We start from the raw sequence: 288,358 nt of genomic DNA on the forward strand, positions 1-288,358 counted from the left end.
CCCTCCACAGCCATGGTCTCTATTCTCCTGGCAATTCTCTCTCCACTCATCTGCCTGCAACACAGAGCTGTGAGCTCCTTGAGGACAGGAACTATTTTCTCTCTGTTTCACCAAGACCACAGACAGAGCTGTAGTCTGTGAATGTCTGTTGAACGGTCTTGTTCTTGGCTGAAAGTCCAGTGGTAATGGCAATTATCAAAATAAGGGGTTTACAAGATTCTCATCTGTGTAGAAAGTGCCACATGGAAAGAAAAGAAGGCGGGCAGAAAGTCCTAAAGTCCACTTGGGATGTGGAATTAAAGTGTTCCCTCACACCTCCTGAATTAGTCTGAGTGCAACCTGGAAATGCTCACTCCGGGGACACTTCTTAACCAGTAGCCAACTGACCATGGTGACCTACTCAGTATCAAACCAGACTCCATCTGGATCCTTTGTCCTCCAGAGGAAGGAATCAGACGGGACCAGATCATGAGCAAGAGGCAAAGTGTCTTGAGTGTCCCACCCAAGAGCCCTGTGCCCTGAGAGTGAACACAGGCCTGACCTCTGCCTGAACCTTCCAGCCCACAAAGCAGCACCTTTGGACCGTGGGGGAGTATGATCTCCTACTGGGTCAGCTGTCACTGATCTAGAAAGCAAATGTGTGCTCTGTCCACATGAGACAACAGGCCCTCCCTTGCCAGAGGGAGCTGGGCTGGAAGACAATCTGAGTTTCACCTCAGCAGTATACATGTCATCACTCTTCCCTACAAGCTCTCTCTAGGTCTCTTCTACTTACCTGGAAGGCAGCATCCAAAGTATAGGGGAGATGCGTCAGAATGAACTAAGTATGTCTTCCAAGCCATGGCTCTTCTTTTCTTTATAAATGCCTCTTAGCTGAGACAATGAACACAAACCAGAGGTTGACAGATGTGCACAACACCAAAGAAGCAATGTAGGTAACAGTAAAGAGAACCTCACAGGATGAGTGAAAACTACACCAGCTCTGTAGTCAGTGCAATAACTGGCCCAGATTCCACGGCCCAGAATACCTGCATTATAGAATTTCAGAGATAACAAGCAGAGCAAAGATTGGGTGGATCTTCTCTGAGGAGGTGGCATGTCGATCTTTTCCAGAAGAAATGGCCAAGGAAGAAATCCACTGTACATATGACTGTCTCCTTTTGCTAAGCTGGGCCTCAGCTCCTCCTCTTAGCTCTCAGAAGAGTTTATGCTAGATAATGGGTAAAGATAGTTCTGAATGAATTATCAGGATATAGACTCACCTTCCTTTTACCAGCCCCCTCCATATCTGGTTCCTCAAGGTAACAACAGGTCACACACATATATGACAGCTTGTCTCTGGCAATATTCTTCTGAATGCTCAATTAGCTCACAACCACCTTATGAGTTCACACTATTTTTATCCCCATTGTTATAAGTCCAAGTGCTAGGAAGGTGGACAGATACTCCAGAAGGTGGAGTCTCAAAGGGTGTTTTATCTTCTAGCCGGCAGATGCTTTTCAGGGCCCAGAGTCTATAAAAAAAGCTAAGTCTCAGCTCATCTCTGTTGAAATCCAGATAGTCTGTAAAGTTTGAGGACTAAGTGGCATTTAACTCATTAGTCTGCACCTAACACCACTGTGTATTCTCTTCAGCAGCTTAAAGAACAGAAGTGAGAGCAAAGGTGGGAGCTTGGGGCATAAATTTACCATCTGCAGTGAAATGAAATCTGATCCGAGGAGTTTCCACTTTGAAGTCTTCCTGAATCTGTGTGGGTTACAAGTCTGAACATATCACCAGCTTTGACAGGTGGCTTTATTTTTCATTTCAAAGAGGAAAAAGAAAGGCAAGGAAACCAAGGGAACACGTGCACAGTGGAGCTTTGAGTGTTGCCCTCTGAGTGCTCACAGAGGCACTTCGTAAAGTTCAGGTCACACATTCAGAAGAGCAAAAGCAGTTGGGCTTCGGTCCATCCCAGACTTTTCCTTCCCCAGTCACAGCATGGTGAAAGCAGCCATTGTCCAGCTTCCCCCTGCTTGGGGTGCCCACCCTTCTCCTCAGCTCCTATTTGGACCACAAACCCAGCCCACACTTGAGCCAGTGCTCCTGGGGCCGGGCAACTGCTGGGTGACACCAGCAGGCAAGAGTGAGCTCGACTGGAGGAGTGGCACTTGTCATTTAAGAGGCAAATGACAGCACTTCTAAAGGCCAAAACTCAGGTGCCTTTCAGAATCATTCAGCCCATAGCCTGCTGGTTACAACACTGAGCCTGTCTAACCAATTACCTTTAATATCCTGAGCAAGGCAGGATGTAGAGGAGTGAATATGGCCAATAGCTCACTCCAGGTATGTGGTCATTAACATGTGATTTAAGTCCTACCTACTTCCAGAAGGGTCACCTGTTATTGATTCATGAAAATGCAGCAAAGCATAGCCTGGGTGTTACCCAGTGCAAATTCAAGCAAGCTTTGGCCTGCCAGGAGCTTCCTGCATGAAGTCCCCAGGACTCCCCTGGAAAGGCCAGTGCTGACCATCACCACATCCCATCAGGTATGAGAACCCATCAGGCAAGAGATCCCTCTCCACGAGGCAGTGCACTGGGTGGGGGAAGGACTTTCTTCAGGAAGAATGGGTCTGGTGCATGAACTCAGGCCAGGTGCATGGTCTTGTAGGGGAAGTGGCACTCAGATTGCCTGAGTCCTCAGGAGAAGGACTGAGGGAGTGGGTCTCTTCAACAGCTATGTGGCCAGAGCTCTCATATGAGAGTGAGGGCGTCAAGCAGCATAATTCATGGGTGTCCTGAGCCAAATGCTAGAAGGCAGGATTTGGCTTTGTATCTTTTCTCCTTAATGTTTGTTTATTTTTGAGAGAGAGAGAGAGCACAAGCAGGGGAGGTGAGAGAGAAAGGGGGACAGAGGATCTGAAGCAGGCTCTGCACTGACAGCAGAGAGCCCAATACGGGGCTCAAACCTGCAAACCGTGAGCCAAAGCCGAACACTCAACTGCACCCCTGACTTTGTATCTTTAATAAATAACATTTATTTGACACTTTTTTCCTGACTACAAAAGTAACATGTGCTCATTACAGAAAAATTGGAGAAAATGGAGAGGCAGGAAAAGGTAAACAAATCTCACTACTCTGGGCACTGTTTTATTTACTCAAATCTTTCTTTTAGACTATCAATATGCTTTTCAGAAATAAAAATAAATACTGTTCTGTAACCTGTTCTTTCCCTTAGCAACATTGCAAGAAACCTTTCCCCCATCAGTATATATTCTTCCACAACAGATGCTAGGAGTTACTGCCATAATTTACTCGGACTTCTTCTTGACCATTGGTTTAGTTCTATTATTTTTTATATTATAAATAACACTGAAATGAGCATGTTGTATGTACAACTTTGTGTACATTTCTGATTATATCCTTAGAATAAAATTTTAAAATACAACCGTGGGAACAAAGGACTTGCATTTCTTATTTTCAAGATCTTTGTTATGTATTCTAATTCTAAATTGACTGACAAATCCACATAGGATTGCTTTGTTAACACCCTTCTTCATGGAGACTGGAGGTGACTCTGCGTCCTGTGTGTCAATGGGAGCATTTCAGGGTACTCTTGGAGTCCAGTTGCTATCATGAAGAAGTGATGTTTAACTAATGTGTGCTGTCACCTCACCCAGGGAGGTCCCTTCTCTCATAACTGGGCTTCAGGAATGTTCTCCACTTGCTAGTATTGCAAAGTGCCTCAGAGCATGGATTTGGGGGTCAGGAGGGCCTGGGTTTGACTCTCTGCTTCTCTTGTTATTTTTGTGACCTTGGGCAAATGACTTCATCTCTATCCATTTCCTCTTAGACTTGTTAGTACTGTAGCTACCTGCTAACCCCAACCAACCCAAACCCTGCCCCAGATTTGCAGTTTGTGAGGATTGCCTTATTTTATGATTGAGACCAAAGCTGAAGACTTTGGGTTGTATGCTATCAAGATACGAGAAAAATTGTATCAGAATTTGCTGGGTGTCAGTAAGTGAACCAAGACTGAGAGTCAAAGGGGAGCCACACTCTCCTGTGCAGCTTTGCAATGTGAGAAGACAAGTGGAGGAGAGGTGAGGATCAGTCCTATTTGTGAATATCCAAAATGAGCCCTTATACTCGAGCTTTTTTCTAATGGCCTCCTTCACCAGTGTTCTATAGATCTCCAAAGCAGCAGAGGGAAACAGGGAAAGTAAATGGCACTTCCCAAAGAACTTTTAGCATGGAAGGATTTGTGATATTTGACCTGCCTAAGGTCTTACAGGAAATAGTGGGAAATTGTGAACTACCCCCAGGTCAAAAGGGATGCACTCTGTGTGCCATCATTGGCTAGAAATGTTGTTTGCTTTTTGTTTTGTTTGTTTTGTTTTTTTATGGGCTCTATCTTTGAACCACGATGTGGATGAAAGAGGAAGTTGGGGTTCCAGTAATAAATGGTGGGCATGAGCAGGAGACCTGCTCCTGGGTATCTGTTATCCCAACTTTGCTGAGCACTACAGGTTTGTGTATCTGGAAATTGCCATCAAAAATGAAGGCTAGTTAAACCTGGGGTTCCTCAACTCTATAAACAATCACAAATTCCTGAGAAAATGTTGAATCTATTTCCCAGCAATTTAAATGCAAAGAAATTATCGCAAATGTATGGGGGGGGGTGGGGGAGTCATGAAAAATCCATCCTATGACATGCTGCAAGGACCCATGTACTCACCTATTCATCTGTTCACAGCTTTTTTCCCAAGGGCTGTTCTATGCCAGAAGTTGGATTAGGCACTAGCCAACAGGAACTGGTAGATAACGGATGAGAGAATGAAATATGGCCAGAAAAAGGCAAACTGATGATCTATAACCATTTTCACCTGTGAATCTCCATATGCCTGAGTCGTAGAAGTGAGTTCCTCTATCCTATGTGAAATACTGTTGCCTTTACAACAGCCAGAGTCTTCTTAAGGTCAAGGTCTATGTATTGTGTCTATGATACCTGCAGTTTTGATGGTGCCACTGGGTGTTCAGCAAATACTTGCTGAGAGATGGGCTCACATCCTTTCCTGAGCCATTAGGTTTTTTTCTAAACCTATGGATGTATGGTCTGACCCCTTCTGGAGACTGGAACATAGCCCTTCCCTTAGTCCAAACCTTCTCCTTCTCATTGGGCTTAGATAACACTTCTTTTCCAAGCCTGATTCTCAGAGCCCCACGTCTTCTCTGTGCACCAGCCCTGCTCATGTCTCCAGCTTCTGGCACTAGAAGCAAGAGAAAGGCAGCAGAGAAAGTTAAAAAAAGCTTTTTTACTTTTAGCTTCACAATAGAGTTTTAAAATAAATATTGAAATTAACAACTTAAAACAATATTTAAGGTGAATACTGAACTCACTAAATTAATAAGATAAAAAACCTGATTCCATTAATGTCATTCCTAACTCTTATTTTTAAGGAAAAAGTCCAAATCTTTAATTTTGGGCACTCACACCACAGCTAGAACTCTGAAGAAACTTAGGAAGGAAAGGAACCATATTTAGTATAATTATTCCTAAGAGCAAGCCCATAGGAAGAACACCCTTGTGATGTAGGATTGTGTAAGATGAGCTCAGCTAAGGGAACTGGAAAAAGTGAAGTATCTCAGGGGACATTCTGGTCCAGCATGAACTGGTTTTATTTCAGCCTGCACACAACAGCAGCTCACATCTATATCTATGGAGAGCCCTCCAAGGACCTGCAGTCTGAGTGTTACACACATTATCTCACTGAATCCTCAGTAACAACCCTAGGAGTCCACCATTATTATTCCCTTTTCACAAATGAGGAAATGGAGACTTTAGAGGTTAGCTTAAATATTTATAGGTGACAGAGCTGGGATTAAAATCCAAGTTTCTCTGAGTCCATTGCTCAAAATCTTGCTATATTTAACTACTGTATCATATTTAACTATATTTAACTATTGATTATTTTTTTTTAATTTTTTTAACATTCATCTTTGAGAGACAGAGAGAGAGAGAGAGAGGGAGAGAGAGTGTGAGTGGGGGAGGAGCAGAGAGAGAGAGAGAGACACAGAATCTGAAGTAGGCTCCAGACTCTGAGCTGTCAGCACAGAGCCCCATGCAGGACCCGAACTCAATGGCTGCGAGATCATGACCTGAGCTGAAGTCAGATGCTTAACCGACTGAGCCACCCAGGCGCCCCATAACTATTGTTTCTTTTAAAGCAGAGGACCAGATCCTGTGATTTCTGTAGTCCATTTCCAATATAATGTGTTGCATCTACCACAAAGAACGTTTTGGTTGTGTTTGTTAATAATGTCATTGTGCTTAATGACAAAAGTCATTAACAGTTATTGCTTTTGATAAAACTAACATGTATTTATGTAATTTTGTAAATATTATATTATTAATTTTTCAGCAACTCTGAGGTAGGCATGTCCCTGGTTTACAGACAAGCAACTGAAGTTCAGAGAGTTTAACGACTGTATGACATCTGTCAACCCATCAATGTTAGGCAGCACTAGAGTGACCCTGTGAGTGACCTGTCCACAGAGTTTGTGCCCTAGGCATCTTACCTGCCACACCCGAGGCCCTGCCCTAAGGCCTAGTCTCTACCTAACTTCAATTATCTTGGTTATGCAGGTTATATCACATTCCATCATCTTATAAGATACTGGTGTTCCCTATCCATTGGAAAAGGTTGATACACTAAGTTAACAATGAGTAAGGAAGCCTGGACACAAACGCAGACAAAATTCCAAGCCTCTTGGTGAGATGCAGCTTCTTGGGCCCTGAGGCTGAAGGCTTCTTGGAGGCCACAACTGTGAATCATTTACCTCTTTACCTCCAACCTTGGGCTTGATGCGCAGTGGAGACTTAACAATTTCTGAATGATAAATGAATGACTCAGTCAATAAACACTTCTGAGTTTGGAGTTCTTCACAATCTTCTTACCCAGTGTTTCCTCTTTCAACTCATTCTTGGCATTTGGAGAAGACAGAAAGAAATCTAGGGAGCTTTGCTGAGCCCCAGATCAGGCAGGATATAAGAGAGGATGTGCAGCACAATGGCCCAGCCTCTCTCTGTCTTGTCTCCCTGCTTCTTGCTGACTCAGATCCCTGACCCCAGATGCTTCCCTCTGTTCCCTTGGAGGTGGCTGGGGAGATTTCTTACAGTTACAGAAGGCCATTCACCTCCACTCCCTTGTCCCAGATTATTTGCTGGGAAAACTTGGCCCTTTTCATCTGCAATCCAGGGGGTACCACTCCTCTGGAGAATGCTAAGATCCAATTTTATATAAAGAAGGGCTTCTTTTATTTCTTCTTTCTATTTTAGGAAGAAAGAGAAGCAAGACTGATCCCAGTTTTTAACATGGATTGAAAATGGAGTTTTGCCAATTTTCTATGTTTTACCCTGTAGTTCTCTGCCAGCCAAGGTAGGAAGGGAAACAAGCAGCCTGTGTTCCTGGAGCATTTTTCTGAGAACAGGAAAATGTCAGTGATTTGGATAATTGAATGTCTGGATTAAAATTTACCTACTCCACATCTTTGAATAAAAAGGGTTTTGATTAAATAATATCAGCAAAGCAAACAGGATGATAAAGTAGAATTTCTGTCTGATTTAATGAAAAAACTATTTATATTGATTGTATACGTAAGTAATGTTAATTGTGATCCAATTCAGTCTCCTTATGAAAACACAACCTGTGGGGCCCTCTACTAATCAGGAAACATTTATTAGTCTAGTTTGGGTATATAACCTGCTTTCTTGGGTTTTGTTAGTGTTGACAATTCAGAGCTCAGTTTCCCTCTTGCCAGAGACTGTTCGCTCCCAGAATGTCTCATCAGGGTTTTACCTGAGGAAAGTTCCCTTGGGAAGGGCCTTGCTGGAGAGTTATTTGTCAGGACCAACCCTGACCTAAGAAAGGTGATGAAGCTGTTCTGGGTGTCAGGGTCAGGCACACTGTGGGCTGTGAAAGGGGGTGGAATGTATATGGAAAGGTCTTTGGACAGAATTCCAAAAGCAGATGAATCTCCACTTTGGTTTTGCAATCTTCGGTAGCATTGAGATCTTTCAGCATGCTGCTTTACGTGATAAAATTTTTTTAAAAGAGGTGAAGAAATTGGCCTGTGATGCAATAATTCCATCTGTGCCCACATATCTTGTAAACAAAGAAAGATTCTGAGTGCAGAGTGACGTTGCTTTCAGGGGCTTCCAGGGCAAGACGGTGCTGAAGGAAGAAGTTGACAAAGAGCAGAGGGAATCTGATGAGGGCCCTTTCCCTTCCTGAACCAGGGAGCACTGCCAACCCTTTGTGGGCACCCTGACTCCCTTTACAAAACAAGTCTGGCTCAGAGCTGAAAGGATCTCCAGATGTTACCTGGGCAAGTCCATCACAACTGGCTGAAATAGAAATACCTACCTGATAAGACACCCCAGTTCACTGAAGAGACCAACAAAAAGTGAGTCATACCAGAGAGTGAGAACTCAGGTTTCCCACCACTTTAGCTGAAGGAATTTGTATTATTGCACTCTGCTTTCTCGGGCCTGACCCCACGTGTTTATAGAGAAAACATCCCATAGAACATCAAAATCAGTCATGAATCTTCATGCATCACAGATAGAAGTCATACCATGGTTTCCCAAATAGCTAGCCTCTGAGTCCCTTGTGGACTCCACTCTCCTCTCCTCCTCACCCCCTACACACACACACACACACACACACACACACACACACACACACACACGCACATACATATGCACACACACATGTACACACATGCACACATACGTACACACAGATTTGTGTTGTCAGAGCTCCTCTCCAAAACCTTCCTGGACCATGCCTACCACAGTGGTCTCTCCATCAGCTGAATTCCTGAGGAACTCATTATTCTCTCTGTCAGAGAGTCTTCTCAAAAGAATTGAAAGCCCTCAAGCAAGCACTTCACCATCTTTCACAATGCCTTCCACTGAGCTGGCACTTAGTTACGGCTTTTGGATTGATTGAATACTTTCGGTATAGTAAATACACACACAGAAGCTATTTTTCCTTCCCACACATCTCCATGTGTATCCCCATCCCATAGACCTCCTGGATGCCAGTGATCCCTGCTCTGCCTGATCAGCTGTGTAGCTGGGGGTTAGATCCATTCCCTCTCAGTTCCCTCAGTGAAAACTAACAGGCTTGAGCTTAGAGTCTATAAGAAACCTTTCAGGTTTAACCTTATAGGTTTATGCGATACATGACTTTTCAAAAAGCCATTCAGTTAGTTACTCAGGAAGCAGCTTCATAATTTCATTTTCAACCTTTGAATGGAGATTTTCATTCAACCTTTAAAATTAAGCTTTTTGGTCTCATTAGTCTTTGTGGCTTGTCTCTATGTCTTTTTTTTAAATTTATTTATTGATTTATTTTGAGAGAGAGAGAGAGAGAGAGAGAGAGAGAGAGAGAGAGAGAGAGAGAGATGGGAAAGGCAGAGAGAGAGGTAGAGAGAGAATCCCAAGCAGGCTCCACACCATCAGTGGAGAGCCTGATGGGGGCCTGAACTCACAAATCATGAGATCATGACCTGAGCAGAAACCAAGAGTTAGACTCTTAACTGACTGAGCCACCCAGGCACCCCTCTTTATCTTGATTATCCAAGCTCCTTTCTGCCCAGGGAAAAATGTAAAATACTGTCTTCAGTGTTATCCTGGGATCTACTAAGGACCATTCACCCTGCCCTGACCCCTGCGTGCAGGGATTCACGCAGAAGTCCCTCCTCCTTGGTCCAGTAGCACTGCCTCCCCCCACCCAAGCCCTCTGTCCCTCAGTCCTCCACACCTGGGAGGCCCCACCTGCCCTGCCCACCACACTGACATCCAAGTGAGGAAGGCTCTGAGCACTCTGCCTCCCAAACAGGCCCTGCTGCCCACTCCCCTCAACACTGCCACTTTTCATTTGAAAGTTTTATTATTGTTACTATGCGTTTCTGTTTCCTATTCACAGACCTCTTTCACTTTCATCTGCACTCACTCCCCAGCCCCTGCTCTGCTTCCCCCCACATGCCCCATAGATCATGGATGACCTTCATGTGGAGATGACCACAGGTACTTTCCAGGCCTCTTGCTTTCCACTAACCTACAACCCAACCAACCAGACGGGAAGTGTACCTGTATCCTCCCTCCCCAATAAAATATCTTTCTGACTGAGAGCCAGAAAGTCAGCTAGAGTGTCAGGGAGAGCCCCATCAACCTAGCCAAGAGGGCTGGTAGCCTCCAGAGGGACACAAGACCTGCCCAGACACACCTGCCCTGCTCCTACCCCGGGTGACTGAAACGTTCCGTGAGTGCTCACAGCCATCTTTGCTACCAGATCCCGTGTTATGAGTACATGCTGTGCTTCCTAGACTATAGCTCTCAGAAAGCCAAAAATAGATGGTTATCACAAGGCAATCCCCATTCACTGGGGCCTGGCACGTGGCTGTGAGCAGCAAATTTTTTTGGATGAATGAATGAATGAATGAATAGCCATTCATTGGGTCATGCCCCTTCCTCCACACACAGATTTCTCAGATGTCATGTTTCCTCTACATTACAAGCCCTTTGAACTTCTGCTCTCCATGCCATGACTGGCTTCTTGTCTTCCTCCTCCTCCCCATCCTCTTGTCATTGCCTACCATAATAATATTTGTGAACTACAAGTTACCCCTCTAGGATTTAAACTAAGCAATATCAAGTCTTTTGCCTTTCTTCACAAAACTCGTCTTTTGACCATTATCTTCCTTCTATTTGAACTCTCTCCAAATGGTCCGCCTCCCTTCTGAGTTGTAAAGCTGAGAAAGAGGTTAGGTTTATAAGGCCAAACCATTAGGTTTTATCTACTCAGATGGGAGCCTTGGAGAGTTTGGTTTCTAGCCCTCAGAGGGTATAATAAGTTTCAATTAGCCAGAATGACAAAATTACCCCAAAAGCAGCCACTTCTTGTATGCACTGGCCACGGCTGCAGTGAGGTGTGAACACAGCTCATCACGTTCTGAACATATTTGAGGAGGTCTGTGACACAGCGAGACTGTCTCTACAATCAAGGCGGGGATTAATTGGCAGGAGTATGATGATCCAGGATACCATTGTGGTCTCGGCACTTCCACTGGGAGGCTTATCATCCTCTTCTGTTTACCAAGGTCTTTTAAAAATTATTATTATTATTAAACACCTACGATTGTGGGGTTCATGAGCCGCATGATAGGAAGGCTTAAGCTCAAGTTGTCTAAGTTGCTTTTGGAAGAAGATCAAAATCCAAGCTGAAGCTCCTTCCCGCCTGACTCACAAGGCCATTGTTATTATATTTAGCTTTGGATAAACTTTCCTATGGAAGGTGATTGCTCACAGCAGTTCATTTTAAACGTGCAGGCTTAGATCTGGCTTCATGTGTGAGCGCAGGCCTGTCATCGTGCATTCCAGGTCACTCTCCGAAATGAATTTGTCTTTCCTCAATGTTTCTCCGAGCTGGGGAGCAGACATTCCTTGGGCTCTGCATTAATCCAATTACTAAACACCTGCAGACATGCAATAACAGTTTGGGTGCCAAGAGCCTTAGAAATGGTTTTATAGCCGAATGTAATCTGCTGTCCTGCTATCAGGAGTCACGTTACACACCTGCCAAGATCCAAGCCAAAAAAATAACACTCACAGTTCTTACTCCAGGCAGGAATGTTCAGTGCACATTAGAGAGACAAAGTGACAGGCATTTTAACCTGACTGCCACAGAGCCCATTAAACATCTTGAACTTCTTAGTAATTATATTCAAAGTCATTTTAGCACTAAAATATTTATGAGAAATGTATGACAAAACAGGATTTTTCTTCCAGGGACAGTTACGGCAAAATCTTTCCCCACCAAATATAATTCAGTGAGCAGAATGACTCGTGCCGATCCCGTGTGCTTCAGAGAATGCCAGAGGTGGCTTCTTCCGGATAATCTCCAGGATGCCCATGGCCACAAGGATGCCTGAAATGAGAAAATAATCCCCTCCCACGTACTCATACTCCCACTCCCTCATACTCACTGCAAAGCTTCTAAATAATTTGGATGCTCAGAAACCAAAGAGACCTGGTGTTCCCAAAGGTCCTGAGCTTGAGCCCAAAACCAGGGACACTTGGAAGGTGACACTGACATGGCCACAGCCACCTCCCAAGGAAATGAAAGAAGACTTTGGAGAACTCTTTTCTTTTTGAGAGTCTGTCAGAACAACTCAAAACCAGCCTTGATTGAGAAGTAGTTGTTCAGTTTTCCTTTGGAACTGGTTTTGAAGAAACTCTATCGCTGCCTATGGCAAGAGTTAGATAAATCATTCACAGAAATCCCTTGGCTCCATGTTTTTCACAAGAAACAAATTTGTCTACAAGCAGAGTTGCCATGTTATCTAATTGGCACCAACCTGAGCTCTCAAAGGATAAAGACAGTATCTCCCCAAGTCGGTGTCCCCAGGACCTCGTAGCGACTGGGCCTGAACTACAGTGGGCCCTCGGGAGACAGCAGCTAAACAAATTTCTGGGCCAAAGGCCATTTCCCACAATGCACTGCCATTGGATGCTGAGCAAGCATCCAAATGACCATGAGGAGGTCCTTTCCCTCCCCTTGGCTACTTAGTCTACATAAACAAGCAAGCAAACAAACAACCACTGGAAAACAAGAGTGACAAGGACATAAGAGAGTAGTAAGTCCTGGGGAAAGAGGCAAAACATGTGTATCAGTTTCACAGTTTCCTTTTGAGTCACCCACCCTCACCTTGGAACAAACCTCACCTTGAGTTAAGATTTCCAAAGCCCCTTGGACAGCCTGCCACTCTCCAGAGCAGAGCACTCAGAGTCCAGACCCCCTCGTCTGGCACTTCAGCAGTGAGAAAGTATGACATAGGACTGATCTCTGCACATGTGTGAGTCTTGTCCTTCCACATGCCCATTGCACATGGGCAGGAAGTGGCACCATGTTTCTCAACTCTGTCAGGTTTTGTCCCACACAGTACCCCAGGTCCAGGCACTCAGCAAATAGAGTTCCTTAGCATTTATTCTTCTTAGATTTTCTTTCTTAAAAAAGTACACAGCTTAGAGGCAGGCCACAGCTAACCTGGTTTCCAGCTGTAATCCAAGTTTCTCCTAACCAAAGTGTGGTCCAGGGACCAGCAGCCTTGGCATCACCTGGGAGCTTGTTAAAAATACAGCATCTGAAGCCTGATTACTAAACCCACTGAGAAAGCACCTGCATTTTAGCAAGATCTCTAGGAGATTCAAATGCTTATAAGACTGGGGAGTCTAGTTAAGGTATGACCCCCTCTTCTTGGAATGCAGCCCTGCAGAGCCTTGAGAATTCACTATCTCTGGCAGAGAAGGTCTCCCAGCAGAGTAAGTTGTGGAGTGAGTCGTGTATGTGATGCACAGGCCGCCCGGCTCAGTCTAGCTCCTCATAAGGGAGAAACATACTGATGATCCAAGAGGTCGGAGCAGGAGAGAAGAGAAGGCAAACAACAGCATCACCATGTGCCTTAGAAGACAACTCTCAGTGTCCAGAGAGAGCGAGCACGCAGCCAGAGGCGAGGCGGCCAGAAGCTGGCTCCAGAGCAGCATTCCGGGGCTGGGGCTCCATCTGCCAGCCCCTCCCTCGCAGCCCAGCGTTCCCAGCCCACATGTAACCTTCAGCCCCTGCCCAGAGCAGTCAGCGTGACAGTAATAATAGTAGTCACAAGAAAATGCAACCTCGATCATGCTAACAACTTCTGAAAAGTAAAATGCTCGGGATATGATTTCAATTAAAACTCACATTGTCTGACTTGTCTCTCTGCATAGCAAAAGTTCACCTCCTCTTGCCCTCTTACCTCCTCTTTTCAAAACTAAGGCAGACTAGAGGAGCTGCGGCAATGCCTGCTCTCACCTGGAGGTGCAGGGGTCTGTGTGCCCCGCATCACTTCTCCTGCCCTGCTCTGCTGATCCCCCAGAGGGTGAAAAAAAGAGGGCTTCATGCTAACTTTGCCCCAAATCAATCCCAAGGATTGTGAGCAGAATCCAAGTTTCTCTCCCACTCTCCTCTCTCCTTCTCTCTCCCTTTCTCTCTCTCTCTCTCTCTCTGTGTTTATCCATAAAGCATTCTGAACTTAAAAGGAAACAGCTCTAACACAAATGGAAAGAGCCTAAATTCCTTGCCAGGGCTTGTCTATGCAGACGGCCCCAGTGATTTAACCTCATTTGTGTTGAAGGTGGCTTTTTCTAAATCAATTCTGATCACCTAGCAGGTGAGTGCCAGACAGCCAGGTGGGGTTGGAGAAACACAAGCAGAGTCAGAATCCTGGTGCATAATTTCCCCCAAGGAAAAAAAACTGCTGTCATCCTAGTGATCTCTGATGCCTCCTTTCAACAAGATGCTGAGCAGAATATGACAAGGAGGCTGGCATCAAAGCCATTTGGTTATGTGTAAACAGTCAACCTTGTGCTTCCTAAGAAATTTCTGAACTAATACAGCAAGTATTTGTTGAGTGTTTGACCCTCCTTCTGGATCGTCTTCCCATCTTTTCTTACCCAAGTAATGCCTGTTCACAGTGCTTTACAATTAGCTCAAATGTTATCTATACCTAAATTTTTCCAAATCTCCCCACATTTCCCAAATGCTCTCCCATTCTCGGGGCAAGTGTCCTCCTTTGATGGGGCTTTTCAGGAAAAACAAAATTAGCAATTTTTGCTCAGAAGGTATCCGTCTATTACTTTGGGAGGAATTCACCGTGACTTTGAAATTCAAATGAAGTAATTTCTGTTATAATGTCATATATATGTCCCTGATAAACCTCACATTTTATAAAACCACACATTAAAAGCAGCAGGACTTAGGGGAAAACAGGTTAAGGGCAGACCACTCAAAACATCTGAAATTTTAACCAGAACACTCACAAAAATAGTAACAATTAGTAATACAAATAATAGAATAGTTAAATCACCACTGGCATTTGCTCTCAGCATCAAAGCCTCTCTATCCTTCACATCTTTAATTCCTTTAATTTAATTTTTAATTTAATTGCTTTAATTTCTGCCTTTGAGACATAGATCCTGGAGGGTATTTACATCTATTAGAGATCAGTTTCACCAAAATGCAATATATGATCCAACGTGTAAATCCTTTTCATCAGTTGATTTTTCTTAACACTAGGGAGGATGTATTTGCAGCTTCCCCCACTTGCACAGATAGCTTCCCCACAGAGTTTAAAACAGAAGAAAGAGTACTGGTATTTAAAGTCATCATATCAGTGACTTCTTGCTCTAAAGTAAAGCATTATTGTGCAGGATTTTCAGCTTCTTTTTTAAGGTCTTTATATATCACAGAGGCTTTCTCTTTACTTGAGAACAAGCTTGCTCTCCTTTGTTCAAACATTAAAACATTTTGTTAAAAATCACCATTATACCGATGCCATTTTTCCTACTTAAAGAACCATGTTTTAGCAAAACTGTGTAGACATTTGCAACTAATATTATATGAATGTTTCAAGAATCAGTCGTGTGGTAGACAGATTTATGTCCCTTACACAGCAAAAGGAACCTGACTTTGCAGACATGATTAGGAACATTTAGATGGGAAGACTGTCTTGGATTATCTAGCTGGGTTTAACAGAAGCCTAAGAGTCCTTCCAAGAGGGAGACAGGCAGAGTGCGAGTGTCAGAGTCAGAGGCGATGATGGCAGGAGCTGCCGGAGTGACGTGGGGCTGCAAACCAGGGGATGCAGGTAGCCTCCACCTGCTGGAAAAATCCAAGAAATGGATTCTTCTCTAGGCCTCCAAAGGAACACAGCCCCACTGACCCATTTTAGACTTCTGACCTCCAGAAGCAGAAGAGAACAAATTTATGCTGTTTTAAGCCACGATGGTAATGGTAATCTGTTACAGCAGCAATAAGAACCTAGTACAAATGATAAAACCAGCACAGTAACATCAACATGTGTCATTATCATTTCATCTGCCTCCTTTACCATGACTACCTCCACAGTTTTTCAACAGGGAAGCCATTATAAAACATTTTTGCTGTGGCATACCAGTTCACGAGTTTTGCCAATATTGTTTCCTAGCAGATATTCAGGTACCCAAAGATTGAGACAATAAAATGATGAATAACAATCAAAACGGCCTTTGTTAAATATTTTACATAAACAGACAGCACCTGGGTGGCTCAGTCGGTTGAGCATCTGACTTCAGCTCAGGTCATGATATCACAGTTCATGAGTTTGAGCCCCTTGTCAGGCTCTGTGCTCACAGCTCAGAGCCTGGAGCCCGCTTGAGATTCTGTGTCTCCCTCTCTTTCTGCCCCTCCCTAGTTCACGCTCTGTCTCTCTCTGTCTCAAAAATAAACAAACATTAAAAAATTTTAACATAAACTGAATAAATTGTATTTATACTTGTATTTATTTTATGAAGCCCCGATGTTAAATGATTCTTCAAGGTATAGCACTGAGTAATATTTAGACAAAGGAACTCATCCAGCTATTGTCTTCAAGGTCTTGGAATCAATTGTGTCTGTAATAGGTGGAATGAGGCCTGAACTCCGTTTTATCCAATCAAAAAGAATTACTTCTTATCCCTGCAAAAGTGCATTGCTCCTGCCCAAGAAGACTGCACAGGCTAGAGGCTCATCCCCAGACTGGCTTCAGCCCCCCAGGCTGAAGCCATAAGCAGGGTCAGGGTCCCAATCTCACTTCATTACTCCAAGCTAAGTGCTTTCTTTCTAGGACTAGAAGCAAGCAGCTTGAAAAAGTTCATAAAATGCAACACATGTCACAAAATGTCATTGTCAAGCCAACCTCACCAACTTCCTATTACACTTCATTTTAATGGACAAAGAGAAAAGAGAAGTGGCCAGAGGCCTTTAACACCTTCTCAAGGGATTCTGACTGGCCTCCCAAGGCAGAGCATGCACAGAGGGTGCTGCCCCCAGGAGCGTCTCCTCAAGGAATTCCCTGTGCTGTCACTACCACTCTTTCCATTAAAGCACCATGTTCCTATTATTGCCTTTCAGTATGGGACAGAAAAAGCCTCAGTGCTTCACTTTTCCTCTGCCAATCCCACACATTTTCAAATCAAAATTGGAGTTCATGAGGTTATATAATCAATAATCATTCAACAAACATACAGCCTTGGGGGTTTTATGCAAAGTCCAAATAGAAACATGATTTTGGCTGATTTGATAGATTTGCACTGTTGTTGGTAGAGCTCAAAATACATGTCCTGTTCCCATCACACCCCAATTTCTTGCCATCATTGCTCCCCCCTCACTTCCTACTATTTTCAGATTAGTCTAAGAGGGAACTTCAATTCATTCCTCGAAAGTAGGAAGAGTGAGTTCTTTCTCCTGGGACTCAGGAGCTCCCAGACATGCCACCAATTCACTAGGTCACACAGTGTTCCAGGGGTGCAAGTGCAGCTCTTTGAAAAACATGGAATGTGGTGCAAAGATGTCTGCAAAGACAATGCCAAATATCCCTCCCACTCCCAGCTCATGCCATTCATCCCACCAAGTGGAGTCCACTTCCTCTCCTCTAAATGACAGGCTGCCCTATGACTTGCTTTGGCCCATACAATGAGGTGGAAGCCAGTTCTGGGCCAGACCTTAGGAGGCCAGGCAGCTTCATCTTGTGTCTCTTGGGGGCCAGCCTCCATGTAAAGATGCTCAGGCTGATGAGTGAATGGTGAGACACCACATGAAGGAAGAATGGCCACCTGTAAGCAACCAAGGTTCCCAGCCCAAACCACCTGGTATAGAAAGAGACCTCTTCAGCAAGCCCCACCCACACTGAAGAATCATGAGCAAACAACTGACAGGGGTTGGTTAGCCATTGCATTTTGGAGTGATTTGTTATGTAGTCATAGAAAATTGAAACAGGAAGTCTGGAGTGAGAGATGAATAAAATTTCTTCTTGTCCTCAAATCCTTTGCTTCTCCTTTCAAAACAAAATACTCATCTGAAAGCACCAAAACTAAGACATGATTAGTTGAGAGGACATTATTTCAAAACACATCCCCTTACCTTCACTGCAGAGGGGCTCTGTGGTTCTCACACCTAGCCATGATGGAATTCAAAGGCTGAGCCAGTTACCACCCAGCTTTGGCCCCTCGCGTATTAGCAGGAAAAGGAGATCAAGAGATGGGCATCCCAAGCCTCAATGCCCAGAGCCCCTGACAGGGAAAGGAAGGGAGAAATAAAACTGTTACAGAAAAATTGGGTGGATAACTGAACAAGGATTATGCTATAATAACAATGAGGATTGGATTTCATAAAATCCTCAGTTCATAAGTTCATGGCTGGAAACAAGGTCTCCTCTGGAGCACTGAGCTCAACAGTCTTGAAAAAGCTAGCAAAACGTTTACATCTCTGCTTTCTCCCCTCTGTTAGGAACCTGGTTTGCACCACCTGGTTTGCAACCACAGCCCAGGTGGTCAAGTGAAAAAACAATGTGACCCGGTGATATGGAAAAGCAGCTAGCCACAGGGTGTGCCTTAGAAATCCCTTTCAGGGGCGCCTGGGTAGCTCAGTCAGTTGAAAGTCTGACTTGGGCTAAGTCATGATCTCGCCTTTCATGGGTTTGAGCCCCACATCAGGCTCTGTGCTTACAGCTCAGAGCTGGAACTTGCTTCAGATTCTGTGTCTTCCTCTCTGACTCTCTCTCTCTCTCTCTCTTTCTCTCTCTCTCTCTCTCAAAAATAAACAAACATTAGGGGCACCTGGGTGGCTCAGTCGGTTGAGTGTCCGACTTCGGCTCAGGTCATGATCTCACAGTTTGTGGGTTCGAGCCCCGCATCAGGCTCTGTGCTGACCACTTGCTCAGAGCCTGGAGCCTGCTTCAGATTCTGTGTCTCCTTCTCTCTCTGCCCCTCCCCCGCTCACGCTTTGTCTCACTCTGTTTCTCAAAAATAAATAAATGTAAAAAAAATTTTTTTAAATAAATAAACATTAAAAAAAAAAAGAAATGCCTTCCAAAGAGGAAGAGGGCAAGCCATCCCGGGTGCCTGGAATAGAGAAGAGAAAAGGAAGAGACAGATCCCGGGGAAAAATAAAAAACAAAATGAACCTTGACAAAAAGAGGTCATAAGGGCGTTCCAGAAAACAACCCCAGCACACGTTTACGTTTAGTGATTCCAGCATTTAATGATGTCAGAGGTGTTTCACAGGTTACCTGGCAGAGGTGGAGAGCCTATGATTTGGGTAATAACAACCACATTGCTCAGGTTCTCCTCACGAAACAGAGAGAGCCTAGCCGCCAAGGAGTCCCCTGGGAGCAGCCTCTTCTCTGAGAGGCAAATGAGCACACCGTAGTCACTCTGACCCGCAACTGAGCCCTTGATCTCCATGTGTGATGTGGGCCCCCATTCTTGCTTCCAGATAAACTTGTAGAGCAGGACAAAGGCATAGAACTGAGAACCCACCAGAAGACTCAGGCACCAGCCAGATTTTGTTTGCTGTAAGACCTGGGACAAATCCTTTCCCCTCTCTGGGTCTCTATTCCCTCCTCTGTAAGATGAGATCGTTGGACAGAATGATGTCTTAAGAACCTTTTTAACTCCTTAGTTCTATTTTTTAAAAATCATTTCATACATTTCTGTTTCTAAAAACTAACTCAAAGTTGCCTGCAGTAACTTTCTATTCACTCCCCGCTGGGGTATATCATTTCATGCTGTTCCCCTTATTGTGAAAATTCTAACAGCACAAGAGTACAAAATGCCTGTCCTCAAAGGCAGGGCTGTGGTGGTCTGAACAGAGAAGCTAGGAGTTCACAGAGGGCTTCGTCTGATGACTGGATGCTTTATTAGTCATTTTTTGTTAAAGCTTTTTGGTCAGACATTGTGGTCAGAACACTTTCTGTTTGGGGCCTGGGAGGTATTTCTTATTGAGATGCTCTTTGTGGCAGAAAAGAGGAATAATTCAATGTTTTAAGTGTCCTAAGAACACTTGAAAAGAAGGAACTTTATCTGTAAGGACAGAAAGGAGATCGATAATGAAGAAATTCAACTTTGTTATTTGCCCCAGACCTCTTGGTTCTTATCATGCTCTCCTCTCAGGATTTTATTATTACTTACCTCAACTATTACATATTGATAGTGCTCTGTTGACATCTAGCATAATTGTACTGTTGATTTTTCCTCCGATTTCTAAGTTTTAGCAGTACCTATGTGAATGCTATGTATTCATAACACAAATTTTCATCATGAATTGACTCTTAGACCAACATAGAATGACGTTGTGGGGGCCCCCAAATGCTTTTGGTCTTAACTTCTCCTTTACATCAGTGCAGCCACCTGATTTCTGATTTCCCTCACACATTATTGCTCATAATTTTATTTTTAATCCTTTCGTGTTATTTTCCTTGACTGGTCTCTTATCAACATTCAATTTAACTTAAACCAATCTAATTGGGGCCTTTCCCCTTGTCATATAAATGGGTTATATTTGTTCTTGTTTCTGTCATCTTATTTTATACTTTTATTCCCCATTTTCTTGCCATCTCTGTCAGCCAGGGAGCTTCTTCTATTATTTATTTATTTTCATCCTTGCTACATCTTTACCGTTTTCTCTTTCAGAATTTCTTACTGTGCATAGTTTGGTTTCCAAGGTCTATTTCTGATATTTCTTCAGCAATCTCTCATTTTCTTCTTAATTTTTCCTTAGTGCTCCACAAGACTTTTTCAAGCTCTTGTCTCCTCATTAATTATTTTCTAGGGTATCAAGTCAGCCATTCACTGTTGCAAAAATAATTTTAAAATTTTTTAATAAAGTACTTCATCCAGATGAGGTTAAGTAGCACCCTCCTTGATTTTCACCTTTCTTAAATGAGGTAGTGCATGTCCCCTGCTCTGCTTTGAGTTTAAGAACTCTCATCAAGTACTTTCTCAAATGTTCTTGTTTTCTTATGGTGAAGTTATTCCAGAGCAAGCAGTTGTGCTTTGTCAGGGTCTCTGGCAGCCACCTCCTGACGTGCAGAAAGCTCTCAAATGTCTGCAGTGTTGCCCTGTCTGGTCACCCCACAGAAGGAAATCTCCCCTCTTTTCTTTGCAGCCGGTGCTCACTTCTCCACTTCTCCACAAAGCCCACGCAGGGTCTCCTCCTACCTCCTCCTTAGTCAAGACTTCATGGTTGAAAGCGGGAAGTGGCCAAAAATATGAGTCACACTGGAATGAGGAGGGTCGTGGGTAATGAGGCTACAATGGAGGCTTCAGCGGTAATGAAGCTCTAGAATCTTAGGGCTCTCTCAGGACCACAGTCTAGTCCCTTATTCACAGTGTAGCAAGACAGTCAAAAGTCAGATTGCTTGGGTTCGGATTATGTTTTCCCACATGTTAGTGCTGTGACCTTCTCTCTCCTCTGTTTCTCCATGTATAAAATAACCAGAAAACCAGTACCTCCCTCATAACATTACTGCCTGGATTAAATGAAACTATGTAAGCATATTACAGTAACTAGCATATAATTAGTGTGATAATGCCACCTAACATTGTCTCACAGTCAGGTAGGATTGAAGTTGGGATATGTGCGAACCTGGTCTGTACTTTCCTGGTGGAAACTTTAATAGAAAAAACTCCATACAGATTAAAGTAACCAAAACAGGGGAGGAAAAAAAACAACTCAACAATGGATTACCAATTCATAGAACTAGCATCCTGAGCTCCTGAGCATATGGAGTTAGGAAGCAGAAAGAGTCATCCTTGAGTGGCAACTGGGAACTTCATCTCAGCACAGAGGGGAAAGCCAGGATCCCCTGGCCAGGTGTCTTATAGGTATGACCACTTCCCCCAGTAACTAAGCCAGCTCAGTGCCTCTTTCTCTTGTTTATGGGAAACCAACACTCCCTCTCCAAGGAGGGCCTCACTGCCAATGTCCTCATTTACCTGGAATATTTCCTGTCTTAATCAAGACTCTTCAGTTGGAAGTAACAATAATCAAAATCACACTCTATCAAGGGGATAGTAAACAGCAGAGAGGATGGGCTAGACTGGGAGCTCCATCAACAACTAGACCTGGGGGCTCAACATCCTGAGAACTTCTTCAGAATCTCTACCTTCACGTCCCCTTGTGGACATTTTTTCTCTTACACAAGCTCCCCCATGTGCCAGGGTCATAGTTGTGGAGAGTTCCAAGATTCTCTATTTTGTAACCTAAGAGAGGCAGCTCCTGTTAAAAACAAATTATCTGAGTTACCTGGCTTGAGTTACCTATTCATCCCTGAACCAATCACTATAGCCGGGGTAATGGGGAGCTATTTGTCATCCTCATCAGAACTACGTTTAATATAAGGAAGAAGCTGTTCCCACAAAGAAGAAGATGCTGTTTTGAGAATATAAACACTAAATGACAACAATACCTCCCTCAAATAACATCTCAGTTGGCAAATCAACAGTGCTGACATTCAAACCATCCAACTAGTAATACAGATTGGGCAATCATGACGGCCCCTGAAGCCAAATTCTGGAGATGTCCCTATGGTGCCAAGCACTCTCCTGTTATTTGCTGGATTGTGGGGAGACTGAAGTGTTGGCAGAGGAGGGAACCATCTGATCTCAAGAACGGCATGAGAGCACTCAAAATGCTCCAGGAAGTGGCCATCTACCAATCAATATAAATGTACTTCAACATTTTCACAACTATTTGGTCACTCCACCATATACTGGCTACATTTGGTTCCATGGACATTGCCTCTAACAAATCCCCCAAGTGTCTAGACATGTGAATGACACCCTTCTCTGTTCACCCATGTCGATAAAGATTTCTTTTCCCTTTTTGGCATATTCTGTTGATTGCTTCATGGTGAATTTGACAGGGAATAGTTCAACATCGGTTCTCATGTTAACAGCTTGCCTAGAAATCTCTGGAATTTTTAAGATAACGTTTTTCACTAAAAACCAAAGCTCAAGGATGCCTGGAAACTCAGGAAACTGGTCTGGTCCCTGCAGCTGAATGTACCTCTACTCCCAGAATGCTCAGGGCCACCAAGAAGAATTCTGAATTAAACATTTGAAAGCAAGTGGTCTTTGCATCACGATCCAAACAAGTGAGTCCCAAGTATCTGCTGGCTCTAAAAGCTAGTAAAAACACAGATATGCGTCTTCTAAGGTTTTGTTGTGCTTGTCATTATTATTTCATTATTTTGTTGAAAATTTACCAAAACTAAAAACCAGAACTGAATATTCCTCACAGCCCACTAATTGTTCTACAGAAAACCTTTCTGTTCCTTCCTAATCTCAATTGGACTCAGCCCAACTGGACTAAAGTCGTGAGCTTTATCAAGCTGATTACACCCTCCCGCCACACACATGCGTTCCCTCCTCATTCCCCAAATGACCACATACTTTAAAGAAAAAAGGCCACAACTGATATCTCTAAGATATTTCAACTTGTTTAAAAAATATAATATGCTTCCCTGAGGTCATTATTTTTCTGTTTCTCTGCCTCTTTCAGAGCTATCAGAATTCTCTGAATTTTTCCCCATAAAGACACCTTGCTTTTTCACTGTTATAGACTGCAAGTTAGTCATTTTTTTAAATAATAAAAGGTATTCTTTGTTAACATAACATTGAGGTGCCTGTAAGTTACTTCAGGCATATGTGGAATTCTTATTTAAAAATAGAGAAATCCCAAATGCTTTAGGAAGCCTGTGGACTAAAGTGGAAAAGAATACCACATCTTCTGAGAAAACATCACCCACTTCTTGCAATGTCCATGATGTACTGGCCATCCTTTGTTAATGATGGCTGCTAGGCCCTCACCAAGTCCATCTTTCCTGGAGCCATCAAATGACCAGGTTCAAGGTTTCTCCTTCATAAACCTCACGTAAAATTCCAGAGAGCATCTTCCAGGGATTTGGAAGACAGATGCATACACCAGAAGCCAGTCCTGGAACGCCTAATGGGATCAGCTTCCCACAAAAGTATCCAGAGAGCTCTAGGTATTACTCATGTAATTCATAGGGTATTTGGATCTCTTTAATAGTCTGGTCCCTATTCCTCCCCAGTCCTATCTCATATTACAACACTCCATGTACCCTGGACCTTGAACACAACAATGCTTTTCTATTCTACACACGCCAACACACAAAATGTTTCTTCTCGTGCTCCTGTATCATCTGAAATCCTCCCCTTCTGCTTTACCTATCAAGACACTAACATACAATCTGTTTAGCAAATAATACAGAGCTGGGCAAATCATAGGTATTCAATGATTGGCACCTTCTCTCTCTTCCTCCTCCTCTTTCTCCTCTTCTCCCTCTCCTCCTCCTCCCCCTCCCCCTCCTTCTCCTCCCACTCTTTTTCCTCCCCCCTCCTCCTTCTCCTTCCTCCTCTACCTCTTCTTCTTCTTCTTCTCCTTCTCCCTCTCTTTCCCATTCCTGTCCCCCTCCCCCTCCTCCTCCCCTTCCCCTCCACCCCCTCCCTCCTCCTCCTCCTCCTCCTCCTCCTCTTCCTTCTCCTTCCCCTTTCCCCTTTTGCTTCATCACCATCATCATCACCACCACAACCACCCACTACCACGCTCACAATTATCCTCAAAGTTGTAGTTCAAATGCAACATTTTCTGAGAAAATTTCCTGATCCTCTAGTCAGAATTAATTGAACCACCTCCTCATATTCAATGCTTATTAATCTCAGCTCATCACAGATTTCATGTTACTTTGCATTATAGTTAGTTTATTGTTATCATTGCTGTTGTTATTTTTATATATAAGCTCACACACTGGTGTCTACTTTCCTTGAAAATAGAAATCATGTCTGACTTTTTAGAATACTGATACACATCCTGATCATGCTTTATGCTTTCCCTTAATAGGTACTTGGTAAACATTAGTTGAATTGGATTGGCTGTCGGTAAAAGTTTCTTTATTTTGTTGATGTTTCTTTTTTTTTTTTTTTTTTGCTGGATAATGAATTTTATTTTTTTTATTTTTTAATAGAATTTATTGCCAAGTTGGTTTCCATACAACACCCAATGCTCATCCCAACAAGTGCCCTTCTCCCTGCCCATCGCCACTTTCCCCTCTCCCCCACCCCCCATCTACCCTCAGTTTGTTCTCAGTCCTTAAGAGTCCCTTATGGTTTGCCTCCCTCCCTCTCTGTAACTTTTTTTTTTCAATACTTGATCTGGGTTCTTCATTTTACTGGACTGCATCTCATATTCTGTAACTTCTTCTGCAAAGTTAGACATGCTTATCTTTTCAAATATTTACTTCAGAAATTAATTGTGGGATGAGTACATTAATGTTCTTAATAGTGCTATTTGGCTCCTCTGGAATGAGCTTCATGCTGTTCAAATGTGTTTCCCTTTGGGTCCACATAGTAAAAGACTAGGTTGCTATTGATATTTTCACAGGATATCCTCTGACCCCTAAATTAATTTAAGTGTACTGTAGGAAGGCAGGGAAACATTTGTTTGGGTTTTAAATCCCAAAACCTGACCCCCTAACTCTCAACCCCAAACTACACAGGAAATTTCTAACAGTAAATCAGGAGCCAAACGTGCATTTATGACAGAGTCAAAGAAAAGGAAAGCTAAGACTGAGAATGACCAATAGGATCATTGCTACTGTAATTTAAAGATAATCCGCAGCATAGCAGAAATCTATTCATTGGCTGCATCGTGTAATGATGTAATTCTTTACAAGAAAACACAGTTGTCCCGTCTTTATCCCCACTCACCTCAGCAAGGGCACCTCCCTGGAGCTGGAGGCACAGAGGATATACAGACCACATGTGCCGCTTCCTAACCACAGGATTCATTACCCAAGATCTAGACCTAATTTCTTCACTTCTATATAATCTCTTCCTCTATCCAGTCCCCACATTCAGATCTTACCTCTGTGCAGGTGACTCTCAATTTTGTAATTTAAATCCAGCTTCATTAACCTCAAGACCAGATACCAATTCAACATCTCCAGGTGCATAATCCACAAGAATTCACAATCGAATGTCTAAAACCATTGTCCAAAACTCTAGTCCTCCCACACCAGACCAACCCTATTAACATCATGCCACATCTTCCAGGCTGGAAGTCTCAGAGAATACTTTTGAGATCTTGATTCTTCTTCTCATCTGATTAACTGTCATAGTTTGTAATTCTTGGACCACACTCCTCACTCACACTATGCAGCAGTGCTTGAACTCCTCAATTACCACATGTGGCTGCTCTTAAAACATAGCTCTGGTCATGTTATTCCCCTGCTCAAAAACATTCTATGGCTCCTCACTACCCCCTCAGTATATCATCCAAAGCTGACCAAATCATCCTCATTTCCCATTGTTACTATGCACACTAACCATAGATGTCTTACATACGTTCTCTATGAGGCAGAGTTTCTGTTGCTTCATTCATATCCCCCTCATAGCCTTACTCTGTGCTTAGCATACAGTAGATATCATTAAATATTTATAAATTAAATCTCATAAGCCTATCTTGATTCCAGAGCCCTAGGTCTGGACCCACTCAAATGAAACCCTCCTTTCTTGATGTACCATTTTGTACCTGATCTAAATTCCCCTAATCGGAATCTCTGATAATTTGCGCAGAAGCCAGGCTAGATTTTATCTTTGCCATAGCTACTTGAAAAGTAAATTAATAATGTAAAGCAACTAGCATGGCATATGTTCTACCTACTTAAAAAATTTTTTAAAGCATTGAGAATGACTTTTTTATACTCACCTAGTATCCTTTATATATATATATATAAATATACATATATATATATATACTTTTATTATACATACCTAACCCTGAATGCATCTTAACTTTATTAAAATACACTTCTCATTAAATATTTTATAATCAGACCAATCCTACCCACTGACTCAAATCAGTAAGGCTATACTGTGTATAATGATTACTCAACTCTTCCTCTTCCTTTGACCTCCTACTTTTCAGTGATCAATGCAAAGTGGGCTTCCTCTGAATGACATCAAAATCAACTATGATTTGGGGCGCCTGGGTGGCGCAGTCGGTTAAGCGTCCGACTTCAGCCAGGTCACGATCTCGCGGTCCGTGAGTTCGAGCCCCGCGTCAGGCTCTGGGCCGATGGCTCGGAGCCTGGAGCCTGTTTCCGATTCTGTGTCTCCCTCTCTCTCTGCCCCTCCCCCGTTCATGCTCTGTCTCTCTCTGTCCCAAAAATAAATTAAAAATGTTGAAAAAAAAATTTTTTTTAAATCAACTATGATTTTCTACTTTAAATTCATGTCAAACTATCAGCATGAGACTGAGATGTCCTCCTAGAAACAAGGGCAACAAGTTCAAGATCTTGAGTCATAATGCCTTGGAGAACTGATGCAACCTCATGGTGCCTGTGGGCTCCTTGCCTGTGTAAAGGGCGCTCTTGTGTCTAGGCTCCAGCACTGCCTGGACCTATGAACTTAGAAGCAATTCCCTTTGACCAAGCAATAACAACTAGTTAGCTGAGTTCCAAAGAGTAAGTTCTTACTCCCTGGTTATTGCCAGGTGGACATAACTGGCTCCGGAACCAGCCTCAGATCAGATTTCACCTTTTTACCCCAATCTGCTGTCCACACCTCCTCAGCTGACTGATGAGGTTCCTATTATCCCAATTGCCCCTAGCAAATGATACTCAATCATTGCTGAATCTAGCACAACATGGGAGTAATTTGGAGAATTCTAGGCTACAATGCCTACAGACATCATCGAACCGGGGGAAAATGCTGTGGTTGGATGCGTCATGTGGCATTAATTAAAAACAACCTGTATTTTTACAAATGCAGCTGTACTGCCCACTTACACTCCTCTACACTTTCCAGTTAGCAACGAAAAAAACAGTCTCCGTCCCTTTAACTTCACAGAAACCACCCGTAATTCACTCCGAAGCACAGAATTCCAGAGGATTGGCTCTTAATTAATCTGTGCAGGGGAGACATTTTCCCATGCAAGTTACCATGTGAGTGATAACCCAGTGTTGCAATATCCCACTCAATTTGCCTTAATATTCACACAAGTAAGGAATTTGAGACCTGGGGAAACCAGCAACAGCTTGGAAGACTGCCATCTACTATCAAGTTACTTTAGCCTGCAGTCTGCCCTTCAGGATATATCACATTAGGAAGGGCTTCCTTGAGAAAGGGGTGCTTCAGGACAAATTATTCTGTGTGGGCTCACGCCTACATACACAGATACTCAGACGAGACTTTGACGTGTTAATTTAACCCTCTTGGCCTCTGTTCTCTCATCTGTTCAATAGGGATAATAATCTCTAGTCTAGTAATTTTTGTAAAATAAATAGTAAACAGCAACTCAATATGCAGTACAAGGGAAGCAAGTGCAATGCCTTCTTTGCAAAAATGAGCGCCCCACTGATCACATCTATGGCCAGTCCTCAGCTCCCCATCACCTCTCCTCAGGCACAGGCATGTGACATAAAATGACAGGCAAATGTCACTAGATACTACCATTAAGAGAAGAAAAAAAAATTAAGCGATTGTTATCCATGTACCCATATTTTGAGAGAGGGAAAAATAGGGTCAGTCCATGGATAGTAAGCATATTGTGCTTTTCTAAGTCAAACCATCAAGATGGAAATGATGATCTAGCTGAACAAACACAATTCAGCACTGCATAAAAAAAGATATGTAGAGATGGTAGGACACACACACACACACACACACACTGGTAAATTGTCATTAGTAGGTAAAAATTGGTTATAGTACATATTAAGGACAGCCTTGGAAGGTAGGTAATCAGAAAATGGCAATCTGGAGGCTGGGCATGGAAGAGAATGAAGCAGCTCAAACTTGATGGTGTGTAATGGGAGTGAGAGTTTATAGGATTCGTGCAGAGATAGAGTTTCTGTTATTTCTAGTACCTTAATTATAGGGCCGCCTCTTTTGCTCACAATCAGAAGTCCTGCCCTGAATCCAGTCACTTTTGGTGGCTTGGGCATTAGTGGTTTCATGACTAAAATGATCCTTCACTGAAGAAATGAGCAAAGACAACATGACCAACAAAATTATGTCTTGGGTGAGAGTTTTGTGGATTAATAATGCATGGTATTGTTTGAAGTCAGAAAAGGTAAGAATTACAAGGGTTTTCACACAACATGTGGCTCAAATCCTTCCCCTCAGAAAGGGGAAGAGACTTGCCCAAGTTCAAATCAAGGAAAGGAGACAGCTGGTAGGAGTCTAATGAGTAAGGATGGCCTCACATCACACATGAGCACAAGGAATCACTGCCATTTTCACAAGGACTGACACTCAGAAGGCCTAATGTCATTGTTACTCCATTGAGTAACTATAATTTAATTTAAAACAAGTATTTCATTAGGAAAATTGGTAGAAAATGAAAATATTATCACTCATTTTTCTCTTCTTGGAAATTTTGGTGAATCGTGGGCAATTTCTCAAAATTTCAGCTTTTTAATTCAGTATTATATAACTTACGAAAGGCTTGGTTAGGGTGATAAGGTTTGTCCTTTATTTCTTTTGCTTTCCAAGTATTTTCCAAGTTTGTCCTACTTTTTTCTGTTCTTCTTCCTTAGCTTCCCTCTTGAAATGAGTCATCTGAAGCAAATTTGTCAAAAATGAGTGTTTGTAATCACCACTCCACATTCTTTAAACCTGTGTATAGTCAAGATTAAAATGCCGGTTTTGTCATAAATTTCTAGCAATTCTATTCACTCAGTAATTTGGCCTTTTAATTTCTATCAACATTGCCTACTTTATATCTTTAGCTATTCTACCACCTTTTCAATTGCATGTTCCTTTTATGCTTCAGAAACTCTTGTGTGACTCCTCTGCAACATTATATTGCAAACAAAACTGATGTTTTGTTTTGCTGGTCTTTTCTAAAACTTGAGGCTAGGGGAAAAGTATGAGAAGCCTCAGTAAAGACTTAGGGACAAGTTATGTCTAGCTTTTTTTTTTTTTTAATTTTTTTTTTTTCAACGTTTTAAATTTTTATTTTTGGGACAGAGAGAGACAGAGCATGAACGGGGGAGGGGCAGAGAGAGAGGGAGACATAGAATCGGAAACAGGCTCCAGGCTCCGAGCCATCAGCCCAGAGCCCGACGTGGGGCTCGAACTCACGGACCGCGAGATCGTGACCTGGCTGAAGTCGGACGCTTAACCGACTGCGCCACCCAGGCGCCCCTATGTCTAGCTTTTAAACCAGCTGTTGGTGCACCTGGGTGGCTCAGTCGTTAAGCATCTAACTTTGGCTCAGGTCATGATCTCACAGTTCATAAGCTTGAGTCCCACATCAGGTGAACTCAAGCCCCACTTCAGGAGCACGAGCCCCGCTTTAGATAAAACACAAGCCCCAAATGAGCCCCACTTCTCTCTCTCTCTGTCCCTCGCTCACTTGTGCCCTCTCAAACAAACAAACAAGCAAACAAACCAGCTGTTGGCATTAAGGGCACAAATGCAGAGGAGAGAGATATGATTGGCAAGGTGTCCTCTGAGTGAAGGGCATGCCAACAGCTGGGAATCCTAGAGATCACATCACCGCCAGCCTGAGCACAGAAATCTACATGAGACATTTGTGGAAGAGTCAGGAGTTGAATACCAAGTATATATAGTATACACTCTGAGATGGCACAGGTTAATTCCATATATGTTTAATGTAATAAAAAGGAAGGCTTTTATACAAAAACCTGCACACAGATATGTATAGCAGCTTTATTCATAATTGCCAAAACTTGGAGGAATCCAAGATGTCCTTCAGTAGGGGAGTAGATAAATATTCTATGGTACAACCAGACAATGGGATACCAGTCAGCAATAAAAAGAAATGAGCTATCAAGCCATGAAAAGACGTGGAGGAAACTTAAATGGATTTACTAAGTGAAAAAAAAGCCAATATGAAAAGGCTACATAGTGTATGATTCTAACTGCATGGCATTCTGGAAAAGGCAGAAAACTATGGATAAACAGAAGGATAGATGGTTCCTAGGGGTTGGGGGAAGGATGGATGAATAGGTGGAGCATAGAGGATTTTTAGGGCAGTAAAACTACTCTGTATGATTCTATAATGATAAATATATGTCATTATACATTTGTCCAAATCCATAGAATGCACAATGCCAAGAGTGAACCTTAATGTAAAATCTTCACTTCAGGTAATAATGGCCTGTCAATGTGTTCAGGATGTCAATAATGGAGACTGTGCACGATGGGAGCATGCATGAATGGGAACTCTCTGTACCTGCCCCTCAATTTTTCTGTGAACTTAAAACTTCTCTAAAAAAATAAAGCCTAGGGGCTTTTATTTAAGTCAGTCAGTTAAGCAGATGACTCTTGATTTTGGCTTAGGTCATCATCTCACAGTTCATGAGTTCAATTTTAGTATATGTGCTGCTGAAGCAAGCACTCACACACAGTTCATGAGTTCAAGCCTGGCATTGGGCTCTGTGCTGACAGCATGGGGCCTGGTTGGGATTCTCTTTCTCTCTGCCTCTCTCTCTCTCTCTCTCTCTCTCTCTCTCTCTCTCTCTCTCTCTCTCTCTCTCTCTCCTCTCTCTCTCCTCAAAATAAATAAACTTAAAAAAATAAAGCCTATTAAAAATCCAGTTTGATTATTTTTATTATTAACAATAATAGCTAACATTGAGTGTTTAATCAGTGCCAGAGATCATTCTTAGTCCTTTATACGCATCAATTTATTTAGTCCTCAAAAGAGCCCTGGAAGGTAAGCACTACTATGACCTGCATTTCACTGAGGACGAAGCCAAAATCCAGAACAGCTTAGCGACTTGCACAAAGTCAAATGACCTAGCTTTCATATGTGAGGAGTCAGGCTCCAGATTTGTTTCTTTCATTGCTTCAAGGCTCTATGCTGAGCCCTCACATCTGAACGGCAGTTTTAATATGAAAGGGAAGGAGGGAATAATTCAAAGCCTGGATTGCAAAGAGTGTTTTCTGAGCAAAGACAGGAGACCTCCCAGTTGTAGCTGCACTTTGGCCTGAGCTGAGGAACCCTGACCCCTTACCCCACACCAGCGTGGCTACGTCTGGAGCCATGTGCAAGCATGCTGTTCGCGGGACTCTGCCACGCTGCCCGTGGTGAGCTCTAGGATGGATGGATGTGCAGGTCCTCACCCCTACAGAAGGACCTGATTGAAGAGGTGGCATGCACGGGAAGTTCACGGGGATTTCACAGCCATCTCTTCCGACTTGGGCAAAGGGCACCGATGTTTGTTTTCAAGAGAACCGAGCTGGGGGAGCAGAAGGTGTTTCCAATGAAAGCCCACCTGTATCATGTTAAGGAATGCACGGGAATCATGGCTTTGAACTTCTGCACTGATGACTGTTTCTCATGCAAGTCATAAAAAAAAAGGCTGTGAGTATCTGTAGGGTCCATAGTGGGCTGAGGATCACTGCTAACCCCCTGACCTGGTACATATGCCCCCCACGCTGGCTCTGGGCTGACCCTGCCATGCCCAGAGTCCATCATTTCAGCACAGGAGGCTGTCCTATTTCTAAAATCAAGAGCCCTGTGACTGCTTCCCCCAAAGTAATCACGCATCACACAGACCAGCTTCCTTCTCTCCCAAAACATGCCTTGGCTGCCTGCTCTCTCCTGCCTGCCTGATACACCCCTCTGACTTAGGAAGGTCATCAGGAAGGAAGCCCTTATTCTGCCTCATTTGCTCCCAGCACAGCCTCGGAATTGTAATGTCTAAGAGATACCTGGAGGAGCAGTTGTCCATGACTAGATAGAAGTCAAAGTCTTCTGGCCAGGAGCACAAGGATCTAGAAGCAACCTGAGGATCTCTGTGTTCTCCCCAGCACCCCCTGTCCTACCCCCCACCCCAGTGTGGCCCACTGGTCTACTCCCTTGAATCACATATAAGCTCCAAAGTTTTCCTAAAATGAACAAACAAGGCAAATTTACTTCACCTTAGAGTTCTTTCCCAATAATTGGTAACTCAAATAATTCATAACCTGAGCAATTGATAACCCAACTGACACTGCAGTGATATTAATTGGTGGCTTCAAACTTACGTCTTCCTCTCCTACAGGCATGTCTGGTTTAAACAGAAGACCAAAGCAGACAATATTTAACCCAACAGATGGCTTTGCTAACAGTGGTATTTTTGGTAGTTGCTTCTCAGCCTTCCGGAGCCCCAGTGGGTGCTCTTCATCACCCACAGTTGTGACTGTCGACTCAAACTGCAGTGAAGGCTAGCTCCCCTAAGAACTATAGGTTTACTTGCTACAAGTTTAAAGAGCCCTGCACCAATTCAGGGCCGTGAGAGCCACCTTATTCTCTGGGTCTCTCCTGTGTAAGTTTGCAAGTCACAGCTTGACTCCTGGGTCTTCCCAATGACAGCTCTGCTCTCCTGGAGAATTAAAAACCTAAATTTCAAAATAAAAAAAGGGGGCGGGGAGCCGCACCTGGATGGCTCAGTTTGTTGAGCATCTGATTCTTGATTTTGGCTCAGGTCATGATCTCATGGTTCGTAAGTTCAAGCCTCGCATCAGGTTCCATGCTGATGGTGCAGAGCCTGCTTGGGATTCTTTCTCCCTCTCTTTCTCTGCCCCTCTCCCACTAGCTCTCTCTCAAAAATAAGTAAACTTAAAAAAATTAAATTTCAGGTATGTCTGCACTAATGCAAAACTGTGATACTAACAAAGATGTCTGCCCCCGAAGTTCATTGTAAAGACCCAATGAAGTATGGGACAATGTTTTGTGAACTGTAAGTCCTGTACAAATATAGGCATTTCTGTTATCAGAAACCAGGATGTTAAAACACATTAAAAAGTTCATTGGAGATGTAGCTTCATGTACAAATGTTCAGTCACTATATTATTTTTATTCTTTCGGTCACCAGCACTGCATTTAAATTAATGATCAGCATTGTGTTCTGTGCCACAGGAAGAGCACAAGGCACGTGAGAGACCAGTCTGCCCCCCCTGCATGTACAGTCTTGAAGGCCAGGTCTCACATGGGAAATAACTATGTAAGCAATACAAGACAGGCATCCTCATTCCTGGTGCTTCATTTACAAAGACAGACTTGTGAACAATGCATATCCAGAAGTGTCACCCATCTGACCTCTTTACCACACAGTTGTCCAGGACCCCTTGGGCAGGGCCCCCCATCCCTGCAGTGGTCCCACTCCTCCTGCCTCCATGCCAAAGCCCCTGCCGATCCTGAGCCTGGGGTAGACATGTGGGTTTTAAATAATCCCAAAATGGGACTTGGAACACGTTTTTCCAGAGAAGCAATGAGCCCAGTGGTATTAACTGGGTCTACACCTTGCAGCCTGGTCTAGATGCCCCTTGTCTCTCATTGCACTAAGCACACACTCTTGTAACTTCCTGAGATCTGAGTCTGTATTCAGTTCATCTTGGTGCCCATAATCCCGAGCACAGGGCCTGACATGAAGTTACCCAAAGCAGATATTAGTGGGAAAAACAAATGAAGAAACAACTATATTGTGGGCTAAATGTGTTTGGGGAGGTTAGCCTAAGAACAAAACCCCTATGCTCCCCTGGGAACTACTGTTTAAAATGACACAAAAAAATGAAAATATATATGAACATTTGTGTTTGCACATAAATACAGGAGTGTGCAGAAACAGGAGTGTGCTGGGTTGTTAACACAGATGAGGGCAGGGATTGGCCAAGGGTGAGGGGCAGAGAGAAGAGAGAGAACCACACATAAAAAGAGAGAATTTAAAGAAAAAGAAACTCCAGTATTTATAATATGTATAATAGTATTTTCATATATGTGTATATACATACACATATATACACATATATGAAAATACATATATATGTATATATGCATATATATGTATATATGTATAAATACATATATATGTATATGTATGAAAATACATATATACATATGTATATACACATATATGAAAAATTAGAAAAGGGGAATGATAATTCTCTGGTACAAATCAAATAAGAAATTAAGAAATGAGAACAAACCCAAATGAGGAGATGAGGTGAACGTTCCCAAGCATGCATGCAAAGAAATGAGACCAGAGGCCAGGAACCCAAAGGATACCTTTACAGCAGCAATGTTAGAGCCCGGGTGCTCCCTAAAAGTTCTGGGGCCCCCAGACTGCTGGCTCTGTGGGCTCCAAGCTTTCCCACTAGCATTGTCCAACTCCAGCCGAGGATAGGTCCAAGTGAAATGGTTCACACAGCCTGCATCATATGAGCTGAACTAATATCAACAATTACATCAGGAAAAATGTGTTTACCTTGGTTTCCCGCCACAGAAAATGGGTCCAAAATGATGTTGAACATACGCCTTTCATTCCTGCTTCTATTAGAAGGACAAATAATTTAACAGGTGGGACTCAGAATTCCATGGTTCTTTTTTTTTTTTTTTTTCTTTTTTAACTGTGGAGTATTAAACATTCCACTTTTGGTCAATGGAATCTGGAACCCTTCTTAACAGACCCCAGCAAGCTCTATTTATTTTGCAAAAGCCCTCCTAATGCTCACATGAGCAGTGAGTTGGAAAGGCCTGGGGAGTCCAATCAGACTGTACTTTCACGTGTTATCAGTACAATATGTTGCTTCAACTGAGAAAGCAAATTCTCTGACTAACTCCTCCAAGAATTGATCCAGACAGCTAAAAGAGAGGAAATCCATTCGACTTTAACAAGGCAATTGGTCCAGACTTCATACAATATCATTTCAGTCTAGAATTTTCATCATCACTGCCAAAAACATCAAACAGAAACATTACAGGACTTTCACTTGCTTTTCACTCTCCAAAGAATAGCCATCTTGTTCCAGGCCTGAGCAGCAAGAAAGGAATTAAAGGGAGATGGGGCACAGGGTAGCCACATGGAGCATTTAACTGTTTCTCACTGTCTGATTTCTGAGCTTCAAGTCAGTTATTCACAAAAAGTTGATATTTTGAAATGAAGGACAATTAGAAGTTTCCCAACAGGTTAAATGCTCCACCTCTCAAAGACTCTCCAACCACATTCATCAGGTTATCACATTTACCTTTTCTCTTTTACTCATCTGTCCTATGTAATCATTTAATAGATTACTCAGAGGGACTGCAATGTTTATGCCGATATCAATTAAAAAGTATCCCAAAGTATCTCAGTGATTTATGCAAATTAGAGTGACTAATAAAGGTAACTCTAACTACTATAATGAACAAACCCCAAAATATATAATGTGTTCAACACAATAAGCATAAATAACCTGTTCCCCTGAAGTCCAAAACAGATTGGTGGCAGGTTGGTCCCACATGAGATTTAGGGACCCATGATCTCTATCTTTCCATCATATTCTCAGTGCTCTGCTGGGACAGTAGAGTCCTCTGTGTTCAGCCAGCAGACAGGAGATCAGAGACTGGAATAGCTAATACACTTCTTAAAAACTGCACCCCAGAATGACAATATGACTCCCACTCACAATTCATTAATCACCTAACTGCAAAGAAAGTTGAGCGAGATCACCTGCCTGTGTGTTCCAGAAAAGGAAACATATTTGATAAAAAGCTAGCCACTGTCTTCCATAGACCATACTCTAATAATCCATACTTTAGAGAACCAATTTTGTTATTACCATGGTAATTTAGAAATCACATTTTGGTTCATGGTGTGGCTATGTCTGTGTCTGTGTGTCATCCACATAACTGAACTATGATGACCTAGTTCCAGAAACATGAACAGAGTCCAACACCTGCTACTTGCCACAGATAAATACCAAGGAATCCTAAGAGGTTCCCTACTATAAAATTGAAGTCCAAATTGATTCAGATATACTTAGGACAGTCCAAACTTTGAGGAAGAATTTCAGGGCTGATACAAAAACTTGACAAGCACTCTGCCTTCACTGTAGACATTGGCCAGACTGGATGCTCATGTGCTCCAGGCCTGCTGTTCAGACTCCCGGAGGCTTTGTGTGGACAAGGACATTACCTGCTGTGTTCCAGCTTGTTACAGGTCACAAAGCATATTCATAATTCTCCTTTGATCATCAACAAAATTTTGTGAAATAGAGCAGAGATTATGGTCTTATTTTTAAAAATTCTCAAGGTGGAGGTGCACCTAGGTGGCTCAGTGGGTTAAGCAACCAACTATTGATTTCAGCTCAGGTCATGATCTCATGGTTCATGAGATCAAGCCCAACCAGCATCAGGCTCTGTGTTGACATCATCCGGAAGGCTGCTTGGGATTCTCTCTCTCCCTCTCTCTATCCCTCCCCTGCACATGCTCTCTTTCCCTCTCTCTCTCTCCCTCTCAAAAATAAATAAATAAACTTAAAAAAAATTCTCAAGGTGGAAACTGAAAGCCTAGCAAGCTCAAGGTAAGTAGAGGTGACACTTAACTCAAAACTCACACCAGCACCCCCTAGCTCCCCAGAAAGACTATGACTGAAGTAATTTCAACAACTACAGTTGGCTTCTTCTTTCCACACAGATTACTTTCTCCAGATCATTCCTAGTACTTTTATTTAGCAAAAGAAAAATCTAACACACATTGTCTCTTGATCATGATGGAATTCTGCCAGATAAAAGTCCTAAACCTTAACACTTTGTTACCCAGGGAATGATTTGTGGACCAGTAGCACTGGAAGCCCCTGGGAGTTTGCTAGAAATGTAGATTATCAGGCCCATCCCCTGACCCACTGAATCAGATTCTCTGTTTAAACAAGATACCCAAGTGATAGTAAAGCATGTTAGTATCTAGGATACTGCTTAACAGGTTAACTTGAATGGTTAGTAAGAGGGAAAAAAAGACATAATATAAAAAGAGTGCCTACAAATCAATAAGAAAAAAACAGATAGAAATCAACAAATTTAAGAACAGTTTATTCACAGAAGAAATGTAAATAGAAAATAAATATAAACATAAAATGTTCATCCTCTCCAGTAATTTGGGAAATGCAAACTAAAGCAACAACATCTTACCTCTTTTCACCTATCAAACTGGCAAATCTTATAAAGTCTGAACATTCCAAATAGAAAATACTTTAGAAAGAGGGCATTTTCTTCTAAGTGGGAGCTTAAATTGTTATAATCTTTTTTTAATTTCAAAAATTTTGATCAAACAATTCTATTTCTAGGAATCTATAATCTATAAAAAATACCTTTCAAAATGTCAAAGATAAGCAGAAAAGGATCTTCATTACTCCATTTAAATTGAGAAATGTGTAGGGATTCTAAATGTCCATCTAGAAGGAAATAGTTCAATAAGTTACTGGTATCCAAGCTTATATTCAATAAGGTATACAATAATTTAAAAAGAGGTCAGTGTCATGAAAAAAAAAAAAAGATTCCATGACATTACTGAATACCTAAACCAGCTGCAGAATAGTATGTGCAACATGATCTCATTCTTATATTTGAAAACTAGATAGGACAGAGGTGTATATATTTGTTAAAATTCACAAAACACTAAACAAAATTGGTGCATTCTATTTTACGGAAATTATACTTCAGTAAATGTTATCAAAAGGAAAACATGTATACATGTATATATGTTAGTGGATGTTACCTATGTATTTTTGGGCCTATAAATGGTCGGTAAGGAAATACAACAAGCCTTTAAAAGTGGCAGAAGCCTAGGAGAGAAGAATGTGAATGGGAACTTTCTACAGTATTAGTATTTTTCCAAACAGCATGGACACCTCTTGTATTTTAAAATGTGTAAGTCAAGAATATAAATGAAATAAATGGAGTCATTTGCGGTGAGTCTGAATCAACATGGAAAGCCAACTCCAGTGTGACCTCATTAATTGCTTCCATTGGCTGAGTTTAGTCATTGGTATCTAGTGTGAGATTCCACACTCAGAAGGGGTATCAACATCACACACACCATTGCCAGACTGCCTCTATATAAACTTACCTATTTATTACTTTATACATAACTACTGGGCATCTTTAAATATGCAGCTAAAAATTTTATGGAAATTTGATACAAAAAATAAGACATAGTTCCAGCTCCCAACCTTATCACTCTTCTACTGAAAAAGCTTAACACATTTTGTACCAGGTTATGGAATGAGTCTAAATTTGTTAATCCACTTTTAAAGACTCCTCTTTCTGCCTCACTCAACGAGCATTATCATTGTTTTCCTCTATGTCCTGTCCACTCTGGTCAGACCTTTATAAATGTGCTATAAATGTCCAGACTTTGCTTGTTACTATCTCTCTCACCCGGAACTCCTGTCTCCCACATTATTGTATGCTTTCATCCACCCAACAAGACCCATCTCTGTCTTTTCCAGGAAATTCTTGCTTAGTCCAGAAACCCTCAATCACCTCCCCTGCCCCACATCCTGCCTTGTTTGTTGCATGAGTCTTGTCTCTGTAAGGAGAAAGGGGGTTATCCCTTATCCCTCCCATCATCTTGTACAATGTCAAGTACATAGGAATAATTAACTGACAAACATCAATGGTATATACTATCAACATATAATATCGATATATCAATATATCAGTGATATATACAACTATCAGTGACATATTATTTTATAATTGTTTAAATATCAGACAAAGGAGAGAAAATGAATAGGAAATAGTGCTTTTTCTGTTTAAAAAAATTACTTATTTTTGAGAGATGGAGAGAGAGAGAGAGCATGAGTGGGGAGGAACAGAGAGAGAGGGAAACACAGAATCTGAAGCAGGCTCCAGTCTCCAGTGCTGAGAGCTCAGAACCTGACACAGCGCTTGAACCCATGAACCTTGAGATCATAACCTGAGCCGAAGTCAGATGCTTAACTGACTAAGCCACCCGGGTACCCCAAAATAAGTGCTTTTTCAAAGCCTGATGAAATAGGTATTTTCCCCCATTCTGTAGATGGATAAACTGAGGCTTAGTGAGATTAGGTAATTTGGTCAGGCTTATACAGCTCATAAAGAATAGGACCAGCCCTCAAACTTATTTCTGAATGCCTCTAAAGCCCACATCTTTTCTCTGTGCCATGCTGCCTTCCTAACTTGTCACTTAGGTGATCTCACTGAATTCTCACATTGCTGTCTCAAGAAATAATTGTTGATTGATTGATGACATGTTCAGTAGCAATGTGGTCTGGTTCAAGGGTTTCCCACAGCTGAATCTGATGAAAAGCCCCTGCTGTGCTCAGAGATATTTAACCTGCTTCAAACTCTGGCTCTCCCTCAATATCACCAGTCTCAATCTCAAGACCTGCGCAATACATAGCATGAAGTTTTATATACTCCCAGTGCTAAAAACTAGTCTGAGATGACAGAGTTTAAACTCAAGGCCGGGTGTCTGGGTCACAGGTTCAATGCCAGGGAGTCTACCAACACTCCGCTTCCCAAGGTTGTCTCTGGTAGTCACTGGGCCATGTGTGGGTCAGGCTGTCTCAGACCAGCTGCTTTGACTTTACCTCCTGAGAAGTGGACTGTTGGCACATCAACGTAGAACACTGGTCCCTGGAGATAGCATAAGGCAAGCACTGAATACTCCAGAGTCAACGAACCGGGTTCCAGGTGCAGTTCTCCATTAACTAGCAGTGTGCTTTCGGGAAAATTCGCAACATTTCTGAGCCTGTTCACTCAGATATACTATGGGATTAATAGCACTTCTCCTGCCTACCTTCAGGAGGTTAAGAGAATCAGAGAGATGCTATTTATGGAAAGACTGTATAACCACAAATCTCCATCTGTCTACTATATGGTAGAGTCACTGTCATTAGAGGAGGTGGCATGCAGCCACGGACAAAGCACTGGGAAAAAATCAGGAGACCTGGGATCCACTCCTGGCTGAGCTGCCAAATCTCTTCATGTCTTAGCAGCCAAGATGCTCTGGACTCACAGATCCTGTGGGTCAGAAAGACAGATTTCCGAGAGGGTTTCATTCAGAAATAACATATTCTTACTGGCAGAATGCTCCAGAGGAGAAGCTTAAGAGTCTGGGATGTATGTGGAAAAGCCATGATTTCTCCAGCTAATTTCAGCTGCAGCATCCTGGAATTCTGGGACTCCAGACATAATACTGACTGACTCATTCAGTCTTGGTGTTTGAAGCATATCTTTTGCATCGTGTTTTATTATTTTCAATTCTGTTGTTATTTTTAACCATCTTGACTTAAGTGCCTTTTAATCCTATAAGCCACCTCGAATCCTTTTTTGAACCATGTCATCTATAAAACATATCAATTAACATGCAACTTGCTTTGATCTTAGTAAGTCATAGAATTTCAGAGCTGGAAAAGAACTCAGAAATCAAATTCAGCCTCAAATGTTATAAATGGTAAGACAGAGACCCAGAGAGAGAGAAAGAGAGTGATTGAGAGAGGGAGGGAGAAGGCATGCCCAAAGTCACACATCTAGTTGGAGGAAGAGCCAGAAAATGACCTCAGGGTTCGCAGTCCACTGATGTCCATATCATTTTATAATATGGGCCTGAGTCTCAGTTTCTCCAGCAATAAAATGGAAATAATAATATTGTGGTCTTGCAACACTGTACAAGAAAAAACTTGTATAATTATTACACATATGGTTTTCAAAACTTTAATAATAACTAATGTTCTTCCTTGTATAAACATTGTGTAAGAAAAAAACTTTCTATAATTATTACATACGGTTTTCAAAACTCTAATAACTAAATAATGTTCTTCCTAAAAACTCATGGAAAGATTCTTGGAAACCTAAGAACACTGAGTAAGCTTCACTTGTGCCACTCACCAGAACACTTTGAACTGGGCTGTTCAGACACGCAATTTGTACACTGCATTAAGCTGGCCAGTTTAGGGGCCGGTGAAAGCCTGTATAGACCAGCTGCAGACTGGCTTTGAAGCTACACCCTTTTAGGTGCAGACTACTGTGACACAGAGAATCTCTGCCACAGATAACTCAAACCCTCTCTCTGAGGGTTTCTGAAGTGGGCAGAAATATTGGCAGCCATGAATAGGAGGGTCCTCAGTAAACAAACTAGACCTCAGAGATGTAACAGTGGAAATACTACAAAAGAGAGGCACTGTGGCTCCCTGATCAAGAACTTGGGCAGAGCAGACAGAACACTGAGATGTGAACTCTAACATGGCCACTTCCTAACTCTGTGATCATGACCTCATCTCTAAACTCAGAGAAAAAGTAGTATGTCCCTCATTGGATGTTCCCAAAAAGCAAATTAGTTAATAATGCAAATTGCTTAAAACAAGGACTAGTGCATGGTAAATACCCACTAATTATTAGCTCTTATTCTGTTACTGCAGGCAAAAAATGCTGGCATGGCAGCAGAGTTTATAAATCCTGCCCCAGCCTAACTCACTAGACATGACTCTCAGGCTCTCCTGTCCCAACCTCTTCACACAGTTTCAGAACTTAAAAGTGGTCGGTTTTCCAGCACCATTTCCTAAACTATAGGACAGACACTTTCTGTTCTTCTTGAGTATTCACAGAGCAGGGCACAGGCAGAGGAAAGCCTCAAAGACTGTGAGGACAGCCCAGGTAACCATTCATGGTCCCTCATCTTGCCCCTCAGGACTCATGGCTTCCCACGGTTGCTGGCCGCTGGGTGGCTGGTCCCTGTCCTTTTCCTTCACCTTGTCCCTGCTCTGAACATAAACTCTCTTTGTTAAACCTCTACTGGGACTGATCCACAAGCCATCAGCTATTTGGTCAGGCTGAGGTAGAGTCAATACTAGGCTCTGCTAGCTGCCTTTAAGAGTCATTAGAGCCACAGAAAATGCTTCTCTAGCATTTGAGTAAAACTCAGTGGAAAAACTAAGATATGGTTGTTACAAAAGGCAGGTACAGTGTGATTCTGGTGCTCTCAACAAGAGGATGTGCAACCAACTCTAAGAGTTGTAAGGATGCCAAATGCTTCCTCTCATAACCTATTACTACTAGGCAATTTAGGAGGAGCCAGAGAACATAAATGAACTTGTACGTTCTTTAGTAAATCTCTTCTCAAAGGAAACATTTAGAGACAGTAGCAGCTACGGGGAATGATTGCAGAAATGTGATTGGGAAGCCAAATTAACTTGACACATCATGGTATTTTACAGTGTGACAGAGTAACCAAATGGGGTGTCAAACCTTGGAGTCTACAAGGGGCTCAAAGCAGACATCTCTCCTACCACCAAGATCATGAAGACTTCTGGGCCTGTGACAGGAACATGGAGCGATGTATCCCTTCTTTTTACTCTTGAGGGTCTCTGAGTCGACCACTGTCTCTTTCTGCCTCCCTTCTCTGCAGAAACAAGAAGAGGCATGGAAATTCATTTCCTCATTCTCAGATGCATGGGAAGCATGTTCACTTTCCCAACCTGAGAAGACTTTACAGCAAAGAAGGTGAACTCTTCCTTTCTCTTCCTCAGTAGACTCAGGGGTGTTGACCACATCTCTTAGGGCATCTCTTAGAATCTGTGCTATAGGCTGTGAATAATTTGGTCTTCATACGAGTAAACCACTTGCTGTTTATTCATCCACTGAACAGATATTTATTGCTCCTACTTTATAGCAACTATATGCATAAACCCTAAGGATACAGTCATTAAGAAGACATTTAATTTACACCAAAAGTTAAATTTTAAGGTACATAAATAATTTCAGCTGGTGAGAACTGCTCTGAAGAAAAGCAATCAGAGGAATGGGCCTAAGGTTAAGAACAGCCCTACCTCAGAAAGCCAGTCATGAGTGATGCCACCGAGAAGAAACCTGTCACCTCCACAGTGTGGTGCCTCTGCCCTCAATGAGAATCTGGTCGGCACCCTGCCCTGTCACCCAGCCCCTGCCTCGGACACACCACACACAGGTCACACCAAGTCATGCAGCAGTATGAGCCCATGGGTTGCCTCCACGCTTCTATACCTGTGTTCAGGGTCACCTCTCTAGACTTCCCTTCGCAAGCCCACCCACGACTCCCTGGCCTTCCATTCTCAGGTCAAACATCTCTTGGTTTAGGCTCCTCCTGGTCCATCTCCTCTGCCCTCTCTGTCTTCACTGAACCCTGCCCACGTATACACTTGTGAAATCACTTCTGACACGTGATCGCATTTCTCACATTGTATTAGAATGATTGCTTTGGTCACCTGCCTTCTGATGAAGCTGCAAGCCCCACTTCCCGTACCCAGCATCACTCACTGCGCTGCGCCCGAAACACCCTGCAACGAAACAGATGATCCTGCCCAAACCAGGTGGGTTTAGAATGGTATTTATCCTGATTTTACAAATGAGGAAACAAAGGCTCAGAGGGATGAACTCACTTACCTAAGGTCACACAGCTAGTAACTGGTTGAAGCTGGAATTTACAACTGGGTGTTCTGAAGCCAAATCCTACTAGCAGAGGATTAGCATCCAGTTAATTAGGGTAAAAGAGGGGAAACTGGGCCTGAAATGCTAGAATTACTGGCAGCCCCCGCACAGGTGTCATTTTGAGCCTCCACAGATCTCTGCTTGAGCCCCCTTCGGTGCTAGCCAGAAACCAAAGCTTATCTGTGGTATTTAAAGGTCCAAGAAATTGGGCAAAGTCTCATGATGGGGATGGAAAATGTCGGCTTGTCAAATTTCAAAATCTTGCAGTAATTGTCTTATTTTTTTTTTAATATCCTTCATTATAAAAATATTCTCCCCGTGACCATCCCTGCAAAAATTCCCCTCTGTCATTTAAATGGTCAAAGAAAACCCTGAAGAGACCCGAAAGGGTGATGCAGGGAAAGCAGACCAGAGTGGCTTGTCTCAGGCATCCGAGATTCTGTAAGCCCATGGTGGCAGAGCACCGGCTGAAGCAGCGGACCTTTATTTTAAAAGCCATTCTTGGGGTGCCTGGGTGGCTCAGTGAGTTAAGCATCGGACTTTGGCTCAGGTCACGACCTCAGGGTTCCTGAGTTCAAGCCCCATGTCAGGCTCTGTGCTGACAGCTCAGAGCCTAGAGCCTGCTTCAGATTCTGTGTCTCCCTCTTTCTCTACCCCTCTCCTCCCCCTTAAATAAATAAACATTACAACAAAAATTTAAAAAAAAAAATCCATTCTTCTGCCACTGCAGGAAAGGCAGCCTTCAGGTGAACACACTCCCTGGAAAATCCAGGTGCCTGTGAGGATCTCAGGTGAGAATACCAGCACCCCCATGTCCCATCACCACTTGTCCACATAGGAAGTCAGTACCCTCCTCTCTTATTCTGTAACTTTACCACCCCCAGCCTCAATTTTACCCTGAAATCCATGATCCCCATTGATCCATCCTGTCTTTTCCACGTGCGTTGTGGTTTCACTTGTCTCTCTTCCAGACTGATCCACTGGACTCCAGTCCACCTATGCACTTCCTGCAGTGTTTCACACACTGCTCTGTGCACAGGCAGGTGCTTAATAAGTGAGGTCAGTGGATTGGTCCTCCACATCTACACATATAGAGCTATGAGTGGTCTCCACAGAACACAAGCAGCTCCAATCCTGAGATCAAATGTCCGATAGAAAACTCTCTGCTTCCTAATGTACTATTCTAAGGGGGCAGCACCTGGAAGTGGGGAAGCACTTTCCCAAAACTCCTGAGTCAAGAGTGAGGAAGGGTCCAGTTATTGGAACAGGAGTCCCCAAAGTATCCGTGTGTGTGTGTGTGTGTGTGCACGTGTGTGTGAGAGAGAGAGAGAGAGACAGAGAGAGACAGAGAGAGAAAGAGAGAGAGATAGCACTAACACAAGCCACAGCCTGCTCTCTTGACTACCCATCCATCCAGGGTACACTATAAACTTAGCTTTGGGATGTGTAAGGCTGGGCTAGGCCCCAAGAGAACTGGGTCCCCTTTCTCTCCCATAGCTGCCTGGGTAGAAGACAGGGAAGAATGGTACTTTTCCTAAGCACAACTTGGTTCAAAAAAGAAACTGTCCTATAATTTGGCAATCTCTTTCCTGAAGCTTGGCCTGTATTTCAGGTAGTGTCTGTTCAAAAAGGAAGGAACAATTGAACAATTAATGAGTCAACCACACTCTGAGAGCCATTCCCTGATATATGAATAAAGATTCTTTCCAAAAATGAAGTGTATACACTGGGCCTCTTGCAGTCTCCCGTGGGTCTTAATCATGCCAACAGTGATGGCAAAACCAGAATGAAGAGGTCCCTGGGCTGTAGTTGAACGGTAAGGCCAGACTTTCTACTTCACCTTCCCGAGTCTTCCCAAATAATGTGCCCAAGAAGATCACGGGCAGGTCAGGACAGAAGGGGGAAAAGAGTGGACTAGTATCCACTGGTCCCTTCTCATTCTCCCAGGTAGATTACAAAGTACCATGGACATAAAAGTCAACAAACCCAGGCCTCCTGATAGTAAGATAACCGCACCCTTCCCATCGTCCTTGGAGTATGCACTCAGAGCCATATCTCCTGGGCAAGGATGAATCACCCTGGTTCAGCTATGCTTTTTCAGAGATTTCCTGGCCACCTAGGACCGCCTTCTGAGTCTCACCTGAGGACCTAAGTGGCCCATTGGACCTCATGTGAACATAACAGTACTAGAGAGACAAATTCATGGGCACTTAGTGGTTCAAGACAAAATATGTCCTCAGGGTGACAAGACACTTTCAGAGTTTCTTGTTGGGGCACCTAGACATAGATGCCCCAAGAGTACAGACTGATGACATCATGCATAAGTATGTGCATAGATGCTTGGGAGACAAATTGGGCTTGTCTGTGAGGCCACAACCCTCCATCATGAAATTTTGTGATTTATGGGTCTCTCAGTTAAGATAGATGGGGAAAAGAAGGCAGTGAATTCATAGCAGTGATACTATGAGGTCAGATCAGAAAGAATGGGCCCAAAGCCTCAGGGAACAAGGGAATTAATGGGTCACTGTGAGCTTTTCCTTCTTCTGAGAAACCCTACTCAAGAATCAGAGATAACACTTACAGTTCTTTTCTGCCTTCTGTGCAGAGATTCTAGGCAATGGGACCACCAATTAGTAAGGAGGTTTCCAGGTGGCAAATGGACTTCTTAGGTAATGTCACTATGGAGGTGGCCTATAGTCTTGGATTAAGCCCAGGATGGAGGATAGTAAAGGATACCCTTGGATGCAGCCTGGTCAGAGAAGGATGTGGGCATGATTGCTACTTTTTGGAAGATGATAAAAACTGATAATCACAGAGGAACAACTGCAAAGTAATTCATAATAGAAAGGTCTGAGCTAGGGACCTTTACTCTGTCTTTAGTCCAAAGAATATGATTTAGTTTGGGAAAATGAGGAAAGTCATCAGTGAGGCATGGTTGAAAAGAGTCCATCATCTACTATAACCCTAGAAAACTTAGCCCATGCTAAGTCAATGTGTATTCCATTACCATGAGCCACTCTCCGGCCTTTTTCTCCAGGGCAGCCAGCCATGGACTGTAGAACTGCAGTGACTGGAAATATATGCCACACCAACTTCTCATCTGTCTCCTGTTCTTGTTTCCAGTGCCAACCACCTGCATCCTTTTGCAAATCTCTACTATATCTAGATCTGTTAGCTCTTTCTGCCTATTTCAATTCAGAGCAACCATTAGACCACCACCCTCTTGCCTCCTATCTTCCTGGAAAAATTGAAACTTCAGTGACTACTCCATCAATATGAGAGACCATATAAACATGTTTCATCTTTAAAATCCAGCTTTATTATGCATTTTATGGGAGATCCTGGCAAGAAACTGGTTGTGGCTGAGTAATGTCGTTTTCTTAACCCAAGACAACTGCAAAAGCTGTGAGGTCTTGAGAAGAATGATGCTTGAGGGCATGTCCACAACCCTGAGCAACATTTGGAAAAGCAGACACTGGATGCCTGCTTCTTAGGCAGATCCCATTCTGTCCTCCATATAAAGGGGTCTAATTCACACAGGATACCTAGGATGAGAGAATCAAGAACTAGCACCATATCCTACTGAAGAGTGAGCTAGCTCTGACAGTGTGAGACCTGGGGTTCCTTATCTCTGGAATAGTCAAGGCGGAGTTAGGCCCCGGGGCCAGATTTGCTCACCTTTGCCAATGGAAGTTGCCAGTGGACCTGGGCTCCATTTGGGTAGGTATTATTCTGCGATGCTTCCAAGGTTCACTTCACAAAAATGTTGGCAACTCAACTGACTAAGTCATCGTGTAAGTATGCTGAGTATACCGTTGGGAGAGATGACTACAGAAACCAAGTCCTCACACCCTCTTTGTCCATGTCTTCTGATGACCGTATGATTTAGCTATGGCAGCAGGCATTATGCGACAACCATAACCAAAGAAGTATCTCCTTTTCTTTCGTATGAAAGTGATTGATGTCAAATTGGGAATCAGAACTGCAACTAAGTCTCATTGGCCCTAGACACCCATGAACGGAGTTAATCTACCCCAGATCCATAGACAACCCAACGCAGAATGAAGTAGAACCAGACTTAGTTTATCTTGCCAAAAGAATGGTATGATAAGTTCTGTTGCCAATGGCACAATCTGCAATATCATAGTAAAATAAAAATCAGTGCCTCTTGGTCCTAGACATAACCACAATACTTTTATAGATCCACACTCTGAAAACTATGATAGTGAATATCTTATTAGTGTTGATTTTGGCAACTTCCAAAGATGTGTATATCTTCCTGCCACCCTCTAAATCTCCCACCCTTGCCACTTCATCAGTGACTCCACATTTATAAAGAAAATCTGCATAAGAAAAATTCCCACTCCTCATAAAACTACGATCTCTACACACAGGAATGCTTTATGGAAAAAGCACTTTCAAATGAAAGTTCTCAAAAAAACTACTTAAGCAAGGATTGTCTCATTGTTTGGGTACCAAATAAAGAATAAATGTGTATCATAGTGAATAATTTTCAAGCCCTGTGCTCCATTTCCAGCAGTGAAAGAGATCCAACTCCAATGTAAGCACCTTGAGGGACCAGGGTTTAATTAACTGTGTAGCCCCAGAAACGACCAAGGTTCCTGGAACATGGAAGACTATAAATATTTGTTGAAAGACTAAATGTCAGACTTAACCATATTGGGGGACACATAATAAATCCTGTGTGCCAGCCTTTGAACATAACCCCCATGTCCCCCTACTCTCTCCTCCTCTCAATACATACACACATATACATACACTTACACACAAGACCAGCTAATTTGGGCTATTACATGCCAAGAAAACAAAATAAAAGATATAGCATTATATCTGGAAATTACAATTTTAAAAGGTCAGGAAAAACCATCATTCTCATTCTGGTAGGAACACATCCTAAGAGATTACACATCTGGGGAAGGTAAAAGCAAAAAGCACACAGTGCTATGAGGCATCCTTTGGTTACAAATTAACACTTCTATAAACTTTAAAAATTGGGGGTTGGAAACATACACTAAATTTTCTGATTTTGCTCTACCTATTTTTGTTTATTTATTGTTGTTGTTTAGCATATGAAAATATAAGACAAACCTGTTTAAACTCTCATGATTTTCCATACAGAATGTCAAGATGACTTCAGGAGAAATCCCACTCACCAACACACTACACACTCTCAAGTCCAAAGCCCTGGTTGCTCATATTTATTTCCCAAACTGATTAGCAAACACTGGCTTGTTGAAGACTAGACTCAGGGATCATTTTCATATACATGGCTCATTGGTTTTATTAGTTCTTAGTGACCATAAAGGTCTTGAATTCCTTTGCAAACAGCAAAAACAGATTGCCTCTTTGTAGGGTACAATAGTTTACAGCAAAGACTTTGATGAGCTACTCTTAATCTGTTCCTATGGGTAACCAAAGACCACCATTCCATTGACATGAAGACAATCAGGCATTAATAAAAGTAGGAGAAAATTTTAAAGAGAAAGAAATACGTGGTTTGAACCTAGTTAATCTTGGAAATGACTGTTTGCTAATGAATTGCCTCAATGGCCAAAAATGCCAGTCAGTATCCACTAAAGATTCAGAAAATTTATTCTAAAAGACAGAAATATGATTTATTTGTACATGCCTATTTTCCAATACTTACATTAAAAGGGATAATGTTAAGAATAATGCCCAAACAATTCTATAGGATGTTAGAGTTTGCAAAGTCTCTTTCCTTCCATGACGCCTTTTAAAATCTACCTCTGTCCTGCAAGGCAGACAAGGCAGGTTCCAATGTGATTTGCCTGCACCTCAAATGGAAGGGTAACAGGAGTTAAAATGGGATTCTTCTGAAATAACACATTATAAAATGAGATGATAGCCCACCAATGCAGAATTTGCAAAGGAAATGTTTCAGAAACCATATGTACAATCCTTAGTCCAACATCCACTCTGGAAAACTCTGAGGTTGAAGAGACCTTGAAGAAAGGATGTTTTTGGCAAGAATACTAAGCATTACTACCACCCTTACACACACTCTGTGAGAGAAGGAAAGGGAATGCATCCCTTTTACCTGTTGGGGGCCGGCGGTGGGGGGTGGGAGGGCTTTCGAATTATAGGTTGAAGAGTTTGATCTGGGGTCTAAAGCCCAGAATCTGGTGTTGGCTCCAAACTTGGAGAAACCCACAAGAGAGAAGCAGTGAAAGGCCATCTGCCCTGAACGTAGAAGGAGGAGAGATGGTTCTATGGGAAATGCCTGGGTTTCAGGTTTCCCTTGGATTCCATATGGACCTTGTAGAAAGATAACCAGAATATACCATGTTGTGAAAAAGTTCTGCCCAGGAAATCCTCATGGGAACTGGGTAGCAAGATAATCCCCCAAAAAAGGCTGGATATTGATATCTGGAGTAGTAAGTGGCCAATTTGAAGGGGCAGCAACTGTGTTAAGGGAACAGTAGTTGATACTCAATGTGAGTAACAAGCTTCCACCAAACCCAGAGGGCAACACTACTGGATCATGACAGTGCCTATCAAGCAGTACCTTTCTCACTCCCTAATTCACCCCCACAAACCCCTAGATGATCCCAGCAGACTAGGGCAGGTATTGGGGAAGGAAGAATAGCACAGATGGGAAACAGAGAAGACTGCCATAGCCTCCCACTTCCTAAGCAGACTTCCCTGCCTGAGGTACTACTGACTTGGGACAGGGGAGAAGTTTCAATATAAAATAAAATTCAAAGAATCAAAAATTCAAAATATCTAGTAGCTCCCCCATAAAGCTCAACTGCGCAACAACTGGTGATTACATTTCATGGCATAGCCTCTGTGATACCTGAATCTGGGACTCTTGGACTGGGACTGGGCTACCCCACAAGTCCATTATGGAGAGTTAAATCTGGGATGAAAGGGAGAGCAGTCAAGAGCCCCATCCCAACTATGAAAAAAAACATACCAAGTACTTGGAATACTCCTGAGCTAGCACCCTTGCCTAAAAGCTGGTCCTTCCTAAAGGCTGGCCAGCTCTTGGTCACACTCCCTTCTCCCCATTGGGGAGGCAAGGCATGGATCTGCCTGAGGTGACCAGGTGAGCAGTTACTCACTCAAAGCCCTATGTGCTGAGAGCTCCCAAACCTCACAGTCATGTGTGAGTTGAGAAGATAGACACAGGAAACTGGACGAGTGTGCTCCCTTTGTGGGATCAAACTGATAAGGACCTGGAAAGTCAGTAGATTTCAAACCAAGTCAAGAAAGTCATGATAGCCCACAATTGCCTTAATTTGACACCTTTACCTGATTCCCCTTGGATTTCATTGTTTCATAACATCTGAAGCTGTTTCATTTGAACTCAACCATCATTGACTATGAGCCTTCTCTATAACAGACACTGTTTAAAACAAACAGACAAAAAAAGCCTCCAAAGGGAGTCTGATCTCCTAGCTCCAGCTTCAGCCCTGGCACTACCATGCCACATCACTTTGTGGGCAAATCCCTCTCTCCCTGCCTCTCTCCTTAAATTTCCTATATGTAAAATCAGAGCACTGAATGAGATGACCTCTAAGACTATTGTTGCTCTAAGGCATTGTAGCATGAATGGAGTCTGAAAGGACTTAAATGTTACTAAAATATGTAGAATTAAGTAGCCCTTGAATTTGCATAGCATTTGGTCATCTTTGTAAAATTCGCTCACACCCATTACCTCATTGGTTTGTAGCTCCAGTTTTGATGATAAGGCATTGGTATTATTAGCTTATTAAATAAATAAAGAACCAGACTCAGAAAACGTAAATAAATTATCCAGGGTCACACAAATAGCAAGAGAGCTTGGACCGAGAGCTAGGCATCTTGATTCCCAGCCTGGTCCCCTTTCCTTGCTCCACAAATTCTGGTATTTGCAGCTAATGACAACACAGGAAGCTCCTGGGAACCAGTCAGAACCCCTTCTCACTAATGTCAGGTAACAACACTACATTGGTCTTTCTCAAAGTCCCAGTGGCTAGTCTGACTAAGTGGGCTCTTCCCAGAGGGTCTTATGAACCTCAAATAACCTTTCTAAGTTTCTTTCAGTAACTCTGACCATTTGGAGACAAAACAAATCCATACACAGAGGAATTTGAGGTGTTATTTTAACTTTGTATATCACACATAAAAAGTTACCCTTTAACTTGAATTTTTGAATGTAAGCTGGGAAAAAGAAAAGTTTTTGGCACATGTTCTCCAGGTGAATGCTCCAGAGCCTGAAGTTTAACTCCAGGACCCCCAACCAAACTCTAGAGTTATCCCTATTCAATCCCCTCCCTCTGTCCACACACCCCAGGCCCCTCCCCTTCACCGTATCTCACCAGCCACCTGGTTCCAGACCTTCCAGGCAGGTATGAACTTAAAGGAAGGACTTTGCCCCAAACACTCAGAATTTCCTCCCGACTTATTCCTTATCTTATTCACTAAAAGAAGAGAATTATTATGCATTGTTAAAGGGAAATAAAAATCAAAAATATACTGTCATTATAAGAGCACAGAATATCCTCATGACCCAAAGTACGTACACACACACACACACACACACACACACACACACACAGCAATAAACATAAATTACTCAATGGTTATTTGGAATATAAGAATGTTAATTTGTATTCAATATCTGCTGATGAATAAGTTTTAAAGATTTTCCTTAAAAATTACTAAAATATAAAAACTTTTGGTTCTTTGAGAAGTCATCACCAATTTACGGGGGAAAGTTACTTATGGGAAAAAGTTCACTCCTTGACAATGTGTATGTCCTTATATTTCTTTCCTTACATACACAGATTCAACTCTGATTTCTGTTCATTAAACTTTTACATGGATGATTCTACCTATTCCATCACACATAAAATAACTGGCTATAACCACACAAAAAGAGGAGAATTATACAGAAGCATTAATAAGATCATATTTCCTAAACTATTATCAAGAAAAACTCATTTGAGAATTCCAAAACATGCCGTCACAACGAGATCCACAGGTTCCCTACTCAGAATTCATATCTACTTTGCCTAATCCCAGAACCTGGACTTCTGGGGGAAGAAAGAAAAGTCAGCCAAGCTACCTAGAAACAAATGCAGGTCTTCCAGGAGTTTTGACCACCTCCCCAAGTAACCCTTGGATGCTCTGAAAATGCACTGCTAACATTAGATAGTTCTGGCACTACTCAGTTCCCAAAATTTGCCACTGCAACAAGAGGGTGTGTTACTGGCAAGTGAGTAGTGTCCTGTGGGGCTGAGGGTGTACCCTGCTCAGTGTCAGACTTTTCAGCTGAGTGGACAATCTAGTTTAACAGTGGGATGCTGGGAGCAGGCACGCTAGACGCCAAAGCTCTCCTGGTCCTGTTGGTAACTTCATTTCCCAAACGTTCATAATTAAACAGCTTTTATTGAAGTAATCAGCATGAGCTCCTTAGCTTTGTTTTTGCAACCAGTATCGTGTTTATGGAGCCAAATATTGGAGACTTTGATACTGAATACCTCCTCGGATGTGTTAACGTTGGCAGGGTCTCTAGATTCTGAAGATGCCGGGCTGCCTCAGCACAGCCTCCCCCCCACCCTCCAGCTCATCAGCCCCCCCCCCAAACCACAGAGCTGCAGCTCCCCTGTAAGACTCCCTTTCAATATTTCTCCTGAAAGTCCCAGGGAATGGTTTGCAATTGAAACAGGGTGAAACATGATCTCAAAGTGTCTGTCGGACCAGAAGTTTTCAAAGAAAACATTTCTTAAATCTTGTGCTCACTGCTGTTTCAGCAGGCCAATTAGATTGGATGGGACTTGGGGGGGAGCTGTCGCCAGTCACTGCAGCAGGAATAGCAAACAAGACTTAAAGCAAATAAACGAACCCAAAACTGGCATCCCAGGGGCCCCTGGCCAATGACCTCCTTCATTCCCCAGTTGGATGGCCAGCCCACCCTCTGGGACCAAGAGCCAAACTACAGGTTAATCAGATGAGACATTAGTTAGCAGCCTCAATTACTAGAAAGTAATTAATCAGGGAAAGTCTCCAAACAGGAGAACAAATAAACAGGCAGGCACATGCGGTCCCATTTTGGCTCTAGATAAGGCTGCCATCCAGGTGTCCTGCTGGGGTAGAGCCCATCTGTCTTGTTCAGTTCCTCTTTGGAAATGTGGTGACATTTCTCACATCTGCCTAGAAAATGCAAAGCCAAGAGGGCTCTGAATGGGAAGAAGATGAAGGACTTTGGAAAAACTTTTTGAGGAAAGTTTCCAAAGGGGGTTTTATGGTGAGCCCTGCCCTACCCTGAGCATCTTTTTGTATTGTATGTAAACTGCCTCATTTCAAAATTTCAAAAAGAAAGCTCTACATGGGTCTCCAAACTCCTCTCCATTTGGTGACAACCAAGAGCTCAGGTGGTATTTTGGAGTCTGTGCCTAAGGAGCCCATTGATTTATTAGTCCCTCAAGATCTATCCAACCTCAGAGACTCTCGGGATAAACTACAAAGTATTTAGACCACCTAAAATTACTAGTTTCTTCTTGAACCTTGATTTGGGTGAGGAAGATTGGAAAGATGGGAAGAAAATGTAGTTAATGCAAGTGGAAAATATCACCCATTGGTCCAGCTTGACCTGATATATCACATCAGATAGGGTCATTAGTCTGTGCTGTGTCTTTTTTCTTTCTGGAGGAACAAAAAAATGTCAGCAACTAGAGAATGTGCATAATGTAAACACGGCTGTGTTAGCTCAGCGTCAGAGAAAACACACCCAAACGTAAGTCAGCACAAGACATCCTCTGCTCAGAGGACAAGCGCAATGATTTTAACCTAATGACCCCCTCTTAAACAGCTCTACAGCAAATCACAATTAAATAAATACCACTTAATAGCAGAGATTTGTTTTACGGCCAGATTATTTGTGGGGAGAGAAAGAGAAGGTTGAATGAGTCACTTCATTTTTAATTATGAAATTAAGGTAGCTTCCAAATATTATTATGAATTCGACCCTAAGCTAAATGTACAAAATACCACAAAGATGAGTTATAGACATTCTGGAACAAAACAGAGATGCAGGAGGTGAGAGGTGTGGAGGGATACCAAAAACTGAAGTAGCTTCATCTTGTTGTCTTAATCTAAAGTGGGGCGGAGTCAGGAGCCTTCCTTCAGCCTAATGATTAGGAATATTTGACCAGAGCTGGATAAAATCATGATATAAGCACCAGAGAGTGAATGAAAAATGCAGCCATATGTGTTGCCATGGAAAGCTATAGGACGAGGGGTCAGGAGTGCCAAATTCAAGGCCTAAATTTGCCACTGTCTGGGGCACTGGAAAGGAATTAGCTGGAGTGAAGGAGAGAGAGCTATCACAGCTTATGGCTGACACTGAGAGATCACGAAGGAACTTGTGAACCCAGTGACCTGGTCAGCCTTCCCTAAAGGGGGTGTACAGGCAGAACCGACACCTGCCTTCCCTCAAGAGCTTATCTCCCTCCCTCCTTCCTCCCTTCCCTGGAAAGTCTCCCCCTCCTTGTTCTTTTCTATCTGGTTATTTAGCTCTGGTATTTTGAATGTGTTTGATTTTTTTAAATAGGTGCCAACACCTATCTTTGAACATATCTTTGAGCAGGTGACCTGCTGAAGGCTTTGTGACCTCCAAGAGAGTCCAGTGACACTTTTATCTTGCCCCATAGACCTTTACAAAATCAAAAACTTGATGATCGTGTCCCTGGGAATACTGGGGCTCAACTGAAAGCCAAGCCCCACAAAACTTTTTCCTCTTAGTGCCTCCAATGATCCCTAAAAATTGAGAGTTTCCAGAAATGGCTGCAGGTTCATCTTCCCTGGTTGTGTGCCATTATTGAGATCAAAAAAAGTCCTTGTACTGCTGGTAAAGCCACAGCCTTTCACTGGGGTACAGCAAAGTCCACGGGATGGTGAGCACCACTCAGAAGCACTGCCTCCCCCAAAATCAACCTCTCAAAATCTGCCAGTCACTCATTGATTATATCATAAGAAACCCTGTCAAAGTCCTTGTAAGAGTAAGTGCCATGTGTTCTTCATTACAATACCTAGGTGAGACATGAGCATAGCAGATGTCATTTATTTCACATTTACCAAGTAACCGCCAGGGCCCGACACTCTGCTGTTTCAGAAGATGCACAAAAATAAAACTCAGCTCCTCCTATAAAGAAGCTAATACAGGAGACAAATATAAAAGTGAATAATTATAATCCCAAATAGCACGTTAGGCTAGATGCAGAGGAACCCACTTCACATGTAGCCAAAGGGTGTGTATCTCTTTCCCTTAATCTGAGTCAAATGATCTCCAAGTCTTGTTGGTCTCTAGAAAATAACTCACTAACGCAAAATCTTAGCAATGGCTCTTCCTGATGGCTGCATTAACAGAAGTTTGAAGTCCAGATTGAAGATGATAGGCCCTAAATCACTCTAAAGGATCACACTTGCAGAGGGACCCTGACAGATAAGCACACATTCAGGGGAGGAAGAACAGAATGGTGAGCAACCTCAGGGCCATCACTAAGAGGACATTGTTCGAAGAGAGCCCAGGAGGTTCAGCTAGGCTAAGAAGACTCAGAAGCCCCCCGAGCAATCTGGGAGGGCCTCAAGAGCGAGAATATGCCTGCACAGGCTGTCATCTATGGGAGTGGACCCCCCTGGAGTTGTACGGAACACAACTGTGAAATCACACCTGTTGCCTTGCACTCATCTCTCCATCTACTGTGCCCAGAAGAGCAGCCTCTTGACAAATGTTTGGTGAATAAGACACAGTGCTATCTACAAATAGGTGAAAACCGCTGTGCGAAAGATGGAGCTGATTTGTATTGTTTTAGTTGCAGCCTAAGATGGCAGAACAAGGCTAGGGGATGCAAAAGCAAGAGGAAGGCACAACGTTTTTTAAACTTTGAATAATTTTCTATGAAGCAGAGTAGTCTAACCATGAAAATGACTGGGGGCAGCTCTGAGCTCCCTCTCATGGACACTTAACAAATAGAGAGGAGATGAGTGGCCTTCAGGATTTGGGGTGAATATTCCATTCTTAGAGGAGGAAGTGGAAGTTGGGCTAAAGCCCGAGGCTGCCTTTGGGTCGTGAGCAGACCACTGGAAACTCCCAAAGCTGGGCAGGAGGTAGCACAAACAGACCTGGGAGAGTTAAATTTCTATTTGGCTCCAGAACATTTTAAAAATTATTTCTTGTCAAATCAAAACATTTCCAAACAACTCAGGTCAGATAATGCCAAGCTTACCACGTGGGTTTGCTCAGCAAGCAGAAGGGCCTGCAATGCCGTCCGACTGCATTCTGCACATAGGGGAAGAACTTCCCTGTCCGTGCCTCCTAATCTGATGAATCCTTGTCATAAATTCTGCCCAGGCAGTCGGCCGGGAGGCTGCTGGCACTGGGCTAAGGGGAGGGGCTGCTTTACGAGGGCCAGAGGAGACAGCAGGCCGCCAAGCCCTCTGTGAGAAGCTAGTAAATCAGCAGTCAGTGGAAGTTCTGTGAAGAAGAGGCAGCCCCACCTCAGAGTGCCAGGGGCCCAGAGCACAGGTGACATGGCCAGGAGCAGGGAGAGTGCTCTGGTCAGCTTATAGCAGTGGTGAGGGCACCCTGAAGCATGATTCCACAACCCCTGAGCCTCTCACATGCCCTGCTTCCGGGCATTAAGCTCCAAGTTGGAGGTTGGGAATCCAGGGCCAGTGACAGAAAGGATCCCCACCAATCAGTAGCTCACATTCCAGATGGGAGAACCAGTTGGAAGAAAAGAGCTTCCATTTGTCTGCTTGAGCTGCCCTAACAAAATACCATAGACTGGGTGGATTGAACAACAGAAATGCATTTTCTCACAAGTTTGAAGGCAGGAAGTCTCAGATCAAGATCCCACAGGACCAGTTTCTGATAAGGCTCTTGTCGAGAAATGAACTAAGCCACTCCATGGAGTTACTGCTTCAGCATCCATCTTGTGTGGCCAAGTGGCCTGCGGGGACCTTACACTGACACTAGCCCCTCACGTCCTAGGCTGCAGCAGCAGAGTCATTAGCAAACGTGAGTTCCTGATTGGACTTCCTAACAGCCTTGTGAGCAACAGTCCCCCTGCCTCCCAGCGTCTGTTTGCCTCGTGTGCCCCTTAACTAGGAATCCCATGGGGCTTACCAATACCCTGTTCTTCTGGTTTGAATTGACGAATCCAGCCCTAGCCTGGAAATCAGTGTGCTCCACTCACAGACCCTAATAAAGATAGGAGCCCCAGGCCCCCCATCTCTGCACTCTGCCTTGACATCCCCATGTGACCCCTCAAGGCATGCCAGTTTCTTCCTTCAGGACCTGAGAGTAATAAACTCCTCTTTTTCAATTTCTCTTGTGGTCTGTTGTTGAACTGAGGGCCACTATCTAGCACCCTGTGCTCCACTCAACAAATGTTAATTTAACACAGTCATAACAGCTCACGCCCTGTCTTATAGATGCCTGCCTACTTACTGTGCCCTCACGTGGCGGCGAGAAAGGGAGTGACCTCTCTGGTCTCTTCTGATAAGGACACTAGTCCTACTGGATCAGGGCCCCAACTTTAAGATCTTATTTAACTTTTTTTCCATAAAAGCCCTATCCCCAAATATAGTCATGTTGAGGGTTGGGGCTTCAACATATGAATTTGGGAGGGACACGAACATTCAGCACAAAACAGAGCTCTAGAAAACAAAGCCTGATAGAAGAGGTGAGACATGTTGTTAGAGAATTGAGCAGAATCCTGTGGAGTGACTCCTCTGACGGAGGGACTTGGGGCTGAGAGAGAAATCAAGGAAGGTACCATAGAAGAGACATCTGATCTGGGCCATGTAGAATAAGAAAGAGCCCATCCCTTGAAAAAATAAAGCAGGGAGATCACACAGGATCACCATCCTATGTGTAAGGAGTACAAGCCTTGGGATCAAGCTGTCTGGGCTGTAATCCTGCCTCTGATCCTACTAGTTTCTGTGACCCTGGACAAGAATTTTAATCTCTCTGAACCTCAGTTTACTCATTTGTAAAATGTAAATTAAAGAGTCTGTTTGACAGGTTGTTGTGGAGGCTAACAAATTAATTCCCATAAAGGGACTGAGCCAACAACACTAGTGAATAAAATATGGCATTCTAGGTAGAACATGGGGGACAGCCTGTCAATCACATGGAGTCTTGAAAACAGATATCCTGTTGAAGGAAGGGTACGCAGTTCAATGTGGCAGCTTCAGGGACACCAACAAAGGAACGAGGATGTGGGATCAGTACAGACTGGAAAGTTATTTAATGAGGCACTAAGAGTTTGAACTTTCTTTGAGAGTTCTAGGCAGCCATTGGGAGACTTGAAGCAAAGAGTGACATGAAGAGGACTAGAGTTTAGGAAGACCACTCGGATGTCCATGTGAAGCAGGGGCTGAGGAGGAGGGAGTGCAAAACTAAGGAACAAGGCTAGGGTGCCCAAGGTGGCAGCCAAGAAAATGTCCTGGCAGTTAATTCTCCATCCCTTCAAAAGGTGTCTGCTGAACTTCCACAACATGCAAGGCCCACTGCCAAGGGCTGGCACTGAGACTCTGGTCCCAACCCCAATCTACTCGGTATTCAGGACCCTCCACAATCTTTTCCAACTCACCTTTCCAGTCTCTCCCCAAGCATTCCTCAGCAGGCTCCAGAAAAATGGACTGAAGGGCCTTTCCCAGTGGAATGAGCTTAAACTGTGCCTTCCCTTCGTGCCCTTTTTGTGGGAACCTTCACACCCTTGTTGTGGAAACCTTCGTGCCTGGGTTTAAAATACTCCTTTCTTACTTACTAGCACTGTGTGGCCTAAGGCAGATCACTTAACTTTTCTGAGCATCCATTCTTTCATAGGTGTAATTTAGACAGCGAGAGTACTTACCTCAATTGCATATTGTAAAAAATAATGAGTCCATTTAGCACAAAATCTGGCATAGTTGCTGCTGCTTGCCTGCAAGACTCCCAAAGCCCTTGCCCAGAATCTCTTTTTCTAGGAGCCAGGTCCTGATCCACGAGTCTTCAGGCCCTACCACTGACCTCTATTAGTCTGTCCCCTTGTTCTGCTCTCAGAAGCTAACGCACGTTACAGTTTCTGGGCACTTTGTTTACTCCACTCCCAAACACTCACTGATGGAGAGGTCTCACAAGGGCCACGTATTTCTCATCTATGTGTCCTCTCAACACTAAGTGTAAGAGATAGTGCACAAATCTGAACTGGGCAGATATCTATATGTTAGGCTATGAAGGATTAACAGCACAACACCAAGAATCCACCCCCACCCCACCCAACATGCCATGTCCACACTCCCTTGTATGTATGGTTTTTTTTCCTGCCAACAGTCTCTGATAATGTACCAGAAGAGGGCACAGACTCAATGGAAGCCTGCTAACAAAATGGCCAATCACTGTGACATGACCCAACCAAAACTGTGAGCTGAGACAACCAGAGTCTCTGTTAAGAACAATGTTGGAAATGAGAAGATATTCAGGCATGGACAAGAAAGTATAAAATTGAAAGGAGTTTGAAAGTCCTGATGTCAAGACAGAGTCATTGAGGGGAATTCAGAGTTTGAACCACAGGAGCCAACAGCAAGTAAAAATTATGAGAAACCAGAAATTATCAATAATAATAGAAATTACATGTATTGAAGATCTTCTGTGTGCCACCCACTAAGCTAGGTAATTCATGGATTATCTTCATGGATTATCTTATTTATTCCTTTTACAAAAAAACAAAAAAACAAAAAAACCCAATGTGTGGGCATTAATACTAGTCCCATAAGAAGAAGAAATGAAGTCACAGAATGGATATCCATTACCTTTATTGTCCCTCAATTCCTTACAATAAACCCTCATGCTATCCCCCATGCCCAATGCCCATTACTTAAAGTAACCTGAGTAAATCTCTTCTCCTTGTAAGTAACAGGAACAGAAAGTTCTATGGAAAGAAGGTCTATACACAAGACATGAAAAATGTGCAAAAAGCAGAGGAAACAAAGAAGTACCCCAACAAACTCAGCCCAGACCAGCCGTACTATCCAGAGTGACTTCCCAGCCCCCAGCTTGCAGGAACCATTCATTCTCCTGGGCCTCAATGGTCTGTGCCAGGCATGACTATACACTATCTAGTACTATTGTGCCTTTTCTTCCAAGCGAGCTGGTGAGCTCCTTGAAAACAGAGATCATGCCTTCTCATGTTGTTTGTCCTTTGGCAAATGAGGGTGCCCTGAACACTTTCAGAAATCATCCCCCTGGCTCTGTTCAAAGTGCCAATGATTCCACCCATGTACACAGAATCCTTCGGGGCTCTCCAAAGGCATCAGAGTCCTTAGGTGTAATCTGAGAATCACTAGCAGAATAAATAAATCCCTGCCCTGGTGGCAAATACTTCCCTTTACTTCTTCCCCTATAAAAGCAAACTTCTCCAACCCAATCTCACAAGTGCTCGCTAATGGGTTCTTTGTTTTGTTTATGCCACTTAGTTCAAGCCAGAAGCAAACAAGAGAAAATGCACAAGGAACCACCTAGCACAGTGCATGGCATAGAGTCAGGAACTCCGTGTTTCCTCCAATACTGCCTTATTTGAAGAGTGCAAACTTTCGTGTTTTAAATGGACCAAAAAATGGTTAGGCAATAAGTGGTAGGTACCATTGCCAGGAAGCCTGCTTCTCAGCACTTGTGCAGACTTGCTACGTGTGAACAGGAACAATATAAACTTCAGGCACCCATCTTTGAGGCTTCCAGTTGGCCCTCTCAGCAATCAACAGAGTTACACTAGTCCACACCTCTCAAGAGGGGATCCAGCTCAGGATCATTTGCAGGATCAGCCTCAGAAGGAGCTGCTTCTGCAGGGCTAGGCTGGAAAAGTAAGTCCTGTCCCCAGAAAATGGCAGATGCTTGGACCTACAAAGCTGAAAACCTCAAAGGTTTTTCAAAACCTCCAAGGTTTTGAACCTGCAAGGTTCAAAATAGCATGAAGGGAATTAAGAGATCCCCCCTTGCTGGGGTCAAGAACTAGCGATGAAGACTGGAGTGCAAGCAAGAAGGCAGAGGGTCTACAAGGGCAGGGACAGTGGAAGCGGGCAGAAGTGAAGGCTTTCAGAGGAATGGACAATGCAGTGTTTTGCAAACATTTTGAGTAGGTGATCTCTTTAAATATATGCAATCCTAACACACAGATTTTTTAATCAGTAATTAGGAAATTAGTACATTTACTAATTACAAAGACGACTGATAAGAACAGGAAATTCATTTTATTAAGATAAAAATCTAAAGCAGAGGATGACAGCTGCAATTTTCTATCATCCTCTCCATCCAATTTATTTCAGTATTTTGTCCTGGTTCTATAATTTCAAAAGAAAAAAGAAATTCTGGTCACAGCAACAAATTGTTGCAAGTGACAATAGCTATCTTTAACCAATTGTTTTATAATGAAGATAATCTTCAGTTAGCCAGCAATGGTAAGAAAAGCTTTATTCTGAAATCTGAAAAAAAAAAAAAAAAGAAAGAGTAAATGTGTTGAATAACAATTGCATAATCACTAAAGGAATGAATCCTTTAGTTTAAAAATCCCCAGCCAAGAACATCTACTAACATTTGCCACTTGATTTCACAGATTGGCATGGGCTGGAAGCATGGGCCAGTTGGCCTGTGTTAAAATTTTCTTTCTGTGTGGAGTGGACATAAGAGCCAAAGAGGCCTCTGGTGGGGAACTGATGAACAACCTCAGAATCCAAGTTACAAAGAAAGAAACTACCTAAATCCATACCACCAAATAGCTTAAAAGGGAAGTAGAGAGAAGCAAAAAAAAAAAAAAAAGTAGAACCTGACAGGTTTAAGACTTAACCCCAGATATGTTATTTATTTGACCTTGGGCAAATTATTTACAACTTCTGAGCCTGAGTATTCTTATCCATAAAACTGGGATACTAATGTTCTTTAACTGAATTGTTATAAATATCAAATGAGATGCAATATGTACATGTACGGGCCTGGCCAGTTAGCCCAATAACTAGGAACAAGGATGGAGTAACCCTGATCTGAGCAAGGGGACACAGAAGCCCAGTGGTTAGCTCTGGAGAACCTGATCCAGATGTGGAAGGGTCTCAGGAGAAGATCCTCATCAGGTGGAGAGGAGAGGGAGGAGATGGTGGAACTCACTTGGTTCTTCCTGCCACCATGGGGATTGATACAGGGGACGGAATCCACTCCAAATGAAGACTGGAGGATGTAGAGGCTGAGGGCCACAAAGACGATGTTAGCAATAAACACAGGCAAGTCCAAGGGAGGATACTTTTGTCCCAGTGATCACTCGTCTGTGATTTCCTGTGAATGTAGATTTTTGCAGATAGACACACCCTATTTACCCTCCACCCAAAGTCTGCAGAGAAGGAGAAATTTCGGCACCCATGCCAGACTCTACAGCAGACCAGACAGAAAGGGGCCATGTGAGGGCAATGCCACTTGGAGGTGTCAACCCTAACACTGCTCCCTGAACTTACACACCATGAGGTTGCCACTTCATCAGTTAAAGTTCTGGGTACCTCTCCCTGTTCAAAATCAAAGTTCTATATTCTCCTCTGTCTTCCCAAATTGAAATAGCTGCTTGTCCCCATTCACATATATGAATCCCAGAGAAATTCCTCCTGTATTCAACTCCATTGGGATTTCTTCTTTAAATGGGATCCTCATTTTTCCTTTGCCCTATGATATTTACCACCACAACAGCCAGCTGACTCACTTAGTCTATCTCCACCTGGGCCAGGTCTGTCCAATCCCTGACTAGAGATGGACCAAGATGAGATGGAAGGTAGATTCTTCAAGGAGAGGAAGAAAGCAAAGCCCCAAATACTGTAGTCTTCCCCACAATGTGCCAGAAGGAAGCACCCTTCAACTCAGGCAGGATTTGTTGAATCCATCTTTACTCCCATACTGCCAATCTGTGACTCAAAGCTTCAAGTCCTGTGAGTGAAGGCCTCGTAGACATGTGGCTTCTTGTTGGAACAATATACTGAAGGATAGAGTCCATTCTCCCTCCTAATGGATCTCTTAACAAGCTTATGTAAAGATCTCAGAGATCATTGTTCTAGTGACACAGAGCTATAATTGATTATTGTGAGTTGGACGCCTACTGAGTGATTCATTAGGGACCCATCATCTCTGTCATTTTTAATGGGAAGGGTTGGGTGGTATGTAAACATGGTTATGACAAGCAAGGAAGAACAAACAGACCAGAAAGAAAGAGAACCACAGAGGTCCTTGTAAGGTGAAGCCTTTCTTTCCCAGAAGTTTAAGATAATTCTGTCAGAGATGCTCTTCCAACAGGTGCCTTGGCCCAGTGCTACACCAACACCTAAACGATGCAAGGTCACACCTCCTTCCCAGACATCTCTGAACACCAAGCACAGAGCTCCACAACAGATACAATTAAATGACTGACTGTGGTATTACGGTTGCACTCTATCTGAAGCGTACTTGATTTGCCTAGAGGATATCTTACAGAGGACTTCAAGGTCATGCTAACCTTTATAGAGGGTGCATTCCAGGTCAACAACTGGTGCACTCCATTCTTTATCCTCACTTTATAAATAAGATCAGAATGACCCTCCAAGGAGTTCATTATTATAAGGTTAGCTTTAGGGGTTAGGAGATCAATGAGTCAGAAATGGGCATTAGTGTGGGAAATAATTAAAGGAGAATGTGTATACACTGACAAAGATAATCTGCTCTAAACTGTGGAAGCATGGTTAATTTAAAACTTTAGATATTAAAAACTGAAGAAGGAAAAAGCAAAGAAGTCTCCATTGATTATATGAAATCATCTCGCTGTGATTTCTAGAAGTTATGTCTTAGTCATCTTGAATCCATCCCATTTTCTAGCATTATGCCTAGTATATAATGGATACCAGAATTTTCTTGTGCAACTGGTATTATTACCAATTTCACTAAGACACTGTCATTTTTCTTCTTAACATTCAAATTGACCATTTGAGTCTCTATCCTATCCAAACTATCAGCATATCCAGTTTCTTTTTCTTTGGATTTCCTTTGCCTAGAATTGTCTATGAGTCCAATGTTTATTCAGGCCAAAGGGGCTACTTCAACTTTCAAACTAAATGGAGAACCAGAGAATCAGGCTTGACCACAACTAAAAGCCCAGACTTTGACTGCCATGGCTTTTGTCTTTGCCACACTGATTTCTTTCAAAAAATAGATACATCCTGCTGCACATCAGTGATAACACCCTGTCTGGTCCCTATGCAAACAGTAGTTTCTTCAAAAGGCACCATCCCACCTACTCCAGAGTTGGGCTTGGCCAAAGATGTCCCGAGCTTGGCTTCCTGAGGTCTTTGCTTGACCCTCACATGCTCAACTATTGTTCCCTGTGACAGAAGGGGCTAGATAAAGGGAGGAGCTCCTAGCCTTAGCCTAGCTCTATGCCAGATCCAGCCCTGCCCCTCTCCTCCCTGTAGCACCTGGCAGTCTCCTCGCCCTGGCATTGAGCCTGGGTCAACAGACCAGACTCTACTGAGTTCTCCCTGGGATCACATGGTTTTGAGGAAACTTAGTCAAAACACCCTCAATCCAATCTTGTCCCCAAAAAGAAAACTTAAGAGTTTCAATCCTTTCCTCCCGAAGGAGGATTTTTGCCCCTATACAAATTACCCCACAGCAACCCTATCTACCGATGCTAGGAGAGACTGACTTGGTGAAGCCACAAGAGTTGACCTTACATTTACATGTAAGAGTTGTTAGATGTTAGAGTTGTCACTCAAGTGACAAGGAATATTTATTTCCTATTTCTGAAAGGAATAAAATTTGCTCCAAAATGTTTTCCTGATTCCACTGAGAAAGAAAAGCAGAGGAGTTGGTGACTTTTCAATGGAGACTACTTTACTTTTTCCTTCATTTTTTAAGATCTGAAGTTTTAAGTTAACCATGCCTCCCAGTCTAGGGCACATTATCATCGTTAGTGTGCACATGTTCTCCTCTAATTATTTCCCCCCCTAATGCCCATTTCTGACTCATTGACCTCCTAACCCCTAATGCTAACCTTCACCCTAACCCTTCCCCCACATGAGGATCATTCTCATGTGTTTAATGCACATCCCCTTGTTTATGTTTTCTTGTAAAATATGCATTGTTTTATATACACACAGTATCATGCTATGGATCTTGCTCTGTTTTCTACATTTTAACTCTCTACTACATTTTAAGGTCCACCAACATTTAGTCCATCGTTTCTAACTTACAGCATACTACTGCATCATACGCAACCCCACATTTTAACTCTCCATTCCCCCAGTGACAGACACGAGGTTGCCTTCAACATCTTCCCCCATAAGCAACACTGCAATGCCTATTCCTCATGTAGTCACCTAGAGACCTGTATGCACATTTCTGTGCCAGATTAGAGTATGTGTGTATATAACTTAGCCAACCACTGCCAGACTGCTCTTCTCAATGTCTCTCGCAGAACATGAGTGTTACTTCATATTCCTACACTCCCCAACACTTGGCATTATCACATTTTATAATTTTAGCCAAAATAACAAGTATAAATTTATATCTCATTACCATTTCATTTTCATTTAATTTGAATTTCTTCATTTACTTGTTAGCCTTTGAGGTCTTTTCTCTGTTAAATTGGTGATTCATATCCTTGGCCCATTTTTCCACTGAGATTCCCTCTTTTACATATTGATTTTTAAGAGTCCTTTTTATGTCCTGGATATTAATATCTTGTCTATATAATAAGAATGCTATCTTGGTTATTAAGCTGTTATCAACTTTATTCATGATGTCCTTAAATTTTACATGATCAAATCCATCAACTTTTCTGCCTTGTGCACTATGTTTTAATGGTTTCATTTAGGAAGTTCTTCCTCCCTCCTAGGCCTTAAAAGTATTATCTTATATTTTCTTCAATTAACATACAGTATTTCCTTCCATGCTGAAGTCTTTAATTCATCTGAACTTCACCTTTATATGTTATCACGTTTATTTCTCTTAAAATTGTGAGGCCTTTTTCCCAAATCCAACTATTAAACTATTTATCTTCCTGTCCCCACCCCTGTCCTTCATGTGTTGTGACTGTTTTATGGAATATTAAGTTTCTAGATGTAATAAATACATGTATAGGTGAATACATATACAATACATATAAATATACATGATATAGATATGCATATATAGAGAGAGATGATATAGATGTTCAAATACAGATGTTTCAGATAAATATAGATACATAAATATATAGATATATGTCTGTCTCTGAGTTCTCTAATCTATTTCATTGGATTATTTGTTTCTTTTACACAAATATCAGTCTTTGTAACATGTCTTAATATCTGGTAAACTAAGTATACCCTTTTCTCTATTTTTTTTAAAGTTCACTTAGCTATTCATGGACCTTATTTCTTCCATATTTCTTCCATTATTTCTTCTATTTTAAAAAACATGTTTATCAAGTTCTTCAAAATATCCCATTGGAATTTTCAATGAAATTGCATTGGATTTGTAATTTAATTGGGGCAGAAAACAGCTTGATAATATTAACTCATTCCATACAAGAATAAGGATTGTGTCTCCATTTAAATAAATCATCTTCTATGTACTCTAATAGAACTTTACGTTTTTCTATAGAAATCTTGTATACTCTTGAGTAAGCTAATGCCTGCATACTTTAGTTTTTATTGATTTATGAATGTTACCTTCTTATGTTTTTAAGTGATAGTTGATTATTGCTGATGAAAAACCATGCTAAATATACTAGGCTGATTTGGGATCCAGGAAACTTTTCTTAGTACTTATAAGCATTTGTTTTGTGGGGTTTTTTTTTTCCTACTTTCTTTAAATGAAAGCTTCTTTTAATTTTGTTGTTTTTGTTGTTATCTTAACAACTACCTTACTGAGTTACAGCAAATATTCTTTCTTGGAATCTTTTTTTTTTTTTTCCTACTTCCCATATGAAGATTATACATTCAAAAAGCTGAATAAATCACGTTTTAAAAAATAACTACATGGTGAATAACTGGAACCAAGAAGAAAGATACAACTGTATTTTAACAGGGAACATGTCCTTCATAGAAGCTAAAACTGGAAGTAGATACTCTCCTGGCTCTTGGAAAACCTGTGAATACTGTTCAGGGTAAACTTTTGTTTAACAGTTGTAGAGATGATGTTACAATTCAGTGACAAAATTAAGACATAAAGTTTATACCAGGGTTTATAAGCATAGGTCTTTCAACAGCTTGTGTCAGGAAAATGTCCTGTGGAAAAATGATGCAGTTACACTCCTTATGCAGTAACACTGACAGTTGTACGCACAAGGACAGTCACTCAGACTAAGTCACCAGGGAAGGGTGCTAACTACTCCCAGAAAATGTCTGATGACACACTCTTTCTTCTTCCTATGTCCATAGTTCCATATCTTTCATCCTCTGTCCTCCTTACCCCTTTGGCTACGGTACATACAGGTTAAATTTATCCTGACTGGAAACATTTATGAAAAATGTTCCCAGTTCATTGAACTTTTGTCAGTTTTCAAACAGCAACAGATGTTTCCCCTGTGCTATTCATAGCCTTCTTCATGTTTCCACAAGCAGGAAGAACCCTCAAGCAAACGAGAGCTATCTCTCGCTAAAGGCAGGAATACTATGCACTGAAAGCAAATTCAGTTTGGAAGGAATGTGTCAAAAGTTCCAAAATCCTTCTGTGGACTTTGAAATGATGGTGGTAATCTTGATCACATGGTGGTCATTTGGAATAGTCACATTATTTCACACCACCCAAACCTTTTCCTGATTCTTTACTTACAGCCTATCTAGGAGCAGCTGGAAAGCCTCCAGGGCGCCACCCAACAGCAAACATGAGATCCCATTCCCCTCCTGAATGAGCGGCTGAGGATCACCCCACTTTGGAATGAACTGGGTCCACCATCACCAAAGCCAACTCCCTGAGGCATGAGCTGGGGCAAGAGGGAAGGAGCAACTGGAACTGGGACGTGAATCTTGCTCAGCTCTTTTAAGACAGACACATGCTGCCACCTGGTTCCCATTACTGCCTCGAGACAGGGAGACTTGCCCACTGAGGCACCCAGGTGGAAGAATGAGGCTGAGGCCCTTGTGCTTGGAGCCCAGGGAATGTTCCCAGCATATCACAATTACAGAAACATCTGTGCCCAACAGCTTTCAGCTGAACTGCTGTGAAAATTTACAGTGTTCGATTGCTTTCAGAATTTCTCACTTCTCAGCCTGAGGCAGGGTGGTCTCAAGGCTGCCAGTGAGTTGCTGCAGGAAGTGAGAGAGATCACAATTTCCAGTGTTTGGATGAAATGTGGCATAAGGGTGTGAGGGGTGATCCCGGGGCCCTGAGGGCTGTGGACCTCCACCAACTGAGCATTTCTTTCTTCCTTTCTATTCAATCAACATATACTTCCTGAGCATGAGGTGAACTGACCTTATGATGGATCCAAATCTGTGTAAGAGATGGTCCTCGAAGAACCAATAACTTAGTGAGAAATAACCAATGGTTAAAAATAATTCAAATAATATTTATGCTGAAACAAGATGGAAATAAAAAAGCTATACTAAATGTGAACATATTTGAGAGTACCATATAGAACAGCACTAAAGTCCTCAAATAAGCAACAATAGCATCACTTGGTATCTTGTTAGAAATGTAAAGTCTATGATCCCCTCCCCAGACCCACTATCTGGGAACAGGGCCCAGGAATCTGTATTAAAAAGTTCTGCAGGTGATCCTGGATTAGCCTTCAGAAGCAATGATCTAGAATACAGACAAAACCAAAAACAAATTCTAGGCAAATAAATTACCCAAAACAATCCAACTTGGCTTTTCCAGGGGACCAGGGGAAACAGGCAAGAAGGACAGACTGCCTAGTGCAGTGTAGCAAAGGGTCACAGCACTCAATGGTGAAAATGGATAAGGATTCATGGGACTAGTAGCAACAGCTAGCCAAGGGAGGAATCAACAAAGTCTTGGAAAATTACAGAGATTGCATGAGGATATTTTCTTAAAACACTTAGACATTGCTAATATACGATGTCATGCAAAGACCTCTCAACAATTAGAGGATAAACAACTAGAGGGTAGGACTGTGCACAGTTGGGAAAATTGGCCAAGGCCTCTGTCACAATTTATACAACACCCCCACAACCATCACTACCACCTTCTATACTATGAACCAAGGATTTTCACTTTTTCCGAGTTTTAAATATTGTAACCCATATGACGGTTAACTTTATATGTCTACTTGACTAGGCCACGGGGTGCCCAGGTATTTGGTTAAACATCATTCACGGCATATCCACAAGGATATTTCTGGAGGAGATGAACATGTGAATTGGTAGACATAGTAAAGCAGATTGACCTCACTGACATGGATGGGTGTAATCCAATCAGTTGAGGGCCTGAACAGAACAATATGTCAGCGTAAGAGAATTCTCTCTCTGCCTGTCCTTGAGCTGAGATATCAGTGTCTTCTGATGCTTTCAGACTCAGACTCCTGGGTATTCAACTTACTGACTGAAGACCTTGGGACTTCTTAGTCTCCATAATCACTTGAGCCAATTCCTTATAATAAATCTATTTACGTACAAATATATATACATATAAACACATATGCATATATACATACATATACATATGTACATACTTATCTGTGTATGTATCTATATATGTATGTGCATATGTTTGTGTGTGTACGGATGGATGTGTGTGTGTGTGTGTGTGTATATATATATATATATATATATATGTTTTTCTATTGTGTCTGTTTCTCTGGAGACTAATAACCTTTGTTAAAATAATATTTTACCTGAGATCAAAATGCACAGGAGACAGGTAATCCAGCTTTTGTAGTTGAGAAGTGTATTGGGCCTTGAGAGGATTCTACAGAATTCCCAGGGATTTTAAACCATTAAGTTAAAGAAACGTGTGTGCTCTTCATTCTAGTTTATGGTCTTCCACAAGCTGACACATACTCCCTTCCCATCCCAGGTCTATCCTGGTCAATCCTGTGTAAATGAAGGCTGCCAGTTCCAAAACCATTTAAACCATCTCTTATAACCTCCCTATTAAAGCCAAGTGCTGCTACTTTCAGTATATTCATGTGCCTCCTTGGTAGAGTTCAATAATCCAATCTTGTGAAGACTGGGCTCAATTTTCTTACCCGATCCTGAGCTCTTTCTGAAGCCTGTAGAAGGCAGAGTCAAGACACCTCTGTGATGCAGGGAAGAAACTACACAAAGGCAATGTGCTTTCAAGAGTCTTCTACAACCACCGCTGCCACTCTTACTCAGGCATTACTCACTACCTATGATGCAAAAGTTCTTATCATAGCCACATGGCAATTTTATATTGAGTTGAACCTCTGACATTAGGGCAAAGTTGGATGCTTAAATAAGTGGCCAAAACTTAGACCTTCTGATTTCCCATTACAACACATTTTTCCTCCCCTACCCCTGCTTTATTAAGGTACAACTGACAAATAAAAAATGTATATATTTAAGATGTACAAAGTGATGTTGGTTTTTTTTTAATGTCTATTTATTTTTGAGAGAGAGAGAGAGAGAGAGAGAGCACAAGCAGGAAAGGAGCAGAGAGAGGGAGACACTGAATGTGATGCAGGCTCCAGGCTCCAAGCTGTCAGCGCAGAGCCCAACACAGGGCTCGAACCCACGAAATGTGAGATCGTGACCTGAGCCGAACTCGGATGCTTAACTGACTGAGCCACCCAGGTGCCCCCAATGTGATGTTTTACATATGTATACACTGTGAAATTATTACCACAAATAGGCTAATTAACACATCCCTCACTTCACATAGTTAACCATGTTTTTTTTGGTGGTGAGAACACTTAAGATCTACTCTCAGGAAATCTCAAATAGCAGTATCATATTGACTATAGTCATCATGCTGATTTTAAATGACCTATCTTCAAGTTAGCTAATTCTTCTGTATGATCAAGTCTGTTATTGAAGTTCTATATTGAATTTTTCAGTTCAATCATATATTCTTCAGTTTCAGGATTTCTGTATGGTTCTTTTTTATGGTTTATATTTATCAAATTTCTTATGTTGCTCATATATTGTTTTCTTGATTGTGTTTGGTCATCTGTGTTCTCTTGCATTTGCGTCCAACTTCGGCTCAGGTCATAATCTCACTGCTCCATGAGTTTGAGCCCCGTACCAGGCTCTGTGTTGACAGCTTCAGAGGCTTGAGCCTGCTTCAGATTCTGTCTCTGTCTCTCTGCTCCTCCCCTGATTTCTCTATCTCTCAAATGTAAGATAAAACATTTTTTAAAAGATGATTACTTTGAATTGTCAGGCAATTTGTAAATTTCTATTTCATTGTGATAGGTTACTGAAGCTTTATTCATTTCCTTTTATGGTGTCATGTTTACCTGATTTTTCATTATCTATATAGCCTTGTATTGTGTCTTTGGCATTTGAAGAAGGGAACACCTCTTCCAGTCTTTACAGACTGGTTTTGGCAGGTAAATATCTCCTGTTAGATCTCTTGATGATGGGATTATCTCTGGTTTGCAGCTGAGTGGGTTTGAAGCCAGATCACATGGCTGCTGCTGAGTCTACAGCTAAAAGACCTGTTACCAGGAGCTCAGGGGGGTGTGGATCCTGCCTGGCCCCTAAGAAGACAGGACTGCCTCCAGGACCTTTGTCAGTAGGGTTGGCACTGGGACAAGGGTCTACTTCAGGATCTACAGTTGGGTCCACAGACAGGGGCTGTTGCCAGGTATGAAGAAAGGTATGGTTCCTACCACGTCCCTGAGAGGGTTCCTGCTGCATCACTGGACAGATCCTCTGGGGTAGGACTGGCCCCAGACCACAGGAGGGTGTGGCTCAAACCAAGTCACAGAGCTGCTTCAGGGTCTATAGTCAGAATCAAGGTCTGCAGATCTGCCTCTAGGGATACAGGAATACATCTCTTGCTGGGTCTCTGGGTAGGCAAGACCAATCTGAGACCATGGCTGAGAGGGTCTGGAGCCAGATCATGGGCTGCTTCAAGTTCCACAGCCAAGACAGGTCATCTGGTCCGCTACCAAGGTATACAGGTGTGTGGATCTTCCCAGGTCCCTTGGCAGATAGTGCTAGCAGATGGCCTTAGCAGGATGAAGGACAAACAGGGCTGTCACTAAGTCCACAGAAGGATGGAGCTGTTTCTATGACTATAACTAGGACCAGGGTTGGCAAGCCTTCATCATGAGTGTGTAGCTGCCCTCTCTGAATGGCCTTCTTTGGTCTTAGGCTCTACTGGGGTTTCACAACATACTACCTACACCCCAAAGTTCCCCCGAAGGCACTTTTGCCCATTGATGGCTGCCAAATTATTGTTGCTTTTGGAGAATATGAGTGGGTACTCTCCTGTTACACCACCTTACTGGCATCCGATTTTTCTGTTTGGTTCAGAGATCCCTAATCTGATAAAAGATAAGGTGAGGTAGGAACTGTTGACAACTGTGCAAGAAATTTTAATTGCCCCTGTGTAGTTCCTGGTCTAAATCAAAGGGTAATATTAGATTTGATAATATGTGTTGGCGTTCTTTTGTGGTGGTCTAGGTTTAGGTTTCCATTGATTAGTTGGTTCATTGGTTTGGGGGAATTTTATTTTGTTTTGATTTGTTGTTGCTTTTGAAACCATCGACCTGAAGGAAAACATGAGTTAGAAACAGAGTAATGAAGCAGCATGTAAGAAATTATCCTAAAAATAAACTATGATCTTTGTAAAAACAGGAAGAATTTATATCTCCTAGGCTTTAAATTTTTTTCTTGATTCTACCACCAGGATGGAATAGCAGAAAAAGAGAAGAGAGAGGCACTCCCATTGTATCTTTGACAGAAAACTATGGATTCTGGCCAGTCAAAAATATGTGTCTGAATTACAAATATTTGAGGAATAGAAATGAGGAGAAAGGAGATCTTACTTTTAACTGTCAACAGGAATTTAAAAATAATCAATGAAATTCAAAATTCTCTTGTGCTATTCTATGGAAGACTTTTTCTGTATGGTCCTTGACCTAAGAAGGCCATGAACTGACATCAATCCGTAAGACATCCAAGCATGTTTTAAAGAAAGCAATCCAACATGTGAAAGCAGAGAGTTAGCAACATAAAAATATCAGACTTTGAGTCACAGAGCATACAACTATAAAGCCCATTAGAGGGCTTCCAGAATAGGCTCCCATTTAATACATGGGGGAAGATGAAACTATAAGAGGAGAAATGGACCTAAAAGGCGGGGGGGGGGGATGGCAGGGAGGACCAAACAGGAACTTTACCTAAGAGGGGACTCAAATAACTATAAACATATATAAAGTTGTTCAATTTCACTAGAAATCAAAGTTGCCAGTTAAAACAATAATAAGATATATTTAACATTCACCATACTGGCAAAACACTTAAAATTTGACAATACCAAGTATTGGTGAAGATGTAAAAATATGGAAACTCTCTACTCTATGAATCAGGCAGTAAATAGGTTACAACAAATTTAGAAAGCAGTTGGGCATAAAGTTGAACACACATAACTATGACCCTCCCATTCTTGGGTGTATACACCCTAGAGAAAATTCGGCAGATGGGCCCCAGGAGAAAGACTAATAATGTGCATGAAAGACTTATCTGTAATATCAAAAGCTTCAATGACCCAAATGTCCACTGAGAAAAGAATGACTAAATAAACTGAGTTAAAGTAGCATTCCAGGGGCACCTGGGTGGCTCAGTCAGTTAAGCGTCTGACTTTGGCTCAGCTCATGATCTCATGGTTTGTGAGTTTGAGCCCCATGTAGGGCTCTCTGCTGTCAGTGCAGAGCCCACTTCAGATCCTCTGTCTCCCTCTCTCTCTCCCCCACCCCTGCTCCCTCTCTCTCAAAGATAAACAATCATTTAAAAACTAAATAAAATAAGTAGCATTCCATTTAGCACTGAAAAGAGGTGAACTATAACTATATAGCTGAATTTCACAAATACAAGTTAAAAGTATACAAAGCCAGTCAAAGAAAAATACCAGACAGTGTTTCTCAGTTTAATAAAGTACAAAAACAATCAACACTAATCAACATGTTGTTTAGGAATGTGGTATTTGTGTGTGTATACATATATAGTGCATGTATAGAAAAATAAGAAAATTAAAAAAAATCAAAATCCAAAATGATGGTTAGCTCTGGGGTTTAGTGAGGATGGCATTGTCAATAGGGGAGGGACATATGGAAGGCTTCGAAAGTATGGGAAATGTTCTACTTCCTAATCTGCCTGAAAGGTACCCAGGCGTTTGTTTTATTAGTCTATAAACAATACATATGCTCTTTTATATATGTAATTATCATCATTGGAAACAAAATTAAACTTGTAACTTTAACACAATCAATACAGACCAGTAGTCAAAGGTTAAGTAATTTTCCCAGGTCACTCCACAAACAAATCACTAAATCTGGACTTGTACCCAGATGATATAGTTTCAGCATCCAAGCTTGTAATGACTATGTTATTCAGCCTACCATCCCACTACAGGATATATACTACACTCCTTACTTAACCTTGCTGAGTCTCTTTTAATCTGTAAAATGGAAATTAAATATAAGTTTGTAAAGCTCTAAGCACAGTGCTTAGCCCATGTTATGTGCTCAAAGATAATCCTAAGAATGAGGGAAGGAAGGAAGGAAGGAAGGAAGGGTAAAAGAAAGGGAGAAAGAAAGGAAAAACTGAGAAGGAAAGGGAGAAATACCAATGAGGAATGGCATCCTTAAAGAAACTGCACATGCCCAATTTAGAAAATGTACAAAGTAGAAGTGTAAACTAGAAAATCTGTTTTCTCTTCATTGCTGCAGGCCCCAGAGCATCTGGTCTCATTAAAGGTGCAAAAGTCGAATATCCTATTGAAAATTCTCTTTGGTGTAGGAAATTAAGTTAAATTAAAAACATGACCTTTCTTTCAAACTGGCAAAAGTGATCTCGCTCTCTAAGCATGATCGTATCCATCAGTAATACATCAAAACCAGACGTCGCTGTGGGACTTCTATGGCGGAGCCATCAACCTCCTCTGAGACTCCCATTTATTTGGCTCCATTCAGGCAAAGAGGATCAGGTTCTTTATAAAATCCAAAGAAGAAGGTGATATCCGCCCAGGGAGGAGGGTTTCAGGTCTTCTCTAACATTTCACAGGCCATTCACTCAAAGGGAGAGCTGCTAACAGCCTGGAGGGTTGCTGCCCCCACTCTTCACTTTGGATACAACATTGAGCGGGACAGTGCAGACAGAATTGCTCTCTCTGGCAAAGATTGAGCCATGAATTTGATTGTAATCTTATAAAGCCCAGTTGGGAGAGCCCTGGAGACCCAATGGGGACTCTAAGCAGGAACATGCACTCAGAGACCTGATGTGCCCTCCCTCTCCTTGTTCTCTGCCCATCCGTCCCCAAACAGAGACTACCCTTTCCCTACACCAAGATGCCCCAGAGCAGTGGGGCATTATCAGTCCAGCTTCACCATCCACCCAACAACCCCAAAGCCTATCCTCTTGCAACCCCACTCATACTCGGGCCTTTCTGGAGGTCCTTCTGTGGTCCAGAGAGAATGCAAGGGGAAAGAGCTCTCCAAAGAGCAGAGCAGCAGTGCTGACAAGACAGAAGCCCAGAGCAATGGCAGCCCTATGAGAAAGTGGCCTCCTGAAGCCAAACTCCAAAGAGATATTCAGAAATGCAGACAAAGAATTTATGCATAAGTATAATAACTGCAGTGTTATTTATAGGCCCAAGTAGTCTGAAACAATTTAATTGCCCAATTTAGAAGATGGTTACATAAATTGTGGTCTAATTATACCCTATCACTTAAAATAGGCTATGACACATGAACACTCTGGTCCCCAACAGGAGGATATTTTTCCAATTAAGTTATTATTACTGATACTATAATAATGCATATATTTAGTAGAACTTTACAATTTATAGTGAGCATTTCTTACATCAAACTTATTCAATTTAATCAGCACGAATGTATGAGCTAGTCATGATGCCTGTTTTTATAGATAAGGAAACAGATTCTCAGAAAGATTAAGTGATTTGCCCAAGGTCAGATACCTAATAAGAGGCAGAGAGGAGATTCAAATCCAGGTTCTCGATGGAAGTTGGGGGGAGTAGATATACACGCAAAAAAATGTCAAGCCTTACTTGAAGGGGCTTCAGAGCATTGTGAAGTGCACTGCAAAATGTGCTTGACCAATATGAAGGGCCAAAAAAGACTTGTGACACTCTGTGCTCAAAGAGCAAAGATGTTTACAAGTCTGAAGAGGCTTTCATCTTAGACCCTTTACAGTCAGGGGTCACTAAATAACCTAAAAGGATGGGGTAGCTGTGTCTACAATAAGTTGTAATAATAATAATAATAATAATAATAATAAGGAGGGGGAGGAGAAGGAAAAAGATGAGAAAGAAAGAGGAAACATGGTACTAAAATAATATTTATTTCATAATTTTCATAATCACCTAACAACTCCTGAAAAATTCCTCAAGAATTACATAATGGAAAACCAGCATCACACAGAGCTTATTTATTTCCTTGATACTTTTAATTGTTTTGATCTCCAAAAATCACTTTTCAGAGTGAAAGTAAGTAAAGAAAACTCTCCTTAAATATATTAGCTATATTCTGGTATTGTTCCTACTGATTAGCAGGGGATGTAAAGTCTGAGTCATTTGGAAATATGTTCAAAAGAAACACAATACATATACATATATATTATACATACATAGAATATTATTCAGGCATAAAAAATAAGGAAATCTTGCCACTTGTGACAACATGTTTGAATCTAGAGGATAATGTGCTAAGTGAAAGAAACCAAACACAGAAAGAAAATACTGTATGATCTCATTTATATGTGACATTTTTAAAAAGTCAAACTCAGAACCAGAGAATAGTTGTTGCCAGGGCTGGGGGATAGGGAAAATAGAGACGTGTTGGTCAAAGCATACAAACCTCAGTTAGAAGTTGAGTAAGTTCGGGGCACCTGGGAGGCTCAGTTGGTTAAGCATCTGACTTCAGCTCAGGCCATGATCTCATGGTTCAGGAGTTTGAGCCCCACATAGCGCTCTGTGCTGACAGCTCAGAGCCTGAAGCCTGCTTCAGATTCTGTATCTCCCTCTCTCCCTGCCCTCCCCTGCTTGTACTCTGTCTTTCTCTCTCACTCAAAAATAAATAAACAAAAAATTTTAAACAAAGAAGTTAAATAAGTTCTGGGGATACAGCATAGAAGCTATAGCTACTGCATACTTGAAATTTGCTAGGAGAGTAAATTGTAAGTGTCCTTACAACAACAAAAAAGATAACTAAGTGAGGTCATGGGTGTGTTAATGAGCTTGAGGGTAATCATTTCACAATGTGTGTGTGTGTGTATGTATGTATATCAAATCATCACATTGTACACCTTAGATATATTCACTTTTATTTGTCAATGATACTTCAGCAAAGTTGAAAAAACACACAATACCTTATAGACATATTTCCATTCTCCATCATCATCATCAATTCTGGAAAAAACAAGCAAACTAAAACATGCATGGAAATACAAGCAAAGGGAAAATTATACCGTGGTAGTACAACATGAAATGGCACGAGTGTGTATGTGTTTGTACATATAAACTAAAGAGAAAAGGGTAGTAAGGAAGAGAAAGGAAAAAATGAGCACTTAATTCCACCCAAGAAGAAAAAGATTAAAGCTACTGTACAAAACACTAACAGGTTTCAAACAGACCCCTAATTGCTGGAGGTCATGCTCAATTCATATTTGTTCATCCGGCCCTTTCAATGGATCAATCTGCTACTCACGGAAACCTACAATTGTTGTTAATGAATCCAATGTTCTCTAAGTTTTTCCATAAACGGTTCTTTTAAATAAATGGAACTTGAGTAGCTAAACTGTTTTGAAAAGAATAGACCATAGACTGTGCAGTGTTACTTTCCCCACACTCCACCATGCACTGGAGTCCTAATTAGAGCCGTAGCTATCTGAACTATTTTTGCCTTTGACTTTATAGCACAACATGTAATTCCTATTGGTATAGTAAACCAGTAACTTCAGTATTTGTTAAAACTAAATAAAGTTTATAAGCCTATCAAAATACCTCTTGTTTCTTGTAAATGTTTAGGAAACATTTCTGAAATGTTTCTGAAAGTTAAGGTCTTAAGAGTTAGCAGGAACCAGTGACCTCACTTTGCACTTTTCTTCCTTCTGAATGAAGCAAGCCCTCCACTCCACAAGGGGCAAGGAGAGCCATGGCCGTCAGGGAGGGGAGTCAAAGAGGAGATGAACCACAGTAAGAAGGGTGGACTTCTTCCACAACCACACAAAGCCCCTGATGATAGCATGCTTTGTCTATTAATTGCCTAGCACCATCCATTACAAATGACATCTGTATTCCCAAGAGCTCTGAGTAAGAAGTGAAGGAGGAAGGAAGAGTGAGGTCTCAATCCACATAGTAGCCCTTGGGGAAAACAGCCTTTACTTATTCCCTACATCACTTCTGAAAAGTTGTGTCACGTCATTGTTCTTTGGCAGGGTCCTGAAATAATGCCTATATGCAAAAAAGCAGTAAAAATCAGAGTCTCACTAATATTTCAAAGGACTACACCTCTGCCTATAAACCACTAAGTCTGTAAGATAGGAATAACAGAGATACCAACTTCACTGGGTTGTGAGCATTAAATAAGATAATCCATGACACACATTCAGTATAATGCTTCACAGTAAGAACTCTAATATACTATTATTAGTTGTTGCTACTATTGTGGCTGTTCTGTTATTAAGAGACTCTGCATGACAAGCCTTGAGTTACTTCTAGGGAAGCTATAGGTGATGTAGCCTTTGGCTGACTCAACACCTTCCCAACTAGTTTTGCCGGATACTCACACCTGGATGTTGATTTCTTTTAGGCCAATGCAGTATTTGGAAATGTTAAAACAGCACAGCAGTAACAAAGCCATTCATGGTTTATTCATGTGTAGCCCTTTGAAAATCATGAGATTCCTTGAAATATTTCAAGTTACCTTGAAAGAGTTGTCATTATTCTGTCTCATTTCCTCTCTTCTTATTCTCTTTTGAACACGATTTAGTCAGGCTTTTGATTCTATTATTCCACCAAAATAGCTCTTACCAAGACCTCCTATGATTTCCAGAAATCAATTTTCAGCCCTCATCCCACCTTCCTTACTGAAATATATTTTCCCCTTGACACAGCTCACTTGGTTCACTTCCAAATTCTTCATCCTTTCCTATTCAGTCTTCTTCCCAAGGCTCTCCTCATCTTCCCACATTCTAAATGATGAGTGCTCCAGAACTCAGTCCCAAGAACTTTCCTTTTCTCTACACTAGCGATGTCATATAAACTTGTGGCTTTAAATGTCCTTTATATCTCCATCCTGAACTCCAGAACTCTATATCCAACTACATGTTCAGTATCTTCATTTAAATGCCAAATAAGCACATCAATATTGTCACATCCAAAACAAGATTTAGAATTTTTCATATCCAAATCTGCTCCTGTCAGTCTCCTCCAACTTAGTAATTGGTAACTCTATCTTTCCAGTTGCCAAGGAAAAATTCCTTGGAGATATTACTGATTCCTTTCTTTTGGTCATACTCAAATGTCTGATCTGTCAGTGAGTCCTGTGGCCAATGCCTTCAAAATATAAAAAGAGAATACAAACTGTGATTGTCTTCACTACTACCCTCCACTAAGTGAGACTGGAAGCTGTCGGGAGACTATGAGCAGAGAAATAACATGATATGACCTAGGTTTAAAAGTACTTCTGGCTGTATTGACAATGAACCTCAGGAGGTCTTTGGCACAAAAAGAACCAATCAGAAGCCTACCTTAGCAATCCAGACACTAGATAGCACTATTCATTGCTGTATCCCCACTAACTTGAGCAGTATCTGGCTTACAGTAAGTGCCTAATGAGTGTTGTTGAACAAGAAATAAATATAGCACCAGCAGATCCTGGAGGGGCTGAGTCCAAGGTCAGGGTTTGTCGTGATAACAGGTAGATCAGGCAACCTAATCTACTGGTGCAAAATGCACAACAGAGCACCAGAGTATATAAAGTGCAGTAGATGCTCAATAATTACATGTTTGACAATTGGTTAGCTGGTGGATGAATGGATAGATGATGGAAGGAAGGAAGGATGAATTCACTGATGGGTAGACATTAGGAGGTAGGCTAGCCAAGCTGCTCCAACAGCTTGGGCCTTTGTAAGATGGTGCTTTTGTGAGCCTGAATGAGGGCTCACAGACAACAATATACCCAGAATCATCACCAGAATACCCAATGAAAGGAATGTGTGAGAGACATCTGTCCTTAAAACTTCCAATTCTCAAGAAATACTTACTACACTGAGAAGTGTGTTTTGATTTTCAATAGTATATGAAATTGACCACACACATTATAAGTAATACTTTCATTTGTTCTGTGACATTGTACAAATTACAAATATTTTATTGACCCAAAATGTTTAAGTATCTATTAAAATGTTATCTTAACCCAACTGACAATGATACCACTCTTAAACAAGCTCTACCCACCCCCGACCCCAGAGTTCTGCTGACTATCCAAACTCATTATTTACATTAACACATGCACAGCCCTCCATCACATAACACATCCTGTAGCCGCATTTTCAGCCCTGTCAGTTTGGAGTTTTTCCTTTGGTAATATAAATATCTAAGAGAAACAAAAATGTTTCTTTCTCTCCATAAGAATTTCTCAGTGACTTATCCAAATGCCACTATTAGTCTGCCTCTCTACCATCTTGACCTCTTCATTCTACACTTCTGGCTCAGAATTTCTGGGAGAGACTGAGTAGCCATCAAGTGTGGCCTAGCATTAGGAGCTACAGCCATGCCTCATGCAATGATAGTTCAGCACTATGGACAGCAATGTGTATGCTTATGTGCACCCCCCCCAAGAGATTTTATGTTCTAACTATACTCAGAATGTGTACCCATATCACACCACCTCCTCGAAAAAATAGCAATAACAGGTGAGATTAATTGAATACCTAATGTGTGCCAAGCACTGTGCTAATCTATTTTATTTGTTATTATGTTTATTCCTCTCAAGAACCCTACAAGATTATCTCCACTCATGGATGAAGAATCTCAGGTCCAGAGAGATCGAGTAACTGCAAATGTCAACAACTAATAAGTCTTCAGAGTGGGCCCTTGATCTACTTGCAATACCATCGCCACCCCCAAATACACACATAATAATGTTTCCTCTCAACAGCCCAATGAAGCCCCAGTTTAGTGGGCCACCAGGTCACTTCCTGATAATAATCAGTGAGAAGAAGGTCCTATATCAGAAAGGAAAATATAGCAACCATCAGGTGTCACCCAAGGAAAGTCACCATTGTGCAAGGGAGAAGGAAAGGGGCTCTGAAGACATGTTTTCCCCAGCCATATCTACAGGTTACTCACAAGGTCTCTGGGCACATAAACCACAACGATAGGCACATTCCATTTACAAATGCTTGCATGTTTTCATTTTCATGTTTCTGAAATCTACAGTTTTTTCCCAAGCATAGCAGTTTTCTAATCAATCCCGCATGTCTGTTCTCAACCATGTTTCTGAGGGCCAGCCAGACAAGCTGCAAAGTCCTTGGCCACAGAAGCACCTGGCTCCCCAATGATGTGTGCCTCATTGTCTTAAATCTAGGAAAGGCTCTTTGATCTCCCTACTTAGACAAGATTGCGGCCAGGCCTTTTTCCAGCATCTTTCCAGACTCAGCATTCCCCCTTCTCCCAGATCCTTTGCTACTCACTGACATCAAACTCCCTCCCTCCCCTTCTTCATCTTCCATAGCTCTGAGCAGACATATCTCTCTTTGGGTCCTCCTCTTGCCTCTATGAACCATTTCCTGTCTTGTGGATATGCCCATGACTCTCTAACTAGACTGTAAACTTATTCAAGAATTACCTCTTAAAGAGGAAGACTTGATCCTGGAACTACCCCAATTTTAAGTGTCATTCCTTTGACTTTCTATGGAGTTATGTTCTTATCATAACTCCATAGAGTTAAGCTCTTATCATGTTCTTATCCATGGATCCTAAGTTTTACACATAAAACATGGTCAACACTTTCACAACTTTGTATCTCCCACATTGAGTGTTGCCCTTTACCTTAGGACACTACCTCCCAAAATACACACAGGTGCACACACAGAGACACAAGCATATATGTATATGTATGCATGACTGAGTGCATACGTGTGTGTGTGTGTGTGTGTGTGTGTGTAGTACTTTCTCTGCTACTGAATTACTGACTTCCTAATATTAGGGGATATGTCTAATTCTTCTCTGAATTTCTAAACTCTGATACTGTTCCACATAGAATGTGGCCAGGTATTCAAAAGGTGGATTGAAACACAGAGTATGTGCATTAAATGGCTCAAATATTGAAATGTAAATAACTCTGGCATAAGCCATACCCAGAAAGAGCCTAGCCAGCTAAGTCTAACCTGTCTGTATGTGCTACTCAAGAGCTGGGAGATAGTGCTGAATCTCCAACCCACCAAGGGACTTGGTCAGGAAACACCTTTATACTGAGCACCACAAACAACTCACTCCACACACTCCCACTGATCACCTTCTATGTGCCAGACCCTCCAGCTAGGAATAAGAAACTAATTGGTCTATTTTTAATTGCTTTTTAAAAATATGGAAGAAAACTGAATTCATAAAACAGGATATAAAAAAGGAGAGTAAACTGTTTTTACTGAATACCTCTCATGTGTCAGGTTTATTGCACATATTACCTCATTTAAGTATCACAACCAACCCGAAACAGGAAAATCATTTTATCCATCTCAGGGAGCTCTAGAAATATCTGAGCCCTGATCTGCAGTCCTGGAATGCATGCTTCAGACCTATAACCTGTAACCCTTGTGGGAGGCAAGATTGATCATGTAGGCATCCCTGCTCCACTCACTCACTATCTGTTTCCATTTCTTCTACAGCTCATCAGAGATGGTGAGCCAATTTGAGCACATAATACAATACAGTTTAGTAATGTTTCTTTATGATAGAAAAACAGTAAAGATTTCCTGTCATAATATGAAATGCCACTTACAGGAGTACAGATGCTGACTCTGAGCTGATTAGCCAAATTACGGTATAAACTCCAGCTCTCGGAGTTGTGTCCCCAAGGCAAAGTAAAATGCCCAGTAGCGATTACCACATTCCTCAACAAAAACAGCTTTCTAAAATGTGATGCAAATAAAATATTACATTTCTTAAACTATGTTGTCTTTGGGTCAGTTGCATATTTTCTACCAGAGTTAATACCACATATTGAGGTATAGGAACTTAAGACAGGCTTCTAATACAGTGAGCCATTTTAGGCAAACCCAAATTTCAAACAACAATATGCTCTGCACAATGTAACTTGTGTTACATTGCTTTTGGTCCTCACTGATCCTTTGCTTTGCAGTATGAAATTCTTTACCTCTGACTGCAGTTGTGGGAAGAGCAGAGAAGCATATGTTGGCCAAGTAGATGAACTTAGTACATGTCCTCCAGGCCTTGCCCTTTGGGGGGCCCTACCACTGTCCTCATGACACCACTCTAGTCCAGCTTTGTGTTTCCATCCTAAATCTTTTTTTTCCATCCTGTATCTTGAAAAGACATCCAAGACTCCAAACTTCTATCTTCCCCTGCCACCCAGATTATTCAGCATGCCCTCCCCATGTCAGAGCACTGCAGTTCCAAAACAGACAAGAGTTAAGCCCACTTTCCACTGTGTCTGATCTCCATATAATCAACTGATACTTATTGAAAATTCTGTTATGCCTGGCACTGAGCTAAGCTCATTATACAAATGACTGCATTTACTCTTCACAACTTAATTGAGGATATTCACTTTTTACCTCCACTTTACAAATAATGAAATTGATGCAATTCCAAAAGACAAATTCTATGAGGACTTTATCGTATGTTGCAACAATTCCATGGCCTAGAATAGCGCCTAGCATATAAGTACTCAAGAAATAATGGCTGAGAAGAGTGATATCATCAACATGGTGGAATTAATAGTTTTCTACCATCTTTCTGTCCAAAAATACTCATTTAATTACCCATGAAGTAGAATGACTTTGTGGAAGTCTGGGAGTCCAGTGGAAAGTTCTAGCATACAGATGGAGCAAAAAAAAAAAGTGAAATCAGATGCATTGAAGAGGATAAAAGTAACAGTTTCATTATACTCACATCATCCCTCTCTCAAAGTGGCACATCTGAGTGCCTGTGATTTCTCCAACAAGGGAAAGTGAGAGTATCTGAGTGAGTGCCCAGCTTCCCCAGCTGTGTGGAACCCCATCAAAGAGACCCAATTCCTTCCCACTTCACCTAGAATCCTGAGATGTGCTGCCTGAATGAAGAGCAGGAAATGTCTGGGAGAACAGCAGTCAGGGCTCTTGGAGGGCACTGAAAAGACATACATCCTACTAAACGTGTTGCACACCCCATCAGGAAGTCCACCAATGAGCCAGTGGGACTATCTCACCTACACATCCTCCCACTGGTCCACAGGCACCCCAAATGCATCACAACCTCTCCCATACTCTACCCTACCACTCTGTGGCCAGCTCCCTGAGCACAATCCCTATGACAACAAAACTGAGTCTTTGCAGAAAGTTAGTGAGCACATGTGGAAAGCCAGCCCAACTCTGCAGCACTGTGAAAAAGCACACAGTCTGAGCATTCAACACTACCCTCGAGAAAGCAAATGGGAGTCTGACAGCCCCAAGTCTGGTTTTGCAGGATCAAAAGAAGGCATGCAATCTTAAGAATTCACCTTGTAAGAGGGGACAAGAACTGTGGAGAAGAAATACAATAGAAAATATCTGAAAAAGGCTCAGAATCCCTAACATAGATGATGGAAGGTGTTTCCTGAAGCCAGTCAGTAAAGACTAGAGGAGGTGAGTGTCTCTTTAAATGCGAATGCAGCAACACAAACTTCAAGGAAAATTTAAAAATTATTAATCACAAAACCATCAAAGAAATAATATTTTCTAATAACCAACCTTAAAAAATGAGATTTCTCTAATAAAAAATACAAATAGTCATTTTAAAGAAACTCATTGAACTTCAAGAAAACACAGAAAGGCAGTTTGCCAAAATCAGCAAAACAATAATAAAATGAAGAGTCTATTACAGATATATAAATCATTTTTAAAAACAAGCTCTGGAACTGAAGAATGCAATGAATGGAATTAAAAATTCAGGAGAAAGGGGCACCTGGGTGGCTCAGCTGGTTAAGCATTTGGCTTTGGCTCAAGTCATGATCTCCCAGTTCATGGGTTCAAGCCCCACATCAGGCTCTGTGCTGACAGCTCAGGGCCTGGAGCCTGCTTCAGATTCTGTGTCTCCCTCTCTCTCTGCCGCTTCTCCACTCACAGTCTCTCTCTCTCTCTCTCTCAAAAATAAACATTTAAAAAAACTTTAAAAATTTCAGGAGAAAGTGTCAGTATCAAACTGGATCAAATAGAAGAAAGAATCTGTGAAGTAGAAGACAGATCTTTTTAACTTGTCCAATAAGAGGAGAACAAGTCAAAAAGAAGGAAAAGGATAAAAGAAAGCCATATGGACTATGGGATACCATTAAAAGAAATGACCGTGGATTACTGGAGTCCCAGAAGGAGAAAATAGGGAGAAAAGGGCAAAAGCTTTTTGAAGGAAAGAATGGCTGAGAAAATCCTAAAACTGGGGAGAGATATGGACACTGTTGGTGGGAATGTAAATTGGTACAACCATTATGGAAAACAGTATGAAGTTTCCTCAAAAAATTAAAAAATAGAAATGCCATATGATCCTGCAATCCCACTCTGGACTCATATCTGAAAGAAATGAAATTATCTTGAGGAGATAGCTGCATTCTAATGTTTGCTGCAGCATCGTTCACAATAGCCAAGACATGGAAACAACCCACATGATAATCAGCAGATGATAAATAGACAAAGAAAATGTGAATTATATATAATTTAGCCATTAAAAAAAGGAAATCTTGCCACTTGCAACAACATAGGTGAAATTTGAGAGTATTATGCTAAGTGAAATAAATAAATAAAGCATAAGAAAGAAATACTGTATGATATCACTTCATATGTAATCCAAAACTAAACTCACAGAAACAGAGAATACAATGGTAGCTCCTGGGAGCTGGGGGTGGGAGAAATGGGGAGATGTTGGTTAAATGTACAAACTTTTAGCTGTAAGATGAGTAAGTTCTGGGGAGCTAATAACAGCATGGTGACTATAGTTAACAATACTGTATTGTACACTTGAATATTGCTAAGTGAGTAAACCTTAAATGTTCTCACCATAGGGGGGGGAAATGGTAATTATGTGAGGTGATGGAGGTGTTAACTAACCTTTTTCTGATAATCATTTTACAACATATACATGTATCTAATAATCACTTTGTACACCTTAACTTAGGTGGGGCTAAGATGTCAATCATAGCTCAATAAGCCTGGGGAGGAGGGGGAAGAAATTATAAGGAAAAAAAAGGAATATTTGAGTATAGAAATGAATGAAAATTAACAGAGTTGTTCCAAGATCACACAGCTAGTAAGCATCGAGTCTAGAGAATACTGTGTAAAGTAGGACTTCCCACATTCCTGTGCTATGCCAATGCTGACATTCTCTAGGCACATCCAAATTAGAGGTCAGCTTGGTAGCATAGTGTCAAGGACAATGCATGAGACTAGGAAGGACAGAGCTGGGTCCTGGTCCCAGTCCCACAGTTTACCATAGGCCATTAGACAAGTCACTTAGCTTTCCTTAGCTTCAATTTCCTCATCTGTAAAATAAAAATAATATCGACTTTTCATTGTGTTGGCAGTTATTGCATAATAATATTAACTTCACCATACCTAAAAGGAAGTAGTAACTTTAACTGCACAGAGTTAATATGAAAATTAAGGGAGACTGTAAACTGTGAAATCACTCTTCAAACCAAAAAGATCTGTGCAAATGTAAATCCACAGAAGAAGCAATTATCTTCACAATTAAGAAAGACTGAGAAACAGGGAAGCACATTTCCCATCATTATACATGGTCATTGCTACCATGACCACCTGTCAGAGAAGCTTCAGTTATAAGATCTGCCCTTTGTCTATAGCACTCATTGACACTTGGGGCCACTAGCCAAAGCTTGGGTGAAGGCTTTTACCTCAGGAAATTCCAGACATGGGCTTAACACCAGGATCCTGATGTCGCTGCATTCCTATCTGCAGGAGTTAGGAGTCAAACCTGGCACAGGACTTCCTGCTAGCATGCTACCCGTAGCCCAGCCAGCTTTCCTCATCTTTGCTGAAATCATTACACCTGTGTCATCTGCTTTTGGTTCAAGGCCTACCATTCTGGCTGCTCATTCAGTTTCCACTAAGAAAGTCACCTAATATTCTATACCAATTGTTAAATATTAAATTGCATCCCCTAAAAAAAATACGAGAGTCCTAATCCCCAAGATGCCTCAGAATTTGTCCTTATTTGAAAATAGGGCTATTAGATATGTAATTAGTTGAATTCAAATGAGATTATATTCGAGTAAGGTTGGTCCCTAATCCAATATGACTGGTGTCCGCAGAAGCAGATGTCCATGTGAAGACACAGAGACACACAGGCACAAGGCCACGTGATGACAAAGGCAGACAATGAAGTTATGCAGCTATAACCAAGGAACCCCAAGGATTGCTGGCAAACTCCAGAGGCTAAGAAGAGGCAGCCAAGAATTCTCCTACAGGTTTCAGAGGGAGCATGGCTCTGCTGACACCTTCACCGCAGACTTGTAGCCTCCGGAACTGGGAAACAATGCATTTCTATTATTTTAAGCCACTCGGTTCATGGTACTTTGTCACAGCAACCCTAAAAAACTAATACAGCTTAGTCTACAATCCAGCAAAAGTGCAATAGCGCTACCCCCACCGGACTCATCAACAAGAACTCCCAAACAAAGGTTCAAAGTAGCGTTCTGTCTCATTTATCCAGAAAGCAATGCTTTAGGAGACTCAACTATGTAACTGTGGCCAAGGACCAGAAAGGAGGCAATAAAGTGCCCCAGTCAAGTACCTATGATATAGTTCACATTTTTAATTCCTAGAAGAGATTTTTGAAGACTCATTTAGAACCTACTGACCCTTATCTGAGAAACTGCCCTACAGCAGAGTTGACGCGTAAACTACTGGAGAGTAGGTATAGAGCTGATAGCAGAGGCGAGCAGTAGCTGAGGATGGAGAAGACAGACTTACAGGTGACATTTAAAAAACTCTCGGCATCCTGGGGCCATTTAGAGCAGAGGGAAACATGTCTACATTTTAATAAATGCTTGGGAAAAAATGATGAGTTTGAATCATCCAAAATGTATAAGTGGTTTTTTTCCAGTCAGTTGGAGTGACAGAGACCATTTTTACGCCCCTGCCCGAAAAGACTAAAAAGCCAGACAAAATATATGAAACAATGGTGTTCAGGGACATAGGATACCAGGCAACGAGAGACAGTGATTCCTCAGAGATGGGAAGCAAATGAGGTGAGCCCTACTGTTGCCCAAGAGCGCGTGCAGGCTTTGGAACTGGGGGGGAGGGTCCAGCAGGGCCCAGGCTCTCCTGAGTGGGGGAACGGAGGGAAACTCCAGTGAGCTTCCAGGGAACTGTGCCAGCGAGGAAAGAGCTGCAGAAGGAGCACTCCTCCAGAGATCTAGGGAGTCTCCCTCACATCCTCATGGTGTCCGGAAACTACCCAAGACTGGGGAAAGAACCACCAGAAAGGATCAGCAAGCACAAGCCCCAGAGTTCACACACACCTGGAAACAATTCCTGTTGCCACAGCAGAGCAGAAAACCTCATAATTCATGGAGCGTCAGGCAGAGCACTAAGAAAGGTTTTTTTCCCTCAGCCGTGGGACAAAATTGGCTCTGATATAAACACTAATTCCAGTAGCACCTAACAAGATTTAAAATACTTTAACAACAGTATGGTCTCAAAGTATCTCCCCACAAAATACTTATTAATTACAAACTGATAAAGGGTAAGTTTATGGTGGTGAAGCTAGGCAGACACAAGCCCATCAAATGATCAAAAGTTGAGTCACCAGTAATGGACAAGTCAATGTGCCTCCTCATAGGATGCATTAACAGCATTCCTTTTGTAATGCTCCTGCCAAGAATGCATTCTCCAAATCAAATCATGGGGATACATTAGGCAAACCCAAAATGGGGGAAGTTTTACCATGTAACTGGCCTATGACCTTAAAAAGTGGCAAAGTCATGAAAGTCCTGGAAAGACTGAGAAACTGAGTGTGAAAGAGACAAAACATGCAAGACAACCAAATACAACCAGCAACTCTGGATCGGACCCTTTTTCTTTAAAAACCATAGCTGGGCACCCTGGGGGAACATGAGTGAGATCTCTGGATGACATGACAGTAATAGACAGATGTTAATGGCCTGATTTTTATTTTGATGGTAGCACAGAAAGTCCTTCTGTGGAAGAATTACATACTGAAGTCTTCCAGCAACTTACTTTCCAATGGTTCAGGAAAACTGTTATTTGTAATATTCCGGCAAATTTTCTGTAAATATGAAATTTTATTAAAATATAAAAATAAAACTTTACTGAGGAACAGGAAGGAAAAATTCTAATAAGTGAAGAGACATTCTGTATTTCTAGAATGGGAAGGTTATATATTTCAAAACCATCATTTCTTCCACGTAAATTTTATGAAGTCAATACACTTCAAATTAAAATTCCATCAGAAATTTGTGAAAGTATTAGGGTAAAAGAGCCAATAAAATATTGGAAACTAAAGAAAACAAGGAGTAATTTACATTTCAATATATTTAAATTTACTTCAAAATGCAGTAATCAAAATGGCACACTATGGCACCAGCCTGCAAAATATTTGAATAATTGAACAGAATGAAAAGGCATCAAAAAAGGTCAAGTTAATGGCATTTGAAATCAGTTAGGATGAGTTACTTATCAAATATTAGGCTACTGGTTAATAAATTTGGGGGGAAATTTTTAAATACGTAACATGCCTCATACTATATATCAAAATAAATCCCATGTACATTAAAGTTTAAATACACATAATGCATCTATAAAAGTAATAGAGAAATGTAATCAACACATTTCTAAAATCTTGAGGTGCAAAAATTTTCTAAATACGACATCAAAGGCAGGAACAGAAGATAAAAATGGAATTGTGTACATATGAAGTTAAAACCTTTGTACATCAAAAAGTACACAAAGAAAGATAAAACGGTTGTAACAAAATCAGCAAAGAGTTATAATGTCCTTACTATTAATTTTTTTTTTAACGTTTATTTATTTTTGAGACAGAGAGAGAGCATGAACGGGGGAGGGACAGAGAGAGAAGGAGAATCCAGGCTCTGAGCTGTCAGCACAGAGCTCATCCCAGGGCTAGAACTCACAAACCGCAAGAACAGGACCTGAGCCAAAGTCAGACGCTTAACCAACTGAGCCACCCAGGTGCCCCTATAATGTCCTTACTATTAAAGAACATTATATATCAATTAGAAAGTAAACCCCAAAAAGAAAAGAAACAAGTCACAAAGGAAGACAAATAGCTAATAAACACAAGAAGCTGGGTGTTGAATTTCATTAGAAATAAAGATGCAAATTACAAAATATCATTCTTCACCTATCAAATTAACAGAGGTTAGATGCTCATCCAAAAGCATCTCTTCTAATAATAAAAAATTAGACATAAACCCAGCCCTTTTTAAAACAAAGAAACTGTTAAATAAATTACAATATTATGGTAAGTAGAAGTCTAAGATGGCCCCAGGATTTCTCCACCCTGGTACACATGCCTTGTAGAATCCTGCTGACTATCAATATGATGGTTTACTACCCTGATTAGATCATGTTATATGACATAGTTATCCTTAAAATGAGGAGATTTTTCTGGTAGGCATGGCCTAATCTTATGAGCCCTTTAAAAGGGAAGAGTTTTCTCTGGTCACAGAAGCCAAAAAGTACAAATACAGTAAGGATTCAATGCACCACTACTTGCCTGCAGATCAAGGGGGCCTTGCTTGCATGTCAAGGAAAACAGGTGGCCTCCAGCTGCTAAGAGCAGTCCTCAGCTAACAACCAGCATATACAAGAGGACTTGAGCCCTATGACCTTGAGGAACTGAATTCTGCCAACAAAAATGAGCTTGGAACAAGTCTTCCGAGAGTCTTCAGAGAACTTAGCCCAGCTGATACTTTGATTTTGGCCTTTTGACATGTGACCAGAGACCTTAACCATGCCATGCCAGACTTCTGACCTATGGAACTGTGAGCTAATACATGGGTATTATTTTATTTATTCACTTTTTAAATGTTTATTTATTTATTTTGAGAGAGAGAGCACACGTGCACAGAGTGGGAAAGGGGCAGAGAAGAGAGGGAGAGAGAGAATCCCAAGCGGGCTCCAGGCCATCAGTGCAGAGCCTGACTCGGGACTTGATCTCACGAACTGTGGGATCATGACCTGAGCCAAAATCAAGAGTCTTATGCTTAACCTACATGCCCATGGGTATTATTTTAAATTGCTGAGTTTGTGGTAATTTGTTACACATCAATAGAAAACTAGTGCAAATATATTCACACAAAGTATTTCAAGTATCTGATTGGTATTTTTACTAAAAGTACAAGAAAACTGGCAAATGTTTATGATATAGTATTTGGATTTTTTTCTAAAGGAATCAAGGGGCACCTGGGTGGCTTAGTTGGTAAGCATCTGACTTAAGTTCAGGTCATGATCTCATGGTTTGTGGGTTCGAGCCCTGCATTGGCTCTATGCTGACAGCTCAGAGCCTTGAGCCTGCTTCGGATTCTGTGTCTCCCTCTCTCTCTGCCCCTCCCCCACTTGTGCTCTATCTCTCTCTCTCAAAATTAAATAAACAGTTAAAAAAAAATTTAATATAAAATAAAGGAATCAAAACTAAATATACAATATAAGCACAATTTTAATTGATATGTATAGAAGAGGGATGCCTGGGTGGCTCAGTCGGTTAAGTGTCCAACTCTTGATATCGATTCAGGTCATGATCTCCTAGTTAGTGAGATTGAGCCCCATGTTGGGCTCTGTGCTGACAGTACAGAGCCTACTTGGGATTCTCTCTCCCTCTCTCTCTGCCCCTCCTGTGATCTCTCTCTCTCTCTCTCTTAAAATTAATAAGTAAACTTAAAAAGCAAACAAACCAAAAAACACTGCATAAAAATACATCAAAATGGCATGAGAGGTTATATCTGGTGAAAGAACTAAGTATTTTAAATTTTTCCCTTCTATTTTTCCGATCCAATTTTTCCTAAATGAGGGTATATTATTTTAACAAGCAGAAATAAAATCAGCAATACTTCAACAACTGCCAAGAACAAAGCTTCTGGTTTTGAGAGGCTACTAAAGTATTTCAGCTAGTTTATCAATAAGATGGAAGAAAGAATCTTTATAGCATCTTTATACTAATATTTGAAATTAAGCTCTGTTGTGAAATAGTAATACACGAACACAGGCAAACACAATGAGACTGTTGTCTCTGACCGCTTCAGGGACAGTCCCCAATGTGACATTAATTCTGAAGCCTGTGCCTACTCAGTCGCAGATGCTGTGAATGAACTTGGGGAATGCTGCAACATTAGCCTTCTCTGCTAATCCTGCTAATGCACTCACAATCTATTTGACAGGCTGCCCATCACATCCCCTCTGTCAGGGCGAGCAGCCTTCGGAGGTGGCTGTGACAAGCGGATTACAGAAAGGACGCCCAGGAGGACAGACTGGCCCTCCCTCCGCTGCATTCTGACTAGCTTTGTAGATAGGCCGCATACCACAAAGGCAATCAGACTCATCTTCAATACAGACCTCTTGGCACAGAGTACCAGAGGGAGACGTTCACCAACCCAAGGGAATGAGTGTTTTCTGACAGTCATGCCACCCTCCAGCCTCATCATGGAGAAAGAAACAAGGCAATTGGAAGGAAAAATTCACAGGTTTCTGGATCATTCCTTAATAGCAGAGCCCCCTCCTCTGCAGAGACCCTGTGTGCTCTAGAAAACTAGTAAAAGTTCCGGCCTCTCGGGATGAGTCAGAACACAGCTCTGCCCCCTCCTTCCCCTCTGGTTACCAGGTTCCTCAGTGAGTGGTTGACACTCCATAAAACCTACATTTACAGCTTGGGCTTCATTAAATTAGCAGGATCATTTTATTTGCCTTCTAAATTTTCAGGGATTCCATTTTAAATGTTTCATTTAAATACAAGGCAAAATAGAAATAAAAGGCACAGTCTTCACACTAGCAGATTATTCTTTGAAAAAGTAACATAGGATTTGTCCAGAGCAAAGTTCCTATTCCTTCTTCTGCAAAAGTCCCTTCCAGCCAGCCCCCATCACTCTGGAAGTGGACAGTTCTTTCTACCTCAGTTTACACACTTGGTTCTCAAATGATGAGAAGGAGACTTTTCCCAGAAACAGTTAACTTAGTTACCTCCTTTTGTCATGAAGTGTTCCTCACTCCTGTAATCAGGCCAAGGCTCTTCAGCTTCCCGCTCATCTGGGAATATGTCCTCGGGCTCAGGAGCCGCAAAAGGCATAGAGAGTACTGAGACAAGCAGAACCGGCTGGAGGCCTCAAGGAGCCTACCATCTAGAAGAGATGACCAATAGTGACCCAGTGTTAGAAGTGCTATGAGTGAGGTTTCTGTATAAGAGTGAGGTTCCATACAAGCACCTGGGAGAGACTGCCAGACCAGACTGTGGAGGCAAGGTACTCTCACCACCTTCTCCAGCTGTATTTTTTTTTAATTTTCTTTAATGTTTACTTTTAAGAGAGAAAGACTGAGAGTGATCTGGAGAGGGGCAAAGGGAGAAGGAGACACAGAATCCGAAGCGGGCTCCAGGCTCCGAGCTGTTAGCACAGACCTGGATGCGGGGCTGCAACTCACAAACCGTGAGATCGTGACCTGAGTTGAAGTCAGACGCTTAACCAACTGAGCCACCCAGGTGCCTCTTCTCCAGCTGTATTTAAGCCACACTGATCATTGGTGCTTCTACTGTGAGATAGACCTCTGAAGGTTAGCTGAAAGTCTTCACCAAGTCCCATCAGGACAGTGACCAGAAATCCCCCACTGAGGCCTCACCCTCCACTCTGCCATCAGTCCTTGACACGCCCAGCACAGGTGTTCCAACATTATTCAGGCTCACAAACTTGCAGTGAAATGAACAGAAATGCAGAGGAACATCACACACACCACCCTACCGTCTCCAACAAGCCACACCCTCTCCTGATGGAAAATAAGCACAATAGCTCTCACGCAGGCGAAGTTCAGCCACCGCTCCTGCTCCTCTTTCTCCCAGAAGGGGCTCCATCCTAAATGAGACCCTTGGCAGGTCGCTCTATGGAGCAGGAGCCAGGCTTCTTCCTTGTACCTGGAGGTGGAGGCTAGGACCCAGGCCTTCCTCATTCCTTGGCCTGTGCACAGCACCCCCTGGGAGGTCCAGAGCTTTCTCAGCCCACCCCTCTTCCCTACTCTCTCCATTCCCAGAGAGGTTAAAGCCTAGCACTCTTTGTCCTTCTGGGCAGGGCAATCAGAATTTTGGAGATCTCAGTGAATCTCAGCTGTATACAGGGAAGCAGTAAAGGGTCTTGTGAGTGCATGAATTTTGGGGTCTGAAGAACCTGGAATTGATTATGTTCTATGACATACTCTGTTACCTTGTGCAAATGTATTCTTTTGGCCTCCATCTCCTTATCTGAAAATATGAGAATAGTATCTGTGGATGTCAATCTCCCAGAACAGTGTTTTACATATGGTAAGGGCTCAATAAATGGTAGCTCTATAAAATATTTTCTCCTAGAATATCTCCTAGGTCTGCATCTAAATATCAGCTCTCACTAACGAAGGAGGAAGGAAGGGATCTCGTGAGAAAATGAGGGATTCCAGACCCCTGGGGAGCAGTCCAAGGTTTGTTTTCAAAGGGAGGTAGACTCTCATAGATGTCTCTGAAATCATCCTGCCAACAGAAGTACGTTCAATTAAAGCAATTTCTGTTCATCACTTAGAGGCATGCCCCCCAGGCCAGACAGGGGAAGTGTGCACCAAGGATCACTCCAGACATTAAGCCCACTGTGCCCCCAACTTTCTGGCTGCATATACATGGGGGTTTTCTGGGAACCTCAAAGGACCTGGAGCCAGCCAAGCAGGCTGAAGACAATCACCCATTGTAAAAACAATGAAACCAACAAGCTGGAAAAGTCAGAATGGATTTCACCTGGCCTCCTCAGGCTGCACTAACAGATCCCTACTCATGCTCCATGCCCTTCTGGCCCATGCCTACTGTACAGCTCAGAGTGATTTATATGACAGGGAAATAAGCCAATAGTAAACACACACAAAGAAAACTCTAAACATTGCTTTACCTTTTTTCTGCCAAAAATGTGCTTTGCATCCAGTTGTAAAGTGACCTTGACATCCACAAAGTTCATGTAATACCTAGCTTTGGCTCACTCCCTAATTTCAGATTCTGAAGATTACAAAGAGTAGATAAAATTTACAGGGATTCTTTTTTAGTTTCTTGCCACATCTGAAAACCTGTCCAAAGATAGGAGAGATCCTGTGGGCTGCTGGTCTCCTACAGATGGGCCTTATGCAGAGATTCCCATTTTAACACAGCAGTATGCTTGGTGTGGTCTAACTACTATGAACGAACACTTCACTCTGAAATTTGAAGTGAGTTTTCCTTGTTTCTCTAGAGATAACTATTTATTATTCAAATCTTTGTGTTCATTTTTTTCAAAATGTGTGTTTTTGTAATTGTTCTTGCTTTCGAGGGCAGTTGGTTTACTTTTATTGTGCTTCTGGGGCAAGTCAGAATATCCACATGCTTCTTCATATTTCATAAACGTGAAGCTGATTTTCTAATTACAGCTATTTTGATCTGTATATGTCTGCTACACAGTTCTGTAACCCATATGCAAAGCTTCACCTGAATCTGCATGGGCGACGTAACTAGCTGTCTGGCAACTAAAGAAGAATCAGAGTATCCAGGAGAGAAAAATAAATTTGATTTCTCGCTCATAGCAAACATGGGACATAGTCAACCCTGTCAATGAAGTCTGTAAACATTTTTATAGTTATCCCAAGCACTTTTCCCCCCAAGCACTGTTTAAATTCTCTTTGCTCAAAGACATTTTTGAAACACCAAAAGAAACTGAAAAGCTGGGAGGTACGGGTACTTTTTTTAAGGCTCAGTAGAAAGAAGTAGATAGTCTTTAGCAATGTTATCTATATTTATGGCACAAATGTAAATTTTCTCTAACCAAAACTGTACAAGTCAGAAAAGATAAGTACTTTTATCCTCATTGACAGGTAAGGAAATTGAGGCCCTCAGAGGTTACAGGATTTGACTAAGGCGACCCAACAAAGTTCAGCAATAAAATGTGTGCTGAGACACACATTTCCTGCTTCCCAGTTCCTTTCATCTGGGTTATCTATTTAAGTTGCCCTGACTTACTGAAGTAAACATTATGCTGTAACAACACATATTTCCCTCAGTTTGCATGATGTCCACACTTAGCCTGTGCTCAGGAACTAGTTACAGGTCTTAATAAATAATATTAACTGAAGAGAAGGTTTTGCTTTAATAATTATTTCTCAGGGTGCTTGGGTGGCTCAGTCAGTTAAGCATCCAACCTTGGCTCAGGTCATTATCTTGCAGTTTTTGAGTTCGAGCCCCATGTCGGGCTCTGTGCTGATAGCTCAGAGCCTGGAGCCTGCTTCAGATTTTGTGTCTCCACCTCTCTCTGCCCCTCCCATGCTCATGCTGTGTCTCTCTGTCTCTCAATAATAAGTAAAAGTTAAAAAAAAAATAAAGAAAATAATTATTTCTCTCCCTGGGGTACCTGGGTGGCTCAGTCCATTAAGCATCCGACTCTGGATTTTGGCTCAGGTCATAATCTCAAGGTTTGTGAGATCAAGCCCTGAATCAGGTTCTGCTCTGTCAGCACAAATTCTTGGGATTCTCTCTCTCCCTCTCTCTCTCTCTCTCTCTCTCTCTCTGCCCCTCCCCTGCTTGTTCTTCCTCTCTCTCTCTCTCAAAATAAATAAACATTTAAAAATAATAATTATTATTATTCCTCTCCCTGACCAACTCAACACTAAGGAATCTGTAAGGCACAATTATAGAAGAGAAGGGAAAAAATCCTATCCTGTTAGGAAATATTCTGACAATGAAGGAAACTAATCTAATATTTTAGGAAAATTTGGACAGATTCTTGAAATTCCATTGTCAAAAATTTAACAAAGCTTACAATTCTATGGACATATTTATATTAAAAATTACAACATGAAAACCAGACATGAGAGTAGGGCAAAAAAGAAATCCATGCTCCCAGCCACTAGATACATTAGATTTTTTTTTTGTTTTCATAAACAAAATAATAACAGACTCAATTTTACTGAGCCAAAATTCAAGAGGTTATAGCTAATCTAAAAATATTGATTGTTCTTTTTTTTTTTTTTTGTATCCACAGGGATACAAAACATACCAACATTTGAGAGTAGACAAAAGTTTTGTAACTTTACAATAAAATACCACCCCAGAGCATGTTATGTCAAAACCTAAAGTGAGAATTTTGTATTACAAAATTAAAAACACCACAGTATATTAGAGTGGCAACCCCGGATCGGATCACCTTGGAACGATAAATGAAATGATCCCAGGAAATGGGAATTTGTGCAGAAATTTGTCACGTAGTGGATAGTTCCATAAGGCTAATACCAGTTCACTTTTGCAACAAGATATTCAGAAGGCCACAGATTACCAGTCAGGAAAGACTGGGTGAGAAGTCTGGACTTCTGTCTGCCTGCATGCAAAGGGAAGCTCCTCCACGTCCCATCCAGGTGTGTCTGAGAAGACTGAGAGGGCAGCCAAACTTGCACCACCACCCAGATGTAAAAAGCTTTCTGTGTACCCCCAGAAGAAACTATGTGGGAACAACAAAAAGGACCTCTCCCCTCCTAGCGTAAATGCCAGTGGGGAGCCTGAAATCTCAACTCTACCAAATTGCAATACGGCACCCCCTCTTCCTAAGGTGGTAAGAGAGGCCAAGTGGGTGTCCTGGACATTCATCCCCACATGGTAGTAACAAAGTGACACCCCTTCCCTACCAGTATGGCAAGTCAGAGGAAACTTACCAAAACAGATTTCAATAAGAGTTTCATAACATAATACCAAAAATTTCAAGGGTATGATCAGAAATTACATGTCAGACCAAGAACCAGGAAAATCTCAACCTGAAAGAGAAAAGATAATCAACACACATCAACATCAAGATCACACAGATGTTGAAATTATCAACGAGAATTTTAAAGCAGCCATAATAAAAATACTTCAATGAGCAGTTACGAACCCTTGCAACAACTTAAAAAGTCTCAGGAAAGAAACAGAATATATATTTTTAAAAACCATTTGTAAATTTTATGGGTGGCTCAGTGGGTTAAGAATCCAACTCTTGATTTTGGCTCAGGTCATGATATCACGGTTTATGAGACTGAGCCCTTGTGGGGCTCTGCACTGACAGCAAGGAGCCTGCTTAGGATTCTCTCTCTCCCTCTCTCTGCCCCCCACCCCACTGGTTCATTCTCATTTCCCTCTCTCTTTCTCTCTCACTCTCTCTCTCTCTCTCTCTCTCAAAAATAAACTTTAAAAAACCCATATGTAAATTTTAGAATTAAAAAAAAAATCATTGGAATTTTTTAAACCCTCAATATCGGAATGGAGGGGACCCAGGAAAGAATCACTGAACTGGAAGACAGAACAGTAGAATTGACCGAAATTCACCAACAGACAGAAAACAGAGTGAAAAATGTGAAGAGAACCTCAAAAACCTGGGGAACTATAACATTTGTCATTGCAGTCTACGAAATAGAGAAAAAGAGTAGAGATGAAAAAAGTATTTGGAGAAGTTACAGCTGAACATTTTTCAAATATGGAAAAGAAATAATGGCTGAAAACCTTTTAAAACATGGAAAAAGATACAAACCTATAGAATTAAAAATCTGAGAAAACCCCAAAATGGATAAACCCAAAGAAATCCATGCCAAGAACCATCATAATCAATTTCTGAAAATTAAAAACTTTAAAAAAACTAAAAAACTTTAAGACATAGAAAGTACCTTGGAAGCAGCAAGAGAGAAATGACACCTTACATGCAAAGGAAAAACAATTCAAATGACAACAGATTTCTCATCAGAAACCATGAAAGCCAGAAGGAAGCAGCACATTTTTCAAGTGCTGAAAAGAAAGGACTGTTAACCCAGAATTCTGTACCTGGTGAAATTATCCTTCAGAAATGAAGGAGAAATAAAGACATTCTCAGATGAAGGAAAATTAATAGAATTTGTCACCACCAGACCTACCTTAAAATAATGGCTAAAAAAGTTCTCCAAAAAGAAAAGAAATGGTAAAAGATGGAAACCAAAAATATAAGAAGAAAAAAAAATTGAAAAAGCACAGACACAGTTAAATACAACAGACTTTCCCTCTTGAGTTGTCTAAATTGTTTGATGGTCAAAGCAAAAAGTAATGCATTGTCTAACTTGGATCTCAATGCATGTAAAGGCAATATTTATGACTATCATGTCATACACAGGGAGGAGGACAAAGGGGCTTACAAGTTGGTATCTTAGTTCAAGCTGCTATAACAGAATACCACAGACTCACTGACTTAAAGGACAGGCATTTCTTTCTCTGTGAGTCCAAGACCAAGGTGCCAACAGATCTAGTGTCTGGTGAAGGTCATCTTCCTGGTTTATAGACGGCCAGCTTCTTGCTGTGTCCCCACATGGTGTGAAGCAGAGAGAGAGGAAGCAAGTTTCCTCAAGACGCTTCTTATAAGGACACTAATACCATTCATGATAGCTCCACCTTCAAGACCTAATTAATTACCTCCCCAAAGCCCCATTTCCTAATACCATCACATTGGGGATTAGGATTTCACCACAGGGATTTTGGGGGGTTACATTCAGTCCACAAGAGGAGTTAAGGTTTCACTCAAACTGCTAAAACATTGATATCAGTAGGTATCAATGCGGTAATTATACAGTTCTGTATCTTCATTATGGTGGTAGTTACAAGAATCTACCTATTCCTATTTTTGTGGGAAAATAGCATAAAACTAAATGCAAACATTGTACCAATATCAATTTTCTGGTTATGATATTGTATTACCATCATGCAAGGTGTAACTGTGGAAGAAAATGGTGAAGGACACATGGACATTCTCTGTACTATCATTGCAATTTCCTATAAATCTATAAGTAATTCAAATTAAAAAGTTAAAAAAAAAAAAAAAAACAGAACTCAGAGTGCCTGGGTGGATCAGTCAGTTAAGCATCCAAGTCTTGATTTCAGCTCAGGTCATGATCTCACAGTTTGTGGGTTCAAGGCCCACATTGGGCTCTGTACTGACAGTGCAGAGCCTGCTTGGGATTCTCTCTCTCCCTCTCTCTCTCTGCCTCTCCTCTCTCATGTGCTCTCTCTCTCTCTCAAAATAAATAAACCTAAAAATAAAATTTTTTTAATTTTTTTTTAAACTGAAAAAAAACACACAAAACCCAGAACTGTTCTAGGTTAAAAGAGGATAAGACATAAACGCAATGTGAAAAACTTTGGATTTTGATTTTTAAAAATTCAAAAAATGGGGGGTGCCTGGGTCGCTAAGGAGGTTAAGAGCCTGACTCTTAATTTTGGCTCAGGATTTGATCTCACAGTTCATGGGATCAAGTCCTGAGTCAGTATCTGTGCTGACAGCACAGAGCCTGCTTGGGATTCTCTCAGTCCCCCTCTTTCTCTGCCCCTCCCCTGTTCTCACTCTCTTTCAAAATAATTAAATAACCTTAAAAAAATCAAAAGGTGGGAAAATTTGGGGAAACTATAATGTAGATGGGACATTTGATGACACCAGGCAAAATTATTATTGATAATAATGTTATGGTAAAAGAGTAACGCCCTTATTCCTAAAATATGTGTGCTGAATTATTGAAGGTTAACATATAATGAAGTCTGAAACTAACTTGCAAATGGTTCAGGGAGAAAGACAGCAAGAGAGAAATATAATAAAACATTATCAGCTGTTGACTCTATAAAGAAAGTATGAAAGTGTTCTCTGTCCATTCTTGCAATTATTCTGTATGTTTATAAAATTTTCATTTTAAAAAAGTTGGAGGGGTGGAGTGGAAGGATATGTGATAAAGCATAGTAAAATGTTAACTGTGGAATTTAGGTGGTGGATAATTGAGTGTTCCCTATAAATTTCTATTGTGCCATAGGCCTGAAGTGTTTAAATTAATATATGGGGGGAGAGAAAGCTGAGGAAACATATCACAGCCCAGCGCCCTCCTCCAGCACTCCCTATACTCCCCGGCCCAGTTAAATACATACTTATGATAATTAAAATAAAACATCATTTGCCAGGAACAAAACCTTGCCTGGCTTCCTGCCTGGAGAAGCCCTAGCAATGCCTCCCACTTTTCCCATAGTGGTAAAACCCCAGCCAATGCCACGGTCCCCACAGCCACACTGAGGAGGCTCCCATGGGTCCTGCTAATTGTCAAGGAGAGACAAATCTGAATATGTTATATATATATATATATATATATATATATATATATATATATATACTAAAAAAAAACAACAACAACATTCTACCATTGTGGTGGGAGTTTTTAACACACTAAAGTACCCAAGTTAGGAATTAATAGACAAAGAAACTGAAAAATAAAAAGGAATATAGAAGATAAAAGATTTAGAAGCTACATCTATGGTGCCCAGATCTATGTAACGGTTAACAAGAACTCTTTGAGCCATGCCACCCACCTTAGAATGGGTCTGCTCAAATAGTTCAGCCTTGGCTGGTCTTCCTGATAACACCACCATAATAGAGACTGTTCTGGACAGCCGTAGCACCACACCTGCTCTGGTTCTTAGTTATATAAGCTTTGAGATATTAAGAATATTCTGAATTCTGCACAAAATGTTCAGCTCTTGACACAGGTTAATAAGAAGTGAACCAACCCCCCCCAAGTAAATCTCATTATTTAAAGCAAGGCCTAAATTCTCTGGAGGCTTGTTTTCCCTCTCTGGTTCTTTGAGAAGTGAAGAATCTAGCCATTCCTGCCCCATCTCCTGTAGCTTTCTTCCATGGCCCCTGTAAAGTTCCATCTACCTACAGTCTCCAGTGTTACCCACTCCTACCAGTGACAAAAAACAACCCATCCCTGCCTTGTTATGACAAAACTCCTTATCTTATCCCATGAGCAAGAGTCCAATCAAACCAAACATTGAAAATAAATTATGCCTATACCTCCCCAGAGACGGCTGAACTGCTAAGAGCCATCTCCATGTTTAGAAATAAGAAACAAAACCTAGTCCATTCACCCATCCATCCCAGTTTTCTGAGCCCTTCTGTTTTCTGATAGCTGGGGCTAGAACTAGCACTGGCTAAGAAAAATGGCCAAGAGTGGTTGGTAGCAGAGGGCCAGGGCTCAGGTGACTGGGTAAAAGGAACATTCTTGAAGATATGTCCATGTAATAGCATTGTATAACTATCAGAGAAAGCAAAAATCCAAAGAATATTGTAGTTGGGTGTGTTTGTAAAGTCAGAGACCCCCTCCCACCTATTCAGTCACACCTACCACATATACAGCCCCCTGCCCTGCCCCACACCTCAGTCTGCCTCAAGTTGTCTCTTTCTTCCTACGTATATGCCACAAAGGAATGGTAGGTAGGGCACTTACATTTTGTCACCCACCTTCCTCTCTCAACCAAATACAACAATAATCTGTGAACTGATTTATCCATCTCCATGCAGTTTAAAGAAGGCTTCATCCAAGTTTTCTAGAAGTTTCATGACCACCCGTCCAGGTGATATCCTTCCTCCATCCCTTTTCAGAATCTTTGGGTGATGAGAAAGTGAAGATGGGAAGATTCTCTTAGGAATAAGGCAGCTTGGGAGCTTTAGGATGCTGAGGGAATCATTTTGAATGCTTTGCATGGTGCTTCATAAATGCCAAAGTTGTTCTGCAACACATTAGGGCCCGGTTTTGGTTTGAGTAGTGAATAAATGATTGAGAAAAGATGTATGATTTTGACCTCTACACCAACTGAATGAGGTAGGTGTGAAGAGTATTATCCCCATTAAAGGAAGAAAGGCCAGGCTCAGAGAAATTCAGGGACTTGGCCAAAGCTTGTAAGTGGCAGGAAAAGTTAACGACTGGGTCTTCAGGTCCCTTGCCTCAAAGGAAACAAGGCTTCTAAATCTTCCTCTGCCACTGACATGAGGTTTGCCCCCTTTCTCCTATCTCAGTCCATAGTGAATTTTTTCATCTGAAACATGAGCAAACTGGACCCAGCCATCAGTCTGGCTCTTGAACTGGCCCTCTAGAAAGCCAGGCGGAATGGGTAGGGTGGGTGGCCAAGTCTGTGCCTCCAAGAGCTCCGCTGGTCTGGAAGCCAAGACCTCTGTCTCAAAGACCCAGTTTGAAAGGACTAGGGCCACACCGGATCTAGTGCAGGGCCTGGCCGCACCATCCCTGCCGGCTCCAATCCCAGGGACCTCCGTCGGACCATGGCAGTGCTGGATTCGGGGTGCCACAGGGACTCCAAGGGCCTCCAGCTCGCATGAACCCAGAGCTGCCCTCTTCGGCTTCAGCATCTCTAGTGCTCACAAACGCCCATAGCGGGAAGCGCCCGCTATGCCAGTAGTACCCCACGTTCGTTAAGCCTGAAAGCGGGACACGGAAGTCGGCAGCGACCGGCAGCGACCGCCCGCCACCGCCCGCCACCGCCCGCCACAGCCGCGGGACCGTGAGCTCCAGCGCCTAATGTTCCGCGGGATGAGTTCACTCTGCGCCTGCGCGCAGAGCGTGCGCAGTGATGGAGGCGGGGGGTAGGACCGGGTAACGTGGGCGGGGCGGATATCTCGCAGCAGCTGGTGCACTGGAAAGCTACCAGCGGAGAGGTTTATCCGAAGCCACCAGATTCCAGAGGGGGACGCTGCGGGGCGTTGGACCCCAGACCAACTCTTGGGGTCTGTGGATCCTGTTGATGGAGATGAACGAATTCTCGGCGCGTTTCTGGAAGGGTTTGCAGGGCGGGGCCGAAAAATGTGGGAGCCGTAGTATCACAGCCCACATGTGACGTCATAACACTGCATAAATGAGATAGGTAGACCTGGCGGAGCCCGGGCGTATCTTGCCAGAGGCAAATGTGACGTTACAGCGCCTTAGTGCCTTGGAAGGTGGGCTGGGATTCCTTTGAGCCAGCTCTCGAGACACCAAGATTCCAGGGGTGGGGTTGGGTATGTTATCACAGGTCCCACATTCTTGGAACTGAGGTTGTATCTAGGAGCCCTAGACCAGCCCACCGCATCTCTTCTTTTCCCCACAACCCTATACTAGCCCTGACTCCCGCGGCCAAGAGGTCTGAGGAAAAAACGGCCCATTGTACGCCCCAGACCCCTGGCTACATTTCAGAAGAAGGGGGTGGAACCTGAACCTCTTCTTGGGAAGAAACCCCTGCGAGCTTTTCTTTCTCCACGGTGTACCGATCTCCTCCCAGAGCACCTGGAAGCTCCAGGCTGCCTTAAGGGTTTCTCGCGCCTTCTACCTGTTCAGCAAAGAGATCCAGCCGAGTAGCCCCGCTCCCTTGCCCCTCAGAGAAACAGATGGCCTAGCAGCTTAGGGAAGGACTCCCGCTGAACTCTCCTCTCGCCTCCTTCACTCCCGAAAGCTGGGCACCTGAGACCACAAAAGCTTAAAGTCTGAAGACTGGGGTCGGATAAGGATGGGATCTTCTAGGCGTGTAGCGGGAATGGGGGAGTGTCCCCTTTGCAGAGTGGGTAGGCAATAAAACCCAAGCATTTCCGGCATTCTCATTGCCTTTTCTTGCGTCCCACAGAGTAGGAGCTGGAAACTGTCCCCCAACCACGTTGCTAGGAAAGGTGGCCTGTGTGATGTCTTGTGGCCAGAATCCCCAGATTGCCCTCCCACTTGCCCTTCCATTTGCTGTGTTGTTACTACATAGCGTATGAACAATCACTGTCACAGTATAGACAGCGAGCTATGCTGAGAAGTGGCTTCTGGGTCCATCAGGATGATAGAACCATAGTAGAGCAAGGCAAGGCAATGGCATTGTGAGTGGTGAAGGTCTTTGGGCAGTACCCTGCCCCACTCCCAGCCCCCCTCTATAAACCCTGTGCTGGGAATCCATTCTTCTACACGTGATATTATCGAAAGTCAGTTGCAGGGTCTAGGATGGAAGGACGGGGATTCAGGTTACCAGAGGTGGCGCGGGCCAGAATGGAAAAACTCGCCTGCGAACCTCCCCCATTTCACAGCTTTCAGGAGGTCTTTGGGGAGGGGCTAACTGCAGAGACTCTTGTTGTTCTGGAGGAGTGGGAGGTGGCTAACTTGGGGTGGAGTGCGTTGGGCGGGGGCGGAGCGGGGCGCAGCAGTAGTAAATCCTCAGGAAAGATGGGACCCCAGAAAGAGCAGAGGAACTGAACGAGGCGCTCCGTCAGATCCTCAGGGGTGCTCAAAGCTCTCTGTGACAGGTGTATGTACTCAGGCACTGTCGTCTTGGAACAACCACGTCTCCCGACCTCCTGGGGCTAATGACAGAAACGATGTGGGCCTGCCATGGACCCTCACGTAAGCCATGGCCAAGTGCAGACCATACTACGGACTGCACTGGCTGGGCTAAAGCCAAGTCCAAAACCCACTGATTAACTCTCTCTCCCTCTCTGCGCCCAGAGATCACAGTTCTCTGGGATCCAGATTCTGGTCTGTCCCGGGTCGCATCCTTATGAAGCTGCAGAAGAAGGGCTGTGATCTTGCCGGACTAGCGGAGATCCCTCAGTCCGGTCAAGACCCGGCAGCCCACGGTCCTCATTCGCAGTGGGCCGTGGAACCGATCAAGAAGTTTTTGAGCGCAAGACCAGATATCCACAGGGGTGGTGGACAGGGGCTGCGGCAGAAAGTTCTGCCGAGTCCTCAGCAGGACGCACTGAGGTGCCCCAGTCCTGACCCGCCCCTCCAGGCCTGTCCAGCAGGGGGCAGCGTGGCTCCGAACGCGGAGGGCAGGGCTCTCAGCGCAGGCCCAGCCAAGGCCACCGGGACACGTTGGGCCCCGGAACCGCGGAGTTCAAGCCCACAAGGGGGGCGGGGGCGGGTATGCCCAGAGGAGGTGACGATGGTTCAGTGAAAGTCTAGAGCGTTTTAACTCTTATGGCCTGGGCTTCCTTTCTCAGGCCGCAGGGCTCTGCCGGAGGCTGGGACCTTGGGTCCCCGTTGCAGGGAAGCTCGGCCCATCGTTCTTCGCGGCCGCTGAGCTCCAGGCTCAGAAGCCCGAGAGGCCGAGCGCTCGGCTTGGGAAAGGCCTCGGGCGCTACCGCCTGCGCCGCCCTGCGGTCAGGACACTGGAGCTGGGGGAGCCCCGCCCCGCCCCAAGAAGGAGAGCCCCCGGCGGCCTGGCCTCTAATTGTGGGAAAACTAGACGCCCCGGGGAAGGTTCAACTTGTGGAGGGAGGACTCAGATTTCCCCTCCTAAACTTCCCGGGCCTCCCAGGGCGCCCGCCCCCGCCATTCCTGACGAGGCTTTAAAAACTGTAGGGAATCTTTGGGCGTGGAGCCGTACTCCGGGCAGGGGATGAGACCCAGCCAGAGAATTGTGTCGGGGGGATCCTAACGGAGGGAGGGTTGTAGGTTTGGGGCTTTGGGGAAGCAGCGATGATTGTGCATTTGCAACGGGGTATTGGGGCCCTGGGCACAGTACTGGTCCTGAGGCTATACGTGAAGGCACCCCACCACCACCACCACCACCACCACCAAAGCAGATGCTGGAGGCCAGTAGGAAAGCCTTTGGTTGGAGAGGTGGGTGACATTCTGTTCCCTTAGTGGATCTTAAGCGACCTTGGCACCCGGAGACGTTGTGATTTTTTTTAAGGCCGAAGTAGTGGCTGCAGGCTGGGTTTCCTTGTAAACTACCAGCCCCGTGGAGGTGAGGGGTGGGGACACTGAGACCCTAAAGACCGAAGTGGAGGAGTAAAGTACGAAAATAAACATGGGGCCGGGGTAGACCAACACAGGGAGAGAGGAGGCTTCTCCACCCATCTCAACCCTATCACCCCAAGAAGGCCGGGTTTCCGGAAGCGGGACAGGTTGGAGCGGGCAGGGAATCCTGCTCCTCTGAAGGAAAGAAGCCTCCCAGTGTCCTGTTTGGGAGGGAGAATACCCATCCTGCAATGCCTGTAAAATAACCGTTTATTTCATATTTTAAAAAACTCCAGTGATAAATGTCCGTTACCGATGGTCAGCATAAAGTGCCAATCGCAATACAATGCCCTGCTCCTAGCCGGCTGCTCTCTCGTGGTGACGGGACGGCGGAACAGGGGAGCCGGAGGCCGGGCCCGCTGCAGCCGCAGGGCTCAAGGCCCCCGCCCCGCCATCCGAGTCCGAGGGCCCACGGCCGACCGGCTGCGGAGCAGGGAGGGGGCGCTCCTTGGCCCCGCGGTCCCAGGGCCCGGCGGCAGAAGCAGATACACGGATTACACTTTTGCAGGCTCCCGGGGTGGGGATGGGGACGGGAGGAGGGGGTGGACTCTGCAAACGCACAGAACTTCCTTCCCTCTCCCCTCTCTCTCCGCAGGCAGAGTTACAAGCTTATATGGTCAAAGAAAAAAATAATAAAGTAAACGTATAAAATAACAATAGAAAAAGTAATACTTCTGGGAGAGGCGCCGCTGCGGCTCCGCGGAGCTTTCGTTCTTTTTTTAAATGCAGTTTCCCTTCCGCCACGTGAGTACCGCCTTTTGGCCAAGACTTTAGCCGCGTCCTGGGGGAGCCGCCCTGGCGGCTGGGGTCACGGCTCCGGGCGGGGCTCTCGAGTTCCGCGTGCGCCCGGGACCCAAGGGACAAGTCTGGGATAGGGGAAGGTCCCGGGAGCCCCTCCCGCTGCCCGCCAGAGTCGCCTTCGGCTTCTGGTCCCTCTGGAGGAGGGGGTATCGTAACCCAGGGTCCTGGTGACCTGGAGGCTCTTTTAGCATTTGATCTTGGAGGTTTTGAGCTCCTTCACCTGTGAGTGTAGCGTCTTGTGGACAGCGAGAGTCCTGGACTGGCAGAATCCTTTCCCACACTCTTGACACTTGAAAGGCTTCTCTTTGGAGTGAATGTATCTGGAAGCAAAAACAGAATTAATCTTTGCAAAATGATGTAATGTTATAAACAGTTATCTAAGATCCCCTCCCACTGCAACCAGGCGCTTGCCCTCAAAAGAAAGTGGGGGGGGGGGGAACCTAACGTGGAGTGGGCAAAATTCTAAGTTTGTGAATAGAGTAGGGAGGTGAAGGAAACTGGCAGGCAATATCTGACCCATCTGATACATCAATGGGTCCAGCTAGGCCCACCCCTGCCTTCCCCAGGAGGGGCAAGCACTGTCTCCTTATAAGGTCTGGGTTAACAATAAAGGTGAATGAGGGGACCCAGGGGCAGGGAGGACAATTTGCTGGAGCTGTGCTGTCCAAGTGGGCAGCCACTAGCCACATGTGGTTATTAACATGAAAAGTAAGTAAAACTAAAAAGTTAATTTCGCAGTCACACTAGTTGCACATTTCAAGTGCTGGGCGGTCACATGCGTCACGGGTCCCCCTGCCTGTCACCGCAGAAACTTGGACTGAACAGCACTTGCAGATGCACAGGTGAAGGAAGGGATGAGAAGGCTGGCATGCCTGTCTGATGCTCATGGAGACCTGACTTATTCTCCCCAAGCTCTCTCCACCCATCCTCCAAGAACCTATGCCTAAGCCTAGTATGGCTTCCTTTGCGATGTTAGAGAATTCCCAGAAACTGGGAGGCCTGGAGAGCCGAAGTGGGGCTCAAGAACCACCTCATTAGGGAGGAGGATGGTGAGGACAGTGACAGACAGCTTTGGGGGAGGGGGGCACACGCCGTACCTGTGGTCCCGTAGGTGGTCTTGCCTCCGGAAGGCTTTGTGGCAGATGTCACACGTGTAGGGCCGCTCATCGGTGTGCGTCCGCTCATGGATAAGGAGGTTGTAGGACTTAGTGAAGTGGCGGCCACAGAACTTGCAGACGAACTCCTTCTTAGTCTTGGAAGGCAGGCGTCCCCTCGTGGGCTTCTTTTCGGGGGACAGCTTGGTTACATCCAGGAGGGCACCCAGCCCACCAGTGGGGGAGCCAGGACCTTCCCCCCGGCCAAGCTTGGATGGATCTTCTTGTGTGGCAGCTAAGGCCAGGTTGGCAAAATCAAAGCGTGGCTTGGTCTTGAGCACAGAGGGGCCACTGCCTCCAACGGTGATCTCAGGCTTAGGCTGGATTACGTGAGGAAACCAGGGAAAGGCGGGCAGTTGGAAGCGTGTGTCCACGAGGCTGGACACGGCGCCCGGGACTTTGGAGAACGAGGAGCGCGGCAAGTGCATGGCAGGGTAGCCCAGCGTCCACTGGTGCAGGTGCACAGCGTGCAGTGCGCTGAAACCGTACAGATTAGGCAGGTGGTCCGAGGGCACCGTGGGCAGGCCATTTACTGCCTGAAGGAAGGAGTAGTTGGTGAGCTGCAGGGATGGATGAATGGGCACTGGCGCTGGCAAGGTTTTGCTGCCCATTGCGGTAGCTGCAGTGGGTTCTCAATCGCAATCTGCAAAAAAAAGAAGAGAAAAGAAGGGAGAGAAAAAGAGAAGTTCAGAGGAATTCCAGCTCAGCCACACCCTCTCTGTGGCCCAGGGCAGACGCTGGGAGTCTGAGACCCCACTGAGGGAACCCACTGCCCTCAGAGAGAAAATGGAAACTTCTCTGATGCAAGGGCTCCCTCCAAATGGCCATGGCAGAGACACACAACTTGCTACAGAAACCAGCAGGAAACAAATCCTATGCAATGCAACCAACTTAAATGAGGGCCTACAGTGGAGGCAGAAGCTGGGGGAGACTGGTGTGTGGAAATTTACATCCACGCAAGCCTGAGTCAACACAGAATTTCACTCTCCGGCGAAGAGAACAGGAACTTGGAAGCACATTTACATGTTCATGTGCAGATAAACAGAAATGCACAATGACAGATAAACACAGATTCACATGTTCTGAAGCAGAGATGACAACAAGGTGGCAAGATAAACTGAGATGATCAGTGTTGTGCTGCTAAACAAAATGCTGGCGTGAACATGTTCACATGTGCGTGCGCGCGCACACACACGCACACATGGGATTGCATGGAACCCACACAGGGCCTCCAGGGAAACAGCACACATACAAACACACACAGATCTGTACATCTCCCAGCTCCTCTGCATTTAGCTCTACTTAGCTGATCTTCAGTCTGGCTTCTAGAAGCCATGTCATCTTTCTCCTCAAAGCTCTCAACTTTGACCTCAAATTTGCTTCTCTGCCTCACTATTAATGAGCCCTCTTGACACCACCCTCTGCGGCTGCTTTTGGGCTGACTTCTTACCTGAGCCCCTGGGAATTAATTGCCTTTGAAGGTGATGATACCCGCCTTCATTTACGAATTCAGTCAAATATCTGCAGGTACACACAAGGGGGCTTCGGTGCCCTCCCTACTCCATCAAACAGGGTGCAGTGTCTCTGGGCTCTCGGATATTTGTGTGCGCAGTGACACCTGGGTAGGTGGGTATGCCTATGGGCTACAGTATTGAGGCCAATACAATCAGCTTCTATGCTTTCTGTGCCCTCCAACTGCAAGGCCAGGAAGCTGAAGTGACCAGCAGTCTAGCATCTCCTGGCCTCCTTGGTCAGGATCTCCAGCCTCCGTGGACAAGTCTGGGTTCTGCAGAGAGACCTTTCATCTCCAAGCCTCCCAGACACTCTTAAGTCAGTCTGTCCAATGGAGGCAAAAACATGGAGAAGGAAAAGTAGAAAGTACATGGTGGGGGGGGGGGTGGCTTGTGAGGCTCAAGTGGTGAACTCTCTCAGCTCTGAGCTGAGGGCTACTCGAGAAGTCACTGAGGGAACAGGGTGCTTGGTTCTTTGCCTGTCTCAATCCCCTGCTGCCCACTTTTCCCTTACCCCCATTTCCCCTCTTCTCTTCCTCAGATTGCTCCTCTAACCTTCAGTAAGCCCCCCTTCCTGGGTTGTGCAGGCCACGGTACCGCTCCTTCCCACTGCTGGACGCTGACACCACCCAGACAGTTCCCCTAGGCTGGCTTACCCTCAGCCCAAGGCCACAAGGCCCAGTCGGACTCGGCAGCATTTCACTGCAGCAAAGCTTCTCACGGGAGATAGCCCTGCCCTTTCAGGAAGGAGTATGGACAATCTCGATGCAGAAACCCTTTCCCTTGGAAGCTGTCAGAGAAGTCACTGGCTGAATAGTAGGCCCGCGGAGAAAGAGGTTCTGCAGGGGGTGGAAGGTGCAAAACACTGAAAGCCTGCAGAGATGTTCCCACTGCAGGTTACATTAGCAACCCAGCAAAAACCCAGTGTTAAGGCAGCAATTAACTCAGCCTGGCGCCTAAGGACCCGCGCCTCAGTAGCAGAGGGCCTCCCTACCAGTTTTCCCTGCGGCTTGGATCACTGGTGGTCCGGTGATCCCAGAGCGCCGAGATCATCCTAGAGCGCTAACACCCCGCGAAGCAAAATACGAATTGGGGCAGAGAGAAAGCAGGGGAAGGAGAGAGGAGGGAGAAAGAGGGCTCTCACCAACTTAAAATGTTGGCCCAGACTTAGGTGATTAGGTGAGGTGAGCGCTCTTTGATTTGCTGTCACCTCTTTTTCCCCTCCTGGCGCTGGAAATCAGATCCTTATTTCCGGCTCCCTGGGGCCGCCGGGGCCACCAGCACGCCCGCTTGCTTCTCTAGGTGCTCGGCCTATCTGCCGGCCAAGAGAGCGGCGGTGACGGTGAGACTCTGGACTGCAAAACGACCCGAGCCCTGCCTGTGCCCCGGTGGGGAACCCACCAACGTCGGGTACTAACCTGGCCTCTCCTCGCCTACCCTGCCTACCCTCAGGAGCCGAGAAGACCTGGGGCTCCATAGGGGGAGGGGGCTTTTGCAGCCATCACTACTCTTGGGAGCCAACCTTTCCGGGCTATCTGCCCGATCTTGTGTCCCCCAACACTCAATTTATTTTCTTCAGCATCACGGCCAGTTTCTTATTTTCTGCCGCAATCCGAGGCCAGGGCTCCCCAAGCTCTCGCCAACGACTTTCCCGGGGACGAAATTCGTTCGAAACGTGGCTCCTTACACTAGTACCAAGAATGGGCCAAATGCACGATCCGGTTTCAGGCGGTCAACTAAGAGAAAAACACAGTCTCACACTCGCCTCTCCAGCCGGAGAGGATGAACGAACTCCCAGCCCCTCGGAGTCCCGTTGCCCTGACCCGGGGGGCCCTTGTGTGAACGTTTTAGATTTTTAAACGCGAGGGCAAACACCTCTCCCCGGGCCAGGCATCCGCTTGGCAAGGAGCTTGAGCCTCGAGATCTGGGAGGTGCGGGTAAAGATCCCGACTACAGGCAGCAAAAGCAATTCGCGCTTCCAATCCTGGGTCCCCCGCGCAGTGCAGGCGCTCCTTCCCTCGCGCGGTCGAGCGCCAATTCCAGGTCTGCAGCCAGCCCTATGCCGGGCATTAATGAAGTGTGCAGAGTCTATTAAAGTGGTTTATTCGGGGCTAATTGAGCGTGAGCGAGTTAACTGCTTGCATTAATGAGGACGGAGCGAGCTCCACGAGCTTTCGCCTGAAGGAGCCCAGCAGCAGCCCCAGAAAATCATCCTTGACATCGAATCCCCAACACGCGTGGTGACAGGCGTCCAGGCCCCTGGTGGGAGGACTAACCACCACCGGATACTTCTGTTGAATTCTCCCAACGAACGAGAGCGAACGAACCCTTCGGCTAGGCGGCCGTCCCGCGGCATTTAAACGCCCGCTGAGTCCTTAGCGGTCTGTTCCCCAGTCTTAATGAAACCGCAATTACTTCGAGGAGCCTCGGATAAAACATCCACCCACTGGTCGCCCCCTGTCCCTGTCAGCCCTTGTCTTCTCTAGGACGCCATGAGCCTGGGAGACCAACTTGCTTTGCACGTGGTTTCTGTTCCCAAAAGCCAGCCCGGTTGAAATTTACCAAATTGTGGCAACAAAGAAACCCTCGCAGCTACTTTACCCTCTGAGAGCCCATCCCGCTACTGCTCGAGCTGTTGAAAAAGGACTGGATGTGGGTTTTCGTTCTTCTGAACCTAGACATGTCGGGAAAGAAAGTAGTTCCGCAGGCAGCCCCTCACCTCTTTCCCTCTCTCCTCGGGCTTCCCCCTTCTCTCCTGAAGGCTGAGTTAAGGGACAGTCAGGGGGAGGAAACGAATCCTCGCCTTATAAGTCCCAAGCCGGAGACATTCACGGCACCCACAGCGTTTCTGCTACTTGGGCGTGCGAGTCTCCAATTGGGAAAGAGTGCTCGCGACCCCCTGCACTCTTCCCTGAACCGAGACAGTCGCAGGTTAACTCCCCAGGCCCTGACTACACAGAGCAATCATCCTATTGAGAACACCCCGAAGTCAGAGCAGAAGTGCGAGGCGGGGTCAGGCACGCGGCCCTGCGCTCCGGGTCCAGCCGGCCGGATACCCGAGCGCAACTACGCAAAATAACAAACTTGCACGAAAAGCGCGACCCGGCTGGGGCATGCACCTGTCCCTGGCGCCGTCGGCTGCGGCCGTGGCCATCCATCCATTCTCTCTTCCTTCTTCGTCAGCTAAAGTAGGTCAAACTGTGCTAGGCGCGCGTTTCGGGAAAGTTTCTGCCCGCTGAAGTTTCTTCGGTTTCTTAGAGGGGGGCCCACAGGCTGACTCCCGAAGTCCGCGGGCATCTCGCCGCGGATTCCTGGGAGCCTGGCAGCGCGAGGGCCAGTGCTGGAGGCCCGCCCCCTCCTTCCCCGGAGGTCAGAGGCCGAAAGACCCCGCTCGGGAAGTCCCTGAGCCAGCACCCCCAACCACCCTGGGCTGCAGCTGCTCTCACTTTCACTAAGGTCCTGCAGCCTCCGTTTGGCAGGAGGAGCTTCCTTCTGGGACACAGAGAGAGGAGACACCCGCCGCGCTGTGACAGGGGACCCGGGAGCGCTGCCCGCATTCCCCTCGCCGAGCAGGGGCGCCCAGGGCTGCAGTTACCTTGTTCCGCGGCGGTCCCGGGCTGAGGGAGTCTCTGGGGCTCCGCTGCGGGGGACCCGGGAAGCCAGAGGCGCTGGATTCCACAGGCACCCCCGGAGCTCTTGAGTCCTGGCCCCTCTCCGGCTGCGGGGACTCCGAGCGCCCGACGCGCGGGAGCGCTCCACTGGCCCGGAGCCCTGCCCCCCGGAGGACAGTGAGCCCCGCTCGCAGCTCCCTGGTTGGGTCTGAACCGGGAGCGGCTGAGAACTTGCTGGGGAGAGACCGAGCTCCGACTCACTCATCCCTTAGCACCGAGCCGCCTACTTATTTTAATCCACCACCCTCCTCCCTCCCTCCCTCCTTCTCCCTCCCGCCTCCCCTTGCTTCAGGATTCCTCCCCTCCCTTGCCTGTCCCCCAACCCTGCCCTGCGCCTGCGCACTGAGAGACAAAGTTTTGCTGACCCGGGCAGCCGGCTTTGGCAGCGGCGTCGCTTTGCCACGGCCTCCCCGGACCTGCGTCCCCTGCTTTTCGGTCCTGTGCGACCCCTTTTGCATTGTTAGGCTCACGGTGGCATCCCTGGAGTGCTAAAGGAAACAACCTCAAGCAGAGGAGAGCAGGCTGAAACTGCACACTTCGCGGTCCTATTCCTGCTCACCTGGGACACAAGCCTGTGCAGGGGTGGTGGGAGGTCGCCCGGGATACCTGCGCCGAGGCTTGGACTCCAGTGCCCTTCGGACCCTGGCAGAGCCGCCCTTTCTTCCAGAATCCTTTCCCAGAGGCGGCTGGCCCTGGGTATCCAACAGCTTCTGGACGTCCAAGAGCGCTCATCGCCAGGGCAGTAAACCAGACCTGAATGCCTATGGCTGACCCCAGACTCTGGCTTGTGGAGTTCGGTGGAGAGATCAGAGGTGGAGGGCAAGAAAGTTATTCGAGTCCCAAACCCTCTGGGATTCCACTCTTACTTACAGTCTACCCCTCCAATCAGGTACTCATTGGTTTGGGGAGTTTGGAGAGCAAGCTGCAAAGATTGTCAGCTCCAGGACCTCTAAGCTAAAGGAACTGGTTCAGGTGGCATTTGGGACCTACAAGGGGTCAGGATTCTGGCTTCTAAAAATTCTGCCTTCACTCCTTCCGCCTTAAGGCAGCATCCCTACCTTACTGACTAATGGGCTCCGGGAGCTGCCCTCCAGCTGACCCCAGCCCTGACCTCTCCCTGCCACCTCTCTGGAACACTGGGCCCTGGGTTCAGGAGGAGGCAATGGTTTCCCAGGACCTGGGTGGGTCCAGATTGACACCACTGCACTCCCAGTGTTTGCACCAAGGTCGCTGCTGAGTGACTCACCCAGCCCTGGGAGCTGGATCCTGGACTCAGTGGGTCTCTAGCATATCGGTACTGTGTGTCTGGGAAGGGAATGCTGCCAAGTCCAGCTTTCCTCTGAAGATCTTATTGCTTTTTAGGGTGTCAATCCCTGACCCAGGGAAATGATAGTGGAAATGTCCCCCCAAAAGACATAGTTGAAGAAGACCCTTGTCTTATCCACAGGGCTTTAGGACAGAACCTGGCCTCCAGCCCCTAGGTAACTTTGACTTGGGTGGGGAAGAAGAAGGGGGGGGAGGTGCAGTTTTTGCCCCAAGGGATTGCACTCATCCCCTGCCACAGATTAGTGCTGGAGTAAGGGACCCAGGTAAGTTTGCAGTTGGAATTTTAGCAGCTGCCAGCATGGGGTGATATTCTGGCCAGGGAGAGGATCCTTGGGAGAAGAAAGGAGCTGAGATCACTCCCTTCCCTGAGATTCCAAGGCAGCAATACCAAGAGCAGGGGAAGGCCTGGAAGGAGAGTCCAGCAGGGTATTCCTGGATTGTGCTTGCTCCTACCTGGGTCAAGGAATTTCCTTGTGCTAGTCTCAGGCTCTCCTAGGAGACAAAACTCAAGAACCTCCATTAGCAGCAATGAAAGAATCCAAGAGAGGTCTCCACACTTGGCCCTCTGGCTGTCCAGATTGCTTAGGAAATGTCCTCTCAGAAAAGGACATTCAGGTGGGATGGAGCCTCCTGGGGTGTGCAACCCCATCTCCTGCTTAGAACTCCACACAGCATGACTATGTTTCCTCCCTCTTTCCACTTCCCTATTTCTTATGAATCAGGGCCCTTGGCTAACATGCTTCAAGGACTTGTAGAAATCTCTAGATAGTAGGATCCCTAAAGAGCTCATGGAGAGTCTTTAGGAATGCCAAAGAAAGGACCATGAAACTGGGTTGTTTAACGCCACTTTTTCCAGGTTATCTGGAAAACTGATTTGGACTCAGGCCAAATCCTGGAATCTAGCGGGTGTAGGGCAAGATGAGGATATAAGGTTGGAGCTAGCCCCTCATGGCCCAGCATCCCAGGCTTTGCCTCCCAAACTCTGGCTGGGTCTCCTGGAGCTAGTCTGCAAGGCAGAATGAGACAAGGTGAGAGATGTGGGACCCTGGCACAGCTGGGGCAAAGATGGGCCTGTTTCAAATTCCCGCCTTGGAAGATGATCCTGCTAGGTCTCACTTGACAAGGAACAACCCCAGAAACCCCAGGAATGAAATTAATGATTTGTTAATGGCTCAAGAGTCCTCCACCCCAATCTGAGCTCCCAAGGGGGTGACCCACAAGCTATGGCCTCAGTCTGCACTGCAAGCCAACCAAGTTCAGGTTCCCTTTCAGCACCGCAGGCAGAAGCAGCCCAGGAAGCTAGGAACCCCACTGCCCTCCTTCCAGGGGGAACAGGGGCGCATCCCCTCCCCCACCTACTTAAGAGAAACTGATCAGCCCAAAGCATAGTCGCAGTGCTGCGCCTGGATTCCAGCTTGAATGAATTGCGGAAGGAAGGACCCAGGACGTCTAAGGGCTTCCAGGTGACTTTTTAGCGAAGTCAGATTCATTTAGGACTCGCAAGGACATCACTTTTCGAATTTAGTAAACTTCCTCAGTAGCCAGAACCCAACCGTCCTATGGCCCAAAAGCACATCGCAGGTGACAGAAACTTTTGTGTGGCCTCGCATCCCGTTCCAGGGCGTCCAGAGCACCCCGCCACCGCGGCTGCAGCCTCTGCTCACTGTCGGCTCCCGCCGGAGACTAGACCCGCGCAAACTCTGGCTCTCTTTCTCACCCACCGCCTGCAGGGAGGAACCGCCCGCGCCCAAAGAGTCCCTGTGTTGTCTGGAACGGAACACCCTTGGGAAAAGGTCCCCAAACTAGCTCCCGGGCTTCCAGGTCCCGGTTACACCCCACCCCGCAGGTGGGGTCCGGCAGGGATCAATACCCCCCGGCTGCCTGCCGAGGCATCCGACCGCCTTGCTCCCAGTCACCCAGCGAGCCCTCGCCGCCACGTTCTGTGGGCACATTGGGGGGTTGTGACAGCCCCTGCTGGTCTCCCTGCCCCAACCCCAGCTCCTCTGGGAACATCTGCTTACTGGGAAGGAAAGAGCCCCAGCCTGTCTTCCGAGTGAAAATTGAACAGCTTCCAGAATACTAACTAGAACATGGCCTCTATCGCTTTGGGGTGTTTTTGATAAAAAAAAAAAAATGAACCCCACTTCTCCCTACTCCCCAGCCACACAAAAATGACCTCATTTTTTAAACATGGAATTTACTTAGCACTTTCGGAGTTTTTGCTTCCAATGCAATCTTTTCCGTAACTACTTTGTGGACAATTGGGGCTCTGCTCATTTGACCCCCCTTTACGCATGTACAGAGCTTTCAAATAATCCGGAGATTTAGGTATCCCTCTGTAATCATTTAGATGATGGATTGTAATAGCTCAATAGTTCCTCTGGAACCATTACGATCAATCAGGTCAAAATCCAGCTTTGGGGAGAAAGTTTTTAAGCGGGGGAGGTAGGTAACACGACATCCACACACACTTGTACAGATAACACGCTCTGATAACGTACAAACAACTCCAGAGTCTTAAGAGAATAGATCCCAGGTGAACCCAAGAGCCGGTGTTTATTGTGACAGCGACAGACAAGTTACAGTATCAAAACTGAAAGGGAAAGTGAGCTGTGTTTCCAGGCAGTTCCCGTTTCGTAAGTTCTTTATGAGACCCTACGTATTTTGTAACGATTTGTCACCTTAACAAATGTAACAATGCACATAGACACAGATCTACCCTTGGTCTATAAGATCATGTATGAAGCACGGGTATTCATGTGAAATTGCTTGGGTTCTGGGCATACTAATCATCTGCAAAATGAAATGATGACAATGCCTTGTATTGTGAGGAGCATGTGTAAAATGCGTTTGAATGGTGTGGTGAGTTTCGATTTTTTGTGCAAGTATGAGTTGTCAATTATTTTAGACAGTTAACAAATCTATGTTCTAAGACTACTGAACTTTTTCTCTTATCCAACGGTGGAAATAAATGTATTAGAAACGAAGCAGTGTCTAACCAAATTGAGGATGACGAAGAAAAGTTATGTTAACTGAACTGTGTATAGTCCGGGTGAAACACTTCGGAATAGAATTACCTTACCATACCCGCGGCGCTGCGTCTTTAACGGGCTACTTCGGCGGCGGTCGGCGCTGGAGGAATCCGCGTTCGCGGTAATTAAACATTTCCAGACACTGGAGGGTTATTATCTGCATAGCGATTTCCGGCGAAGGGACTCAGAGCTTGTCTGGCTGCGAAGTTTTATGCAGATTCGAGGAAGCAATCCTAAAGAAAACGCGCCACCTGCTGGCGAGCACGTGGCATCTCCCGGTGCCCTTGCCTCCAAAACTCTCAAATCCATTCTCTTTATTGAATCTTACCTACCAGTGGGTTTCTTTCTCTTTTAATTTTCTTTTGTGGGTTACGAAATTCGCCTTTACTCGTTTAAAACTATGCACACTCTTACGCTTCCAAAGAACAAACAAAAGAGGGATTCCCTTTCTCCACAGGGTTTCTGGTTTTCCCTGCTCCAAAAACCAGATTTGTGAGTTTTTGTTTTGTTTTGTTTTTAAGTAATCCGAAATCCTTGGCAACTATCTACCACCATTAGTTTCTGGCCCTGGGAAAAACGATGAGCCAGGATCTGTGAGCCTTTTCTGCAGTCTTCGTCAAAGCTGGGTTACTCTACCTTGCAGGTAGCTCCCAGGTTGCCTGAGAGGTGAGGAGAGGAGATTCCGTTCTTGCACCCCTCCCGCCCCTGTGGGGAGCTGGGCAGTACCGGATCCCGCCGATTCTGTTTCTGGCTTTCTGAAGACCATAGGAATGAAGAGAGGGGGTCTGCTTCGTCAATCGGTTTCCCTTAAACCTGTGACACTTGCTACCCCTGTCCCTCCTCCCAAGCCATTAGATTCCAGCTCCTTTGTTTCTCCCTTTCCGTCTGAATTCCCTCACAGAATATTATAGCTACACCCTCTCTTTTCCTTGGCATCAAAGATGCATCTTTTAATTTTTTTTTTTTTTTTAATTTTTGGGGATAACTGGGTGGCTCAGTCAGTTAAGCGTCTGACTCTTGGTTTCTGCTCAGGTCATGATCTTGCAGTTTTGTGAGTTCAAGCCCTGCACGGAGCTCCACACTGTCCCTGTGGAGCCTGCTTAGGATTCTCTCTCTCCCCCTCTGTCTCTGCTCCTCCCTTGCTCATGCTCTCTCTCTTTCTCTCAAACTAAATAAACTTAAAAAAATTTTGTTGACAAGTAATTGACATACAACATCGTGTAACTTTAAGGTGTACGAGCTGTTGTTTGATACATTCACAGACTGCAATATGATTGCCACCATAGTCCTAACACTTCTATCACTTTACATAATTATCATGGCTTTTTTGTGATGAGAACACTTAAGATCTAGTCTCTTAGCAACGCTGAAGTTTATAATGCAGTACTGTTGACTATAATCCCAATATTGTGCATCAGCTCTCCAGAACTTACACTGGTTGCAAGTCCCCAGGTTCAACCAGGTTCTATCCCCCAGCCCCTGGTAACCACTACTTTCTGTCTTACGAGTTCAACAAAGATGCGTCTTGGATGCTTTCCTTCCTTGCCATCAAAGCTCCAACTTTTCAGATAGGGACAGAAAGAGAGAAGTCTTCAGAATACATCTGTTAATTATGCTGTTTGGTCTGTCCTCTGCCTATAGAAGAAAGTAGGGTGTAGGAGATCCTTGGGAGCTTCAGCTACATTGCTCTCACAGGCGTCTGGCCACCTTCCTTATGTCTGAGAACCTATATAAAGATAACAAGCTAGGGATTGAGGAAAAGACGGACCCCTTGACCCTGCCCCAGACGGTTAGAAAAAGGCTCTGCTCACCTAGGACCCATCACTCTCTTTGCTCCAGTAAGAGGTAGGGTCTCCCAGTTCCTTATCCTGACCTTGCAGTGAGGGGAAGAAAGGAAAGGGACCCAACTTAGACACTCCAAAGAACTGCCAAGGCCACCAGCTCTCCCCCAGGCGGTGTGAAGCTATGGGGTGCCTCACCTTGATTCATGAATGAGGACACTCACTGGGAGATCAGGGGCTTATGCCTCTTTTGGGTTCAAGGCAGGAGGTCTTCCTGAGTGCAGACTATCATGCTGCAGTCGTGCTGGCTTCCCAAAATGGTGGCCTAACTGGGAGAGAAGAGATTCCCTTTGGGAACCTGAAAGGCATCTGGATGCAGCTCTAAAAAGTGGCGATCCTCCTCCACCTGTTATGACAGAAACCCAAGTACCAACTTCAGGGAGGCGGTAGGGTGGGAAACTGGAACTGAGAATGTTCCAGGACATTAGTCCCTTGACCCAATCCATAGTGACAAGCAAACTGTGAGAGGGCCATGCCCTCTGCTAGAAGAACCGCCGTTTCTCTGATTTCTGTCAAATCAGACTTTATAGGAAGAGAACAAGTGGTATTTGTGGATCTGAGCCACATGACAGTGTAGTGCCATATCTACACAGAGGAGGAAACCAAACTCCCTATTTTAGCCAACCACAAGGACCAGGCACCCTTCCTCCACGCTCTTAGCCAGAAGTTGGTGTGGACGATGACAATACCAGCTCCTGCCATAGCTCCCTTTATTCCCAGATGGCTCCAGGCAAATCCCCTTGCGGATCCTGCCTCCAATTCCCTATGTGGGAACCTTTCCTCTGATGATAACAGCATCTGCGAAACACTTTGAGCAAATACAAAATAAAAAAAGGGAAAGATATTAGCATGTGATTTTTCACTTCACTGAATGACTAATGGCAGGGTTCCTTTGGTATATTAGGTGTTAGTTTGCATATCGCATGTCAACAAGAAAGAGGTGGAGAGAAAATTTAAAACTAGAGTGTTATTATCAGTGTATTCCGGATAAATAATTTTCAGGAGTAATGACTTGGTTTGCCAAAAATTAGGTCTGTAGCAAACATTTTAGAAGATTTATCTTAAAAAAAAAAAAGTCATGTATTCTAGTGGGGCCTGTTTCTTTCCTAATTTTCTGAGAAGATATCCAAAGGGGAGTTGCAAAAAGCCCCTATGAATGGAAAAAGCTTGGTTCTCAATGCCTGGGGTCCTGCATAGGCAGCAAGGTGACTGGGAGCCTGGAACACCACAGCAGAAGGCTTGACACTGGGTACCTGAGTCTTAGCCTGAAACAAAGCCCACTCACTGGGGAAAGGAAGGATAAGAGAACATCCCACAGCTCAGTTTCGCGACTGGCCAGTCAGCTAATTCCTGCTGGAGTGGTAACCCACGGTTAACACACTATTGGGTTAAGAAGCTGCTTTACACAATCCTGTGGCACAGTCAGTCCCAGAGTCTTTACACAATGCAGATTTCTGGGTCCATCCTCAGAGTTTCTGGTTTAGGAGACCTGCAGTGGGCCCTGAGTATCTGCATTTTTAAAAGCTCCATAGATTATTTGGATGTAGGTGGTCTTTTGAGCAGATATATACTGAGGGCCATTGGTAAAGTATGACTCTGGCCCACGGTACATGGGTCTTGCTAAGGAGAATTCCAAGAATTGAAAAGTTATCCAGGGTCAAAGAAACGGCTCTTCATTGAAGTATCTTATACGCTTGAGTAGGCATTTCTTTTTGTAAGCCCCCTCTTCTTTATTTGCAAGAGAAGAGAACCGTATTGGGTAATTAACAAAGACATTCTCACTTCCTCAATTTTAAGATTCCACTTCACACATGCTGTAGATGATGAGAGATTTGGGGTAGGTGCTTGGGTCCTGACACTCATATGATGTAGGAAGCTCTGTACTGCCCACATGTGGGATTTGTCCCATGAGAGAGCCAGCCTGGGTCTTGGAAAAAAAGACTCATCTCAGTCCACAGAGAAAAGGTCACTCTGGCAGGAGAGCTCCTTTGGGAATACAGATGCCCCAGACGACCAACAAGCAAAACTACCCTCTACAGTTGGGTACGCAGAGTCTATAGTTTGTTCTGTGAGTGTTACCAGAAGCTGCACAGAGAAGGAAAGTGCTGTGGGCTAAGTAGGGACTCCTTGGTCTGCCCATTCACCCTGCACATTCCAGATTTTGTAATAGGACTGATGGTTATTCTCCACACAGAAGCAGTCTAGACAGCTGAATGGAAACACTACAATAGTTCATTATTCCCTGTGTTACTTGGGGTCAGGACATCAGGTCATAGCCAATAGGGCTTTTTTCTTAATGCTCTTCTTTCATTTTGACAGTACTTTGCAATTTGGGGGGGGGGGCGGTTAAAAACTCACTTCAAGTGTCTCTTAATTTTATTTTTTTTTTATTTTTTATTTTTAAAAAAAATTTTTTTTTTTCAACGTTTATTTATTTTTGGGACAGAGAGAGACAGAGCATGAACGGGGGAGGGGCAGAGAGAGAGGAAGACACAGAAAACACGGAAACAGGCTCCAGGCTCCGAGCCATCAGCCCAGAGCCTGACGCGGGGCTCGAACTCACAGACCGCGAGATCGTGACCTGGCTGAAGTCGGACGCTTAACCGACTGCGCCACCCAGGCGCCCAAGTGTCTCTTAATTTTAAAAACCGTGGGAATCGTTCTACATGAGCATTAGCAATTTTAATCACTGATCATGTGTGTAGGTAAGGTAACATACATATCTCATTGAAAGTGTTTATATTCGGGGGCGTCTGGGTGGCTCAGTCGGTTGAGCATCTGACTTCGGCTCAGGTCATGATCTCACAGTTTGTGGGTTTGAGCCCCGCGTCAGGCTCTGTGCTGACAGCTCAGAGCCTGGAGCTTGAAGCCTGCTTCCGATTCTGTGTCTCCCTCTCTCTCTGCCCCTCCCCCACTCACACTCTGTCTCTCAAAAATGAATAAACATTAAAAAAAAATTTTAAAGAAAAAGAAAGTGTTTATATTAATTTCCTTAAGTTAGGTATCTGTAGGGCCCCTGGTTTGATGGGAAGGACCTTTGATTTCAACCATTAACACCACTGGAGTAACTTCAGTGAAGAAGGAACTCTGTGTGGGGCCTCCAGGAGGAGACAATCATTCCCGTTACTCTTGATTTGCTAACAAAGAAGTGAGGTCCAGAAGCCTTCCAGTGCACGAGGCCAAGGCTCCTTGGTGCAGTCCTGGAGCGGGATGAAGCCTCAGAATGTGCAGCTGGACACAGTTTTCCCAGGGCCCTCTCCTCTCGTGAGCTTGTGGGCCCCACACCCCGCATCACCTCACTGAATCCCTGCAACAAACTGGAGAAGTCGGTACAACAATATTCTCACTTTCTGCCAATTAGTCCCAACGTTTCAGAGCTGCATAAGTCTGGAGCCAGGACTTAAAAGCAGTTATGTCTGATTTCAAAGCCCGAGTTCATAATGAAGCACACTTGGCCCTCAAGGTTGTGGTCTGATGGTGGCATCGGCATCCCTGGTGAACTTGCTAAAAACGCATAAGCCCAAGTCCTGTCTCCAAACTACCAACGTGGAAGGTGCATTTTAGCAAGACCCCAACCCCCAGGCTCTGTGCTTGCTGTCTTTGCCCCAGACACAGGATTTAATCTCTGCTTCTAGAATAGACAGGAAAAGCTCCTGGATGTACCAAATTAAATCAAGGAGCCACAGACTCAAGCTTAGAAAAATGGTAGCACCAAACCACAGGTTTAGACCCACAAACCCTGCTCTGGCCCAAGAGTAGGCAGTGTGGGCCAGCCCGCCAACAAACTGGCTCTGGCCTTTCCTGTGGCCACTGTCCTGTCTCCAGAGGTTAGGGTGCCTGAGCCGAGCTTCCGCTGTTAAGCTGGGCACAGCCTCTCTACAAGAAAGGCAGGCTTCGTGGGGCGCCTGGGTGGCGCAGTCGGTTAAGCGTCCGACTTCAGCCAGGTCACGATCTCGCGGTCCGTGAGTTCGAGCCCCGCGCCAGGCTCTGGGCTGATGGCTCGGAGCCTGGAGCCTGTTTCCGATTCTGTGTCTCCCTCTCTCTCTGCCCCTCCCCCGTTCATGCTCTGTCTCTCTCTGTCCCAAAAATAAATTAAAAACGTTGAAAAAAAAAATCCAAACTAAAGAAAGGCAGGCTTCGGAGCTTGCTAGAGGAGACGGGAGATGAGACATGTAGCGGACTTTGACGGTATTTTGGGAGCAAAGGTACTTGCCTCTACCTCCCACCTCCTAGTTGACAAGAAAATAAAAAGGGGCTCATAGGATCTTCTTTGGTGAAACATGAACTTACACAGTAACACATGCATTACTGGTGATATCTACACATTAATAATGCATAGTTGATGAGTCATTTTGGCACAGATAATGTTTTGAAATTCCAAAGGAATCCACAATTAGGGATGGCATGTTAAAATTACACAAAAGGTCCATCTCTCACAAATCCCAAAGCTCTTAAATATGCACTTTCGTTTCATTATCTCAATCTCTGCCCAACTCAGTATAATCATCGTATCTTCCTCATCAACACTCTGCCAACAAAAAGGACCCGAGTTTCAGCAAGTGTGCTCAGCTTCTCTTTCAACTCCCTCTTGAAACTCAAATGCAGAAGATGTCTAAGTGGAGGTGCAGCGGCCCGGGGCCCACCATGCTGAGTGTCAGCAGGGCAGCACAGGGTCAGCAGGGCGCGTGCTGGCACTATCCTCTCCCTTTCCAGGTGTTTTCTCCTCCAGGAGCCCAGGGCTTTCGGCTGGCCCCGTTTGACTCTCTCCCTTATTCTGAGGTTGGAGGGGTTGCAAGAATCACCACATCAAGGGAGATGTGCCTTTTAAGAGCAGGGTCTGGAAAGAATCATGTTTAACCTACAGGATTGGCAGAGAAATGATGGAATTTGCCTATTCCAAAAAGCACAGAGTATAAACTCTTGGAGAGGCCTTAAACGTATCATCTTTGACACCTCCATTTCACAGATGAGAAACCTGAACCTCCAAATATGATGTATCCAGTAACATGACGGTGACTCGGAGCTGGGTTTCGTGATATCTAGCAAGTACCCTTTACATTTTTCTCCCTACTCCCCATTGTTGTGAGGGAGGCCTGGAAGGGAGGTGTCTTACAAGGGTCTCCCTTTGTTCTCCATCTTCAGAGGACAAAGCCTGTGTTAGGCATTGACATCCCCGGGTGGAGGCCCTCGGTGAACTGGGCAGGCGCGCCGCGGTATACGGATGCACCGATGGATGGCCGAGCCTGGGCTCTGGATGATTGCTGCTCAGTGCAGCAGCTTTATGAAAACATTAAATGTCATTACTTATTTCTTCACGTCCAAAATGTATACTTCAACATTTTTTCTCTGTAGACAAGTGTCACTTTTACTGCAATCTTCAGGCCAGATGTTCCTGGTATAAGTGGTAACAGCTGCCATGCTGGCAGACGTGTGGCTCCAGCTAAGTCACTTTCCAAAGACCCCAAGGCCCTCTCTGCAAAAACACTGGCATGACAGGAGAAACCCATACCTGGCCCTCCCAAGCCGCCCCGGGAAACCACGGGGAAGGCTGGAACAGGGCATTTGGGCGGGCAGGCTGCCAAACCACGACTGCATTTCCCTCTTCCTCAGTGATGAGCTGGAGTCCCTGGATAGAGAGAGCTGCCCGTGCTCCTTCCCTTCGGGCTCCCCTTCAAAGAAGCGTTTATAGTGCCATCACCCATTATCCACGTCCTCATTTGTCTCGGCACCAAGTCATTTCCCTGGCTTTCTGTCACCCTCGCCATAGCCTGCTATGATCTCAAGTTGATGTTCTATTGTTTTTGAATTTTGCTCAAGTTGTAGCCGCCTGGTAGCATTTATCTTCTCTGTTCCCTTGGGCTTTGGTGAATTCCTCAACAAGGTCCCATCTCAGCGTCAGCATTTCCAGAAAATGCAGGCACAATTTGCTTCCATCTTCAGTGAAGACTGGAGACTTGATTCAGCCAAAAAATAACTCTTGCCTTTGCAATTTTTGGCTCTCTGGCTGAATAGCCTATTATTCAAGAATGTCATCCTGTTAAGTAAGGTTGAATTTATAAGACATGCAAACATAAGGACAGACACACAGACACAAACACTCTCTGGACATCACACAATGTATCTATGGGTGGCTGCAGCAGGATGCTCCCTCCAAGAGGTGGCGAGCTCATTCAAAGTTCTGGCTCCTTCAGGCAGGACTGAGGCCAGCACTGGGCAGGAGTAAATCCCTTTGGTGATGCTAGAATCTGGCTAGATAAGAACTCAAAGGACAGAAGTTCTCCTAGGCCCGAACTGTCAAGAGGTCATTGGTGGAAGAGTGGTCCAGCCACTGTCCCTCCATCCAGGATCCTGGGTCTCAGCCCTACAAAGAAGCACCTTCTAACACAGAAAAGACCAAGAAGTGGCAGAAAGGCTGGGCTTCAGGTCCTGGCCTTGCCTCTCACTAGCTACTTGGTCTTGGGCAAGTTACTTAACCACCTGAAACTTTATCTGTAAAACAAGATGAACACCTGTTCTTTGAGGTTATTATGATTAATGAACCAACATCTATAAAGCTCTTGGCACACAGGGAATAACTGATCGATGTCATTTCCTTCTTCTGCAGGGACCAGATCATGGTTTTGTCACTTCTTGAATGGAGTGGTCATTTAGGTGAATTCCCTCTTCAAAATCAGGACTATTTTTCAAGCCTGCTGCTACAAATACAGTCAGAGCCGCAGTGTCAGTTATTACACCAATGTCACTCAGCTTCCAACCCACCTTTCTACACCCTGCTCTGTGGTGCTGGGGCTGGGAGCCTGCAAACTATAATTTTCCCCACCCAGCTGTTAGACTTTGTGAATAGGTGGACTCAGGGGGAGACTGGAAGCAGTCTTCTCACTGTTTCTGTCAGTCTCGCCCTAGGACTGCCCTTCACTCAGCCTCCCCAGGTGGTTCCAGTTTCCAGCTTCTTTCTGCACTCCCAAACTCCAGCCTCATTGTGCCCTAGACAGGTGCCATCACCAGCTGGCAGTGCTTTCCCAGGGACTGGGAGAGCTGAGCCCCTGGTCCATGGATTTCTTCTGAGTTCCTGAGACTTCTAGGAGCAGTAAGGGAGCGCTACCTCCCCAGAGGGCTGAGTCCCAGGTCTGCAAGGTCCCTTCTCCAATCTTCTAGGTTCCGATAAGCCCAACCTCTGCCTTTGTTTCCCCACCCCTATTACTGTTGTGTTACTGCGGTACTCCCACTGGGCTTTCTTAGACTTCTCCACCCATTTAACCCATTCTTTCTTCTAAATTCTCTCTGTTGAAATGCCTAATATGGTTATGGTTTTCCTAACTGGACTCTGACTGATACAGGGACCACATATCCCCCGTTTGCCTAGACTCTCCTGATTTACACTAGTTTTCCTGGCATCTTGTCTTGTTCAGCATTTATCTCATGCAAAATTGTCTTGGTTTCCAATGTAGACTGTAAAGTCACCTTAGATGTAGTTGTCCCCTTTAACAGGCCCCTTTGAGCACTGTGTGTATCAGGCCTCTCCAAATAGATTTCTACCATTTCTCTTTGATCCAGAGCCATATTCATATTTTCTACTTTGAAATAGGACACTGGCATTGATTGTTAAAGAAGGGGGAGCTTCTTGGACACAGCTTAGAATTGGAGCTACAGAAGCATTGCCCATAACTTCTCTTTCTTATAATTCTACAAATTGGCCCCTGGTGGCTGTCTTCATACTCCCTTCTGAGCCTGATCTACTAGGGAAGCAATGGTTCCCTTTTGGAATGCTTTATATACAAAGCCTATTTTTTTTTAAGTTTATTTATTTATTTGGTTGGGGGGGGGAGGGCAGAGAGAGGTAGAGAGAGAATCCCAACCAGGGCTCTGTGCTGTCAGTACAGAGCCCAACCTGGGGCTCGAACCCACAAACCATGAGATCATGACCTGAACTGAAACCAAGAGTCGGCTGTTTAACCAACTGAGCCCCCAGGTGCCCCTAGATCATCCACTTCTGCTCAAGTATCATACCTCCTTTAACCCTTCCCCCAGGCACATCCTTCATTCTCTTACAAACCTCTTCCAGGAAATTCTCTACCTTACTTTTGGCACTTTACCACTTCTTAAGGAGCTTGGTATCTTTTATACTGTGGTCTTAGATTGCCGTAACTCTAAATGCATCTTTGACTTGCAGTTTGGCCAGTTGGTAAGTTTCCTGATAGACTGAATTCCTTACAGCCCTCATCAATCTTTTCTTTCCTGGTCTAGTAACAACGCACTTCTTCTACTTGGTCCCTTTATGTCCATCTCTCTCTCTTCTGTCCTTCCAAACTCACATGTGTGCTAGGATATTTTGCACTCCTGCACTTTTGTTCAAGTCGTTTCCTGTGCTTGGGACTCTCCTCCCCTTTCATCCAACTCATCCCTCCAGACCCCTGCTGAAGCTTCCTCCGATACCCCAGGCTGAGCTGAGTAACGTCCTCTCTACTGCCATCATTCCTGTTACAACCTCTGTCATTGCACTTAGCACATTATACTGAAATCACCTCCTACATGCCTGTCTCTTCTGATGGGCTTCTCCACAAGCTCCAAGGATAAATGATGTGTCTTGCGCACCTCTGTGCTCACAGGACGTAACACAATGCCTGTCACATAGGAAGCACTTGATAAATGTGTGTTGACCTAAACTTAATACATTTTTGCTGAATGATTGAATGACATTGAGGCGGCAAATCCATGAGCTGCCATTTTTCTCCCCTGGACACATATTTATCTCCTTCTTCCCCTGCCAAAACCCCAACGATTGCTTCACTATGCCGGATAATCTTTCTGTCAGGTCTCTGACACACAAAACACATGTAATCGTTCCATTATGAGGGCTGGCACTAAGTTTAAGCTGAGTGTACAGATTTATTAGATCTTGTACCAGGAAACTAGTGAGGCAGAGAGTTTAGGGGGATTTCCAAAGGGGATGTAAACTGTTCATGAGCCCTTGTACTTCGAGGCAATTCTATGTTCCTGTGGGGGCCTCAACTGTCCTTGCAGATTGTGTTTCTCCATCTTCCTTTGCAAAATGCAGGCAGGCTACTGCTGTACACTGATGTGTAGAAGAAAGGAAGGGCCAAGGGCAACGAGCAACCTGCACACTCAATACTTGCCATAGCCACACATAGTAACTGGAATGTCCCCATTACTGGCTCATTGTTCCTGTGCAAAGACAAGTTGCACACAGTTTAGCCATCTGGTCACTCCAAGTGCATTTTGCACACTGGCTAGTTTGCTATGCTGATATGATTGTGAGTTCCTACTCTTGGAAAGGAAAGGTACTGGGTGCAGATGGCAGGAATGGCTGGCAGGGGTTCTAACGGTCCCCAAGTGTTTGCTGTCCCTGTTGCCCTGGGAATCCAAACTTTAAGCCTCCACTTAAATCCCATCTCCTCTAAAAAGCTTCATCTACCATTTTGGCTTCTAGGACTCTCTCTTAAAGCTCTGAAGACAAGTGGTTCCCAGTGTGGTATTCCATTGCATTATCTTAAAAAGACAGTGTAGTGCAAAGAGCCCTGGACTGGGATGTATAAAGCTCACGTACTGATTCTAGGTCCCTTCGCAATGTTGGCTAGATCCTTTCACAGCTCTGAGTTCTCCACCCCTCCCTCCTCCTCCTTCTTCTCTCCTCCTTTCCTCCTCCCCTGATCCTTTCTTCCTCCTGCTCCTCCTACTTTTCCTTCATCTTTGTCCTCCCTTGTTTTCTTTGCCTCATCCTTCTCCTTCTCCCCTTCCTTCTCTTCCTCCTCCTCCTTCTTCTTTTCTTCTGTGATACAGAACAAAATACCCCTGCCATGCTACATTGCCAAATTTACAGGAAGGATCTTTATGACACATACATGAAAATAGTGTGCAGAATACAGAGTGCACGAGAGCAAAACATGGCGTCAGAAGGGAAGGGTGGTAGATATTTTTATTTCATGGACCCCGGCTGCCTACAGGAAGGGGGTGACAGCAGGAGGCAGGGGCTGGTTGCAAAGGGTCAAACAAATTTGGGAAGAATGAATTCCAGAGATGGAGGTCAACTTTGAGTTGAATGAGTAGTCACTGCCATAGTATTCCCCAAGGGGGCCTGAAAACAAAAGATGGGTCATTGGTATGGTGGACAACAAGGGAAACCGTTGATTCTTTTATTCATTCAGTGTATAGCTCACAAATTTCACTGAGTACCAGACACTGGAAGGCACCAGAGACATGGTGGTGAGGAAGGCATAATCCTTGTCCTTACTAAAGTTTCTAGTCGACTGGGGGAGACAGACAGGCGTGGCAAAGCAGCATGGCAGGTATTACAAAAGAGGTGCTATTGCACAAGGTGTTATTGGAGGACACAGGGTGGGCACCTAGCTTGGTCTTGGGCATTCAAGGAGGGTCTTCCTGGACAAGGTGACATCTGACTCAGGAAAGCAGACTGCAAATAAGGAATAACTACTAAGAAGCCCGAGAGCAGGGTCTGAGGCCACCATTCGCTGGACTGTCCAGAGAGAGATTTGCCGTGAAGCTGGCGAATATGAAGCATCAGGCCCCTCGTTTGTCCAGGGCTTTTCCACAGTCTTGGCAGGAGTCGAGCAATGTACAATCTCATCACATGTTTTTGTATATTTTTGAAAAGCAAGATATTTAAGTGAGATTAGTTAAGATTGCTGTTTCTTTCCATTTTTACTTTCTATCAGCCACTTCCCCTCACGGACGGGTGGCTTCCTATGCCCACTTTGCCGAATGACCAGCTACTGTACCATGAAGGTGAAGACGAGAGGTGCTAACAGGATATGCGTGAGTCCAAAGGGGCCCCCACCCGAAAGATGGAGATAGTGCAAACAAACAAACCAAACCACATAATTGGAGCTAGAAGCTAGTCTGTGGGAACTTTTTTTTCAACTTTTAACTCTTATATGAGACACACTGACGGAGGTTTTCTTAAACCTTAAAAATTTACAGTATTACCAATAGCAAGCTATAAAACTAAAATAAAGTTGCCTAAACTGTAAATGGTATAAAGTAAATTTTGGTCCATCATGTTAGAAGAAAGACTATGTTATCTTTTTATTCTCTATCAAAATTTTTCTTATATGAAAAAGTCATCAAAGAGTACGTAGCCAAAAATGTTGGGATAATCCACTATGCAGATGTATCAGGCAATTATTAAAAATTGTTATTTTTCTGGATTTTGTGATCCATGTTGTATTTGTCAGATTTTTTTTTTATAATTTTTTAAAGGTTTCTTTATTTTTGAGAGGGAAACAGCATAAGCGGGGGAGGGGAGGAGAGAGAGGAAGACATAGACTCTGAAGCAGGCTCCAGGCTCAGAGCCTGATGCAAGGCTTGAACTCAAATGGTGAGATCGTGACCTGAACCGAAGTCGGATGCTTAACCAACTGAGCCACCCAGGCGCCCTGGTATTTGTCAGTTTTTTAAAAACATGTAATTTTTGTTTCTTTTTTCTTATTCCAAATAAATATCACTTTCATATCTAATTTTGTTTTTGTAATTTTGAATTCTTTTTCTTTTTCTTTTTTTTAAGAGGGCTTCCCAAATCAGACAAGCTTCAGGCTTTTCCAAACCTAGATTTATCCCGGTTGACAAAGTGAGTTCTTTGAACTGGTGGGACTCATCTCTTCTGTAACTGACAGTTTCTCCATAAATCCTAGTACTTCTGGCTTGCTGTGCAAACTCAGTGCCTGCAGTAGGTAATGTGTCTCTCCTGGATGCTGTGTCCCACTGTCTGAGAGCCACTGGCTCCCTAACCCCAGAAGTGAGCTTTTAAGGGCCTGAGGAACCCAAGGTCCTTGGAAGGATGCTGTCAGCTGGGAGGATTTGTCAGTGAAGACGAGAGTCTGCTAGGGTGTTGGGAGGCCAAGAGCACTTGGTGGTGTGTGCACCCCCACAACACTGCCCTTCAATAAGGTTTTGGGAAAGCGAGGTAGGGAATGTAAGGGGAGGCCTGCAGTAGAATGGGACATACGCGGCCTCAAAGGGGTGGGAGAAACAGGAGTGGTGCTTTTCAACGTCAGGCAGAGGCCTTCATTGCAGAGCCTCCAGTCTCTTTCACGTGGTGGAGAAAACGAGGGAGGTCGGAACAGCACTTGGTGAGGCTGCAGATGGCAGCTGACCCAAGCCCCCAGGAATGGTCACATTCTTTACACAATGACAATTGGAGACAGCAAGGGCTTAGGGAAGAATGAGGGAACTATCAGACAGAGCTGGGAAGGCTGGAAAAGCTGGAAAAACTGGAAAGGCTCGGTCCACACTGGAATTGGTTGCCTAATTGCAATGAGATACTCTTCCGTCCCTCTAATTTTCTTTCTCTTTGGGCAGCTGCCTAAAATGTGCTTTGTATATTGATAAACTAAAGGATAAGACCCCTGCGTTAGGGTTCTGCAGAGGCAAAGAACCAATAGAAGATACTCACACATATACATAAATACATGTATGTATTATGCATATGTAGGTTTGTGTATATGTAGTTTCAGGATAAGGAATTGGCTCGTATAATTATGGAGGCTGAGAAGTCCCAAGATCTGCAGTTGGTGAGCTGGAGACCCAGGAGCTGATGTTTAGTTTCAGTCTGAGGCCAAAGGCCAGAGAACCAGGGCGACACACAGATGGTCTACATTCCGACCTGAAAGCTGGCAAGCTGCGACTCAAGAAGAGCCAGTGTTTCAGCTCAAGTCCAAAGGCTGGAGAAGCCCACCCAGTGTCCCAGCTCAGTCAGGCAGGAGGCGGGGGGGGGGTGGGGGGGTGGGGGGTGGGGGGGGGGGTTCCTTTTACTCAACCTTTCTGTTCTGTTCAGCTCTTCAACTGACCGGCTGGGCACCCTGTGGCCAGTCAAGTTGACACATAAAATTAACCATCATAACTTCCTGCTTAATTTGTCTTATTTCCTGGAAAATGTTAATAGTTGGAAGAAAATGAGGGAAGTTGCAAAGCTGGCCTTTTAGGGCCTGGAGAAATAAACGTTATCCCCCCTCACCCTTTTGCAGGGGCACGGTTTACTTCTGGGGATGTTATGTAGCCCAAACATACTTTTAACTGTTTCTTGATTTCTTCTTATTTTCCTAATTGGACTTAAAGTTCTCTGAGGGCAGAGGACTTTCCCCTTCCCCCCAGACACACAACAGGCACCCAAAGCTGACCTTACTAACAGCTGTTTAATTTACAAAGTGCCAAGGTGTCAGGTGGCATTGTTCCCTGAAACATTTTTTGTGCTTTTTAAGGAGGAATAGTCTCCTTCTTCTAGAACAGTCTAGAATTATATTCTATAGAGGATGTATAAAATATGTAAAGACCCTAAAACAGCTAATTTCTACAGTAAGGAATAAAATTAATCAAATCTACAACTTCATTGCAAAAATAATCATTCTTTGTTTAAGTGTGGTCTTGTGTCTCATTATAGGGAATACAAAGCACTGTTATCTAGGCCTGGATCCCTACACTGTGAGGAGAAATTCAAACAAGCTCATAAGAAATCCAAGCATATGGGGCACCTGGATGGCTTAATCAATTAAGCATCCAACTTCGGCTCAGGTCATGATCTGGCAGTTCGTGAGTTTGAGCCCCGCATTGGGCTTGCTGCTGTCAGCTCAGAGCCCACTTCAGACCCTCTGTCCCTCTCTCTGCCCCTCTCCTACTTACTCTCTCTGTCTCATAAATAAATAAACATTAAAAAAAGTTTTTAAATGTACTCTATCAATATTATCAGTATTACTAAATCATATCTTATTATTATCAGTAAAAAGTTGAAGAGCTATGTTTAAATTAAAAAAAAAATTTTAACGTTCATTTAATATTGAGAGACAGAGAGAGACAGAGCATGAGTGAGGGAGGGGCAGAGAGGGGGAGACACAGAATTGGACGCAGGCTCCAGGCTCTGAGCTGTCAGCACAGAGCCCTACGCAGGGCTCGAACTCACAGACCGCGAGATCATGACCTGAGCCTAAGTCAGACGCTTAACTGATCGAGCCACCCAGGTGCCCCAAGTTATGTTTAAATTTAGAACGGAGTCTACACACACACAAAAGAAATCCAAATACATAATATGTGGGATAAGTATTAACTATTTTAACAAAGGAATAAGAGTTTAACTTAAGTAGGTTACTACACTTGGTTATAAAAATCTAAACAAACCCTATGTTAATAATTTTATGTTTTTCCTGTCAAAAAAGCTTTAGTTATATAGATACATGAAATATATGCCATTTGTTGAAATATCATATATCTTAAAAATTTTTAAATCTTGTTGTTGATGCATTTATATATTAAAATCCCCATTCATAACAAGGAAATTGAGATCAGACTTCTATTCCATTTCTTCTAGATTTTATAAATCCAAAAAAATAAAATATTGAAGCCACGCTAGAGGTGACTCTGCTCAATGTTTAGCAGAAGAAAAGTTATTTGGGAAAATTAAGTTGAGGGCCACAGAATGAAAAAAGTTACCAATTCAAATCCTTATGTTTGTGTTTAAAAAAGAAGATCAAATATTTTGGATTCTATGTGATGCAGAAGTCTCAGAATGGCTAAGTGCCTCCAAGATCATATGTAGGCACTAAAATTTTATTTTATTTTATTTTATTTTATTTTATTTTATTTTATTTTATTTTATTTATTTATTTATTTATACAATTTATTGTCAAATTGGCTAACATACAGTGTATACACTGTGCTCTGCGTTTCGGGGGTAAGTTCCTGTGATTCACTGCTTATAAGCACTAAAGGAAATTATGTGGAAATTCTTCTTGGCTACCAAGGAATGATCTCTGTCCAGCACAGGTAGACACTTAGAACTTGGGATCCTGCGGCATAAACATCATGTTCTGACCCCCTTCTGTGAGCTCCCTCATGTCTATATTGTGCCATGGGACCAACAGAAGTAGATGCATGGAAAAGAATGGGATTCTGGTCCCAAATGGCCCAGGTCAGGAAGTACCCTTCTCTTCTGACTTGGGCTATTCCTCGACATCAGCCCTGATCTGCTCTCCTGCATTCCTGGCCTCACTCTCTGTTGGCTGCACTCTGTCCGCTCAGAGCCGGCCTTGGTGAGTCCTACCTGAGGGTAGCCTGCATATGCCCTCTTCTTGCTGGTCTGCTCTCACGGGCTCTAACGAACTCAGCAGCAGCTCCTCCTCTTAGCCTCCTAGCCCTTCCTATGGGTGCTGTGCCTGCCTCTAAGATGGGAAGCTGGAGGACCGTTTGTCAAGAAAAAGCTGAATTATAGGCCTTCCTTGTTTCCCTGTTTTTCCCACCTAATGGCATGGATACTGGCCCCACAGCAGCCAGAGACTGCCCAAGTCAGAGCACTTGGGCACTTCCTGGCCACTCCCTGATGTGGCCGAGCTGGTGGCACAGGAAAACAAAAAGGAGTAAGGGAAATAGCCACTCTACAAGGCTCCCTGTGGATGGCTGCCCTGCGGCTCGCTCACCTCCAAAGGGTTTTGCTTAATGGAAAAGCTCAGAACATCAGGTTTTGACAGGACCCTTGAGATTTTATTAACACCCTAATTTTATGGTTTGAATACTAAAACTAAGAGAGAGATACTCTCCAGAGTTAGGATGTTAGCGACTGGCTGAGCAGGCCCTGCAAGCCTGGTCTGGGTGACTCCCGGCCCAGTGCTCTCTCTACTCTATCAGGCCACACCCTCAAAGAATTATTGCCTGAAGAACATCATCAAACCAACTTTGAACACTCACAATGAGCAAGGTACTGGCTAAAATGTCCCTTTGTCCAAGGACTTGAGAACTGTTTTGCGGTCTCCCCACTCAGCGATTCACTCTGATGCACGCTCTGTTTTCCAACAGACGGAGAAATAGGTGACTGATGTCCCACGCTGGGGAAGCACCTGGGGGTATCGCTTATGCAACACCGAAGTCGACAGAAGCCTCCAGCCTACTTTGCATCTCCTCCCCTTTCAAATAACTTATGTGTATTTCTAATGCGTGAAATGGTTAACTCGGTAGAGGAGAGTCAGAGACGGTACCTAATCCCAGCTTGATGCAATTACTTTAACATGAATTTAAAATAAAATTAAACTTAACAGTTTAAACTGATGTTTGAGGGTTTTAAAAAGATTTAGTTTCCTTTGGAACCACTGTGTTATTTGATCCAGTACAATCTTTTTGAGCTCCATGCATAACATCTTTACCCAAGTACCATTACTACTAGATTATGCCCATAGGTTGAGTTACAAATGTCTAAAAATCTTAAAATTATTAAGCTCAGATTAGAGCGTTCAAAGACTATGGTGTTATTTTAGTCTCCTGCCATATCCTCCATTTACTATAAACTTGTTATATTGGCATTCAAATAAAATGTCATAAAGCAAGTATGTAAGGAGGTGTTTGGGGTTTGTTTCAGGCTTCTGCGAGCCAAGTTTGCATGGCAACCAGGATGTATAACAGAAACACTCAAATAGTCTTCGTAAAAAAAAATGCTGAGCAGAGCTCAGGCGTGGGACAACTTCTAAGTTGGGGCACACCATCAAAGCTGGTCAGAGCAATGGCGGGGTCTAGATAGGGACAGCATGTCACCCGATATTGTCTCAACAGTACACCGAGGCCCCTCTGAGCAGTTGCCAAGGGCTAAGGTATCAGAGGCCAAGCCCCTAGAGATACAGCTTCATGGAATTTGCAGATGTTACAAGTTGGAAGGGCCCTTCAACGCCATTTAACCAAACCCCTTGTTTTATAGGTGAGGAGATGGAGACCCAGAGCTATGATTTGTCTGCAGTCTCAGAGGTCTTCTGTATATCCATCGCAGAAGCAACATGAGTATGCTCACACCCATGTTCTCTCATTTAGTGAATTCTTTTTTGTTTTCCCAACTGAACATAAATTGCAACTGTTCTGAATTAGGATAAAAAAAAAAAGGAAGGGAAAAGGCAACAGGCTTCCATTTGGAAGCCTAAACAGTACTCATTAGGGAGTCTTTCTGGGCTTCCCAGATCAATCTGCCTGATAGATCTTTCCCTAGAAGACTCAACTCATGAAATCGGATGGACGGTACTTTGTTTCCACGACAGAGAAGGCATTTGTCAAGTTGAGTTAACCCACCTGCTACCATGAGGAAGGGAGAATCCCTCCTTCCTGAAACCCACATGCAGGGGGCAAGAGGGGTAACCTGGAATGAGGCTGCCCACAGCAGGGTGAGGTGGGGTCCATGAACTGGGAACTTAGAAAAAGCTTCAATCTATCAGTAACCACCAAAGAGGACGAAGCTTATGCGGACAGCATGAGAATTGACTATCGATTTCTAAATCTTCTGATAGCCCTATGGTTTCTTCACCCAGCATGCCTAAGAGACGGACCAACTGAGGCCAATGGCAAATACCACACTAACCTGTAAGCACCTCTGAGGCCACAAACTGGAACGGGAAGAGAAGCAAGAACATGGATGTTTGGCACTGCTGGGAAAGGATACTTCATTGTACAAGAATCTATTGCATAAAATATTAAAAAGAAACCCACATTTACACCTTCTCAAATTAAAAATCACTAAAAGTTTCCCCTATCCTTGTTTTTTTTTTAATTCAAAACTAATATTCTGCAATGCCATACCCTCCCCCAATTTCCCTAAAAGGCAAACTAGCAGAAATTCCTCTAGTTTCAAAGATTTATGTATTTACACATATGTACAAAAATGGGCTCCTAGTATATATCTTTCTCTGGATTTATTTTAGCCCCTTTTGTCCCTATAATTCCAAGAAAATCTCTATTTCTTGAGGCGCCTGGGTGGCTCAGTCAGTTGAGCGTCCGACTTCAGCTCAGGTCATGATCTGGTGGTTTGTGAGTTCGACCCGTGTGTCAGGCTCTGTGCTGACAGCCCGGAGCCTGGAGCCTGCTTTGGGTTCTGTGTCTTCCTCTCTTTGCCCCTCCTCTACTGGCACGTGCTCTCTCTCTCTCTCTCTCTCTCTCAAAATAAATAAACATTAAAAAAAAAGAAAAGAAAAATCTCTATTTCACTAGCTTTATGTTTTCATATGAAACAATGTTCATGACAGTAATCTGGGGGCCCTCTGCACAGTCCTGAACTCAACCCTTCCCACCGTCAAGAGGTGAGTTATCTGATTAGTGAGTTTGAAAGATAAAATATTGTTGATATCTCTCTATTTGGGGGTCAGTTTCTGCAGGGTGCAAGCGATCAGCTCACCTTCCACCATGTGGCAGAGGGTGGCCCTTTGGCAAAGAAGGCCCACGATTATGAACTATGCCAGCAAACTACACAAGACTGTGTAGTTTAGATAAAAGTGCTAGGGAGATCAATCAGACCAGTGAACAAAACCACATTCCTCCAATCAGTTATATTAGTGATATATAAGAGATACATTAGATAAAGAGCTTGGGGATTTTTTCAGCCCTACAAACACTAATACTGAGGAAGGTGGAAAGAGGTTGTGCAAAAAAAACCCCATGAGCATGGTTAAACCAGATCCTCAGGGAATTAGAACAACAGCCATAGAAAGGAGAGACTGGTGGCCACTGAAATAATAAGACATAAGTTTCCAGAGTCCACATGATTTTGTTTGGTGCAGCTAAAAGCCCGAATTTAAAAAAAATAATAATAAATAAAACAGGTTCTGGGGCTTGCATTCTGGTAATCCTTACTTGAAGTGAAGTGGGATAGGAAGGCAAGGACACCTAAATATCTATCTAGAGTAGGTTTTCCAGAGAAAATACAGGACACCTAATTAAATGGGAGTTTCAGAGAAACAAGAAATAATTTTTAGTGTAGTCCAAATATTATATGGGATGTACTAAAAATTATTTCTTGTTTCTCTGAAACTCCCATTTAACTAGGTTCTTAATTTTTTGATGTCTTTATTGAGTAATAATTCATATACAAGAATTCACCCAGTTAAAGTATACTATTTAATAGTTTCTAATATATTTGCAGAGCTGTGCAACGATCACCACAACTTCTGTTTAGAACATTTTCATCGCTGGAAGGTAAGCGAGGACCCATTCACATGCTCACCCCCAGCCTTAGGCAAACAGGAATCTACATTCTGTAATCACGCGTCCACCTGGACATTTCCTGTAATCGAGTCACACGATCTGTGGTGCAGCCTGTATTTTTATTTTGTAAATCTGACAGCCCTAGCCTAAGCCAATTGTCTAGAGCAATGAAGAGTAATGGCAACCGGAGAAAATACAAAGGGAAGAGAAATAGGCTGCAGCAGGTAGGGAAGGCAGCACGTTGAGAACCAGGAGGACCTGGTCCTCCTCACATGATGGACCCTTATCGCAGGCGCCCAAATCTGAGTGCAGCCAGTCTCTGAGCCCGTTTAAGGAGGAAGTTTTTTTCCTAAAGGAAACCCACAGCAGCTGTAGGGAAGCCAGCCGCAGAATGAGACTGGCTGCTAGGCAGTCTGGAACAACACCCGTGCACATTGCTGAACCGCTTGAAAGTGGGGTCTCCTTATCTCCACGTGCAGGTGCTAGGGGACATCCCCCACCCCCACCGCCCCCGCGGGCCCTGCACCACAGGCGCTGTCACCAGGACCCCTGCCACCTCTGCCTCTGGAAGCCCCAGGCACCACCCTCCGCTATCTTGCCAGAACAGGAAAAGAGAGTCCAGGTGGAGTGTCCTCTTCCCCAGCATGCAAAAAGTGTGGCAAAAGCACAGATTTCACTCCGAGGTCCTTCTTCAATTCTTGCTGCCTGGGGTGGTGCCTATAAATGGCAGGCACTGGAGTCATATTACGGTGCCTTGGCTGCTTAAAGATTAAAACAATTAATTCCTGGGGAACCTGGGTGGCTCAGTTGGTTAAGCCTCTGACTTTGGCTCAGGTCATGATCTCATGGTTCCTGAGTTTGAGCTGTGCTGACAGCTCAGAGCCTGGAGCCTGCTCCGATTCTGTCTCCTTCTCTCTGTGCCCCCACATGCCCCTGTTCATGCTCCCATTCTCTCTCTTTCTCTCTCAAAAATAAATAAATAAATAAATAATAAGCAAGCAAACAAACAAACACAATTAAGTCCTAGTTCCCACAGGGAGACAGGACCCATAATGTGTTAAAACTACAGGACAGGCTTTCAAAAGATTCAGGGCCACCCTAAGTACAACATATTTGCCATTTCTTTTCCCTGGCTTCTTTGGGACAATGTAGAAATGGCTGCTGGCATCAGAAAGGAGAAGCTGGGTAATGGAATGACACCACGTAACTTCCTGACTGAAGCAGAGGATCCAGGGTCTTTTGACCAAACAGAGAAAGTACCTGCAACCCAAGAATACTGGGTGGGACATTTATGATGCCTGCAGCTCAGAGACACTCTTATCTTTGGAATCTCCCCTCCAGGATAATAAATGTGCTAAAATTCACCCGCATCCCCCATTAAACACAAATTTTGCCCATACATTCTTTTGGGAAATTCTTTCACCTTTTTGCTTTTAGAACTATTTTTGTTTCAAGTACTTTATTCCATTTAAAAATTGTAATGGCTGATTCATAATTATCATGCAAGCTCAAGAATCCTTACAAAATGAGAAAGTTGAGCGTGCAGTTCCCTTCAAATATAGTGAACTTGCTTTTCTTTTCTTTTCTTTTCTTTTCTTTTCTTTTTTCTTTTTACTAATATCAAACTTAACAATGAAAACATTTGGCATAATGTGACATTTTAATGACATCCATTAACAAATCCTTGTTTCTGATCTTTCAGTTTTCTGTTTGTCTTTTGGATAGAAGTAATAATTCCCTGTTTCCACCCTTTACAAGGAGCACTGACTGAGAAGCTTAATGGATAAAACAATGCCGTGAGGCTGTTTCTATACAAAATTATCTGTGGGATTTGGTGGGAAACATGGCTTCACAAAACCCAAGGTGACAGGATAGAATCCAACTGCAAACCAAGGCCACACATAATGCTGGCTGAGGGTTTTCTCAAACTGCTGACCCCTCTTCTCCCTCCTCTGGTCTTTAGGTTACAGAAAAACCCATCTGAACTTCACCTTTCGAGGGAAAGACAATTCTCAGACAGGACTTGAAAAGAATTTACCCACATTAGGGGCACCTGGGTGGCTCAGTCAGCTGAGTGTCCAACTTCACTCAGGTCATGATCTCGCTGTTGATGAATTCGAGCCCTGTATTGGGCTCTGTGCTGACAGCTTAGAGCCTGGACTCTGCTTGGGATTCTGTGTCTCCCTCTCTCTCTGCCCCTCCCCCACTCATGCTCTGTCTCTGTCTCAAAACTAAATAAACACTAAAAAAAAAAAAAAAAAAAGAATTTACCCACATTGTATCAATACAAAGAAAAGAACGCTAGACAGAGCTGCTCCCCTTAGGCATGAAAAAGGCCAGGGAGAGCTTGAAAATATGTTACAAAAAGAGAAGATGATGAGGTTGATGATAATATGAGAGACAAAGGGGCACCACCTGCCAAAGAAAGAGGAAGGATCTAATCCAGATGACTTCAGAGATGAGATAGATGTTCAAACAAAAATAAAATGAAAAGGGAGTTTTTAGAGTCAAGAAAACAAACCAACGACCAAACACCACTTAACACTAATTAATTATATTTTCTATATCAAAGATATATAGACACATATGTAGATAAAAATATAGAGATATATATCTGTGATATGTATTTCCTGTGATATAGGATTTATTTTGATTTCTGTGACATAGAAAATACAATTAATTAGATTTAATTAGGTTGTAACAGGGGCACCTGGGTGGCTCAGTTGCATGATCTCATGGTTTGTGAGTTCAAGGCCCACATCAGGCTCTGTGCTGACAGCATGGAGCCTGCCCATGATCCTCTCTCCCTCTCTCTCTCTCTGCCCCCCACATGCCACCATCAAAATAAATAAATAAACTTTAAAAAAAAAGAAATATGTCATGACAGAGGTGACTACTTCAAAGTGAATTTCTGATATGTAGGAAGAATTCAAAATAATCCCAGAGAATATGGAGGGAGAGAATATTACAACTTAAAGCAATCAGAAAAGGGGAGATGCAACCTAAACTAAGGGTGACTGGAGTCTCTGAAATGGAGAATACTGTAAGTAAAACAATATACACTGGGGCACCTGGATGGCTCAGTCAGTTAAGCATCTGACTTGGGCTCAGGTCATGATCTCATGGCCCATGGGTTTGATCCCCACATCGGGCTCTGTGCTGACAGCTCAGAGCCTGGAGTCTATCAGATTCTGTGTCTCCTCCTCTTTCTACCCTTCCCCTGCTCACGGTCTCTTTCTGTCTCTCAATAGTAAATAAACATTAAAAAAAATTTTTTTAAATAAACGTTAAAAAACATTTAAAAAAATTAAAAAAAACACAAAACAAAACAAAAAAACCCAATATATACTGAAGTCCTAATAAAGAAAACATTCAAGGGATTAAGGAACTACTGAGTCTATTGATTGACAGTCACACTATTTGCAAAGAAAAACAGAACTGAATTTATGCCACAGTCAGCTTAGGTAATGGATTTCAAGGAAGCATTAAAAACTAAAAACATAAGATGACAGAATTAAGACAAAATATGTATATGTATGTATATAATATTAGTTATACTAACACATGTAAGTGTAACAAACTGATCTAGTAAACGTTTCATGGATTATGTCACAAAAACTAAATCCAAACATATGGCATATGAGAAGCTTCATAAAACAGATAACAGGAATCTCAAAAGTAATAGAAGAAACAAAAGAACCTCATAGAAACCCTACACCCAAGTTATAGAGGAATCCACCTATGTTTTTTGTCTATACTTGTAAAGTTTCTTTTTTATTTACACTTACATTTTTTATTCTTTTGGAACTTGCTCCTGTGTATATTGTGAGAAATGGATCTAGTTTTATCTTTTTACAAATGACTGTCCAGTTTCCCCCAACATAATGATATAAAAAGCTTATCTTTGCCCCAGTGATCCCGGGAACCACCATTATCATACCTGGTTTCACTTGTTTCTGGACTTCCTATTCTTGCCACAGGTTTTTCTGTCTATTTCCACACCTAACTATTGCAGTTTTAAGTATCAGGTTTTGGGATATGTTTAGCTATCTGGAGGGCTAGTCCCTTCTCATGACCCTTTCTTTTCAGTGCTTTCCTACTTATTCCTACAGGCCTAGTTTTCCACACAAACTTTGGTAATCACCTTGTCCAGTTCTAAGGAAGCCTTATTGTGATTAAATCAATTTTACAAATTAATTTATAGAGAACTGACATCTTGAAGATGTTGAGATGTCCAAGCAAAAACAAGCAGTACCTTTCCATTTATTCAAGTCTACTTTAGTATCGTTCAAGAATGAGTATAGTTTTTTTTCCCCATACAGGATTTGAACACTTCTTCCTAAATTTATTCCTAAAGTATTTCATTTTCCATTGCTATGATAAATAGGTTTTCTCTTTCATTACATCTTCTAGATTGTTATTATTTGCACATGTGAAATTTATTGATTTCTGTACATAACAAAGCATCTCAGAACACAATGTGCTGAGATCTACCCTACCCCACCCCCATTAGTCATGCTAATTACCATCACTGAGTCCATGTGAAGAAAGAGGAGTTGGTTGAGGGACAGATCCAGGTTAGGGCACAGGCCTGGCATTTGCTGACTCAGCACTGGTTTACTTGCTCCGATCAGATCAATCCCTACTGTCCAGAGGAAGGTACATGTGGTGAAGGTAAGTAATGACCTTTTCTGATTCTATGCAATCTGACCTACTTCTCAGAGGATAGGAAGTCCAAGAATATTTTTCTCAGTGCATCACCATTAGAATTTCATTTGCATAAATTTGGCCTGGAATTTTTTTCTGTGGAACTCTTTTACATTTTAATTTCAATGAGGTTTTCCTGTATTAGCTTCCTATTGCTGGTGTAACCACCATAAATTTAGGGGTTTAAAGCCATGCAAATATTCTTGTCTTCTATATACAGGTTAGAAATTCAACATGGGGCTCATTAAGCTAAGTTCAAGGTGCCGGTAAGGCTGCATTCCTTCTGCGGGTTCTATGAGAGAAACACTTCCTTCCCTTTTTCAGATTCTACAGGCCAGCTATATTCCTCAACTCACAGCCCTTTCTACTTTCTTCAAAGCCATCACTCCAACCTTTGTTCAGACTTCACATCTTCATCTTCTGACTTTGAAGTTTTGCCTCCCTGTTATAAGAACACTTGTGCCTTGGGCCTACCCAGATAAGCCAGTATAATTCCCTCATAAAAGGATGCTTAATTATTTATTTATTTTTTAAAATTTTATTTATTTATTTATTTATTTATTTATTTATTTATTTTTTAATTTTTTTATTTTAGAGAGAGAGAGCGCACACACTAGCCAGGGAGAGGGCAGGGGAAAAGAGCGAGAATCTTAAGCAGGCTCTGTGCTCAGCATGGAACCCAATGTAGGGCTCCATCCCACAACCCTGGGATCATGACCTGAGTCGAGATCAAGAGTCAGACACTCAACCTACTGAACCACCCAGGTACCCCTCAAGAGGATTAATTTAATCATATCTGTGAAGTCTCTTTTATCATGTAAGAAACACATTTACAGGTTCTAGGAATTAGAATGTGAATGTCTTTGGGTGCCATTATTTTGTCTACCACATTCTTCATTTACATTTTTTTCTATAGTTCTATGGTTGATGGACTATCTGGGAAGCGATGCCTTCCGGGAAGCAGCAGAGAGGAGGAAAGAGCCTGGACTCCAGACTCTGATAGACCTGGATTTGGGCCCTGATGCTGGGTGAACTTGTGGAAGTAACTTAATTTTTTTAAGCCTTTTGTCTTTTCAGTGGTGCTACATTAATATACTACTTAACTTAATTGGGCACTCAGGTTTCAATTAAGCAAACCAGTCTTTTGGTAACCCAACTGGTTGCTGGTTTTACCAGCCCAAACAGGGCATACCATCAAGGAAGACATCTATCAGTGTGGGCACACACATATCCCTCTATGTGGCACTCACAGGAGTGTCACAAATTATTCCAGCTAAGTGGTAAAGACAGTGGTGAGCTTTGCTGTCTTAAGTCAGCACCTGAATAACTAACCTGCAGGGCGTTCCTTATTGACATTGCTATACTTGGTTTTTCAAATATTTGTTATGCACTCCTGTAACTATACATAGATTCATCCAAACATCATATCTAATCATATTCTGGTTTGTTCTAGTCCCTCTCCACCTCCCAATAACTATTCTCCTGGGGCAGCATGCTATTAGAAAGACATTCTTTTCATGGTGTGGTTCCAGCTTTTGTTACTTTATTTTGCAAGCTGAACTTGGTAAGTCTGTCTGCCAATGTACCCGCTCCTACATCTGCAATTATAATTGAATCCACACATTTTGATTTAATCATACAACCTCATATAATACACTGGTTGCCATAGTTTTCTGCTACTTTAAGCATATTTAATTTATAAGCTACTGTATTTCTAGTGACTATTTCTGGCAAAGGATTTTATTGGTATCTACTATACTCTCTTCCTTCCAATTGGATCTAGTTGACATGTATGCACATTTAGAAATGCATGCAAAAGAAACAAGTTAGAATGGTTCAATTTTCTTATTCAATAAGATAGTATGAAGAGATTAGCCATATTCTAATCTCTTCGTGCCTTACCTGGAAAACAAACTTGTCCATTATCCAGCTCTCAGTAATTTCAGAATTAAAAGTCTTTGAATTTTATTAATACAGGTGATACATTAGATAGAAGGTACTCTGTTATTCTATGTGCCATCATAGTTATTTTTAATTCTTTGCAGGCATATATTTTTATCTTTTTTTAAAGTTTACTTATTTATCTTGAAAGAGGGAGAGACAGAGAAAGAGAATAAATGCAAGTGAGGGAGGGGCAGAGAGAGAGGGAGAGAGAGAGAATCTGAAGCGGTGCAGAGCCCAACGTGGGGCTGGAACTCACAAACCATGAGATCATGACCTGAGCCAAAATGAAGTCAGACGCTTAACTGTCTGAGCCACCCAGGTGTCCCAGCACATATTTTTATCTTGATCAGCATTTGCCTAGAATATTTTGTTTGGTGAGAACCTAGTAATGGAGTAAAACTCAAACAAATAGTTGCTAAGAGACTTTTCAGGGCACCAGTATCCTCTAGTTTGCCTAAGGTTTCCCAAAAAACATCCTGACAATTTTTCCCATTGGGTTGGGTCAGCATATAGCAAAGATTCCATCTTGATGCAAATGGACCCCATTTGCTGGAAGATCATATCAACTGTAGCAGCAGAGCTCATTCCTCGGCAACCTCCATTACCATCCTGAGCCACAGCCCCCCGTATATCTCATCCCCCTTGCCATTTCCCATAATCCATTCAGGTTAGTGGGTTGGGTCTGTTTCCTGGGTGGACCCCCATTTCTGCAGCCCTCTCCTATGCTAACCCAGGGTCCATTTGCCCACTAAGGGACTCTCCTCCACCAGAACAGGAACTCCCAGCTCAGAGATGGTATTACCTGCTTATTTCCCCTCACTGGATGTTTTGCATGCATCCAGTCAGCAAGTTTGATGGTGGCATTTATTTGATGTCCCCAGAAACCCAATAAAACTCAGATAACATCCTATGCAGGCTGCAACCCCAGGCTTTGTTTCCAATGAGAATACATGGACCCTGGAGGAGCTCTCAAGGGAAGCGGGGGACTTAAAATGACGTCAGAGCCTCAAAAGCTCAATTCAGGCCTTGGATGTATTCTGTATGTGAAATATTTCTATTTTGTTTTGTTCTATATTATCTAACTTGACTTAAAGGCAGCAAGATATCATACATCCCCTTAATAAAACCTCAAAGTCGACTTAAACTTTTAATATGACTCTGTAGAGAAAACAAAGCATTTGTGTTAAATGCTAAAGACATTAGGAAAATACACAAGTAAAGGAAAGTCATATCCATATCTGATTTCAATGGAAATGAATAGTGTAAAAGTTATTATGAATACCACTTACATAAAAAAAGAAATATAAGAATCACATCCTATATAAATGCAGAACATTGAAAGATGATAACCATCATTTAAATGCAATAGCAAACATAATTAGGATAAGGCTTCAGAAAAAAAAAGTTGCTGAGTGTATTAAAAATTCACAATCAATTGTTTGTTCTTATGTGAGACCATTAAGATCCAGAGTGATGTCAATCTAGTAGATAGATGTGGGAGTAGATACAGTTTCATACAGAGATCTAGCGATTGACACAGATAGAGAAGCTGATGGCTTTCTCTGAGAATGAATTAAATCCATAGCAAAATACTTACAAGAAGACAGTCACGGCCAAAGATGTGGTGAGAACACATGCACTAGGTGTTTTCCCCCTTACTATCCCAGGGAATGAAACAGAGGAGGACAGTAATTAACAAGGCCTCCTCGAGTTTGTTGTCAGGCAGGGTGATACAAGTTCACTAGCAACCACTGTCCTAATATGTGCACTTTGGGTTAACATAGTTAACCGGAAGCAGAAACCTGCCAGTAATTTTCTAGTGGTTCAGATTCCAGAATTTTCTATGATGGAGATATTCGGTAGTCTGGGTATATTTACCAAGCAAAGACACCCTGGCCTACATAAGCAGCCTCCGATGGCAAGATATATCCACAAGAAAACGTCCATAAATTGCCACAAACAGTACTTTAAAGGTTTCACAGAAAACATTGTAAAGCATATTACTAACTTCTGTGAGTAACACTGACCACACTGTCAAAAACACAGGATCGTTTCCCACCAACTCATAAATCATCTGTGTGTGTGTGTGTGTGTGTGTGTGTGTGTGTGTGTGTGTAACTTCACTGTTTAAAAATTCATTTTCATTTGACAAAACAATTAGCATTCTTTCTGAAGTTGAGATCAACATGTGAAAATGTTGTCTAGTTCTGTAAACCAAGATGACAGATTGAATACACTGTGCATACCTCACAAAATCCTAAAAGGGAGAGAGGGCACATTACAGGGAGTTGCTCAGAGTTTGTTTAGAATGGCCCGCCAACCTCTATTGTAGGTGTATATGGGGATTCCTTTTCAAAGGAATTAAAGGAAGGCTTGCTGACATGGCTATCTTCAATATTTTAATTGGAGACGCTTTCTTATAGGTCTAGACATGTAACTATGTCTTCATTGTCTACTAAACCCAGTTTTGCTTTAGTGCATCCAGGATGTTGATGAAGTGTCTTTGAATCAATGAAAATGTCTAAAAATGAGAATAGGGAAGATGAAGCCATTTGCAAATGGTTAACAAAAATACTTTATCCAACTGCCAACCTCTCACTTAACACTAAGCACTTGTACCACAAAGGCTTTGCTCATTCTTTCTTTTTCCGGCATTCTTTCCCAAGGTTTGCATGGGCTCTGTAACATGTTATCTGCATGCCTGTGCAGGCCCTTGCATGGGCTATCATGAGGAATTTGGGGTTTGGGTACAAAGTGGACAAGTTCCACATGTCCATCAACTGAGTGAGACCCAATGTGATGGTTTGTCATTTTCATACATGCTGAACCTCCAGAGCATTTATGGCAGCTGAAGAAACCTTGGTACCTGTGCAACTGAAGTATCTTAGCAATTCCATAATGAAATTCACATGGAATCTCCCAACCCAGCCAGATTTGTGTCAGCTTTCTTAACATGTTCCAGTTGCATGAAATACTAATTAAAGGCACTCATTGTTAACTGATATAAATAGTCCCCACTTAGCCCATTATAGGTATGGGCTGTAAAACAAACAATTACGTGACAGATGATACATGTGAACATAGAGAAATTCTGTAATGACATTTCTGTAACTCTGTAACCTCTTCAACCACCATATGTTCCACATTAGGAGCTAAAAGGGGTGCTGATTGCGAAGGTGACACACCCTCCTGCGTGTGACTTTTCTTCTAAGAATAGAAAGCACCTCTGAAGGATTTATATTACAAATGGAGTTGAGGCAATGAAATCATTAATGGGAGTTGGTTTTTAACTGTTCCATGTGCTTGGGATTCTGTACCCTGGTGCCAAGCAACGCCATCAGGTTACCTACAGAATTCTCCAATCTGAGGAGAGGGAAATCAAGGGAAGCAACGGTGTGCAATCCAGCATGTCTGTCTTCAGAAGGCGCTAATTTATCCCTGAACACTCAACTTTAAAAGAGATTTTGACACAGTGCAAAATTAAGTTTGAAATCTGTTATTTTTCTCCAAGAGATAAGGCAATTGCATGTCAAAATAACTAATGAATACATTCATTGATGAATTGCCATGAATATCATAATCCTGGCAATCAAATAAATACACAAATTAACTAAACTATGCAATAGCAAACCATCTCCTACTTTCTTGTCTCTATCTTATTCTCCTAACACAAATTACAGGTTTTTCTTCTGAAATCCTGACTAAAGAAGGATTGTATGACAACTGAGCTCATCAAACAAGAGAAATTGAAATACTCATTTTAGTTGAACAGCTACTCTGTTTAAAAGATTGTCGGGGCTCCTGAATGGCTCAGTCAGTTAAGAGTCCCACTCTTGGTTTCGGCTCAGGTCATGCACTCATGGTTCATGAGTTCAGGCCCTGTTCGCGTGCTCTCTCTCTCTCTCTCTCTCTCTCAAAATAAATAAAGAAACCTAAAAAACATTTTAAAGAAGATTGTGAACATTCTATTAAATTATAAAGTTTTCATAAACAAATGGCACATGATCTCTACATATGCAACCTTTGGTAACTCTGAAAAATGGCATTTTCGATTCCATGAATTTGCATTTCCTGGTTTCTTTCTATTTTCTAGGTTTTACGTTAGAGGCTTTATAGGGTTTATTCTTGTTTACTTCTTAAAAGCCTGTAGGGCAAGCATTATTATTATTCACATCTTATAGACAAAGTAATTTCAGCATATTTGAGGTTTCTTCCTCAAAAAAATCTTAAGGTTTTTATTTATTTTGAGGGAGAGAGAAAGCACAGGAAGGGGAGGGGCACAGAGAGACAAGAGAGTGAGAATCCCAAGCAGGCTGCACTGTCAGTGTGGAGCCCAATGAGAGACTTAAACTCATGAACCATGAGATCGTAACCTGAGCCAAAGTTGGACGCTTAACCTACTAAGCCACACAGATGCCCTCTGCTCAAATTTTTGATTAGCTACTATGAGCTAGACTCTGTGATGAGAGTTGGGGATAACAAAGGTAACAAGAAAGGAATGGCCCCTATTCTCACAGAATTTAGTCCAGTAAGGGAGATAGATGTGAAATCATTGGTAACAACTAATTAAATGAAACTGTGCTAAATGCCTTGGAGGGAAACTTTTGAGACCTTTGAGAACATACACGAAGGGAGGTATATCCCAGTTTGGTGTGTCAAAAAGGACTTGTCTGAAGACATCTGCTCAGTTTGGGACCTGAAGTATGAATAGGATCCAAGCAGGCAACGTGGGGGTAAAAGAGCTTCCCAGTGAAACGATGCCAGGTGTCCTGAGAGTGGAAAGAGATAAGCGTATTTGCAAAACAGAGAGGAGGCCAGAGGGCTTGAAAAAGAATAAATAGGAAGAGAGTAGAGCACGTGAAGTAGGGGGTGTGGGGGTGGGGAGGCCAGGCCAGGTCACCACGGTTTCTGCTAATTTCACCAAGTTTTGTGGACTTTGTTTTAAGTGCAAATGGGAACTGCTGAAGCAAGAGTGTTGTGGATCAAATTTGCTTTAAAAAAAAAATTCCCTAATCAACATGAGGAAAGAGGCAAGTCTAGAGCATGGAACATTACACTATACAACTGGATAGAAATTCAATGTTACAAACAAGGTATATGTGGGGTTAGGGATGGGAGAGGTTTTTAAAAGAAATCCTCAATATTGAGTCCTTAGAAAGACTCATAATCAATGCAAAGAGTGATACTTGATTTGTTCCTGACTTCATCAGGAATGGCGATAAAAGAAATTTTAGAGACGATATAGGAAATTTTACTATAGATTAGTTACTAAATTATGGTACAGTATTATTTTTTAATTTTATTAGGTATAGAAATAGTGTTTGGTTATGTAGGAGCATGTTCTTATTTTTCTGGTCATGTGTGCTGAAGTATTTAGAGACAAAATGTCATGATGCTTGCAATTTTTTTTCTGAACCATTTCAAAGTAACACACACATATACACCTAAGTACCTCTATATGGTTTTCATTTTATTATTCCGTCTGATTTTCTTCATCTTTTATTATTATTATTATTATTATTATTATTGTTATTATTATTTGTAATATGAAGTCAAAGAAAACAACCAGGCTTCTTGGTAAGCGTGGTTGCCATTGGGTGGAACTAGTAGACACAGAGATATGAATTAGTAGATTATGCAGAAACATGGGTAAAGGATGAGAGAAGCTTGGCTAAAGGGTTTGCATTATGGAGGGAGATACATGGATGCATGTGGAATATAATTAGAAAGTAGACTCAACAGCATTTGGTACATTGATGAGTTATGGAGGAAAAGAAAGGTATCAAGGTAACTCCCAGGTTTCTAGACAAACAACTAAATGGATGGTTGTACCACTTACTGAACTAGGAAACAGTAGCAGAGGAGCAGGTATGTGGGATAAAGATTTCAAACTCAATTTAGGGCATTTTGAGTATGAGTACTTGAAGACACCAACATGTAGATGCCAAGGTGGCAAATATATATGCAGATCCGGACCACAGTAAGGAACACACACACACACACACACACACACACACACACCCCACACACACCACACTCTGTTAAGCTGGGATCTTTTTCTCCAGCTAGAGTCTCAGATCAAACAGATGTTTGAATTTAGCAGTGGTAGAGGCTTTGCCAGCAGGAATAAATAAAGAGAATAATGCCAAAAAAATCAGGATATTGTGAAGATGATTAAGGCATTTGCATGTGGAAGTTAAGCATTATAGAAAGGGAAGTAATGAAAGGAGAGACCTGTGGATGGGAGAAAGTAAATTATTCAGTAGGTTGGAAGTCACGTTACAATCGAATAACAGGTGAAGTGTTATAAGTTGAAGAGACAAAATTGAAATAGTATGAGATAATGTATGGAGAGGAAAATTTTTGAGAAAGTTTGAATGGAGATGATAAGACTCAGAGGAGGACTGTGGAATCAGTAATACAGGGGGGATGGATTAAAAAGGAGGCCACTGCTGAGTTAGAATTAGATTTGGTTGCTTGACATAGGGTGCCCTAAAATGCCAGTGGCTCAAAAAGACTGAAAGATTATTTCTCACTCTTATAAAAAATTTCAGCATTAGGCAGTCCAGGGAAACTGTTATCCTGGTCCTGGACTCCTACCTTACTGTAATAGATTCCTATTGCTGCCTTAGCAAATTACCAAAAACCCGGTGGCATAAAACAATATAATTATTATCTTATAGTTCCATAAGTAAGAAGTCCAACTTTCATTGGGATAAAATCCCAAGGTTTTAGCAGGGCTGTGTTCCTTTCTGAAGGATCTAGGGAAGATTTCATTTCCTTGCCTTTTCCAGCTTCCAGAGGCCATCTGCATTTCTCAGTTTAGGGCCCTCTTCCTCTATTTTCAAGGCCAGCAGTGGTGGGGTGATTACTTCTAATGTCTCACCACTCTGATCGCCTCTGCTGCCTTCCTTTTCCTTGTGATTATACTGGACTCACTCAAATAATCTAGGATAATTCCTCTTTCAAGGTACTAAATCACATCTGGAAAATCTCCTTTGCCGTGTAAGGTAATTTCTACACAGGTTGCAAGGATATGAGTATTGTTTGGGGGTTGGGGGGAAATGATTTTGCCTAACACACTTACAAATTCCCCAAGCTCATCATATGATTTCCATTCTGAGTCACTTTAAAATGTAAGATAGGGGTCCTGCATTTTAAGGTTAGCATGTAGAAAGTAGTGATAGATCATTACTCACCTCATAAAAGCAATGAAAATTGATAACTTACAAAAATAATCTTAAAAGACACAGGAGAGCTGTGAAAGCAAAGAGGTTTACAAAAATTCAATTCCAGTGAGGGCTTCCTAGGTGAGAAGAGATTGAGGGATGTTTTCCACCTTAGGGGAATTTACTGAGTCTGAGCACGGGGTGAAGATCATGCTTGATAGGCAGCAGAATTCTACTGGATAAAAAGAGAAACCAGCAGAGCTTCTCATGCCTGTATGGGCTGGAAGGGTGAATTCGAATCTGGAGATTTTAAATTTCAAACATAGAGCCACTTTCCCCCATGAAACTAAGTGCTAGGCTAATGAGGAAGCCTGATGGGCTGCACTGGAAAAGCAGAATAAGATTTCCTATTGGGTCTTGAAGCTTACATTCCCAAATCCTGAGAGACACCTGAAATAAATTCTGACATGTCTAACACTCATGAAATTTGAAATGAAAAATGAATTGATTCTAATTAAAACCCCAACCCAGCCTAAGTTCAATTATTAATGGAATGAGAATAATCAGTCCCTCACTCTGTCTTCCTAACAAAGAAGGGTAAGCCCTCTCTGAGACAAAAATAACATTAACTCAGTATCCATGGTTCTTTCATGCACATGTCCAACATGTAATTAAAAATTGAGAGATAAAGGGGCGCCTGGGTGGCGCAGTCGGTTAAGCGTCCGACTTCAGCCAGGTCACGATCTCGCGGTCTGTGAGTTCGAGCCCCGCGTCAGGCTCTGGGCTGATGGCTCGGAGCCTGGAGCCTGTTTCCAATTCTGTGTGTCTCCCTCTCTCTCTGCCCCTCCCCCGTTCATGCTCTGTCTCTCTCTGTCCCAAAAATAAATAAAAAACGTTGAAAAAAAAAATTAAAAAAAAAAAAAATTGAGAGATATGAAGGATAAAAATGTGATAAATAAAAATGTGACTGATAATCAAGGGAAAAATAGACAACAGAAGCTAACCCATGGATGACTCACTTGTTGGAATTAGCAGAGATAGATTTGAAAAATAATTATTATATATTCACTAAATAAATTAGAAGAAAAGATTGACAAAAATAAAATAAAATCAGAGAATTTCAATAGATCATGAATTAAAATCTATAAAGGGAACCAAAATGGACATTGTAAACTTGGAACATGTTTATATCTGATCATCTCATATTATGATCATCTGATCTCACTGGAAGAGCTTCAGAGCATACCTGATTGAGGAGAGGACAGAATAAACTAAAATACAGGTCAACAGAAATTATCAAAATTTAAATACAGACGAAAAATGAATTAAAAAGAAAAAACAGAATCAAGCTTGAGAGATGCATAGAACACAGCCAAATGGTCTAGCATGCATGTAGCTAGAATGCCCGAAAGAGAAGAGATTGGGGATAGAGCAAAAGGGATAATGGCCAATTATTTTACATAACTGATATAGGATATTAATCCACAGAAGAAACTGTTGGAAACCAAAGACACAGAGAAAATTATAAAAGCCACCAAAGGGGAGGATAAAAAGACAGATAACCCTTAAGAAACAATGATACAAATTATAGTAGACCTTTGGGCAAAACCTATGGAAGTTAGCAGACAGTGAAACAATATATTTAAAGAGCTAAAAGACTGCCAACCTATAATTCAACTTAGCAGAAAAAACCTTCAAAAGTAAATGAGAAATCAGATATTTTCAGGCAGACAGAAGTCGACAAAACTTTCTGCCAGTAGACCCACAGTATAAGACATTAAAGAAAGCTCTTACAGCAAAGGGAAAATGATCCTATAAGGCAGCAAAGAATGTAAAGAAGCAGTGAGAGGCTTCAGAAGGGTTACACTCGGGGAGGGGGGAAAATAAAGGACTCTCAACTCTTAACGTTGCAAACAAATTGTTATAGCGTTTTGTGGTTTTAAAAATATGTGTATAGGGGTGCCTGGATGGCTCAGTCGGTTAAGCATCTGACTCAGCTCAAGTAATGATCTAACGGTTCATGGCTTTGAGCCCTGCATCAGGCTCTCTGCTGTCAGCACAAAGCCTGCTTTGGATCCTCTGTCCGCCCCCTCTCTGTCTTCCCCTCCCCCACACATTCTCTCTCTCTCTCTCTCTCTCAAATAAATAATATTTTTTAAAAAATTTAAGTAAACTTATTAAATAGTCCAATTTAATGGCAATATTGTCATACTGAATAACAATCTAAAAGACCCACAACCATATACTGTTTATAGGAGACATACTTTAGATGTAAGAATATACCTGGATTGAACATAAAAGAATGGGAAAAGATGCTCTCTGCAGACACTAGTCAAAAGAAAGCTGGGATGACTGAAATTACTTAAAGGCAAGAAGCATTAATAGAGCTACAAGTGTTTCTTTTTTCCATAATGATAAAACAAGTCAATTTATGATAGAGACATAACTATTCTAAATATATATGTATTTAATACACATCTTCAAAATAGACAAGACAAAATTGCCAGAATAAAAAAAGAAATTTGCAATCATAATTTCAGATATAAACATACCTAAGTAAATGGCAGAATATGTCCACAAAAATAAGTGAGGATACAGAAGATATGAAAAACATCATTAATCAATATAACCTAAATTACATTTAGAACACTGAGCTCAAGAACTACAAAGTAGACATTCTCTAAACTATGCAATTCTCATCAGGAAATACACAGTATGCTCTCTAACACTGAAATTAAACTAGAAATTGATAACAAAAAAAAATCTAGAAAACACACAAATGTTTAGAACATAGTTAACACAACTCTAAGAATTAACACAACTCTAAGTAGTCCATGTGTTGAGCAAGAAATCACAAAGAAGATTAGGAAATAATTTGACACAATAATGTTAAAAATATAATATTCAAATTTATGGGAGAAAGATTTACAGTTTTAATGCATGGATTAGAAAGGAAGAAGGGCTTATAATTAATGATCTAAAATTTCACCTCTAAAGAGAAAAAGATGAACAAATTTAATCACCCCAGGGCTCCTGGGTTGCTCACTTGGTTGAGCATCAGATTCTCGGTTTTGGCTCAGGTCATGATCTCGTGGTTCATGAGTTTGAGCCCTGCATCAGATTCTGTGCTGGTGGCACAGACCCTGCTTGGGATTCTCTCTCTCTCTCCCTCTCTCTGTCCCTCCCTTGCTTGCACATGCACACATTCTCTCTCTCTCAAAAGAAATAAACTTAAAAAATTAAATTAATAATAATAAAGAGCAGAAATCAATGAAATAGAAAATAACAATGAAGAAAATCAACAAATCAAGAAATTGAGTCTTTTGAAAAGATTGATAAAATTGAAAAAAATCCAAGCAAGATTGATCTAAAAAAGAGAAAATGTAAATACTCTGTCAGAAATGAAAAGAGAGATATTACTACAGATCCCAGGTTATTAAAAAGAATAATCAAAAGATATTATGAAAAGCTTTATAGTGTAAAATGCCTTCAAAACCCCCAAACATCCTAAGCTCATCCCAGGAGAGCAGAGGCAGGAAGGAAAAAGGGTGTATCGCTCTGTGTCATGAAGACTTTCTGGCCGACCCACATATACTTCTGCTTAACCTTTTTTGGACAGAATGCAGTCAAATGGCACGTGTTCTCTGCTGCTCATCAAAGAAATGGAGAGGATTCCCTGATCCAGTGTGACCCGTGACTAGATGGGTAAATCATTAGCAAACCCAAAGGATCTTTCTCACACCAAACCGTATCTTTCCACTTAGTCTTTATTATAGGCGATGTTTTGTTTCTATAGCCACTGATTCTTTTGTCCCATTTGTTTTCTTGATTCTTTTGCTTCCTTTTGAATCCAGATATGAAAGAAAGTTGTCACTGGTCGCCCACATAGAGACTCAACATCTGTATTCCAGAGAAGAGATTCAGACATCATTCAATCGAAGCCTTTCTTTACACAGATAGGAAACTGGCCCTCAGCTGCCAAGTTCACATATTGAGAATGACAAAACTAGAGTCACAATTGAAACTAGAGTCAGGCTATCTAATGTCATATCTAGTGCTTTATCCAGTAACTATTGAGGGCTCTTTGGTACTTCTATGAGAAAGAGAGGAGAGGAAAAGAAAATGAAAGGGAAGGGGAAGAGGAAGAAAAAGGGGGAAACCAAGGAACAGAGAGGTTAATTAATTTTCCCAAAGTGACACAAAATCAGAATCCAAATTTGGCAGTCTCCAAAGCTCATAGTTATGCCCAAAATGCTACGTTCTGGACCATTTTACTAAGAACCATTTCCCTCTAGAAATTCATTGGAATTTTTAATAGGATCTTCCATTTCTTAACCACAAATAAGCATTTTTTTTAAACTTCATATTATGAAAATTTTCAAACATGAGCAAAAGTACAAAGAATTAGTATAATGGATTTTCTATAGGCATCATCCAGCTTAGATAGTTATCAATATTTTTCTAAGGAAATAAGAGAGTCTAATGGAGCAACTTCAGTATAAAGAAGAAAGTACTAGGAAAGAGAACAGACTTTTTTTCACATAGAAATAGTGTCTTCTGCCAAAATTTGTCACCTCAAGGTACTATATTGAAGTATCACAAAGAAATCCTCTAGCTAAAATCACAAAAGCAGCAAATTGATAAGAGTGCATTATTTTCTTTATTCAGTTAGATAAGACAGTAAGTATTTGGCAGTATCCTCTGCAAGTGAAAATGATTTTGGCTTCACCCCTTTGATGCATAATTGACATTTAGAAGTTGAATGTCATAAGCTGAATTTCCAAAAACTGAAAGCAAATCTCCCTTTGTATATGAACATCATGATTTTAAAGATAGTCTCTCGGGTTCTTTTGAGGCCAACTTTTTGACATTTGGGAAATGTATTTTACCTTCAGGTTGGTTGTGATGTAAATGCTAGAAAGTACTATGTAATCCTCAACGATGATAGCAACACACAAATGGGTTTTAAAAGTTATATCTACACACACACAATAGAGTCACATCATAAGCATATGTAATTGACATGAGTTACCTCCCTAGAGGAGAGAGAATAATAGCCTATGATGTTCTCATACCATCTCCCCAGGAATGCAGAGCTTTAGAAGAAGAGCCCAGGACAGAAGTTTTAAATATGTCCTACTTTCATATAATTCCAAAGTTGCATGCCACTCAGATATAAGCATCATATTTAAAATCTAACACACAAAGAAAAAGAAAAAGGAGTACATTCTCAAAAGAAAATCAGTCGAGTCCTATTCTGAGATAAACCAGATGTTAGAACTAACAAGGATTTTAAAGTCATTGTAATTATGCTCATGAAGTAAAAGAGCAAATTTTCATGAATGAAAATCTCAGCAGAGAAATAAGAAATCATAGAATATAAATAGGAACAAAAAAGGAGGAAATTCTATATCTGAAAAACATAATTCTGAAAAAAAATCACTAGATGAATTTAATGGCTGAACAGACATGGCAAAAATATAAATAAGTAAGCTTGAAGAAAGAGTTATAGAAATTATCCAAGGTGAAGAACAGAAAGAAAAACGTTTAAAAAGAACAAGGCCTTAGGGATCTTTTAGATAGAATCAAACAGTCTAACATACAAACTTGATGACAGACAGAAATTTGCAGAAACAAGATGCTAAATGAAAATTAAAAATTATAAACCCAAAGAAGCCCATTTTAAGGCACATCATGTCAAACTATCCAAACTGTTCAAAATGGCTGTCTTATTTTTTGTTTGTTTCAAGTTTTTATATAAATTCCATTTAGTTAACATACAGTGTAATATTAGTTTCAGAGTAGAATTTAGTAATTCATCACTTACATATAACACCCGGTGCTCATCACAAGTGCCCTCTTAAATACTCATCACCTATTCAAAATGGCTGTTTTAATATACCTCTCTCAGATCCAGACAAATCAACTGGATACAAAATTAGTGAGAACACAGAATATGTGAACAATAAAATTAAAACTGTGATCTTATAGTTGCATACAGAATCCTGTACAGTAACAAATATAGACATTATTTTTATGTATACTTGAAACATTTATAAAAATTGACCACATATTGACCCTAAAAGACTGAAAATACAATAAAAACTTGAGATCATAAAGGATCACATCATCTAAACATAATTCTGTTCAATCTGAAAATGACATTTAAAAATTTTAGCGACACCTGGGTGGCTCAGTCGGTTAAGCATCCAACTTCGGCTCAGATGATGATTTCACAGTTCGTGAGTTCAAGCCCCACGTGAGTTCAAGCTGAGCTGTCAGCACAGAGCCTGCAGCCTGCTTCAGATTCTGTGTCTCCCTCTCTCTCTGCCCCATACCACTTACTTTCTCTCTCTCTCTCTCTCTCTCTCTCTCTCAAAAATAAACATTAAACAAAAGTTTACAAAAATAATTTTAAAATTTATGTGTGTTAAAATTAAAAACACACTCCTGAATTACTCATGGATTTAAGTGGAAAACAATGATCTAAATAATGAAATATTTATAACTAAGTGACTAAAAAGCACACCCTATCAAAACTTGTGGTTTGCAATAAAGGTGTACTTAGAAGGAAATTTATACAGTCAAATGATTTATTAAAAAACAAGAAAATTGGGGCGCCTGGGTGGCTTGTCGGTTAAGCGTCCGACTTTGGCTCAGGTCATGATCTCACAGCTCGTGAGTTCAAACCCCGCGTCAGGCTCTGGGCTGACAGCTCAGAGCCTGGAACCTGCTTCAGATTCTGTGTCTCTCTCTCTCTCTGTCCTTCCCTTACTCTCTCTCTCTCTCTCTTTCAAAAATAAATAAATGTATATATATTTTTTAAGTTACAAAATATATTAAAAAAATAAAATAAAATAAAAAACAATAAAAAATTAAAAAGAACTTAACAAATAGAAAGTAAATTCAGTATAACAGAAATGATCAACAAGAGAAAATGCATTCATTTTTAGAAGGCATAAAAATGGCACATTTCTAACAAAATAGAATAAAAAATTATATTATATAATTATATTTATAATTATATTAAGAATATTTATATTAAGAATTATATTAAGTTTGTAGAGATCCAGGGGAGATATAAGTAATCTTGGAATTTTCTGAGAATAACTTTGTACCATTAATTTGAAATTTTAGATGAAATTGACAACTTTCTGGAAGAAATATGAATGAAAATAATTTACTAAAGAAACAATAACACTTCAATAGACTGATAACTATCAAAAAAAATTGAAGAGAAATTGAGTCAGTAGTCAGAAATACCTCTTCCATAGAGACATACAGCTGAGGCTACTTTGTAAGACCACCAAAAATATTCAAGAAAAGAATAATTATTAGACAAATTGTTTCAGAATATAGACAAGGAAAGATATATCCCCAAGATCTTTTTTGAGCTTGGCATAACCATGACACAAAAATATGATAAGAATAGTACAAGAGAAAGAAATTATAGGCCACTTAACTTATAAGTATGATCATAATGGTTCTGGATTAAATATTAACTAGTTAAATGCAGCAATATGCAAAACTAACACATGAACAAGTAAGTTTTCCCCAGGAATACAAGAATGGTGTAGCATTAGAAAATATACAGATATAAATAACCTCATTAAATAAAGAGAAAAATTACATAATCATCTCAATAAATAAAGATAATCATTTAAAATTTAATATTCATTCATGTTAAACAGAAAAAATGTTGGCATAACAGAATGTGATATTAGATCTTTCCTGTTGTCGCTGGATTAGGGTTGAAGCCCCAAAAACTTAGAAAAGAGAAATAAATTTTAAGTATTTCACATTCTAAAAGCAACCTGCTCAATTCACTACTGACAGACTTGGAAAAGGGATGATCAAATTCCTTTTCTGTCCTTTTGAGAAGGATGAAAAATCAGACAGTTGTACCATGTAATCTGACATGCATGCATCGGGAAAAGGAAGAAGATGCTCATCTTCACTCAAACCCAATTCGAAGGCCTTCAAAAGAGCACCTGGAAGGGGCACCTGGCTGGTTCAGTCAGTAGAACATGAGATTCTTGATCTCAGGGTTGTAAGTTCGAGCCCCACGTTGGGTGTAGAGATTACTTAAAAAAATAAAATCTTAAAAAAAAAAAAAGAGCACCTGAAAAATATGAATGTGTCCTTTGATTTGGGAATTTATGACTGGTACCTATCATGGATGTTTGCCTTGGGAAGTCTAAAAGCAAGAAGCTGTATCCTGAGGTGACTCAGGTAGCAGAGATAATACTTCATGGGATAAGCTCCTGTTCCCCAGTGTGGTGAGAATAGGAATGAGAGGTGTATCTCATGGGCCATCTTAAAGTCCCACAAAAGGGAAACAAGTCTGGACCATCCGAAAAGGAACCCTGTCTGAAAGGGCTGATGGAAGAGGTGAGGATATCCCTAGAGGGTAGTGGACCACTGGAAACCAGCAGCCTGAGGGTAGCCTCATAAAAGACCAGGTGGTAAAGACTTTGCCTGACTGAAAATATCTAAATGCAAGAAACCCACTGAGAGGGTCACTTCAAAAAGCTATGAAAGCACTCCAGGAAAGGAACATCAGCTTTTCAACATCCACCATATCCAGAGAATAGCAATGACAGTCAAGGAAGACTTCCTAACTTCTTCCTCCCATGTTAGACCAATCCTGGAAAGGCCCAAATACCAGTGGTGAGTCTGAGAAAAGGAATAGTGAAGAAATAGTGAGGAAACATCCAAGCCTCTTTCTCTCACTGTGGAGCTTGCAGCCTGAGATGCACCCCATGTACAGCAGGGGAATTTTAAGTTGGATTAAAGTCTGGAGTTTTATTATTAAACTAGACTTGACCATTTATAACCTTAAAGTAGCTGGAGAACATTTTATGACCTGAGACAACTGGCAAAACTAGGGAATCTGACTATGCTTTCATCCCAAGCCGGAAAGAACTATAATCAGAGCTAAATTAATCAAGAGTGCTTGGGAGGGGGGGAGAGAAAATTTATTTCTGCCAGCATAGTGCTGAATCCAGCCTGTTCAATAAGCTGGTTACACTAGGAAAGGAAGGTAACTGTATTAACTTGTTAAATAGAATCTATTCCAAACCACAGGGAACACATTTAATGTGATACTTTGGATGTGCCCTTGTTAAGTCAAAGAAAATATCAGGATGATTACATTCACTGGCTCTATTCATCATTGCATTGCCCTTGGAAAGTGTAGCCAATGCAATAAGGCTAGAAAAGTGTATACATAAGGAATAGTAAGTGGAAAGGATGAGAAGAAATGTTATTTCCAGACAATGTGATAGTCCATTTTAAAACGCGAATATATTATAAACTATTAGTTTTAATAAGAAAGATTAACATTCAGGAATAAATAATTGTCTTTGTCGTGGTCTGATCCCATGTTTGTATAATAGTTATTAGGTGTAAAGCTTCTCCTCTGCTCCTAGAAAGTACTGCTATAATTGAATTGTGTCCCCCCCTACCCCATATTTATACAATGAAGCCCTAACTTCCAGCAACCCAGAATGTGACTATGTTTGGAGACAGAGCCTTTAAAGATGTGATTAAGTTAAAATGAGGCTGTTACTATAGGCCCTACACCAATATGATTGGTGTCGTAACAAGAAGAGCTTGGAACACACATAAAGGGAATGCCAGGGATATTCACGCACAGAGCAGAGACCATGTGAGGACACAGTGCAAGATGGCCATCTACAAGCCAAGGAGAGAGGCCTCAGAAGAAATCAAGCATGACAACCCACTGAACTTGGACTTCTACTTCCAAAACTATAATATAAATTTCTGTTGTTTAAGCTACCCAGTATGTGGTATTTTGTTATGGTAGCCCTAGCAGACTCATATAGTCTTATAAATTAACAATGTCTAATTAAAATGTAACAGGAAAAAAATACCCCATTTAAAATAGCAATAGGGGCACCTGCATGGCTTAGTTGGTTGAGCATCTGACTTGGGCTTATGCCATGATCTCACAGTTCATGAGTTCAAATCCCACATTGGGTTCACTGCTGTCAGCATGGAGCCCACTTTGGATCCTCTGTCCCCCTCTCTGTGACCCTCCCTTGCTGGTGCTCTTTCAAAAATAAATAAACATTTTTTTTAAAAAATAAAGCTTCTGCTGTTATTGTTTAAAATAAAATAAAACAGCACAATAAAACTACAAAATACTTACTCAGGACTAGATCTAACAGTACATGTTTATGAAATTTGTGGGGAAAATTATAAAGCTTCCTAAATAAATGGAAAAATAGAGCAATCCATTCTTAGGAAGATCATATCATAAATATTCCCATTCTTCCCCAAATTAATCTATTACATTTAGTGCAATAACATCAATTCAGCTCAAACAGAGTTTTCATGAAAGTATAAAGAGATGAAAATAACAACAAAAACATTGATTAAGTACATGGAAGAAGACACTAGATTCCCCTATCTGGCTATGATTTAAAAGTCTTAGTAATGAAGACAGAGTAGTCATTATGCATTTAAGAAGTATTATTTTAGCTTTCACTATGAAATATATTAATTATTGTTGTTTTCAGATTTTATAAAATCATGTTAACAATTGTCTACTATTCAGGTTTCCTAAAAGATTTTTTTATTGTTATAGAAATAGATATTGTGACGATGCCTTTTCAACATCTCAAGAAATGACCATGTGGCTTTACTTATTTCACCTAATAAAAATTGTATTCCATTAATTGATTTCTTACATGGAAACACCCTTTTGTTTCTGGAATAAACTCAACCTGGTGGTAGAATGTAGTACCTTTAACATGTAGCTAAATGTAATTAGCTAATATTATATTTGGTGTTCGTGAGTGGATATTCACAAGTAAGATTGACCTATAGCTTTCTTTTTCTGTTTTCTATTTTAGTATTGAAGTTTTCTGGTTTTAAAAATGTATAGCAACTTCATTTTTATCTTTTGGAATAGTTTAGATGGGATATTAGAAAATCTATTCTTTGTTTTTTAAGTTTATTTATTTTGATAGAGAGAGTAGAGAGAGAGAATTGTAAGAGGGGGAAGGGAAAAGAAAGAGAGATACAAATCCAAGCAGGCTATGCACTGTCAGCAAGGAGCCTGATATGGGGCTCAATCCACAAACCATGAGATCATGACCTGAGCCAAAATCAAGAGTTGGATACTTAACTGAGCCACCAAGGTGCCCCTAGAAAATCTATTCTTGAGGGCTTGAAAGAATTCACTTGAAAAAACTCTGGGCCTATGGCCACTTTCCTTTTAGGTTGGTGGTGTTTGTTAAAAACATTTTACATGGATTACAATGCTATGCCTGTTTAAGTTTTCTACTTCATCTGGAGTTAGCTTTGGAAACTTAATTTAGAAATATTTTCAAGATTTTTTCACAAGGAGTTGTAGATTAAAACAACCACCACCAGGGGCACCTAGTGGCTCCATCGATTAATCGTTGGACTCTTGATTTTGCTCAGGTCATAATCCCAGAGTCATGGGATTGAGCCCCACATTGGGCCCTGTGTCAAGCATGGAGCCTGCTTAAGATTCTCTCTCTCTCTCTCTCTCTCTCTCTCTCTCTCTCTCTCTCTCTCTCTCTCTCTTCCCCCCCCTCTGCCACCCTCCTGGGCTTGCATGCTCTCTCTCTCTCTCTCTCTCTCTGTCTCTAAAATTAAAAAAAAATTTTTTAAATTAAAAACACACACACACACACAACAACAATGAAACAACTCTATGTATCAGGTTCAGGTAGGGGAGAAACAGCTGCCCATTAAGTCATTAGTCTCTGAGTTTGGGACCTTGCTCTCTGAGTCTGGGAATAGAACAAGGTTATAATAGGAAATCTCTTTTTAACTTTGATCAAAACATTTTTTCATGAAGTGAACTGAGCGTGTCAAATGTTAAAGTCTAAGTACATTTCCTCTGCCTAGCTTAGGAGGATACAGGTAAACAATAGATCTACCTGATTCTCCAAAAGGGCTCACCTTCTGGTTACAATTTGCTTATCCAATGAAGAACACAATGCACAAAGGTAACCAACAGCTGGGTAGTGTGCCCCTATAGAAACTAATTCTTCACTGTCTCCTTCCACCATTGTAGGGTGTCAGCCACACCAGATCACTCAGTCCTTTGACTAATTCTGTACATTCAATTCTGTTTCAGGAAGCTCCAGTTAATTTCCATTTCTCTGCACACCTGTCAGTCCCCGCACTTTCTGCCCAAACCCCCTCTAGCCTGCCATTAACCCAGAAATGCATGCATTTCAAATTTCTAGGTCTAAATTCTGAAACAGAATTCTGTTTCTTCTCATGAAGAACAGCAAAGAAGCTGCTGCCAGGTTTAAATTATTGTGGGGTCCCAAGTTTTGGTGCAGACCCACGTGGGTCAATGTCAGTACAGGACACCCAGTAGCCAAGAACGGAAGCTTCTTAGGAGGCTGGCATCTTGGGGCCAAGATCTAAATGCAGTGATCTTCCCTCCCACACCCACAATCAATTTTCCTCTTTAAAGGATTGCCATTCCTTCTTCAAAGAATTTCAGATCCCTGAGCTCAGGTAATAGTTGAAAGAGAGAAGAAAAAGAGATGGTAGAGATAAAGGAGATAAAGGAGAGGGGAGGGGAAATTATACACATGAAATTTTTTTTTTGCCTGTAAATGGAAAAAAAAAAAAAAGTTTGGCAAATTTTTATAGCTTTTGCATTTAAAACCAGAGCAGAGAAAGATACTTTTGAAGCACGTAGGCAAAGTTCCAAAGCAGAGCTTCTAGGAAACAGCAATTGAGGGAGGAAAGTTCAAGGGCCATCTGTATGTCACCAGTGCTCTCTGAAAGCCCTGGGAGGTGTTGGAGGGAAGTGGCATCCTGAGGCAGTTTATTTTATGGTGAGTCTAAAAATATTGGAGAGGACCATGAGGACCACATTTCATCACACAGCCTTCAGGGGCCCTGCAGTCTACTGGCCAGTGGCCACCAGGAGGTGGAAGGCCAGTGAACAACTGTGATTTCTCTGTCCTAATGATCTGGGGTATCACAGTAACCTTATTTTTGGAAACAGCCCCAGAATTGGAAGACCTTTTGCCTGTGGGACTCTCATTTCCACCTTGAGTACAAACAGAAGTCAGACAGAAGGTTGGTCACTGGCCATTTAGGTGCACACGCCAAGACTGGATAGAGCTAAATATGAGTCTTGAGGGGTTAGTGCATAAGGTAGACATGGGGAGCACCCCACACCTGGGGCAGGTCCCAACCCCTCCCTGTTGAGAGAAGAAAGAGAAAAGCAACTTCCTAAGTTGAGAAACTTGTTGACCAGCTTATAAAATAGCCAACTGGCTGTGCCTTAGCTGTCCACTCTGAGGAATAGGGACTGAAAGACCCAATGCCCATTATGTGGCATCAAAGGGCATTACACATTTGCTTCCCTTCTGCTGTGGAGATTTCAGTGGAGAACCCACTGTCACACTCCAGTTCCTCACCTGAGAGGACAGACAAAGTAGAACACACAAGGGAATGAGAATGTTGATCTGGCTGTACAGGGAGTATGTGGGGCCTCGATCTGTGAAGCAGGACTAGCAGAACAGAAAAGATTCTTAGAGATTACCTGGGTTAAAAAACAAATGCTGAGAAGAGAAGAGACTGCCTGAGCTCACAGAGGAAGCTAGTGGTACAGATGACAGTAGAATGGTTCCTCTTTCTCTTGGTTTACTGTCTGTGATAGTGTAATTTATAATATATGTGTGGGCATTCAGATGATCAAAGTATATTTCTCACATGTATTTGGTCTTCCTAAAGCTCACAGTTCCTAAAATCCTTGGAATTTCTGGTGATAAGGGCTCTGAAGGTGTCTTTTGTTATGTTAATACAAGTGACTTTTGTACCTCACCCAAGAGAAGGGGAGATGGGGGTTAGTTGCCAGGAGGTCCAACCACCTGATTAGAGGGTTGGAATTTTCAGTCCCACCCGCTAACCTCCACCCATGGGGAGGGGAGAGGAGCTGAGGGTTGAATGCCAATTATGACTATGTAATGAAGCCTCCATAAAAACCCAAAAGGACTGGGATTGGGAGCTTCCTGGTTGGTAAACAGGTGGAGGCTGGGAAAGTGGTGCACTCTGAGAGGGCATGAAGGCCCTGCGCCTTTTTCCTATACTTCACCCTATGCATCTCTTCCATCTGGCTATTGATTCATATCCTTTAGTAAACGGTAAACATGCTTCCCTGCGTTCTGCTCTCTCTAGCAAATGAACCAAACCTAAGGAGGAGATCATTAGAACTTCCGATCTACAGCTGATGGGTCAGAAGCACAGGTAATGGCCTGGGGCTTGTGTTAGCTTGTGAGGTGGGGATGGAAGACAGTCTTGTAGGACTGAGCCCTTAACCTGTGGAATCTGATGGTATCTCTGGGTAGATAGCATCAGGACTGAATTGAATTCTCATACAGCCTGCTGGTGTTCGATAATTACTTGGTGTTATAGGTAGGGGAATTCCCTCCCTCAAAGTTGGAATTGGGTCCACCAACACTAAAAGAGTATCCCTCCAGTCTCATCATACAATTTATAAGTGGCTCATACACATATACCCACACATTTATTGAACACCCTTTCTATGCCTAGTTCTCTCCTGGGTTTTAGGGAATGCAAAAGCATGGGAGGGGATGTGCTATTGGGAAGTGGAGGAATGTAATAATATCCTACATTTTCATAATCCTTTACAGTTTTCAAAGCACTGAACATACACTAGCTCATTTAAATTTTGGGTCTTTGGGTGGCTCAGTCGGTTAAGCCTCTGACTTCGGCTCAGGTCATGATCTTGAGGTTCGTGAGTTCGAGCCCCGTGTTGGGCTCTGTGCTGATAGCTCAGAGCCTGGAGCCTGCTTCGGATTCTGTGTCTCCCTCTCTCTCTGCCTCACACTCTGACTCTCTCTCTCTCTTTCTCTCTCTCCAAAACAAATAAACATTAAAAAAAATTTAAATAAATAAATAAATTTTAGTCCTCAAACAAATCTGAGAAGTATCCTCAGTGTATGTGAGAATGCAAACATTGCTCAAGGGTATACAAGAAGTGACATTGCAAGGATGCAACCCAGATACTTGACCTTTAAGATTTTCCATGTAGCTAGAGAGATAAAGCACAAACAGGTGAAACAATTAGTAAGTTACATATGATAACATGATAGTTAATTTAATTGATTCTTGTATGATTTAATGAGTTCCATCCATTTGAGATGCTTCTGAGTGAAGATGTTCAAAAGATAATAGAATCTAGGTGGAAGGAATGTAAGACTTGGGACCCATCACATATAGATGGCAACAGAAATGGAAGTTGATGTATTTGAAATTGGCCCTTTCTGCAATGATCACCATTTTATTAACAGTATACAGGAACAAAAGAGAGGTAGTAGAACCGTTGTAATTATGAGAGCTGCAAATGGAGGCTACTTCATTGGAAGTCATCATTCATGAAACAAAAATATACTGAGGAATTGGCTCATGGTCTCCACTCTGGTTGGAATTCACATTCTCACAAGTCTGTCTGTGTGAGCTCTGGAAATTATTCAACCAACAACTCTCCAATAGTTGTTCTTTGTCTTTCCTCATGGCAACTTACCTCTATGTAGCTTAGTATTCAGGAAAACATTCAAGAGAACCCCTGTGCACATTTCTGCAACTTCTTCCATCTATGGTTTTGTCCTTTACGTATTCTGCCCATTGGATTCCAGCTCCATCAGCTTCCACCACTCCCATCTGTGTCTCCTGAATCCAACAAAATCACCACTCCCTCCAGTGCTTCTGGACATAAAATGTCTCCAGGGAGAAAGCCAGGATCCTCCTTGTTTTCACTTTGTTTCTTTTCTTTCTCTCAGGGAACACAATATGGTTCTGAAAAGAGTTATTTCATATATGCTGTCCAGGTTTCTAGCTGTTTATGATGTGAGGGAAATTTCACTACCACTTAAGCTTCCAACATGGCTGGAGGCTTAAGTGTTCCCACGTAGTTTTGAAGTGATGCAGATCTGCTATGAATGACATTTTAAATTAATCATGTATGTTAAAAATTTTAAGTATAACCATCTCAAAAATAAAAATGTAAAATAAAACTTCCAACCCAAGGGAGCATGAGGCAAGGTAGAATAAAGAAAGCGTGATCATTCCAATAGTAGATGGGAAGGGAGAAAAAATGAAGAAAAGAGAATTCCAGTGCCAAGAAAGGAAGTCAAGAGAAGCAACAGATGGGACTGTTTACTCCTGACAATATAGAGATGATTGAGGTATTTGGAAAAGACTTTAAAATAAATACTGGATGTTTAAAATTCTCAAAGAGCCAAAGGAGAAACTAACATCATGGAAGAATTAGAAACTATGAAAGATTAAAGGTAGACATTAAAAACGATTAGAAAATTAGAACTGAAATAAAAAATTAGGAAAAGCTAGACAGGATATTCTGAGGAAAGAATAATTCTTTGGAAGATAGAACTGAGAAAATCTACCAGGGTATAACAAAGAGGGATAAAGAAATGGGCAATTATGATATTCCTATCCAAATTTGTCCAAAATATATAAAATTCAACATGACTTAATTATACAGGAAATTTTACCAAAATCTATCAAAAAGGGTGATTTTAACATACTTCTCTCAGAAACTATTTTGATCAAAAAAAAAATGCAAGCATCTAGGATTCTTGAATAACATGATTCTAAAGTTTTATCTACAAACGCATTTAGAATGTTGTGTAGAACAATAAAATGGGTGATACATCAAGTGATCACATGTATCAATCTGTTTCTAGACTATTCTCTACTCTGTTCCATTGTTGAATGGTCTTTGCTTGTGCTCATGCCACAGTCTTAATTACAGTGTATTTATAATCCTTTCTTGTTTTCTACTCTGGAAGACAAAAGGTTCATCTGTAGATACCCTCCCCAACCTGTGCTTCAAAACTTCACAAATATATTGAGGGGTGATAAATCATGATCACCGGATGATCACCAAAACATTTGTTGCTTTTCTGTCCTCTGTAATAGACTTCCACCAGAAACCAAGCTTGGATTTCAAGCTTCTCTCTGGGCCAGAACTGATGAAAGTCCCCAAGGAAAAAGAGCCTATGAGTGCTAGTGTTAATTTACCACTCCTTCTAAGTGTTCTACTCCTGCTAGTTTCCTTTTCTAGCTAACTTTCCTTAGTAGCTCTTTGCTTCTAAGAACCAGAGACTGAATTAGTTTCTAACATTCATAAGCTTTAAGATTTTTTTTTTTTAACTTTCCACATTGCCTTAAATTCGTCAAGTGTGTTATGGAGGGGAAGGCCATATATCTGAAGCCTATCAAGACATCAGCCCTGTTCACTTCAGCCTCACGAGTCCACAAACAGCTTTTCTGATTTTTCTTCATACTAGCAATGATGCCCTGATCTTTAGCCATGAGCCAGCACCAAGAACTGATACATCCTCCCTGGGGGGAATGAAGCACCTGCTGATCTTCAGCTCTGAATGGTTCTCTACTGCCCAAAAATTCAGTCCATCCAGTCATCACTGTTTACAGACCTATCCAATGTCTTTAAAACATGTTTGTACTCTGTGTGGTTTTTCTAAGTGTTGTCAATCAGAGCACAGGCCTGTCAATTAGACTAGGATCCACTTCTCATGAAGGAAAAAAAATGGCATTTTTTTACTCTGATTAAAAAAGTGTAAGTAGGTTGGTGAGGGCCCACCATAGCTAAAAAAATTGAGAGAAAAATTGTGTGCATTTCTATGTTAGCAAAGCAAGTTGTCATTTACTTAGCATGAGTGGAGAAGCCCAAGGAGGTTCAACCCCGATACCCTTTCCCACTTGTCTGCCATGAGAGTAATCTCTTCTACTACAACCCAACCTCCTCTTACCTATAGACTCAATACTTTGGGTTATGAACAAAAAGCATGTTTATTTCCTTTGACAAAACAGGGAGGCCTCATTTTCTTGGTTTGGCACAAAGTCCTCAGTTGGTGGAGAAAGCAGCTTCTCCAGATCTAATTAATACAGGACATATAAAATTAGCACCAGCATCTAGCACACTTTGAAAGACATGAAGAGTCTAACAGTGAGGATCACAAATTATAAATTATAAATGTAAGCAGGTGTGGGAAGAACTTAGGCAAGGTCTCCACCAGCCCCTGTGTGTATCCAGCTTTACGTAACAAGCTTGATATATGGGAGGTGTTACTAATAGCCTACTGAATATTTATTCCCCTCTTCCTCCTTATTTACAAAACCCCAATTTTGTTTGGGGAAGCAGGAAACAATAAACACAGATAAAATGCTTTGTCTCTCAGGCTCATTTGCAACTAGGGTTGACCAGGTGGCACAATTGTGTTTGGTATTTAAGGGGAAATCTGTCGGATATGGAAAGTTTGTTCTTCTGGTTACAGAGATAACCCCAGCTGGCATATGCCTTTTGTCCTTCCCTCTTTATCCTGCTCCCACCTAGAACACACTTGTGATGCCTGAAGATAAAGCAGCCATTTTGAAAAAATACCATAAGGGATATTTTCTTGAGAAGCTGCACTACCCCAAACGACCAACCTCCAGACTTCTTGTTATGTGGGAAAAATAAACCTTATCTGTTACATGCAGCCAAAGGCAATCCTAGTTGATGGGGATGAGAAGTTTTTACAGGTTTATATAAACGTACAATCTAGTAGAGTTTCTGAGAATTTGAGGAAGGTATTTCAAAAATGAGGACTGATCAACTGTGCCATAAAGGAAAACATGGAAAGAAGAAGGCCTTATGGGAATAATGAGGAAAAATAGTGTTAGGTTATTGGGGGTTCACTGGGAACATTGAGTGAACATTTTCCAAACCCATTCATCACACACTACAGAATTATTTATACTTGCCTTTGCTATCTATACCCCGAAGTCCTTCTCATCGTAGCTTGTGTTGCAGTCTTTCTGCCTCTCTTTCAAAATGTACCCCCAAACCTTTCCAAAATTTGTCCTGAGCAGGATCTTGTTATTCTTGCCTATCTCCTCACACCTTTACAATCTATTTTCTTCTGCAAGTGCGTCTTGGCCCTTTCCAAAGTAACTCAACTAAATTGGTTTGGTTGCTTTGATTTCTCCTTCTTACCCATTATCCACATTTGTACAATGACACCAGGAATAGAACTTACAAAAAACAAAATTATCTTTAGCATGAAAAGGAACGTGGGAGTCCTTATTCCCTTTTTATTATTTTTTAATTACACATGGATATGCGTAATTAAAATACACTCTTACACACATACATTCGTGTGCCTTTGTTAACACGTAGTATCTAGAAGAATCTTACTCAAACAAGACGTGCTATAATAAGGATCAAATGTCAACTCCCACCTTGGCCCACCCCTCTAATTTAACATGGCTAAACTATAATTTGCGTCACTCAATCCCTAAAACGGGAGCTTAATCAGCACATTTCATGACATTCAAAGCAATTCAGAAAACTACTTTTGAAAAATAACATAAAGCACCACACATTCCATAAATCCTCTCTCCTTCCTGCAAATCTGGAAGATGGGAACACCCTTTCCTCTCCCTGAGCATGTCCAGCCTGCTTCACCGACTGCCATGTTACATGGGAAGCCCCAGTTTCAGTCCCCTTTGAGCTCTCAAGGCCACATCCCAAGAAACACTTCCTGCATTAGGAAACAGTGCCCTTGCTTCTAAAGCCACATCTCAGATTTTATTTTTGGTTTCTGATGCCCTTTTTATTGTCATCTGTCTTTCATCAATCTCCCATGGAGACTTCCAGCTACCAGTACTAATGACATTATACACAGTACTACCATTGATGCCAACATGAAATGGAAATACATATTTTTTTTGTTAGAGTGTATAAACTTCCTGGTTTAATGAAGCAAAGCTACACTGAAAGTTTATCTAACTCCGTTTATAATAAGAAAATGCCTTGGTGCGTGTATTTGTGTTGTAAAGAAAAGCTAAAATTAACACTTTTAAGACCACCTCCAACACACGAGTAAACCTCGTTAGAAGCAAAAAAGAAAATCAAGGTAAAAGTTGATTAAAACACCAAACCAAATTAAATTTGATCTAATAGTGTTTACTTGTTTTAACATCTGGAAAAGTTTGGGCATACACTGCAAACATTTTTAACCTAATTTAAAAATAAATTATGCTTAGTTTCCACAGATGTATTTAAGTTAGGTCCTTTTAAAGAAATCATTCTTTAGGATTTTTTTTTTTTTACATTTAACAGGCAAGAATTTGAATCATAAGGTGCCAATGGAAAGAGTATCTAAATATCTCCCCTAATGGGCCCTCAAAAGAATAACCCAATATTTAAAAAATACAGTTTACAAAGATCCTATACCCTCTGCTGGGTGAAAAACAGAAATATGTGGAGGATCTCCTCAGTAGGGGTTGCACAGGAGTATTTTCACCTGCGGAGAAGGGAAAAAGAAGTAGCTGACAGGGCCTCCCCACGGATCCTGACTACGAGGATATGCACTAAACTCCAAGAAAGTGAAAGGCTCCTGTACAGTTGAGGGATTTAGCTGATATTCCTATGGGCTCTAAGGAAAGGAAAATGCTATGTCTCCTGCAGCCCTTATAGGCTCTGCTCTTCCCATCTCTGCCCAACATATATTTCCCACCCCCCCACCCCCCCCCCGCGCAGTGGCCAAAGTGTAGAAACTATTCTCCCAAAGCCCATGGTTGTTTGGTGTTAAAGCTTGCAGCCCTTTCACCCCATCTCATATACCAAGGAAGCCTCTACATGCTACTGGGTAGGAAAGAGTGGGGTAGGTATTTATGGGAACAGAATTTATTTAGGTATTTATTGGGCAGAAAATGGTGAAAAGGGAATTTGAAGACCTACTCTCACCTTGATCAAGTCTAAAGCCCTGCTCTTCTGTTACCAGGAATGTAAAGATTTGCCTCATTTTTGGTTGGCATCAGCTTAGCTGTTTACAGGAATCCAGTTCCCCAACACCCTACTTCTCTCTCTACCCCTCCTCTGCCCTTGCTTTGTCAGCTCCATCTTTCCTGAATTCACAAAATAGTCTGTAGCTTCTTGATGGATGGGGTCATCTCTTAGACTTATTTTTCATCTTCCCAGTCACAGCCTAACATAAGCCTTCCTGAGTACACAGCAGGCGGTGAGTTCTGGGGGTGGAGGGTGGTATTGAGAAAACACAGGGTTGATTCATCTTTTGTCTGTGGGCTTTTTCAGCACCCATTCAATATCCTAGAAGAGAGTTATTACTTGATACAAACAGTACATAAAAATGTAAGTTGTAAGTAAGAGAAACGCCCCCACTTTTCCCCCTCCTCTGTTCTCTCTTCCCACGGCAGTGCACCTTCTGGATGCAGCCGAGAGCTTGCCCTACTAAGGGTTCAGGCAGAGGCTGTGAGCTTTGTGTGTTTGGTAAGGGCTGTGGTCAGCAAAGTTGGTTTTCTTATTAGAAAAGTCTGTTTTATACTGTGATAAAGCTTCACACTTGTGATTTAAAAAATTCTGTGGCAGAGACATAACCTCCCTCTAAATTCTCATCTCATGGCGTAACTTCATCCACAAACTCATAACTCAGAGCAGCCTGTGGTTGAAAATCATGTACACATTTACTCCTTATTTCTTGTTGCTAGAGGGTAACATAGGTTAGCCACAGAATAATCCTTAAAACAGTAAGAATCATAGCTATACCTCTCTTTTCTCAGCTGAATAAGCGTCAATAAACAGTGCATACCCCTTTAGAACCTAATCAATTCTGGGGCACCTGGGTGGCTCAGTTGGTTAAGTGTCTGACTTCAGCTCAGGTCATGATCTCACTGCTCAGGAGTTCAAGCCCCATGTGGGGCTCTGTGCTGACAGCTCAGAGCCTGGAGCCTGCTTCCAATTCTGTGTCTCCTTCTCTCTCAGCCCCTCTCCTGCTCACACTCTGTTTCTTTCTCTCAAAAATAAACAAACATTAAAATAAGAAAACACAACAAAACTAATCAATTCTATTTTTTTCTACTCCCTTTATCATTACGTTTTTTGCTCTTCTACCTGGAACACTGGTTGTCAAAGTATGGTCCCTGGACCACCAGCATTAATATCACCTGGGAACTTAGGAATGCAAATTCTCCAGGTTTTTTCCCAAACCTATCACATCAGAAACTCTGGATGGGGCCCAGTAATGTGTATTCTAACAAGAGATGATTCAGATGCATGCTCAAGTTGGAGAACCACTGACTAAGTACCAGTAGCCTGGCTTTATAGGAACTAAGTGTCCTGGGCATCTCAGAGAAAACAGTTGTCACCTTAGCCTTCACACTTGTAAAGGTAGGACAGGGAGAAACACATGAGACCCTGGGGCACGCCTCCAGACAGTATCACTATATAAAGCATAGTCTGGCCAATCCACATGTTAGCACTGCTATCCTGATTGAAGGAAACACCCCAGAAGACAACTGACTTGGAATTTGAGAGGAAGTGATTGCACATCATAATCAGTAAATTGCGTGGGGATGAACAGAAGCATCTGCTACTAACATTTTCAAAGCTACATTTTTCACAGGTACATTCCAGAGTGTAACAAACCATTTCCACATGTGGGGGCTGATCTTTCAACTATATATCTTACCTGCCTTTTGTGTCATCACAGATTTCTTTAGAAGTTAAAGTTCACTTCAAAGTCATAGTGAAGCCAAAAACTATTCCAGGTGCAGTGATGAGTCTTCAGAGATGTTGGTGATCAAGGGCTAGGCAGAACCGTGAATTAGGGGAGGGCTGCTGGAGCTAAACTGCCTTACTGCCCCTCTCACTTCTGAGATGCCCCTGGCCCACTTCAATTATATGGATGCATATTAGAATCCCTGAGGGACCTTATTAGCATATCGATGCTTAGGCTCCACTCCTGGAAGTTCTAATTTAGTTATTCTGGGTAGGGTCTATGCATTGGTACTTTTAAAAAGCATTCCACGTTCTTCTACTGTGCACCCCAATTCTAGGACCACTGAATTAAATGAGTATTTCTTGAGTGCTTACTATGTGTGAGTTCCTAGTAAGGCAATAGAAGATTCCAAAAAGCATAAGGAAAGAGGGTGTGTCTTCAAGAAGCATAGAGTGGTGGGGGTGCCTTCGTGTCTCAGTTAGTTAGTTGAGTGACCGACTTTGGCTCAGGTCATGATCTCACGGTTCGTGAATTCCAGCCCTGCATCGGGCTTGCTGCTGTCAATGAAGAGCCCACTTCAGATCCTTTGTCCCCCTCTCTATCTGCCCCTCCTTCACTCATGCTTGCTTTCTCTCTCTGTCTCTCTCTATCTCTCGAAAAAAAAATAATTATAAACAAAGCATAGAATGGTGGAATGTGGAGCAAAATATACACACCTAACTAGAACCCACAGTGGTCTATAAGTGCTGCATTAGAGTTACTCAGTTACCTGGGTTAAAGACAGGGTAGAGTTAATTCTAGACTTGCTTTTAATTTGGTTTTGGAGGATTTTTATCAAACAAGGGAGAAAAACCATTTGGGACTGAGAAAATGAAAATAAACAGAAGTGTGAAGACAAGAAAGTTCAAGAATTTTGTAGGGATCAGTAAATACTACATAGCCACTGCATATAGGGAATGAGGTTAGCAAAGTCATTCAGGCCAGCTTTTAAAGGCTTTTTGAATGTCATGGTAACAATTTGAATCTTATTGTCAATGAAACGTAATGTTATGATATGTGTTTTAGAAAGATATATCACTTAGAAGATAACTACTATTTCTACCGATAAAACTGTTGTATGTTTTAGCCAATTAAACAAACACTCATTGATCATTTCATTTACTCTGTTGCAAATTCCTGCACTAGATACTTTGAGGAATTAAAAATGCCCACGGCAACTGTTTACAATCATAATTGATTGTTGAACCTTACACTCTTTTATACATCTATTCTACCTACAAAATAGAATTTTGTGGGATAAATAGCCAACTTCTGTTACTGCTAATTCTTATTTCTAAAAAAAGTCATTTGTTTATGGTAAAAGTAGCACACTGGAGCCACTTAGAACATTAGCCCAGATCACCTGGCTGACGTAGTATTTGTCAGATTTCTCTGCTGTAACCTTTTCTCCCTTTCCATGTATACACTTTGAAAGGGAGTAACTTTGCACACCGCCTTGAGGGCAGAGTGTCTACATAAATAATTGGGACTGCTACATGAGACATTTGTCTACTCTCCCTCATTTGTTTTATTCAATCATTAATTTATATTGCTATAAACTCAGATATTTCTTTTATACTTTGTATTAGAATCCAACACTGCATTATTTATTGTGGCTTTTTTTTCTTCACTTGTCTGGGCAATTTTCCATTCTTTTAAATCATAATTCTAAAAACATGGTTATATAACTAAGTATTCAGGTTGTTATCAATTTTAAGCTGAGCTCTTTCTATATGAACTATGGTATAGGGATGTTTGTGATTGCAAAGAACAGAGCTAACATCACTTCCATTCTTCAAAAACTAATTTGGGAAGGAAGAAGTAGTTAATGTGGGGTACTAATGCCAGCTGTTATAAGCAGTTATTTGGAAATCCAGGAGAATCTGAACATCCTAGAAAACTAGATATTCAATAAATGATTCTCTTCACCTAACCCATTCTACCTCACAAATGTTCTTGGGTTGCCTTTAACAAGAAAAGAGCACTCATTTCTCTCTACGTTTGCCATTAATATCAGCATTAATTACACCCTCTGCCAAAATATGCAGAATATTTAAATTGTCACTAACTCTTATGATTCTAAGCAGACTCCCAACACTGCTGTGGTGAAATCTGGGAGGTTGGTCAGGATGAGTCCTACAGTTTCAGGCTGACTTTGGGGAGAGATCCGATTTACCATGTGCAACCAGAACATTGCTCCTTGATTTTCACCAAATGTCTGCAAAGAAAGCAACTTGTTCAAAGTCACTGTGTAAGAAGAGGAAAATAATAAACCTCTTAAGATACATATTGCCAAACCACGACCGTACCCATATGTCAGTGAGGGCACAGAAGAACATCTTATCCTTTCTGACCTACTGTGCACTGCCCATTGGTCTTCCTTCAGTTCACTGGGCTCACCTTCACCACCTGTCAAGGGCCCGCCATGGGCCTCTCCACTCACCTTCAGTAGACGTTCCCAACCACTCATAGGATCTTGTTGACAAGTGTACTTCCTCTTCTTGGACATCCTCATGATAATGAACCCACCTTGGTCCATCCACAAGCCCAGCAGGAAACTAGAGCATCTTGAGCAGATGCTTCCTCTTGACTCCAGCCTTTGGATGAACATTATTGGCATCTCCCAACTTCTGGAGTCGAAGCCAGGGGAAAACGTTAAGTACCCCTTGATCTCCTTACAAAACTAAAGGAGAGCATGACTCTAGACTTCCACGTACACTTCCTCTTCTGGCAAAAGAGCTTCTTTGCCATCTGTTTCTGATGTTTTTTTCTTGTCTCATCTTGCCAAGCAGACTCACAAGAGCTCTCCCCTACTTCTCTGCTGCTTTGTGAATTCTCTCCCAAAGTGTTTACTGAATCCTCCTACCACTTAAATTGTTCTATTCACTTATTAACCTACAGACCCCAGGCCTAACTTCAAGGCACAATTCAAAATTTACCTACCCCTAGGCCCCCTGTGAGCTCCCATCCCAGAAATTTCTCCTATCCTGCCCACATGGTGTATCTTCTCTTCTGTAGGAATGGTCTGTTATTCTTCCTCTGAAGGCAGAAAGTGGGTCCTATGCATCCTTTATATCCCTGAAAGCCATGAACATCAGGAATCATTTTCTAATGTATGTGTGCATGAGACCTGTTGGTAAACCACAGAAATGATCCTACAAGGGATATGGAGCTGATATTTTCAGCCATTTCAGGTATATGGATGTGGATGAAGAGCAGCATGTGGATGAAGAGGTTTGCTGAAAGTCAAGTCGGTACTTATCTTTGCTCCCTTCTCCAACATCATAAAAGATATGAACCCCAAATGACAACTAAAGTGAAAGAGAGGATTATAGATAGTTAACAAAATTTAGGAAACAAGAAGAAGATAAACAAGTAGTAACTAAAATCTGATAGCCAGTCAAGGGTCCATGGAGCCAAAAGGTGCCAATCGATTCACCCATACAACTCTGGAACAGCACAGAGATGGGAGGGTGTCAAGTATCTCCAAATGCTGAGGTGTAGATTGAGCCTGCTCACACAACCAATCACCTTTCCTCTAGCCAGGCACAAAACAGCTTTCCCCTCTGGAGACACTTTGGACTTGAGGTCCCCAGTTTCAGTTAAAGGCAAGGGCAAGGTACCAAAATAGAAAGGGAAGAATGTAAGTAAACATCTGCATGTGAAATGGTGAAACCCACCATCTTTCCCTGACCAGCAGCCAGAACACGGGAGCCAGACTTGTCCTTGTTCTCCCCAGGCAGGGAGCTGGAGAATCCTCCCAGAGAAACTGGCCAGCCCCATGGGAAGCGAAACCTACTGATCCTGGGGACCCAAAGAAACAGCCAGGTCCTCACCCAATAATCCCAAAGCAAAGTCTACAGATTACTGAGCACACCTCCTTTCCCCACCCCAATCATAGCTACCAAACACACACACACAGGTTCACATCAGCTTTTTAGGGACTCAACTTGAAAAGGAATCTTTGACTGTATGTTAACTATACTGGAATGAAAAAGAAATTGAATCTCTGTGCCATTCACTTGTACTAAGACATCTGTGCTAAGTTTCTAATATGAGTCTAAACCAAAAAAATAAAATAAAATAAAAAAGAGAGAGAGACGGAGACAGAGACAGAGACAAAAAGAAAGAGAAAAAGGCAGGGTGGGGAAATTACTCAGAGGAAGTAGAAGAAATTAAGGCAACTGAGGAAACATGAAACATTTTTTTAAAGAATATTCTTAGATATAAGAAAAGATATTAAATCAATGCAGAAAAGAATAAGTGCTAATAAAAAAAACACTAGATAAGAACTCTGAGAAACTCAAAGTCTCATGGCACTTAAAATTATTATTTAAAATTCAATAAAATATATAGAGGATTAAATTTAAGGAAATCTATAAAGCATAACCAAAAAATGATAGAAAAGGAAAACAATAAGCTAGAAAATTAAAGATAAACCCATGAAGACTGACATTCAACTGACGAGCTAACTGGAAGGAAGGGTCAGAGAAAGAAACTATAAAAATACATACTGTATAAAATAGAAACTATATATTTATATATGATATTCTTGAGCCAAGGGATATGGTTTTCCAGATCAAAAGGGAATATAGCCTGCCCACCATGTTGAATCGAAAAGAGGATTCGTCAAGTCATGTCATCGTAAAATTTGGGATAAAGAGAAGCCCTAAAAGTTTCCAGAGAGAAAAAGCATACAAACAATTTTTCCCACACAAAGAATTAGGAATAACGTACTGCCTCATACTTTTCAAAAAATAGCATTGGGAGCAAGTTAAAAGTAGAGAAATGCCTTAGAATTCTAATCTAGAAATCTATACTCAAAATACACTCAAATATGCAAGTAGAGGAAAAATATCATCAGACATGCTAGGTTTTATAATATTTTTCCACCGTGTATTTTTTCTTAGGGCACTACTAGAAGATATGATTTCCCCCCAATACTAGGGTTTAAACTAAGAAAGAGGAAGAAACCAGGGATCTAGCTTATGAGGCAGACGAAGGCAATTCCCAGGATGACGATCAAGACAAATCCTAGGATACCAGTGATGCATCAGCCCCAAAGCATAAACAATCCTGACTGGCAGAGGAAGACAGGACAGATGGTGCTAGAAGGAATAACTCTAAGAAAAAACAAAGCCTGAAAGATTGCCTGAAGTATTTGTTCATATTGAGAAGTGCTCGATAGCCCTGTTAGAAAAGCTAGGGAAGAATTAGTTGTGTGGATAACAATACGAAACAAAAGAAGGAATTATTGACTACAAAAACTTGTAGAGAAAGATAATGAACAATCGTATACTGTAAGGCTCATCTTTGATTAATATTTACATAATTATATGACATTAAATACTGAATATTGGTTTGACTAAAAGTGGTGCTTAAATATAAAGGGGGAACGGGGAGATGAGATGTACATGTGTTTGTGGCAGGGGCAGATGGGTGATATCGAGAGAGTGAAATTTTCATCTTTCATAGAATTAAGTCAATAGGTAACATCTAAAATTGAAACACTGCAGAAAAAGACAGCAAAAACATGATATGGAGAAATATGGAAGAACATTCCAGATGAAAAACAACAGCAAGGAACACAGTGGTTATTCCTGAAGGATAGAAGTCAGAGGTGGGGAAGGGTGGAATAAGGAACTGCTGTTTTGTATTATAAGATTTATAATGTTATTTGACTTTTGCTTTTCAGTGAAACGGTATGGTATGGTGCTTCAAAGCCCAGACCTGGGTTTGGATTTCATCCCTGACACTTGCCGACTGTGTGAACCTGGTCAGGAATCTTAACCTCTCCATGCCTCAACTTCCCCTTTCAAACAGGAGTACTAATAATGCCTGAATCAGTTAATAAATTAAAACACTGAGAAGAGTCATGTTCACTGTTTCAAAACTATTTGTTAGTGTGATTAAACTACCTACCTATGTTACTTAAAAACTAAAATTTAAATTGAAAAGAATCAAGCACTATGCAAATTTTACTTCTGAAGACTGTTCTTTCTTCCTATAAAGTAACGGTCAGAATCTTATGCTCAATTTTGCTCTAAAATATACCAGTTTCTGTTGCTTTCCTTTTCTACAGAACATGTCCAGGAACACAGAACAGCAACTACTGAGAGGGGTGGGGCTTCCAGAATGGAATGGCTGTGTAAGGAGCGGTCGACACCATCCCCACCATTGCTCAAGCCCTCCCTTGGCTTGGAGATCACAGCATCAGTCCAGAATGCACCAAGTCTGACTTTGGGCTTGTGCTTTTCAAGGCAACAAGTCATAAATCATCCTAGATCACTGCGGTCATCCCGAAAAGACTTGCTGTCCTGCCAGGGTCTCAGACAGAGCTCTTTGTGTTTCAGAAGTGAATGAAAGAAGCATGCAGACACATTCTAGGAACCAAAGCCTTACTCGTTCCTCGAGGGCAGAAGCAGACCCTCCCTTACCGTCCACTCTTCTCTGCCCTGTGCCTTCTTCTGACATCACCCTATGGAATCAGTACACAGTGGAAAAGCTAGAAGGCCTCTGCTGTTTCACTCACGCATACTTCTCTCTTATTCAGCTACAACCCAAGACTCTCATCAGCACCCACGCAAGAGGAGAAACCAGGGTGACCTGCTCCACAGCAGAGCACATATGCACACCACAGTGAAACTAAGTGCTTTCCTTACAGAACGCATGCATGTGAGTGTATGCATGTGAATGTATGCACGTGAATGAGTCTGCTCATAGCTCTAACATCTACTCACTCTGGGACCTTGTATTAATATTGTCAGTTCTCCTGACCTCATTCTGCTCTGCTATAAAATCTGAGTCAAAGAATCAACACCCCCATTTCCCCTAGGGTTAACAAGGCCTGAGGCAATGAGGGGACTCACACAAGGTGACACTGAATTAGAACTGGGACTCAAACCACAGTCTACTAAGCCCAGAACATTGCTCTTTCCATGGTGCCTGATCACTGCCCAATGTCCAAACTATCATCTCCCAATCACAGACTCTTCTATGTGAAAACCGGAATCCCATACAGAAATCCACAGAAAGATAGTATCATTTTTTCATGATATGATAATTTCTTTCCAAGGCTCCAGCATTAGATTTTGAGCTTACCAAGAAATTCCCAACTAAAATAACAAATGGAAGATTAAAAGCTCCAAATCAGTTTTAAACAACCCTATACTTGCATGTACAGTCAAATTGGCAAATCTGACAGCAAGTTCTCAGACAAAGTCATAAACTCACCCTGCTGCAGACCCGCAATACCAGCCTCTCGGGAAGGGAGCTGCTTCTGAACAAGTAACTGAGATGGAGAGCCAATGCTCCCCTCCCTCCCCTCCCCTTCCCTGCCCACACCCACCCAAAGGCCAGTCTCTACCAAGCTGTTTGGCAACTCTGTTCAAGACAGCTTAAGGTCCAGGAGTGGATTAGGAACAGCTAACACTCTGGCAATCATTCTCCTTTCCCTTGAGCCCAGACTTCAGTGGGCGTGCAATGTGGCATTTTGCTTCTGATTTCAACCACTTCCCCAGCAATTCAGCACGAGAAAAATAAGAGCCGGTGCCAGCACAGGAGCAGCCAGCCTCAAGTCCTCCACCTCCCGCCATGGAAAGACCCTTGGTGACCAGGCCATCTCCCATCTCAGGACTTCAGGAGCAGGCCACTGATGGCCTGTAGGATGAGGCAGGAAGGTTCATCCTGTGCTGTTGCCTTCCCTTCAAGCCAAAGAAGCAGATGGGCCTTCCATCCTGCTGAAAGCAGCCTGGGAAATCTACAAGGATGGACAAGCCATTTTGCTTTTAAGCCACTCATGGCAGTTGTTGAAAATTAACATTACATATCCTGTGTATCTGTGGAATTGCCAGAGTTAGGAAGTCTAGAACACAAGCTAGAGAGACACTGGGCACATGATCTTCATTTGCTAGTTCCCCCTGGGTTTCTGCCCTTGCCTCCCTTCCTCACCTTCCACTTAAGTGACAAACGATTCAGAACACATCTCTGAACGTATCATGCCCTTCACATGAAATTATCCAGGGCTCCTCGGAACCTTCGGCATAGAGTCCCATTCCTCGGCATGTGCCTTCAGATGGCCCCACCAGCTTCTTCTCCTGCCAGTTCTCTACTGCATCCTGGGCTTCAGTATTGCGAAGCCATGCATAGCCCAGGGCCTCTCTCACCTCTTAATTGTTGAACATGCATTTCCCTGTTCTCAGACAACCTCCTCCCCCTTTCCAATAGCCCGACACCTCAGTGGAAATGCCAACTCCCTCCAGAAAACCCTCCTTGGCTCCTCCAGTACTCTGAGTATTGAATGTTCCTCCATGGAAGATTCACTATGTTCCTAAAATGACCTCTATCAAGACCATTTTAAAAAAATCTGTCTCTCAGGCTGGTCTCTGAGCTCTTTATGAGGGATAGTAACTTTCTTTTCTGAGTGCCTACATCAGCACCTAGTGAATGGAATGTGTTCAGTGACTGTGTGTTGATTCAATAATTCTTAAGGGCAGAGAATATGCTGTATTCCTTTTTTTGAGCCTTTAAAAAACAGATGCTTCAAGTGGTTTGTGCATGACAGAATAAACCAAAAAACTGTATTTCCTCAACCTAAAGAATTTGTGCTTTGTCTTCAGACAAATGCTTGTCTGAGAGTCAATGATGTCAACCTGCGGCTTTGTCTCTAAGTAGATTGTCATGCCTGCACTCTCCGAGAAATAGTTTGCTACTTGTGTTCCCTCCCTGCTGGCCTCAGGCACTCTGCCTCCCATTCCATTTCCTCCTTCAGGCTGTGAAACACCTCCCTGCAGCCTTCCTTTCCTCCAGGTGACCTTCCATGGAACAGGAGTCCCACCCTACCTTGCTTGCTCCAGATGTTTGAGCCCCTCGGGGGACTCACAGATAGAAAGCACAGGAGAAGCTTGCTTACCTTTTCATTTGGATAACTGCACCTGTGACCCATGGATGGTATAGGCTTCTGGAGGCCCTCCATGTTTCTCACACAGTTCTGTGAAAAAAAAAAAAAAGTCCTCGTTATTGTCTAATGAAGGTAGACACAACAGGGGGGTTATAAAATGAGGTACGATAAAATAAGGGGGTTAAAAAGGATTGTTACTTTACTTCCTTATGCCAGTTCTGCCTCCTGCAGCCTAGAATGTTCACTTTGCAGTAGATAGAATGGGCTGACGTGTATATAAGCTTACTAATGTGAGCCTGAGGTTTCTCTAAAATTGTCAATAATCACCTTTCAGGAAGCAGCAGTAGGCTTTAGCCAGCATCTGACATGGCCTACAAATTTTGGAATCAGCCATTTCTGAGGAAGCCCATTTTTGTAAAGGGGCCACCAACACACCCAATAGACACTCTCTGGCAAGTTTGTGAATTGCTACAACATAAAAAGGCAGGCCCGGTTTGAATTACCAGGCTCCAATCCCTCACTGGAACTCTGGTCACACTCACTACACAAACCATCTGGAGCCTCACTCTGGCACTTTGTTATTTACTCGGGGTCCCAGGTGGAATTAGAGCCCATAATTCACTGACGTCCGCCCTCTTCTCCATGGACAGCATCATACCTCATCTCAGCAGTCGCTCCCTGGCCATCCATCAGCCATTCCAATTTGTGAATCCCTTGCCAAAGTAGATGTTTTTCTTTGGGGATTATCATTATAAATTAATGTTTTAAATTTGGGGACTAGTCTGCCATTTTGCAGAGCATCTTGCCTTTTTTCTCTTAATCTCACATGTCTCAAACTTATAAAGGACCCACTTATTCATCCCATTTTTCCTTCTTCCCTTCATAAAGAATTCTGGTCACCAGCCCACCATATGCTCCAACCTCTTTTACTTCTCTGGGAATTCATTACTAAACCAACCAACCAACAAGTGATGAAAAACTACCAGCTCAAGGTACTCAATGAGAAGACCACTGCTCATCAGTTAAGACTGAGCATGTTACTGAATGTCTCTGTGCCTCAGCTTATCAGAGGATGAGGCATGAAGAAGTCTAGTCATAAAACATGTAGTGGTCCATCCTGGGTGGTAGCAAAGGAAGGGCCCTCTTGGTGAGCAAAAGTCAAAAGAGAGGGAGAGGTATGATGTGTCCGAGAATTGGAGAAGTACAATTGGAGGGTCTTCTGGAATGTAGGGAACAGGTGAAGGAGCAGAAGAAAATGAAACTGAAGAGCATGTGGGGTGAAATGATGAAAGCCCTTGAAAACAATGTATAGAAGTCTGGATCGGTTTTTTCAAAGTGATACAAAGTCATTAAAGGTTTTAAGAAGGGATATCATGTGTTTAGACTGTTTTTAGAAATACCATTGTCAGAAAGACGGAGGCAGCATTGAAGACATGCAGAATTAAGGGGAAAAATCCAGTCAGGGGACTGCAAGGCAGGTGAGAATAGATACAAGCCTGAAGGTTGCAAAGGGGAGACTTAGAGGAGAGAACAGAGCTAGGAGATCTTTAGAAAGATCAAGGGGAATGAGGGAAGGAATTATTTGAGTAAATGCTCAAGTTTCTCAGGTGGATAATTGGACTGACATTGCAACAACAATGGCATCCACCAAGGTAGGGGATAGAGGAAGTTTTTCAAGAAAGGGGGATGAGAAAAAAAAATTGTTTGGGGACATTTTGAGTGAGTGCCTGTGGGACACTCAAAAAGAGCTTCTAGGTGCACCTGGGTAGCTCAGTAGGTTAAGCATCTGACTTTGGCTCAGGTTATGATCTCACAGTTTGTGGGTTCGAGCTCAGCATTGGGCTTTCTGCTGTCAGCACAGAGCCTGCTTTGGATCCTCTGTCCCTCCCTCTCTCTCTCTGCCCCTTCCCAGCTTATGCTATCCCTCTCTCTCAAAAATAAATAAACATTAAAAAATTAAAAAAAAGAGTTTCTAGTAAGAGAATTTTCAAGAAAAAAGGAGATTCATCAGTATATACAGTGTATGAAAACTGAAGACACAGGGAAGTTAAGATCATCCAGGAAGCAGGTGTAGTATGAGCAAACAGGAAGGTTGGCCATGAGACCCTACAGAATCAATAACTAAAGGAGGACAGAGCTTCAAGGACAGAGTGGTCAATTGTGTCAATTATACCATGGCAAGTAAAGTCATGGAGAGCAAAAACCAGAAAGAAGTGGGCTTGGGAATGAATTGGGAGAGATAGTAAATGTGAGCAGTGCATATTGTATTTTGGTAGGCTTAACTGTGAAAGGAGAGAGACAGAGCCAAAGGAAATTGTTGATTGGTTGGTGGCTTGCTGTTTTATTTTTAATAACCTTTTTGTTTTGGAGTAATTTTATTTATTTATTTATTTATTTATTTATTTATTTATTTAGATAGTGTGCGAGCACATGCGCAAGTAGGGGAGGGACAGAGAGAGAGAGGGAAAGAGAGAGAATCTCCAGCATGTTCCATGCTGTGTCAACACAGAGCCCAATGCAGGGCTCAGTCTCACAAACCCGAGATCATGACCTCAGCTGAAGCCAAGAGTTGAATACTTAACCAACTGAGCCACCCAGGTGCCCCTGGAATAATTTTAGATTACAGAGAAGTTGTACAAATAGTCCAGTTCCCCATATTAACATCTTACATTACCATGGTACATTTATCAAAACTCAGAAACCAACATTGTTACATTACTACTAACTAACTTCTGGAATTTATTTGGGCTTCATCAGCTTTTCTGTTGATGTCTTTTTCCTTCTCAAGATCCAATACAGAGTACCACATTGCATTTAGTTCTCATATCTCCCCAATATCCTCTGGTCAGTCTTTATTTTTCATGACCTTGACAGTCTTGAGGAGTACTGGCCAGATAGCCTATCGAATGCCTCACAATCTGAGTTTTTCCCATGGTTAGATTGGGGTTATGAGTTCCGAGAAATTATACCTCTTCATCAGGGGCCACATGAGATCCACATGACAACACTGATGATATTAATTTTGACCACTTGATTAATGTAGTAGCTTCTCCACTGTGAAGTTTCTGCTTTCACTTACCCAACTCTATTCTTTGGAAGTGACTCACCACCAAGTCAGCCCACACTTTGGTGTGAGGTGGGGGTGGACATAGGATTAAGCTCCACCTCTTGTTTTGTTTTTAAGATGAGGAAGATCCTCCTAACTCAGCCCATAATCCTCATTATTTCTCCTTTATTTGAGATAAAGCTAAACATCTGGAATCTCAAGTATGCAATATAGAACTTAATCCTATGAGATTTTATTTTGTTCATTGATCATTTTACATGTGTTATTCAGGGTTCCAGGCAAAACAACTCAACACCTAGTCTGGGACTCATACTATACTTTTGTCTCTGCTCAATCCATTTGGTGACCATGTCCTTTCATTTCTACCTGTTAAACATCTCATATTTAGTCACATAATTGACAATTTGTCAGATCAACTGAATCCTAAATTTCTTACCTTTTCCTTCAGGTAGAACTATCCTCATCCCCAAATCCTGGTAAATGCAGAAAGGCAGCAAAGGAGATAAAACTTTCTCTGTATTATCACCATACTCTAGTGTGGTCAATATGAATACAGGATGACTTAGAACTTGGAACTTGGAACTTAGAAGCTTAGAACTTGGGGTTAATAGCTTAGAGCTCATCCTAAGGAAATGGCTGATAAGAAGCCTCCTTCCTGGCATTTTCCACAGAAATTCCCCAAGAATATGTGTTTGAACAAGAACCATCTGCTTATGGAATGCTTGTAGGATGGGTCCAATCTCAGGAAAGGGCAAGCAGGGGATTTGGGTTCCAGGATCGGTTCTGCCACTAGCTTACTCTGGAAACCAGGGTTCACCATTCCAACTTGCATACCTCAATTTCAGCATTAGTAAAATGAAGGAGTTGGGCTGATTATGATGAATTCAGTTCAATCTACCAGCTGCTTTATTAAACCACTTACCCCTTGATTTCCTTGTTGGGGCTTCTTTGTTAGAGTCACAGGACAGCATGATTGGCCTTGGGAATGCTGTGTGGAAGCCATATCTCAGAAGAATCACATGGAAAAGGGATTAGGGCTGCAGAGGTCAAATTCCAGCTTGGTGAGTTGTGTGAGATAAATGTGGGGAAGCCCAGTGGAAAGAAGGGGTTCCTAACCTCTTGAGAGACAATGCATGCTTCTTCCCAGGGGGCTGGAGGCTTGGCAGCCCTCTGTTGCCTCCAGCCCCATCCCATCAGGTGGGGTTAGCTTGCTGTTGAGCTCACATGACAGATGGCTCTTTCGGTCTCCAGAGTGTTCTCCAGCCATCACCAGGTTGTCAAACTGCAAACAAAAGCCATTCATTGCCCTCATCTTCTCTCCTGAATTCTTTCTAGTTTTGTAACCCCAAAAGCACAGGTTATGCCATAATGATCTGAGGGTCTTCCACTCCTTGCTTATCTACATGAGCCATATTTTTCTGAAACTCAAAAAATCAGCACACATCACCTGACAAAGTGTTTTTGCTATTCCTAACTGCAAAAACAGTTGAGGAAATGTAGTTTGGGTACCAAGATATTATTATTATTATTATTATTTCCACATTACTGCAATGGTTTCTAACATCTTTTCCAGGACTAACCAAACAGAGTTGCGATTACAACTGCCTTAGAAAGTTTGGATGCAAGGTGCCTTATACATCCTTTCTTCTTCCTTTTCATCTCACCATTATAGTCACTACTAGAAGGAGCTCGCATAGTGTCAAGGTGAAAGGTGAAAAGAGGAGTAAGGAAAACACCTGGCCAAACTCACCTGCAGGCAGCAGAAACTGGCACAGAAAGATTGTGACATAGTGCCACTGGCCCCAGCATTTGATCTGCTGATACTTAAAATCCAACTATCACAAATATAAAACTTTGACACCAATTTTTATCCATAATTAAACAAAATGCCCAAGATTATCTGGACTCAAAGTTTTTTTCAATTATTTCCACCTTCAGGAGAATGATTTGAGGGCAGGTGGGAGATTACTGGAAGGTGGTAAAACATCATGTGCCTGAGATGAGAGTTGGCATGGGATCCTTACTTGCTGCCTGCTACAAGTTCTTTAAGAAATGGCAAGCAACTTGCTCCCCAGCAGAGTCTTGGAATGGGAGATCCTCTGACTCCCCATAATCCCAGGGGGAGAGCAAGAGACACCAGGGGGAAATGGCCAGTCTTATGGTAGAGACATTCTCATCCACTGCGTCAGGAAAAACTGGGCATCTCTACCATTATTCAAAAGAGCCTAGCCTGGGACCCCGGGACCTGAGTTCTAAAGTTGGAATCTTCCACTGTAAAGTTAGAAGGTTGATAGCATAATCCTTAACATCTTACCCAACTTGAAAGATCTATGGTCACTTTAGATTAAGCAGGTATTTCTCCAGAATAACAGGAAGCAGGAGAGACAGGGGTAGTATGAACATCTAATCATGAGGAAAATGATGAGAAGTGTGTTGAAGTTGTAAAGGTCCGACCCATATGTGATCCATACAACTTCTCTGAATGGTTCCAGGAAAAACATCTCTCTCTCCTTTGTGCCTTATACTTCCAATAAAATAGCTCACATTCTATTTTGCCCTGGACTCTCTCAAAGGCTTAATTTAATAGCAGAATCATCTAAAATCCATCATTTTATTCGATTTCCCACCCCATCAAAACAAGCAAACAAACAAACAAACTATGAAGTTGGCAGGAATTCCTATCTTCATTTCGTATGGAAAAATTCTGGGGCTCACTGACTTAGAGAAGGTGTCACATATGCGATTTCTTGAGACCAACTGAAGCCTGAATCTCATCTCCACCAGTTCTCTGGAGCTTTAGAGTTTCTTGAAGGTATCTACAAGCAAAGCCTGTAAAACACTTATTTTACCTCTCTCACCAACTGGCCAAACTTCTGCTACAAAAGAAAGGATCTTGATAAAGCTCAGAGTTAGGTTACCTGCTCTGTCACTGATAAGACAGTAACTTTCCGACTATGCTTCTCATACCTTAGAGGTTCCACCAAGCCTCTTTTAGGCTTCTGAGTATCTTTGAGCTATGCAGCTGAGGCTGTAGGCTCTCCCCCTAATTCAATCTGAACAGTTCCACTTTTATCTGCTTTATTTATTGGTCTCTCTCTAGGTATTAAAAAGTATTTGAGAACCACTGTAGGGCAAGTTCTAGTCCACAGTGCTATTTCCAGCCTGAACCCAAGTTCCCGTTTCCTTACATGACCTGCTAATAAATCTCTGCTTCATCCTCCCAACAGAAGAGGGAGGACAGAAGCAGCCCACTGGTCTTCAAGACATACTGTCATGTGTCACATCAGGACACCTCCAGGGGGTCTTAAATCTAGAGAAACATGAGAGTAGTCATTTCACATCTTAAGACCCTCTGATGAGAGAAGCCTCATTACCACGCGTGCACAGTAGCTAGTATTTTACATAGACTAACTGGCCTGTTTTCATTTCTTTTAAATACCCAAAGGCATCCTACCTACATGAGGAGCTGAAGGCCTACAAACCATGGTCGTAAAAACTGTTTGCACACTACGCAAGTGCTAAAGAGCACCTGAAACCACTTTGCTTCTATTTGTTTTGCCCCCTAATATGCACACTGGTATATTAGTGTTTCTTTTGAGTCCCTCTGGGTTTGGATATTATACACCCAAGTTTTCCTTCAAATTGGGTTTTCACAGCTGGATTATAAACCAGTGGAAATGTTGACCCAGCACCAACTATATCATTCCAAACAGGTGTTGCCTTAATTAGCCTTATCGTAAAACAAAAATTAAAAATTAAAGGAAAACATTTTAATGTACCTAAAGAGTTTCTGAAGGTCTTAAAGGGAGCAGGCAAATTATTGAGGACTTTTAAGCCTTATCTCTTATTCTCAGAGGCACTCTTAAAAATTCAGGAACACTTCTGAAGCTGCAATAACACCCCAGTGTTTTAAGAGGAAAAAAAACCTGACTTCCCTGGCATGTTTTTCAATGAAGAAGGAAGTTTTTAAGTGAAGGGAGAGGGGCTTTGAAAATCCATTCACCTAAGTCCCAGATGTTCTCATCTCAGGCAGGAAGAAGACAAAAGGAACAGTCTTTGGATGTCACTTCTGACCTTCAAGGGGATTATCACTATTTTCCATGCAAAAACAAAGGAGTTTTACGTGACTGCAATTCAGTGTAGAAAACATACCTACTAGGTACTTAGAGAGACATAGAAGAGAGGTTGCAAAAATCCTGCACTCAAGGGGTAGCCAAGCTCACTGTTTCACACACATGAAACCACTTAGAGAACAAGTTAAAACTGGGTATGAATTAGCTCGGATGTGTTGACATTTTGGCAAGACAACACAAACTTCCTTTGGCCTCAGGAAGTTTATGATGACTTCCCAGAGAAAGCAGAGTGAGAAGCTACTTCAGAGATTGAATATAGAGGGAGAAGCCAGAGGAGCACCTCAAGCTGGAGAAACTCCATCAGTAAAGGTCAGAGCCATCGCTCTCCAGTCTGAATGTACACTAGTCACCTGCAGGGTTGGTTAAAACTGATTACTGGGCCCCCAGAGGTTCTATTTCAGTGGGTCTGAATTGAGGGTACAAGAATTTGCATTTCTAATGGGTTTCCAGTTGATGCAGCTGTTGTTGTTCCATGGACCACACTTTGAGAACAACTGACATGGAGAAAAGATTGCACACAGCTGTTAGTGGTCCAGAGTAGGCTCTGACTTAGCTGTAAGAGGATTTGTATATAAGAGTGGAGAATGAAGTTACTTAGAAAGATGCTTGTTTTTTGATGGTGTGAACTAGATCATTTTTATGCTAAGAAATTATTCATTTTCAACATAACCCTCTTTTTTTTTTTTTAGTTTATTTAGTTTAAGAGAGAGAGAGTGTGTGAACAGGGTAGGGGCAGAGAGAGAGGGAGAGAGATGATCCCAAGCAGGCTCTGTTCTGGGGCAGGGTCAAACCCACAAACCATGAGATCATGACCTGAGCCAAAACCAGAGTTGGATGCTTAACTGACTGAGCCACCCAGGCACCCCTCAACTTAGCCCTCTTTCAAGCCACCTTAAGTCCTGTTCACTTTCTTTCTTTCCTTTTTTTTTTTTTTTTTTTTGAGACAGAGACAGAGCATAAGCATGGGAGGGGCACAGAGAGAGGGAGACACAGAATCCGAAGCGGGCTCCAGGATCTGAGCTGTCAGCACAGAGCCTGACACAGGGCTCGAACTCACGAACCGCGAGATCATGACCTGAGCCAAAGTCGGAGGCTCAACCGACTGAGCCACCCAGGCGCCCCTCACTTTCTTTCTCAAAGGAAAGAGGAAAAGAATTCTCCAGTGAGTGCCACATGTGGAACCATACCTGTTCCTACTAACTTAGACCTCATAAAAAATAAATGCAAAAAATTATCAAAGCAATAACGATCATGATGCACTTTGCACTTACATTAACTCAGCACTCATCTGTCTCTGCTTGTACCCTTGCAGGCACGGGTGGCATGCTTCCTGAGATGAAGAGAGGTTCTGCTGGTCTTAAAAGTCTTCTCTCCTCCTCCTTTCCAGGAAAATACCAACTTCTCTGGTCTTTTCTATCTCTCAGCTCTTCTGAAGTACAAGGAACAGAAAAACACCAAGGGACCTCAAATGACAGGACTTAACCTAAGACTATGTAGGGAAGTAATAAAAGATAGAAAACTGGTCCTCTTGAAAGCACAATGACACTCATAAGTTAAAAGCAATTCTGATGATTCTCTCAGCCAATTTCCTCAGGTGTAGCCATCCACTGTTCCCTACCCTGAAACCCTATAGTTCTTCTGGCCCAATTTCCTTTTATCTGCATGCTTCCCTTCCTTGCTTTTCTGTTGTGTTTCTGTGTGTGCATGCATGTTTCAAAACTCCCCAAGAGAAACAATCTGATTGGCTACTAGTCACCAGTCAATATGGGTTCCTCTACTGGGCAAAGTCATTGCACCAGGGTTTCTAATGAGCTTCTGGTCCAGATATAGAGCAGCAGCATTATCCAACAGAAATATAATGCCAGCATCAAATGTAAGAGGTGTATGAAATTTTAAATTGTTCTATATTAGCTACATCAAGAAGGTAACACAGGAATGCAAACTGGTACAACCACTGTGGAAAACAGTATGGAGTTTGCTCAAAAAGTTAAAAATAGAACTACCCTATGGTCCAGAATCACACAACTAGGTATTTACCAAAAAAGTATAAAAACACTAATCCAAAGGATACATGCATCCCTATGTTTATTGCAGCATTATTTACAATAGCCATATTATGGAAGCAGCCCAAATGTCCATTGACAGATGGATGGACAAAGAAGATGTAGTGCATATATACAATGGAATATTACTTAGACATAAAAAGAATGAAATCTTGCCATTTGCAACAACATGGATGGAGCTAAACAGTATAATGTTAAGCAAAGTGAGTCAGTCATAGAAAGCAAATACCACATGATTTCACTCATATGTGGAACTTAAGAAACAAAGCAAATGAGCAAAGGAAAAAGAGAGAGAGAGAGAGAGAGGGACAAACCCAGAAACAGACTTTTAACTATAGAGAACAAATTGATGGTTACCAGAGGGGAGGTAGGTAGGGGGTAGGGGGATGGGTGAAATAGGTGATGGAGATTAAGGAGTACACTTATCACAAAGAGCACTGAGTAATGTACAGAATTGTTGAGTCACTATATTGTATACCTGAAACTAATATACCACTGTATGTTAACTATACTGGAATTGAATAAAAAATTTAATTTAAAATAAAACAAATGCTCTGAAAACAACAAATAAGAATGTAACACAAAAGTAAAATAACATTTTATTTAATCAGTGTATCTACATTATTAACATTTTTAACATGTAGGGAGTAAAAATGTATTTAGATATTTTACCTTCTTTTTTCCCATATTAAGTCTTTGAATCCTATGTGTAATTTGCACTTGGAAAATATCTAAATTAGATTGGCCATACTTCCGGTGCTCATTAGCCACATGTGGCTAGTGGTTACCATATTAAATAGTATACTAATAGATGGTTACCTTTGTCTAGAGGACTGATCTTTTGTTGCTATCACTATTGGTCAGAGTAACAGGGTTACATGATACAATATATTAAAAGAACTACCCATCACTATTTACTTCACAAAGTTACGAGGGACAAGGAGTGTGCTCAGAATCCAATAGTCCATTCTCCTGAGCTGGTCCAAAGATGGTGTTAGTAGATCTCTATTATCATTTGATATAAATATACTTCTACCTAAGCTATAAGATATACTGGTACTCTAACTCTGGTGTTACCGAAGGGTTAGTGACTACCTTTGTCTTTTTACTATCTTCCAGTGATCTGGTGACTACTTTTATGTTAATGGTATTGAGTCTCATCTTTGTGTCACTGCTATAGTCACCTTAACCAACCTTCTCATATATACATCCAGACTCATATAAATTTCTCATATACATTTATTCTCACAAAGTTTGTGATATATTTACCATATTTTATAAGCCTTCTGGCCATAAAAGATTATTCAAAATAGGTCTTATATCTTATATACACTTATTTGGTATGTCCATCTACGATATCATTTGTCATTATTACATATATTTTGGTATGAGTTCATTCATTCCCACCTCCAGATAATGCAATCTGTGAGGTCATTCTTTAAATAAATCTATCAGCAAGCCAAAAATCAGCATCCCCAGTGCTTAGTAGAGTATCTTATCCTTAAGTATACTAATAAACATTTGATAGTGGAATAAATAAGTGAATCAACGTGCTAGTTGCCTTGAGGATTCTTAACTGAACTTGGTTGTGAATGTGTAAAGATTTCAGAATGAAAGAAAATCCATACAAAAGCTTGCACAATCATCTGTCTCATCTTTTTAGCTTATTTGAGGGAAGAGATTACATGCTTTACTTCAAGACAGAATGGGCACAAAAGGAAACTGAAGTGTGCAATGTGGCATAACAGGAACAGTACTGGATAAAGCATAGCGTGCTTTAATCCCTGGTGTTACAATTAATTTGCTTTAAAGACATAAATAAATCACTTCACCACTCTGAGCTTTAATGTCTTTGTGTTATGTTATATTTCAATGTTAAAATCAAGCACTGCAATCAGTTGATTTCAAAGGTCCTGTCCCTTTATCGCTAACTTTTTATGATTTTCAAGAATTCACAAGTTCTAGAATAATATTAAACAATCTGTGTCAGGGTTTTATTACTTTTATTATTTTATTATTGCAATGAGAAGTATCTCAAGTGATAATGAAGTATTTATTGCTTTGTTCTGCAATTATTTATTTTTATGTCTGCATCTCAAATTAGATTAAATTCCTGAGAATAAGAACAGTATCTTGCTCAGTACATGCCTTGGTACAATCAACAACTGAACCAGGGAATGCATAAAGTGGCTTTCAATAAATGTTGACTAATTATGAAGACATGCATGAATAGTCATTACCCATATCAAATATCCAAAATCACTTTTGCTGAACAGTTAAGGATGAGTAGGGTGATGGCCTCTATTTGGGATACCTACACTTCAGATTTAAATGTAAAGATCATAGATGAGAAGTTCTAATACTTCCATTCCATGTCATAAGGGTAACAGAGGCAGGAAATCCTCCCAATACACTTAGAATTTTCTGAGAAAGGTGTTTTGATGTCTTCCATGATGATTCTGAATCTGCATATGTCTCCTTTAGATTCTGTTAATTTCTGCTTCTTATTTTTCAAAGATCTATTATTAGGTGTTAACAAATTTGAAATTGTTATACCTTACTAATCACTTAATCACTTTATAATTCTTAAGTGAATTTCTTTACCCTTATAATGCCTCCTGCATTAGAGAAAATTATTAGCATAACCGCATCAGCTTTCCTTTAATTAAGGTTTGCATCAGTGAGGACTGGTGAACTGGCTCTCTGAAAATTAAAAAGCCCTGATTTGTCAATTTGTGACATTTGCGAATTTACGTGGGGTGAATGCTCCCACCATGGCCAATCTCAGGCAATCAAACTTTTAACAACCGACTTGCAAAATTCCTGAATACTTAACAGTCAGTCCTTGTAAGTCCTTATGAGATGGTGCCAGGATACTACTGGTTTTTCAGTACTTTTACTTTCAACCATTTGTCTCCTTATATTTAAGGTGTTTCTCCTTTAAGCAGACTATCATTGGACATTTTATAAAATTTAGACAGATTCATCTTTCAATTATAATATATACACCATGCATATTGAATGTAATTGCTAACATTTGGGGGTTTATATTTGCTATATTAATATTTGTTTTCCATCTTCCCTGTTAATTATGTTCCTTTTTTCTTCTTTTTTGTCTTCCTTTGGCTTAATCCAATATTTGTTATTATTCCAAATCCCACCTCATTAGCTCATTAAGTAAACATTTATTTATACTTGTTTTAGTAGTTATATTGAGTAACATACATTATTGATTTATTAGAAACTAATATGAAATTGTACTTTCACCATTTCCCTGACATTGAAAGATCCTTGGAAACCTTGAAACTTGAAGTTTAACAGAGCCTGTTACTAGGATCCCCAGGATCATCCTTGGTATCTGTGTTTCACTAAGAGGACTTATGGGACTCAGCATATAGTTACACTCACAGGTTTGATTGATTCAAGTGAAAAGAGACAAAAAAAAAAATCAGTAAAGGGAAAAAGAGAATGTGGTAGTTTGGAAGCAACCAGGCACAAAATTCCAAGAGTTCCCTCCTGGTGGAATCACACAGGATATGCTTAATTCCCACAGCAACGAGTTGGGACATCTCATGTCAAATGCATGTCCACCAGGGAAGCTCATCAGGAACTCAGCATCCAAGAACACATTGGGTGTTATTATAGACACTTAACAACATTCCAGACTTCAAGAAAGAAAGCAGGCGTTCATCATGAACCATATTGCTTGCATGAAGAGTTTGGGTACAGTGAGCCACTCTTCTCAGTTCAGGGAATGGTGGTGACCTTCCCCACATTTAAACTCTCAGATGCCTATGTAGTCAACCTTGCAAGTAGGTCTTTCTAACGAGAGTCTCAGACCTGCTGTGTTGGGTCCTATTTTGTGTTATTGTTACCATATGTTTTATTTCTACATATCTTTTAAATCCCATAAGGCATGATTGTTCCTGTTTTTTAGGGTAAATATTTATTTAGATTTACCCACATACTTAACCCTTCCATTGTTCTTCCTTTCTTCCTGCATTTCCCTTTAGTATTTTCCATAGGTCATTTCCTGCTGGGAATGAGATCTGTTGGCTTTTTTCAGGAATGTCTTTATTTCTTCTCCATTTTTGAATTTTTTTTTTTAACATTTATTTATTTTTGAGACAGAGAGAGACAGAGCATGAACGGGGGAGGAGCAGAGAGAGAGGGAGACACAGAATCGGAAGCAGGCTCCAGGCTCTGGGCCATCAGCCCACAGCCCGACGCGGGGCTCGAACTCATGGACCGTGAGATCGTGACCTGAGCTGAATTCGGACGCTTAACCAACTGAGCCACCCAGGCGTCCCATTTCTTCTCCATTTTTGAATGATATTTTTGCTGGCTATAGAATTCTAAGTTGGCATTTATCTTTTTCTCAGCACTTTACAGATACCATTTTACTGTTGCATAGTTTCCTTCATTTCTATTAAGAAGTGAGCTATTGGTCATAAAGTGACTCTTCAAGAGTAATGGATCTTTTTAACTCTGGCTATTTTTATGGTTTCCTCTTTATTTCTGGTTTTTGGCAGTTTTACTATGACATGTCTAGGTGTTAGATTTATAACATTTTTTTAGTCAATTCTTGGCCATTTCTCTACAAGTATTGCCTCTGCCCCATTCTCTCTCTGACAACATACTTATGTTAAACTAGTAGCTCTCAACCAGGGATGATGTATTTATTTCCAACAAGGTAAATACACCCTCAAAAAAATAAAAATTGTTTGATTCAAAAAAATGTCAATAGTGGAGAGGTTTAGAAACACTGTGTTAGACTTTTCACCAGATATGTGTCTCCTACATTCTTCTCTACAATGCTTATCTCTCTCTCTCTCTCTTTTTGTTTTGCCTCCATGCTTCACTCTAAATATTTTTTACTAACCTATCTTCAAGCTTACTTAGCTCCTTTCAGCTCTATCTGATCTGCTATTAAATCCATGTATTAATTTCTTAATATCAGATATTGGAATTTTCAGTTCTAGAATTTCCATATGATTATTTTATATAGATTCCAATTCTATGATCAAATTCTCCATATTCCCATCTATCTTCTTGAACATATTAATCACAATTATTTTTAAACCCATATCTAACAATTCCAATATCTGGGTCACCTGTTTCTCTTATCTCTTTACTTATCACTTCCATTTTTAGCATACATGATCATTTTTATTGAAAGTCAGATATTGTTTAAAATTCTGTTGATTTGAATGATGTCATCATCTTTCAGAGAAGATTCAACCTCTTTTTCAGAAAGCAGGCAGAGACAGATGATCTCAATCCAATCAGAGATTAAATTAATTTGAGACTAAATTGCATTATTGGAAGTGTTGTTCTACCTCTGGTTGGCCTCCACCTGTAGAGTATAATCCTCCAGTGGTGCCATCCAAGAGCCTGAAGTGCCCACAATGGTCAGCCCTTCCTTTCTAAGTTCTATACTCCATTTTTCTATTTCTTGGCATCACATAACCACCAAAAGCTCTGCTGTGCTTCTCAGCTGCTTTCTGCTTAGCCTTTTACCCTCTTGCCTCATGCAGTTTAATTGCCAACTGCCTGGTATCAGATGTCAGGCTCACTTCTCTGCACCTTCCTTCTCTTGAGGATCTTGACACTCAAGTTTTAGTGACCTTGAAAATCCAACGTTCCAGTCTTTTGCTCTCTAGCTCTCAATATTTCCTAAAGCTCTACCCATTAGAAGTGGTCCTCTAATTGGCTTCTCAACCTCTTACCCCACACCAAAAATTGCCCAGAGCTCTGAGTAGGAAATCAGTGTGGTCACCTCACTGAATCCTTTCTCTGCAGCATCTGGCCCCTCAAGTCCTTGTCATATCAGTAGCTCCCTGCTCCCTTTGGACACTTCTAAAAATCAAGCTTCTAATTGTTCTTGGCAGAAGAGTAAGTCAGCAACAAACTACTACATCATGGCCCGGAGTAGGAATATATATTTAGAAACTAGGTTGGATATAAGAAAAACATGTATTTTTCTGTGACTATTGTTAGATGCTAGACTGGGTCATCAAAGGCAGAAGTAGTCTCCTACTTCCTTTAAAAGCCAGAGGAAATTTCCAGGGAACTGTGAATTAAAGAGGCATGCATAATAGGGAGTGGATGCAAGAGAGGCAGCTAGACAGAGTGAGTTTTCACAATTTCCCGTGACCCTGTTGATCCCAACTCCTGCCAATACTCAAACACTCAGAATTGAACAGAGCCATGCATTTTCTTCCCACGGTTCTCATTTTGGTTAGCACATAACTCAGAGATGGAAGATTGCAATTCAGGGCAGAAAAACTAAAATATAAGAGCTACATATTTACATGATGTTTCCAGTTAGATTATAATCAGGAAATAAAGTATGTCTGTACTTTTTCTTTTCAAGTCCATGAGTAAATCTAGAAAATAAATAAATCTAGAATATAAATCTAGAAAATAAAAATAAAACTTTAGGAGTAGGAAGAAGATTTGAAAGGGACTTCATATTATCTAGGAATTTCAAGCTCTGGTTTTCCAGCCACATTATATTTGTGTCACCTCAGGCCTTTGCCAATCTGTTGCAAGAGAGAAGAAAAAGGGAATCTTATGTGTTATTGTATGCAGCCATTGAAAGAAGCTTAAACTTACCTCCTTTCTAATATTGTGTGTACATGTTAACAAGAGGTGAACATTATAGGAGTGAAATCTTGGTTTAATGGGCAGAGAGATTATTAACATAACTTTGTGGGCCCTGTGCAGGGTAGACAGAGATGGCCATTTCTTAGAGATGGATTCATCAAGGGAAGGAAACCTTCCCAGCAGGAGGCCCACGTTGCATCCCACAGCAGCTTGCTTCCTGATGCTCTTTAGCAGCTGGAGGTCAGTGGAGAAAGCAGGCACATTTATTGAGGTGGTTCCAGTGGGTGCAGGACTCTTTACTCTCCATCACCTACCTCTCTGGTGCATCCTTTTTAGGATACTTTGCAGGGAAGCTTGGTGTGGTCCCAAGAACACTGAACGGTAGGGTCAGATGCCCTTAGCTAATTATTTGACCTTGGGTCAGTCCTTCAAAGTTTTGTGCCTGAGTGCTATATTAAATTAGAGGATATAAGTAGATAATCCCAATAATTTCGTTCAATCAGAACAGACCATGGGTCTGGGACCATGGGTCTGGGAGTCTGATGACTCCGCACTGGAGGAGGCACTTTTCAGTAGGCCTGAGTTGGGGACTTTTTCCTGAGGTTCTGTCATTCTACATTCTGCTATGAAGATACAGATAGATGCATATAGATCTTGTGAATTTCCTTTTTTTTTTCATTTTACCACATATTCCTTAGCAAAATGTGCCAGAATCTTTTGATAGCTGAAAATATAACTTGTTATCCATTCAACATCAAAATAGATGCTGAAGTTCTTATGACGGTCAGCTTTTTATTATCTTCATATAACCCACACAAAGCTATGCTGCTAGTGTTCCAGCTCAATACACAATTAAATTCAGAAGATATCTATGACTGGCATTCAAGAGAAATTGTGAAACAATTTATTTCTTAATGACTGAGAAAATGGCTAGGGGTAATGGCAGTGTACAATGTACAGGAAAATCATCTTCAAAACTTGCTTTAAGTCATTATCTTTCCAAAATTCCATTCAACATGGCATGACAGTCGTAACCGAATATCTTTTCTCACTGTCTCAAAACTGTCTCAAATGCTCCCCAAACTTAACAATCAGTGGCTCTCACCTTCCTCTCATGTTCCAAGATCTCTGCTTTTCCTCTGGCTTCTCAAAGGTAAGTCCCCTCAGTTTTTCTTAGGCTCGGGTCAGCCCTCTTTCCACCAATTATCCAGATCAGCACCACAAATGTCCTGGGCCCAGGATCACCACAGAAATCCCTTTTAGGAATGAGCATGTGCTAGAAGGGGATGGTCAGAGGCAGGAGGCAAAAAGAGTGCAAACACTTACATTTTAAAGCTCTTTAAAGATCTCTGTCCCATTTGTGCTATGAAAGCTCACTTAAAAAAAAAAAAAAAGGTACAAGTACATACTACATCAATTCACCTTTGATTTTCCAATCCTAGAATGAAATTTAAATGTATACATTCCCTCTACTAGTAGATAAACCCCCAAAAAGGTTACCTATAGGTGAAGTGTTCTGGTCAGATTCCAATTTCCAGGTATGTGTGAACCATGTTTTTACTGATACATTTGATAGAGTTTTACTTAGGTGTGAGAGTTTTAGCAGCATGGAATTGTTTCTAATAATAATAATAACCAATAATTGGTTAGCAACTTAACATATTCAAAGCATTTTCACACCAAGTACCTCATTTGATCTTTATATCTACCTGTCAGAGGAGGATGGATTTAATAATAATCATTCCTATTTTATATGTGGGGGAGGAGAGGCTGAGAAGGTAAAGTGACTTATCCAGGTACTTACAGGGGTAGGTTGGTAACTGACTCTAGGTATTCTGATTTCACATTCCAGAAATTAACCACTTCACTAACTTTCTCCTAACTTCATTCTTTGTGTTTCCACATGTATGTGTGGGCGTGCACACACACGCACACATACACACACACAGAAGCTGATTAAAACATGGCCAAATATTACATATGTGCAGAGTGTTCTCTCTCTATATATACAACCATGTATTAAATCAACAAGATCCACATAGCCGCACAGTTTCTGTTTCCAGAAGAAGCCCTGACCTGTGACAGAATAAACACTGCTGCGGGCCAGAACTACAGAGCCAGCTCACACTTCCCTCTGCACTGATGTGCTTTGTTTTTTAAAGCACTTGCCATTTACATTACTATTATTTTCATTTTCTTGATCACCGGAACCTCAAAGGAAAGAGGCTAATGATATTCCCCAGCCCCCTCCCTCACTGCGCTCCTGATGGGAATGGAAGCAGCTCCAATTGACAGAACTGCCTCAGCAAACCCTTCAGGAACATTAATGGAGCTGCTACTATAAGCAGCTGGAGTCACCATTTGCATCTCACCCTGTCTTACTCTTTTGCCTCAAAAAAAAAAAAAAAAATTAAAAAGCACCCACAATACCCTGGGGGAATTTTCCGGGACAAGCTGCAGGTGCCATGGATATTTTCATTTAATAATCATTCTTGCAATTCAGCACATTTGTAATCCATGTGGTAAACTCTGACTTACATTTCTCCCAGTGGACGCCGGCCAGATGCAGAAACCAAAGAGCTCGGTGTGCCGGTAGTGCCTCTTCCCTCTTTTATAGTTTGTGCATTTGGATGTGTTTAGCATGATCTGCGAGCACAGGCTAAGGAATGTGCTGCTTTTAAAAGACCCTTTTGTTGACATTAAGCAATCATAAATATACTCAGAAATTATCCTCCTTGCGTGTACGGTGGAGTGCTTTAATTGGATGGCCTTCTCATGTGATATCATGAGGAACATATGCATATTTTTGGCAATCCCATTAGATGGTGCAGCGCAGAGGTCCGTACAGAGCAGCACATTCCTGACATCCATGGGTTGTCTCATATATGTCACCACATCTTCCCACCAGGATTGTTTTCCCTGCTCACTTCAAGATGGTAACTTCCCAATCTGTCCAAATTCTATTTGGAATTCTCCTGGACTGTGTAAACGTCAGGGCCAGTTTCCTTTCTACATGAAGAGCTTTGAAAGGAGAACTGGATGCCTGACTCCCTCATAAATACGAGCACAGCATCTTCTTGTTCTCCTTCTCCTTCTTCTCTCTTTTTTTAAAGGTATATATGTCAGAGAGGAGGGAAGGAAAGTGTTGTCTAAAAGTAAAAAAAAAAAAAAAAGAAATCTCTTTTCAAGAATGACATTCTCCTATTTTCACCACATAAACGGAATGTTTAAGCCTGCACAGACCCAGGTTCCAAATGATGGGTTCTTCTGGCTAAGACCTCCTGTAGTTGGGCTAAGATACAGTCTCTCAAGCAGCCAACTACATTGGGGCTAACGCCACCTCCTGCAGGCCTAGAAAAGGGAGCCCATCAGGGCCTTGGCAGAAAACAGATGGCACACTTAAAGGAGTAGCTCAAGAGATTTTAACAAAAGGACTATGTTCAAAGGTATGAGAGTTAAAGGAATCACCCAACAATGGGGCCTATATGTGATAAGAAGCCGATACACCTTCTAGGCCAGAAGGCATCCAGCCAGACAGACCCGCAGCCATGGAGTTGGGTGGGAAGAGAGGTGCCACTGAGAATCCACAGCCTAGTGTGGAGGGGACTGGTGGACTCCAGAGGAATAAGAGCCCAAATTTCTATTTCCTCCCTGCCCCCAATCCCTCACTGGTGCCTCCCATTGGCCAAACCAGTTGTTACCTGTCAAGGAAGGGGGTGTGGCTGTTGCAGTCTGGGAGTGTAGTGAAGCAGGGTGAAGGGTGGAGAGTGGGTCTAGAGGGGCAGAGATGAGCCAGAAACAAGAATGAGGCGCCCCCAAAGTCCTGAGTATTCTTGAGCTCTTACATATCATCAGTCACATGTATTCTTCACCACAATTCAATGACGTGGATATAATTCCATAATAAATAGAGGGAAACTGAGGGCTGGAAAAGCAAAGTAACTTACTCAACCTTGCACAACCAAAGACAGAAGTGCTGGGTTCTTCATAGGAAGGTTGTAAGTAGAGTTTAAATCAGCATGGTGCTAAACAGAAGTTCAGCAATTGTGTCATTGGAAAGTTCCATTTAGGTCTGGAAATTTTTCATCACAAATTATGAAAAACAGTGTCCACAACAGACTGCTCCTGGGCCTCAGAGAGATAGGAATGAAGGTTGAGATATTGAGAGATGTCAGACCATCTCAAAAAAAAAAAAAAATGTACATAAAGCTATTCAGTCTCTGAGTTTAGGTAACAAGAGCTCAGATAATAAGGATTTGGATAGTAAGGGCTATCACACAACGTGAAACAATAGAACTATTACTCAGGAGAAAGAGTTTCTGGAAACAGTCTCATATACAATAGTGACAAGTTTAGATAGTCCTGAAAATCTCTGGGACAGTATTCACCCTGAATTCATGCCTTCATTAGCTGTCCTGGGAAACTGCAGGTGGTATTAGTTGTAGATTTTAATGATAGTTTAGGGGAATTTACTTATTTCTTGGGCCGCAGAGAAATAATACTGTAAATTTTAAACAGCCAATCATATGTCTGCAAAAAGACTTAGGTGAAAATATTCACGGTAGTCTTATTCATGATAGCTACATTTCAAAAACAACCCAAAAGTTCATACATCGGAGAAAAGAAAAACAAATAGTGCTGTATGCATGGAGCAGAACCATACTCAGCAGTAAAAATGAAGGAACTACTAGAATAAGCAATGACAGGAATGAATCTTAAAAGCAAGTGAAGCAAAAGATTCAGACACAAACAAGCACATGCTGTTTGATTCCATTTATGCGGAGTTCAATATTTGACAAAATTAATCTGTGGTGATAGACACCAGGAAGTGGTTGACTGTGGGGAGGAGGGCTGTTAATTAATTGGAAAGGGCACAGGGGACTTTCCAGTGATGGATACAATTGCCAAAATTGATCAAACGGAATACCTAAGATTTGTGCATTTTACTATCTGTTTGCCGTACCAAACAAACAACAATCAACACAAGGGAATGTACCTGCTTTTGCCTCCTAAGGGGACTACCATTATTTCTTTCTGGGGTATAAATACATTGACAAGCTGCTTTAGATTTTGAAAAGAAGATCTGGAGTCCCTGAAGCAGACAGAAAGTCAGAGGAAGGGCTAAACTACTCTGATGACAGAGGAGAAGTTTGAGGGTGGATGAGAACACTGGAGAGGGAAGGAGTAGGTGAAGAGAAAGCCAAATTATGGCTAGGGGCCATCGTGAGGAAGGATCAGCCGGAAGGACACTCTTTGTATTATGGGGCAAAAGACTTTTAAGTACAGCAATGTTAACCATCTCTGCTGCCCCAAACCTATAGTAAAATTGACTACACAGTAAAATTGAATAAAAATAAAAAGAAATCTTTTAAAATGTGGAGGAAAAGAGGCTCTGGTTATCTGGAATCCAGCAAAGAGAATAGCCATGGGCATGAGAAGCAAGTGGCAGCAAAAAAGCAAGTTGGACAGTGAGCACAGGGACAGAAGTGCCCCAGAAGTCACAAAAACATGGGGACAAACATTGAACATTCCTGTCCCTCTCTGTCCCACCATGTTTTTGGTATGAGTGAATGTATTATAAACTTAAAAAAACAGCATGATTTCAGCTGGCTTTAGCTGGTTACCACACTTTGAAATGTTTTTTTATTATTTTATTTTATTTTTAAAGTGTTTTTATTTATTTTTGAGAGAGAGAGAGAGAGAGTGAGTATGGGGGTGGGGCAAATAGAGAATCCCACGCAAGCTCTGTGCTGTCAGCTCAGAGCCTGACCTCAGGGCTCTATCTCAGGAACCATGAGATCATGACCTCAGCCAAGATCAAGAGTTGGTCACTTAACCAACTGAGCCACCCAGGTGGCCTTGCAATGTTTTTTTTTTTAAAAACATTTGATTATTGTTCTTAAGTGATGTTGTTTTCATGCTTATATATCTCATTTCATTGATTCTAAGATTCACACTATTATTACTATTACTATTTTTTTATTAAAAAATTTTTAACATTTATTTTTGAGAGACAGAGTGACACAGAGCATGAGTGGGGGAGACGTAGTGAGAGAGAGGATACACAGAATCTGAAGCAGGCTCCAGGCTCTGAGCTGTCAGCACAGCGGGGCTGTGCTGAGCGGGGCTCCAGCTCATGGACCACAAGATCATGACCTGAGCCGAAGCTGGCCACCCAACTGACTGAGCCACCCAGGCACCCCACTATTATTATTATTATTATTATTGTTATTATTATTATTATTATTATTATTATTGAACTACTCTGGAATTAAAGCACCTTACAGTTGATAATGTTATAGTTTGTCAGCATTTATTCTTTTTTATTAGTATATAAAATAATAGTGAGTGTTCTAATTGACAGTGTCCTAGATTTGATGGATTTGGTATTGCTGGTGTATATTAATTAACTGGGGTTGGCTCACAGCTGTGGAGTCAGGGAAAAGAAAACCTTCATGGGAAAAGGGGACCAAAGGGACATTCTCAAACATAAGACAAAGTGGCAGTGGAAACAGGCAGTGACTGAAGGGGGCAGAGAGATAATAGTTAAATGCATGGTGAAGGGACTGCATCCAAGGTCAAGTGGGGAAGGAGGTAAGAGCTCAGACACAGAGAGGGATTCTCCCTGAAAAGGAAGCCTAGGGAGGGGTGCAGTCTTCTACCACCTAAAAAATGGTCCTTATTAACAATCTCCATTTCATCTCAATTTGACACAGGTGTTCAAGTGGAGACAGACTCTGAGCATCTTCTTCTGTCCTCTTCTGTCCTGAGTGTTTCACTATGAACATATCTGATAAAAGGGAGATAGACCCTGGAATACCCATTCCTCCTGGTTTCTACCAGTGGGATCTAGGATGCTTAGTGGCAGGGGTGGCAGATCTATTCACACCAAATGCCACCAGTTAGCTTCTGTGTGGTACACGGTGGGCCTCCCACTGGCAGGAGTGCTATCTGAGCCCTCAGGTTCCCCCTGGGCATGGGGGACTGGCTTAGTCTGCTAGGGATGTCATAGCAACATACTGCGGACTGGGCAGCCTAAACAGCAATGCTTTTTTCTGCAGGTCTGGAGGCTGGAGGTCCAAGATAAAGGTGTTGGCAGGTATAGTTTCTCTTGAGCTCTCTCGTTGGCTTACGGATGGCTGCCTTCCCACTTGTCCTTAAATGGCCATCCATCCCTCTCTCTGCATGCATCCCTGGGGTTTCTTCTGTGTGTCTACATTTCCTTTTTATAAGGACACTAATCGGACTGAATTAGGATGCACTATAACAGCCTCATTTTAACATAATCACCGCTTCTCCAAATATAGTCATATTCTGAGTTACTGGAGGCTAGGGCTTCAACATATGAATTTGCAAGGGCAGGGAACCACCATTTAGTCTGTAACAGGAACCACAGAGGCCACAGTAGGTAATTTTAAGTTCTTCTCCTGATTACTTTGCATTTTGTTCTATTCTATTTTGGGGATTAAGTTTAAATTGAATTCATTAAACCAATACATTTTTGAGGCAGGTAATTTTTGTCTTCCCTTGATGTTCCATTTAAAAAAACATAGCACTTCCCAAACCAAACCACAATGAGATATCACCTCACACCTGTCAAAGTGGCTAAAATCAACAACACAAGAAACAGGTGTTGGTGAGGATGTGTGAAAGGGGAACCCTCTTGCCCTGCAAACTGGTACAAACACTGTAGAAAAAAGTATGGAGGTTCCTCAAAAAGTCAAAAATAAAATTACCCTAGGATCCAGCAATCACACTACTAGATATTTACCCAAAGAATACAAAAAGACTAATTCAAAGGCATACATGCAACCCTATGTTTATAACAGCATTATCTACAATAGCCAAATTATGGAAACCAGTTCAAGTGTCCATAGACTAATGAATGGATAAAGATAAGTTTTATATATATAATGGAATATTACTCAGCCATAAAAAGAATGAAATCTTGCCATTTGCAACATGAATAGAGCTAGAGAGTATTAAGCTAAGTGAAATAAGTCAAAGACAAATACCATATGATTTCACTTACATGTGGAATTTAAGACACAAAACAAATGAAGGGCAGCTGGGTGGCTCAGTCAGTTAAGTATCTGACTCTTGATTTAGGTTCAGGTCATGAACTCATGGTTCATGAGATCGAGCCCTGTGTCGGGCTCCGTGCTTACAGTTTGGAGCCTGCTTGGGATTCTCTCTCTCTCTCTCTCTCTCTCTCTCTCTCTCTCTCTCTCTCTCTCTCTCAAAATAAATAAACTTAAAAAAAGAAACAAAACAAATGTGCAAAAAGAGAGAGAGAGAGAGAGAGAGAGAGAGGTAAACCAAGAAACAGATTCTTAACTATAAAGAACAAGCTGACAGTCATCAGAAGGGAAGTGGATGGGGGACTAAATAGGTGATGGGGATTAAGGAGTGCATTTGTCGTGATGAGCACCAGGTACTGTATGGAAGTGTTGAATCACTATATTGTACACCTAAAACTAATATTACACTGTATGTAAACTAACTAGAATTTAAATAAAAACTTAAAAAATAAAAAAGTACAAGGACATTCATTTCCCTTTTCTTCTTTTTGCTTATGTCTCTTTATACAGAGAAACTAGGAATACGTGCTTCTACCTATTGCAAGGATTCATATGAAAGACCAGTAATATGCCAAATATTTGCACCTTTTTCCAAATAGATGCAACGTGCTCAAAGCAAGGCGATTGCTATGAGAAGTCTCAGGCTCCTTCTTACTCCTCTAAAGGGACTACTTTGTGAGATGTGAGACCTGGGTAATCAGGCCTCATTCAGTCTATGAAAATTGGCTGGGTGAGGGGAGAAAGGATTATCAGAGAGCAAATATAGCAGAAAAACATTCCCTGACTTCTCAAGAGAATCAAGGGACAGAGTCAAAAGTTTCAGAAACTGGAAATGGAGCTCAAATCAATAATCAAGACCTTTTACATGATTACAATATGCCCACTCATAATTATGCAATGTGCTGGGTACATACAAAATTCAACAGCTTTTGCCAATCTTTGACTCGTCTCATTTGGCAAAGAATCGGCTGCATCCTGAGTTGAGACATTCTTAAGCATCCTGGAATCCAAAAGACTCAATGGCCTGAATGTACTTTTTTTTTCTTAAAATAATGACAGCAATAACAATCGCATGCGTTTAAGCACAATGTGTTTTAACCAAAAAGCAAGAACTTGGGTCAGGAGTAACTAAGGATTTAGTGAGAGCATCTTCAATGGGAGGCAACATCAAAGCAAGAGACATCACAGGAACTCAAGTAAATGACAAGAGTGAATGAGATTAGAAGCTCACCCATGCTTTCCTCCCCAGCCCTGCTGTTGCTACTCCTAAATTTCATGCTTCCATCACCTTGTCCTAAGAAATTATAGGTAGTACCTACTCACTCTCCCTACCTCTGGTATCCTTCCTTCCTGATCCATCCTAGACACAGCAGCAGATCCCTGTCCCTGAATCACCACTGTGATTTGTGATTTCCTTCCTCAAGGGTTTTTCTTGGCACCCCATTAACTAATGAATAAAGTCCATATATATTCTGGATGTCATTCCCCTTTAGGATTTGGCACCAACCAACCTCTTCAACTTTGTGTCCAACATTCCTCATTATGAATGTTGCACTTCAGCCCAGAGATTCCCCAATCCAGCTGTAGCAAGAGTCTCAAGATCAGCCTTTTAAAAACATGGGTACCCATTTCCTCCCCAATGGAAGCTGGGCCTTGAAATCTGGTGTAGGGTCTAGGAATCTCCCCTGTTAGAAGGACCCCACTGATACAGATGTACATTTAGTTTGGATGTTCCAGCCAAATTCAAACCTTTATTGTTCATTTGAAAAAATCCTTTTTGGGTCCTTTGAGCTCACCTCCAGCATGATCTGCCTTTATCTGATTCCTCTTCCCCTTTATCACACTATCCTTTCTCACCACCAACCACAAAGCTTCTCTCTCTCTTCTTTACTCCATGTTTCTACCATCCATATGGTCCATCTCACTTTCTACCTTACATTTTAATTGTTTTTACCTCCCTATTTGACTGGAAGCTTTTTGAACACACATTACAGGTCTAACGAACTTGTCTTTGTATCTCCAGAACGAACAAAAAAATCCTAGAAAAAACTGACATACAGCAAATATCTCTTGACTCAATAGGGTTTGCCAGTGATTCGGTAACCCTAAATCTCTTTGGGAGGAGAAAGAATAATAAAGATTTTTCATTTCTATAAATATCAGAATCCTATTTTTACTGTAAGTGCAAGTGGAAAACAATATTTTTCCAAATGAAAAATGTCACACCACATGAGTGAGTCATGGAACTTCAGAATCTCTTTCACACCTTTTATAAGCTACACGAGCATGGTTTTATCTTTTTGTTCTTCATTTGGAGAAAAGATATCTATTTTCCTAACAACAAAATTTTTGTTCTCATCAGATAAAAATAATTGGTATGAATTTTGCAAGATTGATTGCCATTCATCATGAGGACAGAGGGTAATAAATTAACAATCACACAGAATTAACATATTTAGATAATCACTTAATCTTTGGGGGTTAATCTTCCATTTCTGAATTTCTAAGATTAACTACTCCTTAGAGCTTAAGATCTATTTTAAGACAAAAACAGAGCTGACTGAAGAGAGACCTCTCAGAGAAAAAATCCTCAGATTTCTCGCACCTGTGGTTTTTCATTGCTCCTATGGAGAGCTTAGGTTGGTGGGACACTGGGAGTTTGAAGTACTCCTTGGGGAGGTTTTGTTGGAACAGTAGAGTTATTAAATAGCTAAAATGTCATGGGCAATAGATCTAGGTTACAAAGACAATACAAAGAGAGGTTTCCAAAATAATGTCCCCACCTGTAACTGAATGCAGCAGTGATGAAGATAATCTTAAACAGCAGGCAATATGAAAAAAAGTTGCTGAGCTCTGGAATGTATTATAAGTAGTTTGTGAATTCCTATACAGCCTATTCAAAACTTTCTCTTCATTTTATGAAATCCTGAAACTTATTCTGGTAATGAGTTTGTGTCTCATCCTCTACTCTTTTTTTTTTTTTAATATCAAAGAAAAAAGAAAATTATTTAAAATTCCAGAAAAGCTCTTAAGAGAATTTTGGATCACACAGAGTACTGTACTTATTTACTGTCCATCATAATCTGATCTCCCTGCTCCTCATATACACACAAACACCTTTCTTCTAAATTTCAGGATGGCAAATAACTTCCCCTAAGGATCTTGAAAAATTTATGGAATGGAACTTCCAAACTAATTATTGTAAGCTTAACTCTTTAAATATTTAATTAATGTGCATTCCAAAGTGTTGTGGTCCAAAACAACCATTCATTATGTTCATGGATTCTATGGGTCAGGAATTTGGACAGAGCAAAGCAAAGATTGTCTTTCTGCTTCATACTGTCAGAAACCTTAGCTGAAAGCTTCCAAGGATGGGGGCTGGAACCCATCACTCATGGGTCCTGTAGTTGAAACTAACTCTTGGCTGAGGGCTCAGTTCCTCTTCAGGGGGCTGGTTAGGGCTTCCTCATAGCACAATGGCAAGATTCTAAGGTCAAGAATCCAGATAGACAAAGGATCAGGCAGAAGTCGCATCACCTTTTATGACTCGCCTACAAAATCATGCAACACATTTCATTTATTGAGGTAGTCACAAAATCTCATCCAGTCTAATGAGGAGGAAAAATATATACTGCCTCAATGGGGAGAAGCAAGGTGCTGGAACTGCCCGCAGACTGGGGATCTTGTTGCATCCAGTTGTGAGTGGGATGTGTTGATGTTGAGCTTCCCTGTAGAGTGACCTGGTTGGCTGTTTGCAGAGGAGCCTTGGTTTTAGTCTTTCCTTTGGAGATAATAAGATTCCTTAACATATATTCTTTGAATTTCTTGCTTAGGGCATTTGTATCCTAGGAGACTTGCTGGGCCTGGAGGGGAAAGGACTGGGGAACTCAGCATTCAGCATTGATATGTATAGAGCTTGGTTACCTCTTTGTTTTCAGCAGGACACTCCATCTTCAATTATACCAACATTTGCACCAGCCAACCCCCAATTCAAAGTTCTTCTGTTTCGCCCTCTTCAGAGAATAAACATCTAGTCCTCTGTGAGCTTGGGGAGGGTCAGTTTGCCAATGGCACAGATTTTAGAAGAGCTAGAAATCTGACTGCTCTGTCAATGGTTTTTACCCAATTCTATTTTTGTTCCTACCACTATGCCCTGTGACAAGGGTAACTGCAGCTGTCCATCCTGAGCATTCTGAGGAATCTGTGAGAGGTAATCACTCTGGTTTTGGATTCAGCTGTTTGGTTTGCTAGCTCAGTTACTATTTTCTATGTGCTTTCCTGCTCCCAAATATAATTGTTGTCTTCCCTCTATCTCCCAGTTCTTTGCCTCTCCTCCCCACAGCTTTGGTGGGGTCTTGACAAGGAGATGACTTTAGATACGCATATTTGAGCTTCCATTTTAGTCTAGGAGTCTCTTAAGTCTCTTTCAACCATTGTTCAGGTGATATGATTAGCAAACAGCTAAATATCCTATTTGCTCTTCTTTCAACCTGCTCTTCTTTTTTCAGCAACTGCCTTAAAGTGTATATAATAGCACCACGACAGGTGTGTTCTAACCAGTACAGCTGATAATTGTTACCCCTTTTGTTGCAGACAAAACTCAACCCTGCGCTTTTCAAACTGAGAAAGTGCAGTAGTGTCCCTCAAGTGATTAATAGATACGATTAAAAAAAAGTTCAGAAAATACCATGTGCCCTCCTCTCAAACATTTGTAATACTATAAATTGAGAAAGAAATGTGCTTAATTTTTTTGATACAGTGTTTCCAAAAACATTCAACAGTATAATCCCTGTTATGGAGAATATCTTACCAAAGTGGGGTTCACTAACCTCCTGCATCAGGATCATTTGGGATTCTTTTATGTATCTGGATATAGATCTTGAATCAAGATTGGACCTGTGGAATCTGTAATGTAAAACAAACAGCCAATTCATATTCAACTTGACATTCCTGGAGAACCTATTCCCCACCATTTGAACTTCCGTATCAAGGAATTCTTCCATCAGCCCCTCCCCCATGTCTTAAGCATCCTACTCTTTGGGGAGAAATGCCTTTTCTGAGTGGTGAACTTGGCTCAGACCCTGTATCTCTCTCCTGTCTTTGAGATCTGCTTGCTGTTAGCAGTGTATATTTCACTCTGTGGGGTGGGCTTTGCCTAGAGGGAGGAAACTTGTGATTATCCAACTGTTCCAGAGAGTTAAAAAGTGTATCTAATACAGGATTAAAACAAAAGAAAATTAATCCACTCACTCAAATTGCTCAAGGTGCGGCTTTATTCCAGGTTATCTACATTCATCTTGGTTCTGAACTGAGGCATGTAATATATTGAAAAGAATGGGCTGAGATGCCTCAAATTCCAAATTTACATTTGAGGATAATTGACTTAGAGACATGCTTCAAAAAAACTATGACCTAATATAAGTACATCATCTAATGCAGTAGAAAACAACATATGGCTTTTTTTTTTTTAATTTACAATCATGGGAAGAGCAGACAAGGTAAAGAGGCAGTAACTGAAATTCATTCATTTTGAAGTAATTCCTAAGGATTTGAAAATAGCCAGATCCATCCTTCATATTTCTTTTAAGATCCCTCTTAAGACAAGCAGGGAGATAGAAGACCAGCATGGGTAACATCTGGTTTGTCTAGGAATAGAAGGGATGTAGTAGATGAGTTCTTGAAAGTATTCTTAAAAGATGTAGAAGGAGAACAGCTGGAAAAGCCCACTTTATTGAAGGAAGGCTGCAAGGACCCAGGCAGAGGAGGTCATGTCGAACAAATCGGATAGAGTTTCCTTGAGATATCTCTGTCATGAAAGATGAAGGAGATTTAGTGGTTGTATAAAGACTACTTTGATTTTAAATAAGATTTGACAAGATTCCACATCTGGGATTAGTGGTCAAGGAGAAGAGTCAACGAAGGTGGGTGAGGTAGGGTGCAAGATAAAAAAAAAATGGCTCAAGAAAGGGAGATGGATGAGGGAAGAGCTTTGTGACTTGGAAAAGGATTACCTGCATGCAGGAGGGGACAGTAGTAACAGAAAATGGTCAGCCAGGTTGGATTAGCTTTTATTTATAATATGCATTGAAAGGGAGCCAAACAATAGAATAAATGCACAAAGTCATGAGATGATTCTGAAACTTGGACTCAGCAATCCTAGCAAATCGTACTGAATAAGGGTAGAGGTCCTTGGCTATGACATGGTGCATTGGGCAGAAGGGAGGAAATCAATGTCAAGATTAATGAGCCAAGGAAGGGAACAGTTAGCCCAATGGTATTTCCTGAGGCCTGAGCTATAGATGATTGTGAAGTTAGCCAAATTTGTCTTTGATGTTTCTAGATTCTCTTTTTGAGTCATCTCCCTCAAATCTCCCCTTCACCTGCACCAGAAACCACCCCCAATCTCAACCCCAACTTCCTGAGTTTCAGGCATTCCTGTGTTCTCACACTCTCCTCTCTTCCTCTTATAAAAACCTAATGTCAGTAAAATGTCTAACTCCCCTCTAAGGGATAAATGCATAGAGAAAGTGTAAGGCATTACTCTTCCCCTGGGCATTTACATTTTAATGTGAGACAAAAACTCAAAGTCAAATATTATAGCTGTTGTGATAGGATTTCAGGGCAGGGCATGGGGAGGATGTAGCAGGGTTATGATGTGTCCCTGAGGTCACTCATGGCTGCTGTCCCCTGCACCTGGTGGTAAAATCAATGTTGATCTTGCCAAACAGTATTCTGGTCTTCAGTGCTTCTGAAAATATAAAATGAAAATAGAGCTTTAAAAATTGCATGTGCAGAGGAAAAACCAGTATTGGCAGCATCCCATGGTATAACATCATGGTACAAGAATATGAGGGAGAAAACAGCAACAGAAAAGGGAGCTGAGACCTGGAGACATTCAGGCTTTAAGGGATGCAGGCCTTTTAACATTCAACATCCTCTTTCCCATCCTGATGGAAATCCTGCCCTTTTCAACTGCTGCTTCTTTCATAGACAGGGGAACAGAAATGGTTTTATTGCTCATCTTCTTGGTACCAACAGCATTAGAAGAAGCAGAAAGAAAAGATGTTTTCTATAACGAATGTTCATATAAACTCAAGAAGAAGGAAGGAGGAAAACTAAGTGGACATTAAACCCTGTGTTCAGCCACCATGCTCTTTCCTGCTTATATCAAATCACAGAAAGTTGCAATTACTGTGAAAACCATTTTCCTTTAGAAATCTACTCAATTTCTCTCTAAAGACATAGGAGTGTGGCAGATACAATTGTAAAGGAAGGAGACTGTGTTCCTATGGCACCTTTGCTCTCACCCAGAAGTCAGACACTCAGCAGCCTTAATTAGCTGAGAGGTGTATGGAAAAGGCACTGAGCGTTTGAGGGGCTCTCAGACACGCCATGCATTTACCATGGAAGAATCTCTCACATTCTTATTGGGAGCTCAATTTGATCTTCTGCCATAGGTTTCAAGAAGACTAATTATCTACTGTCTCATTCCAAGATCAGAAGCGGAGCACTAATGGGGAGCCTGGGTGGCTCGGTTGGTTGGGCATCCGACTTCAGCTAAGGTCATGATCTTGCCGTTCATGGGTTCAAGCCCTGCGTTGGGCTCTGTGCTGACAGCTCGGAGCCTGGAGCCTACTTTGGATTCTGTGTCTCTCTCTGCCCCTCCCCAACTCATGTCTGTCTCTCTCCATGTCTCAAAAATGAATAAACGTTAAAAAAATTTTTTTTAAAGAAGCGGGGCACTAAAAGAGTATCCATAAGCTAAAACAACTTACAGAAAAGTAAAGAAAAAGAAAACATTGTGAAAAGGATACAAGAACTTTAAAGCATTCAGTCTGAGGCCGCTGGGATCTGGGAAAGAGTCCTGCTCCTCAGGGTGTCCAGGGCCTCAGAGTCTCAGAACAGATTTCCAACCCTGCTCTCCACTACTCTCCTTCCAGTTCATTCCACTCCGGCCACCCTGGCCTTGCTGTTCTGGGACCATACCTGTTCTCAGGTCAGAGCCTGGCATTGGTCTTGCCTCTGCCTGTAATGTTCCAAGGCAGCTCATCACGTGGCCAGCCCCTACTCTGTTCAAATCCCTTCACCATTCCTCAACCAGCTACCCTCAATCTGTAGCCCATTACCCTGTTTTATTTTCTTTATAAATCATAATTACCATTTGAGACTATATGATTTATATACTTTTCTGCTTGTTTATTTTCTGTCTTCTCCCCTTTGAATGAAAGCTTCTAAAAAAGAATCTTGCCTTGGCTGGTTACAGTTCCACCTCCAGTACTAGAAAGGCGGGGAGTAACCACTCTATAAATACTTGTAAAGAACTAATAGGAGACGGGTACCCAGGATACCACCAAGTCTTCCCCAGGAGGTTATGTTACTGTCAGTTTCTTCCCTGTGAAAGACAGAAGCATCTGTGTGTATTTAGTATATCCTCTACCCACAATGGATTGTTTGTATTTGCTGGAAATTCTCAGTCATCTGGAAAAATCTGATATTGTGAAAGAGCCCTTCTGCAATGGGAGTACCAAGAAGGCTAGGAGGAGAGGTGGTTGCTTGTTTTCCCTCGCTGGATGAAAGGAGTCCACGAGTCTTTTTGCAGTTCCACTCAAGAGCCAATAAAATAGAAACAAAACACAGAATGTGCCAAGAGTTAAGGGACAAGGCGGAAGTGGCTTAGGTTTGTGGTCTGTTACCACATGACAACATTGAGTTGGAGCCAAGGTATTTTGTGTTCTCTCCAGTCTCTGGATGTTGGAAGGCTCTGCTTTGGAACAGAGGGGATCAGCATGTCAGAGAAGAGGAACTCCGTGCCTGGTGCAGGGCTGTGAAAGCATCAGGGAAGATGTGTTTCAGCAAAGGGAAGAGTTAGGGAATTTAAAGTTTCCTCTCCATAAGGGTAAGAAAATTCCCCTACATAAGGCCAGATCTGGCCTGTCCTCTTTTTTTTTTTTTTTTTTTTTGGAGGGAATGGGGGCATTTTTAGTTTTTATTTTCCCAAACAGATTGTTTTGAATTAAAAAAAAAAAAAACTTCTAATATTTACTTAGAATCTTGCTAGTTCCTAGGAAATAAAATTAACATGGCATAGAGGAAAGGACACTAGTGTAGAAGTCAGGGGACCTGTGTTACTGACCTGACTCTTCCCCTCGCCAGCTGTGTCTGCTGCATGTTTTTGTGAATAAAGTTTTATTGGAACACAGCCACACTTATTTGTTTACATATTGTCTATGGATCTTTGCCTATTGAAATATCAGAGCTGAGTAGTTGTGAAGCAGACCACATAGCCCACAGAACCTAAAACATTTAACCTATCTGGCTCTTTATAGAAAAAGTCTGCCAATCCTTCCCCTATACCAGTAGGATGAAAAGAAATGTGTTGTTATACCATATGATACTGCTGACATTTGACCGTTTTGATTTTTAAAACAGCCATTTCATATCATTCAATTTAATAGTTCATTCTTTAAAATCTGTGTTTCAATATCCATCTCAAAACCATTTCATCCATAAAGGTTTACCCAGTTCTTCCAAACAGATGGGAGCACTCTCTTCTCTCAATCCCCATAGAACTTTGCTCCTATATTTGGCTGCTTTTGACTCTGTAATAGTCATTCAGTGTATAGTTTCTCATCTACCACTAAAAAGTACTATCATAGGCTAAACTGTGTCCCCCAAAAATTCATGTGGAAGCCTAACCCCCAGTACCTCAGAATGTAGCTATATTTAGAGACAGGGACTTTATGTTTTTTTAACGTTTATTTATTTTTGAGACAGAGAGAGACAGAGCATGAACGGGGGAGGGGCAGAGAGAGAGGGAGACACAGAATCCCAAACAGGCTCCAGGCTCCGAGCTGTCAGCACAGAGCCCCACGCGGGGCTCGAACTCACGGACCGCGAGATCATGACCTGAGCCGAAGTTGGATGCTTAACCAACTGAGCCACCCAGGCGCCCCCTTTTGTTTTTTGTTTTTTGTTTTTAATTTTTTAATGTTTATAAACTTCATTTTGACTTAATCACTTCTTTAAAGTCCCTGTCTCGGGGCGCCTGGGTGGCTCAGTCGGTTGAGGTTGAGCGTCCGACTTCGGCTCAGGTCATGATCTCGCCGTCCGTGAGTTCGAGCCCCGCGTGGGGCTCTGTGCTGACATCTCGGAGCCTGGAGCCTGTTTCGGATTCTGTGTCTCCCTCTCTCTCTGCCCCTCCCCCGTTCATGCTCTGTCTCTCTCTGTCTCAAAAATAAATAAACGTTAAAAAAGTTTTTAAAAATAAATAAATAAAATGAAGTTTATGGGGTGGGCCCTAATCCAATATGACTTTTATCTTTATATGAAGAGGAGAGTAGGACTCACAGAGAGGCCCCAGAGATTGGTGTGCACAGAGGCAAGATAATGTGAGGACACAGCAAGAAGGTGGTGGTCTACAAGCCAAAGAGTGAGAATTAGAAGAAATCATATCTGCCAGCAGCTTTATCTTAGATTTCGAGGCTCCAGAACTGTGAAAAAATAAATTTCTGTTGTTTAATTATGTGGTATTTTATTTCTGGGTGTTTTGTTGTGGCAATCCTAGCAAACTAGTAATCATTCAAGAGTAGATATTATTCCTTCTTTTTCTTTGCATTCTCAATGGCATCTGGAGCCATATGTCTAGTATTTGCTGATTAAACCTCACAGAATTGAGTGAAACAAGATGTATAACATGATGTGTCTGAGGTTTAGAATATTGATTTTCCAAAATTCCTAGAGTGTAAATAAGAATTTTCCACATGGAAATATTCTAGAAGCCTCTAGAATGGCTCATTCAGCAAACATTTATGAAATGCTCAGCACAAATGTCAACTTACACAGCTCTGATGATTTACTGTTTTCAATGAAAACTGAAGAAGTACACTATCCCTTTCTTGGTCTACTCAGGAAGAGAGAAGAATAACCAGAATGCCGGATAAGAACTCTGTCAATTAGAATAGCAGGCCCTTGGCAGCCAATCCTGAATAACAATCTTCAGGGGAGACCAATAATGAACATTAAACAGAAATATTAAATGTGTAGTTCTAATTTACATTCCAGATGTCAGAATCTGCAAAAATGGGCAAGGCAACAAAGATCAAACAATTTGAGGAGCCAAAGCCTTCCTGGTTTATCCACAATCTGTTGAGTAAGAAGTAAGAAGGGTGACTGCTTCACACGGGACTGCAGCCAAACCCAACCTGAAAGAACTCGTTCTGCAAATATCTCCCAAATGCAGAAGCTTTCCTGATTGTTCATTTCTAAACGAACAAATAAAAGGTTTCAGTATGAACAATGTCCAGATGCCCCAGAAGCCTGCTCTGTTTGCCAATTCCACTGACCAAACACACATTCTACTCCTTTTAGATTTCAATGACAGCACAGAGTGAGAAGCATTGTTTTATCTGCTAAGGATTTTACCAACTCAAAGCTTGATGAGCAGATAGCCAAGGAGACACCACTGGGCATTCTGATGGATTGGGAAATCAGAAGTCATTGAGCATTGTCAGTTCTGATCTTTCCCAGACCCATACATTTCACTCAGGGAATTCCCATACAATTATGGGAAAACCTGAACCACATTATCCCTAACCAAGTCCTAGTTTTTAGTGGTGTAAGAAACCTCCTCCCTGAACACAGCAAAGGCTTATAAACACATGGCTGCTGTGGTCTAAATTCTCAATAGAAGGGTGCTTAGCTTTTCAGTGATAAGTTTCTGAAGTGTCTGTGGGAAATAATGCCTGGTCACCAGTTTGCCCTTGGCCACTAGATCAAGAAAAAGAAAAGTGTTCCCAAACTGATACCACAAGCCTTTCTCCTCTGTGTGAGGTGGGATTTTTCCTAAGAAGTTGAAATTCCCATTGTTAGTCCCTGGTGTTCAATAGAAACATGACTTGGTAACTCCAAGTAAACAAATCATAAATCATTTCATTAAATCCACATATAAATGTCACGAAGGTGGATGTACAGAGCTATACGTATCTGTACAAACTAGATGGGACTAACAATGAGATTGTTCAATTAATTAAATAATCTGGACTTTAGGGAATTTTTTTATACAAACTTATCACCATTATACAAATGAATAATTATCCTGGTAATTTCCAATCTTTTTCATGGCATGTAGTAGATCTTTGGGAATGACAACACATGTGCAATCCAGGGGCCTGACTCTTCAGTGCACTAAATCCATATTTCTTAAAGACAACATTCATCACATTACCCTCGTATCCCCAACACCCTACTGCCATCCCACCCAAAACTTTCCATGGTCCTTTATTCCCAGCCCCATTAAAACAAAACTTCATCTTCCATATTTTTTTGTAGTCAAATTCCCCAATCCTCTCTGAAATACATCTGCCATTCACATCAAGAAAGGCTCCTTCATGTCTCCAAAATAACAGTGTTTACTCTTGAGTCTTTTCCTTTTATTTCTTCCTGCCTATCATTTGAAGGATTTCTTCCAAACTTCAAACTCCAGTTCAAAATGTAATTCCCTGAAGTTTGCATTCTGCAAATGACACCTCACACTCATTCCTATAGCATTAATCCTCTATACCCAATGACTGAGCAATTAAGTATATTTTGAAATACTCTTGTTTTGTAAATTTTGGCCAAGTCTCACTAAAATGCAAATTTTGTTCACTGTTGTAATCTTAGCACATAGAATAGTGCCTGACACATGAGACGACTTGATAAATATTTGTTGAATGAATAAATGAGTAAACATGTCTCCCTCGTAGAATCTGGAATCTCTCAAGGGCAAGTACTATATTATTACCCTTTTATTTTTACTTCCCACAATCCACTGTGGGGTGCATCCTATTTACCAAGCACTAATAATTTCTCTACTGCCCAGTAACTGAGAAGTCACCCAGAAGTCCAACCACAGACTGTAGTTCCATATGTCAGCTTTGAAGATGAATACCATGAAATGACTATGCCACAATGGACACTGCCTAAATTCTTCCTGGGGAGAAAAGAAAATGAATGAAAGGAAAGAGAGAGAAAAAGATCTGTTAAGATTGGAAAGAAAATAATTATCCTTAAAACTGAAAATGAGAGCATCCATCATTTATGGAACATGGTCTTTCTTAATCATCATGTTTCATACAACCATGGTTAGGTCCAGCTACATCTGCTCTACACAGAGCAAAGCTTATTAAACATATCTCTTCAGGGGCACCTGGGTGGCTCAGTCGGTTAAGCATCCAACTTCAGCTCAGGTCATGATCTCATGGTTCGTGAGTTCAAGCCCTGTATCAGGCTCTGTGCTGACAGCTCAGAGCCTGGAGCCTGCTTCAGATTCTGTGTCTCCCTCTCTCTCTGTCCCTCCCCCACTCATGTTCTGTCCATCATTCTCTCTTTCCCTCAAAAATAAAATGAACATTAAAAAAAATATTTTTAAATATCTCTTCAGATTCCTATGTGCACACATACTTCTGAAGTAGACAAGGCAAGTATTATTATACCCATTTCATGGATGAGGAAACCAGTAAGTTTGTCTTGTCAATGTGATACGGAGACTAAATGTTAGAGCTAGTTTGCTTCCCATTTTTTTTCATGATGCTTTTTACAAAGATCCATAGTCATAAAGATAATTTCATTGTCTACTCACTTTCCATGTTTTCGAAGCTTTCTATTTTTGTCTCTTTGGTACTCCTAGTGGTCTCTACCTTTCTTCCCCCAATTCTCATGAAAATCTGAACATTGCTAAGTGGCCAAAGCAAATTGTAGCAATTCTGAGTGTAGCAGGGTAACTCTCTGAAATAGCAATCAATGCATTATTGCAAACTTTGTTTCTTCATGGAATCATTACCTAAAAACCTAGATTTTCATTTTTGAACTGACCTTGTTGCTTCAGGGAAGGACAAAATACAGAGAATAGAAGAACTGAAGTTTGACTTTATAGTTCTAAAATATACTAAGGAAACACAGAGCATAACCTCAAGAGCCAAGGCTTTCATTGTGAGAGCCAGGCTTTTATGTTAGAGAACAGGTTTTCTGAGTCTTCAACAACTTGGATGGAATTAGAATACAAATCTTATACTATAAATAGTAGTATAAGGAAGAAGGCAGATTTCCTTCCAAAAAGTATATAACTTTAATCTGCTGGAGGGACAAGAGAATTGAGATGGAAAAGTGGGCATGATTTAGTAGTCATTGCACAGATCTCAAAGAAGGGGTTTGTGCCTCTTTCTTCCCTTCATTTATGGCCAGGCCCAGCCCCAAGGAAGCTGAAAAACGGTAACTAGATATAAAATGTAACCAGAGAGGACTGGCATCTCACTCCCTGTCCAGCAGCTGAGTTGAGAGCCTCTCTAATATGACCTCTCTGATCTCTCAGTGCCGTGAATTAAGAGAGAAAGTTGGGACCAGTCAGGAGGAAAGAGATTGAGACCATCTTCTGAATGTCCACCAGCCCTAGGGATGCAGGAGAGCATCCAAACAAACCCTGTGTCTTTGAGGGAGGTTTTGGATCAGAAAAGGACTGACAAGGGGTGATCATCAGCGGTGATGGCATGGGTGGGACAAACCTGAAGTCATGGACAGACCCTGGACATCAGCAGGAGAGACACAGGTCAGTGTCATTGTGCATGAGGCAAACCTCATCAGGTGACCACAAAAGTCAATGACAAGTATGCCACCTCCTTGCCCTAATCAGCTACATGCCAACCCCTCTGAAAACATTTAGATGCCACTCTGGGCTGACAAACGATGAAGGGGAGAACACTGAGTGACTGGACTTCCATTTAAGCCTGCCTATAAATGATGAAAACCCCTGCTATCGGGCAGAAAGGGGCTCAAGAGAATAATGTTTGCTTCCAGAAACTTCAAGAGCGTCACAACTTGGCATACCTGCATTTCTACCAGGGACACATGCAGAAGGTGATGGGCTGGGAAGGATGCAGACTACTGTAGGACATGGAGCCAGCAAAGGAATGCCAGATCCATTTCAGAAGCTGGGTCTGTCTTCAAAGGGTTTTGACTCGCCGACCTCTGGCTGGCCTGCGCCTTCTCCTCAGACACACCAGACAGACGGGTAAACACAGATCACAAGTGGACCACATGTTCCTATTCTTCTTCCAAGTGCTGCATGGCTGTGGGCCTCCCCCACTCCAGACTTTTCATCTAGGTCCTCCTGACTGACGCTCGGGCCCCACAGAAGCTCCCCTTCCCTCCCCTCAGCCAGGCAATGGCTTAGAAGACAGCAGTCCCATTTATGGGGCTTCCCTATATTGGCGAAGACCTTCACCTGCAATTTCTCTCATATTCATAGTCTACAGGGTCTGAAACCCTGACTTTGTTCATTGCTTTCAACAAATCACTTCCCTTGCTGGTTTATCCCTTTAAATGCTGATGCTCACAGGTAAATGCCCTGGTAAGTCCCTAACACTTCACTATGAAGAGGTTCTTATATTTCTTTCCCTCTATGACATGGGTGACCTTGAGAAGCAGAAAAACAGTGAGGTAAGGAAGAAGGTGAGGACCCTAAAAAGGGGGAAAGTGGGTCCAGAAGGAGGAGTTTGGAGGAGCCAGAGGGAACTCTGCCTATCATATTTCTTGAGGGTAAGCCCAGTTGTGCAGTGAATGGCCTCTCTATGCAGCTAGAAGAAATGGAAGTCCATTTCAGAGACAAGGAGGCCTGATGGAGGATGGAGGAAAGGAATGGGGACACAAATCCTTTCTCATATATTTCTATTCCATGCTTCCAAGTCAGCCAAACTGCTCAGCCACTGTTTCGGAATGGTAGTGCTGAAATCTCCATCTTACATTGATTTTCTGAGCATTCCACTCTTAGCTGAAGTTTAAATTCTTCTGCAAATAAGGACATGACTCCTTACACCAGCATAGCACAGAAGCTCGTAGAGAACTTTTCTCTCTTCTCTGGTCCCTTTTGCATCACAACACAATAAAGGTGGCAAGTGGCTCCAGTTTGAGCCTCCAGAAATTAACTTTCAATTGTTACTTTCGGTGGAGAAGGAGCAAGGGAGAATGAAGGGGATCTCTGAAAAGTCCCTAGGAGCAATAGCGGATGCACCGTGGGGAAGGGCGGCCCCAGGGGCCAGGAGTAGTGGCTGGAGAAAGCCCAGCGGCCTTCAAGAGAGCATCCTTGGAGACCATTTCAGTTCTCCTTTCACACCTGGCATGCATTTTATATGGTACCAGAAAAAGGATTTTTACTCTTAAATTATGCATGTGGATTTGCACCTTTATTCTATCAGAATCAAGCTAAATGTTATTCCACAACACTCCATATAAACTTAATGATACAACGTGACTAGAGCTCTTTCCTGAAATATGACATTCTTCAGGGACCCTGAAAGTATTAAAGGGACTGGATGCCAGGGCCAAATCATACCCCTAGAGTCACATAGAAGTTCCACAAGTACTTATATACCAGTGACATATATATTCCTTGCTTTCTGTGAATTCGATCAGAAGGTTTATACGCAAAGCCTGTGAAAAACCAGAGGTATCATGGCCTGGGGTCCGGGAGCCGCCCAGATCTGGGCAGAGCAGTCCAGAGCCATACTGAACTGCAGAGAACGGATGCTGGTCAAAGAGAGAGAAAACTTATAAGATTTAAACTAAAAAGGAAGTTAAACTTCCACCACTGTGATTCCAAAATATGGCAGAATTTATGAAATTAGAAAATCTATTTTGTATTGAACTCAATGAATCTTTAAAAAATTTTTTAATGTTTATTTTTTGAGAGAGACAGAGCATGAGTAAGGGAGAGGCAGAGAGAGGGAGATGTAGAATCCGAAGCAGGCTCCAGGCTCTGAGCTGTCAGCATGGAGCCTGACATGGGGCTCAAACTCACGAACAGTGAGGTCATGACCTGAGCCAAAGTCAGACACTCAGTCAACTGAGCCACCCAGGTGCCCCTCAATGAATCTTTTTCAATCACCACCGATGGATAGCTATTTTTGAAAATAAATTCCATTTTGTTGACCCAGTATAAGAGATTTGGCAGAGTAACTTAATTCAGAATTTTTTAAGTTACAAATATTTTCTCTTCATTTTCCAGATTTAATTTGCATTTGGTCTGCTCATGATATAATTGAGTTCATTTGAGGCATAATACTTTATATGAAAAATATATATACTTGTATATATAACATTATATATGAAATATGTAAGTACATATATAAGGCAGGTATCATCTATAATATACGAATATATATATATATATATATATATATATATATATATATATATATAATGTAAATACATGTATATGTGTGTGTATATGTTTCCATGTATGTACATAGGATATTTTGGAGAAGGCATTAAAATAGGAATTCTTGAGGGCTGACTGACTCTATCACTTATTATGGCATGCTAGCTGCCACTGACAGTCTATGTGGCCTTGGATAAATTATAATCTCTCTGGGCCTGTTTATTCATTTAGAAAATGGGTATTACCCATTCTCTCAGTATTACTATGAGTAGTAAATGAGACAACAAGTATGAGAGCAGTTCTTTCTTAGACACTCATTTATTTTATATATTGGTAACAGAGACATATATCCTATTTGCCTTTTTTTAAATCATTTTTTAAGAGTCTGAACCCTACAGAGCTGGGACAGACTATCTGTGACTCAGTTACTCAAATACTCAAAGCTTTCTGGGACTCCAATGGCAAATCAGCAGTTAGCAGAGGTTCACAACACTCAATCTTCACTTACTAAAAGTTTCTAATGGCCTATCAGTGCTCTCCATAGCACTTTTTGTGATGATGGAAAGGTTCTATATTTTCACTGACCAAAATGGTAGCCACTAGATGAAACTGGATACTAAGCTTTTGAAATAAGATCAGTGCAACTGACAAATCAATTTTTAGTTTGACTTCATTTTCATGAATTTGACTACAAATAGCCACATGTGGCTAGCAGCTACCACACTGGACAGCGTAGGCAAGCTAAAAGCTTAAAATAGCTATATTTTAAGTACCGTTCCAGAGCTTATATTTCGTTAGTACCTTATACCACCAAGAACGTGCAGTGTCTGTCTCCACAGTGACTTGCAACCCTATAAAGGCAGGAAGCATGTCATGAATTAAAGCACACCGAGCATTATAAACACACAGTGCATACCACCCCTCCCCCCATTCACATGGCAGACGCTCACTCCCAAAGTGGAGCCACCAGAAGGCAACACTTAATCAAAAGGAATGAAAAGCCAGTGGTGGGATTTCCAGAACCGAGGCAGGAACATGGTGTTAGGAAAAGAATCCTCCTCAAAGGATTTCCTATAGACCACTTCCCTCTCCACCTCCATCTATGGCTCTGTCATCTCTCCTGCCTCTCACGCTCCCCACTCATACATACCTGATGGCCCACTAACAGGGACCAGGAGAGGCACTGCCATGGCCGAGATCGGGCCACTGTGAAGATGTGAACTTTTCTAAAGGAGCAGAGATTGCAGTAGCTGCAGAACATTCTGGATTGTGTGTGTGTGTGTGTGTATGTGTGTGTGTGTGTTTCTTTCCCTTTTCCTTAAACAGCTTTAATTACAACATTGAACTTGAGACTGATCATTATTTCATCATCTCTCAATATATTCATACCAGCACAGACAAGACTCCCAATGTCAACACTGTTTGCTTTCCTTTCAGAGCAAGACACGTTCAGTCCTACACTATCACACATTTAGAGCAGATGTTCCTAAAAAGGATAAACCAGGTGCTTAACATATTTTATTCCAAGGGGTAATTTTAGAAATTATTGCAATCAATGACCTAATAATAATGGTGGTAATGATGAGGCCAAGTTATTATTACCTATTACCTTTAATCATCGACAGCAACTCGATTGGACATAATTGGAGGCATCATCATAAATACCATGCAGCAGATGGAAGATGAGGGCTTTGCATTTCCAGGACTAAGTGGGAGGGTTAATGATGGAGCAATGGGCACAAAAAATGGGCCACTTATGTCCAAAATGCACCCTGCACTTGAATCTTCCCCGATACCCATAAAAACAGAGTTAAAATTGATAGAGATGGAAGCAGCCAGACTCACGCTAATTTTGGAACAGCCTTCTCCACATCACTCATTGCAAGACCCCAGTTCTGCCCCTACTTCCATCCCTGTGGGGTAATGGTGGCCTTGTTTATTTGCTCCTTTCAATTTCATCAGCACAAGAAAAATAGAATAATAGCCTGTCCTAACCTTTCCCTAACCTCCTTCATTCTAGAAAAGCATGCCTCTAGGGTGGTTTTTACCTTTTGAAAACATGCAAATGCTTTGGTGAGTCATTTAGCATTACTTTACTGTTTGGCATGAAATAGAGTAGGAAACAACATCACCTCCTATTCGATAACTCCACAAAACAACCATTTCCTACATACTCGTGACTGCTATATATGTGCAGAATGCACATGTTAAGACACCTTGGGTGTACAAAGGGGTAACTTCATCTAGAGAGAAAAGCCTGGGATCTGGAGTTTTGTAATTGGGGTTCAATTCCTACAAGTACCATTTACTGGGCCATTATACTGGACACATTACTTGCCCTCCGTGAATCTCTGTTGCATCAACTGGGAATGGTTAGTTTGGGTGAGCAGGCTCCTCTCTGACAGCCAATGACACTCCATGCTTTTCTCCACAAAAGCACACTTACCTCAAGCCTACAGTTGTGGATTTGCTTTTCCTTCCCACAGACTCTGAAAGGGTACTGTACTGGGTTATTCTATTCACTATCCCTGGTACCTGCTCATGAGCACTTTTTATATCTCTAGAGGAACTTGCAGTGTAGGTGGGCAGACAAGACCAATGCCCACAAAACAGAAGAGAGACACAGAGCCAAAGATGCAATATAGAGTCAGGACGATCAACGTGACTCAGAATTTCCAGGGAAACCAATTGGAAGTGGGATTGAACCACAATTTGAAGGCTGTGCTAGAATCTTTATGGACAAAGACATTCTCCAAATTACCTTGCATGCTCTCAAGCAATTAGCTTCACCTCTTCACCCTTTAGTTCCACATTAGTCAAATGGCAATAACATTGATCCTTAAGAACTATACAGACATGAAATAATTCTTTTCTATTTTTTAATAGATGTACTCATTTGAGCTCAAAGACAAATACCATATAAATATCATAATGGTAATCACATTGAGGAATAGAATCGTAATGGTGCAAACATTCATGTAATGTTTCATGTTTATGGTCTTTGAGGGAAGTTTTCATGCAAATATCTCTAGATGAATAAATACATATGGTCCATAAATATGTCCAAAAGCACTTTTCTCTGTTGGACCCACACATGCTTCATAGAACTAAAAACAAACTCACTTAAAACTTTTATGGAGTCATAGTTTAAAAAAAAAGAAAAGAAATCAGAATTCTCATTAAAACCAATAGGAATTTGGTATAAAAATTAATAACAGGATACAAGCTTATAGAATCTTATCAATAATATCTTTACAATCCACTGGGCTCTTTGAGATGTGCCAAACATAACCAAGATTTACTGATGGATATGATATTTGTGGGCATAAAACTTTATATGTGTTTTTCTTTGCTCAATTAGTAAATCTCATCTAAGTTAATGTTGTCATGAGATTTGACTTAGCAATGGTCAGATATCACAGTCAAAGTAGACACTTCATTTGGACTATCTACTGACATGCTCTAATTCTTTACTTTATTTCATGTGATTATGGAAATTCAGCCAAAGTAACAATCTCTAATTTGAAAAAAAAAAAAAAAACACTTACTTTACAACTGTAATGTACCATGTACTGTGAGAGGTATGAACAGGGATAGAAATATGAATAAGAGCATCTCAGTTCTCAATAAGATGACCTCTTAGTTGATAAAGGGAGTGGAAGGGAGAGAAGACCAGCAAACAAGTACAGTATACCATAGAAACAAGTGAAATGAGAGAAATAAACTCAGGGTCATATGAAATCTCCAAGAACAAATGGAGTCTTTTCAACTGGGGTGATGACCAAGGAGCAAGGGTTAGTTGGGTCATAGGAGGCTTTGGACCAGAAGCATTAAGAGTCTTGTCAATGCAGAACACAAGCTTGAGCGATGAGAGGGAATCAGGAATAGGGAAAGCAATTCGCATTCTTTGATGTATTCTCCCAGCAAAGAAATGTTGAGAAATCAAGCCAGAAAAACAGAGTGGATCCAAATTCCTGAGGGTGCTGAATATCAGGCTAAATATTTGCAACTTCACTTAGTGTCATGAGAGACCACTAATTAATGCTTTGTCGTTATTCAACCTCTCACATCTAATTGTTCTCCAAGCTCCATCAACCCTACCTTGTATGCTTACTGCAGCACCTTCTTCCTAGTGACCCATGTAGTGCCCCTCCATTTCAGGACAGACCCCATCAGGCTCCCCATCTCCTCTCCTACCCTCAAGCCCTCAATCTTAAGTAGAAATATAATTACATCATCCCCCAGCTTAAAACCCATCAGTAGGCTTCTCTCTCCCGTAGGATAATGTCCAAACACTCAGCATGGTGCACAAAGCCCATTATCTTCTGAACTTTACTCTTAACCTCCTCAAACACACTACCTCTGTGACTCCTGCATTTTGACCTGGAATTCATCACTGTTTTATTAAACATTATGACTTCTCACATCTCCATGTGAGAGCTTCCTTGTCTGTGAAATCACTACTGATCTTTGGAAATTCAGCTCAAAATTCTCCTTCTCCGTGAAGCTGTCCCTGATAATCCCTAGGCTCACCCCTCCTACTGAGTTCATACCTCCTCTGTTCTCCGTGGTAGCACCACACAAGAACTCTGTGACTACACCTCTCACATTTCTTGGTATTTGTTTGCATGACTGTTTTCCTGCTACACTGGGCACCGCCATTTCTTACTGTACTCTGCAGTCCTAAAGCAGGCATTGGATACGTAATGATTGGAGAAACTAATTCATATATTTTGACCACACCAACTTCCTGAAAATATCCAAGGCAGTCAAAAGTAAAGAGCTTTAGAAAAATGAATATGACACTGATGTATTAGGTAAATTGGATGGGAGACGGCAAGCTTGGAAGGAGGGGGCGAGATGATGGGTTCTGCTTTGAACATGGAAAATACACCGCTGGCATCCGCTGCAATCAAGGCCTGCTCTCGAGGCTGTGAGTGGTTTGGATCAGACAGGAATGAGGAATTAACTCTCCCTTCTCACTTCCCAGCCCAGCCTACCATCGCTTTTGATAACTTCCTCCAAGACAACTCGGAATTTCTTTAGTCCTGTCTCTCTTATCCAAATATTTCCTTGAACAAGAACACAAACGGGCACGTTTTCAGATCCTGTGACTCTGAATGTGTGTGAGCTCAGGGAGAAGGAAACAGAAAGTGATTTGCAACCTGGCGCTGGAGGGAGAGCCACTGTCAAGGGGGCCAGGGATTGTTTTTGTTATTACTGCTTTGCTTTAAGCCCGGGTCTGTTTATTGTTATTGTCTTGTCCCCTCACTGATGCTCAGTCCATTTCCTCATCACAAGTGTGAAAGGAAACCTGGCAGAAGTTACCAGAACGAGAGTTCCGAATCAGTAATGGATTCATCCTGAGATACAGCACGGCATCTGTTAAATATTTGGAGACGCTGTCCATCCTGCCTTGAGGGGCACTTAAGCAGGCAGGCTCCTCTCTCCCTGGAAAGCTATAAAACATGGAGAGTTAAGAAGTGGCAGGAAAGTGCTAGTGATGCCTGCTTGAAGGAGCAAGTGCTAGGACTTGTAGGATGCATATGTTTGAAAAGGAAAGACTGGCACTTAAATTTAGCACGTGTCCCTGAACTCCCATGTACACAGAACTTGAATCAGGACAACAGAGCCCATGCTCACCATGTAAACAGAAATGTTCATTTGCATAAGCAAGTTTCATATGCTTCTTTTATGGATTTCAGATTATTCTCTTTTAAAAGTTTTTCTTTCTCTTTCCTTCTTTTTTCTTAAGTCACATTAAATGAGTTTTCAAAGAACCTTCATGGAAATGCTTATAGCTTCTAGCCACAGCTGGTCTGGTAGGGGTTCCAATGAAATATCAGAACCTTTCTTCCTCCCATAGTATGAAAGCTTACCAATGAAAAAAATCAACACCAGAGCAGAGAAGGCGAAGATGGAGAGAAATAGGAGAGAAGGGGGAGCGAGCAGAGGAAGAGATGCTTTGAGATAAATGGGAAAGGAAAAGAGAAATGGGAAAAATGCTTAGGAGAGGAACAGAGGACAGAAAAGGAGCAAGCAAATAAAAACATGTCCTTAAAGAAAAAATTACAGATTACAGAATCCCCTTTAACTCGATGGTAAAAAGAAATCCTGAAGCCAAGCCACAACAGTTGCAACAAAGACAACTTTTTTTTTTAAATCCCATTTGGAAATTCAAGAGGTTATCAAAGTATCAATTAGCAAACTTACACTTTGAACATTTTAACAACCAAACTTATCATCACTATGAAGGGAGTCAGAAAAGATGCATATAAGAGGAGACCAGAAAAACTGGGAGATCAACAGAACAATAGAAGGAAAGAGAGCAAGAGAAAGCCAGGAACTAAACAAAAGTTGGAATATTTGTTTTATGAAGTATTAATAACTTGCAAAGGGCTATTTGTCATTGCTGAATTTAGAAATTTATTATCCTATATTAACCAGAGACCAAACTGTCTAGAGTCATTGCCTCAGAGTGTTTTTAAAATGTGCCTTCATCAGGAAGACAGTGACCCAAGTTGACAGGCAGCCTCACACTGAAAGGGGAGAGGACAGGGCTCTAAATCTGCCAGTTCCCATGCTTACTACCCTGCTCATGGCCAGAGAGTTAGCCTAGGGGCCCTGGGGAGGCTGTGAAGTTCCAAAGAGTTTGGGATGGGAAGGGAGGAGTGGCTGTAGAAAAGAGGATGAGAATTTATTATCAGGACCTTTGGGGGGTTTCATATAAAAGTCCCAAATTAACGTTTAATACTTATGAAATTCTGTGCTGTCACCCGTATTCTTAACTTTATTGCTTTGGTGTTTGCTGAGCCCTTTCCATATCACGAGGGACTAATCTATGATCTTTGCAATTTCATTAACATGACATACGGGAAAAAAGTGTGTGCTTTCAACTTCAGGATGAGTCCTAAGGAGGCAGGAAAGGGGGCACCATCACCCACTCTTAGACTCCATATGTCTAAGAGAATGAGAATATAGAAACATCTTGGAATTTTGTGAACCATCCGGAATGCCACCATTAAGGAGCCATGGTGAGCTCCCTTGCCCTGCCCACTCCATGCCCCATCTTGCACCATCAGCCATGGCTCTGGACATGCCCAAGCCCCACTAAACTGCTCTTTAGATGACCTCCTCCACCTAGTGGCTTCCTCCAACAGGTCTCAGTTCAGCTGTCACTTCCACAGGAAGGCTTCCAGACCACCCAGATGATGTTATGTATCCTTTCCCCATGGGTCTCCAGAGCATCCTTGCTAACTTCTTATAGCACCTGTCCAGTGCACCATACCTCCTGTTCACCTGCCTCTCCCTCACCAGAATACGAAGCCCTTGAAGACAGGCACACATACCTGCTGTCTCTTCACATCCAGTAAGGGTCTGGCACCCAAAATGCCTTTTGAATTAATGAGTAAATGGGATTTGAAATCATGTCTTGACTCTACAACACTCATTCTTTCTGTTTTATCATGGCGCTCGAGACAAGGCAGTACTGTACAATGGTTGCAAACTTCTACTCTGACGTCCAGAGAGTGACTTTAATTCTCAGCTCTGCCCCTTACGAGCTGCATGCCTGGGAGTAACCTACAACAGAGATAAAATATGATCTATCATGTACGGTTGTGACGGTTGAACGATTCGACGCAGGTGACTGTGTAGTACCTGCTGCGACAGGGAGCACCCTGTAAATGTTGGCCATTGCCCTTACCAATGTGAGGAGAAGGCCAGTGTGCAGTCATGGCTTTCTACTTAGTACTTCGTAGGTCCTCAACTCCGAACTCAGCATTTGGCCTGTGTTGACTCATTTAACCTCACAACTCTATGAGGCAGGCACTATTACAGAGCTTTTATGAAGAAAGAAACTGAGGCCAACGAGAGACTAAATCACTTGGAGCCCATATGTGGCAAAGCCAGAACACGAATCTAGCAGTCTCTTCGCGCCTGTGAGCCAGGAATATCCACGCGGCCAGAACCACAGAATGTTACAGAGGGGAGGGAATACAGAGACGGTCTGGTAAACTCCAATTTAGATGAGAGTCTTAAGGCCTGGAGAATTAAAATGTCTTGCTTCCAGATCACACATTTAATCTGAGAAAGTCCATGAGCATTAGGAATTTATACAGTGCTTGAACATTTTGGAGCTCTATCTAGCAAAGGAACTTTCCTTTGGAAGACCCAAGGCATACAGCCTGGCAGGTATCGAGTAGCTCCTTTGTGATGCTGTTTTATGATTTAAATGTTGCTAATCCCAAAGCATATGGATTTGATTTTTCTTTAAATGTTCATAAGTTTAGAAATGAAGGGAAAAGAGAAGAGGCCTGCAGATGGAAGTTTGAGTTTTTTGTTTTTCAAATCCAAGAGGATTTTTTTTTTTAAGTTTCAAATGCTAGACAACAATTGGCAGGTTTTGTTCAGCTCTGCCCACCCAGTCGGCTTGTGAACGTCACCGTGGATTGGCCTCTTCTGTCTTTGCTTGGGAGCTACCCTGTATGCAGTGAATTCCTTTTGTTTGTGAACATAGCACCAGCTATCAAATAAATTTCTCCACTCCAAACTCTGATAAACAGCTCCCTTTTCTGACCAGTTTACAATGACTTCCGAAAACTCCTTCAGATGCACTGTTAGAGGCACTCAAAAAACAGCTTTGGATGCAAAGGTGAAGCTTCTGCACTAGCACATAAAGCTGTGTGTTGGAGGGTGAACAATGAATAAATAAAAGTTAAAAGCATTCTGATTCTGGCTTTCCCTCCAACCTGCTGTGTGACTTTAGTCAAGTCCTTAAATGCATCTGGGATTTGGTTTCCTGATCTATGAATGTGACCCTCAGGATGACCCTATTCCCATCTTCATTTCTGTGAGAACTGAGACAATGGATGCAAAAGCCTCTTGAAATATTTAAACATCTTAAGCATGTAACATTACACAACCTTCCAAACCCTCACTCCTCTGCCCTTACCCTGACTTCAGTCTTCTCCTCCTTCAAGACACAATTCGAGAATTCAAGGAAGCCTCTACAAAGCCCCTATCCTCACACATAGCACATCACTTAGTAACTACCTGGTCCCACATCTGCCACTCTGCAAGACCAGGAACCTACTCCTAGCCTTTATTTTATTTTATTTTATTTTATTTTATTTATCCTATTTTATAAACAGTCACCAAAGGCTTTTTGAGCACATATCCAGCACTCATAGATGGCAAGGACTGGAAATTAAAAGATGGCGAAAACTCAGCCCCTGTCCCCAAGGAATTCACAGCCAACTGGAAGGAACATCGCAACTGAGTATAGAAACTTCAGACCCATGCAGGGCCCCTTGAGAGTGGAAAGGACCTTTGCTGCAGGCTGTGAGCCACTCTTCTCCCATGCCTGCTAAAGGTGTGTTTCTAAATTTCAGCAGGATCTCCAGCAGAAATTAGCATTAAATCTAGCTCCCCTTCCTTCAGAAGGAAGTTTACTATCACCACCCACCAAGCACTAGTGATGTGCTCCAGGCATTTCTCTCAAATTCCGGTGACCAAATAACTTTGGCACTGTTGACCACACACCCAGGTGGTTCGACATATATAGTCCTCATAACGGCAACTAATGAATCATTCCCTGTGGCTACATAAAGAGCAAAGCCAAAGTTGCCTCTGGCACCCTCTGTGAGTTACAGGCCTAGCTCCGAGGAGCCACAAGTTAAAGTCTTAGCTACTTCAGCCTGTTTCTTTGCATAGTCACATCTAGAAATAAAAAGCTCTTACACCCCCAGCATACTTTACATGTTACAAAACACCTCCACACCCATCATCCTATTTGATCTTAACAACTACATGTTGCAGTGAATAGAGCAGGGATTATTTCTCTTATTTTATAGAAAAGAAACTGACACTGGGTAACTGAGAGTAAAACCCGAGTTGGTGGACTCATAAGCCAGTGCTCTGGCAACTACAGCATACTGCAGGACGCTTGGATTGCCCCTACTTTTCATGAGTCAGTTCAAGTCTGCAAATGTTCCCTTAGACCGGGTTAACATGAAGGCACTGTGCTGGGTGCTGGAAGGAGGAAAAAGAGCAAGACCACCCAATTTCTAGAAACACCTGTCTGGTAAGAGATGCATAAGACGGGCATACAATTAACTACATGATGGGCAAAATGAAGCAGGTGCCAGAAAAACACTTGAAGGTTTGTGTTTGTTTAAATAAAGGTGAGTATAAGCAAATGGACATAAGCCAAAGTGCAGGTAGGAGTCAAGGGCTTGGGGGGTACAGAGCCATGGGAGGTTTTGTCCCTCCAGCAGAGACAGAGAGGCTTTGGGAAGATAAAGGCTCTGGAGCTGGCAGGTCATTGCTGCCATGTGTCTTGCCTTCATGGCACCGGCCAAAGACACAGTTCATGCACTCATGGCATTCACAGGTAACTGGAGCAGTGATTACCAAAGCAAGACCCAAATTGCTGAGCAGTCAGTAGAGGTCCTAGAAGCTTGGAGGAGTAGGAGCCTCATACTCTAGTTATCACCAGAGAGGATTTCAGCAAGGAGAAGGAATTATATGGGGCTTTATTGATGTGACTGACTTCATTAGCCAGAGAGGTTCAAACTCAAGTTCAACTGTGATTACATAGGAATGTCTTAGTATCTCTGAATTCTCTCTTATATCTATTTTATGGTCACTTGTCCATTCACTCAGTTCACAAATATTTATTGATTACCCAATGTATGTAGGATCAAGGGTTAAGTGCTGGGGATCCAGTGATGAACAGAAAAAGACAAGCTTCAAGAAGCTTACACTCAGGTGAAAGAGACAGATGTGACCTAAATAACTTCTCCCAAATCAACAGTTAATCACAATTATAAAATCTATAAAGGAGGGGTTACGATGCTAGAGTAAAACAGGGGTATCTGAACTAGTCATGGGTCCAGGAAGACATGAAGTTGTGATCTACATGCTGAGTTGGATTAAATTAAATTGAGAGAAGAATGTGGAAGACTTAGAGGCAGAGAACATAGCCTGTGAAAAGGCCCTGTGGTCAACAAGGGCAGTGAGCATAGAAGGAGCTGAAAGAAGACGAATGAGGGATCAACAGCAGCATGGGAGAGGAGGCTGCTGAACTCTGGGGTGGTCAGCACGAAGGGTTTCAAGAGGATGGGCAGTGTGGTAAGCTTAGACCACATTTTGCCCCAGGATCAGACCCCACAGTGGCTAAAATCTCAAGAACAAATTGGAAAGAGGCAGGTATGGATGCAGGGAGTCCAGTTTGAGGCTTACTGCATAATCTGGTCAAGAGTTAATAGGACATTAAGGGTGCCTGGGTGGCTGATTCGGTTAAGTGTCTGACTCTCGGTTTCAGCTCAGGTCATGACCTCACAGTTTGAGTTTGAGCCCTGAGTTGGACTCTGCACTGGCAGCATGGGACCTGCTTGGGATTCTCTCTCTCCCTCCCTCTTTCTCTCTGCCCCTCCCCCACTCACATTCTCTCTCTCTCTCTCTCTCTCTCTCTCTCTCTCTCTCTCTCTCAAAATAAATAAACATTAAAAATTTGCTATTAAAAAAAGAGTCAATAGAACATTGGACTGGAGTGGTAGAGGGAGAGAAGAAAACAGGTGGATGAGTTGGAGAGATTTTTAGGACGTATTATATCCAACTGACATACTGTATCTGGGGATGATGTGAGGGAGGCATCAGGATGATTTTTACTACATTCAGTCACCCACTAGAGATACATATATGGTGAGCTTTGTCTTCGTTCCTGCATGTCTTTTCTCTGGCTCATTATAAGATTTTCCCTTTATCATTGTTTTTGAAAATGCCATTATGATGTGCCTTTGTATAGTTGTCTTCATGTTTCTCATGCTTGGAGTTTATTGAATTTTCTATGCTTCAAATTTCTGCTAAGTTCACACACATTATGTACTATTATGTCATTTTGATAAATCGACTACTTTATAATAATGTAACATCCCTTTGAAGTCTGTTTTGTCTGATATTAATAGAGCTACTCTGGCTTTCTTTTGGTTAGAGTTTGAGGGGTATATTATTTTCCATCTTTAGACTCTTAGCTATGTATTTAAAGTGGATTTCTTATAAAGAGTAGATAGATTTATCTTGCTTTTTTATCCAATCATTGGTAATCACTGCTTCACACCCCCCTCAGATTTATTGAGACATAATTTGCATGTAACATTGTGTAAGTTTAAAGTGTACAGTGTGAGGACTTGCTATACATATATATTGAATCACTGCTTTTCAACTGCAGTGTGTAGACCAGTTACGTTTGATCTAATTATTGATATGGTAGGACAGAAATCATCTTGCTAGCTGTTTGCTAATTTGTCTCTTCTCTTCTTGACAGCTTTCTCCCCTCTTTTCATGCCTTCTTTTTGATTATTTCTGTGCTCATTTTATCTGCACTATTGACTCATTAGTTATACCTCTGCTTTAGTGTTACTTTTTAGTGGTTGTTGTATGGTTTAATGCATCTCTAACTTGTAAATGTATGTTCTTTTTCTAGCTGCCTTTGAGATATTCTCTTCACCTTTGGGCTGCAGCATTGTGAAGATGATGTGCTTAGGTGTGCTGGTAAGGGTAATTAATCTGCTTAGGGATCCACTGGGCTTTGGGGATCTTCGGTTTATTACAGTTCATTAATTTTGGAAAACCCTTGGCCATGAAATTTTCAAATATTTCATCTGCTTTGTTCATTTCTTCTCCATCTGGGACTCCAATTTCACATCTGTCAGACTTTTGATATTACCCCACAATTCATGGGTGTCCTGTTCTCCTCCTTCTCATGCCCCTGCTCAGTTTTCCTCATTGTCTTTCAGTTTGGTTGATTTCTATTGTCTTAACTTTGAGTTCATTCATTTTTTTTTTCTTCAGCTGTATGCAATCTGCTTATAAACTCTCTTTTTATATATAGTTTTCAGTACTTCACTCAAAGTCTTAATCTATGCTTACATGTTGTCTACATTCTCCAGTGGCTAATATAATTAATAAATATTAACCACAACTATTTCAAACTGCAAGTTTGATGGTTCCAACATCTGTATCATCTCTATTTTTTATCACTTCATGGTGGTTTTTTCCCCCCTGCTTTTTCATGTTTTCCTAAATTTTATTGTTCAGAAGAGCAATACAGATGAAGTTTACAAGTCTATACATGCAAGAATATGCATGACTCTTCAGACAGGCCATTAGTGTGGGGAGTTGATTCAGTCTAATGGATCTATCTGGGTTTGGGCTTTTTAAGGCTATAGTGACCTTTGGCGCACCGTGGACTCAAATCCATCCAGGAATGGGCTGCTGCCACCTTGTCCTCTGTGTGCGTAGGGAAGGCTGAGCGGTTTTCCTCAATGCCCTTGCTCTTGGCTTTCAACTGTCCCTGGAACTCTGCACCACAAGGGCTCTGCCTCAACACTCCTGACCATCTCCAGCCAAAGACATGGTACTCAGGGCTGGACTCATAGTAGGGGTTCTTGGTTCTCCGACCCAGACTTAGTCTTAGGCAGGTCCGGTCCACCAGGGTCTTGGGGATTGAGGGTTTTTTTGTGTGTTCCTGCCCTTTTCCTCCCCATGATCACTAGATTCTGCCTTTGTGTCCCTGTGGTGGTGTGGAGAGACAAAGTGTTGGTGGCAGAGAATTTCTCATTGCCCCTCAGTGACAGAAGACATCTGCTTCATATCCGGGCAGAATCCTGGATCCAACCAGGTTTTAAGCCATTTGCTCAGCATCCTAAGGCCTTTCCTTAGGTGTGAGGGGGGATCTCAGGAAGTTAGCTGTGCTTTATTTCCATGTACCAGCAGCAACCCATCGCTACACATCTGTACCACCAGCAGTCTCCTGCCCTGTCCCTAATCTTTCTTTTGAGGACCCACTGGAGACCAAACGAAAAGAGCTTATGACTGAGTGCACATTCTCTCATGTCTGTAGTTCCCAGCTATTCTAAGCTGTCACATGCGTCCACACTCAGCCTGTAAGAACTCATTACAACGTTGTCTTCCTCTTCCCCTTTTCACGGTCGCCTCTTCTTCTGACAAATGTGAAGTTGCTCACGTGTTTCATCTCTTCTTGGAGAAAACTGTCACTTCTGGAATTCAGCTTACCTGAATTGTTTTGTGACCTCAACTCTATTATGGATTTAAGAAAGTTATTACAGGGGCGCCTGGGTGGCTCAGTCGGTTAAGCGTCCGACTTCAGCTCAGGTCACGATCTCGCGGTCCGTGGGTTCGAGCCCCGCGTCGGGCTCTGGGCTGATGGCTCAGAGCCTGGAGCCTGCTTCCGATTCTGTGTCTCCCTCTCTCTCTGCCCCTCCCCCGTTCATGCTGTGTCTCTCTCTGTCTCAAAAATAAATAAACGTTAAAAAAAAAAAAAAAAAAAGAAAGTTATTACAGTCTTTTCTCATTTACATGGAAAGAACAAGCTTGTCTTGGGGCTTTCTGCATCCTAAGCAGACCCAGAATCCTACTCTATTCTGTACTATTTCATTCTCTTCAATTTCAATGATGTTGCAATAAGGCTGGAAAAAATATTATATCCAATCTCTTGTATTTCAATCATAGGTAGTGACCACCAAATTTAAAAATTTCACAACCCACAAATTAGTCCTGACCTGTTCAAGGTCATAAAGAATGGATATAATGGATTGCTAGAATCAAAAATTCAAAGTTTTCCTCTAGCAAAGGATTTATTTCAATAATGTTATCTGTATATCATTCATCTCAATATTAGCAACTCTTCTGCAGTTCTGAGAACAAAGGAGCCTTTCAATTATACAAAGGAATAAAATGCATAAGAAAATAGATTTTCGCTTTTTTTTTTTAAAAAAAAGACTCCAATGTCAAAGGACAGATTTACCAAATATATTTTGAGAAATACATGCAATAAATGAGTATTTCTCCAAAGTTTCTGTTTTGATTGGAATGACATTCAATGGAAATTGTTTTATGAAACAACTGTCTATTTTGCAACCAGGTCTTACAACACAAGATTTTAAGCTAAAGACTAAACCTGTAAGGCAAGTGTAAGCATAAAGGAAAGCACCTGGACACAAGGCAAAGAGGATAAGAGTTAGCGTAGGGCCTAGAGACCTGGAAATCACCTGAACACACAGGTGGCTTACACAGCGGAGCTCCCTTTGAAAATGGCTGTGGAGGTAGGCAAGCAGAGGATTCAGTGAAAAGCTTAAGGGAAATCCCACACTACTCTGCTTGGATATGGAATTAAAACCAACAAAGAAGCCAGAGGAAAATGGAAAGATAACGGAAAGACCAGAGAGACAAAGAGGAAAGGAAATACATGATATCTGAGGGAAAGGTCCAAATAAACCAGTGCAAGTTCTTGCAAAGTGCTCTGATAATTTTATATATTATCTGTGGCCTTATATTTTAAACATTTTCTGGCTCTACTAAAGTCACAGTCCATGGAGTGAGGCTGACAAATATACCAGGTATCAGGGGTTATGGAAACAATCTCTGGTGCACTCTGTAGCCTAATTTACTGTCATAAACATTGTGGGAAGCAGAAATCTCTATGGCAGCTTGGTGTGGATATTCTCACTGTCAGCAGGGAAGATTCATTGCCTCCTCACAATACAGAGACCCCAACAGCATTTACCAAGACAGATGACTTGGTGACAGACACTTCAGGCTGAAAGTTAATAGTTAGCCCAGGAAGACGAAACACGAGAACATCAGAACTGTGCCCCTGGGCCAGCGCCTCGGTTCCTGCAGTCCAGGAGACGGTCTGAAATGAGGGCTCCACGAGTGAGTGCTCCCGGGCAGGGATGTCACACTGATAGCACCTCGGAGGCCAGAGAAGCGCCCAACCACCCTGGCCGCCCTGAAGAATCTGTTCTATACCCTTCACCCATGAATGAATTGAACCTCTGCAGTCCACCTGTATCCTGGCCAGTACCACCTCTTTGGCTAATGGGTTCCAGAACCGTACTTGCTTCCCTCTTTTGAAATCGTACCTCCCTGTTACTTATCCTGAGTTCACCACTCTTAAGCATCTAGTATTTATGGGTGCTAAACAAGCCTCAGCTTATCCTCCCCACCTCATCGTGACTTGATAAACTGATATTATCCAAACATAGCCTCATCTTTCCAATGAGACATCTTTTTGTCTGAGACTACATTCCTCCAGCTATCTCTTCTCCCACCACTTCCTCAATTTGTTGGGCTCTCGGTCCAGATTAAAAAGGAAAAAACAAGCCAGATCTTAATGATACAACCTAATATTCTCCTGTCAGCCCCAGCTACCCTATCCTCCTCTGTTTTTCTCTAGAACTGAAGTTGCACAACATTTCAGCAGAAGGTGTCACATAACAAGGATGATTTTCTCCCAAACCAAGAGGGAGTGACCTGTTATTTCCTTATCAAATTTCATTCTCCTTTATCTCTGATAACATTTCAGATTTAACCAATGCCTTCAGTGTGACTTAGTGCTTTAAGAAGGTGGTATTACCTCAGGAAACTTAGGCAACAAAACCAGTAGAATAGTTCCTCTAAAAAAGGCTATATGCACAGGCCATGGACTTCACCACAGCACAGAACATGTCTGTACTCTAGAGATTTCTTTAGAACAATTGGATAAATTTAGCCAGCAGGAAATCTCATTGCTTTATCATTGTACTTCACTTTTGACCAAGAAGACATAAAAAGCACTTAGATTTCAGAACTTACTTTTCAGTCTGGTTTCAAATGAATTGGCCATTAAAAAAAAAACACCATTTTCCACGTGGGTCACCATTAAGGACTAGTCCTTCTTAGCAATCTCACCATGACCATGTCCATCAGCAACCACCCCTGGGAACCTGTAGTAAACAGACTCCATGCTTCAAGAGACCCATAAGATATGGTCTCTTCCCTTAAAGAGCTTGTAGTCCAAGTGGAAGAAAACGCCAGTATAATATGAAAAGCTGCTGGGTGAAGAACAAAATATGTGAGAGGTCAGAAAAGTCTGGACTAAAGCAGTCTGAGAAGCCCCAACAGGGGACAGGGACTTGTCCTCCTCAGCCCGGAGGGGTGGTGGAGCTCGAAGTGTGTGCATTCACAGGCTGAGGGTTCACACCAACTACAAGGACAAGTTTGGATAAAAAAGGAAAAAAAAAGGAGTGGAACACAAGTTTCACTACTGCCTTATGTTTCTTGCAAAAAGTCATTTATCCTCTTGAATTCTCTGTTTTCTCATAATATGTTCTGGTTCAAAATGGCAGCCTGAACACATGTGGATACTTCCTTCTTCCCCCTAACTCACTGATGTGTCATAACGCAGTGGCACACAGTGTGTATTGACACCTGGGATGGATCAATTTTCTTTTCTGTCTTTCTTTCTTTCTTTCTTTCTCTTTCTTTCTTTCTTTCTTTCTTTCTTTCTTTCTTTCTTTCTTTCTTTCTCTTTCTTTCTTTCTTTCTTTCTTTCTTTCTTTCTCTTTCTTTCTTTCTTTCTGTCTGTCTTTTTCTTTCTTTTTGAGAGAGAGAGAGAGAGAGAGAGAAAATGAACGGGGAAGGGGCAGAGAGAGAGAGAGGGAGACACAGGATCCGAAGCAGCCTTCAGGCTCTGAGCTGTCAGCACACAGCTGCAGAGCCCTGTGTGGGGCTCGAACCCACAAACTGTGAGATCATGACCTGAGCCAAAGTCAGATGCTCAACCGACTGAGACACCCAGGTGCCCCTGGGATGGATCAATTTTTAACACTGCCTTCTTTAGGACAAAATTACTTTCAGTAATAGTCATGATATCCTCAGTTTGTTCCATAATTTACAATAAAAAATTAATTTATAAATAAGAAATTTCCATGTACAGATATTGTTATAATTTAATACAAGATTTCATGCATGAGCCACAATTTATACTTACCCTAAAAAATATTACACCTCACACTTTGCCCTGTATATCTCGGTTTTAAATTTAAACACAAAAAACTCAGAATGATCACATAGATAGAGACAGTTAAAGTAACTCAGCTCTGTTTGTCCTTACAATACTGCACTGTCACTGCTTATTTCTTACCTACCGTGTAAATGCAGGAATATGTAGTACCACAGGGACTGGAGACAGAAATGGTACCAAAAAGCAAGTCTGAATGATTCCAAAACTTTACGAACTTACTCTTGAAACAAACATGCAGAGCCGAGTCCCTTTGTGTTGAGATCAGTGTATAACTGGGAGGTTTTCAAATTAACTTCCCTGTAGAATCCAACGTTTGTTACAGAACAAGTAGTAAAAAATGTGCTTATTTGAAACATACATATACATTATTAAAATTCTACAGTAACCAAAGCAATTGTTTGGAAGTTAGATTTTTTGAAAATATATTTTTGGAGGGTAGGGAAAGCATTTTATCATTGACTTTGGTGATAATAAAAACCAGACTTCTTTCAGTTTGTTCTATTATTGCTTATAAATTCCCTCCTGGCAATGCACTCCTGTTGCTTGTGTCCTAAACGGAGTTTCCCAAACTGCCCCATCTCTAGTATGCCACTGCAGTAAAATAAAAAAAGTAAAAACATTATAAAAAGCACTGAGAATGGGAGTATAGTCATTTAAAATAATCCTAGATGGCTCATCCTGCCCATTAAACCAGGCTGTAAGGGGTCACACCTCAGAGCATGTATACGAAGAAGGCTGTCCGGGAAGGAATGCTTTGCAGCAGAGTTTTTTAGAAGGAGCATGGGTGGAAGGAATGGGAGAGGAAGCAGAAGTTGTGGTGGATGAAGAAGTCCCTGTGAAATTCTGCTGGGTCGGCCTGATGACACCCCCTCCCCAGTCACCCTGTCTCCTGAAGCAGCAATGCCAACCCCCATGAAGACCTGAGAAATGCTCCTGAAGGAATTAAGCAATCTGCTGGGAGGAGTCTGTGCCCCCACCATGAGAGTCGGTACCCCCAAGTTGACTCTCTTCACTTAGGCCTAGCAGAGGTGGACACAGGAAGCCCGGCAGACAATGCTCCCGGAATCTGAATCACCATCTCCTTCTGGAGGCGGGAGGGGGAGGGGGTCTGAAGCAACAGAGGAAATCGCAAATCTGCTTGTATTAATCAACCTAGCTATTCCTTCTTAAATACGAATATCAGTCAAGGCTTCTGGGAAAGGTGCGGTGAACCAGCTGTTCAAAAGAAAGAATAAAATGGAAACAGAAACAGAAGATAATCTAGAACAGAGAAACAAACGTCGAAAGAATTCTAATTAATAGCCTCAGAGAGGTTTAATGGGAGTGGGCATCCATAAAATGAGAAGAGGTTACTATTTTTAATGTGATCAAAGAACAAGAAAGAGCTCATGGAAATAGACATATTATTTAATCCAAGGGCTGAAAGAAGCAGCTCAGGAAAACTTTCAGAATATAAGTTCAAAATTTTTTTAACATGTATTTTTGATAGACAGAGTGAGACAGAGCACAAGGGGGAAAGGGGCAAAGAGGGGACACAGAATCTGAAGCAGGCTCCAGGCTCCAAACTGTCAGCACAGAGCCTGATGCGGATCTTGAACCCATGGACCGCGAGATCATGACCTGAACCAGGTCATGACACTTAACCGACTGAGCCACCCAGGTGCCCTCAGAACACAAGTTTTAAAAAAGACAAAGAAAAAAGTGAAAATCGTACATTTAATGCATAAATGTTTCACTTTTCTCAAAATGTCTGTTATTGAATCAGTTAATATTAATATCGATGAATAACTACATTAAAACTTAATAAAGCAGTACAATCTGATTCTCTAGATGTCTGTACCTTATCACAGAGTCACAGAAGATTCATGCTAAAAAAAAAAGTGGAAATCATCTAGGTCAGTAGTTTTCAAACAGTATTCCATTCCATTGAGTATCAGGATTTGACAAAATTTTCTCAATAGGTTTAAAGGGAAGCTAAGTGAACAAAGTCCCATGTTCTCACATCTAATTTAAACAGGGCTTTTTTTTTTAAATCTGTTTTTTTTTTTTTTTTTGTACTGGGGCTCTACATAAATTTCATTTGTGACTGAGTTATTTGCTACAGAACTAGGCAGAAGCCTGCAGTGCTAATACTTATATGTCCTATTCAGACTATATTTTTAAACTATTTATTCATTTATGTAAAAATACTGAGCACTGACTGCATGAAGGGGGCAGAAAAACAGGACAGCTAGTGGTGAGGTTCAGCCTTTCTTCTTGTCCCAAGCATCTTGGACGGGGCCCAAGCTTGCAGTTTAACAGAACAAAAGCTCCATGGTAAACCATTTCTTTCTTTAGAAGGGTTTATCCTCCATGTGTTGTTTCTTAAGCATGCTCCTTGGGAATCTCACCCAATATCCCAAATGGCTAACTGTAAGATCACATATGGTACTCTTCCCCACAGGAGTTCTGATAAATTCAGTTTTCTCCATCTTACCCTATTTCCAATGCTGTTTTAGCACCTCATATAGGTGGATATACTGGGCAGCCAATCAGCTGGCCAGCCCCATTATCTGGCTTAGTGTTTTTAACATAAATGTTTGATAACCACAAGTTGAAATCAAGCCTCTCATTTGCAACTGAGGACATTGGGATCTAGAAGACAAAGTGACTTCATGAAGGTCACACACTTCCCCATTGTATTCAACAATGCTATCATGTTCTCTGACAGCTTCATTTGGGTATGTTTTTCTTCTCAAATAGGTGTCAGTGACCTTGGTTAAGGATCATTGCTTAGATTCTTTTTCCAACTCCTTCAGCGTAATGTTAAAATTAAAACAGGTGACCAGTAAGTACTTGTTGGCCTGTCTTTTTAAAATAGTTTTAAAAACGAAAATAGATTTCCATTTTCAAGTTGTATGTAACAGGATGCAATAGCCCAACATTTCTGCTGCAACAATGAGGGGGAAAATAAGAAAATATTTTAAAATACCGGTCTTTTGAAGATTTCAGATAACTATAGAAGCAAAAATGGCTGAATCATCTAAATTCCTGGAGAAGAAAATGTTCTTTTTAGAGGGAGCTGACAAACACTGGCTGCTTTCTGTGCTGGTGACATTTGACAAACACGGCTGCTGGACTAGGTAGAGGTAATTTATTAATGGGAAATACAAACCAGTAGAGTGTGATAGTCACACAGACTAAGCTGAAGGATTGAAATCTAGTCAAACCTGAAATTTACCATAATTTTTTCCAATAGGACATCTGATGAGGTTTGGAAAAGCACAGCATGCTGCTAACAGAAATTAAAAAGTGGTGGCTTCTGCTGGCAGGTATTGAGGAGGGGACCGGTTGGAAAGGGATATAAGGGACCTTTTGGTGATGAACAATATATTCTATAAGTCGTCTTGAGGAGTGTGTCTGGGTAGGTAAAACCTCCAGTTCTCCCATACAGGGAAAAGCCCAGTTCTTTCCTCTTCCCATGAGTGTTTGATCTCTGTGTCTCCTTCACTGCTCACCATGAGCACAGAACACTTCCCTTCTGACACTACAGAGCAACAGGGGGTAGAGCGGCCAGGAGAGGTCACTCTGGGCATGTGGTGCTTGAGTTGAGTTATGAAAGCTAAGAATGGACCATAACATTGACATTTGGTTAAAGAAAGGAGGAAGGAAAAATTTTGTTGTTTCTTAGGAGCAGAATGGAGGCCATTGGAAGCCAAAGGAAGAAGTAGCATGAGGTGGTATGGAGACACCAGCAGGTTTCTGTAGGCCATGATAAAGTTAGGATTTCTTTTCTATTTATAGGAGGAAGTGATTGAAGGTTCATAAGCAGAGAAGTGACATGAAAAATATATGTATATATTTTTTTATTTTAGAGAGAGAGCACAAGGTGGGAAGAGAAGCAGGAGGAGAGAGAGGGACTCTCAAGCAGGCTCCACCATCAGTGCCTCAGAGCCCAACTCAGGACTAGATCCCACAACCCTGGGGTCGCAACGCGAGCCAAAATCAAGAGTTGGATGTTCAACCAGCTGAGCCAATGAGGCACCCTGAAATTAAATGTTTTAAATCAAGGACTCTGGCTAAAATTTATGATTAGAATGGAGGCAAGAGAATACTGAAGAGGCCATAACAGTAGAGCTGATGGCAGCACAGGCCTGGGGGGCAGTGACAACAGTGGAGAACAGTGGGGATCTGAGCTCAGGGGTGTCATCATCAGGGCTGGCTAATGGATAGATGCATGGGATGGAAGGAGGCCCTTCATCCTCATTCATCAAGTGCCTCAGGTCCTTAGGCTTCCAGTTCAGGAGCTTCTCCTGCTTTCCTTATGTTTTGCAGATTTCTTCTTCTCTTGCTCTCATTCTTCTGTTATACCCTAAATACCTTCCTTTACCTCTTCCTTCCCTAGAATTCCCTTGTATTCTCCAGAGTGCTTGGTCCTTTTTTCTCTTCCTTCTACATATTCCCCCAAGCACTTCTTCCTCTGCCACAATTCCCAGAGTTGTATTCCCAGTTCAGACCACTGTCCTGATAACAGATCTCATTGCCTATCAGGTATTGGCTCCAAAAACTCAAAATGTCTACTCAACCTTCTCCTAAATTTGATTGTTTAAAAATAAGATTTTTCACCCAGTCATCCAAGCCAGAAGCCTGAGGGCTGTCCTAAATTTTTTTTTCTCACCTCCCAATATCTAATCAGTCACAACATAGTATCTATTTTATCCTCTAATACTTTCCAAATCTTTCCCAGCATCCATCCCCACTGTTTCTTCCTTAATTCAGATACTTGACTTCTCTTAGATAGATTGTTTCAAATATCCCCAGATTTCCCACTCTCAGTTCTCTTCAAATCCAACCTCTCCCCTGCCTGGGGAATGGTCCATATATTGTACAATGCATTCTTGTGTTTCCTGTGCTTAAAAGTCCCATCAGCTCCATTGCTTCTGGGATAAAATACAAGTGGCTTGCATGGCATACCAGACTGTCTATACCCCACTTGTAACATGCACCTCACCTCCCGCTACTTCCCAATTCATGGTGTATGCTACAGTTATGCTGAATTATTTACATTTTCCAAATTCTCCATATTGCTTTGTGCCTAAAGAGCTGGCATGAGTATTTCCTCATCTGGGAAGTCTTCTCCCACCCTCACAGATTCCATCAACTTCTTCCTCATTTCAAAATTTTCTTTTGGACATTTCTCCTACATACCACTAGTTTTAGACTGTGCAACCATGAATCGTTTGATTGTTGTCTTTATTCTCTCTTATTCCTCTTTATTCTTTTCATTTGTCCTTATACAGCTCCTTGGATTTCCCCCCATGGGCAACCAGGTGTTAACTCCGTGTCTTTACGATGCATCCACACTGCTATGTTACAGGTAGTATATTGCTTCTAACAGATTATTCATAATATTCCAAGGTGAACACACCCACCACATTTTATCCATACATTCTCCAAGTAATGCACAATCAGAATGCTTTCAGCTTCTCACTACCATACTAAGGTGGCAATGATAGATGTTCTCTCTTCTGCAAGTTGACTGTTCTTTGGCCTGCTAAGAATACATACACACTAGTAACTGAACAAAAAATAAGTCTCATTTTTCAAATCAGACATGCCATTTTTCTCTTCGTTCTCATTAGTAAATCATTTATTTGCTTGATACAGCCATCTTTTTTAGGTTAGATAGCAGGTTGAGTCTCCCAGGCTGATTAATTGGTTAAACTCAGGTTTTTGCACCTGCAAAGCAATGACCCCTGCAAGATATCTGTTCTCTGACATCCCTTTAATTTTATTAGTGGCTTATGGACAAAATCACTTGACTGAAACTTTTTCAAGTTTAAGTTATTTGGATTCACAAGAGCATTTTTCTCCCAGTTATAAATCAATGAACCTAGTCAAGATTAACTGCCTACACATGAGCTTCAAAAGATCCTCTATGGCTAGACAGAGTTGAAAGAAACACATAATTCCATAACACACTAAATACAAGCTGATCAAAGTTATTGGAGCTGGTTACCTAATACTGTACTTCCTCACTGTCATATAATCTGATTTCAAGTAGTTGGAATCTAAACACATATTGCTAGATCCAAAACCTCTTCCTTTGGAAATAAAATCACCATTTCTGTATCCTGACTGGTCAAAATGTGTATTTAGACAGGTCTAAACTAAACCCCAGGTTAAACATTTCTGAACTTAAATTTGTGAAATTCCATATGTTTTAGGAACTAAAGCAAAAAGAAAAGAAACATAGCTAATGAACCATTTCAAATAAGAACAGTTCCCATACAGAATCATCATGGAATCCTGGATGCAAAGGGAATCATAAATCCTTAGGTATTATGTAGCAAAGAGGGGGGTTGTTTGAGCCCTCAGAATTCCGAGGAGGTGCCAAGGGGCAGTCATGTGAGAGTTGAGACCCACAGGGTGGGTCTCCCTAAAGCAGCCTTCTTTAATCTGTTATACATATTTTAAAATTTTGTGCTTTCATGTAAGAGATGATTTGGAAAAAAGTTCCACTCCTTAAAAATAAATTGAAAGTCACTGATCTAGCCCAGACTTTTACACAAATCAGTTCCTCCTATGACATCCTTGACAGGCAGTAATCCAGTATCTGCTTAAACACTGCTGTCATTGTGAGTTCACGATCTCAAAGCAGCTCATTTCCATATTGGATATCTGGAGTTCTCAGAAAGTCTCTCCCTTCTAGAGTGCCAAGTTTACCTCCCCATAAGCTCTAGCCCCATATGTCCTCTGGAATAACACAGAATTTCTATTTGTGACCTCCCTTCTCCATGTCCCTTCAGAACTAGAAATATTCCACTTCTTTTCCACAATACACATTTTATTCACATTTAAGACTAACTTTAATCTCAAATCACATATCCATACATCTACGTCCTTTTTGCTGATTTTACTTAAACTTGAACGCCTGCTTTGTTAAACAAAGACTGTAAACAAATATATACCATGTCTGTTACATGTGTCTGTTACACAGGAACAGCTTTTGACCAAATTTATCAATCCTTCCTCCCTCTCCGACATTTCTTTATCATAAATGCAGGTACCAAAACAATCCTGAATACACTTTGGATACTATTAGTAGTCAGCATCCACACTGTTCAAATAATTAACACAATCTCTGACAACATATATTGTACCTGCTACTTTGAACAATTTGAACTGTAGCTCTTCCACTAAGCAAGATGGATAGAGCATGTTATTTCTGCTTTTCCTTCTGGAAATTGTTACTTTTCAAAGACACGTGCCTCCACAGCCATCTACATTTCTTGCCACGCTTTCATTACGTAAACCTGAATTGCATTTCAGGTACTCCAGGTTTATGCCTAAATGACAGCGCTTTAAGAAGAGGGAAAACATGGGGCACCTGGGTGGCTCAGTTGGTTAAGCATCTGACTCTGGATTTCTGCTCAGATCTCATGATTTCTGCTCATGGTCATGAGATCAAGCCCCACATGGGGCTCTGTGCTGGGTGTGGAGCTTGCTTAGGATTCTCTCCCTCTTGGGCACCTGGGTGGCTCAGTTGGTTAAGCATCTGATGTTGGCTCAGGTCATGATCTTGTGGTCTATGAGTTCAAGACCCACATTGGGCTCTGTGCTGACAGCTCAGAGCCTGGAGCCTGCTGTGGATTCTGTGTCCCCCTCTCTCTCTGCCTCTCACCTGCTCATGCTCTGTCTCTCAAAAATAAATAAACATTAAAATTTTTTTAAAAAAAGAAGAAGGAAAAAGTAGTGCATTTTCCTCTTGTTATCTGAAAACATAATGGGTGTATATAATATATACATATATGCATAATATATATATTCTTTTTTTAAAGCTTATTTATTATTTGAGAGAGGGACAGAGAGAGAGAGACTGAGCAGGGAAGGGGCAGAGAGAAAAACAGAGAGAGAATCCCAAGTAGGCCCTGCACTGTCATCACAGAGCCTGATGCAGGGCTCTAACTCATGAACTGTGAGATCATGACCTGAGCCAAAATCAAGAGTCAGATCGTTAACCAACTGAGGCACCCAGGCGTCCCTAAAATATATTCTTACAAATACCCAGGTCATGTTCACCGGCTAGAATTCTTTTACTTCACACATGGATATATTTCATTGTGATATTTAAACAAGGCATTAACATGAATAGAAGGCTATTAATTTCAGACAAGTTTGAGATCCACTAAAATTAACTGTTGTATGTTTGTCTTTCTGGGGGTTATGGATGCCTCATGTTTTCCGTAGACATTGATCATTAGACATCTTAGCCCTTGAAATGTAATTTTAATACTATACAAATGTTTCCATTTTGCTAATACTGGTAGATTCTGTGCATCTACTATTCCACTAGAATTATTTACTCCATTAATATTAATTTTTGCTACAAATCTAATAGGGGAGCTTCTGAGCATTTAGGTCCACATTCTACTTTCAGGCTCTATATTCTGTTTTCATAATTTGTCTGTGGAGACTTCCATCTTATCCTGTGATGTGAAATACTAATATGTCTGTTTTGTGCAGGCTACCCAGGACTGGTTCTTTTAAACACATAGTTTTAAAAATCACCAGTGGAATATTCTCTTCATGTTAGCTGCTCCCTTACCCATGCCATCATGGCAACTTAGAATTGATCATTCTCTCTCCATCTCCTCCAAATACACATCTCAAGGCCTTGGATTTTCTTCCTTATTTGGGTATGCCCAGAGTGTGAGCCCAGGAAATTATAATAGGCACTCACACTAGATTAGTTGGTAATTAAATTTAAAGTGAAATATCTGTTTTTGCATACTAGAATGAAAGAACGATAGGCAATAAAAATAGACCCTAAAGCCTTGCCTTGGATAAGCCTAACTATCAGCCACAAGCAGAAAACCTCACTTTCCTAAATCCACATTCCGACCCCTTCAAAACTCTACCTTTTCCTTAAGATGTGTAGAAAAGTCAGGGGCACCTGGGTGGCTCAGTCAGTTGAGCATCTGACTTTAGCTCAGGTCATGATCTCACAGTCTGTGGGTTCGAGGCCCACGTCGGGCTTTGTGCTGACAGCTCAGAGCCTGGAGCCTGCTTTGGGTTCTGTGTCTCCCTGTCTCTCTCTGCCCCTCCCCTGTTCATGCTCTGTCTCTCTGTCTCAAAAATAAATAAACATTAAAAAAAAAGATGTATAGAAAAGTCAGAAAGGCCACCTGAGATTTTCAAGTGTGTTCCCCAAGGAAGTAAAAGTCAATGAAAATCCAGCCATACAATTCCACTGGAAAGATCGAGGCTTCTGATAGCACCCTCTCAAAGGAACAGAATGTTTGGGCACCTGTGGGGACAGAGTGCCAGCACCACGTAGTGCTGTAACCAGTTGACTCATTTTAGGAATCGGAATCATATGCCAAGGCAGGTGGGAAAATAAAGAATAGGTGTTCAACTCCTAGTAAACCTTGCTGGAAGAAGAAAAAGTACAGCTATCCAGTTGACTGTGGGTGGTGAATTTATGAGAAAATTAGAAACAAAATCAGACTATTTAAAGTCTTAAGCAGTAGGGAACCTTGGAGAAAGAAGGTGTGAGGTTTGTAAAAAGCCAAGAGTAAAGGAAACAAGTTATGCCCCAGGAAAAACCACTCTATTCCCTCCATTTTGAAAACTTTGGCAGACTAGAGCATTAGAAAATGAAATCCAAGCTCAGCCCATGGTAACTTTCCAACCCTGGATCTACAGAACAAACACACATACACCTACACTTACACACACACACACATGCGCACGTGTGCACACACACTCCTGTTTAATTAAAAAAGAAGGCTGCCAAGACTGAATGAAAAACATCCTCAATGGCCTGAGGGGGCAGGCCTCTATGTGACTGAGAACCGAGAGCCTGGTAGCAGATGTCAAGTGAGACTATCAGCAGGAATATCTATCTCCCTTCACTTCACTGAATTTCACTCATGTCCATGTCTTCAGTTACCACCTATGTGGTAGCAATGACTAGCAAGTTTTTGTGATCAGCCATGACCTCTCTTCTGAGCTTCAGTCTCGTGTATCCATGCACCTAGTCCACATCTACACAGAGATGGCAAGAGAACACCTCAATATCAACATGTGAAAAATGAACTTGTGATCTTTCCTCATGCCTGGTGCTCTTCCAGGTTTCTTTACCTCAGGAAATAGCACCCTCACCTATCCAGTTGTACCATCCAAAATCTAGGAGTCACTGTTGTAGCCATCACATAAGTGTCTAATCTACAGCCAAGTTGTATCAGTCTTTACCAAGTTCTCCATTCTTCCCATTCATCTTCACTTTTTTCTATCATCACCTTCATTTTTCTTAGCTGCCATCTTGTTTCATCTTGACTACTGTTCTAGCCTCTTAACAGATGTCCAACATTCACTTCCTTCTTCTAACAGTCCCTCATAATGAGCTTTTCTAATTCTTTTATGTTTTCCCATTTTTCTTAGGCTAAAGATCAGAATTCTTATCTTGGTCACAAAGCCTCTAATGGCCTGGTCCCTGCCTACCCTCCCAACATCAACATCAGCAGGTATCACTACTTCTTATTCTAATGTCACACCACACAATTTCTTCCAACTCTCCAGTATACCTTGCTTCCTCCTATATCCGTTTTTGCTGGAGTATCTACTTTTTCTTGGGTCTCTTCTGAGCTGACCCACTGTCATTCTTCTGATCTCACCTGAAATGTCATTTCCTTAGGGAAGACTTTCTGACACTCAAACTGGATTGGATCACACATTCTTATGCCATTATAGCTCTTGGTACCTTTCTTTCCTAGACCATATCACAGTAGTGGTTTTATATTTGAATATGTGTCCTTTTGAGTCAAGTCTGTCTCTCCTTATAGACTATAATTGCATGAACCATTGCTGGTCTTGTCAGCACTGTGTGCCCAAGACCCTGCTGCTGCCTGAGCCACAGGCATTCAACCAAAATTTTCTACTGTGTTAATGAGTGAATGAGAACTGACACTCAAAGTCTCAGTGTAAAAACCCACCTTCCTTCTTAAAAGTCCAGCTGGGTCCAATGTGGTGAAGCCCAGACTAAGACAGAGCCCTAGCTGACTTGGCTGTTCATGCCCAAGCTTGGGGAGGCCTTAGCCTGGAGGGAAAAAAGGGGAACCCAGGAATACTCCTCTTAGCGCCAGCCTCACACCTGCCTCAACAATGATCCCACTTGAGCCTGGGAGTGTCCAAGCTTGTAAGACAAAAGTGAGGTAGAGATCTGGTCATGTGGTTCAGAAGTCAGGCGTGAGAAGGCACAAGCTCTCGTGGCACCAATAAGGGCAGGACTCATGACCTCTTACTGGGCAGCACACGTGAGGAGCCATCTCCTACATGGGTTCTCCCTGCTACACCATGATAGGAAGTTACCCGAACAACTTTGGCCACCATTTTTCTACTGTAAAGGAGTTTGGGCTGGTACAGTCTGAACAAACTTCTTCATTAAGTGGAATATAAAATAGGTTCACCTGATAACAACATCATCTTGTACATGAGGAATATTTAAAGACTCGAGTGTCTTGGCTGGGCTGAGATAAGAACCCATAAAATACATGAAAGGATCCAAATGACTAGTGTCTGCAAATATATCCCAAAAATATTTTTTACACTCTTTTGGTATGTCTAGTTCTGATCACATCAGGAAAACCAGATGTTAAGAGAAAGAAAGAATGAAAAAAAAAAAAAAAGAACACCACAAAACAATTTCTCTGACAATTTTACAAAAACAAAAATGAAATTAGATCATTCATTTCTCAAAATTCCAGAGTTCCAACTCTGATCTAAGTGGGTCTGCTTATCTGAAATTATACAGCAATAATGGTTAATGCCAAACCCCTGTTCCACAGAAGACATGGAGAGCTTTGCTCCATCTTTATGAAATTATTAACTAAAATGCATTTTAGGGGCACCTGGGTGGCTCAGTCGGTTAAGCGTCCGACTTCAGCTCAGGTCATGAGCTCACAGTCCGTGAGTTCGAGCCCTGTGTCAGGCTCTGTGCTAACAGCTCAGAGCCCGGAGCCTGCTTCAGATTCTGTGTCTCCCTCTCTCTCTGCCCCTCCCCTGCTCATGCTCTGTCTCTCTCTGTCTCAAAAATAAATAAAAATATTTTAAAATAAATAAAATAAAATGGTGAAGCATTTTAGAATTTATATATCACAATTATATGCATTGTATCACTGGAGTCTGTCAAAACCCTGAGAGGTTATGTGGGCAAATTTTATTACCATACTGATACTGCAATTGAGGAAACTGAGACTCAGAGACATTCACTGGGGATCGTGTATTTTTTTCATATAAGTATTTTTACTTATCAAGCAATTGATCAAAAAATATTTGCTCTCGGCCTTATGCTGGAAGCTGAGGCTGACCAGGGTGGATAAGACACAGGACACTCACTAGTTACTGAGAATTGCTGGGGGACACTGTGTACACAAGAAGCCAGCAGCAGGCAGCAGGACCCGGGTGCCCACATTCAAGCATCAGTGCTGAGTACAGGGAAGGGAAAGGAAGAATGCATGGGGATAGTCAGCAAAAGCTACATAAGAGGGGAAGGTGAACCACAGCTATTTGCGAAAGCTAGAATCTCAGCAACCTGCTGACAGACAGCAGAATGCACAAAACAGCACAACATGAACTTGGCACTGGGACTTGGGCCATTAGATCTATTTTATTATTATTACTGCTGTTATTTTACTTTCCTGCCTGGAGGACAACTAAGGCCTATGGAAAATGTCCTTGGACATGATTCTTTTCACATGGTTGATTATCAGACATCTTATTTCACAACACCTCTACTTCCAAAATAGATATCAGTACTCTCATTCATTCTTCCCCTCATGCCCGGAAAAGTGGGGCGAGGCAGGTCTGTGCCCCCTCTCTTCAGATGGGGCAGCTCTTCCCCTGGGGGTATGCACCTGCACATTGCTCACTGGGGGAACATGCACCCTTATTACTTGCTTTCTACTCCGGGCTTCTGCCTCCTTGTCCAGTGGGGTAGGTATGGGTATGTGTGTGCATGTACACAAGCTTTTTTGGGCTTATTTCGCTGTAATAGTCTGTCACTTTTCTTACAGGCACTTTTAAATGGTGGAAATAGAAGACAGAGACTTGGACAAACGTCATAGAAAATTTACCTTAGAAGCTTGAGATTCAGTACAAAAGTCTAGCAGTTTCTCCGAAGTTCACAGGCGAAATTAACAATCTTTGTTCTTAGCCACATGACCACCTTATCAAGGATCTTAATTCCAGAGCAATTTCAACACAGCTGGACTCTTTCAAGGCTGCAAGGAATTCCTAATAGTGCCTGTCATTGCTGGATTTGAATCATCTCTTAGGGGAAGGTGAGTGCAAGTTGATATCCAAAGCAGAGAGCTTCCCTCAGGGTCACCCTGTTTCACAGGTGTTTAGATCCCAATTTAGCTCAAGCCTAAATCCCTGTGATATCTTTTGTTCTTTTCTCCAGCAAACACCTTCCTGGGTCCTGCCCTGGGGAAGAAAAGTGTGAACAGCATTTCCCACTTGGCTCATTAGGGATTCCATCCCAAGAAACAACCCCTCTGAATTCCTAAAGAACCCGCAAAGGGAGAGAAAGCTATTATATTAGAGCTAATAAACAATTTTAGCAAAATCAAAGAATACAAGATCAACATACAAATATCAGTTCTATTTCTATATACCAGCAACAAACAATCCAAAACAGAAATTTAAAAAATTCATTTATAATAGTATCCAAAAGAATAAAATGCTTACAAATAAATTTAAACAAGGAGGTGCAAGACATTTGAAAAGAAAAACAAAACAAAACACTGTTGAAAGAAATTTTAAAATACCAAAATAAATGGAAAGACATCCTATTTTCGTGGATTAAAAGTTTTGATACTGTTAAGATGGTAATATTCCCCAATCTAAAAATTCAATGCAATCTCTATCAAAATTCCAATGACCTTGGGGTTCCTGGGTGGCTCAGTCAGTTAAGCGTTTGACTTCAGCTCAGGTCATGATCTCATGGCTTGTGGGTTCACAGGCTCATGTCAGGCTCTGTGCTGACAGCTCAGAGCCTGGAGTCTGCTTTGGATTCTGTGTCTCCGTCTCTATCTGCCCTTTCCCTGCTCATGCTCTTTCTCTCTCTCCCCAAAATAAATAAACAAACATTAAAACATTTAAAAAGAAATTCCAGGGACGCTCAGTCGGTTAAGCATCCAATTTCAGCTCAGGTCATGGTCTCATGGTTTGTGGGTTCGAGCCCCACGTTGGGCTCTGTGCTGACAGCTCAGAGCCTAGAGCCTGCTTCGGATTCTGTGTCTCCCTCTCTCTCTGCCCTTCCCCTGCTCACACTTTGTCTTTCTCTCTCACTCTCTCTCTCAAAAATAAACATTAAAAAAACAAAAAGAAATTCCAATGGCCTTTTATGCAGAAATGAACAAGCTGATCCTAAAACTCATATGAAATTGCAAGAGGCCCTGATTAGCCTAAATGATCTAGAAAAAGAAGAACAAAACTGGAGGACTCATATTTTCTAATTTCAAAACTACTATGAATCTATAGTAATTAAATGATATGGTATTGGTATAAAGGTAGACTCATAGATCAATAGAATAAAATTGAAAGTCCAAAACTAAACTCATACATGTATGGTTAACTGATTTTTGACAAGGGTAAAGAAAAAAAAACATTTAGTGGGGAAAGCATAATCTTTTTAACAAATGCTGCTAGGACACCTGAACGTACACATGAAAAAGAATTAATTTGGACCACTATCTCACACCATAGACAAAAATTTACTCAATGTGGATGGCAGGTCTATATATAAGAGCTAAAGCTATTAACCTCTTAGAAGAAAATATAGGGGTAAATCTTCATGACCTTGGATTAGACTACAGTTTCTTAAATATGACACCAAAATCGTAAGGAACAAAAGAAAAAATAAATTGAGATTCATCAAAAATTCAAGTTTTCATGCAAAAAACACTATCAGGAAAGTAAAAAGATATCCCATAGAACAGGAGAAAGTATTTGCAAATCATGTATCTCATAAGGGTCTAGTATCCAGAATATATAAAAAATTCTTACAACTAAACAACAAAAAGACTAACAACCCAATTTAAAAATGGTCAAATGGCTTGGACAGACATTTCTCTAAAGAAGAGATATAATGGCCAATAAGCACATGAAAAGTTGCTCAACATCATTAGTCAATAGGGAAACGTGAATCAAAGCCACAATGAGACACTACTTTATGCCCACTAAAATGGCTCTAATTTAAAAAAAAAAAAAAAAGTAAAGACCAGAAAGTAGCAAGTGTTGGAGAAATTAGAGAAATTGGAACCTTCATACATTGCTGGTGAGAATCTAAAATGCAGCAGCCCTCTGGAAAAGTTTGGTGGTTTCTTAAAAAGTTAAAAATAAAATTACCATATGACCTAGAAATTCTACTCCTAGGTAAACCTAAGAGAATTGAAAACACAAATTCAAACAAAAACTTTTACGCTAGCACTCATAGAAATATCATTCATTAATGGCTGAAAATTGGAAACAACCCACATGTCTATCAACTGATGAAAGGAGACATAAAATGTAGCATATCCATACAATGGATTACTATTTAGCCATAAAAAGGAATGAAGTCATATACATACTACCATATGGATGGCCCTTAAAAACATTATGCTAAATGAAAGTAGCCAGTCACAAAAAAGACCACATAGTATAGGATGTGTTCATGAGAAATGTCTAGAATATGCAAGTCCATAGGGGTTAAAAGCAGACTAGTGGTTGCCAGGGACTCAGGGAAGAGGAGAATGAGGAGTGACTGCTTCATAGGTACAAGGTTTCTTTTCAGGGCGACACAAACAACAGGGAATTAGAGAGTGGTGATGGTTCCCAACATCATGAATGTACTTAAAAACCATTCGTACACTTGGAAATGGTTAAACTGGCAAATTTTATCAAATCTCAGTAATTTCTTTTAAGAAAAAACAACCCAAAGACATGCAACAAAAAATCACACAGTACTAAAAGTGCTTTTTGACTCATTTTCTCATTTGTTTTCATAGAAATCACCCTATGTAGGGAGAATTATGCTCTGATGGTAAATTCAGGCTATGTGATGAACTGACAGGGGAAAAAAAGTCCAGAGATTTCAGAGATTTCAAAAATTGAAGTCCCTTCAATTCTCTGGGCTCCAGTTACCTCAGATGACATCCCAGTGTCCACCTGCCCGATGTACGGGCGAGGCCTGGTCTGGATCCAAAGACTACATAGAAAGCCCATGAGTCAGTCCTGTGCCTGACTCATCACAAGATGGGTTAATGGTAAAGTAGGAGGAGAGGGGAAACAATCCAGTTTTTCCTAAGATTTCCTCTGAATTATCCTCATTTGTGGGCAAAATGCTCAAGAATGCTATTTTTAAGGAGTGACGATATTTGGGGAAAATGTCCTCGGAGGAAGGGGAGGTAAGGACTGGGAGAAGTTTGCCCAAACCACAGGGCCTCTGAGCTACAGTCCACATCACCAGCAACAGCCCTAATGAGCTCTGTGTTGGACTCTCCAAATTGAATTACATAATACATTTCCGTTTCATTTCATGAATCACAACTTGGGATACAATGTTCCTGGGTTGCAGTTGATATATTTCAGAGATTACCAAAGATTTCAAAAAGAAAAATCTATTTTATTAAATTCATATGTAAAATGTCTGCATGTCAGCCAACTTATTTATTTTCAAATTTGGGATTTTCTTAAATGCCCTAGTTAGAGCTCAGTGTCAGGAGAGTTCCCGATAAACCCATTAATGAATGGTAAGACTGCAGTTGCCCCTGGATTTTTCATTTCTTTTGACAGCTCAGTTCCTGGTTGATGACGGTGGGTTTTATTCCAGCTGCCCCTGTTGGAGTCCCTTTGCGCATGAGAGTGAAGAAAGAGCTGTAAAGCTCAGAACACGGCTGAGGCAAAGCCAAACTGGGATGCACGGAACTACGACCCTGAGCCCCGTATTCAAACAGTAACCCCTCTGTGGATGGCAGTGTCCTTGGCATCTGTCACTGCTCACCTCCCTTAGCTCAGTACAACTGAGGAGTTAGGGCACAGCTTCTGGAATCCAGAAGACACAGGTCCACATCCTAGCTCAGCCACTGTCAGCTACGTAGCCTTGGGAAGGTTATTTAATCTTTCTAAGCTTCAGGGCATTCGGCTGCAACATGGGACTAATAATAGTGCATATGTCACAGAGCGGTTCCCAGGACTAACGGCAGGGGGTATGCAGAGTGATTAGCACAGTGCCTCGCACCTAGTAAGCAGTCAGTAAATATCAGCCATGTGTTATTGTGATTCCATTTCTGAAGCAGCAACTTGGAGTTGGGAATTCAGTTTTGGCTCCTCTAACACTTCCGGAGTCATCACTCATTTTCAACTTCTGATCAAGTTCAGTTTTGTGAAAAGCACATACTCCTTGAGATGTGACCTGGCTGTGCGTCATTAATTCATGTATTCATTCATATCCTCTGTGTGCCAGGCAGAGAGTTAAACAAGGGGAACAAAGTTGAGAACAAAACTCCTCTAGGTTCTGACCGGAAAGACAGGCAAAGATTGAGATGGGGACAAGCTGGTTTGGTGAGCACCAATGTGATTTAGTTCCCCTGGGGGCGAAGAGGGGCATGTGACCTGGAGCAGGAAGCTGAGAGAACAGTGCCCACCCTGCCAGGCTAGGATGAAACAGAACTGAGGGAAATGGGAAAGGGCGATATGTGGAAGATAGAGTCCAGCTGGGGAGATGCTGAGAACAGGTGCAGGGAACAGTAGTTTCCAATGTCTGTAAGTCATTGGAATAGGCACTTTATAGCTGTTACTCCAGCAAATATAACCCCCCATTTTACAGATGAGGAAATGGAGGCCCAGAGAGATTTTATACCTGGTTCGAGATCCTACAGGCAGTAGTTAATGGCAGAGGCAAGACTCAAAGCCGACGGACTCTTCCCATAGGGCCATACCAGCCCTCTTACTCTATAACACATTCTATAATGAAGATGTAAGGGGCTGGTATCAATTAGAAGTCCAAAGAGGCTTCTTCTGGACTAGCACACGTTTCACCTATTGGCATTTAATAGCCTATGGGCTGTCTGATCACTATTTCCTCCAGAGCAGTAATGAGCAGGTGATAGGTCACTTGAATAGTACCCGCAATTCCTTTTGGCCTACATTCTCACAACCCCAACACAACGCAGGTGTGTTGGGGCACTTTCCACTCTTCCTAGGGAGGACAAAACAATCGTTTATAAAAGAATAATGTAGCTCTTTTAGAATGATTGGATATCTCTTTTTTTAAACCCTTAAATACATATCAATGGAGTAGGACCTCTTAGTGATCCCAACTCATGGTTATTAACAACCCTGTGGATCCGGCTTGCTAAGGACAGCTCACAGCAGTAAGGGGCTGGTGTGTGTGCCTTGCAGGCCCCGTCCCTGAGTATGACACCCCTCACCTTATCTTGCATTGCATTTGTAGTTTATAATGCACTGCATTTCCTCTTTCTTTTCTGATGCCCATAGCAACTCTGGAAGGGAAATAAGATGGGTACTTTCACCTCCACTGTGCAGAGTGCTTAGGGGACACTCATGATGTCACAAGGGCCAGTCCTGATCCCCCATTGCTCGCATCCCAACCCAGTTCTGTTCCCTACACCATTCTCTCTCCTAATTGCTCTGTTCATTTTGTACCTGTGAGGGTTAACTAAGAACACAGGAGTTCTGTTAAATATCACAGTAGTTAGTACATTTTAATCCTGATCCCCTAGCCTACTGTAGCTGCTGTAAAATATATGGCAATAATTTCCTGAGGCAGGGTAATGTATAAGGAATGTCAGGCCAGCCTCTGGGCATATTTGCCTTAGCTCAGTTTTATTAAAGTGAAACTTTTATTAAGGCATGTGGTGAATTGAGCAATCGGCATGATTCATGCTGTTATAAACCCATTGCTACACTCACAATAAATCAATGAGCCATTGTCGTACATTTGCTGTGGAGTTGGGAGAAACGAGGAAAAAATCAATATGGGGATATTATTCAGACCATATGAAAGTATTAAAGTGTATTCTGTGTGTATTAAACCTGGCCAAACTATATTTCATGTGCACTTTTTTTTCCCTATAAATATCTCCGTTAGTATCCTCTACCCTATATTATTTGCTAATCCATATCCTATTGTGAAATAATTATAGGAAATATTTCAAATGCCACATAGGTCTTCATTACTTTAAAAATGCACTTCATAATGATAAATTTGCATAATAAAATTGTCCTGAGGAAAAAGCACTGACAATATTAACAATGAACCTCTTCCTTTATAAACGCACTATAGCTGTAACTCTGTATAATTAAAAAAAAAAAAAAATCAACCAACCAGAAGACATGACTTGAGCCAGAGAAAGGCACTTCTCATTATTCCTCATCTTGATGGGGACAATCATTGAGCCAATAGTAATCTCCACATAGTTGGAAATGATTATTGTATCTCTGTTTACCTGGAACCTCCCCAGAACATTGAAATACGTATTGGCAAGACACATCTCCCTACAGCTACTGCGCGGGATCACCTGTGTTTCTGCATTAGGAAGTTTCAGGTTCTTCTTCAGGCTGATGTGAGTTGGTCACAAAAAAAGGGGTAGCCACATCTGGCTTCAAACGCAAGCTGCAGTACCTCTGAGATCATTCTCTGTTTTAGGAAGTAGGGAGCTGGGCATTCATTGCCACCTTAATGATGTAAAAGCGTTTCTGAGGGTCTCTAGCGCTCTCTGAAACAAAGGTTGCTGTTCACGAAACACCTATGCGCTTACAGTGGGGTCTGAGGCCATCTTCTAGGCCCAAAGGCAAAGGCATCACGTTCAGTCTTTGACAAGTGCCCTAAGCAGAGAAGACCATGGGCAGCGAGGGGAGGCAGAGACAGTTCCAACTGGAGATCTCAGATTTCTGGAGGAGGTTTTGAAGGATGGTTTTAGCTTCAGCAGCCTTAACACATGAACCAAAAATGTTTTCCCTGTCCTGGATTCGTTGGCTGTCTGTAGCTTGTCACCCAAGGGCTATCAGCTGGACAAGAGAATCCATAACTCCACATAGTTGGAAGTCAATTGGGAATCTCCTTATGTGACATCATTTTACATTTTCCAATAAAAAGAAGAGACCCAAATGCATACTCCTGGCACCAGGGACCTCAGGAGGTATCGTGATGACCCTAGTAAGGTCCGAAGCTTGTTGTAATCAAAAGGATTATGCTTATCCCCATGTAGAAACCTTTCTGTCCCACTTTGTTTTGTGTCTCTCGTGTATGACAGGTTTAAAAATACATATTCCTTAACTACTTAAGCTGGTTGAGACTAAGAAATGCTATTTTGCTTGATTTCAAAAGAAGTAGGAGGTGGAGATCACAAAATAAGGAGGAACACTGAATAAGAGAGCTGACCCTGCAGGAAGTGCAGGGTCCGGGAGGCAGGAACCAGTCTCCCCTTTGTCAGTTCACTCCTGACCCTGCCTGCTCCCAGGATACAGGATGGATGTCCCAGTTTTCTGCTGCCTCCCATGCTTCCATTTGGAGCCCAACTTATTGACAACAGGAGCTTCATTGGAGAGACCAGAGTGCATGTGACATAATCTTTGGCTTTAGTATGGTATGTGTGTCTTTCAGGGCATATGGTCCGAGATGATCCATCATGGCCTATGATGTCAGATTATCCACTGAGACTGAGGTCTCTCTGCAGAAATGCAATTATATTCAGATAATGGCATTTCCAGTTGTTTCGATAGACAAGACTGATGCTGGGAAGGAGTGACTGGTGGAATACTGGATGATATACGCATGGGGCAGGCGCAAGAATGAGGCATCAGGACCCAAGCTGTCGGTGAGTTTAGCAGCTCTTTCCTTCCCTGAACATTTCTCAGCAGTCAGCATTGGTTGCCATCCAAAACCCCATGGTCAACCATTCCATGGGCTCAGCCCAACAGCCCAGTGAGTCCCAGGCCACGCAGTGACTCCCTGACCTCCACTTGTCCTCCAGTGGCGCACTGCCTTCCCGCTTCACGAACCACGAGGAACATTTAGAGGGCTGGCTGCCTTCAGTGCTTTCCTCTGCCTGTGTAATTACCCCAATCATTTTCCTCTTCCTCTCAATCTTTATTTTGCTTCACTTTTCTACCTTTCATTCATTCTCTTTGTTTTTAAGGTTTGTTTGTTTTATAGACTTTTCCTCTAAATCTAGATCCTGCTATGGGTCTTCTAGCCTCCAGCACAGGGTTGAGGACAAACAGGAATTGAACACTGTGGCTTATCTGCTCAGTCATTTACCCAGTATTGACTGAGAATCCACACATCCTGGCTCTGGGTACTGGGTGTCTAAAGAAGAAGTATGGTGTGATAGGAAGGTGGCCGTTGAAACCAAACTGATTTGGGTCCAAATAGCTGCTTTGTTACTTACTAAGCCATGTGGCCTTGGTTTCTCCATCTTGGCATAGTGCCTGATACATAGGCACCCACTGCAAGGGACCCATTATATCTATTATCATTTCTAAGCTGCAATCAGAACCCTTACAGAGTATATGTTTCTTAGACTCATAATCTTTTTGTGGATTCTTGTTCCAGATTGCTGAATTAGCTTAACATTTGTTTAAATAATTGAAAGGAGATTTCTGAAGGGCTTTTTCAAAACCCAAAGACATGGATACAACAGATAGATTCAGTGTTGATTAAAAAAAATCAGTGAATTTTTCTTTTTTGCTCTTGGACCTTCTCCTTCAGAGACCACCCCACCTGGATCTTATTCCCAGACCGACTCCCAGTTCCTTTTCTCTGCCTTGGGCCAGCAATGATCAGCAAGCCTTAGTAAATGTTTGAATTGACTTTCTCTTCCCAACTGCATGCATATTTTAATAGGGGGCATTATAAGACCAAACTGCCCTTCAGACACTAAGGAAGGTTTCTTGGCAGATCTAGGCTGTGTCCTGTCCTAGGCCAAGCCAATCAGAATCTCCAGGGAGAGGCACAGGGACATTAGGCAAATTTAGATAACCAGATCTATATCATTCACAAAACAAGGATTGGGTGTCCCTATGTCTGTAAAAAGTACAGTATGAGGCACGAAAAATGTAAAACAGGATATCTGCCCTCAGGGAGTTGATACTGTACTTGGAGATTACATATATGTGTATACATATGTATACATGTGTGTGTCTATATATGCATGTGAATATGTACATGCACACACACACAAAGGCAAGTAACGATGCAAAGATATCATTGCAAATGAGGTCAGTGGGAATAAAACGCACAGGAATAATACGCCCAAGAAGATGGAAATAGTGAGGCATCTTGGAAGAATTTTGTATAGAAATTTTCAATTCTTGTTGTTATGAAGTGTTCAAATATCCACACAAACCAAATAAATAGTGCAGTGAACCCCCCATGGACTTATCACTGATTTTCAGTGACTTTGCCTAACTTTTCACCTGTCCTCCTCCCCATTTCTCCACACTCCCCATTTCTCCCTGAGTTTTTAGGCAGACACACAAGCCCCACGCTGGGCCCGGAACTGTTTGTTCCCATCTGTGGCAAGACCACACTGATGTCCACTCTTCCTCCACACCCATCTTGTGAGGACAGGTCTACAGACTACATTTGAGGAGCACTACTTAAAAGCACATGCCAGACATTGGGATACCTGGGTGACTCTGTCGGTTAAGCATCTGACCCTTGATTTCTGCTCAGGTTGTGATCCCAGGGTCATGAGATCAAGCCCCACGTCAGGCTCTGAGTTGGGCATGGAAACTGCTTAAGATTTTGCCACTCTCTCTCTACCCCACTCTTCCCCTTCTCCCTCTCTCTCAACACAAAACAAAACAAAACAAAAAATAAACATTCTTTATTAATTCATGCCAGACCTCAAGGCATGAGTTAGTAAAGACAAAAGTCAGAGGATCCCAGACAAGGGCAGTGTTAAACATGGTATAGCCGTGGCGGGGAGCAAGCCTTATTAAAGGTACCTATACCGTGCCAGGAACATACATATGTGTCTCACTTAATCCCTGTGGCAGCCCGAGAGATAAGTATTATCATTTCTCACTTTACAGATGAGGAAACAGAGGTTTTTTTTTTTTGTTTTTTTGTTTTTTTTTTTTTTAATTTATTTTTGGGACAGAGAGAGACAGAGCATGAACGGGGGAGGAACAGAGAGAGAGGGAGACACAGAATCGGAAACAGGCTCCAGGCTCTGAGCCATCAGCCCAGAGCCCGACGCGGGGCTCGAACTCACGGACCGTGAGATCGTGACCTGGCTGAAGTCGGACGCTTAACCAACTGCGCCACCCAGGCGCCCCGAGGAAACAGAGGTTTTAAGGGAACAGGTAGTGTGCCCAGTCACCCAGCAATAAATGGGCAAAGGTGGGTCCCTAAGTTCTGTCCATCTCCAAGGTCATCGTTTTCTTCTCTGACCCTGCAGCCTCCTTCTCACCTAGGACACAACCAAGGGCCAGCCTGATGAGAACATAGGAAGCACAAAAACCCAGTGTTCTGGGAGACAGGGATGGAAAGGAAGAACCAGGCAGCATGGTGGGGCTTGTAGGTGCTGAGAGAAGTTGTTTCCCTTTATATTACAGTGGGCAATGAGGAGCCTTTAAAAGTTTTGTAGTGACAACATTTATCATGGTAAAAATTAAAATTTTAGTATTATGAAAATAATGTAAAGCTGTTGCATAAATTTTGGATAATAGAAAAAAATCCTGTACAACAGTTATTTAAACTTCTTTAGTGTCTTTTTCCCCTTACTTTTATTTTTCACATCACATAATCATACTCTATACACACACACACACACACACACACACACACACACACACACACGTTTTGGTTTTGAGAGCACACATGTGAGCAGAGGAGGGGCAGAGGGAGAGAGGGATAGAATCTTAAGCAAGCTCTGCACCCTGTGCAGAGACACATGCAGAGCTTGATCTCATGACCATGAGATCATGACCTGAACAGAAATCAAGGGTTGGAGGCTTAATTCCTGACTGAGCCACCCAGGCACTCCTCTGCATATATTTTACATCCTGTTTTTATTTAACATTATATCTTATGTAGCATGTTATTTTATAGTTTGTATCTCCATAACTTATCACGACCTCACTAGTTCAACCAGTAAATATATAATTAATCAAAAATCTCTTCAATGGGAAGCACTTGGGTTCTCCACAGTTTTGTGTTACATAAATAACGCTATGATGAACATCTTTATGCATACTTGTTTTTCTGTACTGAGGAACATTTCTTTAGGAAGTGGTCAAGACGTAGGATTACTGGGCCACATGAACATGTTTACGGTTCTTGATGCGTGTCGCCAACTGCTTTCCAAAAGGATTATGCCAATTTACAGTATTGCCAACTACATAGGAGAATGCCAGCCACTATTGGATTCTGAGTGGGGAAAGGGAATCAGACTGTGAATGATTTCAACACATAAGACATTTAACCTTGAGGGGCGGCTGGGTGGCTCAGTCTGTTAAGCATCCGACTCTTGATTTCAGCTCAGGTCATGATCTCACTGGTTCACGGGATCCAGCCCCATGTGGGGCTCTGTGCTGACAGTGCAGACCTGGCTTGGGATACTATCTCTCCCTCTTTCTCTGCCCTCTCTTACTCATGTGTGCACTCAAGTGCACTCTTTCTCTCTCTCAAAATAAACAAATAAACATTAAAAAAAAGATTTAACCTTGATCTTTGATCACTGGGTTTTTGTAAGTATTGAATCACTAAACTGTATACCTGAAACTAAGACTACATTGTATGTTACCTATAAAATTAAAATAATAATAAATATGTAAAAAAATTTTTAAGAGATTTGACCTTGATCTGTAAGTTATTAGGAAGCTATTGAAGGTTCTTGGGTAGGAGAGTGAGGTGTGAAAAACTTTATAAGATTCATCTAAGGTTAGCACTTGTGAGAACTAAGGAGACAACAGACTAGTAGGTGCCTGGTTCTTGCCTTTGTTATCACCTTGGGTAAGTCACTTGTCTTGGCATTGGTTTCTTGCTAAGTTAAATGAAAGTATGTAATAAATTATCTTCTATGGTTTTATAGCACTAAGATCATATGAGTCATTTGAATTCTGAACATTAACTTAGAGATAATTGAACTTCCACAATTAATTGCTCATTCCTCTAAGTTACAACTTCTAGTAAAATCCCAGTTCTTTGGGGGATGGATACTACCTGGCACATATGTCACTATTTCCTTCTCCTGAATTAATGGCACATAGAGCCCATTGATCATGGCTCTCTTTCTGGCTCAGAGTGACCATCTGCAAAGCACTTGGGCAGTCTTTTGCTAGTGACTGGTGGTGACACACAAGGGGAGCCCCATCAGCCATCCAGGCCCTGAACTAATGTCATCCCTGATTCCACAGTATCTAGAAAAGCAGGGCAACAGATGTAGACAAAGCAAAGCGAGAAGGCATGAAGCACCATGCAACGTGAATCCTTAAACTGCACTCACTATGGCCCATTATGTTCTACGAACTTTACAGAGACTACCTCGTCTCATCAACTCTGATAGATAGGTTATTATTAGCTATTTCACAATAAGGAAACTGAGGCATGCAGGCTATGGGGCATGCTCACAGTCAGGTGGGAAATGCCAAAACCTGGGTTGCAGCCTTGGCAGTCTGGCTTTGAAGACTGTGGACTCTGTCCTCCACTGTGACATGCATGAAGGGGGGGAGGAGACTGTGGAGACAGCAAGTAGGGGTGGTATGGGGACAGAAAGAGGAGGCCAGGCACTGAAAGACAAACTGCTGATTCTGTCATTTCGCCACAAGAGGGCCCTGCGCTTACAATTCATTTATTCTCTCAATCATTAATTCCAAGTGACTTTAAAGATAGGGAGTTGGGTGGAGGGGGCCACTCGGTGCTCTGCTATGGGGATAACAAGGGTAAAATGAACATGAGCTTCCCAACTTCCCAAGAATTTACAAGTGGTCAGGGAAATAAGATCTAGGAAACACCAGCTGACCCACAGTGGGATGAGAGGAGAAGATATGGTGGTCTGAGGCCCAGATGAGGGGTTGCTCCCTGCAGCTGCAGTGGCTGAGGAAAGCTGAGTGGAGCAGGGTCCCTTCCATGCATCTTGAGTCATAGGCAGGATGATGTGGATTCATTCAGGTAAGGATAAAGGCACCCAAGCAGGGAAGGCAAGGTGTGCACGGGCAGGTAACAAGTGTGTATGAAGAACGGAAGATTTGGCCTAAAGATGGGGATATAAATGACAGTGATGGAAATAAAGTTAAGACAACATTAGGCAGAACGAAAATAAATCCCAAATTTCTGGCTTAAGACAACACACAGCTATTTCTACATCACAAACCAGACCAACAAAGTCTCCCTTATCAGCAAAATGGTTTACTCCAAGTGGTGTTTCTGGGACCCATGCTTCTTCCATCTTGTGGCTCCTCAGTTCCCACAGGTACAGAATCCTCTGTTTCCAACTGACAGAACCAGAAAAAAAAGGGGATAGGAAAGGTGCACCCTCTTCCTAACTACCTTGACCCTGAAGTGACACATACCACTTTTGCTTACATTTCATTTGCAAAATTAAATGGGTGGGAAATGTAGCCCCAGTCTGGGCAGTTGCTTCCAAGAAATATCTGTATCTGAGGGTGGGGAGGACTGGCACAAACCTGGTGCCTTGACCACAGAAGGTCTTAATGTCAGGCTAACAAGATATGGCATCATGGCATAAGCAAGCTGGCTTGGAAGGGTTTGGAATTATGTCAGCAAAGGTTCCTACTTTGGAAAGAGAAATCTGGCAACAGCATGTCTCCAAAGGATGGAAACAAGGTAAGAAGGGAGAATGGCAGGGGAAGGAGTGAGGGGGAGGGGCACTCATACCATGAGGTTCCCAGACAGGAAGCAGCAGTGATTCAGAACCCCCACAAGGCCCGGCTGCTAGGAGGAGACCCGCTTTCTTCCTGCACCATTACAGAGGTATGAGCCAAAGGCACGGGGACACGGCGCAGATATTCAGCTCCATTAGGTTTGGATGGAGCCAAAAGAAAACCAGTGAACCCACGAGTTCTTGGGCAGATCTTTCCTGGATTTGTCTCAAAGACAGCGTCCATCCAGGCTTCATCTGCATCTGGAGTGGAGAGTGTCTGGGACTCAAGAATCTGCTGGTGGACCGTGGACATGGGCAACTGCCAAATGTGGCCGAAGCTGCCACCGGAGATCTGTTTTCACAGGTTTTGTTTGGAAACTCAGTGTGGGGTTTGGGAGCAGCTGGGAGATTCTGAGTAATTGCGTACCCTGGGGGTGGAGGGAGGCCAAGTACAACAGCCTTTCCCAGAGACCCAAGTGAGGGCAGGCAGGAAGTCAGGTGAGGCCACCCGAGGTCCAAGGGTGGAGGTCAGCTTCAGTGCCCTGAGGATGAAGCTCCACCCAGACACAGACACAGTAGCTCTGATGCCAACATGCTGGGCACCCTAAGCCCTGCTCTCAGCCCCAGGGCTCACTTTCCATATCAGGGAGTTTGGGGCGCTTTATGTACTATAAGGGGCCCTCCTTAAAGTATCAGAACTGGATACCCTGAAACTTAAATAGACCAGCGGATGATCTTTTGTTCTGCAATGTGTTTCCCTTTAGGCTCAGATCAAGTATCAGCTTTGAAGTTTTCCTTGACCTTGTTCTTTTCTACACCCCAGGAAGATTGATCATCCCCTTTTCTCCACACTCAGGGCAATTCTACCACCAACTTAACATGTAACCATCCATATTCAATCACCAAATGTTGCTTAAATACTTGATGGGTGTTAAGGGCTGTGGATAGAAGGATCAAGAAGCTTCGATCTGTGCTATCCTCCTTGGGCCCTGAGCTCCCTCTAGGCTGGGATGTGCTTCCTTACTTTTGAACATCTGCCTGGCTCAAGAGTGCTTGTTAACGTTGATGGAACTGAACTGGATTCACCAAACTATTCTGCTCTCTCCGGTGGAAACCGCCAAGAGATACCTCAAACTGCAAGCTCTATAAGCACATTTGAAATCAACAATTTCATTCTCCTGCCCTTGACTCCAGTTGGCTGCCATTGGAAGGCAGCCCTACATGCTTCATTGTGTGCAGTGAGATATCACTGCCTATCATTTCATTACTCAGCATCATTATTGTCAGGCAGTGTGAGAACAGAGCATTTCAGGACGGCCTTAGGAATATGCCTTTGTTATCCAGGAATGATTTCATCTCAAACGAGATAATAATCATACTGGTGCCAAAAAGCTCTGTGTTCTAGTCTAGCCTCGATGACAGAAGCCTTGTGACCTGGGGCAAGTTACACAACCCTCGAAGATCTTAATTTTGACGCTTCCTCTGCAGTAAAACGAACACTTGACTTTCAGCTCCAAAGTGCTCTTATTCCCCAATACTAAGATCTTGTCCCTCGATCTGAGTTTTGGAATTTAGTTCAACATTAAGTTTTTCCACAGTTTAGACCCTCTGTGCTGCTTTTTCTTTAAAGTTCTATTTCTTAATCGAGGAATAAAAAGACAGCCTTTTTGACCAGACAGCCAAGATCCCCAGGTGGACCCCTCTCTGAGAAAAGCACATATGTCTGTCAAGATTCTGAAAAATGTATCTTCTTCAATTCCTGTGTTTTTCTTTAAAAGAAAATATATAGAAACCACAAACATATTTGTATCATTCCCATATGATGCCTTCATTCTTGAAGGAAGTGTTGGATTTTCTTGTTCTTTGGCTCAAAGAGGAATGGGTGACATCAGTGAGCTAAAACTGTAAGTTCTACTGCCCTTTCCCTGTTAAACTTGAATGTTTACTTTCAGGGGATTGGCCAAGAAAAGTCCATTTGGGCTGGAACACAGCATATTTAGTCTCAGAATTAAGGTAATTTCTTTGGAAGAGTTTCAACCAAATCAATTTATTTCAGAGATGTTGGTGTTGGGTCCCTTTTAAAAATTCCAAAGCCCCAGGCTTTTTAACTGTACCTGCTCTGCTAACACAATCCCAAGCTGGCTCTCACTCTGAAAGCCATATACTCTAGGTGTATGGGATTCTGTGATGCGTGCCTTGGGTGTGCTAGAAAAAGGTTGCCGTTTTACAGGCTGAGTGTAGATTCATAGCTGCATGGGCTCCCTGGATACTGAAGACCCAAGGGCCTGGCGAGTCCAGACAAGATCCACCCCTCATATCTATAAATTCCCTTCAATAATAATATACATTCATACACATTATTTTCCACTTAATTCTTGTAAAAACTTTGTGAAGCAGACAGATTGGTATCATTACATTTGTTTTTATCAAAACATACAGGGGTTTGGTGGTATTACTGCCTTGGCCAAGGCCTCTTGGCTGCTGAATGGCAAACCTAGAAGTGGTCTTCTTGTGAATAGCACTCCTGCTACAAGCCTGTCCTGTCTATCAAATCAGGAAGAATTGAGAGTGAAGAGCTGTTACAAAGTGCTTACCTTTGAAGATGCTCCTTTGAGAAAACAGAAGAGAAATGTCCAAGTATGGTTTGAAGACCATCTAGAAAGCTCTTCCCTAAAAGTATTTCCTCTACTTACTTGTCAATAACACCAAAATTTTACCATTAGGGAGTCACTTCTTTTAGTAAAGGACTAGGATTCTTGTAATTCTCTGAGTTTAAAAGGGGCCCATCAAAGAACTAGGGTATTGTCTAGTACTTCTAGACCAACATTTAATTGTGGTAAAATGAGTGAGCATTCATTCCTTGTTCCCAATAGGTATGTTTTATCATGTTAAGACAGTAACTATTATCTGTATTTTACTAAAAGTTGTCAACATAAATCATTCCTCTCAGCCAAACTGACCTCTTTCCTGTCCCCGAAACAGCTAATAACCATTACTCCCTTGCTCCAGCCACTACTCCCTCATCAGATCCTTTAACAGGATCTTGTTTTCCCCAGCTCTAGGGCTGGAAAGTCTATGGATTTTCTTAGAGATGACCTATTCTTGTTTCTTGTTCAGTAGATGAGCGAGGAGGTTGTTTGAGTTGCCAAGACCACATAATGGACTTCTGCCTAAATGCTGGAACCTAAGACAAATGCATTTTTTTTTCCTGAACCTACGTCCATATGTCATTTTGAAGTAGTAGTAACAGCAATTCAGAAGCTATTCCACAGATAGCTTCCTCTCCATTCCTTATTCCCTTTTTTGTGTCAAAATCCCTAGCACCCTTCCCTGCCATGTAGAAGACCCATGAGGGTGTATGCAACTGAAAACTGTCCAGTTCTGTGTAGATAAATTTCTCAGGGAGAGAAAATGATATCAGGTCCAAATCTTGCTCGTTGATGATCTAGTAATCAAAGTTCAAATCCCAACTATGCCACTAACTTGTTAAGTAACATGGCAAGCTGCTACTCGTTTCTGGGTCTCAGTTTCTTCACCAACAAAGTAAGGAGTATCAGCGGCATTTCTGTTGGCCGTTTCACTTCTAAAATGCCAGTACTCAACAATCTTTGGCTCTAACTGGGTACTAAGAACAGCAAGTAGCAGACATGATCTTACAAGCTCCTTGCTGATGACCAGTGTTCCTTTTCCTGTGAACAGAGCTTTTCTTTTCCTAATAAAAGATCATACTTTCCCCACAAACTGACATTCACAGTGAAATGTAGATAACCGGGTGCTGATTCTTTCTTGAGAGTCAGGTATGAACCAAAGCAGCTGCTGACAAGTGGACATCAGGTGACTGAAAGACGGGGAAGAGCAGAATGAAAGTCCAAGGAGAGAAGAGTGGAGAACTCCAAAGGTGGTCTTTGCTGTGGGGTGGCCTTGGCAGGTTAGAGGGCAAAGGCAAGCCTAAGTTTAACCTTTCAAAGCTTCAAATGAAACACCAGGGCATCTGGCCTGCCTCTCTTTGCCAAAACAGCCACCCCTCTGGAGTGCAGAGCTGCTTGAGATCCGTCAGTCTCCAAGGTCAGAAGGTTAATGTCCCAACCTGACTCAGGTCACCTCTCTATGCCCCCTCTGAAACTTCAGCTCTACATTTTTAAGATGCATATAATAAAACGTGACCCTGAGGTCCACCCCATTAAAGGATAAAACGGTAATCCAGATACATACAACATCTCAGATACACGGAGCCTCCATTTGCCTCTGTTCGGAAATGGAATGCCGACAGATTTATGATAATTTGGATATTGTCTTTCTTCATGTACTAAACGTACTGTGGAGGAGGCTGTGGAAAGTGGAAAAGAACCTCAACTGTCCTAGTAATAATCTATGGAAATGCCCATGGAACTTAAGATAAGAGGCTTTTATTTTTACCTATGACACACATTCTTATAGAGACCGGAGAAACAGGTTACGGCCTATTTAAAATGTGGTCATTTAACCTGCTTTGAATGTCACGCTAGGCATAGACTATAGGTTACTTGAAAGAAAAGAGATGCTTTCTTACTCATCTGTGAATCCACCAAAGTGCCCAGCACAGCTCCTGGCATGTAGTACATGCCCAGGAATACTTACTGTGGTTGATGAATGAACTTGAAAATAGCCATTGGGGAGCAGTATGTTAACAGAGTAAACACAGCACTAGATTAGGGGAGTTAGCATACCTGCATTTTCATCACAATCAGTGCACTGAAGGCAACCTTGTGTAACTTCTGAGATGGGTCTTTGAGAGGCCTTGCAGCCTTCCCCCTCTTAGAACTGCTCTGACATTGCCCTTCAAGGAAGCCAATCAATCTCCTAGAGGGTGTGAGGTCACATGGAGAACAAGGACCCCCAACCAACAGCCGGTACCAACTTTCGAATGTGTGAATGCAACCGTCTTGGACCTTCTGGCCCAGCTGACCCTCCAGCTAAAATCCATCATGAGTGAGCCCAGGAAAAGCAGAAGAGAGACTGCTGGGCCATACAGAATCATGAGAAATAACATTTTTGTTTGTTTGTTTCCACCCACTAAGTTTTTGCATGGTTTGGCACACAGCAAGGGCTAACGTAGCCAGGAAGTTAGACGAGGTAGCTTCTAAGGTGCTGTCAGCTTTATGATTCTAAAACCTTAGTATAGAGCTAATAGTGAGAATAGAACAGCATTTCTGGAAGCGTCTCTATTCTGCACCATTGGTTTTGCAGAGGAGGAAACAGACACAGAGAGGAGAGGTCATTTTCCCAAGTTTGCCTTATATAATGCTTGATTGTGTCGCATAGACTCTAAAAAGAAGAAAAGCAGAGGTTGGCCCATTGTCCATGCCCCCTGAAGTGTCCCTCCACACACTTGAGGAGATGGTGCTTCTGCTCTGTTTGACAGGACCACGGAGAACTCCCTTCTGGAAAGCAGCCAGTCCATTAGCGGGCAAAACCCCAAGAAACAGCCCACACCATGAGACCATCCTTCCCTTTAAAAGACCCTAAATCTTTGTACCTTTATCTTAGGACAAAATTCAAATGTAATTAAAGAGTGCATCTTAAATCTGGAGAGACTGGCTTTCCAGCACGTGCTTCTAATATACATTTTGTGTCCTAACACCGACTCTCTTCTCTCTCCACTGTATCGTTTCTACCTGGCTTAAGTAGTGATGGCTGCAGCCTAAATGTGTGCTGTCTGCTGCTTTTATGTGCATCTCTGAAACTACTGATGAAAATTCTTCCCCCTGAAGTGTGAACCGTTACTAACATACCATACAGTCTGGCATTGATTTAGGGCCAACCTGGGAATTTCAGGGTTGGGCTTGGATTTATCTGAGAGGAGTTAAATGTTTGGGGCAGGGGTGTAGTGCTGTTCCAACAAAATGGCAAAAGTAAACTTCAAGATGAGTGTCAGTAGAGAGAATTAGAAGAGACAATTAAATAAATACCTGGATGGAAATTCTGGGTCCGGTGCCATCAGCAGAGCACACAACATCCATTTTAGACACATTCTAAAGACAATTTCAATAAGTCATCTGAGAAGATGAATCAAATAAATCCCAAATCTTAAGAACAGATTGGTTGCTATGTGGCTTCTTGCAAGTGGACCATTAAATCAACTTTTTTAAAACTAACAGTTTCTCCTGTCATCACCAAGTGAAGAAGTGGAGGGGGAAAAAAATCAGTTAGCCAAAGGAATGACATTCAGATGTTGAAAGGCTGAAACCTGAGGAACACTACCAAACTGTTGCTAAAAAACAACAAGGAGCTGGTGTTGAAAATGAAGACACAAAGGAGCATGCTCTCCAAGGCTTAGCACATGGTCTGTGCCCACACGTGCTGACTGGCATCAGTGATCTGCCTAAGAAAACACAGTAGCTGGTTTCCTTCCAGAACCTTCTCACCTATGGTTGTAACTCCGTGTGACGCTGGTGAATCTGGAAGGTGGATGATGACCTGCACCTCCTCACACGGCGCTGCCTTGCATTTCTGCAACCAGCAGTCATCTGAACCTCTGGTTTTGTCTGACCCATTGATCACTTACCACCTAATACTGTGGGCTGTTGGCACATCACAGACAGATTCACTGACCCAGGTGCTCCTGCACCCACCAAAGGCAGCACAACTGAGGAGAGAAAACGCCAGCATCCCCCATGGGCCCGAGGACATGGAGTTGGCAGCCAGGGGTGTTTAGTCCCAGGCTAAACTATGTGACTGAAACCCAAGTCAGAATTCTTGAGAGAGCACTGGAATAAGAATAAGAAGACATGGAGATTAGCCCAGCTGTGCTAATAACTGCCTGAGAAACCGTATCACTCAACCGCTCTGGCCTCAGTTTCCTGATTCAGAAACAAAATGGTTTGAGTAGATGATCTCTCTAAAGGTGGAACAGAGACGCCTTCTCTCCCTCAAAAACTACTCTGCCATGTTAGCCGTGCAATCTCAGCCCACCTGACCTCAGCTCCTCAGTTCCTCATCCACAAAGTCCTAGAGTCGTAAGGATAAAATAAGTTATAATGTGTTACAAATTTAGGACACTATCTGGCATGTAGAGATTAAGTATTTAATATATGTTAGCATAAATAAATATGTTATAACTCAGTTGTTCAAGTAACTTGGAAGCAAGGAGAAAGCAAACTATGGTAGTCCTCTGATAGCATGAATGCTTTTGAGATTATAATAGGGACTGGCCGCACCTCCCCATTTCCCCCATAATGTGTCTGCTCATCTTTCTTCAAGTGCTTTGTCACTTTTATGGAATTATTTTTATTACAGATTAGCTTTTCTCTATTAATCTTTATTGAAGAATAATCATAAAAATCAGCATACTTTTGTGTACTTCAATAAAGAAAAATGGTCTTGCTTGCTTGTTTGTCTAGACTTTGATGTGTCTTCTAACCTTTGACTGAGTTTTACTAACCAGGCACTTAAATGCATGCCCATCAGAGATGTATTAAAACACATGAACAACAACTTCTTCATGTTTATATGTTTAGAAAAAGAGAAAATGAAAGCAAAAGAGATTTAGGAATTTCTCTTACACTGAAGAAACATCTGTAAGGAACCGAGTCATTTCTTCTATTTCTTTTTATCCTGCTAAATACAAATGTAATGGAAATTCTCTATGACGTAAAATCTCAAATAGCCAATCCTTGGGTGGGAGGATTAGAGTAGGGTTTTTTAAATTTCCATCATTATAATATCTTTAATTTCCAAATTTTCTAACACGACCTTGTATTTCATAATAAGAAAAAATAATGTTATTTTTAAAAGTACTCATTGGTCCAGTAATCAGCCAGACTTGTACTAACTGTTCCATCCACCAAACAGAAGGCATCTCTTTGGGGGCCAGGAAAACTGCCAAGAGAGAAGGTAGTGTCTCCCTCTTGGAACTGTACAGTTTATGGAAGAGACAAGACACACAGATAAAGTGAACTGAGATACATTTAACACCAAAGGGGATGTTCAGAGTAAATAAACCTAAAGCAAGAGAAGGAGTTGGAGTTTTGGGGCTTCTTTGTAGTAGGATCATCTCTATCCTACATTCACTAATTTCACAACCATGAGCTTGAGAGTGTCCTGCTCACCAGGCCCTGCTGTAGGCTTCAGGGGTATAATGATGAAAAAGATGCCCTCCCTGCCCATATCAAAGCCACTGGATAATAAGGAGATACAGAGATTTAAAAAGATCATTTAAAATGGGCTGATGAATGGATAAAGAAATTGTGGTTTATATACAAAGTGGAATACTACTTGGCAATGAGAAAGAATGAAATATGGCCTTTTGTAGCAACGTGGATGGAACTGAAGAGTGTTATGCTAAGTTAAATAAGTCAGAGAAAGACAGATACCATATGTTTCACTCTTATGTGGATCCTGAAAAACTTAACAGAAGACCATGGGGGAGGGGAAGGGAAAAAAAAGTTAGAGAGCGAGAGAGCCAAACCATGAGAGACTCTTAAAAACTGAAAACAAACTGAGGGTTGATGGGGGGTGGGAAGGAGGGAGGGTGGGTGATGGGCATTGAGGAGGACACCTGTTGGGATGAGCACTGGGTGTTGCATGGAAACCAGTTTGACAATAAATTTCATATTAAAATAAAATAAAATAAAATAAAATAAAATAAAATAAAATAAAATAAAACAAAATGGGTTACTGAGGGTGTGTAGTGCTCTTTCATACACCTATTCATTCAACAAAAATGCACTAAACAGTTTTCCTGTGTCAAACACACAGAGAGAGGCATGAATAAGAATCGAACTGCGTCCTCAGTGAAGCTTCCATGTGAATGGTCAAGGATACATTGCAGCCTCCAGTGAGATTGCAGAGTGTATATTGTTACCTGCCTTCCATAAAAAACTGAAGCTTGAGCTAATGTGCCCAAAGCCACACAGCGACTAGGGGCAAATCAGGGCTGGAAACCAGAACCTTTGGGGCCCAGTGTTTATGGAGCCTTCACTTCTCCATTGTTGGCTTCCATGGAGGCAGAAGTCTTTCTGTACTACTCTCATCATGAGAGAGCAGCTGTGAGACATCCCTTATTGCTGAGTGGGAATAAAAAACCACGCATTTTAAGGAAAGCACGAAAGGTTTGAGTGCAGCCATCCATCCACCCAGACATTCACCTAACAGACATTTCCTGATGCCACTTGGCCACCGTAGACTTCCATGGGCCAGGCCATTCAGAGCTGTTCACATTTCCAGGGCACCTGGGTGGTTTAGTTGGTTAAGCGTCTGACCTCGGCTCTGGTCATGCTCTCACGGTTCATGAGTCCAAGCCCTGCATCAGGCTCTGTGCTGACAGCTCAGAGCCTGGAGCTTGTTTCGTATTCTGTGTCTCCCTCTCTTTGCCCCTCCCCCACTTGCTCGCACACTCTCTCTCTCTCTTTCTCAAAAATAAATAAACATTTTTTCAAAAATTCAGAAATGTTCACATTTCCACATCAGTGCATTTCCAGCCTCCCTGGGCTGGGAAGATCGTCAGCTACCAAGTGGGAAAAAGAATGTGATTCAGTCACATGAAGGAAGGGTGCTCAAAGCTCTGAGCTGAGACCCACAGAATTAATTCCACTACACTCTCCAAGCCCGAACTGTGGTTTTGGTGACGAAAGGTTCAAACCATCGCTGCTGGAAGAGCAAACCTACAGCGCCATCCACCTCGTGGAGCGCGAGCACGTAGGTGTGGTTTTGTATTCCATGTCTAGACCTGCTGCTTCCTTCTAGAGGTTAGGTGTGAGCAGAGAAGGCCAGGATGGAGGGGTCTGTAGGGCATTCTCTTCCATCTGTTCTGAAGCTGCCCCTACTGAAGTGGAAGGTGCTAGAAGATTCTTCCGCAAGTGACTGTGAGAGTCAGAGCTGTGGTCAAGAAGCATATGTGCTCACCCTCTGGGTGGGTGCGCAGTTCAGCCTACACTGAACATCAAGCCTATTTCTGTTGTTTGCTTCTTTCTCATTTTCGGCTCTTCTGAGCCCAGGTTTAAGTGGCAGGTGGGGCAGTGCTAACTGCACTGGGCTGGCTCCCAAAGCCAGAGTTCCTATGCACTGACTCAGGGGCCTGGGTCAAGTCCACAGTCTCTCTGAGAAAATTCTTCATCTGCACATGACTGAGAATTTTCGGAAGCTGATTTTGGCAAGTGCTGGTTAGTGGGCCACGCTCTCTGCCCAGCACGTGGTAGGCATCACCTCACTTAATCCTTGCATCCAGTGAGGGTGCTGTCATTATCCCTGTGATAGAGGTAGGAGAACTGAGGGCCGGAGAAGTAATGTGCCAGTGATGGAGGCACTGGTGAGAGGAGGAACGAGGTCTCTGCCTTTGCACTCCAGGACCTGAGCTTGTGGCTCGGCGGTCAGACTTGCATCGTGCAGGCCATCCCTCATTACGATGGTTTGGCTTATGAGTTTTTGACTTTACAAATGTGCCAAAGTGGTATGCATTCAGTAGAAATCGTACTTTGGATTTGGAATTTGGATCTTTTCCTAGCCTGGCGAGATGCAGTCCAATCCCTTCATGACACTAGGCGGTGAAAACACTCCCCGTCAGCCACATGACCATGAGAGTGAACAACCAATACGCAGACACCTCTTCTGCACCCATACGACCATTCTGTTTCTCACTTTTTGTACCAGTATTTAATAAATTACATGAAATATACAATACCTTATTATCAAATAGGCTTTGTGTTAGATAATTTTGCCCAGCTGTAGGCTTAATGCAAGTGCTCCGAGCACATGTGAGGTCGGTGAGGCTAAGCTATGATGTTTGGTATGATCGAGACATAACCCCATTGTAAGTTGAGGAAGACCTGTGATAACTTTGTCTTATTCCTGATTTCATTGGTAATGATTTTTCTGTTTCTCTGTAAGAAGGCTGTTAGATGTTGGTGACATATGAATCCTTTAAAGCATTTTTTTAAGGGACCCTTCTCATTAATTTTAATGTTCTTGTTTGCTTTGACTTGGGACGAGCCTATGATTCCATGTTCTAAATGTTTTAACAAACACATCAGATAAAACAAATAAAGCCAAAATAATAAGGTCTCAACATCCCAGTGCTAGATGTGTAGTGTTTCTCAATTTTCCTTAATAATAACATCGCCTTGGATGTTTGTTTTCAAAAAAAAATCACCAGACTTCTCTACTGGAAATTCTGGCTGAGTAGTATGGAGTGAGGCCCAGGAATCTGGAATTTTAATACGGTTGCTAGGTGTTTCTAAGGAGGAAGATGTGCACAAGTTACCATAAGGCAAACTATGTGTTATGGTGGTTTTATAAAACAAACTTCGAAGGATATTTGAAAATTTTAATAAATGAAATAGACTAAATAATACAAGGACCACCTGCATAGTTTAACTCTGACAACCTAGCTAGAATAGCCCAGGTCCTGGAATCCAGAGGCCCTGAGCAGTGACCCCAGTTTTTGCATTAACTAGCTTTTTAAATTAGACATGTATCTTTCTTGTCCTAAGTTTTAAAAGAGATTTATCAGGAATGAGTGCTTAGTAGCTATTTTTTGGAGCCTCTATTGGTATGGTAAGTAAAAATAAAAGTACTGAATATGTGCCAGATACTGTGTTAAGAACATTATAGTTATTATCTCACTTAATCCTCATAAAACCTCCGAGAGAAAGCACAACAGATTATTGGAAGAAGATCACGTTATATGAGTAAACATAAGCAGGCTAAACTCTCTTAATAAAAAGCGGAAGACCTTCTCAGGTCAAGTTAGAAAGTGTAACAATGATATGTCACCTGTAAGTGCAACGAAGTAAATGACACAGAAAGGTTAAAGGCAAAAGGATTTTACCCAGATGTATCAGGAAAATGCAAATAAAATTAGAGCAGGATTAGAAGTAACAACATTTAAAGGGGGCAAAAAATATTAAATGAGTAAAGCAATACTTTTCATATTGAAAACTAATAACAATCGTATAAGTCCTAAATACTTATGTGCTGAATAATTTAATATTTAGGTAATAGTTTTTAAAAACTATTTTAATCACAAAAAGAATGCCAGCAATGAAACTCACCAGTGCAAATTTGGGGGAACCAACCCTAAATTTTCACAGAAGAACAAGTTGAATAATGTGCATTGAAAGCCTCTGTGGCCTGATTTCACCAGCAGCTTCACCTCTCCAGGTCAGTGTCATCACTGAGGTCCTACCTGTGTCATCACAACAGGATTCCCTAGACTCTGCTCCCTCTGACACATGATTCTCCATGGAGCCTTGTTTTCAGCCCAAACCCTATCACGTCTATTTCAGAAATTCTTCAGTGTTACAGCATGGATCCCCGGTTTCTAGTGTGTGTGTATACAGGTATTTTTCTAAATGTGTGTATTTCATTAATCAGTTCAGTGGACAGTGGGAACCCCCAAACCCTAACCTCTTGCCCAAAAGATTCTGCTTGAAGTACTTTATAAATGTGTTGAGAAAAATATTTTAAAATAAAATAAAATAAAAATAAAACAGCTTCTTCGGTGCCTGCTTGCTGCAGACAGAGCAAAAACTCAAGGCTGACCTTGGGATGGTCCGCAGGAAGGTGGGTACATCTCAGCAGTGCACTTGCCCCAAACCCAGGAGGGACCACGGGAGATTTCAAAGAATGGCAAACTCCCTGATGTCTCCTAGGCCTCAGTTTTGTATCCCAGATGATCCCAGTTTAAGGAGGTGTTACAAAGTAGTGATCGAGAACACACACTGGACAATTGTATCACATATTTGAAAGTTGCTAGGAGAGTAGATCTTAAAAGTTCTCATCGTGAGAAGAAAAATATTTTTGTAACTGTGTGTGGTGATGGATGTTAACTAGATTTGCTGTGGTGATCACTTCACAATATACACAAATGATGAACTGTTGTATACCTGAAACTAATATAATGGTACACGTCAATTACATACCAATAAAAATTTAGAAAAAAAAAAGAATACACACTCTGAAATCAGGCAGGTCTTGGGCAGACTATTTTGAACCTTAACATCCTTGTGTGTGAAACAGGGAAAACATCTCACAGGGTCTGTTGCAAAGCAAAACAGGAGAATATACACAAAGCACCAAGCAGGGGAGTGCACACTTGATTTTCAATAAATATTACTACCGATACTATTATTGCTAGTGTTATTAATGAGACTAAGGCTTACACGAAAAAAGCTGCTTCCAGTTATTGGAAGTACTCCAAATCCAAATATTATTTCATGTCAGAGAAAACACGGTTAATTCAGACGGCTGTGGGTGAGACAAATTCAGAGAGCACTCAACAGCTTTACATTGTTGCAGCTCCTCAAATGTTAAATTGAGCTGGTGACATGGCCTCCTCAGCCAGTCACACACGTGGGACAGCTGCCCATTCACACAGCACTCACTCACTTGGAACTAGGAGGAGCCGGGCCCTGTTCTCCTCTCCTGTATTCCCCCAGAATTGGGGTCTTAGCGCTGACCGCGCACCTCTCTTGCTGACCCTGTGAAAGTCTCTTCTCTTCCAAGGTCAAGTTCAGAAGGCTGGTGAGGATAATCTCCAACACTAACCCCCTGTGACCATTATTCTTTCTTACTGTGACAGTCACTCTACTGCGAAGCTGAATTCCCAAAGGCAGAGGAAGAACCATCTCAGTAAGGAGCCACCTCTCTGGGGCTCACTGGGCCTCTAGTCCAAAGTCCTGTGCTTTTCTGTTTCCTTCCATGAGGGTATCACCTCTTTCTTGTCCATCTCCAATGTGTCCCCAAATGTTGTTTGGTTCCATGAATGACAAAGAAGTGTGTTTGGAGACGCTCAAAACAACCCCTTGGGAATATGAAACCAAACTGGGACATTCAAAGGCAAGAGTGTCATTTGCCGTCAAAAAATCATGATAAAAGCATTACAATACTGGAGATTCCCAAGGGTCTGAGGACTACTGAGGCTGGAGAAGCAGGCTCTGAGGTCTGTGCTGGCCAGGGCCAGGAAGCACACACCTTGCACAGTGGGCGGTGAGACAACAGAGCCAATAAGACGTTCTCAAATTAGGAGAGGTAAATTTGGAATAGCAGACCAACTGCCAGCAACTACTGAGCTCTCCAAAACAAATTAGCTCAATTCAATTCTCCTTCATCAGAAGTTGCTTAGTTAGATAGAGTTAATATCATCCCTTCCCCTTTCCATTTCTCCCTCATTGGGAGAGCTGAAAGAATCCCAGGAAAACATCCTGGTCCAGCGACTGTGCTAGAAATTAATTTTGGAGACTGAAAGGTTGCCACGACTTGTGTGGGGACACCAATCTAAAATGCTGGGGGTGAGAGGGTGGCTGAGAAGCATGGGCTATCCTCCACGTCACACGTTCATTCATTCATTTATCCATCCCACCCAGCAACATTTGCAGATGGCTGCATGGCAGGCATGGAGGTGAGGGGCAGCATGAGGGAGGTAGCAAAGATGGCCTGTAGGAGCACCAGGAGAAAAACCACAGGGCCTCACAGGGGCACAAAGCACAGTGCCAGGAAAGAAGCAGCAAGGGGGAGAGCATTTCTGGCTGCTGGCGTCCCAGGAACTGGGCTTGGAAAAACGAACAAGGCTTTGGTGAGCAGAGAGGAGGAAAGGCCAGTGCTGCTGGAGAACCCAGGCTCAGCAGGCCCAGAAGGTGGGAAACCCCACAGGAGCCAGTGCACTGGCTCCTTCCTGGCTCTGCCGGGGCCAGCACCCAGGTTTCCTACAGCTTCACTTCACCACGCCAGGCGCTGACAGGTAATAGTTGTCCCTTGACTGCACCCTGGAATCAGTCAGCCCTCCTCAGTAGTGTAAACACTACTGTGCTGAGTCCTACCTCCAGAAAGTCTACTTAAGGCACTGAACTGGGGGTGTGGCCGGGGCATCAGGACATGTCACAAGCTGCCCAGGAGCTTCTCGTTTTGACCGGGGATGAGAACACCTGCTCCAGGTGATCCTCACTGCTCCAGGCCCTGGCAGAAACCACGTGGCCTTCACCCAGCCTCCTCTGCACCCCTGAGCAGTCCAAGAGATGACAAGCGGCTCCAGGAAACGTGAAGACCTGTACCCCACACTGGAGGGGCAGGATGGCATGGTGGCTTCTGTCTTGGGGTGCCTCCTGCACACGCTACTTAGTGACTCTGGCAAGTACACACCTCTCTCAAGCTCTGGTCCCCTCCTAGTAACAGTGACCACACAGAAAGAGCAGTGATGGTAGAACACTGGGGTCCCACATCTGTTTGAGAATCTAAAAGCTTCGGATTCTGTCCTGAAAAGAACGTACCTGCCCATACCCAAATGTGAATCCCTTTTCAAAAGTCAGCAGACTCCACAAAGATCCTCCACAGACCGAGGTTAGGCACACCTCCTGCAAAGGGTTTGAGGCTTGCCTCTCGCTGGCTCCAGAAATTTTGCTCTGGTTAGGGTTTCATTCACGCTCAAGCTCTTCTGAACCTGTTCAGCTCTCTTCAGATCACGAGGTGGGGTGGGGGGAGGGGGGGCGGTTGGCAAGACTGGTTAGGAGCGCTGAGTTTCAACCAGGCTGTGCAACAGATACGTAAACAGAGCAAGGTGAACGCGGAGGCCGCTGCATGGTGAAGAGAATGAGAACCAGATGCCCCAGTTCAGGGAAGAGTGGAGAGAAAGACAGCTGCCCGAGGGGGCTGCTCTGTGGCTTACCCCTAATCAAGGCTCCCAAGGAACAAAACCAGAGGAAGGCAAGACGGGAAATCACCACCTCGGAAGGACTGGGAGCGGGAAGGTGGAGGTGAGGGAGCGCAGAGGTCAGAGAGAGAAGAAAGGCGGTCTTTTCAGAAGCCTTAAAAGAAGACCTGGGGGAACCGGACAAAACATGTCAGTCAATAGGTATTACTGATTTCCTAGCAGAACAGCAGGCGCTGTGGATCAGCTAAGCAGGAAAGCACCCTCCCTGAGGAGTCATTATATAAATTCCTGTTGTGTCCATAGATGCGGGAGGCACTCATTCAAAAAGAAAATATGTTTTATGAATTTACCAGTGGTGATGTTTCTCCTCCAAGCCCTGCTGATAGCCCGGTACCCAGAGCTCTCCTCTCCGGCTGGGCTCATGTCCTCCGGGCCTTCAACCACATCCTATTCTTGCTGCCCCCACATCCCCTTCCCGAGCTCTTACTCATATTGTGCACCCCAGAGCTGCCCAACCCTTCCCCTCCTTCCAGATGGATTCTGTGTGTTCCTCAGAGCTCGGTTTTGCCACCTTTCAGGAAGCTGTCTCAGATTCTTTTCATGCACTCTGGGAACACACAGTTTTTCCATTCTCTGCACTCCTATGATGCTGACTTGTCTGTGACACCCCTCTGGTATTATTTACACACTTCTTTGTCTTATAAATATAACAAAATAAAAAGGAGAGAGGAGGTCACTAACCACAGCGGAGGTTTATAGAAGGGAAGTTGTATTTAATGGTGGTCTCCTCAGC

General features: G+C 42.2%; 1 protein-coding gene and 2 long non-coding RNA genes across 3 annotated transcripts; all 3 read right to left on the reverse strand.

The window, feature by feature from the left end:
• Nucleotides 1–39,875: 39,875 nt before the first annotated feature.
• Nucleotides 39,876–106,506, reverse strand: LOC131484413 (uncharacterized). The gene is made up of 3 exons (XR_009248233.1): nt 104,083–106,506; nt 94,774–94,931; nt 39,876–40,353 (listed from the first exon to the last, which is right to left on the reverse strand). It is a non-coding gene; the product is annotated as an uncharacterized LOC131484413 (long non-coding RNA).
• Nucleotides 106,507–108,588: 2,082 nt separating this feature from the next.
• On the reverse strand, nt 108,589–115,751 carry OSR1 (odd-skipped related transcription factor 1). Its single transcript, XM_058682596.1, has 3 exons — nt 115,458–115,751; nt 110,295–110,994; nt 108,589–109,517 (listed from the first exon to the last, which is right to left on the reverse strand). The coding sequence occupies exons 2-3, from the start codon at nt 110,960–110,962 to the stop codon at nt 109,382–109,384; spliced, it is 804 nt and encodes a 267-aa protein (XP_058538579.1). The 5' UTR covers nt 110,963–110,994; nt 115,458–115,751; the 3' UTR covers nt 108,589–109,381.
• A 15,897-nt stretch (nt 115,752–131,648) lies between these two features.
• On the reverse strand, nt 131,649–190,548 carry LOC131484415 (uncharacterized). The gene is made up of 3 exons (XR_009248235.1): nt 190,044–190,548; nt 186,067–186,144; nt 131,649–131,825 (listed from the first exon to the last, which is right to left on the reverse strand). It is a non-coding gene; the product is annotated as an uncharacterized LOC131484415 (long non-coding RNA).
• Between the last annotated feature and the right edge of the window lie 97,810 nt (nt 190,549–288,358).

The sequence above is a fragment of the Neofelis nebulosa genome, chromosome 9 (assembly GCF_028018385.1).
Source record: "Neofelis nebulosa isolate mNeoNeb1 chromosome 9, mNeoNeb1.pri, whole genome shotgun sequence".
Taxonomy (NCBI): domain Eukaryota; kingdom Metazoa; phylum Chordata; class Mammalia; order Carnivora; family Felidae; genus Neofelis; species Neofelis nebulosa.

Coding starts and splice junctions, on each gene's coding strand:
- OSR1 (XM_058682596.1), bottom strand. CDS start 110,962: ATGGGCAGCAAAACCTTGCCAGCGCCAGTGCCCATTCATCCATCCCTG. Junction 109,518..110,294: donor GACCACCTACGGGACCACAG/GTACGGCGTGTG, acceptor TTTTGCTTCCAG/ATACATTCACTCCAAAGAGA.